This window comes from Mercenaria mercenaria, chromosome 4, assembly GCF_021730395.1.
Source record: "Mercenaria mercenaria strain notata chromosome 4, MADL_Memer_1, whole genome shotgun sequence".
Taxonomy (NCBI): domain Eukaryota; kingdom Metazoa; phylum Mollusca; class Bivalvia; order Venerida; family Veneridae; genus Mercenaria; species Mercenaria mercenaria.
This window is the reverse complement of record NC_069364.1, coordinates 90,414,067-90,692,422: the sequence shown is the minus strand read 5'-3', so window position 1 is coordinate 90,692,422 and position 278,356 is coordinate 90,414,067. Positions and strand designations below refer to the sequence as shown.

At 36.0% G+C, this 278,356-nt stretch overlaps 5 protein-coding genes and 1 long non-coding RNA gene across 10 annotated transcripts in view; 4 read left to right on the top strand and 2 right to left on the bottom strand.

Annotated features, from left to right (window-relative positions):
* Positions 1-8,845: 8,845 nt before the first annotated feature.
* Positions 8,846-57,877, bottom strand: LOC123552415 (2-oxoisovalerate dehydrogenase subunit beta, mitochondrial-like). The gene is made up of 8 exons (XM_053542326.1): positions 57,718-57,877; positions 47,355-47,432; positions 44,313-44,381; positions 43,596-43,885; positions 37,019-37,190; positions 35,065-35,850; positions 16,082-16,221; positions 8,846-13,068 (listed from the first exon to the last, which is right to left on the bottom strand). Exons 1-8 carry the CDS (start codon positions 57,854-57,856, stop codon positions 12,928-12,930), a joined length of 1,815 nt encoding a protein of 604 aa, XP_053398301.1. The 5' UTR covers positions 57,857-57,877; the 3' UTR covers positions 8,846-12,927.
* Positions 57,356-96,551, top strand: LOC123552416 (uncharacterized). 2 transcript variants are annotated; one of them, XM_053541928.1, is made up of 9 exons: positions 57,356-57,376; positions 72,697-72,944; positions 74,027-74,074; positions 76,189-76,265; positions 77,207-77,261; positions 84,295-84,472; positions 86,543-86,649; positions 87,335-87,436; positions 93,673-96,551. In XM_053541928.1, exons 2-9 carry the CDS (start codon positions 72,756-72,758, stop codon positions 93,931-93,933), a joined length of 1,017 nt encoding a protein of 338 aa, XP_053397903.1. In that variant the 5' UTR covers positions 57,356-57,376; positions 72,697-72,755; the 3' UTR covers positions 93,934-96,551. The 2 variants fall into 2 exon arrangements, with proteins under 2 accessions (XP_053397903.1, XP_045198009.2); XM_045342074.2 differs by lacking the exon at positions 57,356-57,376 and adding an exon at positions 58,076-58,243.
* A 16,292-nt stretch (positions 96,552-112,843) lies between these two features.
* Positions 112,844-113,488, top strand: LOC123553080 (neurotrophin-7-like). Its single transcript, XM_045342832.2, has one exon. It carries the CDS (start codon positions 112,844-112,846, stop codon positions 113,486-113,488), a length of 645 nt encoding a protein of 214 aa, XP_045198767.2.
* Positions 113,489-140,927: 27,439 nt separating this feature from the next.
* LOC123552414 (histone-binding protein RBBP4) lies at positions 140,928-194,948 on the bottom strand. Its single transcript, XM_053542325.1, has 14 exons — positions 194,790-194,948; positions 192,247-192,394; positions 179,715-179,765; positions 177,678-177,815; positions 177,254-177,348; positions 175,991-176,164; positions 162,671-162,786; positions 160,038-160,130; positions 155,784-155,851; positions 150,751-150,807; positions 150,277-150,358; positions 145,360-145,437; positions 143,462-143,572; positions 140,928-141,545 (listed from the first exon to the last, which is right to left on the bottom strand). Exons 1-14 carry the CDS (start codon positions 194,806-194,808, stop codon positions 141,477-141,479), a joined length of 1,299 nt encoding a protein of 432 aa, XP_053398300.1. The 5' UTR covers positions 194,809-194,948; the 3' UTR covers positions 140,928-141,476.
* A 4,006-nt stretch (positions 194,949-198,954) lies between these two features.
* Positions 198,955-269,717, top strand: LOC123552411 (glutamate [NMDA] receptor subunit 1-like). 4 transcript variants are annotated; one of them, XR_006686610.2, is made up of 17 exons: positions 198,955-199,083; positions 213,126-213,609; positions 213,874-214,050; positions 216,070-216,170; positions 220,087-220,202; positions 221,566-221,749; positions 222,236-222,479; positions 224,844-224,952; positions 227,330-227,454; positions 229,881-230,045; positions 232,833-233,067; positions 244,595-244,743; positions 246,634-246,791; positions 247,660-247,940; positions 249,247-249,392; positions 267,003-267,061; positions 267,280-267,416. XR_006686610.2 is itself a non-coding variant. In XM_045342065.2 (17 exons), exons 2-17 carry the CDS (start codon positions 213,235-213,237, stop codon positions 268,708-268,710), a joined length of 2,835 nt encoding a protein of 944 aa, XP_045198000.2. In that variant the 5' UTR covers positions 198,955-199,083; positions 213,126-213,234; the 3' UTR covers positions 268,711-269,717. The 4 variants fall into 4 exon arrangements, 3 of the variants coding, with proteins under 3 accessions (XP_045198000.2, XP_045198002.2, XP_045198001.2); XM_045342065.2 differs by lacking the exon at positions 267,003-267,061 and adding an exon at positions 268,580-269,717 and having other exon boundaries at positions 267,280-267,418; XM_045342066.2 differs by lacking the exon at positions 267,003-267,061 and adding an exon at positions 268,580-269,717 and having other exon boundaries at positions 198,956-199,083; positions 213,129-213,609; positions 267,280-267,418.
* Positions 269,718-277,022: 7,305 nt separating this feature from the next.
* Positions 277,023-278,356, top strand: part of LOC128556515 (uncharacterized) — a 5,946-nt gene continuing 4,612 nt past the window's right edge. Inside the window, exon 1 of the long non-coding RNA XR_008370730.1 lies at positions 277,023-277,338. This is a non-coding gene — a long non-coding RNA (uncharacterized LOC128556515). The remainder of the gene's footprint in view (positions 277,339-278,356) is intronic.

Here is a 278,356-nt window from a genome sequence, read left to right as displayed (position 1 = left end):
CAGTCCCCTACTTGCTAAAAACCAGTTTCGGGGACTGTAGGATTGCGCTTTTTAGTCCGTCCGTCCATCCGTCCGCAATTTCGTGTCCGGTCCATAACTCTGTCATTCATCAAGGGATTTTAAAATTTCTTGGCACAATTGTTTCCCACGATGAGACGATGTACCATGCACAAAACCCGGACCCCAAGCTTAAAGGTCAAGGTGACATCAGGAGGTAAAATGTCAACAAGACTTTTTCCTCTCCGGTCAGTAACTCAACAATCTATGATGGGATTTTGATATTTCTTGGCACAAAATGTACCCTATAATAAAGACAATGCGTCGTACACTTAAGGATCAAGTTGACATGTTGACATTCACATGTTAACATATCATGAACAAGTCCTGTTTCGTGTCTGTTATAAATCAAGGGATTAAAATTTCACTTGGCATAATATTTCCCAAAACCAGGCAACGTGTCAAACTTGCTGAACACCCTTATCCCTAATTCAAAGTCAGGGTCACAATCACTGATCGCATGTCAATAGTTTTTTCCTGCCTGGTCCGTAACTCGGTCATGCAGTCAGGAATTTTAATATTACTTGACACAAATGTTCCCCACGAGGCAATATGTCATTCGCAATACCAGGACGCCAAGCTTAAAGGCCAAGGTCAAAACTGAAGGTCAAAAATCAACATTTTTGTTTTCCTCTCAAGACTATACCCAATGCCAAAATTGTTATTTTCTTCAGAATACAACAATTCTCATATCCCCATCAATTTCAAAATGAAATGTTATCACAATTGAAATTTAATACTTTTTTATCTGTAAAGATGTTATTAGCACTCAACAACTGTAGATTTTCATATAAGGAAATTTTAATTCAAACATTGTGTTATAACAAATTGTAGATATGGTACACAATATTGCTTTTACAACATGGACAGATACCAGATCATTACATCATGACAATGCCTCATTCACTTGTTATTTATGTTTTTGTGTAGTTATAATAATAAACCAGTACCAAGAAAATACTGTTTTCAAGAGTGTGTGTGCTTGCAATGCCTCTTTCTCGTTATCATCGAACACCGCTATCTTCTTACCGAACTGAACTGTACAATATGTTTTTTATTTTGTTCCTTAAATACTTGTGACAGTTATGTCTCTATAAATGTGTAAACGAAAACGTTGTTACTGGTCTGAATGCTGCAAAGTCACCAAGGAGCTAAAATATGTAGAAACTAGTAATTTGAGGACTTTTTGCCTTTATCTCGTGTAACTGATATGATTAAAACAATTTATTTCCATTAACTTTTTGCAAGGAAAATAGTTTTTAAAAACTGTTTGTTTAGAAGTGAAAATGTGGGAGTTTTATAAAAGTCTAAGAATGTCAAGGACCAGAAACCCTGGATAACGTCGGATTGACGTTGCAATTTCTCTAATTCATACATGCTTGACTTAAACGTTTATTTGTTACTATGACAACCAAAAAATTATAGTAGGTGGACAGTTATGGTAATCTACGAATTTAAGAGATAAATAGGTGAATAGAAAAAAATAGGTGAAAACCACTCAATTTCAAAGTTGCGAAATCCTTAATTAAAACAAAATTTGAACAAATGGAATACCCCTCGTACATAAACATGTTATTTTGTTTCCAGAAGCAAATCGACCTTTTTGTACTACTGCATGTGCACAAAAGCTCTGTTCATATATGCTCAGCACTTTTCACCGTACAAGTAATGACTTATTGGTTTTTATTGTTAATTCAGGAGTTTATAGCGCACTACACATCTTATACTGTCTTGATAATAATTTTCAGAATATATTTTGCCCACTGAACACATATTCTAACGGCCTATGTAGTACCAAATGTATGTTCCGTTCATTTTTTCTACCATGCAAAGATTTAATGAAACTCTCATCATAACACAATAGAGCACAAACCATGGTATGATTCCCGTGTGTGATATTGATAGTCTAAAGAAAAACTTACATCCATGGGGATTTTTAGACAATGGCACCATGTACGGCATTTGAAAAGTTTCAGGTTAAAAAATGCAGCATGTAATATATATATATATATTGTTCATTGGTGCATTTAATATAATTTCGAGAAATGTTACTCGAAACCATGACTTAGTTTTTTTGAAAATGTCGTCGCATATAACTAAAACTTTCGACTTACAATACTGTACATTTAAACTAACTACCAAGCATGAACGTAGATGGGTACTGGGATCTGGTACCTTGGGAACCCTAACCCTAATTGTTCAACAAAGATCACCGGGCTGTGTTTTCGTTAATAAGTCTAGAATGCTTTCAACCCAGCAAGGAAATATCAACGTTCCATACACGAACGTGTAGTTATATAGGTTATAAATGCGGAGTAAATCTAGAGTTTGAGACGAGGTCATAGAAGGTAACCGGCTACTGTTCAAACTGGAATAGATATCGTAATTCAATCATATCTGTATAATTTGACCATATCCGACTTGATTCGGGCCCATATGACCGGGACTTGTGCCAATACTATGCACGAACATTTAGGTAAGTCCTCACCTGGAGTAGCTCTAGAGGCCTGGGTAGGTCTCATGGGTGTATTGGTCGGGTTATATACATTTATCTTGCCTCCTACAAGTTTCTTGCATTTTTATTGGTCAATAGACGTCACGTGGAGACAGGATATATTCCATATCCTGCTGGTACATTTCAGATATGAATTTTGATTAAAAACGATGGCTGCCGCTTTGTTAATTTACACTGAAATATTAGATTAAAGCATGTAAGTAAAGGGTAGTCGGCAAGATAAAATCGTTACACAGCTTGTCGGTGACAGGATACGGGATATACGCTGTCTCGAAAATCCATATTAGGCCCGAGCTTCGCTCTCGCCCGATATGGATTTCCTCGACAGCGTATATCAAGCAGTGTAACTAATAATATCAGTTTTATGTTATGTTGTGACCATCGTTCAAGTCCCTGCATAACAATGATAATAATAATAATAATAACTAGAAACTGCTTTTGTAAAAAAGCACATGTCTCCCCCAATGCAAAGTCCTATAGGCAAGAAGTCAATAGGGGTCAGGAACGAAAGTCAAAGAGACACTGATGGTTGGCTGCAATAGGGATCATCTACTTGGCATGTCCAGTCATCCCGCTAAATTTCAACACTATTGGCCTAGTGGTTCTCAAGTCACTGTTCAGGCTCCTGTGACCTTGACCTTTGATCAACTGACCTCAAAACAAATAGGGGTCATCTACTCTGCATGTCCAATCATCCTATTAAGTTTCAACATTCTAGGTCAAGTGGTTCTCAAGTTATTCTCCAGAAATGATTTTACATGACCAGGCCCCTGTGACCTTGACCTTTAATAGACTGACCCCAAAATCAATAGGGATCATCTACTCTGCATGTCCAATCATCCTATGAAGTTTCAACATTCTGGGTCAAGTGGTTCTCAAGTTATTGATCGGAAATTGTTTTCCATGTTCAGGCTCCTGTGACCTTGACCTTTGATCAAGTGACCTCAAAATAAATAGGGGTCATCTACTCTGCATGTCCAATCATCCTATTACGTTTCAACATTCTAGGTCAAGTGGTTCTCAAGTTATTCTCCAGAAATGATTTACATGACTAGGCCCCTGTGACCTTGACCTTTAAAAGACTGACCCCAAAATCAATAGGGATCATGTACTCTGCATGTTCAATCATCCTATGAAGTTTCAACATTCTGGGTCAAGTGGTTCTCAAGTTATTGATCGGAAATGGTTATCAATGTTCAGGCCCCTGTGACCTTGACCTTTACCGGAGTGACCCCAAAATCAATAGGGGTCATCTACTCTACATGATCAATCATCCTATAAAGTTTCAACATTCTGGGTCGAGTGGTTCTCAAGTTATTGATCGGAAATGGTTTTCAATGTTCAGGCCCCTGTGACCTTGACCTTTGACGGAGTGACCCCAAAAACAATAGGGGTCATCTACTCTTCATGACCAATCATCCTATGAAGTTTCAACAATCTGGGTCAAGTGGTTCTCTAGTTATTGATCGGAAATGGTTTTCAATGTTCAGGCCCCTGTGACCTTGACCTTTGACGGAGTGACCCCAAAAACAATAGGGGTCATCTACTCTTCATGACCAATCACCCTATGAAGTTTCAACAATCTGGATCAAGTGGTTCTCTAGTTATTGATCGGAAATGGTTTTCAATGTTCAGGCCCCTGTGACCTTGACCTTTGACGGAGTGACCCCAAAATCAATAGGGGTCATCTACTCTTCATGGCCAATCACCCTATGAAGTTTCAACATTCTGGGTCAAGTGGTTCTCTAGTTATTGATCGGAAATGGTTTTCAATGTTCAGGCCCCTGTGACCTTGACCTTTGACGGAGTGACCCCAAAAACAATAGGGGTCGTCTACTCCAGCAGCCCTACTACCCTATGAAGTTTGAAGGTTCTAGGTCAAATGGTTCTCCAGTTATTGCTCGGAAATGAAGTGTGACGTACGGACGGAAGGACAGACGGACAGAGAGGGCAAAAACAATATGTCTCCCCCAGAGGCAGGGAGTCATAATAATAAAATCTATATTTAATGAAGGTAACATACAAAGTGTACATAACATGAAAATGAAACCTAAATTTATTTTCAGTATGGCCTTCAGTTAACAACAACAACAATACACATGTATACAAACATTTACATGTGCATGCTATTGTAATATATTTTCATGTATGGACGATAAGCTGTATAAAATAAGTATTCTGTTCTGGTTTTGTATGGAAAAATGAATAACATATCACATATATTTTGCAGTAATTTTGATAAGGATCGATACCTGTATATAATCACAATGTATTATTTTTGTCTTTTTCTAAAATATATTATATCGTACATGTTTTCAAAGTGTTCGTGGGCATACATCAATTAGTATTCTAGTATAGCAGTAAATAAATCAGTCACATTATATAAAAAAATTGAGCGATTTACCACTAAATGTATTACACAATAAATCATTTTCCTTCTAAATGTTCTAACATTTTAGGGAATAACTTACTTATCAACCAGTATTCCGGCTTGTGAACTTTTATTGAAAAAAAATCAGCTTTGGCTGAAGTCTTTTTATAACAGATATAACTAGCTATAACACCTATTGTCTTGCTACTTTGTACGTAGAATATAACTACAGACTACAGATGTACATATAGGCCTTCCTGGCCGCAATGTTAAAGCTATTTTGCTTCAAATCACCTCTCCTTGCTTCGCTGCTTTAAATATTTATGTTTAATACAATGAAGTATCACTCTGTATTCAGAAGTGAAGATAATACATTTCTGCTTGTAACGAAATGTCACATTTATGCAAAGAGCTATAAAATGTATTGTATACTTCTTTGATTTATGAAAAGATATTGTAGAACAAGACATGAATCTACTTTGTGTTTAAGGTCACAGATGTTCATCAGAGGAGATCAATAGTCAGAGTGATAATTATCAACACTTTTTGTGCTTTCAGTAAAATGTACTATTCAGTTTTGTTGTTTACAAGATGTGTACTTTAAAAGATCCTTGACTAAATCCCGAAGAGCCTCATTAGCACCTTCACAGTTAAACTCGAGCCTGACATTCCAATTTGCATCTTCTACAAGTGAAAGAATTCTGAAGTATCACCAGAATTCTTTACATTCATAGTTTTCGAAGATCGATAAATCTGCTCCGATATGACAAATAACCACGGGCACTTTACAGTACTTGAAATATTCATTTCATATATCATTCGGTAAACTTTACAAGACAGTTTTTCAGTATTTTAATTAAAACATAAAAAGACACTGTCCGCCATATTCGATTACCTATTATGTAATACATGCTGTTATTACACATTCTTATCCATCATAGCTCCGTCAAAATTACAAGACGAACCATACAGGCGAGAATGTTATTACATCAATCATACTGGTGATACGAATATTGCATTTTTAAAAACATTAAGTTTTTTTTTTAACAGCAGTCTTAAAGTAAATAACTTGATTTATCTCTGGTAGACTACATTGGAATACTAGTATGGTAGACTACATTGGAATACTAGTCTTGCAGACTACATTGGAATACTTGTATTGCAGACTACATTGGAATACTTGTATTGCAGACTACATTGGAATACTAGTATCGCAGACTACATTGGAATACTTGTATTGCAGACTACATTGGAATACTAGTATTGCAGACTATATTGGAATACTAGTATTGTAGACTACTAGTATTGCAGACTATATTGGAATACTAGTATTGCAGACTACATTGGAATACTAGTATGGTAGACTATATTGGAATACTAGTATTGCAGACTACATTGGAATACTAGTATTGCAGACTACATTGGAATACTAGTATTGCAGACTACATTGGAATACTAGTATTGCAGACTACATTGGAATACTTGTACTGCAGACTACATTGGAATACTAGTATTGCAGACTACATTGGAATACTAGTATACATTGGAATACTAGTATTGCAGACTATATTGGAATACTAGTATTGTAGACTACTAGTATTGCAGACTATATTGGAATACTAGTATTGCAGACTACATTGGAATACTAGTCTGGTAGACTACATTGGAATACTAGTCTTGCAGACTACATTGGAATACTAGTCTGGTAGACTACATTGGAATACTAGTCTTGCAGACTACATTGGAATACTAGTCTTGCAGACTACATTGGAATACTAGTCTGGTAGACTACATTGGAATACTAGTATTGCAGACTACATTGGAATACTAGTATTGCAGACTACATTGGAATACTAGTATTGTTCAAGCATATTTCGCAAAATATATGCACATTATTAATTGCATTAAAATATCATGATAAATTAATTTTATGACTAAATAAGTATAATTATGTAAATAGGTTAATTTTATATAATCACTGCAAACGCCTAAAGTTTGCAATGAATTTTATTCATTTATTTATATCGAACTCACATCTCACCTTTGTGGTGTCTTAAGCATTGCAGAATCTCTATGTAGACTTCAAGTCTAAAGTTCAAAGGGCCGCATCTCGATTAAAAATCTTCCACTGTACAATCCCTTGCATGTGCCGAAAATATGTGCATCTATTATCAGCAGATAAGCTTCTTGAGAAGTTTTGTTGAATTCCAGCAAGTGGTTGCTGAAAAATAGCTTGGACAAAAATGTCTGGATGGATTTTATGTGGAATTTATGTCCAAAAATCAAAGGGCATAACTCGGTGAAACAAGTGACCGAGTATTGAAGTGGAAATACAGAAGTCCCCTAGTGGTGAAAAAACAATTTTACTTGACCTTCAATAGTGACCTTGAACTTTGACCGACAACCATGGATCATGTGCGGAACACATAGTCTGATCATGGGAACATTTCTGTGAAATACTAAAAAAATCCTTCTATGTAATTAAAAGTAATGGAGCAGAAACAAATTTTTACTTGACCTTGAACAGTGACCATGACCTTTAACCAACAAGCATAGATCATGTGTTGACACACTGTCTCATTATGGGGAACGTTTGTGTGTAGCACTAAGATAATCCATCAATGCATATAAACGTTATGGAGTAGAAACAATTTTTACTTGACCTACACTAGTGACCTTGACCTTTGACCTACAAGCTGAGTCAGGTATTTGCATATTCTACATATTGCCCTCTATATACATACCAAGTTTTATGAACCTAGCTTGAATACTTCCTGGGTGATTGCAGGATCCAGATTTGTGGACGGACAGATGGACAGACGGAGGGCATTATTCCATTGCAAAATCCGTGATATATGCACAACAAGGCTTTAACCAATCATTCCTATCATGTTAAATTCAAATTCCATCAGTAGTATAGGAGAACAAGACTAGAAAAATTACCAAAATTACAATGAAAGTCCCAACAATATGTGCATCTTTTCTAAGAAGTGGAGCACCCTGTGAAATTTTGATGAAATCCAGCCAGTAGTTTCTTAGAAATAGCCCAGAGAGCAGTATTGGTAGGACAGATGACTGATGTCGTGTCTGTAATTTTTTGGGGAGCACAATTCTACATCTCAAGGGGGGGGGGGGGTAGTGACAAATGATTCCAAGTCAGTAACCTTAAGCACTTGGTCTCTGAGACCCCATTTAAGAACAATGTTGTAACATTATGAGGAACTTGGATTAAAAGAGATAAACTCAAGAATTCCAAACTTTTACATTTACAGTGAAGGACTTATTTTATATATTTTAAAACTAGCGTTGCTTTTTAGAAAAGGGCATGTCTCCCACAACTGCCTAATCATCTGAATAGTAGTACATTTTTTGTATATGAGTCAACCATGCACCTAGACCTTAACTGCCTTATCAGACTTTCAGTGCTTTGATTATCAAAAACAAGTGTCAAGGGCCATAATTTCTAAGTGCCTGGGCCGATCTGGCTAGTTATCGAACTTGGCCAAGGACTTATTGGCAAACACATTTTGTTCAAGTTTGGTGAAGATCGGAAGAGAAATGTTCGACATGGGAGTGCAGACAAGATTTGTGACAGACAGACAGACACACACACACAGAGACAGGAGTAAACCAATATGTCTCCGACACCACTGTTTGGTGTGAGACATAATAAGCCTGGGTGCCAAACATTTCAGCTTTTACACCAATATCAGATTCTAATCAGTTTTTAGACCTATTTTTATAAAGTACTTCTGCCACATGAAACCATGTATACATACCAGTATGTGTAGAAATCATCTGACAGACACCTTTTAGCAGAAAATTATGAACATAAACATACACTGAAATCTCAACCATTCTATTTCCTGTCTACCTACATTCTAATTACACAAAACATGCAATTTTCTTCAATACATTTATTTTACAATTTTGCAAATATTCTTAATCTCTAAACTTACAAATTTATGTCAACACACTGCAGACAAACAGTCTGTCAAATAAAAGCAAACTTAACAATGTGATTTTATAAAATGTAAATTAAATATGAAAGCTTGCCATCAATGTTCATGTATATATCATTGCAAAAGGAGGCATTTTCATTGCTTACCGAGATATAAATATAGAACTAGAGCTGTTTAATCCCCCTAGATAATGGTCTGGAAGAGGTAACTGAATATGTACTTTTTCTGTTCAAAAATCCTTTTCTTTAACTGCTGCAGGTAACCTTCTCAAATTACTGATCAAAAACAGTTTTTAGCCTCAAGGACACTATTACCTTGACCTTTGACACAATGACCCCAAAACAATACAAGTCATCTACTGTTATAGGTCAGAAAATATTTTCTGTCTCCAGGTTATAATGTTTGAACTACTGGTCAAAGAAATAATACTGGTACTGCACAGGACACAGGCAATGATCCTACCATGTTTGACTTCTGTCACACAACAGAGTTCTTCAGCTGATCTCATTTCTCAGTCTCAAGAAACTTAACCTTGATGACAACAAAAACAATAGAGGTCATCCAGAGGTCACAGGCAATCATTCCATGAAATTGGATGGCCACAGACCAAAGGGTTATTCTGTTGTTGATCAGTAATCATTTCAGTCTTAATAAAGTTATGCTCAAATGAATAAGGTGACAACAAAAGCACTATGGTGGCTTTTTTTCATATAGGAGGTATTCTAGAATCAACCAGCATGACCGGAAACTAATTGCTGACAAGAGCAAAAGAATATCCTCTATTCTTCAAAGGAGGCCATTAACATGTTGCTTTAAGGAATATTTACCTTTATGGAGTTGATGTAGTAGTTAGCCAAAACATGATACACCCTTACTTGATCAGGAAATTGCTGTGTGATATATCCTAACACAAGAACATGAGGAACGTAAATAGCTAACCTGAGATTCACAACTCAAACAGATAAAAAACATATATAGAAACTAGACCACTAGCCTCTATGATTTAGACATCAAATATTTAAATGCAAATAATATTAGTAATAAGCTGCACAAAGAATCATTCAAGCTATATCATTTAAGAGAAGATGACTACACTCACTAGCAACTATGCTTTTGATATATCTGAATAACTGGAACAACCTTTGTAGATGGTATCCTAAGGATCATTTCCATGAAATTGTTTTGACCTGCTGTTTTGACATGTCATTCAAGGATTTTTCTACTTTTACCTCTGGTCTTTTTAGGAACAAGAATTCTTTGAGCAAACTTGGTAGAGTGTCTTCAGTGAAAATATTTAAAAATTGGGCTAGCAGTTTCTGATAGGAACATTGTGAAAACTTTTCACTATATACATATAGAGAAAACCTGAATGCAATGTTTTTTTAAGAATTTACATCATTTGAACCATCTTTCATGAGTCACCTAAGGAATATTGTACAATCATTTTTAAATCTTTACAAGTAAATGTTGTTTTAAGATTTTTATAGTTAGCATTGGTGACTGAGGAGAAATATTTTAACTAGTTGTACAACTTGGAACATTCGACCTTGACTTTACAGTGCAACAACAGTACATGTTATATGTTGCCAAAGAGGACCAAAAATTTTGGTTTAATATCTCATTTACTAGTACATTAAATTAAAAATACCAGGAACAGGAATAAAAATAACTATATTCCCTGCTGGAACCACTGTGATACAGCTTAACCAAGTGTTCCGACCCTATTAGTCACCTCTTATGATCATGCAAGGGTTAGGCAGTGGTTCTATACTTTTCAAACTCAAGTTGCCCAGAACCACAATTGAAAACAAGAGCACCGCCTTGCGGGTGCTGACGCTCATCTGATTATTTTTGTATAATAGAAATATTGTCCTACCCATGATTTTCTAAGTCTAAAAAGGGCCATCACTCTTGCAAAAAGCAGGATAGAGTTATGTTTCTTGATGTACAGTGTCCACTTATGATGGTGAAAAACTGTTGCAAGTTTTAAAGCAATAGCTTTGATAGTTTATGAGAAAAGTTGACTTAAACATAATATTCAACCAAGAAAATGATTTTTCTAAGTCCAAAAGGGGCAATAATTATTGCAAAAAGCAGGATGGAGTTATGTTGCTTGCTGTACAGGGTCAGCTTATGATGGTGAACAAGAGTTGCAAGTTTTAAAGCAATAGCTTTGATAGTTTAAGAGAAAAAGTTGACCTAAACATAAAACTTAACCAAGAAATCTGATATTTTCTAAGTCCAAAAGGGGCCATAAATCTTGCAAAAAGCAGGATGGAGTTATGTTTCTTGCTGTACAGGGTCAGCTTATGATGGTGAACAAGTGTTGCAAGTTTTAAAGCAATAGCTTTGATAGTTTAGGATAAAAGCTGACCTAAACATAAAACTTAACCAAGAAAACTGATGTTCTAAGTCCAAAAGGGGCAATAATTCTTGCAAAAAGCAAGCTGGAGTTATGTTTCTTGATGTACAGGGTCTGCTTATGATGGTGAACAAGTATTCCAAGTTTCAAAGCAAAAGCTTTGATAGTTTAGGAGAAAAGTTGACCTAAACATAAAACTTAACCAAGAAATCTGATATTTTCTAAGTACAAAAGGGGCCATAAATCTTGCAAAAAGCAAGATGGAGTTATGTTTCTTGCTATACAGGGTCAGCTTATGATGGTGAACAAGTATTCCAAGTTTCAAAGCAATAGCTTTGATAGTTTAGGAGAAAAGCTGACCTAAACACAAAACTTAACCAGGCAACGCCGACGCCGACGCCGACAACCGCTCAAGTGATGACAATAACTCATCATTTTTTTTCAAAAAATCAGATGAGCTAAAAAAGAGGACCACCTTTACCACATTTCATCAACTTCCTGCAAATGGTGTTAGGGGATATGTAGTTTGAAGGAAATCTTGAGAATAAAAACATACTCCTGTTGACTGCCTAATACTGTGTGATTACAATAGCTCACAAAACCATTTTTCTCACAGACTGGAAGATGAATACTTTATTTATTATTAGTTTATATAATGATGAGAGAAAATATTACACAAGCTCACTAGAACATGTAATTACCTTCTTATATGTCAGAACCTAACAACAGCATTAAATTTCTCTAAATGTCCTCAAATGTTTGTAAATATTGTATAACTAATCCACAACATGACACTGTACTTTTCACAGTATCTTTTACACAACTGGCTCTTAAAATGGGTTCATTTTTTCTGATGCCCTCAAATGTTTGTAAATATCGTATAATTTTTCACAACATGACACTGTGCTTTTTACAGTATCTTTTATATAACAGGTTCTCAAACTGCATTAATTTTCTCTGATGTCCTCAAATGTTTGTAAATATTTTATAATGTAATCACAACACGACACTGTACTTTTGTCAGTATCATTTATACAACAGGCTATTTAATTGTGGGAGGAGAAGTGAACTGTCGCCAAAGTGTGAGAACTATCCCATTTCGGAATTATGAGACTGCAAGTGACTGCTGCAACACTGGTAGTCTGTTGCTTCCAGACAGTTACAATTTCAAACTTTTTTCTATCAAAATTACACATTTTAGATACATGCTGCCAAAAACTCTGTACAGGTAACAGAAAATTTTACTTTTCATTTGCTTAAAGGGGTATTCCTCAAGGTTTGACACAATTATAAATAAATGTTAAATAAGTTAATATCTTATGAGTATTAGGTAAAAAGCTGCTACCTCGATTTCACATAAAAATTTCTTGCTCAAGTAATGCAATAAAAAAAATTCTACACATCAAAGACTAGACAAGTATTTTTATAAATAAATACTGCATAATTATGACCAACCATTTTTAACTCCCATTTTACAATTTCAAAAAAAAAAAATCGAAATATATTTCACACCAATCTGGGAACGTGCCTCTATTAGTATCTAAAATATATCCTCTTGACAACACATTCTAAAAACCTAAATATCTCCTAATCTGGCCACTTTTTTCACATCCCTTCATCAGATCTACACAGTTAACCATAACAGATTCTAAAACTTTTTTCAAAAATTGACCACTTTCTTCACAGCTTCAAATAATCTCCATTTGTCCGGCATATAGAATGGTTCATACACATGTGCAAAGGGAGTGTCATAACCACAAACTCTCTGAATTGGTGCTTCCAGGTTCAGAAAACATTCCTCCTGAAATAAAACATCAAATTAAATTAAACAAGAGGACCATGATGGTCCTGAATCGCTCACCTATCCCCACATGACCCAGTGTTGAACTGAGTATGACGTCGTTATTTCTATTATTTGACACAGTGACCTAGTTTTTGAGCACATGTGACCTAGATATCATCAAGATAAAAAATTCTGACCAATTTTCATGAAGATCCATTGAATAATATGACCTCTAGAGAGGTCACAAGGTTTTTCTATTATTTGACCTAATGACCTAGTTTTTGAAGGCACCCGACCCACTTTTGAACTTGACCTAGATATCATCAAGGTGAACATTCTCACCAATTTTCATGAAAGATCTCATGAAAAATATGGCCTCTAGAGAGGTCACAAGGTTTTTCTATTTTTCGACCTACTGACCTAGTTTTTGACCGCACATGACCGAGTTACAAACTTGACCTAGATATCATCAAGGTGAACATTCTGACCAATTTTCATGAAGATCCATTGAGAAATATGGCCTCTAGAGACGTCACAAGGTTTTTCTATTTTTAGACCTACTGATCTACTTTTTGATCACATGTGACCCAGTTTCGAACTTGACCTAGATATCATCAAGATGAACATTCTGATCAATTTTCATGAAGATCTTTTGAAAAATATGGCCTCTAGAGAGGTCACATGGTTTTTCTATTTTTAGATCTACTGACCTAGTTATTGATCGCATGTGACCCAGTTTCGAACTTGACCTAGATATCATCAAGGTGAACATTCTGACTAATTTTCATAAAGATCCCATGAAAAATATGGCCTGTATAGAGGTCACAAAGTTTTACTATTTTCAGACCTACTGACCCAGTTTTTGAACGCACGTGACCCAGTTTCAAATTCGACCTAGATATCATCAAGGTGAACATTCTGACCAATTTTCATGAAGATCCATTGAGAAATATGGCCTCTAGAGAGGTCACAAGGTTTTTCTATTTTTAGACCTACTGACCTAGTTTTTGAAGGCACGTGACCCAGTTTCGAACTCGACCTAGATATCATCAAGATGAACATTCTGACCAATTTTCATGAAGTTCCATTGAGAAATATGGCCTCTAGAGAGGTCACAAGGTTTTTCTATTTTTAGACCTACTGACCTAGTTTTTGACCCCACGTGACCCAGTTTCGAACTTGACCTAGATATCATCAAGATGAACATTCTGACCAATTTTCATGAAGATCCATAGAGAAATATGGCCTCTAGAGAGGTCACAAGGTTTTTCTATTTTTAGACCTACTGACCTAGTTTTGGACCCCACTTGACCCAGTTTCGAACCTGACCTAGATATCATCAAGGTGAACATTCTGACCAATTTTCATGAAGATCTCATGAAAAATATGGCCTCTAGAGAGGTCACAAAGTTTTTCTATTTTCAGACCTACTGACCTAGTTTTTGACCCCACGTGACCCAATTTCGAACTTTACCTAGATATCATCAAGGTGAACATTCTGACCAATTTTCATGAAGATCCATTGAGAAATATGGCCTCTAGAGAGGTCACAAGGTTTTTCTATTTTTAGACCTACTGACCTAGTTTTTGACCCCACGTGACCCAGTTTCGAACTTGACCTAGATATCATCAAGGTGAACATTCTGACCAATTTTCATGAAGATCCCGTGAAAAATATGGCCTCTAGAGAGGTCACAAGGTTTTTCTATTTTTAGACCTACTGACCTAGTTTTTAACCGCACATGACCCAGTTTCGAACTTGACCAAGATATCATCAAGATGAACATTCTGACCAACTTTCATAAAGATCCCATGAAAAATGTGACCTCTAGAGTGGTCACAAGCAAAAGTTTACGGACGCACGGACGGACGAAGGACGACGGACGCCACGCAATCACAAAAGCTCACCTTGTCACTTTGTGACAGGTGAGCTAAAAAACAACATAAAAACATTAAAAAAAATGTATTATCAAAATATTCAAATATAAGTAGTTCTGCACGTTTGGATCGAAATTTTTTTGACAATGTAGAAATTGATTAACCTCTGATTTTTCAAAACTTCAGCAAACAAAAAAATAGGGTCGTGTGCTTCATTTTTTGGTAGACTGATTTGAAAAATGTGGACCTCACGCAATATTTCATTATTAAATGTGAGTCTATGGGAAAATCAAAACTTCCATAACATTTTTGCAAACAGAAATTTTTCTACAACGTAGATTTAGATGAAACTTTTCAGTTGTAAATAAACACATTACCTATAATTTGATGAAATAAAATGTGTAGGTCCGTGTGCTTTTTTTTGAGATATATGACCATGATTAAAGTGAAGCAGACATTTCACGCTAATTTTAAGACATTATTTTGAATTTTTTAATGTGTAATATGTTTTAATATCATATTTTGACTTGAGAAATATAACAACAAATCCATTGTAATAAATTTACGTACAGGTTTCGATTAAATCATAAAATGATTTTCGTTTCTGTACGCTGAATCCAGGCTTTATTCTACATTTTCCGGATAAATGACATTACGCCATAACTTCCGGTTTATCAAACGTGCAGAACTACCTTAACTGTCGAAATATATTAAAAGAGCTTACCTATCAATTATTATTCTAACCTATTGTGTTATTTCATCAATAGCGAAACTTGACACCCATTGTTTGATTGTACTTGTTATAAATGTTTATTGTATTATCATGATATTATGCTTTTTCTCAGAATAAACATACCGGTATGTTTGTAAAGTAGGTATTTATGTAATAAGCAACAACTGCAATGTATTGCTACTGACTGAAATGCAGTCAACATTTTAGTGAAAAATGTCATCCACTTTTAGAGAAATTATTAAAATAATATACATGATATAAGAAATAGTTTTCAAGGTTATTTTTCTCATTTTAAATATTTTAGCCAAGCTAACCTGTACTGTACTATACTGTAGACAGGTCAATAGCATAAACTATGGACCTGCAATCTATGTAAGGAATCATGTAATAATTAGCATTATCAAATCTTCTAATACTTGCCTGTACTGCTGTAGCAATTTCAGCTGCATATCCCATTGTTTGTGGAGCCTCATGTGTTATAATCATTCGGCCAGTTTTTATCACAGACTGAAATAAAGGAGAAAATATAAGTTTATAAACTGGACTTGAGCTATGAGGTAATTATTTTGATGTAAGATTTCAAAAGGATGCATAGCAGCTAAAAGGCAATTAGTGGAAAATCACTTAAGCTATTCTTATAAGAAAATAGATACCTGTACTTACCTGACACTATAACTTCACACAAAGCAATCATTTCTAACAATTTTTTTGAAAACTCAAGCCACTTGCTTTATAGCAGAGAGGCTTATTTTGCTATTGGGTGAAAAAATAAGTTACAGGCTATTTTCCACAAACTGGACAAAACTGGTATAGGGTTGGGGAACAAACAGTTCTGTGTTATTATTTACAGTAGATTTCATAAAGAGAAACATTATGACCATGCTTTTTTATGTAAACTAGAACTGTCACAGGAGTGACGAATACCCCCACAATACAGTCTTGTCACAGAAGAATGGCAACCATAAGAACGACATGGCCATAAGAAGGTGCAATTTAAATTGAACCTGACCTGTATTTTTAATGATGTTACACGTGTACCAAAATTTACCTAAATCTGTCAAGCCTTTTGTGAGTTATTGTCCAGCAACCATGAGTCTGACAAATTTTAAGTTGGAAAGGGGCCATAACTACATATATAATTGGTGGTTTGTAACCAAAGTTGAACTTAACCTGTATTTTATGATGTTACACCTGTGTACCAAAAACATTTAAATCTGTCAAGAACTGTCACTGGAGTGTTTAATGATTCCAATGGTGGATGAATATTGCACAATAGCTTGAGTCTGTGTTAAAAAATATCAAATAATAAGAGAGGTACAGATAAAGTGTATCAAAACACTATATAAGTATAATTCTAAGCAAAAAGGGGGCATAATTCAAGAAATATTGGTGCAGGAGTTATGCACCTTGAGTCATATGATGTGGGTGATGATGTGGAACAACTACTTTAAGTTTGAAACAAATGCATTTCGTAATAATTGAGATATAGCGAAAATGCATCAAAATTAACCTTAAATTCTAAGTAAAAGGGGGCATAATTCATGAAAAATTTATGCCAGAATTATGCACCTTGTGTCACATGATGTGGGTGATAAGGTGGAACATCTATTTTAAGTTTGAATCAAATCCATTTTGTAATAACTGAGATATAGTGAAAATGCTTCAAAATTAACGTTAAATTCTAAGTAAAAGGGGGCATAATTCATGAAAAATTGGTGTCAGAGTTATGCATCTTGTGCCACATGATGTGGGTGATAAGGTGGAACATCTATTTTAAGTTTGAATCAAATCCATTTTGAAATAACTGACATATAGTGAAGTAAAAGGGGGCATAATTCATGAAAAATTGATGCCAGAGTTACACACCTTGTGTCACATGATGTGGGTGATAAGGTGGAACACCTATTTTAAGTTTGAATCAAATCCATTTAGTAATAACTGAGATATGGAGAAAATGCATCAAAATTAACCTTAAATTCTTAGTAAAAGGGGGCATAATTCATGAAAAATTGGTGTCAGAGTTATGCACCTTGTGTCATATGATGATGTGGGTGATAAGGTGGAACACCTATTTTAAGTTTGAATCAAAACTATCTTTTAATAACTGAGATATAGTGAAAATGCATCAAAATTAACCTTAAATTCTAAGTAAAAGGGGGCATAATTCATGAAAAATTGGTGTCAGAGTACCTTGTGTCACATGATGTGGGTGATAAGGTGGATCATCTATTTTAAGTTTGAATCAAATCCATTTACAAAACTGACTCCTATAAATTTTAAGCAGCCAAACAATCTGGCCAGGTATCATGAAGATCAAGTCGGAAATGTGGCCTCTAGAGCATTAACAATGTTTTTATATGATTTAGTTTAGTGAGGTAGGTTTCAGTCTCAGGCAACCACTTTTAAACTGGATATAGATTTTAAAGGGACAAACATTCTGAAGATCAAGTAGAAAATGTGGTCTCTGGAGTGTTCACAAAGTATTCCGATGATTTAACCTAGTGACCTAGTTTGAGACTGCAGGTAACCCAGTTTCAAACCTGATCTGTGTTTCCATAGAAAACAGTCTGACAAAGACTTATGATGATCAAGTTAAAAATGTGGCCTCTTTAGACTTAATGCTTTTAAGGTTTTTCTATGATTTGATCTTATGTAATCAAGTTTCAAAATGGTAATCTGATAATTTGGTATGAAGATCAAATTGAAAATGTAGCTTCAGGAGTGTTAACAAGGTTCTTCTATGATTTGTCTTACTGACCTAGTTTTTGACCTCTACAACAAAACAGTTTTAACCTTGATCTAGATTTGATAAAGACAAACATTCTGACAAAGTTTTATGATAATCAAGTAGAAAATATGGCCTCTTATGTGTTAACAAGGTTTTTCTAAGATTTGACCCGGTGACCTAGTTTTTGAACTTGTCCTTTATTGCATGAGAACAAACATCTATGATTATCAAGCAGAAAATGTGACTTCTTGAGCGTTAGCACAATTTGACCCAGTAACCTAACTGAAGAGCTAAGGTAAGCCAATTTCAAACTTGACCTAGATTTCATAGAGACAAACATTCTGAACAAGAGCTGTCACTATTGGTGACAAATGCCCCCGAAGCATGCCCAAGAATGCTACAGTTGCCTGCGCAAAAAAACACACATCATTTCGTGACCTTGACCTTGCCCCAAGAGACCCGGGTCATAAGTGTGACACACCTTCTCAATACGGTCATCATATTATTTTCAAATCCCTTGATAAATGGCAGAGTTATTGACAAGACAAGAAACACCTTTGACTTCTAAGTGTGACCTTGACCTCAGAGCTAGGGGTCTGGATCTTGCGCATGACATGTTGTCTCATTTTGGGGAACATTTATGCAAAGTAATTTCAAAATCCCTTCATCAATGGCAGAGTTATGGACCGGACATGAAACTGACCCTGTTAACCTTTGACTTCTTAGTGTGACCTTGGCCTTGGAGCTAGGGGTCTGGGTCTTGCGCTTACATGTCATCTCATTATGGTAAATATTTATGCCAAGTTATTTCAAAATCCCTTCATGGATGGCAGAGTTATGGACCGGGCACAAAACGGACCCTGTTAACCTTTGACCTTTAAAGTGTGACCTTGTCCTTTGGAGCTAGGGCTCTGGGTCTTGTGCATGACACGTCATCTCATTATGGTGAACATTTATGCCAAGTTATTTTAAAATCCCTTAATTGATGGCAGAGTTACAGCTTTGACAAGAATTAACATGAACTGATGGATGGACACATGGATGGACAGACAGTGCGATTTTAAGATGCCCACCATCAGGGTCATAAAAAAATTTATGAAGATTAGGGAGAAAATGTGGCCTCTAGGTTTTCCTCTTAAGATTATGGATGACAGACACCAAGTGATCAAAATCGCTCACCTTGAACATTCTGTGCTCAGGGGAGCTAAAAACTTATAATGTGCTTCCTGTTTTCTACGAATTTAAAACTGCAAAGACATATTTATTATTTCTGACAGGTTATCCAATTTCTTTCAGCAATTATCCTGTACAAACCTTATCATCACATTTTAACAAGAACATTTTCCAACTTGTTATTCCATTCCAAAGATAATTAATTTTATTCTATAAATCTGCGACTGACATTTAAGGGAACCAACACATTCATTATCCACTGTGATTATATGACCCAGTTTTAAACTGATACAGTATGAATTCTTGCCAGAATCTGATATTAGAACCAGAAATATTGTATTTCAGGTGAAGAGAATTTTAAGCAAAATTTCAGATCTTAAGGTTGTTTTTGCATACATGCTCAGATCATATTTTTCTTCTACAGTGTGGAATTTGATTAAAATTTAAACCTTGATTTTTGAAAACATGAATGTACACTAAGAACATTCAGGCAATAAAAAAGATAGCCTTAGGGTTCTTTGTTTGATTTATTGCTAGACTGATTTGAAAATTTTTACACCCAAATCAAATTTTCATGATCGCATTCTATGGGAGAATCAAGATTACCATGGCACCCTTGTGTACAGAAAAAATTCTACAACACAGATATTAACGAAACTTCTCACAGTAATCAGTAATTCAAATCCCCTCTTTTGTGAAAACCGGAACAATAAATAGATACAAAATCATGCATTAAAACTGAAATGTTGCCTTACCTCACACTGGATAAAATATCGGGTAAACCAACTATCAACAGTTATCACAACATATAATTATGGTTAATTTCTTTGAAAAGATTCACAGGATAAAAACAATATTTTGTAGTAACAAACTGACCTTTTATCTTAAAATTCCACACTTTTTACTTTTTCGGCACGTAATGGTTTTTCAGGTCCATCCGATTACAAAATTGTGAACATGTTCTTGACCAAATAGCGACAATGGTATAAATCATTAAAACTACAGTAAATGTGGTCATTTTTGTTATATGTTTTGTTTTTAAACAGTTAAGCACTATGAAACAGTTACAAAAAGTTGAGCAATAAGAAATAAGTGGTTACTGCAGTCAATTTAAATGAAGAGAAACAACACCAAACAATTTACATTTCCTATTTTTCATCACAAAACCCAAAATACCATGGTTCATTAGTACTTTCATCTTGTGCCTCATTTTTCAGCATTTAAACACTCGAAATGAAACCAGTGGGTGCACATGACACATACAACCTATTAAAGTTGATTAATGTGGAGAAATTTTTTTTAATACAAGTAAAAAGTCAAACATGACTAACCAGAGTCAAGCTCATTTGTTTATATTTTTGACAGTTGCTTTCAATTTAAATTTGGGAAGATAAAGAAAAATTATTGGATTCAATGCATTAGGATTAGCTTAAGATGTGTGAACTTAATTATTGCTTAAAACTGACAATTACTTATGAAATTCAGTGTAACAAAACAGGTCAAAATCTCCCCGATACTTTTTGGAGGTTGTTGGTCTGCACTGCTGAATTTGAAAACGAGGCTAAATGTTTGGCATCTTGCTATTTCGGACTAATGCCCTAACTGTTTTTCTATAAACATAGTAATTACTTTCAGTTTATAATTATACAGCGATTATAAGAACAAGAGGACCATGATGGTCCTGAATCGCTCACCTGTCCCCACATGAACTGAGTATGATGTCGTTTTTTTCTATTATTTGACATAGTGACCTAGTTTTTGAGCTCATGTGACCTAGTTCTGAACTTGACCTAGATATCATCGAGATGAAAATTCTGACCAATTTTTATGAAGATCCATTGAAAAATATGGCCTCTAGAGAGGTCACAAGGTTTTGCTATTATTTTACATAATGACCTAGTTTTTAAAGGCATGTGACCCGGTTTTGTACTTGACCTATATATCATCAAGGTGAACATTCTCACCAATTTTCATGAAGACCTCATAAAAATATGGCCTCCAGAGAGGTCACAAGGTTTTTCTATTTTTAGACCTACTGACCTAGTTTTTGACCGCACATGACCCTGTTTCGAACTTGACCTAGATATCATCAAGGTGAACATTCTGACCAATTTTCATGAAGATCCGTTGAAAAATATGGCCTCTAGAGAGGTCAAAAGGTTTTTCTATGTTTAGACCTAGTGACCTAGTTTTTGACCGCAGTTGACCCGGTTTCAAACTTGACCTAGATATCATCAAGATGAACATTCAGACCAACTTTCATACAGATCCCATGAAAAATATGGCCACTAGAGTGGTCACAAGGTTTTTTATTATTTGACCTACTGACCTAGTTTATGACCTCGTGACCCAGTTTCAAACTTGACCTAGATATTATCAAGATGAACATTTTGACCAATTTTCATGCAGATCCCATGAAAAATATGACCTCTAGAGAGGTCACAAGGTTTTTCTATTATTTGGCATACTGACCTAGTTTTTGACCGCAGTTGACCCAGTTTCGAACTTGACCTAGATATTATCAAGATGAACATTCAGACCAATTTTCATGCAGATCCCATGAAAAATGTGACCTCTAGAGAGGTCACAAGGTTTTTCTATTATATGACCTACTGACCTAGTTTTGGACCGGACGTGACCCAGTTTCGAACTTGACCTAGATATCATCAAGGTGAACATTCTCACCAATTTTCATGAAGATCCATTGAAAAATATGGCCTCTAGAGAGGTCACAAGGTTTTTCTATTTTTAGACCTACTGACCTAGTTTTTGACTGCACATGACCCAGTTTCTAACTTGACCTAGATATCATCAAGGTGAACATTCTGACCAACTTTCATAAAGATCCCATGAAAAAGTAACCTCTAGAGTGGTCACAAGCAAAAATTTACGCACGCACGAACGCACGCACACACGGACGGACGATGGACGCTGCGGGATCACAAAAGCTCACCTTGTCACTATGTGACAGGTGAGCTAAAAATGTAATATTTTGTCGATAATTGGTACCTGTCGATAATTGGTTACCTGAGGCTACTCGTTTTTTACCATTAGAAATGGATATAACCGTGGGCAATTTACCATTTATTGTTGTGGATTTTTTAAACGTAAATCAAACATACAACTAATATGTCTATATGACAGTTTCTTTTTTAATGTTGGAAGAAGATCATAGGTTCACTGCTAGATTGCTTATACTTATCATGGGCAAAGGAAATCTTATGAAACACAACACAATTCCATACCAACTTATTGAGTTGTTGTGAGGATTTGAAACGGCTTGTGGCATCTGACGGTAAGAAGTTTTCAAAGTCAGCAAAATTACCATATATCGGTCTAGAGAAGAGCCATTCAGGTCATGTAAATCGCTACTGTTATGCTGTATGACGCCCGTTTGTTCTATATTTGTCATGTGACTATTTTATGCTACATGTGAAAGAACTTGACTAGAATATAATGAATTCTGAATTTTTATCCCTTGAAAAATAAGCTAGCAGTTGTATTATTTACTTGCCTTTAAGCATGACCTTAACCTGACATTTCCTGTGTGCCCAAAATTTCTGAAGATACCAGACAAAAATATGGCCTCTAAAGTCACCGTTTTCTATTTTGACTCAGACCTAGTTAGCATGACGTTTCAGATCTAGACTTCGCAAGGAACATTTAATTTTCATTGTAGCCATTGATTGGCCTCCAGGGTAAAAGTTTCTTGTTTACCTATACCTCGACCATCAGTACCACGTTTCAACTCCTGCAAAGAAACAGGACAACATTTAAAATCCATGAAAAAATTTGCACTAGGGTACCCAAGGGTTTTTTTGTTTTTGAGCTACGACTAGATTCTATGAAAAACTCAGTGCCCTGGTTTAATTTGACTATTATATAAGATAATTTAAATTTACATTTAAAGTTGATCTGAGATAACAGTTTTCTATTTATTCGATACTGACCTTTTTGACACTTCATTTCGAATTGACCAATATCACTAGTATAAATTGAATTTTATGGTCCAGTTGCCTCTAAGAGGGCCAAGTTTATTATTTATACAGATTTTATGCACCCTTCGTTTCAACTTGATAATACATGTGAAATCGACATTTACATATGCAATCCAAAGCCACAAGAGCGCAAATTATCTCTATATGATACAGACTAGTGACGATCTGACCCAGGGACTTGATAGTATAGGAGAACATTCACAATTCATAAACATGAAAAAATCCTTTTAGATACAGGTTGTTGCTATTTTAGCCTATGCCCTCTTTGACGCACATAGACTCAGTTTCACTTGAATATGTGCTTGCATTTCAGAAGAACAGTAAAAGTCCTCTGAGTGGTAGAATATTACTCAGAGAAGTCAGTGCCACCGGGAGGAATGCAGCTGCTGGATTGACAAGCTCAGCGTTGTACACTCTGACACGGGACTAAAACATGTAAGATTTGTCGAGTAATTACATCATTGGACATGACATTTTATTTAAACGATTTAGGCATTTACCTTTTTTGTTTGTATTACACGCATATCAAGCAAACATATGGCCATATGACACTTTCCACCTGTTTATGATTGGGACAAGAAGTCCTCAGGTGCACTTTGCATTTCTCATATGGGCAGGACATCTGGGAAGAAACTTATAAGCCAAATGAATGATAAACATGTTCTTAAAACGGTACAGATATTCAAATCACTAAACTTGGAGAGGTACCATTATCCATTGTTTGTGACACGAAAAGTTGGTCTCGCGTTGTTTCTATGCAATATAAAAAACTTTAAAAATAAGCTGATTTATATAACGTAAGCTGCTGATGTGACTTAAACAAATAATATTGTAAGTGATCAAAGATAAGACAAGTTTGCCTAAATTAAATTGTTAGATCATAAAGTGAATTTCAGATCGTATCTTCATTAGTACAATTATATTCCTTTGTCATTGTTGAAATTAACAGGAGCAATTTGACCATACAATCAGTCCACATCTACCCTGAGTACAGAAACATAATGACAATAAAAATTTCAATAGTGTCCTTCAAGTACTATACTGGTTTAAAATCCATATTCTGATAAAACTATCAGCGGATGGCTAATAGTTATATAAATTTAATTAGGAATTTGATATATTCTATTTGATGGAACATCTACACTTATTTTTGCAAGGATATTGTTGGAAGTTTCTTGTATCAACTGACTGCCACTAAGTATTATACCAGATTTATATAGCACCCTTTTCATGATAAGCACGTTCAAAGGCACTTAACATATAGCAAACGCAGCCACACAGAGCGCGAAATTCATCCTCTACTAGTACAGACAAAGAGCGATCTGACCACAGGGACAGAGTGAGAGAAAGCACCTATAACAGGTAGAGAGAAATCCTTTTTAGATACAGGTCTGTCGGCTAACTTTAAGCCTAGCTCTTTGCGAATAGACAGTTTCATGGTTCTTGAATGTGCTGTCTTTCCCAGGAAGAAGCAGGTAAAGCCTCGAAGTTAGAATAGTATCTCAGAAATTTCCAGTGCCTGGACCGGGATTTGAATGCCAGACCTCTGGATTGACGGTCAAGCGTGTTACCACTCGACCACCGGACAATCCTTAAGATGCTTCTGAGAATACATCATGCACAGACATTTAATTTAAACATTAGATAACCCTTTTGTTGCTCTTGTAATACACAGGCCTGGGATCAAGTCAAACAAGAGGGCCATCATGCCCTATATTGCTCACCTGTTATCATTGCACTTGAGGACAAGAAGGTCCTCAGTAAAAATATTCAAGTCCAAAGGACAGGAACAACAAAGGGAAGAAATTTAACCAAAAAGAAAAAACAGCCTTGACAGGTGTACATCGATTTTGTATAAATATGCACCATGATTTAACTAAAGGACCATCCATGTTGCCAAAAAGCAGGTCTAGGTTTTTCCTATGGCCACTATATAAAAATGTTGCAGTTAAAATAAGCTATTATAGTAAGAAAAGTGACGTAAATATAAAAAAAAATATTTTCTGAACCAAAAGGGTGCAAATAATTTTGACAAAATGAATCGGGATCAGTTATCTTCTTGAGTACGGGTTCCTTTAATGTGAAAAAGGTGAAGTTTCAAAAGCATCATAGCTTTGTACCTGAGTTCAGTCAAAATGACCAAAATAAATTTACAAAAATTCTATGATATCTACTTTAAATCCTCATAATAGGGGTCCATAAATCTTGGGAACCAAAATATGCAGGACGAGTTATTGTTCTTGAAGATATTTGATTGTAAAAACAAGAGTATCCAAGTTTTAAGTTTAATAGCACCCTTTGTATGTAAGCGATTCAAAGCACTTAAACATAAAACGCAGACCAAGGAAAATGATCTTCTAGTCAAAAGGGGCACAACAGGTAAAATCTTGCAAAAGCAGTAGAGAGAAATCGTTTTTAGATACAGGGTCCTATGTCGGTAACTAAGCTGCTCTTTCAATAGACAAGTTTCATGTTCTTGGAATAGTTGCCCTAACTTAAAAAAGCAAAAAGCTCGATATTTTAAGTATACCAGTAAATTTGCAGTGCAGGACGGATTTGATGTCTAGCTCTGATTACGGGTCAGCTTATACATGTGAACACAGGAATCCTTTAAGCATGCTTTGAGAAAACATGACACTAAATTTAAAACATTAGAACCTTGGCAAACCGCCGACGTCCGAGGCCACGCCGATAACGCCCGTTCATGACTGGACAATAATCTCATAAATATTTCCAAAAAAACAAGAAGAATTAAAAACAATTCTTACAAGGTACAGATATGTCAAAATGCACCTAAAACTTGGAGGTACCATCCATGTTGTACCACAGAAAAGTGGTCTCGGTTTTTCCCTATGGCCAATAATAAAAAAGTTCCTAAAAATAAGCTATTTATAGTAACGTAAAAGGGAAGTAATTAAAAAAAAAATATTGTAAGTGAACAAAAGAAGGCTCTGCCAAATAAATCTGTTGACATAAATGAAATTTCAGATCAGTATCTTCATTAGTTACGGAGATATACCCATTTTAATTTGAAATAAAGGGAGGTAATTTGACATAAAATCAGTCCATAGTTATCTACCCTGATTGTCTCAGTCCAACTAATGACAATAATGAAATTTCAAATAAGTCCTATAAGTACTAACTGATATAAATCCATTCTGATTACAATCAGGGGAGGTAATCAGATATAAAATAACTCTGGAACCTATGATTGGATCTGATTTGTCATGGAATCTAAGATTTATTGTTGTTGAAGATATTTTGGAAGTTTGTATCAAACTAGAGCTATCACTAAAGGTGATGAATGATGGACTGTATGTATATAGACTGTATGTATACAGTATAGTAACAAAAAACAAAGTCCCATAACTATGCAGAATATTTACCTAAAAGAATGTAACATGACCATGCACAACTACTAAGGGTTGGTACTGATCACTTGTGTGAAGTTTCATTAAATTGTGTGCAAGGGTTTGGTAGATTAGGCACGCACAAGATTGCATATGCAGACTGTATGTACATAGTATGTTAACAAGAAACAAAGTCCCATAACTCTGCAATTTTTGTCGCTGAAAGAACCTAACATGCCCCATGCACAACTACTGTTGTTACTGATCACTTGTGTGAAGTTTCATTAAACTGTGTCAAGAGGATGAGGAGAGATGGTGCGCACAAGATTGTGTCTATGTATATAGTATAGTAACAAAAAAACAAAGTCCCATAACTCAGCAAATTTTTTTCTGAAAGAACCTAACATGCCCCACGCACAACTACTGTTGTTACTGATCACTTGTGTGAAGTTTCATTAAATTGTGTCAAGGGGATGAGGAGAGATGGTGCGCACAAAATTTTGTCTATGTATATAGAATAGTAACAAAAAAACAAAGTCCCATAACTCTGCAATTTTTTTTTCTAAAAGAACCTAACATGCCCCATGCACAACTACTGTTGGTACTGATCACTTGTGTGAAGTTTCATTAAATTGTGTCAAGGGGATGAGGAGAGATGGTGCGCACAAGATTGTGTCTATGTATATAGTATAGTAACAAAAAAACAAAGTCCCATAACTCTGCAAATTTTTTTTCTAAAAGAACCTAACATGCCCCATGCACAACTACTGTTGGTACTGACCACTTGTGTGAAGTTTCATTAAATTCTGTCAAGGGGATAAGGAGACATGGTGCGCACAAGATTGCATCTACGGACAGACGGCCAGACAGACAGACGGACAGACAACCTGAAACCAGTATACACCCCCTTACAACTTTGTTGTTGGGGGGTACAATAAAACCATAAATGAAGTCTCTATATGGCTGCAAAAGCCAAAATAGCCAATTTTGGACCTTTAAGGGGCCATAACTCTGGAACCCATGATGGAATTTGGCCAGTTCAAGAAAGGAACCAAGACCTTGTGGTGATACAAGTTGTGTGCAAGTTTGATTAAAATCAAATCATAAATGAAGCTGCTATTGTGCAGACAAGGTCAAAATAGCTAATTTTGGCCCTTTCAGGGGCCATAACTCTGGAACCCATTATGGGATCTAGCCGGTTCAAGAAAGGAATTGAGATCTTATGGTGACACAAGTTTTGTGCAAGTTTGATTAAATTCAAATCATAAATGAAGCTGCTATTGTGCAGACAAGGTCAAAATAGCTAATTTTGGCATTTTCAGGGGCCATAACTCTAGAACCCATAAAGGAATCTTGCCAGTTCAAGAATGGAACCAAGATCTTATGGTGATACTAGCTGTGTGCAAGTTTGGTTAAAATAAAATCATAAATGAAGCTGCTATTGTGCAGACAAGGTCAAAATAGCTAATTCTGGCCCTTTCAGGGGCCATAACTCTGGAACCATTAATGGAATCTCGCCAGTTCAAGAAAGGAACCAAGATCTTATGGTGCTACAAGTTGTGTGCCAGTTTGGTAAAAATCAAATCATAAATAAAGCTGCTATTGTGCAGACAAGGTCAAAATAGCTAATTTTGGCCCTTTCAGGGGCCATAACTCTGAAACCCATAATGGGATCTGGCCAGTTCAAGAAAAGAACCGAGATCTCATGGTGATACAAGTAGTATGCAAGTTTGGTTAAAATAATATCATAAATGAAACCATTATCGTGCAGACAAGAAATTGTTCACGCACGGACGCAGAGACGACGGACTACAGACGAAGGGTGATCACAAAAGCTCACCTTGTCACTACGTGACAGGTGAGCTAAAAACAAAAGCCTGAAAATCAAAGTTCTAAAACCAGTTACATCTGTTTTTTATTTGTATACAGTTATTTAGGGAAATTCTTGCAGTCAAAAGCCTGAAATCAGGATCAGTCTTGAAAAATCCCAGGTCTGAATACAAGAGGATTCACTGCAAAGTAAAAGCACTGTATAAGTAATAGAAGTCAAGTTTTATTGTTACATACACTTCTTCAAGGAAATGTTTTTCATCTGTATTTGCTGTTTAAGCTTCAGTTTAAGTTTTTTTAATGTATCAATATTAAAAAATTCTGCATCAATACATACTGATTATCATATGTAAAAAGGACAATCCTTACAAACTTGACAATTTTTTTTTTATTTAGTTCTCATAAATATATATAATCAATGAAAATTGGAATTTGTTGGGTTTAACTTCACATTGGCACGATAACGCAACGCAGACTGTTATAGGTCATAGAGGTGCGCGGTATTACCGGTATACCGGTAACCGTGGTATCATCTTCCCATGGTACGATACCGCGGTACCATCGGGGAATACCGGTATTTTATCAACATTATCCCTACTTATGTTTATTTTCAATTTACATTGTCTATGTAGCCTTCCGTAACAGCAGTTGACACCATGCATGATTTTCCGATTTATATCTCTGGAATTCCCATGCTACTATTATTAGTTTCCAAAAATAACCACCCAATGGTGCAATTGAACATGTATGACCGACCGGGTGATCCCCAATCAAAACCTTCGAAAACCTCCAGATTATTCCGTATAGAGAATTGACGTCATGGGCGCACTTGCTTTTACTTTAAGTCTGGTAAATTTGGCGAGTCCCGGCTTCTTGTTTAAATGATAATAGTTTAAAATATCCCAGTATGTATTTGCACGTATTAAAAAAGAAATAAATAGTATGGAAAATGTTAAGTCTAAATTTATTATTTTTTGCTTGAAAATGATCTGATGAAGCCTTCATAAACGTTACTGGTTTATCAAACGGGTGCACGAATCGAACTTCAAACAAGCGCGACCTATATACATGTGACCCAGTGCTTCCCTAGAGACAATATGGCGTCTTCCGACGAATACACGCTAGTAAAAAATACTAAGGGTCATTAATCTAACTAGTCATTAGTCAAGTTAATATTCCAGATTATTTTTTTCTTTAATTCTATTCAAGTAACTAGTCTTTGTTGTTGCTCATAATAAATAAAGTATTTCTGCGAGTTTTTCAATATTTTTATGACCACTACCATAGCTGTAAGTCTTACGATAAATATGGTGGTATACCGTGGTATATACCGCGGTAATTAGGAAATAACCGTGGTATACCGTGGTATTTTTTTCAAGGCGGTACCCAGCCCTAATAGGTCATATACAATTTTTCAGCATTTGATGGTGGAAGAAGACCCCAGGGGCCCCTCTATGTATTATTTCATCACAGACGGGCACCTGGGTAGAGCCACCAACCTTCTGTAAACCAGCTGGATGGCTTCCTCACATGAAGAATTCAACACCCTGAGTGGGGCTCAAACCCACATTGGTAAGGGACAAGAGATTTGAAGTCAACAACCTTAACCATTTGGCCACGGAGGCCCCCAGATGAAAAACTGAATGTTTTATACAAAGACTCTTATATGAGGACACCACTGGGAAAATATAATGATATCTTAAACAACTGACACAGAAACACATTACTTTTACTGTCTCCAATCATAGCTAGATAATTACAATATTCTGGAAACTTTTTCAGAACAATGTCTTGATAAAAAAAACTTGGCAGTAAATCATAACCTGTCTAGACAGCCACTAATGACATCTTCAAATTTCTGTTGTGAGCAATTTAATCTTTCTCATAATATAAGAATTCAAAATAATTGAAACTAGAGCTGTCATTGAAGGTGATTAATAGCCTCTGATAATGCTTTGATACAGCAAAAGTAAAATGTTGTGATAATCACCTTTAATCTTTAAATGTGGCCTTGAACTGGAACCTGATGCCCTGGGCTGTGCACTCTGCATGTTGTCTTGATGAGGATAACATCTGATGCTAGTTTTATGAAAATCCTTCCAGTGGTTAAGAAGATATGGAGTGGACACAAATTTGAGCTGCTTGATATATGACTATTAAGTGTGACCTTGACCTTGCACCTAGTCACCTGGGTTGTGCACTATGCATGTTGTCCGGATGAGGTTAACACATGATGCTAGTTTTCAGGGATCATCCTACAAGGCGATCTGAGCGATTAATATCCCACTGTGTTAATCAATAATATTGTAAGCCGCGGCCATTTTGAAAATTTTCAACTGGCATGCAAAAAGCCGATAAACTTAACGAGTGCATGATCTTATGCATCAATTGTATATTATTTCTTGATTTTATTAAAAATTATTTCAAATACGGCCAATTTCTGTAAATGAATTGCCCCGGCGCTGTGGATAAAAAAAGAAAAAATGATTCCGTGGACGTCTGAACTGCCCGTACAAAATATTGTAAAAAGATCGCCAATATCTACGAGTGTGGTATTATTTTCGAAAAGATTTATAAATAAATCAATTAAATGTATAAATCTGAACAAGTTGATGCAAGAATCGGACATTATGAAAGCACGAGAATCGAAACATGAATGAAAATTTTCACGGCATTTCGATCGTGCACCTGATAAATTTACGAGTTTCGGACGTGTAAATTTCGGATAAAAATTTAAAGGCGACTTTTTCATAGCTAAGTTTATACTTTATTTAGAAATTCATGAAAATAATAATGCAATAATCAATTACATTAAATAATTATAGCAAGACCCATAGAAAGTGGATACATATAGGCAGTAAACTGAATACTAAGCCGAATCTTCTCCTTAAATTCCTCGATTTCTCTAAATTCTGTTTAGGGAGAAGTCACTTCTCCCAAAAATTTTGACCTAGGATGATCCCTGGTTTTATGAAATACATTTCTGAATCAGTGGTTAAGTAGATATTGTGCAAACACAAATCTGAGCTGTCTGCCTCTGACTGTTAACTTGACCTTGGATCATACATGTGATCTCCCGCGCGGGAGGGTCAAAATCCATATTTTTTCACCTTGCCTCCCGTCTCCCGACTCAAACCATATTTCTCCCGCTTTTCAAAAAAAAAAAAAAAATCAGTATTATGACTGGGTTGATAATTACCGAGAAGCGCCAAACATGTTTACACGGTAAATGGAAGTGTCACCGACTGTTGTGTGATTATACATGTTTGACACACATGTAGCTGGAGGAAAGAGTTGTTTTTCACAGGTGAATTAAAATTGTTTGTTTTGATAAGGGATTAGACAAGCAGGGCCTTTTCCACCTGTCTCACGGGGCCGAATATCTGCCCATTCTCAATGCCAATTAAGCTCCATTTTTTACCAATTTGAAGCAAAAAACTCCCAGTCATAAGAAATAATTCCCAACTGAAATGAATTTTGATTATTCAAAGAAAAATTTTGCTCGGTAATAAAATCACATAAATTATTGTAGGAAAAAACCAACCCATTATTATTTTTAGAACAGGAGTGTTATTTCCCCTTATGGAGTTACGCCATTTTCTTCCAAATGTTTACCAAATTAATTTGCTACTAAATCAGACATATTTCATTGAAAATTGGATGAAAACACACACTCATTTATTTGATAACATCAATCTACATTATTTTGGTTAAGGTAAATACATGTTGATGCATTTCTGTTTTCTATTTTTCATGTCAAAATCAGTATTTTTATACGAAAGTGGGTGGGGTAAGGAATTTACATAATTTATGAGTTGTGTTCAGACCAATTTAGAGCTTTGGTTTTTTTTTAAGTCCTCGAGTAGAATAATGTTAATGCATGTTCACCTTCATTTCAGACCTAAATTGAGACTTTGTTTCTACAAATTTAATCTGTTAAGAAAGTTAAAGTTAGAACAAGAGGGAGCTTCTGTATGATAGTATGCTCGACTTTTCTCAGTGATTGACTCTGAATTAAAGCTTTGCCAGTAAAAGGGACAATTAAAGCTTTGCCAGTAAAAGGGGCATAATAGTCAATAGCTTTGAATGTAACAGAGATATTAGACATTATAAAAAACTTTAACAAAAATATGAAGTTAAAAAGTGGCATAACTCTGTAAAAATTCAAATCAAGAGTTATGAGGATTGTTTCTTCTGGTGTAGATTTATATATATTATTGTGTGGCAAAAATGTTGGATTTTGCCTCTTAAGTTATGTGTCTGCACGCTTAATTTATGTCGATAAAAACTCCAGTTTTGAGACCCCAACTCCAGCTGAAAAATGGCAAACCTTCAATTTTGGGATTCTGAACTTATCACATGTATGCCTTGGATATTGTGACCAGGATATTCGACTAAAAGTTTTAAACATTCCATTCCTTCAAAAAGTGTATGAGGAGCTGAACAAATTTCTTCACTGTGGCCTATTTTGTGAAATTAAGAAAGGCCCATAATTCTAGAAAAGAATAGCCACAGAAAAAAGTCCAATATATATGTTCATCTTTACATCAAGGTCCTTCATCTGTGAAACTTTCAAGCATATAGTTTCAATAGTGTTTGAGGAGTTGGACACACAAGATTTTTCTCTATATTCAATATAGCAAAACTATCAAAGGGCCATAACTGTGATAAAAATAGTCAAAGTAAAAATTCCTTCCTTCCTTAATGGTCATCTGCACATCTTGTTCATCTGTGAAAGTTTGAAGAAAATCAGAGAATCAGGCTAATTCTGTGGGAGGAGTTGGTCATACCAAGATTTCAGGAAGTACAGACAGACGGACTACGGACAGCAGCAACACTATATGCCCCCCATATAAATGTGGGAGCATAAAAAGTCACAAGTTGATTTTTTCTTCTCCTTCCCCCCAATGTCCTGCCTCCAAAGTTAGCTTTTCCTCCTTAGTTTTTTAATCAAGAAAGGAGAAAAAACTAGAGCTATCACTAATACCCCTGGGCATTGCAATTTCATATAGGGAAAGGATGTGATCATGACCTTCAAGTGTATACTTGACCTTAAACCTGGTGACCTGGGTGTACACTCTACAAGTTGCCTTATTGAGGTTAATATAGCTAATGTAAAGGGAGTTACCCAAAGCTGTGAGCCTTAGTCAACATGTGATATTTTGTAACCTTGCATGACATAATATGTATCTTTTTTTAGTCGTAAGTTCTATCATATCACTGTTGCTTAGACCAAGGCAAGGTGGTGACCAGGTGTGGGTACACAACTTCACATGTTTATAATAAATGTTCATGAAAAAAGAATGAAAGAAGTTTAATGAAATTCTAACAATTGGTTGGTTTGTTACATACAAATCTGTAGATTTTTAAACAATCAAAGGGCAATAACTCTAAGGAAAATTGACCAATTAATAAAAACAAATGACAGGCATCATCAAAGTACATTGGTTCATATTTATTTCAAGTTTCATGAAGTTCTACAGCTTGTACTAGAAATGGCTGCGACGTGGATTTTTCATTAAATCAAGGGCAATAACTCTAAGGAAATTGACCAATCAAAAAAAAAAAACTTGACGGGCATCATCGCAGTATATTGGTGCATCTTTATTTCAAGTTGTATGAAATTCTACCTAATAGTCACTGAGAAATGGCTGTGGACGGACATTTTTTTGTATTTTTCAATAAATCAAGGGCAATAACTTTAAGGAAAATTGACCAATCAAAAAAAAAACTTGACGGGCATCATCGCAGTATGTTGGTGCATGTTTGTTTCAAGTTTCATAAAATTCTACTTGATAGTTACTGAGAAATGGCTGCGGACGGACGCATGGATGCACGGACGTGACAGACGGACAACGCCATTTCAATACCCCCTCCCGATTTCATCAGCGGGGGATAAAAAGCCAGATGACGAAAGACTGGCTACAGAAACAGTCCCACCACAATAGCTCATGCTGAACCTTTGGTTCAGATGAGCTAAAAACCAAAGTTCCGTTAATTCTTTAATACAAGTTTCATTTAAATATAGGTGTTAAAGCAGTCAAAAGATATAGAAATTTGCTGCTGGTACCAATGAAAGGCCTCAAAAATGATCTCCCCAATTCCACTGAAAAAATGCTTAACCACAAAGGTGTTTACAACAGGAATATAACAGCAGTAAATTTTACATAGCTTCCTTTTACTTTTAATGATATGTCTAGAATTAAATGATAGCAATCTTTTTCTGTCATAAAGCTTTACTATCTAGATGATACCGCAATTAAAGTTGACATACAACCTCATTCCGCTTGTTTTCTCACTTGCATTTAGCGGGATTTCAATTACCATGGCAACAGATCATGTAGAAGTGATTCTCTCTACTTTTGATAAAATTTAGGTCCTTTGGCCACTTTCCAGTTTTCCAAGACTGTGGAAGACCGAAGGTGCTCCTCCGGGCAGGAAGACCGAAGGTGCTCCTCTGGGCAGGAAGACCGAAGGTGCTCCTCCGGGCAGGAAGACCAAAGGTGCTCCTCCTGGCAGGAAGACCGAAGGTGCTTCTGGCTCCTCCGGGCAGGAAGACCAAAGGTGCTCCTCCATGCAGGAAGACCAAAGGTGCCCCTCCATGCAGGAAGACCAAAGGTGCTCCTCCAGGCAGGAAGACCGAAGGTGCTCCTCCATGCAGGAAGACCAAAGGTGCCCCTCCATGCAGGAAGACCAAAGGTGCTCCTCCGGGCAGGAAGACCAAAGGTGCTCCTCCATGCAGGAAGACCAAAGGTGCTCCTCCGGGCAGGAAGACCAAAGGTGCTCCTCCATGCAGGAAGACCAAAGGTGCTCCTCCATGCAGGAAGACCAAAGGTGCTCCTCCATGCAGGAAGACCAAAGGTGCTCCTCCGGGCAGGAAGACCAAAGGTGCTCCTCCGGGCAGGAAGACCAAAGGTGCTACTCCGGGCACGAAGACCAAAGGTGTTCCTCCATGCAGGAAGACCAAAGGTGCTCCTACAGGCAGGAAGACCAAAGGTGCTCCTCCAGGCAGGAAGACCAAAGGTGCTACTCCAGGCATTATTTCAGGCACAGACGAGCATCTTAATAGAACAAACCACCTAATCCATAAGCAAGCTGAATGAACAGCGTCTTAATAGAAAATATTTCTACATATTTTGAGCTTTTTCAAACTCATGGCAGTGGGGAAAGTTATTCTGTCTTATTCGGACTTTTCAGAGGCTTGTCTGAGACATTAAACACTGCCATGGAGACCTCTTGTTGACTTATGTAGCGCTTGCTACTAATAACTCTGAAATCAGGAATTATAACTGTCCAATCAGTAACTGTCCAATCAGAGAGCTGCATTTTAAAATACCTGCTATTTCCCACTTCAAGGTAAACAGCACTTTTACGATTAACATAAAGTACAACTTGCAGATGGACTGATGGATGGAGTACAAAAACTTGCTTGCCATTTTAAATGTTGTCAGTCAGATTAAAGCAACATTTTATGATAGTTTTCAGTTTTCGTGACATATTTTTTTAAGGAACAAAAAGACCCATTACTGTAACATATAGTTTGATCAATACCAGAAATGTATATATTCAACTGTTTTAATAAGATTCTGTAATTATTCCCATTTAATGTGAAAAGTATTCATAAAGTCTGTTATTTCTTAAAATTTCAAGTTTACATTTCCTTTCTGTAGACATATTAAGTATATTTCAACAATCTTAACCAAAACTCAAGTTTTAAAGTACATGTATGTATGCATGTATGTTCAGAATTAATTTACTCACAACCAAGATAAATAAAGGGAAGTAACAATCTTTAAACTTGTATAATTCCGTACGTGTTTATCAAATTTATACATAATGCTAAATTAACTGTATCTTGGTTGGGCAACCAGGATAGGAAAATCAAATTTTAAGAATACTTAAAAATCTAATCTTAATTAAACACACAGCGAACATAAATAAGTGTAACTGAACTGATGTTAAAGTTTTGTTTTTTGTTGGGTTTAACTTGCACCAACTCAATCATAGGTCATATGGTGACTTTCAAGATTTGATGTTGGAGGAAGATCCAAGGTGCCCCTCCATGCATTATTTCATAACGGGCGGACACCTGGGTAGAACCAAGAACACATGAAGAATTCAATGCCCCGTGTGAAGCTTGACCTACACTGGTGAGGGGCAAGTGATTCCAAGTGAGCGACCTTAACCACTCGGCTAGATTACTTTATCAAAATCTGATTAACTACCTTTAAAGTCTGGCACCCGTTTTAATGAAATAATTTGCAAAAACAGAACCAACCTTCAATAACAATCTCGGCTTTACCAAGTGGAACTGTATAATCACCCGTTGGCACTTCTTCTATAGCTGCTCTGTACAAAATCTTTGGTTCAAAAAATATACATGGGTCTTCTTCCTTTATACAGCTCAGTAACAGTCCTTTTGCTTGTATAGGACCCCTTGGCATTACAACCTGTGAATACAATAAAATCATAGTAGCAAGTTTGACTAAAGTTGATTGCAAAATGTGGTCTCTGTCATGTTCACAAGCCAAAAATAGCAAATTTTGGCCCTTTAAGGGGCCATATCTCTGGAACCCATGATGGGATCTGGCCAGTTTTCGAAAGGAACCGAGATTTTATGCCAATACAAGTTGTGTGCAAGTTTGATTAAAGTTGATTGCAAAATGTGGTCTCTATCGTGTTCACAAGCCAAAAATAGCAAATTTTTGCCCTTTAAGGGGCCATAACTCTGGAACCCATGATGGGATCTGGCCAGTTTTCGAAAGGAACCGAGATATTATGCCAGTACAAGTTGTGTGCAAGTTTGATTAAAGTTGATTGCAAAATGTGGTCTCTATAGAGTTCACAAGCCAAAAATAGCAAATTTCGGCCCTTTAAGGAGGTAGGTTACCTTGTTACCAGGGTAAATTCAAATAAGTTGAACCGCAGCAATTTTTTGTATTTGTGTCATTTAATGTTTTAACTGCTACAATCTCAATTTCGTTTATCTATGTCCCTTCATGTTCAATTTTTATCCAGGTTTGAAGAACATGACCCTCCAAAGGTATTTTATATTGAAAGAAGAAGGAAAATGCGTATATTTAACACTTTTCAGTGTATTTTGGTTTCATTGTTATCCGTAGAAGTCTGCATAATTGATAATTTTACTAGTATGCCCGTTAGCTTTCTAATATAAGCTTAAAATGTATATGTCGCGGGGCTCGTGTTTCCATGGTAACGCATTTTCTCTCATTTTTAAACAACTATGTATGAAAATGGGTTTTTCGACGGCTTCAGTGCCATTCTGTTAATGACCAACATGGAATATTTGGGTAATATTATTAGCAAAATACCAAGCACTTTACATGGTACCCTATTTTTCTTAAAGTTTAAAGTAACCATGGCAACAGAGATGTTTAAAATAGCTTATATCTTGCTTTTTATCGTAATTTCTTATAAAAAATATTAAATAAAATTATCTTTCTTGTTAATGTAGCTTTAAAACATCTTATTTCTAACGTAAGTAATATTTTCGTGTTATTTGCATTTATTTAAACAAATTTCACAGCTTAAAATACTTACAGCAGTACCCCTCGTCTGACATTTTTTATGGAAAAATCGTTCTGCATGCTGCTATTATTCTCATGGATATTGTTGAAATGAAAATAAAAAGCTGAAGCTGTGTTTCTTACATAGACCAGTGTCAACGCTTTTGAATTTTACATTTAGATATATAGGTCACAGACTTCGTTTCCATGGTAACATCAATTTAATTCAAGATACCACAATTTTTTACTGAAATTTGAACAATTTTTGAGCTTAGTTTTAGTATATAAGTAACAAATTATCAACGGAAACTGAAAAATAGGTACTACAAATCAAACTGCCCAATTCTTATTTGAAAATGGCCGTAATAAGTAACATTTCACCCAACTATATTCCCAATAACATTGGTTACCATCATCTATTTTCTTACATTTGCATAACATTTCAATATAACTACATAAAAGAAGCAAAATATTGATTATTATTCAGAGCGAAAGACTCATAAAAAATATTTCAGCAAATAGTGACTGTTAAAAATGGTTCAAATAAAGAAAATGCACAGAATTACGTACTTTCAAAATAAAAGCCATTAATTTTGCGCGGTAACTGACACGTAACGTCATGACGTCAATGACGTCATTTTACGGCAACAATGTTTTGAAGCGTTTCTGCGGAATTTATTCATTATTTCTGCATTATTAAACCATTAAGCATCAGATCGGCGACAGGTTCATGATTTTCCCCCTGAAGAATGGATATACAAACACATTTAGTTTGTCATAAACGTCGTCGTAAATCGCCGCGTTAGCTTCCGGTTGGGCATGCGCTCATACAAATATTAAAGTAACCTACCTCCTTAAGGGGCCATAACTCTGGAACCCATGAAGGGATCTGGCTAGTTTTCGAAAGGAACCGAGATATAATGCCTATACAAGTTGTGTGCAAGTTTGATTAAAGTTGACTGCAAAATGTGGTCTCTATCATGTTCACAAACCAAAAATAGTACATTTTGGCCCTTTAAGGGGCCATAACTCTGAAACCCATGATGGGATCTGGCCAGTTTTCGAAAGGAACCGAAATATTATGCCAATACAAGTTGTGTGCAAGTTTGATTAAAACTGATTTCAAACTGTGGTCTCTATCGTGTTCACAAGAAATTGTGAACGGACGACAGACGACGGAAGGACGGACGACGGACAATCACAAAAGCTCACCTTGTCACTATGTGACAGGTGAGCTAAAAACACCCCGAATATTACCTAATCTACAATAGTATAACACTGAAAAACCCCTTGAACAGATCAAACGAAGAAAACTGGGCATACTTGTTCACCTTTTCAATATCCAATCTGTGAGAGGTCAAAAACATTAGATCGGTGTTATTAATATAAACACTGTTCACCAGGTAAAAAAATTTCTAACTCTTGTTTATGTGAAGTCATATTATCACAATATGTACTTAAAGGTCAATAAGTGTTTAATCTTGTTTACTGAATATTTTAAAATGTAAGATGTTACTATTAATCATTATCATCAGCTGAAAAATACAACAAACTCTTGCATGATGTCATTTGAAATATACAGTGGAACCTCCCTAATCCAAACCCCTCTAATCCAAATACCTTTCTAAACCAAACAAATTATTTTGCCCAAGTATTCTTATTCATTTTCTTTTGTAAAAAGACCCTTGTATACGTAAACCTCTCTACTCCGAAAACCAAACAAACCTTTTAGATTTTTATATCAAATTATTTTAAAATTTACCCTTCTTATCTAAACGTAAGGCATGATTACCAAAGATTCTGATGTTTATCTTGCTCATTTTTGACATTTTTGTTTACAATTTCAATTATTGCTCTTTAAAAAAGGTGTCAACAATAACAGGCCCCCAACATTGGCAATCTAATGTCATTTCAGATGTTTGTTTTGTAGATGCATGCAGTTAGCACAGGTGTGGAAGATGCAAGAAATTTGTCTGACCAGAAATTTGTAAGAATAAATATGTTTGCAACAAGTCTATACTGCCACTGTAACACATCCTTATTACCTTGTTAGTCCTGATCCTTCCTCAAATATTTTTGTGGAATATGTTCATTTAAAGCAGATAATTGATTCTCTGTTAGCGGTACTATGGACGGATCATTAGAATAACTAGACAAGTAAAATATTCTCTTTTAAAGCTACCTTCTGCTAATGTAGGAATGGTGAAATCAATGTTTATAACTGATATTGAAAAGTTAAATTAATATGAACCTTGACATCACACTAAACCAATCTACATGCTGCTTATGGTTTAATTAACAAATAATCAAGGCCTTCGAGTGGTTTATCGTCTGATTTACCACGGTTCAGAGTTCAGATGCATAGGAATTGAACCACGAGGGCGTTAGCCCGAGTGGTTAAATACTGAAGCATCTGAACGATGAACCGTGGTAAATTAGACGATAAATCACAAGAAGGCCTTGATTGTTTTCATTCTGACATGCTCATTGATATATTTTAATAAATGTCATGCTGGGCTTCATTTACGCGAGGAGTAATGTATCGGACGTCATGTGGCAATTTGACGTCATAATTGACGTCATAATGCTCTCGCGCGTCAACCGTTGTTTATCGCAGAATATACAGAGCTTGATTTTCTTCTTTGTTTAACTGGAAATCAATTCGAGCCATGTTAGAATTAAGTTTTGATAATCCATCCACAAGTAGACTGACATACACATCATGTATAACAAGAGATCACAGAGTGATCTTGGCGCCCACCAATGTGCCATTTTTGAGTGTTCCAAATTTCAAGACTTACTGACTAGCTCAATGTCAAATTTCATTTCCGTACACAACACAAATCTATGCAAGTGGTCCAAATTTGAAGGCTGTAGCTTGAGAAATGTAAAAGTAGGTCACTAGGTCAAAATCCAGGTCAAATTTTACTTCGGAATACAAAACTATGCATGTGGTCCAAATTTGAAGCCTGTACCTTCAAAAATGTGAAAGTAGGTCACTAGGTCAATGTAAAGGTCAAAGTTTGTTTCAGTACACAAAACTATGCATGTGGTCCAAATCTGAAGGCTGTAGCTTGAGAAATGTAAAAGTAGGTCACTAGGTCAAAATCAAGGTCAAATTTTATTTCGGAATACAAAACTATGCATGTGGTCCAAATTTGAAGCCTGTACCTTCAAAAATGTGAAAGTAGGTCACTAGGTCAATGTAAAGGTCAAAGGTCATTTCAGTACACAAAACTATGCAAGTGGTCCAAATTTGAAGGCTGTAGCTTGAGAAATGTAAAAGTAGGTCACTAGGTCAAAATCAAGGTCAAATTTTATTTCAGAATACAAAACTATGCATGTGGTCCAAATTTGAAGCCTGTATCTTCAAAAATGTGAAAGTAGGTCACTAGGTCAATGTCAAAGTTTTTTTCGGTACACAAAACTATGCATGTAGTCCAAATTTGAAGACTGTAGCTTGAGAAATGTGAAAGTAGGTCACTAGGTCAAAATCAATGTCAAATTTCATTTTGAAACACGAAACTATGCATATGGTCCAAATTTGATGCCTGTACCTTCAAAAATGTGAAAGTAGGTCACTAGGTAAAAATAAAGGTCAAAGTTTTTTCCAGTGCACAAAATTATGCATGTGGTCCAAATTTGAAGGCTGTAGCTACAGAAATGTGAAAGTAGGTCACTAGGTCAAAATCAAGGTCAACTCATGTCAAGGTTCATCTTGCCACTCAAAAATATACATGTGGTCCAAGTTTGAATGTTGTAGTTACTGACAAGATCATTTTCAAAGCTTTTCCCTATATAAGTCTATATGAACCATGTGACCCCCGGGGCGGGGCCATATTTAACCCTAGGAGGATAATTTGAACAAACTTGGTAGAGAACCACTAGATGATGCTACATTACAAGTATCAAAGCCCTAGGCTTTGTGGTTTGGACAAGAAGATTTTCAAAATTTTTTCCTATATAAGTCTATGTAAACCATATGACCCCCAGGGCGGGGCCATATTTGACCCTAGGGGTATAATTTGAACAATCGTAGTTGAAGACCACTAGATGATGTCACATACAAAATATCAAAGCCCTAGGCCCTGTGGTTTTGGACAAGAGGTTATTCAAAGTTTTTCCCTATATAAGTCTATATAAACCATGTGACCCCCAGGGCGGGGCCATATTTGACCCCAGAGAAATCATTTGAATCATCTTGGTAGAGGACCACTAGATGATGCTTCATACCAAATATCAAAGCCCTAGGCTCTGTGGTTTTGGACAAGAAGGTTTTCAAAGTTTTTCCCTATATAAATCTATATAAATTATAGAAATAAACAAAGGGCCATAACTCACTCATAAATTGTTGAACCAGTCTGATTTTCAGGGGGACACAACTAGGGTACCAATACATCATTCTGACAAAGTTTGGTCAAAATCCCCCCAGTAGTTTCTGAGGAGATGCGATAACGAGAAATTGTTAACGGACGGACGGACTGACGGACGGACAGAATGACGGACGGACGGACCACGGACGCAGAGTGATTTTAATAGCCCACCATCATCATGATGGTGGGCTAACAAACAGCATAATTTTTTGGTATAAAACAGAATTCTTTCTAATCTGAAAACCCCTTTATTCCGAACCTTTTTCTGGTCCAAGAATGTTTAAATAAGAGTGGTCCTACTATATATATGATAAGAGGACAAAAAGTGCATTTTTGATTTTTGAGATTTAGTGTTCAAACTTCATGAAAAGATGGCCATAGTAGCCCTAAGTTGTTCATCTGACCTAGACTGTTTGACCTTGAACATATTCATGGCACATTGAATCAAGAATTGTTACAACTGTGTTTGAAAAAAAATTGAGAAAAGGGCTTTACAATGATGAAGATACATCAAGCAGTTCATCTGATAAAGTCATTTAAATGTCTTTTTCTATTTTTAGCTCTAGAGACACCTAAAAAGGGCCAAGTGTTCCCATCTGAACAAAATTTGGGAAAGACTATATAATTTTTATTATTATACCAGATTTATTTAGTGCCCTTTTCATGATAAACACTTTCAAAGGCGCGTTACAAAGCGCAAAGGCAGCCACTAGTACAGACACATTTTATCAATAATTGAATCTGATCAAGGTCATATATATTCCATTAAAATATGGCCATTTACATTTCTTTTTTGTTTGATTAAGATTGCAAAGTAATGCTAACGCATAAGACTAAACCAATCAATTGTGGAAAACAAAAGACAGACAATCCAATCATCCTAAAATCTCACTATGAACACTTCATGCACAGGTGAACTAGGAAATATTTTGCAGCCACGAAAATGGCATGTTACCTTTATTCCTGCTATATGTGAAAAGAAAGCCTCTGGACTTTGAGAATGATATAACGCACCATGGCCCACTGCTCCACATGGTGTCCTAACAGTCAGTTTACCACAGTCAAACAGATTCCCTGTACGGTAACGGAATTTTGCAGCCTCATTTGTAATTTGGTCAAATGCTGGGAATATGTAATCTGCAAACTGGATTTCTGCAATTGCAGTTGCTCCCGCGACAGCAAGTCCAATTCCAAACGCAACAATGCCTTGCTCACTTAGAGGAGTGTTGAACACACGATCTGCGCCTAAAATGTATCATAAGACGATGTTTAAAACACACAACCTGCATCTAAATTGTATCATAAGAGGAGTTTTTAAACATATGATCTGTAGCTAAAATGCATCAAAAGGATGTCTTTAAAACACACAATCTGCACATAAAATGCATCTTAAGAGAGGTGCTTAAAACATAAAATCTGCACCTAAAATGGTATCATAAGACATGTGTAAAACACACAATCCATACCTAAACTGTATCATAAGAGGTATGTTGAAAACAAATTTCCATTTATTCTATTTAAAATTCTAAAAACAAAATATATCTCTCAGCATTCTATACTTTTTGACAGGTTTCATACCTTTAAGCTGTATTTTCAGTAAAAGACTTTACCTCAGTCTTGCACATTTTACAAAATTTTTTTAAACAAGGATGTAACATCATTCACTTCTTACCATATTTATCTTTCAATCCAATGCTGCATCTAAACACGCCCCCAAATGCAACATCTTCACCAAATACTACTGAAAACAGTGAAAAGACACCATGAATAAGAGATAGCTGTGAAATGATCGCAAAATGTTTTTTTGGTCTGACTTGGAGTTTGATATTGAAGATTTCACAGCAGATTTTACAAGAGCTGCAAGATTTAATTCCAGTTTAAGCTGACCACTGATACTGAACAGTCACTTTAACATAGTCACTGAATTAACAGTTTTAATCTTAAACATGCAAGTTAGATATAAACAACAAAAAAAGTTTTGTTATAATACTCAACTGAGACTGAAAGTTTCATGAACTTTAACAAAAGAGGCTGTGTGCTCCATTATTTAAATGCTTGATATTGAAATAAGGTATATCTGAAAAAAACTATGCTTTCACCGACATGACTAATATCAACGATGTGGATAATGATGATGTTTGACAACAGTTTGGGTCAAATCCATTGAGTATTTAATAACAGAGGTAGAGTGAAAGTTCATTGAGGCAGAGTTTCTTAGTATAAAAGGGACATAATTCATGGAATATTTCTGTCACAATAATGCATCATAATGTTGGTGATGATGTGGAACAACTTCTTTAAGTCTGAATCAAATCCATTTTGTAATATAGAGACAGAGTGAAAGTACTGCTGCATCAAACAATTTCAGTATGAAGTAAGCAGTAACTGCTACACACTTCTCACTATTACCCAATAGAAACAATGGTCTAGATTATCCATTCATCATGTTTGCCATTAAAATTCAAGAAGAAGTAACACACTGCCATAGCTTTATAAGATCAGGTGGTTCCAACATTGTTTATGTAGAAAGAGTATATAAATATAGGAGAAATGTCTTTGTAACTTTTATTTACAGGAATTTCTACAATTCACTTATCAAATAAAATTATAACAACTGGTGGAACTGCAGTGCAGATGCATCTGTTTTACAGCACTGTGTTCATTTATCCAAGTATATTTTGTACTTTGTCATCTGTCCAAATACTTTGTAACTTAGAGCCTGAAAATGAAAAAAGTCATGTACCTGTGACCTTGACCTCTGAGCCACCGGCCCCAAATCTTTTAGTTCTTACAGTGATACTAAGTCATTGTCTAAAATCTGAAAGCCCCAGCTGTTGTAGTTTATGAGTTATGGTCCAGAAACCATTTTCACTCTGGAGGTCACTGTGACCGTGACCTTTAACCAAAGAACGCCTCCCCGCCCCACCCCGCTTCCCCCTAGATTATAAGATTCTTTCACTGGCTGTAGGTGCAGATGGGAATTTCCGGTCTCGAGGGTAACTGTTTAGGCGGTTACGAGGCTCCAGCCGAGTAACCGCGTAAACAGTTACCAGAGAGCCGGATATTCCCATCTGCACCTACAGCCAGTAATAGAATCTGTTTCTTGCATACCATATTAAACAAAGAAGAGTAAAAAATGAATTCAAACAAATGATTTTCTCATAGCACTTTTTTTATAGTAGCGTATTAACAAAGCCCGGGAACTTTAAGTCCGTAAACAGGAAGTACGTCATGACGTTACAGAGACGAAAACAACGTAAGAGTTCCAGTTTTGTTTTATCATCTGCAATGAAATGTTATGTTATTTCCTTAAAAAAACGTTTTTTGAATCGAGAAATGTGTTATAAGTAACAAAGAGGAACTACCAAGGTATTGAATTTTTATCCCGTTTTACGAAAAACATTATAATTACTACACACATCTTCTGTACATATGTAGTTCGTTATACGTCATTTACAGCACGAGAGTCATCTTACACCCCGGGGTGTAAGATGGAGTTTTCCAGCACCGGTGAAATCACCAGAAATCCCCGTCTGGCATGCAAGAAAAGTGTCATCCTCAGTGCTCAGTCATTCTGTAAGTCTGAAAGTTGTAGCTGTAATACTTTCAGACTTAGTTTGAAAATGCAAAACTTACCAGAAATTAGTACAGTCCCTTTGACCTTGACCTTTGAGCCACTGCACCCCAAAACAATAGCCTAAAGGGATCTTTCCCTAGTGATACTTAGTCATTTAATTAAGTTTGAAAATATTTTATTGGCACTAAGTAATTAGGTTAAGTTTTGTAAGTTACAGCCACTATACTTTATGACTTAAAAAGTCTGGAACCAATCTCAGTCTCCAGGTCACTTTAACCATTTCTTTTGAACTACTAACCTCCCCCACCCCCATTTCTTAAGGCTCCAAACAAAAAAGCCAAAATTTTACTAAAGTCCCAATGACCTTGACCTTTGAGCCACTGAACCCAAAATCAAATGGATCTTTCTGTAGTTGTATTTAGTCACTGTGTTAAGTTTCTGACTTAACTTGAAAATGTTGACAGACAAACACCATTCCATTATAATTCCTTTTTTCTCTAAAAAAGATGGATAAATATCTACTATCTGAATTTTCTTACCTTCAACTTCCTACAATTCATCATGATCCATCCAACACAAGCATGACATTGTGGCAGTCTTAAAGTGGCATGTTCATAACTCATATCCCTACACTGTGTCCCATACAGTGAGTTTGTAAGTAGAACTTTAAAGAAATAATATATTTTCTTTTCCTTTTCCTTTTGCCTTACAGATAAATGCTGCTCAAAGATCAGAAACCTGAAATACCAACCTACTGAAACGTTTGATTCATGAAAAACCATCCTGATGACAGATCAGAAACCTGAAATACCAACCTACTGAAAGGTTTGATTCATGAAAAACCATCCAGATGACAGTGATCTAATCAGAAATCTGAAATACCAACCTACTGACAGATCAGAAATCTGAAATACCAACCAACAGATAGATCAGAAACCTGAAATACCAACCTACTAGCAGATCAGGAACCTGAAATATTCCAACCTATAGCAGATCAGGAACCTGAAAAACCAACCTACTAGCAGATCAGGTACCTGAAATTCTAACCTTAAGACAGGTCACACAAGTGAAATATCAACTTATTGACAGTTCTGAACCCAACCTGAAAACCAACCTGACAATAGATCAGATACCAACCTGCTGATGGATCTTCACCAAGAGCAACATCCATTGCACTATTGACAGACTGGAATAAGTTCATCCTGGAGGTGTCTCCTACAATACAACAATATATTATTGATAATACAGGCAGTCAGGTCTTTGGGGTTGTTACAGTTTCTTCTTCTTTTCTTGGAAGGCTTCATGCCATTTTCAGCGGTACTTCAGTAATGCCACAAAACCGGTTAACCTATGAGTAGTGGTGTTAGCTTTTTGAGCTGTAATTTTTTATTTCGACATCTCATTAAGTTATTCTTGTGTATGTGTAAATGCCTAAATTAATAATAAATTATAATTATATAATTAATTCTAATTGCTATATTTGCTAAATAATGAAGAACACAACTTACTGTTTATATTGGTTGTTTATAAAAAGTGATGCAAAATTCGTATTTAACAGTCCAGTTCAAAGTCTTTACAGTAAACTTAAAACATTTTTACATGATATGTAAATGATCAATGATTTGGGATGATCCTGGCAAGTTTCACGTCAGTCTGTACTTAAACACATCCAGATGCTCTGGTACTCCAAAAGGGCCCAGGTATGGACACAAATGATAAACTTTACTTCAGTGGGAATTTTTTCATGTAGTCCATCACATAGAGGAGTGAAAATTCTTTGTCCTTAAAATTCAAAAATATACCAAGTACCGTGATATGAAAAAGTTCAGACATTGGCAATTTGAATTCATCACAGCCTCAGTGCTTGAATTTATAGAATAAATTTAGGTTCCTAATTATTGTACAAGCAATTTTGTTGGGAATTTCTGACTAGGATTTGCTCGGTAGTCATGGTTCTTAGCTTGTAAGCAGCATGTTCACAGCAACCTGTTCGCTGGATGTTCGCAGCAAGTTGTTCACGGGATTTTCGTTACAAATTGTTTGCAGGAAGTTCACAGCTGCTTGTTTGCAGGAAATTTGCAGCAACTTGGTCACGGCAAATTTAATTTGCATGTGAAAAGTGAACTCCAAACAAACATCCCGAGATCATTCCATTTTATCAAAAGTGTTTGCATCATGTTTACCTGATATTCGCGGCATGATTGCAACAAGTGTTCACAGCAAACTATAATATTTCCCTAAGGGTTTGTTTCACTTCTGAGACATGGAAGGCCGTGGAATTATTTGTAGTATGCATTGTTTATAACCATGTTTAATAAAGTGCATGGGTGGATTGTTTTATAGATTTTTTATTTCAATGTTCACAAAGCATTTTTCTCAGTCTCAGCATGTACCGAACCCCTATGTGCTAGCCTTACTTATTTGGCTTATCTGGATGGCTAATCTTATGATCTGATATTTTATAGTTGCCATCCCTCTAAGCCTTACCAGTATCTGCATTTCACATGACATTCAAAAACCAAAAAAGTCATAAAATACTGGTCAGACTTACTTGCGCCAATAAATTAAACATCAATATCCATGTAGAAACTCAAATGAGTTTATATAACGCATAGTTTTAAATAAGAACAAGGCAATCGGTAACACCGATGGATGCTCCCCGAAGCAAATATCCAAAAAGGGGGGCAATTCAAAAACAGGGTCATATAGAGTTATGGTTCTTAGTTACTGCACTCCCCCTCAAGGTGTTCTATAAGAATTTAAAGTTTGAAGAAAATATCTCTTAAAGTTAAGGAGAGGTGCTCTAGACAAAGTTTTTAACACAAAGGGAGGTAATTAAAAATGAGTCCAGCTAGAGGTATGGTTCTTAGTTTTTGCATAATCTCTCACTGACCTTTATAAATCTGTGAAGTACTGAGTCAATCATTTATATACTTTTCAAGTAATACACCGGAGAAGTTTTCAAACATAAAGGGAGATTATTCAAAAACAGGGTAAGCTAGAGTAATTGTTCTTTGACAATGCACTCCCTCTCAATGATTTCTATCAATATGTAAAGGATTAAGTTAATCCCTAATATAGTTTTCAAGTTATGCTCTGGACAAGCTTTTTTTTCACATAAGGGGAGATAATTCAAAAATGGCGTCAGCTTGAGTTATGGTTCTTTGACAATGCATATCCTCTAATTGATCTCTATCCATATGTGTAGTATCAAGTCAGTCCCTTCCATTGTTTTGGACTTAGGCTCAGGACAAGCTTTTTACATAAAGGAAGATAATTAAAAAATGGGATCAGCTAGAGTTATAGGTCCTGGTTACTGCACTTCCTTTCAATAACCTCTATATTTGTGTGAAGTATCAAGTCATTCCTTCTTATAATTTTCAAATTACGCTCCGGACAATGTTTTCACATAAGAGGAGATAATTCAAAAATGGAGTCAGCTAGAGTTATGGTTCTTTGACACTGCACTTCCTCTCACTGACCTCTATCAATATGTAAAGTATCAAGTCAATCCCTTTCATAGTTTTGCACTTAGGCTCTGGACAAGCTTTTTACAAAAGGGAGATAATTCAGAAATGGGACCACCTACAGTTATGGTTCCTTATCACTGCACTTCCTCTCAATGAGCTCTATCATTGTGTGAAGTTACAACTTAGTATCTTTAATTATTTTCAGTTATGCTCTGGACAAGAAGTGTGACAGACGGGCAGATGGACAAGGTGGCGACTTTATGCTCCCCGCATCGGGGAGCATAATAAATATTCGGAAATGTCCAAGGGGATATCTACCATGACACCGGTTTCAACGGAAGGTCTTTTCACCCCAAGACACCCCATGACATCTAAAATAATACTTTAGATATATCTACTTAAATGTTGAATATATTACTTTGCTAAGATTGTATTTTGTTCTATCTATGATATTAAATAATTAAAATGTCATTCTTGTTTATACTTTGTTGTGGCTGAATGATAATTATATCATTCGACGTAAAGACCGGAATCAACAAGGAGGAGGTGTATGCATGTATATTTGTAGTGACATTGCCTTTAATGGTCGGGAAGATCTCAGTCATGATGAGCTGGAGGCGACATGGATAGAAGTTTTACTGCCAAAGTCAAAACCAATTATTTGTGGTGTTGTATACAGACCACCGAAACAGTTAAATTTCTATGAATTTCTAGAATCTGTGTACTCTTCTTCTAGTCATTTTAATGAGTTTGAACACATTTTACTTGGAGATTTGGTATGGGACCTGATTGACCTGAATATTTGGGAGAACATTTTAACCCAGTTTACTCCATGCATAGTCATAACACACGATTTAGAGTAACTGCTTGTCCCGAGTCTGATTCATCTGAGCTAAATTTTAGTGACAGTGGCTGTTTCTGTATTCCTACAGTTAAAGGGTTAAATATGTTATTATTTTGACATCTTAATACCAAACAACAGGATAACTAGAATGTGTCTGTAGGACACAGGGTGTGCCCCCCACTGGTACATTTGTCACAAATAAGAGGCAATAATTCAAATGTTTGCAGTCTTAATGGGGTATAGCCTCAACAAACATTTTATGAAAAGGATTCATTATTGTAGGCGCTATACTTTTTGAGCTATGAGCATCACAAACAAAAAATCCACTATTTTGGCTATTTCAAGGGCCATAACCCTGTAATAAGAGCTAAGATTCTCAAGAAGAATGCCAAGTGTGCAAGGTCACATCAAGATAAAGACTCCAGCAAGGTTTCCTGAATTTACATCAAATACTTTTTGAGCTAGGTATATAATTAGGTGAAAAAGTGCATTTTTTTACTATTTCAGGGGCCATAACTTTAAAAAGAAGGGGTGGATCCAGCCAAAAAATTAGAGGTGTGCAAGTTTATATCATGATAAAGACTTATGCGAGTTTTCAACCATTTATATTAAATACTTTTTGAGCTAGGTGTGTCACAAGGTGAAAATGTACATTTTTGACTATTTCAGGGGCCATAACTCTAAAAATAGGGGGCGGACCCAAATGAAAAATAGGAATTGCACAAGTTCATATCATGATTAAGACTCATGCAAGGTTTCATGAATCTATATCAAATACTTTTTGAGCTAGGCATGTCACAAGGTGAAAATGTGCATTTTTGACTACTTCAGGGGCCATAACTCTGAAAATTGGGGGCAGACACAAATGAAAAATAGGAGGTGCGCAAGTTCATATCATGATTAAGACTCATGCAAAGTTTCATGAATCTATATAAATACTTTTTGAGCTAGGCATGTCACAAGGTGAAAATGTGCATTTTTAACTATTTCAGGGGCCATAACTCTGAAAATACAGGGCGGAGCCAGATGAAAAATAGGAGGTGCGCAAGTTCATATCATGTTTAAGACTCATGCAAGGTTTCATGACTCTATATCAAATACTTTTTGAGATAGGTGTGTCACAAGGTGAAAATGTGTATTTTTGACTATTTCAGGGGCCATAACTCTGAAAATAGGGGGTGGAGCCAAATGAAAAATAAGAGGTGCGCAAGTTCATATCATGATTAAGACTCATGCAAGGTTTCATGAATCTATATCAAATACTTTTTGAGCTAGGCATGTCACAAGGTGAAAATGTGCATTTTTGACTATTTCAGGGGCCTTAACTCTGAAAATAGAGGGCGGAGTCAGATGAAAAATAGGAGGTGCGCAAATTCATATCATGATTAAGACTCATGCAAAGTTTCATGAATTTATATCAAATACTTTTTGAGCTAGGCATGTCACAAGGTGAAAATGTGCATTTTTGACTATTTCAGGGGCCATAACTCTGAAAATAGGGGGTGGAGCTAGAAGAAAAATAGGAGGTGCGCAAGTTCATATCATGATAAAGACTCATGCAAGGTTTCATCTATTTATATCAAATACTTTTCGAGCTAGGCGCGTCATAAACTTCGGACGGACGCACGAACAGACGGACGGACGCACAGATGCACGGACAAGATGGGGTTTTTTTTTTATTCTATAGCAGAGGCCGAATATAGGCCTGGTCCCCCAGCCGAGGATTTCCCCCACAGCCAAGGATTTCCCCTACCGCAGTCGAAATTCCCCTACGTCCGAAATTCCCCCACTCCAAAATCGTAAACAAGCAATGGAGATTACTCCCAGCGATTGTCCCGACCGAATATCGGACCCGTTCACAACTGCAGACAGTCTTTCACAATTTTCAATGGGTGTGAAAACCTTTAGAAATAGTAGAAAAATGTTAGAAGAGCATTCAGTGGACCCGAGGTTCCGGTTTTGACCAGCGAAAATCGATAAAAACTCGTATCTGACCCGCACATAATATGCTGTGGGCGTCTGCTTGTCTCGCGGTAATACTCTTTGATGCGTAACGAGTTCGAAAGCTCTGCCGCTTGTCAATCAAAATCCCAGTGAACTTCATACTGTTTGTCGACACCAGCGTAAGTATGACAGTAGGCGGAGCGTCGTATGTTAATTAGCCACTGACAGATGTCAATCGTCGAGTGACACGTGGTTATCATCAGTATGTAATATAGATGATTGATAAACAATGCAGCGTCAGATTATCGTGTTTGTACCTCTTGTTAATTAGCGGTAACAACTTATGCTGTAATGTGTATTCTAACACGATCCACAGCAAACATATAGCGAAATCGCCTATACATGAATCTACGATAAAATATAGCTCTTCCATTCCGCCCTACGGTAATATGACTGAGATTCTACTCGGCTTCCGTTATATACAGTATAATACCCATTACCGACTAAATACTCGACTTTTCAGTGCTATGTAGATCTAGTAGTAATAAAAACTACATCAAATTTTCTGAAACAAAAAATATCTAGCTGATGAATTTATTTGTTTATATTTTTACCATAAGAAAATGTTTCAGCCCGGTAAGTTTCAACTTCAACACCAGTGCAACTATGTCTGGTCGTGTGTAAAGTTTACAACTTCTGCGTTGTAGGGACCACAAATGTCAACTAGATTCTACTTTGACAGTAAATAAATTATAATTAATGTTCCAATCTTCCAGACTCAAGTGTTTACGTGTTTATATGCCGCCGCAATGTTCTGGCGTGTATGTTTCAGTGCCATCATGTAGGTGACGTGTACTATTTTTAGAAACTGCATATATAAACTTTGAATTAAGTATTTACCTCTGATTTCTATATCTGACCTTAGATGTTATTGAAAATAACATTTTCACGGCAATAACTACTTAATACTTTAATTAAAATTTACTAAATATCGGAAAATTCTGTTCCATTCGTGGGGAGGTTTTTATAATAGCATATGGCCAGCCGAATGACATATCGCGCTTAAATGTAGTGCTGTAAATTGCGAAGAATTTGCGTGGTTAGAATCAAAATAATAAATATGTTCCAATAATTTTATCAGTTAATAAAATATGGGCAGTCGTTCGGATGCGAATATTAAATCACTCGTGCTACGCACTCGTGATTTAATTATTACGCATCCGAACTCCTGCCCTATTTTATTAACTGATAAAATATAGGCACATAATTATTATTTCTTAAATATGTGTTGCTAATTTAAAGTAATTATTTTATGTGCTTGATTCGATTAAATAAGCCGGTCGGCCGTTACGCAAATTTATTATCTTTGCCGAGGTATTTTGCTTGAGCAAAATAAAATATAAATGTTTTAAGTAATCAGATATTATAAGTATGGAATAGTTCTGGTGAAAAGATGAAATTTTATCAAGAATTTTTAATGTTTGCTTTCGTTTTTTTTCATATTTGTCACACGTTTTCGCGATCGTGATTTTCGGACTTTCTTATCCTTTCTTACAAGATTTTCTAGTAAAATTGAAATAAAAAGCCAACAAAAGCATGCATTTAATAATAATATGATGACTCTTGCAAAAGCAACTCTTATTTTAAAGTTGAGTTATTGATCCTTTGCACTGCATGTCATATCATGACAGTGAACTAGTGTGTGAAGTTTCAATCCTTTCCCATTAGTGGATACTGAGATACCAGCTTACATACAAAAACTTAACCAAAAATTTCTATGTTGAAAAAGGGGCATAATTTTGTAAAAAAGCAAAATAAAGTTATGGGACCTGCTTTGTGCATGTCAGATCATGACAGTGAACAAGTGTGTGAAGTTTCAATCCATTCCCATTAGTGAGTACTGAGATACCAGCTTACATACAAAACCTTAACCAAAAAATTCTAAGTCGAAAAAGGGGCATAATTTTGTAAAAAATAGAGTTATGGAACCTGTGCAAAGTAAGTCAGTTTATCACAGTAAATAAGTGTGTGAAGTTTCAATCCATTCCCACAAGTGGTTACTGAGATACCAGCTTACATACAAAACCTTAACCAAAAATTTCTATGTCAAAAAAGGGGCATAATTTTGTAAAAGAGCAAAAAAGAGTTATTGAACCTGTGCAGTGTAAGACAGTTTATCACAGTGAATAAGTGTGTGAAGTTTCAATCCATTCCCACAAGTGGTTGCTGAGATACCAGCTTACATACAAAAACTTAACCAAATCGGGACGCGGACGCCGACGCGGATGCCGACGCATGGGCGAGTCCAAAAGCTCTACTATTCTATGAATAGTCGAGCTAAAAACATAGTTTAAAGTGTTTATTATGCATAATTGTAAATTCCCCCCTGAGTGAAAAAATCCCCCAAAATTGCTCGTCGCGGGCTATTTTCTTCCCCCAATGACAGGCTGGGGCCTCTTCCCCCAGTCGTAAAAAAAACCCCTGCAAGACCAAATCTATATGCCCCCACCACTCATGGGGGGCACAATTATTGTTCTTTATGTGTCTTGGGGTGAAAAGACCCTCGCCCGGTTTCAATAAACAGATGACCATTGTTGACACTAATTCTGAGAAACAAAACACAAAATATATCTTAAAATACGCGAGAAATATTACAATTATGAAAAATTTTGCTCCATTTACAAAATCTTTCGACTATGTAAGCTGTGGCTTCGTATGATAAATAAACATCGCGTAGTGTATGTGGGAACCAGCTGGTTCCAGTCACATACACTTGGGGTCAGAACCTGTCACCCCTCCCAATCTGCCCATGCCAACCTTCAGCCAATGTATTTTCGCCTTTTAAATCAAACTGAGCACATGTCTCGATCATACAACAACTTCTGTTACCATTTCAGTATGTTAAAAAAATCTCCCATATACTATCAATTCTCAGAAAAACTAAAGATAACTTACTTCCCAGGGAATAGGAGAATAGATCCCAGCTTGATGTTGCGCAGTCAAATTTACTATACAAAGCCGTGACACAGACGATATCATTAGCGGTTAAAATAAAAATACTTGCTACGAAAGTCAACTACCGCTGTGGTCGAGATAGTACAGGCACTGGTTCTGAAACGTTTTTTTGGGCAGGGCCGCGGGTTCGCTCCGCGCTCTGGGCATTCTTTATTTCTTCTTTTTTTAATATAATATTTTCAATTTCTTTTTAACAATATATTCTCACGTTAAAAAAAAAAAAATATTTAAAAAAAGAAAAAAAAAGATCGCTCATAGCACGGAGCGAACCCGCGGCCCTGCCCAAAAATAAGCTCACAGAACCAGCGTCTGTACTCTCTCGGCCATCGCGGCAGTTGACGTCGTGAGCGAGTGTTTTTATTTTTAACCACTAAGATATTGTCTGTGTCCCGGCTCTGTGTAGTAAATTTGACTGCGCAACATCAAGCTGTGATCTATTCTCCTATTACTTGGACAAGCTATTTTGTGTTGAAAACGCTCTGAGTAAGTTGTCTTGTATTCTTTTGAGCATTGATGGAGTATGGGAATTTTTCAAACATGTTGGAAATGGTAACAGAAGTTGTTGGATGATCGAGACGTGCTCAGTTTGTTTTAAAAAACGAAAATATATTGACTGAGGGTTGTCAGGGGCGGCTTGGGAGGGGGAGGGGTGCTTGACCCCCAAGTGTCTGTGGTTCCAGTATTCATTGCGCGAAAAATATTTACCATACGAAGTCGGCAGCCATAGCTGATGTAGTCGAAAGATTTTGTAAATGGAGCAAAATTTTTCATAACTGTAATATTTCTCGCATATTTTGTTGACAGCAGCGAAGATCAAGTAATATAATGAACATCATCGTGAAGAAAAATATGTACTGTATTAAAGAACACCAAATTTCTATGGGAAAGTTACATAAATAGTAAACATGAGATGATTTTTCAAGGTGGGTGTACGAGATATTTCTGGTGAACATTTATATCTTGTGTATTTTTAAGCTATTGTCGCACCACGTAATTTTACGCACACCTATTTCCACGCCATTTTTGTTTTGACCTCGTTCTCAATTAACTTGGGGTTCCGAGGACGTAGTTACTCGGTGTAATGACAGAAAACATCATGGTTAATTTTACCGATAAAAAGGTTGGAATGTTCAGGAATTTGAAGATATTTATCAACTTACATTTACCCTATACATGATTTTTAATGTTTCTACTAATGCAAATTTTCATCCATTTTAAAAAAGTCCCTGTGGAAGCTTAGATTAAAAAGGTTACTGGAAATTTTGTTGTACGTCTGCAGCCGACTTTGGTGCTATCAAGGTCACATCACTGCCATGTGACATATGTAATCTCACAATTTTATGCACTGTTTTGGAAAGTGTATGCATTATATATCAATGCGATCATTACTACACACTTCATTTTTTTTCTCTTGTCAAGTAGGCTGCGAACACTGGGTTCATCTAAAGTTTTGTATAAAACAAAATGTGCCAAATTCCTCTGTAAACACTGCAGTCCAGAAAAATGAAAGAAAAAACATCAGACAGTGTGTATTAAAAAAGCAAAGTGATTATTTATGTTCTTAGCCCTTTATGTTGATGAATGTTTAAATGTTTTCAGATTTATTTATATCATTTGGCCTTTAATATTGATTATCTACTTGCATCTGCTTTTATGTCAAGTTTTATTGCAGCATCCATGGCAGTTATGGTGTGGCGCATTACTTACAGTGATTGCACAAATATTTAAGCCAATCAAAAGCTTCGTAACAAGTATCATGTAAGATGCGTCGAAATAGGTGTGTTAGAAAAAGTATGGCCGATCACACTGGTTGTTGTTTACCATTTGATTTCTGGCAGTCAGTTGTTTAGAATAAGATGTTATTGGTATGATTCAATGCATAAAAGGTTAGTGTACATGCAATATCTAATAGAGTCACGTATGTTACTGAATGAAAAAGCGCAGCCATGTTGCTTGTTATGTGCGTCGAAACTGGTGAGTCTGGGATAGTGAGAGATTATAATAAATTTATATATTTCATAAAATTAGTTCAAATAAATCTAACATTGTTTGTGTGATTAGAGTCTGGTTCTGGATATACAATGATGATGATTAAAAATATACAGGTGCGTAGTAGTTTGGGCTGGAGGGGGTGGAGGTTCCAGACCCCAAGTGTCTGGTAAAAACGACGAAATCTTAAGACCTGTCTATGACCTTGCTCATATAACATTATGAAACAAAGATATACCATATTCTTCCAGCGGAGTGTCTGGAACATAAGTGAAATGTGCATTCCTGGCAAAAAGTAAACGATGACAAGCCGTCCCTTTGCCGAAATTATTTAAAACTTTCACGGAACGAACTAATTTTCCAGCTAGGGCAGCCATTTTCTATAAATAATGACGAATGTGAAGTTCATGAAATGTCGTCATCGGCTCGGTTAAGAAAACCCAAGGTGTGTAAAACCTATTATAATAACATTGTTCCCTACTTTAACGAAGTAATATTTTCAAGTTTTTCTTTGAATATAGATCCATCTTTCAAACGGATGAATGAATGGAAGGATAGAATACATTCCGGTTTAACTGTTTATTCGCCAATGGATTAGTCTTAGAGTTACAAATCATTTCTATTTTCAGTTTCACTTTAGTCATATTTTATTTGGTCAGCAAATTCAGATAAAATATTTTTAGACATTATAATTTACATTACCATACAGATTGTTACTATTTCACTAGATGATAAGATTCGTACTCAGCAGACATTACAGACAGGTAACTATTAATTTTACATTCTATCATTTTTAAGGCAGTGGCTACGATTACGGTACCGTAATCCTAGCCTCCGATTCTAGGATTACGGAAGTTCCGTATTCCTAGACACAGCTATGAGGATAGGCTAGGATTACGGAAATATTTAAGAGGCATCAAATGTATGTTAGGACATGCACAAATGTTATTGTAAACTAACTTATTTCACTAAAAATATCGTGTGTTTTTTTTTCATGCCTGTCCTATTATTTCGTGCTATCGATCACCCATTTCGGGTTAGTATAATCTTAAAGAAACAGGCGAAATCAACATCCGTATGTATAAATAAGTTTTTCTTTCCAAAACCACACTTAATAAATATATTTCTTGTTTGAAAATTGGCAGACAAATGAAGAATTATATATATTCTTAATAATAGCTCAAAAATATTTTTTTAAATATTTATTCCTTAAAAGTTTATGATTTGATTTTGCCAGTCACTTTAGATTTCCTCGCATATAGAATCGGGCGAAATCAACACCCGTATTCGTTTTCGTATTTCATTTCGCTATTTTAAGTGAAAAAAGTAAGTTTACAACATCATTTATGCATGTATTATATTTGATGCCTCTTAAATACTTCCGTAATCCTAGCCTATTCTCATAGGTATGTCTAGGAAAACGGAACTTCCGTAATCCTAGAATCGGAGGCTAGGATTACGGTACCGTAATCGTAGCCACTGCCCATTTTTAATAGGCAGTGGCTAGGGGTCCGGTAACCGGACCTCTAGACCCGGAGTCTAGAGGTCCGGTTAGACAACCCGTAGAGGGCAGGCTAGAGGTACGGTAATCAATATGAATACAGAGAATTGTATTGCAAAGAGCAGACTATATTTGATCTTTAAAAACAGGAGATGATTTCAAAGTGTGTTCTCATATTTTTCGTGTTGTTTTAAATACATGGTAAGTAACAGGAACAGAAGTATTGATCCCAGGAAAAGTACGATCGCAAATTCGACAAATAATTAATAGCAATTGTACATCGTAATCGGAAGCTTTTATTGTTTCTCTTGTTTTTCTCGGAACTGATGAATGAAAATAATAAACTTATGGTAATTTTCCAACTGTACAAATGTATTTGGTAAAATTATAAAACGTTTTATTAAAGGCAGTGGCTAGGTAGCCGGTTCCGGCTACCTAGACCTTTAGTCTACGTAGCCGGTTCCGGCTACCTAGACTAAAGGTCTAGGTAGCCTGCTCTATATATAGATATCGTATATGAACATGTAAGTCAAGGTATTTAATAAACTGTATTATAAAGAATCATAATATTAGTTCAATGAATTACATTTCTTGTAATTCATTATTTACTATTTGCGTTTAACCGGTATATTTCGTATTTACGCGCTCATATCATATCGGGCGACATGACATTTTCAATTTGTTATGTTAAAACGTACTCAATACATATATGAGATACTGTGATTCATTCTTGAAACAAAACAAAACAAACAGTAATAAAGGGCAAAACAAAGAGCATCAATGTATATTAAATGATGAGGCTCAACTGAACATAATAGCGTTTGATCCTTTCCTGCGCCCGTTTAAGTGATAATTGTAGGTGATCATCACTTTCGCACCTCTATGATTGTGCGTCTTTAATTAATTAACTACTACAAAATTTCTCCGCCAATTTGTTATTAGTCAATAATCTTGATTGGTTCTAATTGTTTGTTTGAACATATGAGCTCTTTATCTAAGGCAGCGTAATATTCTAGATACGAAAGATAATAACTAATGACCTAATGCTAAAGAATCGCCGTCAGTTGACATCATCTATCAAAAATGTTTTTCAATATATAACAAACTAAAAAAAATCATTAAAAGATATTTTAAGAATTTATAAACGCGCCATTATAACACGCCAGTGACAAAAACGACATGATAACATAACAAAGCATCGACAGATATGATATAAGTGCGTAAATACGGCGAAATAAACAAGTAAGTCACAAAATATAAATAATAAATCACAAGAAATGTAATTTATTTAACTAATAAAATGATCCTTTATAATACAGTTTATCAAAACCGGCTAACTTGACCTTACATGTACATATACGTTATGTATATATAGAACCGGCTACCTAGACCTTTAGTCTAAGGTAGCCGGAACCGGCTACGTAGACTAAAGGTCTAGGTAGCCGGAACCGGCTACCTAGCCACTGCCTTTATTAAAAGAGGTTACGACCCAACTGTTTTGAGACAAACCGCATGTTTAGTGTTCAATCCGTTTACAGTTGGATACTACGCTTCCCTCTTTGATTGTGTCTGACGGAAAAGGGGGAGGACTCTATGATAAGCAGTTTTTAAATCCCACCAGGACTGAACTGTTTTGATATCTGTCTTCTGGCCCTTTAATGGTGTTTCTCTTGTTGCTCTCAGTCTGTCTTCTACAAAGGCATTGAGTACATACGTTTTTGGTTCTTAAGGTTTGCTTTTTATATATTTATACAGGAGCATTTTTGTGTTTTACATGCCATGCCTTTTTGTTTCCATAACGTATGTTAGAGATTCACCTGGCGGGGATTACATTTATTTACACTGTCCCGTGTCTTTGGAACATGGTAGGGGTAAGAGTGAGGTTGGGTGCGCACCATAAACCGGTTTAAGCTCCCCAGTCACCGCGTTTTTGCCACTGACCATTCCAAGGCGGTGCCCCACTGTGTTCCTTTGATTGTTCGTTTTGTCTTCGTGTGTTTGCTTTGTGTGCGAGTGCGTATGTGTTTGTGGTGTGCAGGTCTGCGTGCTGTGGGTTTCGTTTTGGGGAGGCTATGTTTTTGGAACTTGGCATTCCCTGTTTGATATTTATCCTTGTTTTTTAATGTTTTCTTCAGTATTTAAGACATGGATTTTGCTCATGTATTGTTGAATTCGTTTTACTGCTTGAGTAAATAAAAAGGCAGTGGCTAGGTAGCCGGTTCCGGCTACCTAGACCTTTAGTAGCCGGTTCCGGCTACCTAGACTAAAGGTCTAGGTAGCCGGCTCTATATATATATATCGTATATGAACACGTAAGTTAAGGTAGCCGGCTTTAATAAACTGTATCTATAAAGGATTATAAGGATCATTATATTAGTTACATAAATTACATTTCTTGTGGTTTATTATTTGTGTTTAACCTGTTTATTTCGCCGTATTTACCCACTCATATCATATTGGCCGACATTTTGTTATGTTAAAACGTACTTGATACTTATTGATACTTATTTGAGATACCGTGATTCATTCTTAAAACAAGTCGCCATATGACCTATCATGTGTCGGTGCGACGTTAAATCCAACAAAACAAAACAAAACAAACAAATCATTCTTAAAACAAAACAAAACAATTAAAAAAAAGAAAAAAAAGGGCAAAACAAAGAGCATCATCGTACATTAAATGATGCGGCTCTACTGAACATTATATTAAACCTTGATAACGGCGTTTGATCATTTTGTGTGCCTTTTTTAAGTGAAAATTTTAAGTGATCATCACTTTTGCACCTCTATATGCATCTTTAATTAATTAATTAAATAATTTCTCCGCAGATTTGTCTATTAGTTAATGATCTCGATTGGTTCTAATTGTTTGTTTGAACATATAAGCTCTTTTTCCTAAGGCAGCGTGATAAATGTGAAAGATAATTACATGTACATATCAAAAGATCTAATTCTAAAGGATTGCCGACAATTGACTATTCTATCAAAAAAAAATTTATTTTTTTTTTCAGTATATAACAAACTACAAAAACTCATTAAAAACTTTACTTTTAATTTATAAACACGCCGATGACGATAACGACACTTTGATCATTTCTTGATAACATAAGAAAATATCGACTGATATGATATGAGTGCGTAAATACGGCAAAATAAACAGGTAAATCACAAATAGTAAATATAATTAATAAAAAAAAAATGTAATTTATTTAACTAATATTATGATCCTTAATAACAAAGTTTATTAAAGCCGGCTACCTTGACTTACGTGTTCATATATGATATGTATATATATATATACAGCCGGCCACCTAGACCTTTAGTCTAGGTAGCCGGAACTGGCTACGTAGACCTGAACAGGCTACCTAGCCACTGCCAAATAAAAAACGGTGACTACCGGAAATTGCTGTTGAAATTTCATATTCAATATGTATCGAAGCCGAGTACATAAAATATTTACAAAAATAAACGTAATAAAGGCAACTTTATGACAACTAATCATAACTTTTACCAGCAATACCATATACACTGCTATTCCAGTTCATAATAGTACATGTATATTGATTACCGGACCTGTAGACTCCAGCAGTAAAACGAATTCAACAATTCATGAGCACAATCCACCTCTTAAATACTAAAGAAAAACTTAAGTTTATTATTTTAATTCATCAGTCCAAGAAAAAACAAGAAACACAATAAAAATAAAAGCTTCCGATTACAGCGTACAAATTGCTATTAATTATTTGTCGAATTTGCGATCATGTTTTTCCCGGGATTTAAGAATTATAAATACTTATGTTTCCTGTAACGTGCCATGTATTTAAAACTATGAGAAAAAATACGAAAACAAATTTTTGAAATCAGCTCCCGTTTTTAAAGATAAACTGTAGTTCTCCCATCTCTTTGTAAATACCGTTCTCAGTATTCGTATTGATTACCGGACCTCTAGCCGGTCCTGTACGTGTTGTCTAGAGGTCCGGTTACTGGACCCGTAGCCACTTCCTTTTTAATAGGCAGTGGCTAGGATTACGTTACCATTTAGAACCGGAGGTCTTGCAATAGAGTATTAGTCACAGTTTGCTCTCCTAATAGTCGAAATCAGAATTTTCTGACAAAAACTTTCATTTGTCAAAACTTTATAGTATATAAATAAAGGAGGAGTAAATACCCAGGGTGTAAATGTCCCGGAGGTGTAATGTCTTGATACCATTTTAGAACATTACGTACTTGCGACTATGCAAGAAGTCAGCAAAATTACAAATAAACGTTTTGCTGTTTAGCAGAAAATACAACACCAAAACATTTATACAACAATACATGACTGTGATCAAAGAGGTCTGACACATGGGCTGTTTGTGTTTAAATGTGGGTGGATTAAGTAGTCCTAGTTGTATGGGTTTTTGATAATTTTGGGGCTCTAAGGACACAAAAATAAGTCATTACACTCTATCCATCCATATTTAAACTCAATTCACCCATCTGCCAGACCACCTTTAAAAATGTGATATTTATTCACAGTCCGAAAACTTGAGGTTTGCTGTTTTTCAGCAAGAGTCGTGGTCTCAAAACTATCTTCTTTTACAAAATTAAATTCGTGAAAACACATATTTAGAAACAAAAACCAAAATTTTAAGGTGTTTTTTTTTTTAATTTATGTAATATATTTACATTTTGAAAATACTGAAAACATACAATAGACTGGAATGTTTTGTAAATTAAGAAGTGAGGTACAGTAGAGTTAGGATGATATAAGAATGACCTTGTTCCTTTATTTTTATTTCTTAGATAAAAGCAGATATATTATTTTAATTATTTGATATTTTAGTTAGTGCTTTGGTATCACCAATATTCCAAAATTTTATATTTAGACAGTACTGTATATCCATTTTTAGCACACCTGTCACATAGTGACAAGGTGAGCTTTTGTGATCACGCAGCGTGCGTCCGTCGTCCGTCCGTCCGAGCTCACATACTTAGGTGGCTATAGGAACAATAGGTAACTGTACTTTTTCTTTGATGTCATTCATTCCGTCAGGCTTTTATGTGGCTATTTTTCTCTTACGTGGCTAAAAGAACAATAGAGAGAACAAAAGAGTAGCCACATAAGTATCCATATGTAGGAACGTCCGTCCGTGCGTCCGTAAACTTTTGCTTGTGACCACTCTAGAGGTCACATTTTTTGTGGGATCTTTATGAAAGTTGGTAAGAATGTTCATCTTGATGATATCTAGGTCAAGTTTGAAACTGGGTCACGTGCCATAAAACTAGGTCAGTAGGTCTAAAAATAGAAAAACCTTGTGACGTCTCTAGAGGCCATATATTTCACAAGATCTTCATGAAAATTGGTCAGGACATTCACCTTGATGATATCTAGGTCAAGTTTGAAACTGGGTCACGTGCCATCAAAAAGTAGGTCAGTAGGTCAAATAATAGAAAAACCTTGTGACCTGTCTAAAGGCCATATTTTTCATGGGATCTGTATGAAAATTGGTCTGAATGTTCATCTTGATGATATCTAGGTCAAGTTCGAAACTGGGTCACGTGCGATCAAAAACTAGGTCAGTAGGTCTAAAAATAGAAAAACCTTGTGACCTCTCTAGAGGCCATATATTTCATTAGATCTTCATGAAAATTGGTCAGAATGTTCACCTTGATTATATCTAGGTCAAGTTCGAAAGTGGGTCATGTGCGGTCAAAAACTAGGTCAGTAGGTCAAATAATAGAAAAACCTTGTGACCTCTCTAGAGGCCATATATTTCATGGGATCTGTATGAAAGTTGGTCTGAATGTTCATCTTTATGATACCTAGGTCAAGTTCGAAAGTGGGTCACGTGTCCTCAAAAACTAGGTCAGTAGGTCAAATAATAGAAAAACCCTGTGACCTCTCTAAAGGCCATATTTTTCATGAGATCTGTATGAAAGTTGGTCTGAATGTTCATCTTGATGATATCTAGGTCAAGTTCAAAACAGGGTCATGTGCGTTCAAAAACTAGGTCAGTAGGTCTAAAAATAGAAAAACCTTGTGACCTCTCTAGAGGCCATACTTGTGAATGGATCTCCATAAATATTGGTCAGAATGTTCATCTTGATGATATCTAGGTCAAGTTCGAAAGTGGGTCACGTGCCCTCAAAAAGTAGGTCAGTAGGTCAAATAATGAAGAAACGTTGTGACCTCTCTAGAGGCCGTATTTTTTATGGGAACTGTATGAAAGTTGGTCTGAATGTTTATCTTGATGATATATAGGTCAAGTTTGAAACTGGGTCAACTGCGATCAAAAACTAGGTCAGTAGGTCAAATAATAGAAAAACCTTGTGACCTCTCTAGAGGCCATACCCTTGAATGGATCTTCATGAAAAGTGGTCAGAATGTTCACCTTGATGATATCTAGGTCAGGTTTGAAACTGGGTCACGTGCCTTAAAAAACTAGGTCAGTAGGTAAAATAATAAAAAAAACCTTGTGACCTCTCTAGAGGCCATACTTTTCATGGGATCTGTATGAAAGTTGGTCTGAATGTTCATCTTGATGATATCTAGGTCAAGTTTGAAACTGGGTCAACTGCGATAAAAAACTAAGTCAGTAGGTCTAAAATTTGAAAAATCTTTTGACCTCTCTAGAGGCCATATTTTTCAATGGATCTTCATGAAAATTGATTTGAATGTTCACCTTGATGATATCTAGGTCAGTTGTGAAACTAGGTCACGTGCGGTCAAAAACTAGGCCAGTAGGTATAAAAATAGAAAAACCTTGTGACCTCTCTAGAGGCCATATTTTTCGTGAGATCTTCATGAAAATTAATGAGAATGTTCACCTTGATGATATCTAGGTAAAGTTCAAAACAGGGTCACGTACCTTCGAAAACTAGGTCAATAGGTCAAATAATAGAAAAACCTTGTGACCTCTCTAGAGACCATATTTTTCAATGGATCTTCATGAAAATTGGTCAGAATTTTTATCTTGATAATATCTAGGTCAGTTTCAAAACTGGGTCACATGAGCTCAAAAACTAGGTCAGTATGTCAAATAATAGAAAAAACGACATCATACTCAAAACTGGGTCATGTGAGAAGAGGTGAGCGATTCAGGACCATCATGGTCCTCTTGTTCTTGTAATCTCAGGGTTTCTCATTTTCTCGTTTTTTGCTTTAAAGTTGACAAAACATAAAATGTTTGTTATTTTCTAGACAGATATGGGACAAAACTGACACACTGGAAATTTCAAGTGATCTGAACGCATCCATTTTTCTTCATGCATTTACTACAGAATATATCTCTTTATTGCACCATGGTAATTTAAATGTTTTAAATTTAACAAGCTGTTTGTGTTGAAGAGTCAAATCTAAATCCACATACGGGAATACAAGAAACTCTTGGTCAATTTCTGAGGTTGGGGGTGGTATCAAATACTGTATCAAAACAATTAAAACCAGATAATTTCTGTAACTTCTCATGGCTCCATCTGAAAGACAAGTGAATTTTCTACAAAATTACACCAAAATACTGTTTATGAAATGGTTAATCTGTTACTAGGAATAGAACAACCTCTTTGGCCCCTGAGAATATGAGAAAACAGTATACATTGTATATATATCTTGTGCACATAATGCTTTCACATGCAGCAGATATAGAACTTACAAATTTGGCACAAATGGTAGCATTTTTTCATCAGTGTGTAAAAATATTAATATTTGGAAAAAAACACTTTCTATAACATAATTATTTTTGAATGAAATTATAAGATAACGAAAAGCATATTTTCTCACTTTATTGTTTACAAAATACAAGACTATACTCACTTAGATCAATAGGGAGAGTGTGGAACTAATGGTAAATAAGATGAATATCATGTTTAAGGTGAAAATGTATTGATTGAAAAAAGATTAATTATCAGCTTACCTGTCACATTAATATTAATGTTTCAGGCAATAGTACACTCTAATTGAGTGATCAAAAGGTTGTCAGATGTTTCATCCATGATCAGTTAATGTGAGAAGATGATAATAACAGCATGTGATGGTGTGAAAGGTTGAAAATGTTATTATATTTAGCAAGATCTGCATTTGATACTTTTTTGTCTTTTTACACCATATTTCCCAGTATTATATGTGGTTTTTCAGTATTTCCCCGGAATTCCCAGTATTTCCTGCCATCCTGAGAAATATGAGTATTTCCCCCTTTAATGCCAACCCTGAGTTAGTGGTTCTAACAAGATGCCATGTCTTAAACGATGCTTGGGGCACTATGGGTCTTGCTCTAATATTAAAAGAAGCCTACGTGGCCGAGTGGTTACAGTGGCTGACTTTAAATCACTTGCCCCTCACTGATGTGGGTTCAAGCCTCACACGGGGCGTTGAATTCTTTATGTGAGGAAGCCATCCAGCGGGCTTACGGAAAGTCGGTGGTTCTACCCACCTGGTGCCCGCTCGTGATGAAATAATGCACGGAGGGGCACCTTGGGTCTTCCTCCAACATCAAAGCTGGAATGTTTCCATATGATCAATAATTGTGTCGGTGCAACATTAAACCCAACAAAATAAATAATAAAATCTAACATTAAAACTGGACATTTGCCATAATGATCTTAACTTTGTCAATGTTACATAAAACACAACAAAAACGAAACAAAATTTCCTTCTGCTCAAAATTGATGCTGTAAGTTGTTTGGAGTTTTACTGCTGGGTTGAATATTTGATATTATTACATGACTCCTTATTAGCTCGACTATACGAAGTATGGAGAGCTGTCCTACTCGACCCGGCGTCGGCGTCACTTTGGTTAAAGTTTTGATGCACTTTCTCTTTATTTTTGTAATTACATGATGGATTTGTTTCAAACATAAAATAGTTATTCCTCATCATCACCCACATCATATAGCACAAGGGCCATAACTCTCACACCAATATTTCATGAATTATGCCCCCTTTTTAGCTCACCTGTCACAAAGTGACAAGGTGAGCTTTTGTGATCGCGCGGTGTCCGTCGTTCGTCGTCCGTCCGTGCGTCCGTAAACTTTTGCTTGTGACCACTCTAGAGGTCACATTTTTCATGGGATCTTTATGAAAGTTGGTCAGAATGTTCATCTTGATGATATCTAGGTCAAGTTCGAAACTGGGTCACGTGCCATCAAAAACTAGGTCAGTAGGTCTAAAAATAGAAAAACCTTGTGACCTCTCTAGAGGCCATACATTTCATAAGATCTTCATGAAAATTGGTCAGAATGTTCACCTTGATGATATCTAGGTCAAGTTCGAAACTGGGTCACGTGGGTTCAAAAACTAGGTCAGTAGGTCTAAAAATAGAAAAACCTTGTGACCTCTCTAGAGGCCATATTTTCCATGAGATCTTCATGAATATTGGTCAGAATGTTTACCTTGATGATATCTAGGTCAAGTTCGAAACTGGGTCACGTAGGGTCAAAAACTAGGTCATTAGGTCTAAAAATAGAAAAACCTTGTTACCTCTCTAGAGGCCATATTTCTCAAAGGATCTTCATGAAAATTGGTCAGAATGTTCACCTTGATGATATCTAGGTAAAGTTCGAAACTGGGTCACGTGGGGTTAAAAACTAGGTCAGTAGATCTAAAAATAGAAAAACCTTGTGACCTCTCTAGAGGCCATATTTTTCATGAGATCTTCATGAATATTGGTCAGAATGTTCACCTTGATGATATCTAGGTCAAGTTCGAAACTGGGTCATGTGGGGTCAAAAACTAGGTCAGTAGATCTAAAAATAGAAAAACCTTGTGACCTCTCTAGAGGCCATATTTCTCAATAGATCTTCATGAAAATTGGTCAGAATGTTCACCTTGATGATATCTAGGTCAAGTTCGAAACTGGGTCACGTGCGGTCAAAAACTAGGTCAGTAGGTCTAAAAATAGGAAAACCTTGTGACCTCTCTAGAGGTGATATTTCTCAATGGATCTTCATGAAAATTAGTCAGAATGTTAACCTTGAAGATATCTAGGTCAAGTTCGAAACTGGGTCACGTGGGGTTAAAAACTAGGTCAGTAGATCTAAAAATAGAAAAACCTTGTGACCTCTCTAGAGGCCATATTTTTCATGAGATCTTCATGATTATTGGTCAGAATGTTCACCTTGATGATAGCTAAGTCAAGTTCGAAACTGGGTCACGTGGGGTTAAAAACAAGGTCAGTAGGTCTAAAAATAGAAAAAACCTTGTGACCTCTCTAGAGGCCATATTTCTCAACGGATCTTCATGAAAATTGGTGAGATTGTTCAGCTTGATGATATCTAGGTCAGGTTTGTAACTGGGTCATGTGCAGTCAAAAACTAGGTCAGTAGGTTGAAAAATAGAAAAACCTTGTGACCTCTCTAGAGGCCATATTTTTCACGAGATCTTCATGAAAATTGGTGAGAATGTTCACCTTGATGATATCTAGGTCAAGTTTAAAAGTGGGTCACGTGCCTTCAAAAACTAGGCCATTAGGTCAAATAATAGAAAAACCTTGTGACCTCTCTAGAGGTCATATTTTTCAATGGATCTTCATGAAAATTGGTCAGAATTTTTTATCTTGATGATATCTAGGTCACATGTGCTCAAAAACTAGGTCACTATGTCAAATAATAGAAATAATGACGTCATACTCAGTTCAACACTGGGTCATGTGGGGATAGGTGAGCGATTCAGGACCATCATGGTCCTCTTGTTACTTGGAATTTCAGGTTAAAGTTTTGATGCACTTTCACTCTATCTCAGTTATTACTAAATGGATTTGATTGAAACTGAAAATACTTGTTCCACATCATCTCCCACATCATATGACACAAGGTCCATAACTCTAGTACCAATATTAATGAATTATCCCCCCCCCCCCACTTTTACTTAGAATTTAAGGTTAAAGTTTTGATGCACTTTCACTCTATTTCAGTTATTACTAAATGGATTTGATTTAAACTTAAAATAATTGTTCAACATCATCACTCACATCATATGACACAAGGTCCATAACTCTAGTGCCAATATTAATTAGAATTTAAGGTTCACTTTCACTCTATCTCAATTATTACTAAATGGATTTGATTCAAACTTAAAATAGTTGTTCCACCTTATCACCCACATCATATGACACAAGGTGCATAACTCAATGTTTCATGAATTATGCCCCCTTTTACTTAGAATTTAAGGTTAAGTTTGATGCATTTTCACTATATCTCAGTTATTACTAAATGGATTTGATTCAAACTTGAATTAATTGTTCCACATCATCACTCACATCATATGACACAAGATGCATAACTCTTGCACCAATGTGTTATGAATTATGCCCCCTTTTTGGTTAGAATTATACTTATTTAGTGTTTTGATACACTTTATCTTTATCGCTCTTATTATGTCTCCCCCAGGAGACATATTGTTTTTGTCCTGTCCGTCCGTCCTTCTGTCCGTCCGTCCGTACGTACGTCACACTTCATTTCCGAGCAATAACTGGAGAACCATTTGACCTAGAACGTTCAAACTTCATAGGGTTGTAGGGCTGCTGGAGTTGACGACCCCTATTGTTTTTGGAGTCACTCCGTCAAAGGTCAAGGTCACAGGGGCCTGAACATTGAAAACCATTTCCGATCAATAACTAGAGAACCACTTGACCCAGAATGTTGAAACTTCATAGGATGATTGATCATGAAGAGTAGATGACCCCTATTGATTTTGGGGTCACTCCATCAAAGGTCAAGGTCACAGGGGCCAGAACATTGAAAACCATTTCTGATCAATAACTAGAGAACCACTTGACCCAGAATGTTGAAACTTTATAGGATGATTGATCATAAAGAGTAGATGACCCCTAACGATTTTGGGGTCACTCTGTGAAAGGTCAAGGTCACAGGGGCCCGAACATTGAAAACCATTTCCGGTCAGTAACTTGAGAACCACTTGACCCAGAATGATGAAACTTCGTAGGATGATTGGTCATGCAGAGTAGATATACCCTAACGATTTTAGGGTCACTCTGTTAAAGGTCAAGGCCACAGGGGCCTGAACATGGAAAACATTTCCAATCAATAACTTGAGAACCTCTCGACCCAGAATGTTGAAACTTCATAGGATGATTGTTCATGCAGAGTAAATGACCCTTATTGTTTTTGGGGTCACTCCGTTAAAGGTCAAGGTCTCAGGGGCCTGAACATTGATAACCAGTTCCGATCAATAACTTGAGAACCACTTGACCCAGAATGTTAAAACTTCATAGGATGATTGAACATGCATAGTAGATGACCCCTATTGATTTTGGGGTCAGTCTATTAAAGGTCAAGGTCACAGTGGCCTGTTCATGTAAAATCATTTTTTGGAAATAACTTGAGTACCACTTGACCTACAATGTTGAAACTTAATAGGATGATTGGACATGCAGAGTAGATGACCCCTATTTTTTTGAGGTCACTTGATCAAAGGTCAAGGTCACAGGAGCCTGAACAGTGACTTGAGAACCACTAGGCCACGAGTGTTGAAATTTAGCGGGATGACTGGACATGCCAAGTAGATGATCCCTATTGCAGCCAACCATCAGTGTCTCTTTGACTTTCGCTCCTGACCCCTATTGACTTCTTGCCTATAGGACTATGCATTGGGGGAGACATGCGCTTTTTTACAAAAGCATTTTCTAGTTACTTAATATTTTTGACACAGACTCAAGCTATTGTCCATGGCAATATCTTAATCCATCATTGGAGTCATTAAACACTCCAGTGACAGCTCCAGCTTCCTCAGATGTGCCCAGTTTCACTATCCAGCATCGAAATAGTTGAGCATGCTGTCTCCTGTGACAGCTCTTGTATAAATTGCCAGTTAATAGTTTGTGTAATTGACCGGTCTGTAGTTCAGCACTAACTTTTGCTTAGCTAAAGTTGAGTATTAAAGAAAAAAAATATGAATGTTAATTTCTGATGTCAAGTAATAAAACACTTATTGAACAGCTTGCCAGTCGATAGTCAAAACTATAATTTCTGGTTCAAAGGACCTCAGGCCAATACGTTTGAAAATTGACCGGCAAGCCATTCGATAATTGTATAGTAGTGCATGTATATTTTTAGCACAAATAGTCAGAGCTATTGTACTCGCCCTGGTGTCGGCGTCACACCTTGGTTACAGTTTTGCTTGCAAGTACATTTAGCTATCATTTCAAGGTATATAGCTTTGAAACTTATTTTTTTTCTTTTTCTAGGTCAATTACCAATCACACTGGGTCAAGTCCCATATCTGTGACATGTATTTTGGCCAAATTATGCCCCCTTTTGGACTTAGAAAATCCTGGTTAAAGTTTTGCGAGCAAGTTACTATGTCCAAAACTAATGAAGATACTGGATTGAAACTCTAGATATTTTAACATTTAGGGTAATATTCCTGCTTCTGGGACAACAATTTGAATAGACGAGCATTGGCTGTCTTACGCACAGCTCTTGTTTCAGTGGTATTGCTGTTTAACTTATGAAACAAATGACACATTCTGAGAAGGTGAAAATGATATTTTTTAATCTTTCACTTTGGGGAAAGGGTGACTTTAAACAAAAGAAAGGGAAAGTAGATATGTATGTGTATTGTCTGTTTGGGTAGAATAGTGTCAAATTTCCATCCTAAAATTATAAAAGGAGGGCCCTGCTTATTTCAGGTTAATAATCCAGCAGGTTTACATCAATTTAGACATGTATATCTTCCATTCCATATCTTGCCAATCTTCATTTTCTTTTCATATACATCAGGGGAGGTAACTACAAAGATAGATTGAGACTTATTATTAAACCATAATAAACTAGACAGGATGGAATCACATGAACAGAACAAAGATGTAACAACTGACAGTCAGGCTGCTGGTGTCGAGAAAGTCACAGAAGGTCAAGGTCAGACAGAAGAGAAGGTCAAGGTCATTTACAAATTCTGTGATCTGCAACAAAAGTTGGTTAATGAGTGGAAAATCCACTTCAAGGACTACATTCCTGATAGAGTGCAGGTGATTTTATAGATTTTACTCTTTTTTGAAATTTATAGTTCTGTTTTATATTTAATTTAGTTTGAACTTTTACACATAAAATGATAACAGGAATAGCTTTGCATGAATATTTGCTATGTGCAGTTGCACAAAAGAAAACATATTGTCAAGTCTGGCCCGCTTGAAATGTAGTGTTGCCATAGGACAAAGGTCATATCTGAAAGGGCAATGCCACAGAAGGTGTCAAAGGTTATGTCAGATCTTGCTGATGCCATGATGGCTCGAATTTGCATGGAAAACTTTATTTATACTTGGCTAAAATGTTTGTTTCACTGAGGTCAAAATTAAACTAAACCTATATATTTGAGGGCATAGCTGGAGTGTTAGTATAGGCTTTAATAGGAATGCTACAGTCCCACTTCGTTTGCTCGAACTCAACAGGACCGGCAAACTTTGTTCGAGTTGTCGGTTGTTCAAGCCACCAAAACAATATACAACATAGGGATTTTACTGGGACTTGACAATAAGTTTGAGCTAGGGATGGTGTTTGAATTATCTGAGTTTGAGGGTACAAAGTTGGACTGTATTGGCCATATAATATAAAGGCATGTCATTGCCATTTAATAAGTTCTTTAATGATTTGTTTATTATATTATATACCTAAAAGCAATTATGAGAATTAGATTATATAAATCATTTAATCATATAAAATACTGACATTAACAAACTTTTTAATGCAATAACACATAGAAAAATGACATCAGAGATGATGTCACGTATCTATAAAGGTCCAATAACTGGGTATTAGCCTGGGTTGCTGGATTCTGTCACATGCATGAACATTTCTTGCATTGACCTTACTTCACTTGTTTATGTTGAAATTGGTTATAACAGTAATGCAGTGGGAACAAATTTTGTAATCAGGTAGAGTGTAAGAGTGTACTTACGTATACAGCCTGCTATAGACTCGGCCTCAGTTTGTTTTTATAGCATTGTGGAAGAGTCTCTGCCATAGATATGAGAGGTCCTGGACTGGAGACCCAGTGAGTGGTGCTGAAAGTTTTTTCAGTTTGTTACATTTTTATATGTTTCATTTTCTACAGGTTTATAAAGGAGACATTTTCAAAGAGGGGCCTGCTGCGGATGCTATTGTAAGTGAAATTCATACATAAAACAGCATAACTAAAACTATTGTCATATTTAAGGATGTACGAGTGAATTTTTTCTAACGTTAAGAATTTTCTCATTCCCTGTGAGCTTGAACAACATTAGTTTCTAAGACAAACAAGAGCAGAAAAAACATAGGTCACCGAACTCATTTTAATTTTATAGGGTATTTTCTTCACCCATTGTTTACGCATTTCTGAAATTTTGTAAAATTGAAAAAAAGTTGGTACTTTATAAAACATATAATATCCTACTTAATCTTATAGGGATTTCAGGTTTTACAGGTTAATATGAATATATAATGATGTCAGTATTATATAAGCATAAATGTCACTAACAAATATCTTTAATTTTTACATGTTGACATAATTACCCCACCCACTTTATTTATAAATGGAAAAACGTGTTTAGATCTACAAAAAAAATTCTGACATTAAGATTTTCAAAATATTTTGCAGCATTAATGACACACAAAATGCTTCAAAATGGAAAGAAAAAAAGTTGGGGTCACCGTGCATCTAAGAGATTTATTAAGAAAAGACTGTTAAAAAGTGGTGGATTTTGATATTTTTTGTTCTTTTTGTTTTAATTTATATTTTCTAAATAATATAAAGTGCTGTCTTGAAAACTTTTATTTTATTTATAGCTTAACATTATATGTATAAGTCAGAAAAATATCAAAACCAAACCTGATCTACTTCAGTAGATATTTGAAATTACCTACCCCTACCCCATTGTAAATCTTATGTCAATTTTAGACAAATGCCAGCCAAAATATAAGGGTGAACATTTTTTTTTTCACAAAAAGCATAATATATTTGGTTAAATGGTACATTATAAGCCATATTTTAATTATTTAGCATTAATTTTTGGCAAAACTTTTGTTAGAAAGCAATATTTGAAGAAACATTTTTCAAAATGGCGGATATCCTGAAAAAAAACGCTCGTACATCCTTAAGGTAGTTCTGCTTGTGTAATTGATTAACCGGAAGTGATGTCATATCGTCAATGATGTAGAAAACCTAGAATAATTCCTGGTAGCCATTATACGGGCAGCATAAAGGTTGCCAGGAATTTATTATATATCTCATCTATTAAGCATTAATTAGTCTAATGCAAATCTTTAACAAATACGATGCAATAGGTCTTACATCTACGGTATATCATTCTTGGCAAAGTTTGCTATCAGTTTTATACTTGTACTAAAATAAATCTTTGTTGCCTACCAGGATAGAAAAATCAAACTTGTATTATGGCGCTAAGTGAATACATTGAATTACAGTCAACATTGTTTTTAGAGACCACCCAAGGGACTGCTAAGAAATGGTCTCTTAATGGAATGGTCTCTTAATGAATTTCAGTCAGATGAAAAGAAAAGTTATTTTTAACTGTTAATGTAACTGTTTTTATTATGAACATACATGTTTGGTTTCAAAATTTGTCTTAACATCGTGAACACTTTGCCAAGTCCACAAACCGTAAAAATTATACCTAGATAATGTTTGTCAGTTTGACTGATACAAGGTTAATTGCATTCAGTCATGTGCAAAACGTACTCACTAATTACACAGATGAAGAAATACCCGGTAGAATTTTGGTACCCAGTCGCTTAATAGATACTTTTGTCGAATATTTTTACCTGTTGGGACTACATTAATGTGGTCGCTAGTCGTTTAATAAAAAAGTCGTTTAATGGAATGAATTTACGTACTGAAAACGTTTGGGAGGGATTTTGACCGGTCGTTTAATACAAAAATCGCTTAATAGAGGTGGTCGCAAGTATGATGTCGACTGTAGTGTAAATGATCATGTGTTAAAACTTAGAAGAAATCAGTTGCTCGATCTATTTGATCATATATATAATTATATATTATGAAATGTTGATATATAGTTTTATTTCTCATAAATACTAGTGATATAACAACTGATCATACCTCTGATGAATCATTATATATATAAAAATATTCATCATTGGCAAAATGTGATGGAGTTAAAAATAAGATGAATCAAGGATTTAATCTCTGCTACAGGCAAAGATTCTTTCTGGGTGAAGTATATAGTATTTTCAAGACACATTCTTTGTTTGTGTAACTACCAGGTATCCCCAGCTAACAGTTTTGGGTTTATGGATGGAGGAATAGATATGGTTTACAGCAGACATTTTGGATGGCAGATGTAAGTATGAACTTATATATATATAGCGTCAGACTGATGTCCATACATTGGTCCACATTTACATCAATATCTTAAAGAGCAATCTAAGGCCATGATGATCCCCTAGCTAAACTTATATATTGATTGAGGTGCCTTCATAGCATATTGATTAAAGTTGCTCACTTTTAATCAAGACTGTTTGTTTGAAGCCCTTCTCAAGTGTGAGTAAACTAACTAGCTGGTTTGTTTTGATTGTCAATTGTTCTACCCAGGGGTCCTTAATACTGCTTTGAGGGGTCCCTTTGGCTGTTTTCTTGCACTGAAGATGGAAAGTCAACAATATTATCGCATATCTTGTGTTAACTTGTGTTAATTTGTCTTAATAGACAAATAGATTTGAATAACATGAATATAGTAGCCATAGTGACCAGTGATAAACAACGGTTTCCAAACCCGAGACAAAAAGCACTTGAGGCAAATGCCAGTCCTGCTAGTTAAAACCATGTTTTAAGCTCTCACTAGAATGATCTTTATAAACATGTTTGACTGTACCACTATCATCATTATACCATTTTTTGTAAGCAGCATTTTTATCAGTATCATTCTTAATGAATGTACTTTAACGCCTTCTAGACAATGTGACTTTGGTTGTCCTGTATATTTACAGCTGAATGTATCAAAGTAGAAAAAAGAAATTTGCATAAAGGCGTGTCCATGCTTGCAAGTATGAGATAAATAAAAACTAAGAACAAAAATTTCAGGTTTCTGTTGTACTTTCAGAATGTTTATACAATGTATATGCCTTGTTTACATGATGTACATGTATATGAGGCTGTGCAGCAACACATTTAACAGAAATGCTTGCACACTACATTGTTTGTTTTTTCAAGTCGAAGTAAAATGTTTTGTCTATCACTAAGGAACTAGAGATACTGATTTGTAAACTGTATAATGTATTTTAGGCAAGAGAGATTGCAGAAACTGATCAGAGAGCAGTATGATGGAGAACTCTTGGTTGTAAGTATACTTTATACAATTTATTAATGTGGGACTATGCTGTTTTTAGCTCACCTGTCACATAGTGACAGGGTTAGCTTTTGTGATCGCCCGTCTTCCGTCCGTCCGTCCACATTTTCTTGTGAACACGATAGAGACCACATTTCGCAATCAATTTTCATCAAACTTGCACACAACTTGTATTGGCATAATATCTCAATTCCTTTCTAAAACTGGCCGGATCCCATTATAGGTTCCAGAGTTATGGCCCCTTAAAGGGCCAAAATTTGCTAATTTTGGCTTGTGAACAGGATAGAGACCACATTTTGCAATCAACTTTAATCAAACTTGCACACAACTTGTACTGGCATAATATCTTGGTTCTTTTCGAAAACTGGCCAGATCCCTTCATGGGTTCCAGAGTTATGGCCCCTTAAAGGGCCAAAATTTGCTATTTTTGGCTCGTGAACACAATAGAGACAACATTTTGCAATCGATTATAATCAAACTTGCACACAACTTGTATTGGCATAATATCTCAGTTCCTTTCGAAAACTGGCCAGATCCCATCATGGGTTCCAGAGTTATGGCCCCTCAAAGGGCCAGTATTTGCTATTTTGGATTTTGTAGCCATATAGAGACTTCATTTATGGTTTGATTTGATACAAACTTGCAAAATATCTTCAACAACAATAAATCTTGGATTCCATGCGGAATCTGTCAGATCCAATTATATGTTCCGGAGTTACGGCCCCTGATTGACCCCTGAAAGAGCCAAAATTTGGTAATTTTTACCTGGTGAACACGATAAAAGTGACATTTTATATTTGATTTTAACCACACTTAAACACAACTTAAGTCACAATAAGATCTCGGTTCCTTTTGAAAACTGGCTAGATTCCATCGTGGGTTCTAGAGTTACTGCCCCTGAAACCGGCAAAATTTTCTATTTTGGCCCTTTCAGCCTTATAGAGGTTTCATTTATGCTTTGATTTGATACAAACTTGCACGTAATGATTATTTTGATGATCTCTAGGCCTGGATTGAAACTGGGTCATGTTGGGTCAAAAACTAGGTCATCAGGTCAAATCAAAGGAAAAGCTTGTTAACAACCTAGACGCCACATTTATGATCCTATCTTCACGAAACTTGGTCAGAATGTTTATCTTGATGATTTCTAGGCCAATTTTGAAACTGGGTCATATGGGGTCAGAAACTAGGTCACCCAGTCAATCAAAGGAAAAGCTTGTTAACACTCTTCAGGCCACATTTATGACCCTATCTTCATGAAACTTGGTCAGAATGTTTATCTTGATGATTCCTAGGCCAAGTTTGAAACTGGGTCATATGGGTTCAAAAACTAGGTCACCCAGTCAAATCAAAGGGAAAGCTTGTTAACACTCTTGTTCATTTGATGTGGTTGAAACTTGGTCAGAATGTTTGTCTGCATGAAATATCGGATGAATTTTTCATCTGGGTCATGTGGGGTCAAAAACTAGGTCACCAGGTCAAATCAAAGAATAGGCTTGTTTATACCCTAGAGGCACATTTTTTCTTCTATCTTCATAAAATTTGGTCAGAATGTTTGTTATCATGAAGTCTTTGACGATTTCAAATCTGGGTCATGTGGGGTCAAAAACTAGGTCACTAGGTCAAATCGTAGGAAAAGCTTGTATACACTCAGGGGCCACCTTTTTTGCTCCAATCTTCCCGAAACTTTGTCAGAATGTTTGTTTTCATGAACCTTTGGACAAGTTCCAATCTGGGTCATGTGGGGTAAAAAACTAGGTAACTAGGTCAAATCAAAGAAAATGCTTGTTTACACTCAAGAGGCCATGTTTTTTGCTCCAATCTTAATGAAAATAGGTCAGTTGTCTCCATGAAATCACTAAGTAAAACATGTTTGCTCTGTTATGATGTGTTACACAGGTGAGCGACCTAGGGCCATCTTGGCCCTCTTGTTATATATTATTCATGGTTAACTTTCGCAGTATTCCATATCCAGCTCCGGAAAGTTTGTCCAAATAATCTGGAGTCCGGACTTCCATCATGGAAATTCACAGACATTCCATGGAAACCTCTGGAATGTTCTCAGCCAGGCATCCTCTGACCTTGCAAAGACCAGAATTTCAGAGATAATGTAGAGAAAAGTTAAGTCCAGGCACAGAAAATTCAAATTACATTGAGCAGAAGCAAACTGAAGTTACATTGAGCAAGCTGAAGTTACATTAAGCAAACTGAAGTTATTTTGAGCAAACTGAAGTTACATTGAACAAACTGAAGTTATTTTGAGCAAACTGAAGTAACATTAGGCAACCTGAAATTACATTGAGCAAACTGAAGTTACATTATGCAAACTGAAGTTATTTTGAGCAAACTGAAGTTACATTAACCTTTACCCTGCTAAATTTCGAAAATGGACTGGTCCATCTTTCGATTTAGCCAGTATCATTTATTATTCGAAGGTGTGTTCACTGAAAATTAACTAACTGAATAGCGAACAGTGCAGACCATGATCAGCCTTCACGGATGTGCAGGCTGATCTTGGTCTGCACTGGTCGCGAAGGCAGAACCACTTGCCGCCAGCAGGCTAAAGGTTAAGCAAACATTACAAGTTACATTGGGCAAACTATATATATATATAAAGTTACATTAAGCAAACTGAGGTGATTTTGAGCAAACTGAAGTTACATTAAGAAAATTGAAGTTACATTGAGCAAATTGAAGTTACGTTTAGCAAACTGAAGTTATTTTGAGCAGATTGAAGTAACATTGAGCAGAATGAAGTTACGGTAGAATTTTAATGATATAAATGATTTTCTAGATTAAGTCTTGATAAAATATTTGAGTGAAAGATGGGTTAAGTACACCTTTAATATCTAATGAAATAGTTAGATAACTTTTTTTCTTAAATTGAAACCATAACACTGCAGTGGAATATATTCATTTTAACTTACTGAACAGAATAAGATGTTTGATCGTCTTTTCTAAAGGACCTAAAAATGATTGGACTGGAACAATTTTTGTTAGTTGCTAGGAGCATTGCAAACAAGCAGTATTGTAAGGATGCCTCTGTACTCTATCTAGTATTTAAATAAACCCAGGAATTTTACTAAACATTCCAGAAATATTTCGCAAAAAAAATGAATAATTATATTTTGATGTCATGACATGAAAAATTTGCTAAAATCAGTCTAAAATACCACCCTCATGATAAAGATTCAAAACATTAGTATCAATGAAGTAAAGGCATTTTAGTGTCTCATATACATTAGTATCAATGAAGTAAAGGCAGTTTAGTGTCTCATATACATTAGTATCAATGAAGTAAAGGCATTTTAGTGTCTCATATACATTAGTATCAATGAAGTAAAGGCAGTTTAGTGTCTCATATACATTAGTATCAATGAAGTAAAGGCAGTTTAGTGTCTCATATACATTAGTATCAATGAAGTAAAGGCATTTTAGTGTCTCGTATACATTAGTATCAATGAAGTAAAGGCAGTTTAGTGTCTCATATCCCCCCTTTGACAGTATTAGCAGTACTGAACTTTGCCTTCTTGTCAGTATATGGAAATGGATCCAAAATTTTGATGGCTGCTTGTAGTTTTTAAACAAAATTTGATACACCTTGCAGTATAGAAAGTGCTAGCAGTATTATTAGAATAGCAGCACCCAGCAGTATTAGGAAGGCTCTGCTCCTAGCAGCACCTAACATTGCCTTCTGAATTCAGTGTGTCATACATATAATCAAGGCCAAATTGTCAGTTTCAGATGAGCCACTTAGGGCCATATTAGCACTCTTGTTTGTCTGTTTGAAACTTTACTTGCCACCTGTTGCCAGTATAGGAGACTTGAGAAGATAGTCATTTTATGTTTTGAGGATAGTGCTGTAATAGTGGTTACTTTAACATATTAACATTCAGAATAATATTATTGGACAATACCAAAGGTTCTCCAGTGCTTGGTGCTTCCTAATAATGGAGACGGGTTCCGTAGTGGATAGGTCACGTGGCGGGATTATAGCACACTGGACTGTTGTTTTGGTAAAGTTGTGAAAAAATCAAATGTCCAGTGGGGTGTTTAAATCAACCCAAAGCCCAGTGCATGTCTCCTGCAATGTTAATTTGTTAACACCTTGCATATTAAAGAACCACAGGGAGCATCAGGAATAGAGTAGACCTGAGTGGCAATTAATGTTGAACTGTCAGTCCATCTGTCACACTTTCATGTGTACTCAACTTCTTCGGTGGCTTCCATCTTATTCAAATTGCTATACTTCATCAACAAGAATGATGAAGCCAACATAGGCATATAAATGAAAGTTTCATATTACATTTTTAGCTCACCTGTCACAAAGTGACAAGGTGAGCTTTTGTGATCGCGCTGCGTCCGTCGTCCGTCCGTGCGTGCGTCAGTCCGTAAACTTTTGCTTGTGACCACTCTAGAGGTCACATTTTTAATGGGATCTTTATGAATGTTGGTCAGAATGTTCATCTTGATGATATCTAAGTCAAGTTTGAAACTGGGTCACGTGCCATCAGAAACTAGGTCAGTAGGTCTAAAAAGAGAAAAACCTTGTGACCTCTCTAGAGGCCATATTTTTCAAAAGATCTTCATGAAAGTTGGTCTGAATGTTTACCTTGATGATATCTAAGTCAAGTTCGAAACTGGGTCACGTGCCTTCAAAAACTAGGTCAGTAGGTCAAATAATAGAAAATCCTTGTGACCTCTCTGGAGGTCATATTTTTCAAGGGATCTGCATGAAAATTGGTCAGAATGTTCATCTTGATGATATTTAGGTCAAGTTTGAAACTGGGTCACGTCCGATCCAATACTAGGTCAGTAGGTCAAATAATAGAAAAACCTTGTGACCTCTGTTGAGGCCATTTTTTTCATGGGATCTGCATGAAAATTGGTCAGAATGTTCATCTTGATGATATCTAGGTCAAGTTTGAAATTGGGTCAACTGCGGTCCAAAACTAGGTCAGTAGGTCTAAAAATAGAAAATTCTTGTGACCTCCCTAGAGGCCATATTTTTCATGGGATCTTCATGAAAATTGGTCAGAATGTTTACCTTGATGATATCTAAGTCAAGTTTGAAACTGGGTCACGTGCGGTCGAAAACTAGGTCATTAGGTCAAATAATAGAAAAACCTTGTTACCTCTCTGGAGGTCATATTTTTCATGGGATCTGTATGAAAATTTGCCAGAATGTTCATCTTGATGATATGTAGATGAAGTTCGAAACTGGGTCACTTGCGGTCAAAAACTAGGTCAGTAAGTCAAATAATAGAAACACCTTGTGACCTCTGTAGAGGCCATATTTTTCATGGGATCTGCATGAAAATTGGACAGAATGTTCATCTTGAAAATATCTAGGTCAAGTTTGAAACTTGGTGACATTTGGTCAAAAACTAGGTCAGTAGGTCAAATAATAGAAAAACCTTGTGACCACTCTAGAGGCCATAGTTTTCATGGGATCTGTATGAAAGTTGGTCTGAATGTTCATCTTGATGATATCTAGGTCAAGTTTGAAACCGGGTCAACTGCGGTCAAAAACTAGATCACTAGGTCTCAACATAGAAAGACCTATTGACCTCTCTAGAGGCCATATTTTTCAATGGATCTTCATGAAAATTGGACAGAATTTTTATCTTGATGATATGTAGGTCAAGTTCAGAAGTTGGTCACATGAGCTCAAAAACTAGGTCACTATGTCAAATAATAGAAAAAAACGACGTCATACTCAGTTCATGTGGGGGCAGGTGAGCGATTCAGGACCATCATGGTCCTCTTGTTTTCTTGAGTGATGGCCCTTTCTGGACTTAAAAATATTACATGTACCTCTGTAAATTTTATACTGAACTCTTCTTACAGTTTCTGACCAGTTAAAAAAAAGGTGATATACATCATCAGCATGAAGTGGACATGCGTATTATATCAGGATTTTTATGTCTAATTTTCAGCTCGGACTATTCTACTCACCCTGGCATCAGTGTCACACCTTGATTAAAGTTTTGCATGCAAATATGTATAGCTATCACTTAAAGGCATATAGCTTTGAAACTTACTTTTTCTTTTTCTAGGTCAATTACCAACCTCACTGGGTCAAGTCCCATAACTCTGACATGTATTTTGGCCAAATTATGCCCTCTTTTAGACTCAGTAAGTCCTGGTTAAAGTTTTGCATGCAAGTTACTATCTCAAAAACTAATGTAAATATTGAACTGAAACTTCTCATGTATCTTTAGGGTTATTAAACCAGGTGATAGCAGTAAGTCCTATAACTCTGACTTGCATATTGGCTAAATTATGCCCCCTTTTGGACTTTGAAAGTCCTGGTTAAGGTTTTGGAAGTACATATAGGCATTATGTAAAGGCATATAGCTTTGAAACTTATTTATATTATTCTAGGTCAATAACCAACCTCTAAGAATTAAGTCTTATAACTCTGACATGTAGTTTGGGCAAATTATGCCACCTTTTGGACTTGGAAAATCCTGGTTAAAGTTTTGCATGCAAGTTACCATCTCCTAAACAATTGTAGATATTAAATTGAAACTCCTCATGTGTCTTTGGGGTTATAAAACTAGGTGATAGCATTAAGACCCATAACTCTGACTTGCATTTTGGCCAAATTATGTCCCCTTTTGAAAATTGAAGTATAATAGTTACATTTATACATTGAGTACTCAACTTCTCCTACAGATTCCACTACAGTTTAAATGAAACTTAATGTTCATTATCAACTTGAAGTGGACATGTGCATGTTATCGCGACTTTTAGTTATGGCCTTAATTTGGACATTGAAATATTACGCAACTACCTCACTCTACTCCATGCCTGGTGTATTCAGCTCCTAGTAGAGTTTCCATGAAAATGACGTTTGGTGTGCAGCATCAACATCAAATAGACATGCACATAATATCAAGAATTTCATGTCTGATGTTTCTTTTTGCTTTTTTCCCTTGTTCTGTATTTTCGGTATTATTACATCAAGCACTTTAAGCTCGCAGTGTCATACAATGTTAACATTACTTTTGTTTAACAGGGTAATGCAGCAATTATAACAACAGTGGAGCATCATAACAGGAATGTAGTTGATTGGTCAAAATTCAATGAAGGAAAACCAATCAAATACCTGATTTCAGCTCCAACCATGCGTGTCCCGATGGATGTGTCGGATACAAGCAATGCCTATTTGGCTTTTAGGGCAATTATCCTGGCAGGTAAGTTAAGATCCATGTAGAATCTCTGTCTAAACTCTGGTATTCCATGACAGCAAGTTGTTTCACTACCTGTTGGTTGGTAAAAATGCTTAGAGATCAAAATGCAGAGTTGATATTATGTCAGTTCACTGGTAAAAGTGGCAAAACTATAAGAATGTTTCACTGGTTGCTGGTAAATATGAGAATATCTTGCATGAGGGTAACTGTTTAGTTGGTAACGAGGCTTCTGCAGAGTTACCACCTAAACATTACCCGAATGCCGGATATTCCCATCTTTACCCGCAACCAGTGATTGATTCTTTTCCTTGTATGCCTTATTCTTCAATTTGTAGAAGATATAAAGAAAAATGAAGGTTTTTCTTAAAGGCGCTATTTTGTTATAGTAGCGTATGAATTTACGCATTCATTAATAAATAATAGCATGTGAGTCATCTTACACCTGGGTGTAAGATGAGTTTTTCTGGCACCCGAAAAGTGCGGGAAAATCCTGTCCGGCATGCAAGAAAATTGTTTCTCTAACATAACACCATTCCACGTACTACCAAAACAATGACTTATTTAGACTCTTCAAGATCTTTGTGGTGATCGGTATGATATATAAGCTCATTTTTTTAGGGATAAAGGAGAATACTAGATTTTATCAATAGAGAAATACTTTGTGTTAAGAACATTTGAAAGGCTTATTATTAAATAATTGAAAAATGTTTTGTGTTTCTTGGAGATAAACTATTTATAGTGTAAGGATATCATACTATAAACCAGTGCTACAGTAACTAATCTGCTTGTTAAAGGTAATGTCTGTTAATTTTGATAAACTGTGTGAACTAGTCAGGAACTTTGTGAGCTGCACTACTGTGAAATCATTAATATTCGTGGGAAACTAATTATCGTGGATTTCATGGTTGAGTCAATCCACGAAATTTAATCCCAACGCACAAGAAAAATTCTCATTCATTTTATGTTCAAAAGTTAAAATCCACGAATTCATATCCCCACGAAAGTGCCGTTTTGACCAAAATTTCATGCCCACGAAATTAAATGATTTTACAGTATGCGAAATTTCTTTAACTTTAGAACTGTGCCTTAACTGGGAACTATAAACAGTATAGTGAATATATATGTTGACTCCATTGAGAAAATCAGATTTTTGGAAATAAGCTTGTTATTCAAAATTATGAACTGATTTGGTGTCGGTCAACAACCGCCATGGGCAAATCTGTCTTAGTTGGCTTCTAACAAAACTTATTGTCTTATATCCTCCTTGACTCTCCAAATGCTGTCATTCTATAGTTAATTTATACATTTTCAGCAGGTGGAAATGCGCATATTTTGAAGAGTTTCGTGTCAGATGTTATGTATGGGAGTTAACCAATTTCTGAACATCTGTCAAGCATTTTTAGGCAGCCTGTTTCATACAGTATTGTCATCAGCCTTGTTTTTAGTCCTGTATCCTTTCATCTATCTTTTGTCTTTATTGCTTCTTATGACATTCCCTGTGAAAATTCAAAACATACAGGAATTATCCTCATATAATGTATGAATTTAAAATGAAGTGCATTCTTACAGATTTATGCTTGCTTTGGCAACAAAAAGAAAAAGTTTTTTACTTTGACATGAATTTGGTATTTTAGTTTATTTTACGTGACCCTTTACAACAATAGTTAGAGACTGGTTGATAGGTAAAGAAACATGCCATGTTGTGGATCTGGTAAATTTATTGGCACTAAAAGGAAAATGATGAAAATCTGCTGCTCAAAACTTCTTGTCAAAATCTGATACATATTCTATTCAACTTGATCAACGAGAAATCATGCCCCACCCCAATGTCCCCATCCCAATAAGGTAATTCATACAGGGACTGCAATCTGGGTAAATATTTTGATTTTTCACAGGGCTGCTAATTGATACCTTATCCACATAAAAGAATATATCTCAAGCAATGTTTTAAACACAAAGAGGCAAGGAACAAGTGAGCGGAGGTAGTGATTTTAACCAGTCAGCCATTAATGCCACTATTATTTAGAATCTATGAGAATCATAGTTACTATGTGTTTTTGTTTAATACTACAGTTCAGAAGTTCAATGCCACACATAAGGAGGAACCAATAACAAGTGTTCTTTGTCCAGGACTGGGAACAGCTGTTGGATTCATGCCACATGACAGATGTGCATATCAGGTAAGAAACTACGCTCTTTTACCAGCGTTGAGTATCCACTACAGTTACTTCTATGGAAATGTATTGTAATACTCGATAGATGCTAGGAGAGTAGTAAGAAACATACTTGTTTGCTTTAATAGACTTTCTGTGATAAGACCTTTCAGAGTTTCATTTCTATCCTACAACTTCTTATGCACCTTGCATTGATTTTACTTTTGGGTTTACACACCAACACAATTTAAGTGATATCTAATTTTTTCCCTGCTTTTGATGGTGAAGGCCCAAGGTGCCCCTCCAGACATTTATTCATGCATTGATGTGAACTTTGGTAGAACCACCAACAGCCTATACACCTGCCACCACCTCAAGCTTGTGGCATGAAGTATTTCCTCAGTTTCTACTGGATTTCAGCAAAGTGGGCACGTGATCACTGTAAGGCTTTTTTTTCATGGGTGGAGAAAAGTGGGTGTTAAATGTCACTTGGATAACCTCTCCCTGCCTTCAGTTGTTTCGGGGGAGAGATGTACTTTTTCTTCTGACAAAGCAGTATTTGAGGGTATTAATCACATTTAGTGATAGCTTTAGTTTTTGAAAAAATTTGAAATAATATTACTGTTACCGGCAAATATTCTTGCTCTTATATCATTTCAACTTGTTATAAGCTCTTGTTTGTTTTGATTTAAATCTTTGTTTTAATTTCCAGATGTTAAGGGCATTTGAAACTTTTGAATTAGGGACAGACACACAGATTTTGCACCCAGACAATCTTGCAGTTCCATTGGTTCATCATTATGATATGGCTGAGGTATGTTTGAGTTAATACTTTTGCTAGATTGTACATGTATATTTTCTATTCCTGATTGTTTTCAGCTTTATTATACGCCAGATTATACGCCCGAAGGGACGTGATTATACGCCCAAAGGGACATATTATGGTATGACACAGTGTCCATCCGTCTGTCCGAGTCCAAATTTGCATAGTTAGGTGGCTATAGGAACAGTAGGTAACTGTACTTTTTCTTCGATGTCATTCATTCCGTAAGCTTTTATGTGGCTATTTTCCTTTTACGTGGCTAAAAGAACAATAGGGAGAACAAAAGACTAGCCACATAAATACACATTTGTGGGAACGTCCGTCTGTCTGTCCATCTGTTAGCAATTTCATGTCCGCTCTGTAACTCTTGAACCCCTTGGCTTTGTTTCGTGTCCGCCCTGTAACTCTTGAACTGCTTCAAGGATTTTAAAGAAACTTGGCACAAATGTTCACCACATCGAGACGACATGCAGAGCTCATGTTTTGGATGGCTCACTTCAAGGTCAAGGTCATACTTAGGTGTCAAAGGACATACCTTTGGGCGTATATTGCTCCGCATTGCGGTGCTCTTGTTATATGTGTTGCATACCCAATTGTTGTAAGATTATATATTTTTGCACATATGTATGTTGTCAAGTTATGTGTTATGTCGTCAGATTATATATTTTGATATCTGATTTTTGTCAGAATATATATTTTAATTTCAAGTTGCAGTGATGCCTCACAGAAACAAGGTCTTTATAAGTCATTAGTTTTTATAACACGAGACAGATTTGAAATACCAGTATTTTGATACGGCATTTATTCTTAATTTCTTCCGTCTGCAAGTCTAGATCCACTCACAAAACATACATAAAACTTGTTCCTTAAATTTGAAAATGTCATATTTTCTTTCATTTTATCAATTAAAATGAGGTTTTCTTGGAATAGCTGCAGTGTATATTTTTCCCCAACTTGAACAATATTGTAAATTTTTAAAGGATGCCTCCATTTGTCATTAGTACTTGTAATATACGAGCGCAATTAGTTACGTTAATATGACGCAACTGACATGGTAAGACATAGGTGACCTATGTGATCAAGACCGTAACATTGGATTAGTCTTTGATTTTGAGGATGTGGGTCATTAAAGTTACTGAAGCGTATAAGATGTCTTTGATGTGACTAACTGGCTTTTGCCTTTATGTTACCCATGTCATAATTAGGACGAATTTGTACAAAAATATCACGTACCTGGACTGCATCTTAAATCCAAAATAAACATATAGGAAAATATAAGACCTTAATGCTCTTATTATAAAACAGTAGGTATTTGGTATTTTTAATCTAAATTTCAGCCAACATGAACACCAGCATATTTTCAAATTTCTGTTTCAGCCTAATTAAACTTTTGCTGAAATCCAGTTTTGAGGACTATAGAATTGTGTTTTTCCATCAACTGTCCACTTTTTAATAACTCTTCCATCCATCAAAGAATTTTAATATTACTTGGCAGACATGTTCTCCATAATGAGACAATGTATGAATTACAAAACCCAGGCCTCAAACTCAAAGGTTAAGGTCATACTTCGCAGTCAAACGAGAACAGATTCTTTTTCTGTCGAGTCTGTAACTTTGGTTTTAATATAACTTGGCACAAATTTTCATCATAATAAGACAATGTTTTATGCACAACTTCCAGACCCCTAAGATTAAGGTCAAGGTCACAGTTGGAGGTCAAAGGTCTACAACAGTTTTAGCTTAATCAATGACTATTAGAAAAATATGGAGAGCTATACTAATCACCTCGGCGTTGGTGTTGGCATTGGTTAAATTTTTTATGAAGTGGTGATATCTTGTATACCATCAAAGATATTTACTTCAAACTTTATACACTTGTTAATTATAACTTGAAAATTGGTTCAGTTTAGTACAAGTCCATGTTTTGTAAAAACAGTTGACTTGTGGCTTTGAAACTTTGAACGCTTGTTTATTATATTAGTCTCTACCTGTAGGCAAGAGTACATAACTCTGTCAAGTATTTTGGCTGAATTAGGGCCCTTTTTGAACTTGGAAATTGGTTCAGTTTTTGTACATGTTTTGACAAAATTATTTGACCTGTGGCTTTGAAACTTTAAACACTTGCTTATCATCATGATTTCCATCTTTAGGCAAGAGTACATAACTCTGTAAACTATTTTGGCTGAATAATGGCCCTTTTTAGACTAGGAAATCAGTTAAATTGTTCATACCAATCCATATTTTGCCAAACCTGTTTGTCATATTTCTTTGAAACTTTGACCACTTGTTTACCATCATAGTTTACATATGTAGGCAAGACTACATAACTAGGACAAGGACTGTAGCTCAGTTTTGGCCCTTTTTGACATAGAAATTAGTTAAGTTTCGCATACCATTCCATGTTTTGTCTAAACTGTTTAATTTATGGCTTTGAAACTTTGGACACTTGCTTACCATCATGGACACACATTGCAATATAGTGCAAGACTTATCCAAATCCACAAATACAGGTACATTGTTTGTTTTATTAGCCCACCATCATCAGATGGTGGGCTATTCAAATCACTCTGCGTCCGTGGTCCGTCGTCCTTCCGTCCATCCATCAGTCCGTCCGTCCTTCCGTCCGTTAACAATTTCTCGTTATCGCATCTCCTCAGAAACTACCAGGGGGATTTTGACCAAACTTTGTCAGAATGATGTATTTGTACCGTAGTTGTGTCCCCCTGAAAATCAGGCTGGTTCAACAATTTTTAGCTCACATGTCACAAAGTGACAATGTGAGCTTTTGTGATCACGCAGCGTCCGTCGTCCGTCGTCCGTGCGTGCGTGCGTCCGTGCGTGCGTCCGTGCGTGCGTAAACTTTTGCTTGTGACCACTCTAGAGGTCACATTTTTCATGGGATCTTTATGAAAGTTGGTCAGAATGTTTATCTTGATGATATCTAGGTCAAGTTCGAAACTGGGTCAACTGCGATCAAAAACTAGGTCAGTAGGTCAAATAATAAAAAAACCTTGTGACCTCTCTAGAGGCCATATTTTTCATGGGATCTGTATGAAAGTTGGTCAGAATGTTTATCTTGATGATATCTAGGTCAAGTTCGAAACTGGGTCAACTGCGATCAAAAACTAGGTCAGTAGGTCAAATAATAAAAAAACCTTGTGACCTCTCTAGAGGCCATATTTTTCATGGGATCTGTATGAAAGTTGGTCAGAATGTTCATCTTGATGATATCTAGGTCAAGTTCGAAACTGGGTCAACTGCGGACAAAAAGTAGGTCAGTAGGTCAAATAATAAAAAAACCTTGTGACCTCTCTAGAGGCCATATTTTTCATGGGATCTTCACGAAAGTTATTCAGAATGTTCATCTTGATGATATCTAGGTCAAGTTCTAAACTGGGTCACGTGCCGTCAAAAACTAGGTCAGTAGGTCAAATAATAAAAAAACATTGTGACCTCTCTAGAGGCCATATTTTTCATGGGATCTGTATGAAAGTTGGTCAGAATGTTCATCTTGATGATATCTAGGTCAAGTTCGAAACTGGGTCAACTGCGGTCAAAAACTAGGTCAGTAGGTCTAAAAATAGAAAAACCTTGTGACCTCTCTAGAGGCCATACTTGTGAATGGATCTTCATGAAAATTGGTCAGAATGTTCACCTTGATGATATCTAGGTCAGTTTCGAAACTGGGTCACGTGCCTTCAATAACTAGGTCAGTAGGTCAAATAACAAAAAAACCTTGTGACCTTTCTAGAGGCCATATTTTTCATGGGATCTGTATGAAAATTGGTCAGAATTTTTATCTTGATGATATCTAGGTCAAGTTCGAAACTTGTTCAACTGCGGTCAAAAACTAGGTCAGTAGGTCTAAAAATAGAAAAACCTTGTGACCTCTCTAGAGGCCATACTTTTCAACGGATCTTCATGAAAATAAGTCAGAATGTTCACCTTGATGATATCTAGGTCTTGTTCGAAACTTGGTCACGTGTTTTTAATAACTAGGTCAGTAGGTCAAATAACTAAAAAGCCTTGTGACCTCTCTAGAGGCCATATTTTTCATGGGAACTATATGAAAATTGGTCTGAATGTTCATCTTGATGATATCTAGGTCAGGTTTGAAACTGGGTCAACTGCGGTCAAAAACTAGGTCAGTAGGTCTAAAAATAGAAAAACCTTGTGACCTCTCTAGAGGCCATACTTTTGAATGGATCTTCATGAAAATTGGTCAGAATGTTCACCTTGATGATATCTAGGTCTTGTTCGAAACTGGGTCACGTGCCTTCAATAACTAAGTCAGTAGGTCAAATAATAAAAAATCTTGTGACCTCTCTAGAGGCCATATTTTTCAGTGGATCTTCATGAAAATTGGTTAGAATTTTTATCTTGATGATATCTAGATCAGATTCAACACTGGGTCACATGAGCTCAAAAACTAGGTCACAATATCAAATAATAGAAAAAAACGACATCATACTCGGTTTAAAACTGGGTCATGTGGGGACAGGTGAGCGATTCAGGACCATCATGGTCCTCTTGTTTAGTAAGTTATGGCCCTTTGTTTATTTCTATAATTTACATAGATTTATATAGGGAAAAACTTTGAAAATCTTCTTGTCCAAAACCACAGAGCCTAGGGCTTTGATATTTGGTATGAAGCAACATCTAGTGGTCCTCTACCAAGATGATTCAAAATATTTCCTTGGGGTCTAATATGGCCCCGCCCCGGGGGTCACATGGTTTATATAGACTTATATAGGGAAAAACTTTGAAAAACCTCTTGTTCAAAACCACAGGGCCTAGGGCTTTGATATTTTGTATATGACATCATCTAGTGGTCTTCTACTAAGATTGTTCAAATTATCCCCCTGGTTTACATACTTACATAGGAAAAACGTTGAAAATCTTCTTGTCCAAACCACAAAGCCTAGGGCTTTGGCTTTTGTAATGTAGCATCATCTAGTGGTTCTCTACCAAGTTTGTTCAAATTATCCCCCTAGGGTCAAATATGGCCCTGCCCTGGGGGGTCACATGGTTCATATAGACTTATATAGGGAAAAGATTTTAAAATCTTCTTGTCAATAACCTACAACATTCAAATTTGGACCACATGTATGGTTTTGAGTGGCAAGATGAACCTTGACATGAGTTGACCTTGATTTTGACCTAGTGACCTACTTTCACATTTCTGTAGCTACAGCCTTCAAATTTGGACCACTTGCATAGTTTTGTGCACTGAATAAAACTTTGACCTTGACTTTGACCTAGTGACCTACTTTCACATTTTTGAAGGTACAGGCTTCAAATTTGGACCACATGCATAGTTTTGTGTTCTGAATTGGAATTTGACCTTGATTTTGACCTACTGACCTACTTTCACATTTCTCAAGCTACAGCCTTCAAATTTGGACCACATGCATAGTTTTGTGTACCGAAACAAACTTTGACCTTTACATTGACCTAGTGACCTACTTTCACATTTTTGAAGGTACAGGCTTCAAATTTGGAAACACATACATAGTTCTGTGTTCCGAAATAAAATTTGACCTTGATTTTGACCTAGTGACCTACTTTCACATTTCTCGAGCTACAGCCTTCAAATTTGGACCACATGCATAGGATTGTGTACTGAAACAAACTTTGACCTTGACATTGACCTAGTGACCTACTTCCACATTTTTGAAGGTACAGGCTTTAAATTTGGACCACTTGCATAAATTTGTGTTCTGAAGTGTAATTTGACCTTGATTTTGACCTAGTGACCTACTTTCACATTTTGTCCTTGAAATTGATCTAGTGACCTACTTTCACATTTCTCAAGCTACAGCTTTCGAATTTGGACCACATGCAAAGTGTTGTGTACGGAAATGAAACTTGACCTTGAGCTAGTCAGTAAGTCTTGAAATTTGGAACACTCAAAAATGGCACATTGGTGGGCACCAAGATCACTCTGTGATCTCTTGTCTATTTTTTTTTTCTTTTGTCAGAAATTCTCTGGTAATATTTTGACCCAATATTTCCATCAATTCTTTGAATAGTCGAGCGTGCTGTCAACAGACAGTTCTTGCTTTCCTATCCTGTCAGTAACTCAACCACCTATCTAGGGATTTTAATAATATTTACCCAAAACTTTGGACAAAATGAATTTTTAAGTCATGTGCAATGCCAAGATTGTCATATTCAATAATTTTTAAAACTATGTACATTGTATTTATTTTATTCTTCAAATATAGTTTTGTGGCGAGGATGTAAAGCGTGGACCACCTAAAGACAAACCAGTTGTGAAAACAACAAGGAACCAAGGAAAGGTCAAACATGAGGTGAAGGAAAACAAAAAAGAAAGTTCTGAAAAAGTTGTTGAACAATCAAGAACCAGTCAGGACACAACGTTCAAAGATAGTCAGATGACAACTAGAGGTGCTGGTGATGGAGAAGACAAGGAACCAGTAACAGAAAATGTGGAGCCAGGACCAGTGAAACATGAATCTGTGTAAATTTATTATTTTATGTTGTAATGCGAAAACAAACACAATTTTGGACATTATAATAACAGAATGTACAAAATGTACAATTAATATAATGGGACCATATTCATGGTGTTTTAGCTATAAAACTGAGTTTTGATAAATATATTTACTGTTTAGCTCTAAACAACATTAGTTTGTCTGTATTCTGGGTCTGTAGTAATCAGGTTTTGGTGTAAAGTTCATACACGGCTAATCAAGCATATGATATAACATTAGGAAGCAGTCATCAGGTGAAAATATATTGCTTAAAACAGGCTGTGTGATATAAAGAAAATGACCTACCTCTGAGGATTGCTTTAGAAATAAGTGCTTTTCATGTTACTCCAGATATATGTTGTCCTTGATACAAGACCACCATGTTACATAAAAGAGAAAGAGAACATTGTTCTTGAGATGTATTCTATATGTTAGGTCTTTGTTAATCATATAATGTAATTAAAAAAAAAATTCAGCTTAGATATTGGAAAGCTATAAATAGTTTAGTATTTGATAAAAAATTTAGCTAACTATTGTTTCACTGACAGCGTCAAACAAAATGATGGATTTTATTTATTTTTCAGTATTTTTAAAACTGCTTTTTCATTATTTAGAAGATATATTATCCACTTTTCCAACTAGAACAAATGAAAGTTATTATACATAAGATCCATGGTTAGTAATTCTCTTAATTCAAACTGCCATTTCGTTTTCAATAATGGCCCAGTTGGAGAAATTATTCTAGCATTTTGAATGGCTGGACAATAGCTTTCTTACTTATGATTAGGCTTATTCCTTCCCCATTTTAGCTGACAAAGTATACTAGAGCTATCATACTCAACCCACATCCGTTCCTTATTCCTCGTCCACCCCTTGGTTTAAGATTTGATGCACTTTCTCTTTATCTTTGTAATTACTTGATGGATTTACTTCAGACTTAAAACATATATTCCTCATCATCACCCACAACATATGTCACAAGTTCTTTAACTCTGGCACCATTATTTTATAAATCATGCCCTTTTAACTTTAAAATTCAGGATAAAGTTTTTTTATGCATTTTCACTCTGTCTTTGTAATTGCTGAATGAATTTCATTCAGATTTTATTATCACCCTCATCATATGACACTAGGGCTATGACACTTGCACCAGTACTTCATGAACTATGCCCCCTTTTTAGTTAAAGTTTTGTAACTGTTGATGCACTGTCACTACATCATTGTTATTTCTGAATGACTTTGATTCAAACTTGAAATAGTTGTTTTACATCAACCCTGTATCATATGACACATACTGTATATATGGATTTGATTCTTATAATATGATATATGGAAATTACTCTTGCAGAAATATTCCATGAATTGTGTCCCTTTTATACTTACTTAAATGATTCGATATACTTTCACCCTAGCTCAGTTATTAACTTAATACATTTGACTTGGACTCAGACTTAATCTATTGTCAAGTATTGTCGTCCACATTAGAGTCATTAAACACCCCAGTGATAGCTCCAACGTTCTCGGTTGTGCCCTATTTCACTATCCAGCATGGAAAATTTTGTGCATGCTGTCTCCTGTGACAGTTCTTGATAAAACATTTTGTGATTTGAAACTGCTGAGACTCTTTACCTTTGTTTATTATCTAAAGTTAAATTGGTCAGTAGCTGTAACTATTATCTTGCATATTGCCTAATGTCAGGCCCCCTGTCATACGATTATTGGCACCCATATGCGGGGATCTTGTTAGTCTTCTTCCAGCTGAAAACTAGGTTAATCGGTCGTTTTGCTGTTTGTCTTACTGTCAGTCTGTTTGCAAAATCTGTATTCTGTTATAACTCGATAAGATATGTTAAGATATTCATGAATCTTGGTATGGTTATATAGGACCAAAGGATATTATGCATGCCTTTTCCGGTTGTTGCTACATTGAAAAAATCTGGTTGCTGTGACAACCATTATTTAAAAAAAATTGAAACATGACACATTGATAGAAGATATTATAGAGGATATGCACATTATTTTGTTGTTTTTTCTGCTTATTTGTGCATTTGTTTGTCCGCAGACTCTACTAAATCTTTTAAAGTGCAAGAGATTTTTTCATGAAAAGTCTTAAAAACATGTACATAAAAGGAAACGTTAAGATATGTACATGATTTATTTTGAGTATTTGCATTTGTGCTATATGTTAATCAGTCACAAATGATATGGCTGAGATAACTGTGAAACCTGGTAAATGTAAATACACAGAGGATATTTTTGCCTTCGTCAAACTGTGTGCATTTGTTTGTCTGTCATTCAGTCACAAGTAAAGCCTTAAGGCTGCAAGATTCGTGTCATTTGGGTTATACATGGTGGTCTATTTGGAGGACACTTTCTAGGTATTCAAGTCTTTCTTATTAGAAATACAGTTCACTATTATTATCACATTTGCAAGGTTTTAGTTGTTATGCATGTGTAATATTGTTTACAGTAATAGTTTATATGTTTAAGTTACCAGTATATTTATGCATATTTTATTTAATTTATTTTATATACTTTTTAGCCTGTATATTCTAAAATGTGAAATTTGTATGTTGATTTTTATCTGATTGAATAAATGTAGTAAAGTATTTCGGCATCAGCTTTGTATCGAAAATTTCTTTGAAATTAAACAAATAGTTGATTAAACAACGTCACCAAACAAATGTTCAGTACAATTTTACTGTTTGATCCACCTAATCCATAACTGTTAGTGTTTGTTCAAGATGTAGATATACACGATGGGATGGTTGTAGGATCTTTTTGAATTTTTAAAATATGCTTACAAATGTAGTAACGTCAATTTATGACAAAAAATGTTTTCCCATTGCAGAAAAAGTCACAATTTTAGAAAAGAAATTTTGAAAGTTTACAAGCGTTTTTGCCAAGAAATAGCTACAGCTTCAAACTGTACATGATGACTAAGCACCACGTGAATGGAATTACTATTGTTTTGGGGGTCAGTAGGTCAAAGGTCAAGGTCACAGTGTCCAAGAAACTAAAATTGCTTACAATACTCTAAAGTTATAAGTATAAAAATACGGTTTTCAAACATAATATGCAAGCCCGCCCGCTTTGCTCAATAGGGAGAGCGCAGATCTACAGATCTTGGGGTCGTGAGTTCGATCCCCGGGTGGGGCTTATGTTCTCCATGACGATTTGATGAAAGACAATGTGTCTGAAATCATTCGTCCTCCACTTCTGATTCATGTGGGGAAGTTGGCAGTTACTTGCGGAGAATAGGTCTGTACTGGTACAGAATCCAGGAACACTGGCGCCGTTACATACCTGAAATACAGTTGAAAAATGGCGTTAAACCCAAAACAAACAAACAAACATAATACGTTGACAGTATACCAGTGGCGGAATATATATTGATCAGAGACCTGACTTAATATCTGATATTTTGGTCTTTGCTTAAAACAGTATATTTTATACAGCTTTTCAAACTTCTTACACTTGAGGAGCTTTCCGATTGTTTTTGGGATCAATATTTTAAAGGTCAGTGCCATAGTAACCAGGAGACGAAATGATTTTCGGACTGTAAGTTATGACTTATAATAGTTTTAGCACTTGAGGATGATTCCTGTGGTTTGTTAGGTAACTTAGTAGGTTATATAAAGTTAAGGTCACAGTGTCCTGAAGACTGATTTTTTTTCTCGACTTTGTGTCATAAAATATACTGCTACAGCCTTCAAACTTAACACAGTGACTGAGTATTACTAGAGGAAGATCCCTATGATTTGACTCAAAAGTCAAGATCTCAGGGACCTGACATGATTTCTGGTATTGTTTTAGCTCACCTGAATCGAAGGTTCAGAATTAGCTGTTAGTATGGATGGATGGTATGGCATCCGTCATCAACAATTTACCTAAACATCTTCTCTTATGAAATTACTGGTCAGAATTACACCAAACTTGGTCTGTTGCAGCCTGGCAAGGGCCTCTAGAGCTGAAAATAGAAAATAAACCTTTAAACATTATCTTCTCACGAACACCGCTTGATAGGTCTTTATAAAATTTGGTCTGTAGTACTATTATAAGGTCCTTTTCCATATTTACTGAAATTCCCTTTTAAAGGCAACTAGAGATAAAAATAGAATTAGGCCCGGCCTCCATGGACAAGTGGTTAAAGCCGCTGACTTTCAGTTGATTTCCCCTTACTGATATTGGTTTAAGCCTTGCTTGGCATGTAGAATTCTTTCCGTGAGGAAGCAATCCAGCTGGTTATTAAAGGTCAGCTCCTTCTCATGAACTGCTTGATGGATCTTCATCAGTTTTTATACGCCCGTTTGAAAAACGGGACGTATTATGGGAACTCCCCTGGCGGGCGAATGGATGGGCGGGCGGCGTCCACAGACCTTGTCCAGAGCATATCTTCTACATGCATGGAGGGATTTTGATGAAACTTGGCACAGTTGTTCACCATCATGAGACGGAGTGTCATGCGCAAGAACCAGGTCCCTAGGTCTAAGGTCAAGGTCACACTTAGAGGTCAAAGGTCAAATTCAAGAATGACTTTGTCCGGAGCATATCTTCTTCATGCATGGAGGGATTTTGATGAAAGTTGGCACAATTGTTCATCATCATGAGACAGAATGTCGTGCGTAAAAACCAGGTCCCTAGGTCTAAGGTCAAGGTCACACTTAGAGGCCAAAGGTCAGATACAAGAATGACTTTGTCCGGAGCATTTCTACTTCATGCATGGAGGGATTTTGATGTACTTGGCACAGTTGTACACCATCATGAGACGGAGTGTCATGCACTGGTCCCTTCTTTTGAATTACTTCCCTTTGCTGTTACTATAAATAGCTTATATTGTAACTTTTTCATTACAAGTCGTAGGGAAAAATCGAGACCACTTTTCTGTAGTACAACAAGCATGTTACATCCAATTCTGAGGTGTATTTTGAGCTATCTCTACCTGGTTAGGTTTTTGTGTGGACTTGTAATTTTTTTTTTTTTTTTTTTTTAAGATTAACTTCCCTTAGTTGTTACTATAAATAACTTACATTGTAACTTTTTATACGCCCGTTTGAAAAAACGGGACATATTATGGGAACGCCCCTGGCGGGCGGGCGGGCGGCGTCCACAGACCTTGTCCGGAGCATATCTTCTACATGCATGAAGGGATTTTGATGAAACTTGGCACAGTTGTTCACCATCATGAGATGGAGTGTCATGCGCAAAAACCAGGTCCCTAGGTCTAAGGTCAAGGTCACACTTAGAGGTCAAAGGTCAGATTCAAGAATGACTTTGTCCGGAGCATATCTTCTTCATGCATGGAGGGATTTTGATGAAAGCTGGCACAATTGTTCATCATCATGAGACGGAGTGTCATGCGCAAGAACCAGGTCCCTAGGTCTAAGGTCAAGGTCACACTTAGAGGTCAAAGGATACAAGAAAGAAAACTTTGTCCGGAGCATTTCTTCTTCATGCATGGAGGGATTTTGATATAACTTGGCACAAATGTTCACCACCACAAGGTGGAGTGTCATGCGCAAGAACCAGGTCCCTAGGTCTAAGGTCAAGGTCACACTTAGAGGTCAACGGATACAAGAATGAAAACCTTGTCCGGAGCATTTCTTCTTCATGCATAGAGGGATTCTGATATAACTTTGCACAAATGTTCACCACCACGAGGCGGAGTGTCATGCGCAAGAACCAAGTCCCTAGGTAAAAGGTCAAGGTCACACTTAGAGGCCAAAGGTCAGATACAAGAATGACTTTGTCCGAAGCATTTCTTCTTCATGCATGGAGGGATTTTGATGTAACTTGGCACAATTATACACCATCATGAGATGAAGTGTCATGCGTAGTTCCCTTCTTTAGAATTACTTCCCTTTGTTGTTACTATAAATAGCTTATATTGTAACTTTTTCATTACTAGTTGTAGGGAAAAATCGAGACCACTTTTCTGTAGTACAACATGCATGTTACATCCAATTATGAGGTGTATTTTGACCAATCTCTACCTGGTAAAGATTTTTGTATGGACTTACAATTTTTTTTTGGATTTTTTTATTTATTTATTTTTTTTTTTTAAAGATTATCTTCCCTTAGTTGTTACTATAAATAACTTATATTGTAACTTTTTTATAATTGACCGTAGGGAAAAAACAAGACCACTTTTCTGTGGTACAACATAGATGTTACTTTCAAATTTTAGGTGTATTTAAATGTATCTCTACCTGGTAAGAAGTTTTATTGTGGACTTAGAAAAACAAATGACTTGCAATGATTACTAAACAACCACAAAATTAAAATTCTATTTGCAAATACAGGTGCTAGCTATATATATAGAGTAAAGAAATTTGCTGTGACGGGCGTATATTGTGACATTCTGGCACCCTTGTTGTCTTTAGCATCTTTGTAAGGTTCTCTCCCAATTTTGTAAGTCCTCTTTTCGTTGAAAACCAGTTTTGGGGACATAGGATTGCGATTTTGCATCCGTTATTCCTGCGGTCCATCTGCAGTTCGTGTCCGTTCTGTAACTTTGTCATCCATCAAAGGATTTTAATGTTACTTGGCACAAATGTTCCCCATAATAAGACAATCTGTCTTGCACAACTTTCAGATCTTAAAAGCCAAGGTCAGACTTGGAGGTCAATCTTTCAGATTGTATTAACATGGTTTGTTTCGTGCTTATCCGGAACTGCCATCCAATGATGCGTTAGAATATTATGTGACACAAATATTCCCCGAAATCAGACGATGTGTCATGCGAACACCCAGAACACTAGCTCAAAGGTCAGTGTCACACTTATAGGTCAAAGATCAATAGTGTCTTTTTTCTTGTCCCGTACGTAACTCAAAAATATTACTTGGCACAAATTTATCCCTTAATGGGGGAATGTGCCTTGCATAACACCCAGACCCCTAGCCTCAGTTTAAGGTTCTACTCAGAGGTCAAATAATAACAATAGAGCTTTTTAGCTCCCCTGAGCACAAAGTGCTCAAGGTGAGCTATTATGACCGGTCATCACACTGGCCATAGCTTTCCCAGAAACGATGGTTCCAACGCCGCGACGGTGGAGGATTCGTCGCAGAAGCGGTTGATAAATATGGCCAGCTGACAACATTACGGTAAGTCTTCTAATGAGTTTTCCCATATTTTTTACGTTTGAATGAAAACAACCAGTGAGACAGGAGCCCACATGTGTACTCTTGCAGCCACAAACACCTGTTCAGTGCAATTCTTTGTCATTAATGTAAACACTTCTGTACAGTTTGACGAGGGACTGTCGTTTTTGTAGAATTTCCATAAAAAATGGTAAAATATTGTACAAAACGATCCCTTAGCACGTTTGCATCAAATCGTATAAGTATGACACTGTCAAACAACAACTATTTCTTAGTAATCGGTGAAATTTCATTGCAGGCAGATAATCGACCAAAAATGATTCCAACGCTGTGGCGGTGGTTACATTTGCAACGCAGTACGGTGTATCTTGTTTCTTTAAAGTTCGTTATGGACTTTTAACTTAACTAAAGAGCACTTTTCCCGGGATTTTGATCGGGGTAGGTCCATGAAATCACTTTGACAATAGACAGCAATAGACACTGAATGTTTAGTAATAATATACTATTGATTTGCACTTCCGTTCTGTCGAATACATACACGAAAAGTTAGCTTAATGTTTTGAACCATAATTATGTTACTAAATCTAATGCCAAGAAATAACACCATGTTCCTTCGTACCAAATACACCTCAATTATGATTGTTTATATGAACGCATGAAAGATTTCTTTAACTTCATTTTCCCTAAATATATACAAAATATAAACTGACAATGTCGATTGTTTGATTAAATGCTGACAACATGCGGCTTTTACGTCATATAACATACCAATTTGACTAACGTACTTGTAATATAATGGCTAATACGTAGCATATCGTAATAAAATGCCATTGAGCAGCTGCGTTATATGAATAACGACTTTCTACAAGTAGGCATTTATCTCTACTTCTTCAGTATCCTTTCTTTTCTGACGTTTACCAAAATATTTCAAAATGTGAAGAAAAAAGTTTAAATTGTTTGTTTCAACATTGAAAAATAAACTGAGAAACAGAGTACAGACAACTAAGTAAAAAAAGGACAAATATTCCTTACAGAACATCGCTCTGCTTCTTTGGCTGGAGAAACGGTAAAGCGGTACAATTGTTCTACCTTACATGAGATGAAGTCTGAATCAGTTGTTTCTTTGTCGTCTTCTTGGCACTAGAACAAGGAGTTAAAGGTCTCTTATATTTGATTGGCGTTGTGTGAATGCAGTTCTTGTCTTTTATTTGTTGTATCATTGCTTTCTGTTTTGCCTTTTGTTAGTAGCTTTTACTGTGTTTTCAGTTTTGAAACAAAAAATCTAGACATTTTTCTTGACATTTTGAAATCCTGTGGTAAACCTCAGAAAAGAAAAGGATATTGTAGAAGTAAAGATAAATCAGCCTACTTGTAAAAAGTCTTAACTCGTATAACGCAGCTGCTCAATGCCATTTTGTTATAGTATGCTACATATTAGTAATTCTATTACATTAGTCAAGTTGGTATCATGTTGGATTCATTTTTGGACGATTATTTTATACGCCTGCAATTACAATTCACCGATTACTAAGTAATAGCTTGACAGTGTCATACTTACGATTTGATGCAAACGTGCTCAGGGGTCGCTTTGTACAATATTTTACCATTTGTTATGGAAATTCTACAAAAAAAAACAGTCCCTCGACAAACTGTACAGAAGTGTTTACATTAATGACAAGGAATTGCACTAAACAAGTTTGTTTGTGGCTGGAAGAGTACACATGTAGGCTCCTGTCTCACTGGTTGTTTTCATTCAAACGTGGAAAAAATATGAGAAAACTCATTAGTAGACTTACCGTAATGTAGTCAGCCGGCCATATTTATCCACCGCTTCTGCGACGAATCCTCCACCGCCGCGGCGTTGGAACCACCCTTCTGCGAAAGCTATGGCCAGTGTGGTCATTGTCTGGCGTCATTTGCCTTGTTAACACTCTAGAGGCCACAGTTGTGACCCAATCTTTATGAAACTGAGTCAGAATGTTTGTCTTGATAATCTCTAGGAAAAATTTGAAATTTGGTCATGTGGGTCAAAAACTAGGTCAGTAGGCCAGATCAAATGAAAATCTTGTTAACACTCTAGAGTCCACAGTTTAAGTTTGAAACTCATGGGAATTAGTCAGAATGTTCGTCTTTATGACCTCTAGGTCAAGTTTGAATATGGGTCATGTGGGGTCAAAAACTAGGTCACCCCGTCAAATCAAAGAAAAAGCTTGTTAACACTCTAGCGGCCACATTTATGACCCTATTTTCATGAAACTTGATCAGAATGTTTATCTTGATGATTGCTAGACCAGTTCGAAACATGGTCATGTGGGGGCAAAAAATAGGTCACCCGGTCAAATCAAAGGAATAGCTTGTTAACTCTGTAGAGGCTACATTTATGACCCTATCTTCATGAAACTTGGTCAGATTGTTTGTCCTGATGATCTTTAGGCCAAGCTTGAGTTATGTGGGGTCAAAAACTAGGAAGATTTTGTTAACACTTTAGAGACCACATTTTAAGTTTGAAACGCATGAGAAATGGTCAGAATGTTTACCTTGATGAAATCTATGATTGTTTGTCCTGTTGATCTTTAGGCCAAGTTTGAATCTGTGTTATGTGGGATCAAAAACAAGGAAAATCTTGTTAACACTCTAGAGACCACATTTTAAGTTTGAAACTCATGAGATTTGGTTAGAATGTTTACCTTGATGAAATCTATGTCAAGTTTGAATATGGGTCATCTGGGTTCAAAAAGTAGGTCACCCGGTCAAATCAAAAAGAAACTGTGTGTGTGCAATAGGGGCTGCATTTTTTGACTGAATATTCGTGAAATTTGATGAAGTCTAGGTCAAGATCAAATATGGGTCGTCTAGGGTCAAAAACCAGGTCACTTGGTCAAATCAAAGAAAAACATTGTGTATGCAATAAAGGCTGCAATTTTCATTTGATGTGCATGAAACTTGATCAGAATGTTTGTCTCCTTGAAATCTCAGAGGATTTTTTATCTGGGTCACGTGGGGTCAAAAACTAGGTCACCAGGTAAAATAAAAAAAAAAGCTTGTTTAAACTGTAGGAGCCACATTTTTTTTTCAATCTACATAAAACTTTGTCTGAATGTTTGTTTTTTTATGAAATCTTGGACGAGTTCAAATCTGAGTCATGCGGGGTCAAACACTAGGTCACTAGGTCAAATCAAAGAAAACGCTTGTTTACATTCAAGAGGCCACATTTTTGGTCCAATGAAAATTTGTCAGAATATTTGTCTCCATGAAATCTTGGACGGGTTAAGAATTGGGTCAGGTTGGGTCAAAACCTAGGTCACTAGGCAAAACTGAAGACAAATCTTGTTAACACTCTGGAGGCTACATGTTTGCTTCAGTCTTCATGAAACTTGGTCAGAATGTGTATCTCTTTGAAAACTCGAAAATGTTTGAACTGGGTCATGTAGAGTCAAAAACTAGATCACTAGGTCAAACATGTTTACACAGTTATGTTATGGTGTGTTACTCAGGTGAGCGAGATAGAGACATCTTGACCCTCTTTTTTCCTGTCTGGTCCATAACTCTGTGAAGGGATATTAAAATTACTTGTCACAAATATATTCCATAGTGAGGCTACACCAAGACACCTAGCTCAATGGTCATGATCACACTTGAAGGTAAAATGTCAAAAGTGTTTTTACTTGTCTGGTCTATAACTATGTCGTCCTTGGAGGGATTTTAATACTAATTGGCTTAAATGTACCCCATAATGAAAGACCTGCCATGCGCAAACTCCCAGCCAAAAGGTCAAGGTCACACTCAGAGGTCAATGGTCAGGATTTTTTTCATGTCCTGCCCAAAACTCTGTCACCCACCAAGAGTTTTTATTATTACTTGACTAACGTGTTTCCCAAAATGATATGATGTGATCATGTGCAAAACCCAGTCCCCAAACTCAAAGTTCAAGGTCAAACAAAGTTAAAAAGATTTTTCCTGTGTGGTCCTTAACTGTGTGGCCACCAATCAAGGGATTTTAATTTTTTGCCACAAATATTCCCCCTGATGCAACTTCTCATGCACTACACCAAGATCCCTCGCTCACAATCAGGGTCACACCCGGAGGTCAAAGGTCAATAGGTTTTTTCCCTGTCCAATCCATAAGTACGCCATCAATAACTGGGTATTTAAGGGGCTGCTATAAGCCACTTCATGGATCTTCATCAAACTTGGTCTGTAACATTTGTGTAAGGTTTTTTTCGAAATTTTATTTAAATATGGACGCCCGGCCAGAGTTAGGGGCCACACGATCTAAAAATAGAAATATATTTAACAACTTTTTCTCATGAACTACGTGATGGATGTTCATCAAACTTTGTCAGTAGTATTAGTAATATCATTGCAAACCTGTAAAAAAAGTGAAGTTGTAACCCCTACCCCGATGTTCCAGATTTCTTACTCGATTGTGTTCTCTTAAGGACAAACATCCTTAACTTTTTGCCGGATATATTTCTTTGCAGTTCCTCACCACAAACCCATTCGGTGGGGGATACCAATTTATCGCATTTGCTTGTTGCCACTAGAGTTTACTAACACAGTTGTTACCATTCATGAATCACTGTACACATATTCCAGTTCAAATATTTAAGATCAGGTGAGCGACTTTGGGCCACTCTAGCCGCCTCTGGTTTTGTTTCGGGGCTTTAAGTAACTAAGTATATTAACTACAGTGTTTAAATTTTAAAAGTACAATTGACATGACTTGAGATGGATACCTACTGTTCTGTCAAAGGTCAAGGTTATTGTTACCGTGAAACTGAAAATTGTTACAAGATTGTAAACCTAAACCTAAAAGTATGGTATGGCTGTCAAACTTTTCACAATGACTAAGTACCACTAGAGCAAGATCCATTTCGATTTTCGTGTCGTTTGCTCAAAGGTCGAGGTCATAATGGCCTGACTTTTTAAAGATATTTTTTCGTTTCTAAACTCTAAGAAAGTATATAAGCTTAGGCTTTGAAACGTTACACAATGACTAAGAAAAGAATTTAAGGAAGATCCCTATTATTTTTTAGGTCAGTGGTTCACAGGTCAAGGTCACAGGGATCCCCTCTCCCGCCACAATTTTATTTTCAGATCAGTTTCTTGATACAGTATCTTGCTATCCCTCATTCACATCCCGCACCAACCCTCCACAATATGCACTCAGCTCCTTTCCTTGTTCTCAATTCTCTGTCCCTGTATTTTATATTTTTAGCTCGACTATTCGAAGAATAGGTAGAGCTATTGAACTCGCCCGTGCGTCGGCATTGGTGTCCCGTTTCGGTTAAGTTTTTTTATGTAAGCTCAGTAACCACTTGTGGGAGTGGATTGAAACTTCAAACACTTGTTCACTGTGATAAACTGACTTGCATTGAACAGTTTCCATAATTCTACTTTGCATTTGTACAAAATTATACATGTACCTCTATTTCGACCTGGCAAGTTTGGTCAAGTTTTTTGTATGTAAGCTGGTATGTACCAACTGATATGGGAATGGATTGAAACTTCACGCACTGTCAACTATGATGAGCTGATGTACAGGTGCAATGCACAGTGCATTATAAAGGTTCTATAGCTCAGTTTATGCCACTTTTTCGACTGTTATAATTATTTCATAGACAATGCTGTCGAATAGTTCAACTCTTGTTTAGTTTTAAGTTTAGCTTCTTAGTATCCATCATCCAGATTATGTACACGTACGCAACCCTTCACTTCAACACCCACCCCCTCCGCCCTCACACACACACACACACACACAAACACCTGTGCTTCAGGGTTTCTTTATTTATGTAGCTCTACTTTATTTTGAATTTCTGTTCAATTGTTTGATATATATGTTAGTATTCCCCTACCCTCAACCCGCCACGAAACCTCCAAAGGCATTATAGTTTTTAATGCCCACTTTTACTGCCCTGTTCCGTTATGCTTACAGTCGGGCGTATTATGCCCAATTAGGTGGACCTCTTGTTTGCTTAGATATCCTGAAAGTTTTCTAGTAATCCATTTAGTCGATAAAGTCAAAAATATAATTTTAAAAACTAAATTTGGTGTCTGTGGGGAATGGTTCATTATGATCACAGTTTTAGACTCCTGATTTAAATTTTGTAAAACAAGTTTAAAATAAATAATTTCTTAAAATCACATTTATAAATGTTGGTATTTTCAGGGTTATTTTTGTTTAAATTTTTTTATTAAAGATATGTAAAAGCAATAGTATGTATGATGTTATGATAATATGACATATTTATTTAGGAAGTATCACTGCTAACAGTTTTGCAGAAATGATACAGATTCCTGTTAATCACGAAATTAGGATTTCAGATTCTCTCCTTTGTTGTTAGAGATCAAGATTTGACTTTTGACCTCTCACTGCGTCCGTTAGTAATTACCTAATCCTTTAGTCAGTATATTATACACTCAATACGTGCGTACATCCGATAGGTTGCGCATGTTCGTTTTAGTACTTACCTGATAAAACTTTTTTTGTTTCGTCAAACATTTGTAAATCAAATTAATGCAAAGAACTGAAATTGATAGATCTAGTTGCATTTTTTTTTTGATGACGTCATGAATATGTCAAATTTAGCCTGTTAAAGGTAAAACGTGGTGTGTATATTATCCCTTCAACATTATTCACACTATTAATAACCAAAAATGATAAACGCATAATCATTCTTCAATGCGAATGGAGTGGGGTGGTGGGGGGGGGGGGGGGGGGGTACGGTATGGATATTAAGTTCCAAAACGTTGTCCTGACGCAAAACCACCACAGCTTTGCTATTTACCAGTTTTCTCTAAATGTATCCGTAACGCAGTACTTATATTGTTTTTGCCCTGTCCGTACGTCACACTTCATTTCCGATCAATAACTAGAGGGCTACTGGTAGGGCTACTAGAGTAGAAAACCCCTAATGTTTTTGGGGTCACTCCATCAAAGGTCAATGTCACAGGGGCCTGAATATTGAAAACCATTTCCGATCAATAACTTGAGAACCACTTGACCCAGAACGTTGAAACTTCATAGGATGATTGGTCATGCAAAGTAGATGGCCCCTATTGATTTTGGGGTCACTCTATTTAAGGTCAATGTCACAGGGGCCTGAACATTGAAAACGGTTTCCGATCAGTAACTCGAGAATCACTTGACCCAGAATGTTGAAATTTCATAGGATGATTGGACATGCAGAGTAGATGAGGTCACTCTGCTAAAGATCAAGGTCGCAGGGGCCTGAACATGGAAAACCGTTTCTGGTCAGCAACTTAAGAACCACTCGACCCAGTATGTTGAAACTTCAAAGGATGATTGGTCATGAAGAGTAGATGACCCCTATCGATTTTAGGGTCAATCTTTAAAGGTCAAGGTCACAGGGGCCTGAAAATGAAAAACCATTTCCGATCAATAACTTGAGAACCACTTGACCCAGAATGTTGAAACTTCATAGGATGATTGAACATGCAGAGAAGATGACCTCTATTGATTTTTGGGTCACTCTATTAAAAGTCAAGGTCACAGAGGCCTGGTCATGTAAAATCATTTCCGGACAGTAACTTGAGAACCACTTGACCCAGAATGTTCATAGGATGATTGGACATACAGAGTAGATGACCTCTATTGATTTTGGGGTCATTCTATTAAAGGTCAAGGTTACAGCGGACAGAAAAAGGAAATCCATTTCTTGTCAATAACTTGAGAAGCTAGAACCTTCAAACTTCATAGGGTGATAGGACTTACAGAGTAGATGCATGACCCCTATTGTTTTTGGGGTCACTCCATCAAAGGTCAAGGTCACAGGGGGCTGAACATAGAAAACTCTTTCCAATCAATAACTTGAGAACCACTTGACCCAGAATGTTGAAACTTAATAGGATGATTGGACATGCAGAGTAGATGACCTCTATTGATTTTGGGGTCACTTGGCCAAAGGTCAAGGTCACAAGAGCCTGAACAATAACTTGAGAACCACTAGGCCTAGAATGTTGAAACTTAGTGGGATGTTTGGACATGCCAAGTAGATGATCCCTATTGCAGCCAACCATCAATGTCTCTTTGACTTTCGCTCCTGTCCCCTATTGACTTCTTGCCTGTACGACTTTGCTTTGGGGGAGACATGCGCTTTTTTACAAAAGCACCTTCTACTTCTGTCTAGCTTTCAAATGATATGTTCAAAAGAATGATGAGAACGCATGCGTCAGAACAATAGCAATATTTCTGTAAAAATAGCTTATACAACGGTGTATACTGTATACTGGTATACACTAATGTTTAGTGTTCAGTTTACCACTTTATATTGCAGAATATTGATGTTAAGCACAAAAATTTCGTCCATTCATTTCGTAATTTCGCACCAGTGGGATTTGACTTCGTATATATTCCTGTCAATATCATGTGATGCCTTAGCTTTTCGACTGTGGCGTTTGACCAGTCCAGGTACGCAGAGGACCTTGACTGAACCAGCTACGAAATATGTCATTACATGATAACAACAGCTTATCTGCCATGACCAAATATTTGCTTTGACCTGAAAGGTATATGATAACGTGTTTCCAATATTCTCACAACAGCTTTTTACACCTTCACCCGTCAAATACTGTAGATAGGACCATAGGTAAAACGAGATAGGTTTACTAATATTCTGGCAAGAAATAGTTTACTTCAGTCTGAACAAGGAACGAAACACTGATTATTTCCATTAAATATCAGTTATAGATAGTAAATCATTCTACATTGTATACTATTATACACTACACAAAGCAGACACAAAAAACAAATAGCATATTTTTATAAACTATCACAACAGCAGTCTTTAAGTATCGTGTGGCCGAGGGAAAATGTGTCCCTTTCCACGGTGTTGTTATGTTCCTGGTCCTTTGGGATCATGTACTGTGTCTACAGAAATATTTACCATAAAGGTGACATCAGCGGAAAAACATTCATATATTGAATTTACAACAAGGGAGGTGCCATTCAGATTAATTAACGAACTGTGGACAATTTTAGGTCAATGTGAAAATAGAGATAATTGTAAGATACCAACGTAGACTAGATTTTTTGTCTTGAAGGATCTTTCATAATACCCTTGATTAAGATACGAAGTACATTCGAAAATTAGTTTATATTTTATTGATTAACAATACAATGACCACTGAACACATGATCATAATCTTAACAAGGCAATTACGGAATTTATTTATGCACTAATAATTCTAAATCTTCTCACAATTAAAGGCATGAAAATGAATTCGCTGTTATACATGTTTAATTTCAACATTACATATTGTACACCAGTTCAATATTAGCAACTCAAAGGATCATGAAAAAAAACACTTTAATTTAATAAACTATCTCGATATGTTTTAAGGTATCGCCAAAAATTATTCTAAATGTAAACTGTATTTTTGACCATGTTTAAACTCAGAACATATTACCTGCTATTGATACAGTATGCATAATGTTGTACAACCCATACCTAGATCTTGTAAAGTGAGGTAGAAATCATAGGAAGAAAACGTTACTGATTTGGTGGAATACTTTCTTTATTTGAAGTGTATATATCTGATGATAGAACGAGAAATCTCAATTTTTTAGTTTATCCAAGTTACCAAACTGCAAATGATACACCGTGTATGACATTTCACATATTTCAACATGTCTGACTCAATGCATTAACAGTTATTATAAAACATCTTAAACATAAATGAAAGTCGGAGTTATTTCAACTCTGTAAAAGAATGACGTACATTAAATTATCGCCAGTTTTTGTAACAAAAAATTGTAGCTGAAAAAATAAAAGATTAAATAGGGAGCGTTTAAATCATTGTATTCTTGGTCTTTATTGACTTCGCACGTACAGTAGTCATTTTTATTGTGTACTATGATCAGACGTACTGATTCCGAAATTGTTTTGTTGTGTAAAATCTATCTAATACGGCGGAGCTTGGTGTCGGCCATGGAGGTAAGGCTGCTTGTAAAAGACAATCTGAAACATAACAACCTATTAATTTTATTAATAAATTACATCAGCATCCATAATAATTTTCTTCATTGCTATGAATGCAGCGCTTAATTATCTATCAAATTATCTTGCTTTTCAAGTAAATAAATACATAGATATATCAGATATTGTTTTATAGCCGATCCAAAAACGGCCCACGTCCACACAAGCAAAATGTTAAAATTTGACGCAACGCAACTGTCAATGAGGATGCAACTGGCTGCACGCAGGCCATGACATAAAAATATTTCTTTAAAAAAATCAGTGGTAACGATTTGACTGTGAAATGTATACGAGAAACTCGATTCCCGGGATAACAACCAAATTACCAAACACTTTTTATCATGTCCCTTATTTTTTTTAAAAAAAAAACAAACCCTCACTTTCTGTTTTGTTTGTTAGAGGTCACAACGATGGTTTCACTGCATTGTTAACATAATGCACGTCGTGGTAGTAAAAAAAAAACTTATATTTTTCTCCGAAGTTTCCTATAGAAAGCATACCTTTTGATGCGAAGTTTGAATGAGCTGTTAATTGAGGATTTATCGTTTCCGAAAGCTTTTACTTTAGAAATCAATTAGACCAAAGAGAAAGGAAAAGAAACCAAAATGTATATGTAAGGAATAAATATATGATTATATAGTTACAAACTTAATATGAAATACATTTGACTGTTTAAAGAAGGCATGAAAGCCTCCACATATTTCAGATAACTTAATTTATTTTATATCCATATGGCATTCACAGACATGATAATAAAACAACTCTGCATGAATACTATCCTACAGGCAATTTGTAGGATGGCTATACCGGGCGCTAAAATCTTTATTTGACTAACATTTATTTCCTCTATGACAGAAACTCGGGTCTCAAAAGAAAATAGCAAGAAAGTTATCATAGTATCAGGTTACGCTTTTAACAAATGAAACTGAATACCACAATGGGCAGTCATGATGTTCCCTATGTATTAAAATCTTGGAAACTATTCTGAACAAAACAGCTAATCTGCCTTTAAAGAAATAATATATCTCTAATATTGTTTAGTCGTTGAATAAAACCACTGTTTGGGAGTTCAGATTAGAAAGAGTAATGATACACATCTGAAAGACAAATAAAGATTTTATTCTTTTGAGATACATTATTATATTATCAACACAACACTCTGTTCTATAGGTATGCTTGATTTCGATAATGTATTTTGAGTACTTTTAAGATAAATCTGTTTGATTAGGAATATTTTCTCCTATATCATGTAAGCAAGCCGTGGGTCTAATTCATTAGTACCAATAACAGTTACATACTATAGAGTAAATATTTTATTGGATCATTCCGAGATTCGACTGCGCGTGCGTATCAGTACACTATTTAGCTATAAAAGTGAAAATTTCCGAGGAATTACCTTACTCACATTTGAGACAGAATAGAGGAATCAATATCAACATGATATCTATCACCAATTCAAATTATCAAACAGATAAGGTAAGATAAAAGAATATCTATATTTTGTTTCATTTTTTGTCAATGGGTTACTTGATTTAATTTCAAAATAAGTGTAAAGCTGTAACATTGTCTTTTTAAATATTTTACGAGTTTAGAAAGATTCATGCTATATTTTGTTTCAGAAAAGAACTTTTTGAAAGACAAATACAATTCACTACGATGCGTTTTAATGTTTATACATAATACATAATATTTTATAGAAACATTAGTTTTAATGTTTTTCATTTTTCTATTTTGATGTACAGATGAAAGAGGCAATAAAGAGGGGCTTTTCTATACTTGTCTTGATACATTTGAGTTTGAACATGGAAACTGTATTTGCAATGCCTTCAAGTATGGAACAACATACTACGACAGAGTTTCATGCCCAGACTGTATCTTCACCCGAACTGAACAATGGTCATGATACAATAAACATGTCTGCAAATTACAAATCGTTTTCAACGGAAATAGTTGTTCCAGAAACAACTGCAAGAGCAAAAACAAATATACGCTATGATAAGCAAAGAGTTCTAAAGGAAAAGAAGAAAGACCGAAATGTAACAAAACTATTGAAAGTCAAAAGATCTCGTAGAAAAGTCAAAAGACACCAAAGTTTAGGACTGAAACAAAAATCGTGTCCTACTCGTACAAGTTATGTCTCCAAAAAAACAGCAGAAGACATTTTCGGTAACATTGTTAATGTGTATCCAGTGATACACATAGGAAAACTTGCACTTGATCAATTGTTCTATGAGTCTTTCTGTGATGTGGAAAAGTGTTCATGCGCTGGTGTTGGCAGCAGAAAGTTCAAATCGTCCTGTCAAACAACTCACAGTTACACGTATGCAAGGACAGTAAAAAGCGGCGAGATAGGCTGGAGCTTCATAAAGGTCAAATCAGGATGCAGCTGTGTGATACAAGAAAAAAAGAAAAACAGATATCCATCTATTACAGATCTTTTGTCATAAAGTAATCATCTGCATTGAATGGTACAACTTTGTTTTATCATTCTAAATTACCGTATTATTGCAATACATTTATAATTTGTAAAACATCTGAAAAAGCTGAATAATTACTTTACATATACCAGTCTAGTGAATTTAGTTTTGTAGAATTTGTTATTTATATTTTGTAATTGTTTGAGGTATTTAATATCTTATGATATTCGTTGTGTTCAATTGTTTTCTTTTTACTTTTGTACAATTAGACTGTAAGATTGTTAATAATACAACATCATATAGAATGTTTTCACGTTCGGTATGTATTGTTCTCATGTACATGTATAATGATTGTGAGAAAGAGATTCTATATTGTAATAACGTTATTACTATTGTTTTGTACAAAACTCAAATAAAGTACATAAATATATAACCGACTTCAGTATTTCATGTGCAAGGTCTGGGCTACGTTACATATATGGTCTTCTATGGTTTCTATTGATAGCTGAACAGCAAATACTGGTTGCGAAAAGTATGTAGTAACTTGTATATGAAACAATAACGGTTAAAGTATATATTTCGACGCGGGTAGTCGGCTAAATTCCACATCTTGAATAGAAAAAAAACTTTATTTCTGCCCTAGCCCGCGACAATTGTCCTATTAACCTACCAAGCATCCGGTGTAGACCGATACTGTTAGAAGCATTACCCATATAAGTTAATCACCTAACACTGTATTGTAATCGGGAAATCAGCAGTGACTGGGAATCGAATGTTGTAGCACAAACTGCTAACCAATGCACCACTGACTCTCAATGGGTCCATTTCTTTTATGTTTAAATTAAGACAAGTGGCATTCCGGTCATAATTCATTTAGTAAAAATTTTAAGTGTTTCGACCAGTAACGGTAGGGCCTAATGTCAAAATAAGTTTGACGTTGAATTTGAAGAAAATGATGAAAATTGAAATCCAGCCACACTTGAATAATTTTATTTCACATTGAGCACTTACACTTATTGGTACAGTTTGAAATCTGGAGTAGTTGCAGGGGCTAGGGTATGTAAAACACCGATGTATGACATAATATGTTCAAGTTTCTACATGCTGTGTACAATGGATGTGTAGGCAAATGTATCTAATTCACATTTTATACTGTCCAAGGCCTATTAACAGTTTTGGCCTTTGACAGACAAATAGACGTCCAACTTTGCTGATAAAAGGCAAGATCCTTAGTCGCAATTTCGAGTTAAATAGTGTATACATATGAAGATTACACATATAAATACAATTTCAGACAATATTGAATATATCCAAGTAAACACATATACAATGTATATATATTAGCAAAATAACTGATCTTTGGCTACTAAATTCTGCGTATGTACATATACATAATTGCAACTTTTAGTTCAACACTAATCTTGTTAATCTTCAAAAATCATAAACATAGATCAATCAACAACTGTACATTGTAACAATTCTGAAAAAAAAGATGCAAAGTTTATACATATTCATACAAAAAAAAAGCCAACAAAAAATGCAAAAAAAAAAAAGCAACGACACCTAAATTTCATACAAATCAAACATTTTGCCTTCGCCATTCTAATATCCCTTAAACCGAAACGAAATGTAAGAGATTCAGGCAAGGGTATTCTAAAGAGACTTTTACAGCATATGTTTAATTGCATGACTAGTATAAATACTCAAACAAATACAACACATATTTACATCGCTTTTTTCTCCGTTTTAGTATCCCTTATATCGGAACGAAACGAAATGTAAGAGATACAAACGAACAACTTCACGGGTATTATATAAAACATAGCTTAATATGTAAAGCAAATATTTCATCTTTTATGTTACTAACGTTTATTGAAGCAGTCTTTTATAAATCCTAACCACATACATGTATATAAAAAAGGCTTAAGAATATTGTGCAACAGTTTTAATGTGTTTGCTCTGTTACTTTCATTGGGACAGTCCCCATTTAACCTTGTGAGTTGGAAAGTGTCTTGAAACACACTGACGAGCTGGGCATGCAACCCTTCATCTGCTTAATTAAAATTTACTATGATGATACCAATGAAAAATACAGTGTCTGTTTGTAAAAACACAAATATTCATATAGAGAATATAGATAACAGAAATATTAGATCCATGTCTTTTTTATTCAATTTAAAGAACTTATTACATTTTTCAAGAAGAACATATATCGAACTATTCCGTTTTGGGCGATTAATCACCTATAATAACTTCAGTCTATAATAAATCGCTATTCACCCAAAATTGTACAACAACAAATTGATAAAAAATAAAACGTGAATTTCACTTGTTTAGCTGAAATTTTGAGAGTTGATGTTGTCTTGTGAATATAAGTGCGTGTAAAATAATCAAGAAAGAAGCTAATAAAGCGTGGTTTTCGCAGCGAATTCGCTTGCTGCTGCGGCGCCATATGTGTTGTGTTCTTTAAGTTCACTGATTGGTGATGTTGGATGTTTCTTTTATTTGTTCCTTTTTATTCAATCATTCATTTACACATGGTTTCTGAAGATATTTAATTGCACTCGGTATAAGGTATGCCCCTTTTAACATTTAACAGTTTTACTTTACGCTAACCCGCCCGCTTAGCTCAGTAGGTAGAGCGTCGGTCTACGGATCGCGGGGTCGTGAGTTCGATCTTCGGGCGGGGCGTATGTTCTCCGTGACTATTTGATAAACGACATTGTGTCTGAAATCATTAGTCCTCCACCTCTGATTTATGTGGGGAAGTTGGCAGTTACTTGCGGAGAACAGGTTTGTACTGGTACAGAATCCAGGAACACTGGTTAGGTTAACTGCCCGCCGTTACATGACTGAAATACTGTTGAAAAACGGCGTTAAACCCAAAACAAACAAACAAATCTAAAAACGACTTGCCAGACCTCGGATAGGTGTAAAATGGGCTTGACGTTAGTATCTTCAGCATGTTAACAACCTTGAACAGTGAATAAGTGTCGTAAGGTTACGTACTGACTGTACTGGAAGAACTTTAAGCGTAATACAAGCTTGGTATATATATATATGGATGTAAACTATCTTGAAAGCTTCTTGTTATAAACCATATGTTTAATAAACACTGAACCGAATTTGTACGGAATATTGCTCTTTGTAAGCCAGGAAACCTCTAGGGCATGCATTATTTAATAGATAATTATAATTACATGCACCTCACTCTATGGCAGAGAGAAATCAGCATGATAATAAACATGATTAGAAAATTATCTGTAAATTGCTTATGATAAGGGAAACACATATTCCTTTTACACGAGTTTGCATTTGTTTCATATAGATAAGTAAATTTTTAAAGTAGATAAACATTTTTTTCCTTTTTAAAAACAATTTTATTTTCCATTTTTAAAGTGTGATAAAAATTGATAACAATGAGTATTAAATTGAAACAAAGTTTTATCTACAATAGAAGTGATTGATAAAGACATTTGTACTATAAAACACTTATTAAAATATTGGTTAATGCATAGATAAAGAAAACACTTATCCTAAAGAATGAAATGCATGGGTTTAATTTTGTATATATCGTGACACATTTTTAAGAAAAAGGATATTTTATTCTTTTAAAAAAGTGTTTTTCGACTTCGATTAAGAATTTCATTTAGACAATTGCTCAAAGTATTTAAGTTATACTGTGCATAGAATTTATTACAGTTTTATTTGGCAAATCAGCAAATCAATGCCTTTGGCCAGTTAACATAAATACAACTTGAACATACACACACATACATAATACATGCATATTTATATACATTTTCAACATATCATAAAGTAGAGACTATCATGATAGACATAATTCTTATTTGTCAATACATGTATACAGCAAATTTAAGAAGCAGCTATGCGCTCAAGGGTTTCATATCTACGCTTAAACGCATCCTTTAAAAAAAAATGCAGTGTTTTACATAGATTTTTTTGCATGTAGAAGAGAGTATATTTACATTTTTTTGTAACGTTGGGCAAGATATATTTCCAAAATACTTTCTACGTATATCAACATAACGTGGACAACAAAGAAGGAAATGGTATTCTGATTCAATACAATTAGAATCACACATTTTATATATTCTTTCATTTCTAACGGTACTTGAGAATCTACCTAATTCAGTTTCCAACTTGTAAAAGCTTAATCTGAAACAACTCAGTTCTTTTCTTAATCCATCATTTGTTACAACATCAATATATTTTTCAAAACAAAACTCTAGTTTCGAATTTACTATAATATTCTAACTTGGACATAAAATGGACGGAAGTACGCCAGTTTTGGATAAACTGGTCACAAATGCGTTGTTTAAACACTGGTAAATAATTTGCATATTCCAAATATCACTATAACCAAGACTGTTTAATAAACGCTTGATAGCTATCATTGTTGCTATTACACTGTTCAATAAAAGTTCTGTACATAGGGGAATTTGGATTTTGCATTATTTTTAACCAATATTTTAATGCTCTTTGTTTACAAATAACTGATAACAGGAACCTTCCCAGTTCCCCATAAACTGCTAAATTAGGTGCCTGTTGATGAACTCCAAGTATTGTTTTACAAAACTTTATGTGTAACTTGTCAATTTCTGTAAACTCATATATGCCCCACACCTCCGAACATTATGTAAGAACTGGTACAATCATGGTATCAAATAAAGAAAGCTCAGTGTACACGAGTAAATAATGATTATAAGCAACTATATGCCTTAAAGGCCTGTTCGGAGAGCACTTTAACAGCATTTTCCATTACACCAGTATACGGAAAATCAACTCCTAAATATTCAAAATGATTTAGAACTTCGATTCTTTCACTATTGTTAAACCAGTTAAAATATGGCGGCTTTTTCTTTTCTCAAATACACATATTTTGGTTTTTTGAACGTTCATCTTAAGACCCCATTTTTCTGAATACGTATAAATAATAGCTAGCTAAACTTAAAAGCTATTCGGATCAGTAGAAAACAATGCAATATCATCAGCAAATAACAACATATACATAGATAATGTCAAATTTTGTACATATTTCTTGAAAATAAAGACTATGAGAGAAAACAGTTGTAATTTCATGAAATATATTACATAAAATAACTTTAGAATAAAAGCAAAATCGATTACCTTACATTGTATTTTTAAAAAATGGTCGGAGGTGATTTCGTACCCATGGTAACATGCGTGGAAGTCAGACACCTTGCCACTATGCCACCGTGTCATCGGTCCACAAAATATGTTTAAGTGGCGGTTATTTTAGATATTTTCAGAAAATAAATATTACAAAAACGCATGAAAATATTGGCGAAGATTAATGAGTGCCCGGTGAGTACTTACAAACAATATCAAAATTTCAACATTTAAGGATTGTGGCAGCAAATTATGTCTAAACAATTATGTCTAAACATAAATATGGACTATATAAATGGGCACGTTATATTTATCTGCTCAAATGCCAGGTATTTTTTATTTTTACACATGCTCTATACTTTTGTCGGTAAGAGAGCTTACCAGCAGTTCCCAATAATAACACTTGTACCTACAGCAGTTAAAGGATGATTGCTGTAGTCAGCAGGTTCATGGTAAAGGTCAGAGTAACATCAAGACTTAAAAAAGTTTCCAGTCATTTTCTTAAAATGGTATGGACCTACATTTACCAAACTTCACAGGATGATTGCTTGTGGACCGTTGATGAACTCGTTTGATTTTAGGGCCGTTATTTTAAAGGTCAAGTTCACATTGACTCTGAAAGTAGTTTCTGAACAGTTGGACCTGTAGCTATCATATTCAACAAGACATATCCTATTGTTTTGGAGGTTATTACATCTAAGGTGAAAGTGACCTTGAGACTTTTAAGTATGCTGGAGTATTGACTTTGACCAAAGTTAAGTTTGAAGATAGAAGCCGCCTTTTCTTCAAGATCCGGTCAATAATTTAAGCCTACGATTATCAAACTTGTAGCATAATTCTGTAATAACTGTTTTCTTAGTAAATAGGTGAAAGTCACTGTGACCTGAAGACAATTAGTTGCTTGAAGCTTCAGAACACTTCTTAAGACCTACGGCCATCAAACATTATAGTATGATTGTCCAGTCATTTGATCAGGGTTTTGGGGTATACTTGAGAATGAAAATAACACACCATTTCTTCTGACGGGATCTCATGGGATTATATGTGTTTTACAAATAATAATTCTTTTGTTCAAAGCTGTAAACTTTCAAAGGCTGTGTTTTGACTAGGTAATTTTTCAGAAAGGGGAATCGGGGGTGGGGAGGGAGTATCTTGACCACGTGTAGTGTTAATTAAACTCATATTTAGCATTACTGGTTTGAAGAAGATGTCAGATCAGATTTATGAACAGGTGTTTCAGCATGTCACATGGTGAATTAGTGAGGGTGTTACTATTTTGATTTCTAGTACCATACCAACACTACAACCCAAGTTTAAGCTAATGCAGAGATCAAATAAATGTGAAATGCGTAGGTGAAGTCTGCACTTACCGAATGGCTCGTCAGTTAGTCAGAACTGTTAGTACACACTGTTCTCATGTATTCGGAATATTTTGAAGCCCCCCCCCCCCCCCCCCCCCCCCCCACCAAAAAAAAAACAACAACAAAACTCCAGAAAGTAATCAGACATAGAAGTCCTGACAATATGCATATATCCGTATTTAAACTTCATTAATGGGTGGCAGAGATATGGGCTGCACAGGAAAAATAAGTGACCAAGTATTGTAGTTGGCAATACAGAGGTCCCTTACCGGTGGAAATATTTGCTTTTGTGTTCGTCCCTTGGAGTTGTTGGTAACAGTGATAGTCAACCACACTGGAATCGTACGCAGGGAAACTGGAGCCTTTGTGGACGGACCTACCAAATCTGCACTGAAAGTGTACGGCTTTAAAAGTCCATCAATGAATCAATAGTCAACCACACTGGAATCGTACGCAGGGAAACTGGAGCCTTTGTGGACGGACCTACCAAATCTGCACTGAAAGGGTACGGCTTTAAAAGTCCATCAATGGATTTTGGCGCCATTTTAAAGAGTTTAACAGTGCTTTCATCCATACGTATCTTTGATCGCTATGCGCTACTGTTCAGAAAAAAACACAGCTTGGTGGCAACGAAAAAGGGAAGATAACACTTCATGAAAGTTGTCCATTAATTTACCTTAGCCCAACTTACAGTCGTGAATTTCAACTGTCTTCCGTCCCAACCCCACCCATCCCACCACCACCACACACAACACACACGAAAATTCATCAGATTTACATAATGAATGGCTGGGCAGTAGCTTTCATATGACATAAACTTCTACACTTATTTTCCCTTTATGAATAAGTTTTGCATTATGGATATTTTGTCCGAAAATACGTGTTTGTCATATTTTTGCTATATATTATGAAGTTGTATTTTTCAGGGTTAAAACATTCAGTCTTTCAAAATCCACTGGTAACATTTTTTATCATTATTATTTTGGCGACCATCTTGATTTCGAAATGGCCGCCTCATTTTTTTATTTTCAATTTTCTTATTAATTAGATTTCACTACATGCAATAATAACTACATTTTAAAGACATTTAAGTTAATTCAAAGACATTTAAGTTAAATTTAATCACTTGTAATTTTACAAATTAATTAAAAATTATTTGCTACTTCTTAGATAGGAAATACAGGGAAGTAATTTTAAGATACAAATATTTGTACATTTTGTAGTATTAAACTGTTGTTCAGTGGTGGCAATCTCAGAGTAATGAATGACCGAGTGCCTAAAGGATGTTGACTTTCGAATCACTTTTCTGTCACCTCTGCTTCTACTTCTACTTCTACTTCTACGGGAATACTCTCAAAAATCAATTTCTGATAAAGGTTGAGAGGTCAGGGACGATATTAAAAAGACTATATTACAACACATATGTTAGTAATAAAAACATGCTTTACTGTTGTGAATACATATATGAAATTAGGCTAGCAGTGAAGTCATGCAGACTATCACTGGCCTTGATGGCATATGGCAGGTCATTCCAAAGCCCGATTGTACGGGGAAAGAATGAGTTCATATGGTCTCGAGTTCCCGAATATGGGATGATATAATTGAAATTTCTTGATGGTATGAGATGTCTGTGGTCTACAATGACTATGTTGTTCGTGATTTTATACAGCATGATTAGGGATGATTGGTTTCTACGCTGTTCTAATATAGGCCATTTAAATTAATTTAACATTGATGTTACACTGCTGTAATGAGAATAGTCGTTAAGTACATATCTTGCTGCAGCTCGTTGCACTCTTTCTAGTTCATTTAATAATGTTTTCTGACAAGGGTGCCAGACTGTGTTACAATATTCAAGTTGTGGTCTTACATAAGTTTTATAGGCTTTTTCTTTGATGTTTACGTTGCTGCTTTGGTTATTTCTTTTAATAAATCTGGGTGTTTTTTTGCTTTGAGATGACTTAGTTTCTATGTGTTTTTTCGAGCTAAAGTCTTCACTAACTGTTACTCATAAATATTTTGCACTTCTGTAGATTTTTTCTTTTTTGAAATTCTGATAACTTCACATTTATCAGGATTAAATTCCATTGACCACTGAGATTCCCATTTTTCTAATTTAGTAAAGTCATTTTGGAGTCTTACAGTATCTACACAGGAGTCAATTGATAGAAATAGCATGGTGCCATTGGCAAAGAGCCGGACTCTGCTTTTAACTGAATTTGGAAGATCATTTATTTAACAGAGGAAAAGACAGGGACCCAGGACAGAACCTTTGGGTACCCCAGACATGACTGGCACTGAATCTGAATGAGAGCCTTCTACAACAACTGTCTGTGTGCGATTGCTCAGAAAAGATCTAATCCCTAAAACAACATTTTTATAAATTCCAAGATTCATTAATTTATATAAAAGAAGTTGTTGGTCAACTTTTCAAAGGCCTTACTAAAATCCATGACGATTAGATCAGTTTGTTTCAGCTTCTAAATTGTCAAAGATCTCTTGAGTAAAAGAAAGGAGTTGAGTTTCACAGTCATGTTTGAAGCGGAAACCATGTTGGAAAGGAGTACGAAAATTTTTATTGTCAAGATGACTCATGATGTTTGAAACAAGGATGTACTCCATTAGTTTAGAGGCAATGCATGTCAAGGAATCTGTGGGATTTAAACCCATCAAGTGACATGGAATTCCTTCATGTGAGGTAGAAATGTAGCTGGCTTATCAAAGATTATTGGTCCTACCAAAGACACCTGCCTATGCCTATAATTATGCTCAGATTGGCACCTGAGGCCTTCCTTTACCACTCAAAGCTGGAAATTGACATATTCCTAAATTATTGTGGTTTGACATTAAAAATCCATGACTCGGTTCTTCAAGACAGTCTTATGTTGTACATGTATGTTTAAAGTTTTACATAACATTGACATAGTTTAGTGCATATGACACCTTTCAAGATTTAATTGTCAAAGAAGACTCAATGTGTCCCTACGGGCATTATTTCAGGCATGGGTGGCCAGCTGATGGAACCTTAACAACTTGGTCATGGAGGTACCTTGTTAAGTGTACCAGGTGACCAGTTAGATTGTCAAAACTAAAACATCATTGCAAACATGGATTGAAAATAAAAGTTTTACATTTCTGAGATATGTTATGTAATATTCAATGAGTTTATTATTAAAAACTTAGTTCAAAAATAAGGTTCTATAAGAGTAGAAAGATATTTCCAGTGATATTCTTGCTTTGTTTCCAGTTCCTAATATGTAGTAAACTATTTACATACAACCGGGTATTCAATCGTTAGGACACATCCTTCTGAAATTTATACAATAGGGCCATAATGGCCCTATATCGCTCACCTGTTAGCATTGCACTTAAGGACAAGAAGGTCAAAAAATCATAATCAAGAGCAATCAAAAGAATTATGAGAAAATATAGTTGAAATTTTCTTAAAGTTACTTCAAATAAAATTACTTTCAAATCAGGCCAGTAGTTTCATGCCCGAAGGATTACATCAGAGGAGGATAGGAGCACAATTTTGACTGATGAAGCCCAAAGGACAGGAACAACAAAGGGAAGAAATTAAAAAAAATCTAAGTCCTCAGAAAAAATGTCTAAGACCAAAGGACAGGAACAAAAAAGTGAAGAAATTTAACCAAAAAGAAAAAAAAAATTCTTACAAGGTATAGATATGTCAAAATACACCTAAAATTGGAGGTACCATCCATGTTGTACCACAGAAAAGTGGTCTTGGTTTTTCCCTGCAATGCAACGCAAATGCAGAGCAATTATACACACAAAACAGTCATATGACCTTTGACCCCTAAGTGTGACCTTGACCTTGAAGTGAGCCATCCGAAACATGTACTCTGCATGTGGTGTCGATGAGGTGAATATTTGTGTCAGATTTCTTTGAAATCCTTCAAGGGGTTCAAGAGTTACAGAGTTGAAAGGAAATTGCTAACCAACTGACAGACAGACAGACAGACGGACGGACACCGAGGCGATAACATAATACGTTCCTTCGGGCGTATAAAAAGGAATCGAGATTTTACGGTGATACAAGTTGTGTGCAAGTTTGGTTAAAATCAAATCATAAATGAAGCTGCTATTGTGCAGACAAGGTCAAAATAGCTAATTTTGGCCCTTTCAGGGGCCGTAACTCTGGAACCCATTATGGGATCTGGCCGGTTCAAGAAAGGAATCAAGATTTAACGGTGACACAAGTTTTGTGCAAGTTTGATTAAATTCAAATCATAAATGAAGCTGCTATTGTGCAGACAAGGTAAAAATAGCTAATTCTGGCCCTATCAGGGGCCATAACTCTGGAACCCTTAATGGAATCTGGCCAGTTCAAGAAAGGAACCAAGATCTTGTGGTGATACAAGTTGTGTGCAAGTTTGGTTAAAACCAAATCATAAATGAAGCTGCTATTGTGCAGACATGGTCAAAATAGCAAATTCTGGCCCTTTCAGGGGCCATAACTCTGAAACCCATTATGGGATTTGGCCGGTTCAAGAAAGGAACCGAGATCTTATGGTGGCACAAGTTTTGTGCAAGTTTTATTAAATTCAAATCATAAATGAAGCTGCTATTGTACAGACAAGGTCAAAACAGCTAATTCTGGCCCTTTCAGGGGCCATCACTCTGGAACCCATAATGGAATCTGGCCAGTTCACGAAAGGAACCACGATCTTATAGTGACACAAGTTTTGTGCAAGTTTGATTAAATTCAAATCATAAATGAAGCTGCTATTGTTCAGAAAAGGTCAAAATAGCTAATGTTGGCCCTTTCAGGGGCCACAACTGTAGAACCCATAATGGGATCTGGCCAGTTCAAGAAGGAACCAAGATCTTATGTTGATACAAGTTGTGTGCAAGTTTGGTTAAAATAAAATCATAAATGAAACCACTATCGTGCAGACAAGAAATTGTTGACGCACAAAAATAGCAAATTCTGGCCCTTTAAGGGGCAATAACTCTAGAACCCATGATGGAATCTGGCCAGTTTTCAAAAGGAACCGAGATATCATGCCAATACAAGTTTAATCAAAATTGCTTGCAAAATGTGGTCTTTATCGTGTTCACAAATAATTGTGGATGGACGGACGAAGAGCGATCACAAAAGCTCACCCTGCCACTACGTGACAGGTGAGCTAAAAAGTAGTTACCTGTAGAAGGGTCATACAGTCTGCAGACACTAATGAGATAATGATTCAAGTTGTTCATTATTTTCCTATTACACCTCAGCAGTGGATGGACCAAGATGAATGAAACGGGATTATAAAAACGGACCATTGGTTGGAAATTTTTGGACAATAGAGTATAAAAGTAAGACTCGGTAATGTTCAGCTGGAGTCATTTTTTAACAGAAATGACAATAGTTGTACTTGTAAATCTATCATACTTGTGGACAGTTCAACGCCTTTAAAAACTCACGATTTTTAAAAAGCTTTTACATGTCTCCATTTTGATGCGTTTGCAACAATGTACAAGTGCTTAATCTTTACATAACTAGGTTAAACATCGTTTTCGACAATTGTTTACTTGTTTTTAAAGACGTTGTTCGTTTTCTAAAAATTTCTGTGGTTTTGTGATATACTGCTAAACCTGAATAAACATTTATTTAATTAAGTGGTTACAGCTCCTACTCTTTTTCTTCAAGAAAATGTTATAAAGCCCTGTACAAGACTCCGAGAGGTGATTGTGATACTGAAGCTGTTAATACTTAGCAGTTGTTTAAAGATATTTGATTAAATTTGACTGAAATCATCACGAAAGAACACCTATCAAATGCTTCTGAATATGAACAAGAGATCACAAAGTGATCTTGGCGCCAACAATTGAGCCATTTTTGAATGTTCCAAATTTCAAGACTAGCTCAAAATCCTAAAAGTAGGTAACTATGTCAGAATCCAGGTTATCACAGTCCTTGGATCCAGTGACCTCTATTACAAATTGGTAGTTTTGGCTCCATACAAGGTACTTACATACCAAATATCAAAGAGATTGGTCAATATATGACCAAGGTCAAAGTTCATTTCGGTACACAAAACTGTGCATGTGGTCCAAATTTTGAAGCTTAGCTTGAGAAAAGTGAAAGTAGGTCACTAGATCTTTTTTCAAGGTCAAAGTTCATTTCGGTACACAAAACTATGCATGTGCTTCAAATTTTAAGGCTGTAGCTTGAGAAATGTGAAATTAGTTACTAGGTAAAAATCAAGGTCAAATTTCAATTCGGAACACAAAACTATCCATGTGGTCCAAATTTGAAGTCTGTAGCTTGAGAAAAGCGAAAGTAAGTCACTAGGTCAATTTCAAGGTCAAAATTCATTTCGGTACACAAAACTATGCATGTGGTCCAAGCCTGTACCTTCAAAAATGTGAAAGTAGGTCACTAGGTCAATGTCAAAGTTTATTTCAGTACACAAACCTATGCATGTGGTCAAAATTTGAAGGCTGTAGCTACAGAAATGTGAAAATAGGTCACTAGGTCAAGATCAAGGTCAACTCATGTCAAGGTTCGTCTAGCCACTCAAAACTTTACATGTCGTCCAAATTAAAAACAAACTAGTCACAGGAGTGACGAATTATACCCCCACAATATAGCCTTGTCACTGAACTATGCCAATGTTAAAGCCGAACTTGCTTGACCTTTGACCTACTAACCTCAAAATCAATACAGGTAATCTTCTGGTCATGATCAACCTCCCTATTAAGTTTCATGATCCTCGGCCGAAGCGTTCTGAAGTTACTGTCCGGAAAAGGTTTAAATGTTCTGGGTCACTCTGACCTTTGACCTTTGGAACTCAAAATTAATAGGGGTCATCTGCTGGTCATGACCATTCTCACGATGAAGATTCGTGATCCTAGTCCAAACTATTCTGAAGTTATTGTCCGAAAACCATTTTAAAAGTTCCAGGTCACTGTGACCTTGACCTGTGACCTACTGCCCTCAAAATCCCGAGGGTCATCTGCTGGTCGTAATCAAACTCCCTATCAATTTTCATGATCCTAGGCCCAAGCATTCTCAAGTTATCATCCGGAAACTGTTGAACTGTTTCGTGTCATTGTGACATTGAACTATAACCTAGTAACTTCAAAGTCGAACTTGACTTGTATTTTATCATGTTACACCCGTGTACAAAAGAATTATGATCCTATACCCATGAGTTCTCAAGTTATCAACCAGATACTGTATAACTGTTCCGAGTCACTGTGACCTTGACCTTTGACCTACTAACCTCAAAGTCGAACCTGACCTTTATTTTATGATGTTACACCTGTGTACAAAAATTTATGATCCTAGGTCCAAACGTTCTCAAGTTACCACCCGGAAACCGTTTTACTGTTCAGGGTCACTGTGACCTTGACCTTTGACCTACTGACCCCAAAGTCGAACTTGACCTGTATTTTATCATGTTACACCTGTAAACAAAAAATCATGATCTTAGACCCAAGCTTTCTCAAGTTATCATCCGGAAACTGTTTAACTGTTCTGAGTCACCTACTGACCCCAAAGTCGAACTTGACATGTATTTTCTGATGTTACACCTGTGTACCAAAAATTATATAAATCGGTCGAGTCTTTCATGAGTTATCGTCCGGAAACCATGAAAACCAACGGACCGACAGACTCACTCCTATATACCCCACTAAACTTCGTTTTGTGGGGGTATAAAAAGTAGGTCATTAGATCAAAATAAGTGACCTTGATCCTAAACAAGAGAGATGACACCATTATTTTTTTCTTATTATAGAAACAAAGAATGCACATATAATTACTAATATTATAGATAATAATTAAACCTAGAAATTTGAGTATTAAACAAATTAATCATCTGTCTACTAGGGTAGTCCATCCACTGCTAAGGTGTAATAGGAAAATAATGAACAACTTGAATCATTATCTCATTAGTGTCTGCAGACTGTATGACCCTTCTACAGGTAACTACTTGGAGAGCAACTGGATATAAAATTATATTAGAAATCAAAATATACAAAGGGCCATAACTCACTCAAAATCTGTTGAACCAGTCTGATTTTCAGGGGGGAAACAACTAGGGTACCAATACATCATTCTGACAAAGTTTGGTCAAAATCCCCAAGTAGTTTCTGAGGATATACGATAACGAGAAATTGTTAACGGACGGAAGGACCACAGACGCAGTGATTTGAATAGCCCACCATCTGATGATGGTGGGCTAAAAATATAACATTTTAAAATTGAACTTCATGTACTTATTCAGTTCGAGTGATAACTTGCTAAACTCACAAAACTTCTGATTCATACAGATATCTGAGAGTTGCAGTTAGAATGAAAGTTATTGAAGACACATTGTGTGCTGGAGGAGAAGGGGTTGAGTAGAATTCACCATATTTAATACAGGTAGACTTTATTTATTTCAAAATTAAGATGTATGTTACTACTACTAGTTTGTATGGTGAAATCTGTAATTTGACATATGTTAAGGATTCTTTTGTGACTTAGGATTTTTTTGTGTGGATGATCGTTTCTATTAAATAACTTTATTGTGGGTCAAGACATTGATATGAAACTTCTTTTAATTGCTTGAAATGTTTGAGTCATTCATAGGGTGTGCCAACAATAATGAACTCATCAATATTGCTTCAACATTTCTAGTTCTTTAAATTTTGCTCCCGTCCTCCTGATATAATAACCCTTTTGGCGTATATTGCCCGCTTGGTGGAGCTCTTGTTAATAGCTGCACTCTACATGTTTAGAGTGTTCTAGTTTATGTGATGATATTTCAATGAAACGAAAATCAGATATCTCCAAAAAAAAACAAAGACAAATATCAAACAGGGAATGCCACGTACCAAAAACGCAGCCTCCTCAAAACGAAACCCCCAGCACGCTGACGCGTGCACCACATACACACACACAGCCAACACACAAGGACAAAACGAACAAAAAAAGGAACACAGTGGGGCACCGCCTTGGAACGGTCAGTGGCAAAAACACCACTGGGGAGCTTAAACCGGTTTATGGTGCGCACCCAACCTCACTCTTGCCCCCACCATGTTCCAAAGACACGGGACAGTGTAAATAAAAGTAATCCCCTCCAGGTGAATCTCTTACACACGTAATGGAAACAAAAAGGCATGGCATGTAGAACACAAAAATACTCGTGTATAAGTATATATAAAAAGCAAACCTTAAGAACCAAAAACATATGTACTCAATGCCTTTTCAGAAGACAGAGCAACAAGAGAAACACCCTTAAGGGCCCGACGAAACAGGCCAGAAGACAAATATCAAAACAGTTCAGTCCTGGTAGGATTTAAGAACTGCTTATCATAGAGTCCTCCCCCTCCCGTCAGACGCAATCAGAGGGAAGCGTAGTGTCCAACCGTAAACGGGTTGAACACTAAACATGCGGTTATGTCTCAAAACAGTTGGGTCGTAACCTCTTTTAATAACACGTTTGATAATCTTTCCAAATACATTTGGAAAATTACAATGACCCAAGATCTTACGAAGTTTGTAAACCACATCCCCATAAAAAAACGGGTTTAGAAATACCTTCTCGCAGAAGGGTCTTGAAATTACTATTGAATTTTAAAACCAAATCAGAATTACGATAATAAAATTTAGCAAAATATTTACGCAATTTGTAATAACGGTAGCCTTGCTGAAGAAGTTTACTTGTAATATATTGATTACGTTCATTGAAATGCTTGACATGACTACACGCTCTGGCAAACCGAACTGATTGAGAAATATATACCCCATAAGATATAGCCTGAGGTACATCCCCATCCAAATGGGGAAAATTTACAATACTAAAATTAAAATCATCCCTCTTGTCATAAATTTTGGTATGTATAATGTTGTCATAAATAAGAGATGTAAATCTAAAAATGAAGCATCAGTATCCGAATTGTTAGTTTTAATTAACTGAAGCTCCCTAGGATAAATAGTACCCACCAATTGACCAAAAAACGGATTATCCATATTAAGAATATCATCCAGATAGCGTGATGTATTGTTAAATGTAGTTATAATATCTGCCTGCGTATCTGGAGAAAGGCTCAACATAAAGTCTCTTTCATAACAATATAAAAACAAATCTGCAGTTCATCGCCATATTTGTGTTTTCTTTTATAGTAACAGATACTTCATTGCAGCAGGGACCTTTGATACACTATTTCACTCATAATTTGTAAATACATTGTCATTAAATAAGTCATACTATATTTTAGATGAATCTTATAGGCATGATTTTAAATAGATATACTATTTCTTTTACTGAATAAGAATTGGATGCATAAAGATGATTTTCTGCCTAAACTTGCATTTGGAAATTGTTTTTCATGTATAATAAATCAATACTAAAACTTCATATACTTAGTATATATTAAAATGCAAGCCGTTACCAGTTAAAATATAAATTTGTGTCTTAGTAGAAAAAAAAACAACATGTTTATCTGAGGGCTTGATCGAATATATATTGGCATACTTATTGAAATACCGCATCCATTTTGAAATTCTAGATAGCCACCATACTGAAGGCTAAAAAAAATTGTTACCTTGGATTTCTTAATAAGCCACAATCATGTAAGCTTTCATAAAAACATAAATTTTCAAAATACAGGAAAAAATTCTACAGGATAACAATTTGCCACAGACTATTTTCTATGGTGGAAAACACAAGGGATTTTGTTAATGGCTTGTTAATCCAACCTTCTTTCTATCCAGATGCAAGATTAAGCACAAACTTCTTCTGGTGTACATTTGTGCAAGTTCACCAGAAAAGTGCGAATGCTTTACTTGGTTATGCGTTAACTTCACTTCACAACTATCCTTGGTGATAAAGCTTCACAACTATCCTTGTTGATAGTGGTTACACTTATACAGATACCCCTGAGAATATAATGTCACACTTGAGTATTTTCCTACTTTGTCACTAATATTATTAAAGCTACACTGATTAACATGTTGTGGGATGAAGTAGTATTTTTTTAGCTCAGACAGTAGAATTTAATATCACACTTGCATGTTAATTTGTTTCATTTACGTCACTGTCATTACTCAGCTACACTGATTAACCTGTTGTAAGATGAAATAGTACTTTGTTTTCAGCTGGACTGTTTGGAAATTTTCAAACAATTGAGCTTTTGTAGTCACCCTTTTGTTGGCATCAGTGAAATTCAGGTTAAATTTTATTTTGACAAAACATGAGATCACAGAGTGATCTTGGCGCCCACCATTGAGCCATTTTTAAATGTTCCAAATTTCAAGACGAATATGAAAATCTCTAAAATTAGAGATACACTAAAAATTAATACAAAAAAGTGTCTTACCGACACATGTTACCACAGAAAAAATGTATTTACTTTTTACATAGGACTAATAATAAACAAGAGGACCATGATGGTCCTGAATCACCTCTTCCCACATGACCCAGTTTTGAGTATGACGTCGTTTTTTTCTATTATTTGACATAGTGACCTAGTTTTTGAGCTCATGTGACCCAGTTTTGAACTTGACCTAGATATTATCAAGATAAAAATTCTGACCAATTTTCATGAAGATCCATTGAAAAATATGGTCTATGAGTCACATTCTAATTGACTATGACAGTTTTCAAAGTAGGACTTTTGAACTTTCCTAGTATCATAAGGTGAACATCCATAATTAGAGCCTCATGATAAATATGCTCTAGAGAGGTCACAAGGTTTTTCTATTTTGACCTATGCCTAGTTTTGACGACGTGACCCGTTTGAATCCTAGATATCATCAAGGTGAACATTCTCATAATTTTCATGAAGATCTCATGAAAAATATGGCCTCTAGAGAGGTCACAAGGTTTTTCTATTTTTATACCTACTGGCCTAGTTTTTGACCGCACGTGACCCAGTTTCGAGACTGACCTAGATATCATCAAGGTGAACATTCAGATCAATTTTCATGAAAATCCATTGAAAAACATGGCCTCTAGAGAGGTCAAAAGATTTTTCTAATTTTAGACCTACTGACCTAGTTTTTGACCGCAGTTGACCCGGTTTCAAACCTACATATCATCAAGATAAACATTCAGACCAACTTTCATACAGATCCCATGAAAAATATGGCCTCTAGAGAGGTCACAACGTTTTTCATTATTTGACCTACTGACCTACTTTTTCAAGGCACGTGACCCACTTTCGAACTTAACCTAGATATCATAAAGATGAACACTCTGACCAATTTTTATGGAGATCCATTCACAAATATGGCCTCTAGAGAGGTCACAAGGTTTTTCTATTTTACGACCTAATGACCTAGTTTTTGACCGCACATAACCCTGTTTCGAACTTGACGTAGATATCAAGAAGATGAACATTCAGACTAACTTTCATACAGATCCCATGAAAAATATGGCCTATGTAGAGGTCACAATGTTTTTCTATTATTTGACCTACTGACCTAGTTTTTGATGGCACGTGACCCAGTTTCGAACTTGACCTAGATATCACCAAAATGAACATTCAGACCAACTTTCATACAGATCCCATGAAAAATATGGCCTCTAGAGAGGTCACAAGCTTTTTCTATTATTTGACCTACTGACCTAGTTTTTGATGGCATGTGACCCACTTTCAAACTTGACCTAGAAATAATCAAGATGAACATTCTGACCAATTTTCATGAAGATCTAATGAAATATATGGCCTCTGGAGAGGTCAAAAGGTTTTTCTATTATTTGACCTACTGACCTAGTTTTTCAAGGCACGTGACCCAGTTTCGAACTTGTCCTAGATATCATCAAGGTGAACGTTCTGACCAATTTTCATGAAGATCTTATGAAATATATGGCCTCTAGAGAGGTCACAAGGTTTTTCTATTTTTAGACCTACTGACCTAGTTTTTGTCGGCACGTGACCCAGTTTCAAACTTGACCTAGATATCATCAAGGTGACCATTCTGACAAATTTTCATGAAGATCTTGTGAAATATATGGCCTCTAGAGAGGTCACAAGGTTTTTCTATTTTTAGACCTACTGACCTAGTTTTTGATGGCACGTGACCCAGTTTCGAACTTGACCTAGATAACATCAAGATGAACATTCTTACCAACTTTCATAAAGATCCCACGAAAAATGTGACCTCTAGAGTGGTCACAAGCAAAAGTTTACGGACTGACGCACGCACGCACGCACGGACGACGGACGCTGCGCGATCACAAAAGCTCACCTTGTCACTTTGTGACAGGTGAGCTAAAAAGTTAGAAAAATACCTAAAATATTAAAAATCTAAAAGTAGAATTTCTAAAAATAGACTAATTCTTAGAATTTAAGGGGAAGTAACTCAGTATAAAAGATAACAAGAGTGATGACACCATTAATGAGTTATATGCATTTTTTTTTCATATTACTGAAACAGAGAATACACATATAATTACTTTTTTTATAAGTAATAATTAAACCCATACCCTAAACAAGAGAGATGACATCATTAATGAGTCATGTGTAATTATTATTTATTTATTTTTTTTTTTTTTTTTTGGATTTAACGTCGCACCGACACATGATAGGTCATATGGCGACTTTCCAGCTTTAATGGTGGAGGAAGACCCCAGGTGCCCCTCCGTGCATTATTTCATCACAAGCGGGCAACTGGGTAGAACCACCGACCTTACGTAAGCCAGCTGGATGGCTTCCTCACATGAAGAATTCAACGCCCTGAGTGAGGCTCAAACCCACATCGATGAGGGGCAAGTGATTTGAAGTCAGCGACCTTAACCACTCGGCCACGGAGGCCCCTTATAATTACTTATAACTAATAATTAAACTCAGAAATTTCAGTCATAAATAAATTAATCATCAATCTACTAGGGTAGTCCATTCACTGCTGAGTTGTAATAGGAAAATAATGGACAACTTGAATCATTATCTCATTAGTGTCTGCAGACTTTATGACCCTTCTACAGGTAAGGCTATAAAAAACCAATTAACTACTTGGAAGGCCACTGGATATAAAATTATATAAGAAGTCAAATAAACAAAGGGCCATAGCTCATTAAAAAATTGTTGAACTGTTCAGATTTTCAGGGAGACATAACTAGGGTACAAATACATCATTCTGACAAAGTTTGGTCAAAATCCGCCCAGTAGTTTCTGAGGAGATGCGATAACAGAGATTGTTAACGGACGGACGGATGCAGAGTGATTTGAATAGCCCACCATCTGATGATGGTGGGCTAATAAAGCTAGTTATTGTTATTGGAGGTCATCTCATGGTTCCGAACATTTGTGAAGTTTGGAAGCATTTGGCCAGGTTCTGAGAAATCTTACATGGCAAAACTAACATGAAATTCTCAAGTTAACAAGAGCTTTCTGATGACAGTGCGCTCAAGTATTCAAAGACTTGTCAATAAAATGGATTTTTCGGCGAACGCCATCTAAGAACGAATTCGTTACCTATGCCACTTGACTCCAGTTTGCAAATCAAACTACTTGATAACGCATTATAGATAATTTATCAAAATGGAAGATTTATGCAACACTCTGCCTGATTGGACGAGAGTGTCAATTTCTTTCACTTTGTTGATTGTGCTACGCTGAGTGAAATGTAGACAAAGTGTTTATCCTAAACGACGCTGTTCACAGTTTTAAAGCTAACTTTGGCTCAGTATATTTAGCAAGAATATTGATATATCTCAAAATGATAAGTAAGTTTAATAAATATGATAAAAATCTGTTCAAATACCAACATATATCAAATTAAAACAAGAGGACCATGATGGTCCTGAATCGCTCACCTATTCCCACATGACCCAGTGTTGAACTGAGTATGACGTCGTTATTTCTATTATTTGACAGTGACCTAGTTTTTGAGCACATGTGTCCTAGATATCATCAAGATAAAAAATTCTGACCAATTTTCATGAAGATCCATTGAAAAATATGACCTCTAGAGAGGTCACAAGGTTTTTCTATTTTTCGACCTACTGACCTAGTTTTTGACCGCACATGACCCAGTTAGGAACTTGACCTAGATATCATCAAGCTGAACATTCTCACCAGTTTTCATGAAGATCCATTGAGAAATATGGCCTCTAGAGACATCACAAGGTTTTTCTATTTTTAGACCTACTGACCTAGTTTTTGATCGCACGAGACCCAGTTTCAAACCTGACCTAGATATCATCAAGATGAACATTCTGACCAATTTTCATAAAGATCCCGTAAAAAATATGGCCTCTAGAGAGGTCACAAGGTTTTTCTATTTTCAGACCTACTGACCTAGTTTTTGACTGCACGTGACCCAGTTTCAAACCTGACCCAGATATCATCAAGGTGAACATTCTGACCAATTTTCATGAAGATCCATTGAGAAATTTGGCCTCTAGAGGTCACAAGGTTTTTCTATTTTTAGATCTACTGACCTAGTTTTTGACCCCACGTGACCCAGTTTCGAACTTGACCTAGATATCATCAAGGTGAACATTCTGACCAATTTTCATGAAGATCTCATGAAAAATATGGCCTCTAGTGAGGTCACAAGGTTTTTCTATTTTTAGATCTACTGACCTAGTTTTTGACCCCATGTGACCCAGTTTCGAACTTGACCTAGATATCATCAAGGTGAACATTCTGACCAATTTTCATGAAGATCCATTGAGAAATATGGCCTCTATAGAGGTCACAAGGTTTTTCTATTTTTAGACCTACTGACCTAGTTTTTGACCCCACATGACCCAGTTTCGAACTCGACTTAGATATCATGAAGGTGAACATTCTGACCAATTTTCATGAAGATCTCTTGAAAAATATGGCCTCTAGAGAGGCCACAAGGTTTTTCTATTTTTAGATCCACTGACCTAGTTTTTGACCCCACGTGACCCAGTTTCGAACTTGACCTAGATATAATCAAGGTGAACATTCTGACCAATTTTCATGAAGATCCATTGAGAAATATGGCCTCTAGAGAGGTCACAAGGTTTTTCTATTTTTAGACCTACTTATCTAGTTTTTGATCCCACGTGACCCAGTTTCGAACTCGACCTAGACATCATCAAGGTGAACATTCTGACCAATTTTCATGAAGATCTCATGAAAAATATGGCCTCTAGTGAGGTCACAAGGTTTTTCTATTTTTAGATCTACTGACCTAGTTTTTGACCCCACGTGACCCAGTTTCGAACTTGACCTAGATATCATCAAGGTGAACATTCTGACCAATTTTCATGAAGATCCATTGAGAAATTTGGCCTCTAGAGGTCACAAGGTTTTTCTATTTTTAGATCTACTGACCTAGTTTTTGACCCCACGTGACCCAGTTTCGAACTTGACCTAGATATCATCAAGGTGAACATTCTGACCAATTTTCATGAAGATCTCATGAAAAATATGGCCTCTAGAGAGGTCACAAGGTTTTTCTATTTTTAGATCTACTGACCTAGTTTTTGACCGCACGTGACCCAGTTTCGAACTTGACCTAGATATCACCAAGATGAACATTCAGACCAACTTTCATAAAGATCCCATGAAAAATGTGACCTCTAGAGTGGTCACAAGCAAAAGTTTTCGCACGCACGCAGGCACGGACGACTGACACCACGCGATCACAAAAGCTCACCTTGTCACTTTGTGACAGGTGAGCTAAAAAGAGCTGAATACGGTCTGCGTATCACATGAATAAGGGTGTGATAAGAGTCTTTTATGTAGAGAAGTGCTTTTTAAAAGATTTTCCTTTATACAATTGTCGTCTGTATATGAAAAGGTTTCTTGCTTTGTGACTTATTCAGATTGCATATTAAAATGAGTACTTGTTTGCTTTGATACATTTGTTTTAAAAAAATTTTAACTGATTTATTATATATGAATATTTTTCTTTAGTATGGTATGCAAATATTGAACTCAGTTGAAATCAGTTTTATTATGTATATGCTATATAATGAATGAATCTCACTACACTGAAATGAAGGTACGATGCATACAGTTTATCTATGTGATATGACTACGGTCAAACTTTGCTTATGAAACAGAAATATTGAAATAATAACAATTGTATGTTTTGCTTGACCTTCACTTTTTTATAGGTATGACGTCATTGTCCAAAGAATCATGAATAGCGAATATGCATTTGTTAAAGCGGGATCAGTTGGCCTATTTTAGAAATTAATAAAAATGATAAATAAAAAAAATGCTTTAATTGATTTTTTCTCATGTATTCTAATCAAACTTGATTTGTAGCATTTTTATTAGGCCCGCAGCCACCTTTAGTTCAGCTGGGAATTTGACCCTTTTAGGGGCTGTAAGCTAAAACTAATAGAAATGCTTTATACAGGTTCATGAACAGCTTGGTGGATCTTTGTCATACTTGGTCTGGAGCATCATTACAAGGTCCTCTTCCAAATTTATTTATATAGGAACTTGGGCCCTATTAGGGACACATATAGCTAAAAAGTAGATATGCCTTCTTCAGCATTAACCACTAAAATGTAATGGATTATTTATCAAATCGATGTGTAACAATATCGAAGGTCTCCTGTATTTTGTTACAATGGGGATAGGGACCAATTTAGCTAAAAATATAAACACGTTTAAATGAACCTCTTCTCATGAACACGCTTCATGAATCTTCATCAAACTACTGCTGTAAATTATTCGTCAAAGGATAAACGAAACAAATTGCAACCCTACGAAACCTTTGCGAAAAATTAAAAGAAACCATTTAAATTGTTAAAGTGCGGTGTTTAGTTTTGCAATTTGAAAAATGTTAGATGAAAGATAAATGTTAGAATGAAAAGTTCATAAACTTCTTTCCTTATTACAATTCGCCGACCATCATTTTTAAAGATATTTCTTGTTTAACAGTACTGTTACAACTGTGTCACAATAAGGGTCGAAATTGTAAAACCTTCTGTAATTAACACATTAAGTATAAAAGTTCTGTTAAAATACAAGTCCAAGGTATGAGACCTTATACACTGACCCTTAACATAGCTTTGTAGTCTCAATCCAATAGTCCTAGTACTTAGAAAGATTTTAAGTTGCATGAACAACCTCAATATGAACTAAGTGAAGAAGGGGGTGTAATATCTGCTGATAACAATTGTCCTAGTTTATTGAACTATGGCCCAGTGACCCTCAATGCAATGATCCAAAAACGTGTGAAGTTTTCAATACAAAGCCTCCCCCCTCCCACCAAGTACTTGCAAAGGCAGAAAATTGTACACTGTACAAACATACGAATTTTGCGAGTATCAAGACATATAATTTTGTTAAAATACAAATTAAAGACTTCTAGGACCTGGACCTGTGACTATATTTACTGACCCTACAGACATGTGTGAAGTTTGAATCCAATTTATCAATTCTTTATTATGCATTTGAGAAAAGAAACTTTTACAAACTTTATTAGAGCAAGATATTTAGATGTTAGATTAATGGAGGTAAATACTTATGAAACAAATACTCATATTGCAACACTGTTATATATGTTTATATCTATACACGCACACTATACTGATTTTGAAAGCTTTGTAAATGTATATTGTATATACCCTGCATGGGCCGAAGGCCTTGAACAAATAAAGCATTGTCATTGTCATTGTCAATGCACTGCAGAGGTAGTGAACATTATGAATATTTTTACTCAAATTTCTAAGTTAACAAGAGCTGTCTGATGACAGCATGCTAGACTTTTCTCAGTTCTTGACTCTAAATTCGAGCTTTGCCACTAAAAACTTTAACCAAAAGACATGAAGTTTGAAAGCATATGGCCTAGCAGTTTCAGAGAAACCTGATAACATGTAAAACTTCTGTGAAGAGGACATCGACAAAGGGTGAATACAAAAGCTTGATCTGAAAAATTTCAAATAATCGAGCTAAAAAGGGTAATAATTTGAATTACTTTCAACCAATGGCTACCCGACTTGGTAGTTTCAGTAGGTTAAATGACCAGGAAGCCTCGAGTGAAGTTTCAATTCAGTACATGCAGTAGTCACTGAGAAGTGAACTTGCATGCAAATTTTAACAAAGATGTGATGAAGGCTTCACTGCCTGGGTGAATACAACAGCTCTCACCACTTTTCAAATACCCAAGCCGGTAAGTGGCAGCATTTCATCAGAATGAAACAATAATTATACATCATTATTCACAACTACCATGGGGAAGACATGTATCAGGTTTCATTCAGTTGCAGTGATAATAAGCACAACAAGAGGACCATGATGGTCCTGAATCGCTCACCTCTTTCCACATGACCCAGTTTTGAGTATGATGTCGTTTTTTCTATTATTTGACATAGTGACCTAGTTTTTGAGCTCATGTGACCAAGTTTTGATCTTGACCTAGATATTATCAAGATAAAAATTCTGACCAATTTTCATGAAGATCCATTGAAAAATATGGTCTCTAGAGAGGTCCCAAGGTTTTTTCTATTATTTGACCTATTGACCTAGTTTTCGAAGGTATGTGACCCTGTTTTGAAATTTATCTAGATGTCATCAAGGTGAAAATTCAAATCAATTTTCATGAAGATCCATTGAAAAATATGGCCTCTAGAGAGGTCAAAAGATTTTAATAATTTTAGACCTACTGACCTAGTTTTTGACCGCAGTTGACCCAGTTTCAAACTTGACCTAGATATCATCAAGATGAACATTCAGACCAACTTTCATACAGATCCCATGAAAAGTATGGCCTCTAGAGAGGTCACAAGTTTTTTTTTATTATTTGACCTACTGACCTACTTTTGTAAGGCACGTGACCCAGTTTCAAACTTGACCTAGATATCATAAAGGTGAACATTCTGACCAATTTATATGGAGATCCATTCACAAGTATGGCCTCTAGAGAGGTCACAAGGTTTTTCTATTTTTAGACCTAATGACCTAGTTTTTGGCGGCACGTGACCCACTTTCAAACTTGATCTAGAGATCATCAAGATGAACATTCAGACCAACTTTAATACAGATCCCATGAAAATTATGGCCTCTAGAGGTCACAAGGTTTTTCTATTATTTGACCTACTGACCTAGTTTTTGATGGCACATGACCCACTTTCGAACTTGACCTAGATATCATCAAGGTGAACATTCTGACCAATTTTCATGAAGATCTCATGAAATATATGGCCTCTAGAGAGGTCACAACGTTTTTCTATTTTTAGACCTACTGACCTAGTTTTTGACCGCACGTGACCCAGTTTCGAACTTGACCTAGATATCATCAAGATGAACATTCAGACCAAATTTCATACAGATCCCATGAAAAATATGGCCTTTAGAGAGGTCACAAAGTTTTTCTATTATTCGACCTACTGACCTAGTTTTAGACGGCACGTGACCCAGTTTCAAACTTGACCTAGATATCATCAAGGTGAACGTTCTGACCAATTTTCATGAAGATCTCATGAAATATATGGCCTCTAGAGAGGTCACAAGGTTTTTCTATTTTTAGACCTACTGACCTAGTTTTTGATGGCACGTGACCCAGTTTCGAACCTGACCTAGATATCATCAAGATGAACATTCTTACCAATTTTCATGAAGATCTTATGAAATATATGGCCTCTAGAGAGGTCACAAGGTTTTTCTATTTTTAGACCTACTGACCTAGTTTTTGAAGGCACGTGACCCAGTTTCGAATTTGACCTAGATATCATCAAGATGAACATTCTGACCAACTTTCATAAAGATCCCATGAAAAATGTGACCTCTAGAGTGGTCACAAGCAAGTTTACGGACGGGCAACGGACACCGCGCGATCACAAAAGCTCACCTTGTCACTTTGTGACAGGTGAGCTAAAAATGGATATAAGCGTTAAAAAGGTGTTTACAGGCCAAAGCAATGTACTGCAACAGATCTTGTGATTTTTGTCAATGAAAGCTAAACAAGTAAGAAGCCTCAAAATCCACTTGCAGAAACTTCAAATATCAGTTCTGAAGTTTTATGAAGAGATTTTGACCTGTTCTGACTGGATAAAGTAAACTAGGGAAAATTTGTTCAATTTCAGTGTATTTATTTACAGTTGCAGAAGCCATAGTAAAGTAACTCAAGTACAACATAAATTCCTTACAGAATCTAAATGTTTTTTTTATCATGATCCACTTATTTGCAAGTTTGGTCAACATAGCACATTCATGGCTTGATGAAAGATCGAGGACATAACTTTTTAGTCTGGCATACTGACAAAGTCTAACAGCCCACGCTTATCATTACACAGGTAGTATATACCAATATCCCAATCTTCTGACTTTTTTCAGCCGTAAATGGTTAAAATATACACTTTCCATTAATTTGATATATCACTTTAAAACGGGTTTACATTTCACCTTTAATGAATTTATATATGAACAAGTTTCAAACAGCGTTTGTAAGTTATGTCCATCTGTTAAAATGAGCATGCCATATATATGTCTATCTCCTTCTATCACTTAAGTCCACTTGAACATTTTCTTCTGGAAAACTGATCGAACAATTGTTTTACAAACAGACACGATCAATTTAAAAGTTCACATTAAATTAACAAGTACACAATTCTGGTGCATTACAAGGCTGTTTGTTCAAGGTCACCAGCTGGGGCATCAGGCTCTTCGTCATTGTAAATGTTCTCGGCCTGAAAAACAAAACAATATCAAAATGTTCAAGTCAGCTTTGACCACATCAACACTATGTACAATACAAGAGCTTGTCGAACACGAAATGTCCCCCTTGATGCATTCAGTAATTGCACAAGGAGCAGAAATTATTTGCTCACTGTAAACAAAAGTTCTACTGTTCTGGTTCAATGTGACATTGACCTTTGACCTATTGAACTCAAAATCAACTGGGGTCATCTGCTGGTCATGATCAACCTCCCTATTAAGTTTAGTGATCCTAGGCCCAAGCATTTTCAAGGTATCATCTGGAAAGGGTTGAACTGTTCCGAGTCAATGTGACCTTGATCTTTAGCCTACAGACCTCAAAATCTATAGGGGTCATATGCAGGTCATGATTAACCTCCCTATCAAGTTTCAAGATCCTAGGCCCAAGCGTTCTCAAGTTATTGTCTGGAAACGGTTAAAATGTTCCGGATCACTGTAACCTTGCCCTTTGACCTACTGACCATAAAATCAATAGGGGTCATCTGCTGGTCATGATGAACCTCTCTATCATCTTTCATGAACCTTGGCCCAAGCGTTCTCAAGTTATTGTCCAGAAACTGTTTAACTGTTCCTGGCCAATCTGACCTTGAACTTGACCAAATGACCTCGAAATCAATAGGGGTCATCTGCTGGTCATGATCAATCTCCCTATCAATTTTCCTGATCCTAGGTCCAAGCATTCTTGAGTTATCGCCCGTTTTACTGTTCCTGGTCACTGTGACCTTGAACTTTGACCTACTGACCTCAAAATCAATAGGGTCATTTGCTGGTCATGACCAACCTCCCTATCAACTTTCACGATCCTAGGCCCAAGCAATCTTGAGTTATCATCCAGAAACCACTTAACTGTTCCAGGTCACTGTGACCTTGAACTTGACATACTGACCTCTAAATCAATAGGGGTCATCTGCTGGTCATGACCAAGTGGCATCCTTGTCGATACAAAGCAATCTAAGTCCAAAACGAGGTCAAGGTCAAGGTCAAACTGAGGTCAGGTGATGTTTGAAGATGAGGAATGGTCACAGGTTACATCTGTTTTAGTATCAATTCATTCTTGTAAGAGGTATTGATGCTAGATGAAACGGTCCCATTTGGTTAACCAAGAAATGGCCCATATAAAGCAAACTAAGTCCAAAATGAGGTCAAGGTCAAACTGAGGTCAGGTGATGTCTGAACTTGAGGAATGGTCACAGGTTACATCTGCATTAGTATCAAGTCATTCTAGTAAGGGGTACTGATGCTAGACGAAACGGTCCCATTTGGTTAACCTCCTATGGACGGACAGGACAATCACTATATGCCTCCCGCATCAGTAGATGCAGGGGGCATAAAAATGTTTCTTAAGCAAAACCTCACATTTTTAACACTCAAATAAAGTTAGTTTTTCAATGACCTAAGAAATTTGTTAAGAGGGGCACCCAAGGAACACTCATACAAAATTACTAAATGTAAGTAGGCCAGCTGTTTCCAAGGATAATTTTTCTAAGTTTTTCCTTTTGGTTGCAATGTTAACCTGAAATCAGCATGGATACTACAAATTTTAAGAGGACGACCAAATAATCATTCTTACGAAGTTGTGGAAGTGTTCTTAAAAGAAAGCGTGGATGATGGTCAGATGATGGACGTCCAATCCTAAATTACCAGCCAAGTAAAAAACTTAGCCCAACTTCTTGAAATGATATATTTTTAAAAATTTTCACCAAGTATTTACTGGATAGAAACATCATATATAACTACAATTATTTTCCTTTCTTTAAATTTAACCTGCATCTTTTTGTTGTTTTTGCGTGTGTGGTGGTGGGGTAGTGACAGAGGGAGGAACTGACTCTGCCTGCCTCCACCCTCTTACTGCCCACATTTTATATGCTACTCCCACAGCTATACTTACCATTTGCCACACTTGCATGATGTTGTCCTCCGATACTGAACAGATTACCCAAGGTTCATTAGGATTCCAGGAGAAATCAGAAATCTTTGCTGTGTGCCCTCCATGGATAAACTAAAAATGGTACACTTTATTAGCAAATAAAATCATTTTGCCACAAATTCAATGTGACTGTCTTATGTGAGTTCGTTATCATCTTTGATCTAGCTATAATTTAATCCCACTGTCAGGATATAGTCGATCTAAAATCAAATTATATGTGATTATAATTAGCATATCAATACTTTAAAAAGTGAAGGCTAACAAAAGCATGAAAAGAAATTTTTAAAATACTAATCCTTTTCCCAAGGGGAAATTAGCATTCCTTCCTAGTAAAAATTCTGTTTTTGTGACTTTTGATTTTTTTTCCTTATTTAAAATAGTAACCTACGTCAGAAATTGGAGCGCTCCTACATAGATTTCATCAGCACAATCAAAATGTCAATCAGAGTAGAATGGAATTGCATTATGGAACAAACAGTCACATACCAAGTGAATGTTCACAGCAATCATAATTTTTTACTTTGAATTGTTAAGACTGACCATTTCACATGATAAAGCGATAGCCACTGAATCATAGTCTACAAAATGTAGTTGTTCAAATAGACCCATGTCTCAATACAAATACCCTTAGGCTGATATGTTTCCTGATCCATGCCACAATTTTGATTAATAGGACCAATGAAACTTAAAATATTATTGTACCCTAACAAGTTCAGGGTTTTGATAACAACCAATGCAATACTAATTTTCACCTTGGAGTTATAATAAGTTTGTTTTACAATAGTTCGGTGGCCATATCGCATCTCAGCGAGATGTCCAAACCATCTTAATACAGATCCTTACATGTAGCGTTTCTGTCTGTACACTTGAGGCTATAAATTGTTCATTGTGCGGTTGTACCACTGTTCCTGAATTAAATTTTATACATTATTTTACGGAACAATAAATCCGACACAAAAGTGCCTTACTATTGTATCATCTTCTGTAATTTGAGACTAAATTGCTAATTAAACAGACATACATCAAACACATCACATATGTACCTTCAATGATATTTGAAGTGATTAGAGAAATACCAGAAACTATGCATCTCCTTACAAGTAATTTATACTTCTTAGATAATCATTCAGGAGCTGCAACAGCCACTTGTTTATAGAAAACATTGCCTTCAATTTTGTTTGGAAGACACAACCAATCTGAGCGAAATTAATTTTTGTACCAAATCTAGTTAAGCAATGGTTCCTGTATCAAAATAAATTTGCTAAATTTCTATAATGAACTTGTCCATCTTTCAATTTGGACAGTAACCATTAACTATTAAAAGAGCACTACCAACAGCTAAACAGTCAGTACCTTGATAGACTGCATGGATGTGCGGCGATTCGTCAATTGGTAGCTAAGGACGATGTCAATCGTGTCCACATAAAGGTAAATAGACGTTGCATGTAGAAAGTTCATACAATCTACTACAACTACAGATCACTTGATAAGATAAACTGTTCCACAAAATGGCTCAAAAAATTCTATCATCAGAAAGCACTGATAAAAGGTCCACCCAAGGGTGCTACAGACCATGTTTAGTGAGACCAATTCAAATGGTCATTGAAGTATGTGTTTAAGTATTTCCACTTTTAGCTCGCACCCAAAACATAATGGAGACCTTTTGTACTAAACCGAGTGATGTCCATGCCAGGATGCTATAAACTAACTTTACTGAAATTCTGACCAGTAGCTTCAAGGATATTTCAGCATAAATGTTGACACAACATGCAGGACAAAGGACTATCCACCTTTACAAATAGCTCACCCTAAACAAAGTTCAGGAGAACTTAAAGAATATAAAGCTGAACTGCAATTACCTGGAATATTTCATCCTTGTGAGATTCAAATGAATGAAGTTTCAGTTTTAAATTTCTCAAGTCCCATAATGCAACAGTCTGGAGAAGAAAACAAAACCATCATATAATACAGATTACTGTACATTTTCTTTCCTGATAAACAATAATATTTTAATTTGAAATGATCTAAAGGTTTTTTAGTGTTTGCTTATCTTTCAGCATTTTGTTTCGTTTATTTGTCACTGATGTTAAGAAACGCTAACGTGCCTTATACTTCAGATGTTCAACACAATTTCAAGCAGTTGAAAGCAATAGCTTCAGACAATCAACACAATTTCTGAAGTTTCACACTTGAGTACTTTACCAGTTTCAGCATCAGACGTGGCTTCAAAGCTCAATTAATACTCAGGCAGCTCAACCCGATTTTTTAGTTAAGACAAAAGCTTCAGACAGCTAAACACAATATCAGCAGTTCTAACTAGTTGAACTGTGACAAAGAGAACATTAAGTGGTCTGAATTTCAAGTCTAAATTCATAAATTTCACTATATTAGTACCATAGTACAATCATGAAAATATCATATTCAGATACTGCATATTATGCTTAAACTATAAAAGTTACGCAATACTCAATCCTAACATGAACAGATTTGCTTTCCTGTTAGATCTAGAAGACTGAAAATTGTGTTATTAAGAAACAATTTACCTGTTGTGCTTCACATTTTTATCAGACGTCTTAGCTCAATGAACATAATACCACACAAAAGCAATATTTATTGGGTATGTCAAGGATATAGCATAATAATCCTTGATACATGTTAGAATCGTAATATTATAATCTCAGTGATTTGCTCTTGAATAAAATCATTGTTTGTATGCAGAATGTGCCACTGTGATAATTCCTTTGCATCGAGCCCCGCGACATATAATTTTAAAGTTTAAATTAGAAAGCAAGTGCCTAGTAAAATTATAGATTATGTGATTTACGGTATAAATGAAACTAAAATACATGAAAAAGTGAAAAATACCCGTATTTTCCTTTTCTTCTTTCAATTGAAAACCCCCTTTTGGGGGTCATGTTTTTCAAACCTGGTTTAAAAAAATTAAAAGGAGGGAAGAGACAAACAAAACTGGATTTTTGCGTTAAAACTTCATATTACACGAAATAAAAAAAAGATCCCGGTTAATAATTTAAATTTTACCCTTGTAACAAGGTAACCTACCTCCAAAAATATAAAGTTACCAAATAAACCCAAAACATGAACGATTTGTTTTTCGTTAAAGGAAGAAGACTGAAAATTGGTTTTTAAAAGAAAACAATTTATGTTTGTGCTTCACAATTATTATACAGAGTCATAGCTCATATGGAAATAAACCCACACAAAAAAGGCAAATATTTATTGGGTATTGTCAAGGATATACATAATAATCCTTGATAACATGTTAGAATCGAAATAATATATCTCAGTGATTTGCTCTTGAATAAAATCATTGTTTGTCATGCAGATGTGCCACTGTGATATAATTCCTTTGCATCTGACCCCCAAACTATGATTTTATTCAACAACAAATCACTGTTTGGAATACATTATTTCTTAATTAACATTTCTAATCAATTTACAAGTCTGTTGGATTGGACTGTCTAAAGTCTGTCCAAGGGATAACATTAATATATTAAAGTACTGACTTCACAACTGAATGTAAATAAGCAAAACTGCAGATGAAACTTGTAAATATTGTTCATGTAGTTCATGTAGAGTAGAAGCCCGGAACATCATTAGATAATAAGCATTGTCGCTTCTTAGGCCCATCTGAATTTGTTTTCCCAAATTGGTACTAAATTATCTTTATTTTGGTTATCATGAATTATCTTTCATTTATTCTATTCCATTTGTCATAATATTGGTATGTACATTCTGACATATATTATATTACTACTATTTACAGTTAAAATTCCTTATGATGGTTTGTACTTAAACAGATAAAAAATCACAGTTTTTTTAGCACAGTCTATGCAATATATACTTGCGTATGTACTATCAACTGCGTGTTTGGGCACAGTATCCATTGCTTGAATTAGACTAGTGTTACATTTACATAGTAAAAACAAGCAAATTCGATGAATTGGTATCCCCCGCCAAAAAGGTTTGTGGTGAGGAATGGCAAAAAGATATATCCGGCAAAAAGTTAAGGATGTTAATAAGAAGCAAATAATTTCATTAGTCAAAATCAATTTAACAGAAATGAATTAATATAAGTTTTCGCTGAAAACTTGTTTTCAGACCCTTTACATCATTTTGATTGTAAATGTTACTGTATATATTTATGTACATGATATATCTAATAAATACTGTTTAAACTAATTTAACAGAAAACAAATGTTTAATTAAAGAGTACATAATAAATGTATGATACTTTGATCCTGACTAAAGAATTTATTTTGAATGGGATATGCTTACTGTAATAAGCTTAGCTTTTAAAATTAAATGCAGTTAATTGAAATGTGAGCTTGAAGTTTAACTGGAACGAAATATTGTCTTTGAGTGGTTTGGCACCAGGTGTTGCTGTTTAACATGTACATTTAAACTTAAAAGAACAGATGTCCTTAAGAGAACACAGGTAAGATATCTTGAACATGGCTGAGGGCAAGGTTTGTGCAGTCACAACTTAACATGTTGAAGGTTTGAACATTAAAAAAAAACAAAAAAAAAAAAAAGAGGACACCGCCTTGCGGGTGCTGAACGCTCATCTATTTTTTTTGTATAATAGAAAATTGCCTACCCATGATTTTCTAAGTCTAAAAGGCCATCACTCTTGCAAAAAGCGGATAGAGTTATGTTCTTGATGTATTGCCCTTATGATGTGAAACTGTGCAGTTTTTAAGCATAGCTTGATAGTTTATGAGAAAAGTTGACTTAACATAATATTCAACCAAGAAAATTTTTCTAAGTCCAAATGGGGCAATAATTATTGCAAAGCAGGTGGAGTATGTTGCTTGCTGTCAGGTAGTTATGATGGGATCTAGAGTTGCAAGTTTTAACAATAGCTTTTGATAGTTTAAGAGAAAAAAGTTGACCCTTTAAACATAAAACTTCAACCAAGAATCTGATATTTTCTAGTCCAAAGGGGTCATAAATCTTGCAAAATAGCTAGGATGGGTCTATGTTTTTGCTGTACAGGGTCAGCTTATGTGGTGACAAGGATGCAAGTTTTAAAGCAATAGCTATAGTTAGGATAAAGCTGACCTAAACATAAAAACTTAACCAAGAAATGATTTTCTGAAGATCCATAAAGGCATAGTTCTTGCAAAAAGCAAGATGGAGTTATGTTTCTTGTGTACAGGGTTTTTATGATGGTGATCAGTATCCTAGTTTGCCCAACGGCAAAAGCTTTGATTGTTAGGAGAAAGTTGACCAAACATAAACATTAACTAAGAATCTATATTTCTATACAAAAGGGGCCATAATCTTGCAAAAAGCAAGAGGAGAGTTATGTTTCTTGCTATACGGTCAGTTAGATGGTGAACAAGTTTCAAGTTTCAAAGCAATAGCTTTGATAGTTTAGGGGAAGCTGACTAAACATAAATTAACAGGCAACGCCGACGCAGACAACCGTCAGTATGACAATAACTCATACATTTTCTTCAAGTAAATCAGTGAGCTAAAAAGGATGGAAATATATTATCTATAAGATCCATTGATACATTTAAAATTTTTAGGGGTTAGGGGTGCAGGGACGGGAGAGGAATAAAATTTCACATGTGATTATAGACTATGATTGAAATTAAAAATGAAAAAAAAATAAAAAAAAAAAAAAAATAAAAAGAAAAGAAAGGGTAAAGGTGAAGTTGGGGTGGGGGTGGGGCGATGGGGGGGGAGGGGCAGAGGTCATTTCAGTGGTGGCATGACTGGTGAGAGAAGTGAGGTGGGAAATGTACAACTGAAGGTTTGAAAAAATCTAAACTAAATGAAAAATAAAAAAAATTTTTTATTTGTGGTGGGTGGGAGGGTGGGGGGGTGTTTGAAGGGTGTGACCAAGGCAGTGGGTCATCAGGTGTGGTCGGCAACTTCACATGTTTATATAAATGTAGACAATTAAAGGCAATAACTCTGATGTTACAAAGAATCTTATAAAATTGTCGTGCAAACCACATTATAGTGCTCTAATCTAAAGTTTAGTTCTAGGTCAAATATATCAAAAGTTATGATGCGAATTGCATATTTATAGTACCCTATATGTTAACACTAGAACTTTAAGGCCACAACTGGTGTTACTTGGGCAGTCTACTCGAAACTTGACGGGCCGCTAGAACTATAGTGTGACAAGTATGAAGTTTTAATAATACTCCCAATTATTTCTAGATATGGATCCGGACAGACGAAATCGACGAAGGACAGACGGACAATGCCAACTATTCCTCCGATTTCGGGGGGATAACAGTTTATTGGTGGGTTTTTTTGTTTATTTTTTAAAGACATAATTATCTTCAGTATATAATCTGATATTACAAGTTTGACATAGCACCTATGCTTGGTTCAGATGGCCTGACATTTACAAATATCATCATAAATTTCTAAAAGGAACCTTTGTTCCCTAGCACGTCTTATCACCCTTGTTGTAATTACAGAATTTTACTGAAAGGGGACTGACACTTAGTTATGAATTTGACCGCCCTGACCCAGTGCGTAATTCAGCCTTGATTTGAAATGTGAAATTTGAGCTTCAATTTATGAGGAGTGCATTCCATGTGTCAATTATCTCTGTGACTGAAAGTATTTTTTCTTGTGTTAGATTGGCTCTAGCTTGAATATCTGTGTGTTCCCTTGTGTAGTTTGGTTCTACGTAGCCAAGTTTGGGAAGTTTACTTAGTTATTTCTAAGTTTGTACACTTCAATGACATCTGTTTTAAATATCCCTATACTCCTTAGAGTGGCATCACAAAAGTTGGGACGACACTGCGCGTACTCAATCCTTGTAATTCATGAAGCTCCTTGTGCTTGTGCACAAATCTGATGTAGCTTCTAACAGATTCATAATCACATACAATAACAGAAAGATGCTGAATTGATTAAGAGTGAATAGTAGGAAACGTTTTGAGTGAGTCTTTGCAGCATGTTGCTCATAGCGACCATAAAAGACAACACTTCCTGTTCCATTACCTATTCTCTGTATGCAACTCTGGCATTCTCTTGTTCATAGAGAGTCATGTGCTCGTTTGAGCTGTATTTACTGGCAAAGATTTCCAAAAATAGCATACAAGAATATGAAATCGTATGAATATTGTCGTTTGTCACTACGGATCTAGCTGCTTTAGGAGAAACAGTTTTTACTTATAAACAAATCAGTATATTCATTTACTGCTGAGCTGTTGCCAAGATGAATTTCATGTCATGGTGAAAAAGGGCAATATTACTTGCAGCAGGTATGTGATCCACCGTATGCTTGTTTACTGTATAGACGTGTATCCCAGCTAATAGAACACAATCAATGATTAAGCAGTTTTCATAGAATTTTAGAAATTCTGTGACTTCAACAGAGATGGCAAAAAATTTCATGGCTTTTTTGCCAAAACTTTATCAGAACCATTGTCATAGTTATACTTTTTCAAATTAATGTGAATTTCATTTCTTTCTTGGGATTAAATTTCGCAAATTGATATAACCACCAAGTTTATCACAATTTAACCTCGTACAGGGTAATTATGATGGTGAACAGGTGCAAGTATTTAAAGATGTTTGATCAGTTAGGAAAAAAGTGACTGGAAAATAAAACTTACCAAGAAATATTTAGCAAAGAATTCTAATGAACAGAAGATGGAGCATTTTCCCTTGAGTGTTGCTATACAGTGGAGGTACTGTATTCAGATATTTGTATCAATAATTGTTCGCATGTCTTATACATTTACAGGATATTAGATGAACTAATAGTGATACTGTTACATCAGGTACAGATATAATAGTGTGCACCTACTTTTAGACAATACAGAGCGAGTTATTTAAAAAATCAAGCGAGTTATTTTTAAACAAAAGGGGCTTATTAATTCTGAAAAATGCAGACTGAAGCATTAATTTTCTGTATACAGGGTCAGCTCTACATGCTGAAGAGCTTCAACGATGACGATTTATTGGTCAAACGTAGATTCACCTTATGTCGATAGTTCATGGAGAGAATGTCTGTCGAGAAAAGAAACCTTGGACGGTCACTCCCATCGGTTTCTTTTTCACGAAGAATTCACTCATAAACGTCTTTATAACAAAGAGTGCAGTCATTATTTTAAATTCTAAACAAAAACTAAAACTGAACACACAAATAGAAATACAATTGAAAACATAAATAATGGAATTTTTAACTGACCTCAAAATATTAGTTTACAGTAAACAAAATTGCACAGTTCTTGGAAAAATCATATCATTTCAAGTTTTATAAAGTACTTGAGAAAACTTTACAAGAGCTTCGTAGACAGAAGCTCGAATTCGAAATATTGTCCCAGGGCAGGAAAAAAATTACCTAAAAAAGGTTAAATATCAAAAGAGTTTTAAGTTCAAAAGGGGGAATTAATTGTGCAAAATGCTGCAGTTATGGGACTGTGCTTCAATAGTTTTATAACCCCTAAGGCACATGTGAAGTTCAATATATCTGGCCTTGTTTTGGAGATAGAAACTCGCATGTGAAACTGTAACCAAATTTCAGTCCAAAAGGGGCTAATTTGCCCAAAATACATGCAAGTTATGGAACTGATCCAGGAGTTAGTAAATTGCTTGAAAAAAAAAATAAGTTTCAAATCTATATTGCCTTTTATTACTGTTGTACTTGCACGCAAACTTTACCGAGAATTTGCTAAGTCCAAGGGGGCATATTTGGCCAAATGAGGTCAGAGTTTGGGACTTGCTGCTTCAAGTTTTTACCTATAGGCACATGTGAAGTTTCAATTTATATCTGCATAGTTTTGGAGATAATAACTTGCATTTAAAATTTAACCAAATTTTCGAAGTCTAAGGGGCATAATTTGATCAAAAACATGTCTAAATTATGGAAACTGTGACCAGGAGGTTGGTATTGATAGCAAAGCAAAAAATAGTTGTCAAATCTAATTGCCTTTGAAATAGCTTGTATGTTCTTAGGCAAAATACAAATAAGTTATGATGCAGAATTGCCAATTATAAGTCCCTTATTAGTTAACACTAGAAACTTCTAAGGGCCATAAATCTGAAGTGTTACTTGGCAATCTGACTGAAAATTGACGGGCGCAAGAACCCTATGGTGAATGTATATGAAGTTTTTAATAAATTCCCATCATTTCTAGTTGGCCCCGGGCAGACGGAAAGACGGACAGAAGGACAGAGGACAATGCCAAAACTATTTCCTCCCACTTTGCGGGGGGTAACAGTTTATTTGGGGGGTTTTTTTTTTTTTTTTTTTAAAAAAACATAATTTTTTCCAGTCTTAATCTGTTTAAAGTTGAGACTGACCCATGTTTGGGGTTTAGACTGGCCGCATTTAAAAAATATCAATCAATAAAATTCTAAAAAGGAAAATTTGTTCCAGACAGCTTTTCCCCCTTTATGTCAATATACAGAACTTTTACTGAAAGGGGCTGTAGCACTTTTGCTATGAATTTTGACCGCCCCGCCGTGCTTATTCGCCTTTATTTGAAACTGGAAGTTGGAGCTTAATTTTATGGAGGGGAGTGCATTCCATGTGTCAATTATCTGTGACTGAAAATATTTTTTTTGGTTAAATTTGGGTCTAGGTTTAATTTAAATTTTTGTGTGTTCCCCTTGTGTAGTTTAGTTTAACAGTTAGCAAGTTTGTGGGTTTTACTAGTTCTTTTTTAAGTTTGTACACATCAATGACATTGCTCTAGTTCTCTTACTCTATGGTTGGATTTCCCCGTTGGTTTCCCGTCGCTTTTTCTAATCCTTGTAATTTATGAAGAAACCTTGTGCTTGTGCACAAAAGAGTGCTTTAACAGATTCTAATCACAAACAATAAAGAAAGTGCGAATGATTAAGGGAATAGTAGGAAGTTTTTAGTGGTCTTTGCAGCTGTTTCTATAGCGACCATAAAAAACCTTCCTGTTCCTTTTCCATTTCTGTATGCAACTTGGCCCTTCTTTGTTCATAGAGGTCAGTCTGTTTGGCTGTATTTACTGGGAAAGATTTCCAAAAATAGCATCAAAAATATGAAATCGTTTTTGAATATTGTGTTTGTCACACGGATCGTGCTTTGGAGAAACGTTTTTTTTATAAACAAATACACCGAAACATCTTTACTGCTGACCCGTTTGCCAAGAGAATTCATGATGGGGAACGAGGGCAATTTACTTTAGCTGTATGGCATCACCGTATAATTTGGTTTATGGTATTATTTTATCGTGTTTCCCCCTAAAAAACACACATTCCCCTTGATTTAAACCCTATTTTTTAGAATTTTAAAAAAATTCGTGATTAACAGAGATGGCAAAAAATTTCATGGCTTTTTCCCCAAAAATTTATAGAAAAAATTGTCATAGTTATCTTTTTCAAATTAATGTAATTTTTTTTTTTTGGATTAAATTTCGAAATTTATATAACCCCAAGTTTTCCAATTAACCCCACAGAAAATGCACGGGGAAAATTTGTGATTCGTGGAAACCCGGAAAAAGTAATTTAGCAAGAATTTAAAGAAAGGAAAGGAGCATCTTCCTCTGAGGGTTGTATCAGTGGAGGAACGTATTTAAGTAAATTTTATTAAAATTTTTGCATTTGTCTTATAATTTTACAGGAAAATTAGATGAAAAAAAAAAGTGTATACTGTTAAACGGTAGTATAAAAGTGTGCAACTACTTTTTTTTACCCAAACAGAGCGAGTTATTTTTTTAAAAAAATGTGGGGTTTTTATTCCTGAAGACCAAAGCGATGAAGCAAAAATTTTTGAAAAAAAGAAAAAGCTCTAATGGAAAGAGCATCAACACGATTGACTCTTATTTGGGCAAAAGAGATTTCACACTATTCAATAGGTCCCTGAAAAAGAATTTTTTCGGAAAAAAAAACCTTGGTCGGTCACTCCCTATCGGTTTCTTTTTTACGAAGAATTCATTCAAAATCTATCTATACAAAAGAGTGCAAGTATTAATTTTAAATTCAAACAAAAACTAAAAAAAACACCAAATAGAAAACAATTGAAAACTAAATAAGGAATTTTAACTGACCCCAAAAATTTTGTTTACAGTAAACAAAATTGCCCCGTTTTTGGCATAAAATTATATTTTCAAAATTTTAAAATAACAGAAAACTTAAAAAACTGTCCGTATGACGCCAAACTGACTTTGAAATATTTCCCCGAGGGAGGAAAAATTTCCAAAAAGGTTAAATATAAAAGAGTTTTAAGTTCAAAAGGGGGAAATTTTACCAAAAGTAGCAGTTATGGGGCTTGTGCTACAATAGTTTTATAACCCCAGGCCCCTGTGAAATTTAATTTTAATTTGCATTTGTTTTGGAGATAGAAACTGCATGTAAAACTTTAACCAGAAATTTCAAAGTCAAAAGGGGCATAAATTTCCCAAAATACATCCCGAGTTTTGAACTTTATCCCGTGAGGTTAGTAATGATCTTGAAAAAAAAAAATAAGTTTCAAAAACATAGCCTTTGTAATAGCTGTTGTACTTGCACGCAAAACTTTAACCGAAATTTTCTAAGTCCAAAAGGGGGCTAATTTGGCCAAAAATGAAGGGCAGAGTTATGGGACTTGTGCATCAACTGTTTTTAACCCCTAAGGCACTGTAAGTTTCAATTTAAAAACTGCATTTTTTTTGGAGATAATAACTTGATTTTTTAAAAATTTAAACCAAAATTTTCGAAGTCTAAAAGGGGGATTTAATTGATCAAAAAACATGCGAGTTATGGAATTGACCCAGTGAGGTTGGTAATTGATCTAGAAAAAGAAAAAATAAGTTTCAAATCTATATGCCTTTTAGAAATAGCTGTATGTACTTGCACGCAAAACTTTAACCAGAATTTTCTAAGTCCGAAAGGGGGCATAATTTGGCCAAAATGAAAGTCAGAGTTATGGGACTTGCTGTTATCAACTAGTTTTTTAACCCCGAAGACACATGTGAAGTTTCAAATCAATATCTGCATTAGTTATGGAGATAGTAACTTGCATGTAAAACTTTAACCAAAATTTTCTAAGCCCAAAAGGTGGCATAATTTGCTCAAAATACATGTCAGAGTTATGGGACTTGACCCAGAGAGGTTGGTAATTGATCTAGAAAAAGAAAAAATAAGTTTCAAAGCTATATGCCTTTAATTGATGGCTGTATGTACTTGCATGCAAAAACTTAACCAAGGTGTGACGCCGACGCCAGGGTGAGTAGAATAGCTAGACTATTCTTCGAATAGTCGAGCTAAAAATGCTTAAATGAGCAAAGTAAATGTTAAAATCACTGATTTTGACTTCACTACTTACATCATTAGTTTCTGGTCATCAGCTACTGATCCGAATAAACTCTCATGTAATAAATGCCATGCAACATCCTGAAGAGAAAACAAGAGGGTCATTGACCCTAAAGCGCTCACCAGTATAAAAGGCTTCAAGTGTGTTTGTGTAAAATAATGGTACAAGTACAGAGTTAGAATTGTATAAATATCAAGGCTCTAGCTATTACTGATTCAGAGAAGAACATATTCAAAGTATCTTTTACCTCAGCCTATATTATATACATGTCACACACATGGGCACGGCCATTTTTGAACCTAGGGCAATAATTTGAACAATTACTGTAGACAGTCAAGCCCTGATATCACACGTAAAATATCCAAGAAACATTTGTGTAAAATTATTTTGAAATTGGGCGTGCTGTTTCTGGTAAGAACATTTTTAAAGTTTTCAATATATCAATATAGGGAAAAAGTGACAACTCCCCCTGGTGGCCATGTTTTATGACAAATCAAAATAATTTGAACAATCTTGGCAGAAGATTACTCAAGGACCATTTGTGTGAAGTTATTCTAAAATCAGGACAGCAGTTTCAAACAAGAAGATTTAGGAGAGGACCTTGTATGACACTACAGACCAAGTTTGATGAGATCAATCCAGTCATTCATGATGAGAAGTTGTTAAAGGTTGTTTTTTTTATTTTTATCTATTTTTAGTTTTAAAAGGGACCAAGTGCCCCCATCTGAACAAACTTGAGATAGCACCTTGCCAGGATGCTACAGACCAAATTCAGTGTAGTTTCAGAGAAGCTGTTTCGGTAAAACTGTTGGTACGATCCATCTGTACCAAAAGGTCACCTCGATTCAGGTGATAACAAAGTAGGTTAGATAAAAACTTTTCCCATTATTGTTAGTCATCTCAGGCAAGCACATGTTACTCCAGAAAAATTAACATGTGCATATGAATCTATATAGATTTAAAGTGGAAATTATCACATGTCTGTTAATCAAATGAATCATGGTTTTTACCCTTTTTAGGACCTTTGTAGATTTGTGACTCAGTACTAAGTTTAATGGCATTTTTCACATTAATTAGGTCAGATAAAAAAATCTGGGTTAGATAAATGCTGATGACTCAAAATAAAATCTGAAAGTAAACTCTGCTAGCAGGATTACCTTTTTTCCCCTAATTTCCAATCTAAATTTCTCAAGGCCTATAAATGCTAACAGGGTTGTGTTTATTTTGTATTATTTTCAAATTATAAATATAACTTACATCCATAAAGGGGAATATTTATATGGGTGTCAAAAAATGAAAATTCTGAAAATTCTTTTAGCTGGGGTCAAAGTGGATGGGCAGGACTCCAGTTGGGTCTGGGGCCCAAGCCCTGACAGGACAACCAGTAGGAAAAAAGCTCCTGGAAGCAACTGGACTTGTGCTATTTCTACCTATGTAATTTGTATTTCCAACTAAGTAATCAAAGAATTATTTGACTTGTAATTGATCATGGGGTATGAAAACAAGCACGGAATCATGTTTTTTCCCCAGCTATTCTACATATATGAATTACAATATAGATCTTTCAACCACTCCCATTGCCTTTTATTCTTCATAAAGCTTTATATTTTGGTATCTGTATCAATCATTTCATACCTCATGTTTTCAAAATTTACATTTAAGCAAGACCAAGGTAAATTCAACAAAATAGCCGTCTTCTGTTTTTATTGTTGTAACAAAGGTAGGAATAAACTAGAGCTATCACTGAAGGTAATGAATGTACACACCCCACCAACCCCTCCGCATGCACTGTCATTGTACATTGCAATTTGACGCACACAAGATTGCATAACTATGTGGACTGTATGTATATAGTATTTAACAAAAATCAAAGTCCCATAACTCTGCAGAATATTTTTCTGAAAGAACCTAACATGCACCATGCACAATTCTAACACGTTCCGATTCATTTTCCTATTAAACAAAGAAGGCAGAAAACAGTGAATTATAATACAACAAATCACTGTTCTGACGTCACAATTATTATGACATGGAGTCAAACGGCATAGCGGTGCGCTGGAAAAGAAACCGATTGAAAACGGGCACATATTTAATGAATGTCATCAAGGATGTACTTAAAAATCCTTGGTAACGTGTTAGAATCGAAATAATATATCTCATTTAGTGATTTGCTCTTGAATAAATCATTGTTTGTCGTTCAGATGCGTGTTATTATATCATGAGGGCTGTGCCCTCGTGATATAATTCCTTCGTATCTGAACTCCAAACAATGATTTATTCAACGACAAATCACTGGATGAGATATATTATTTTTAAGTAAAGTTGGTACTGATCACTTGCGTTAAGTTTCATTTAATTGTCTGCAACTATTTGGGAGATTAGGCGCGCACAAAATTGCATATGCAGACTCTATGTATATAGTATAGTAACAAAAACCAAAGTCCCATAACTCTGCAGAATATGTATCTAAAAACGTAACATGCACCATGCACAACTAGGGTTGGTACTGATCACTTGTGTGAAGTTTTATTAAATTGTGTGCAAGGGTTCAGGACAGGCTTGGGGTAATCGAATACAGTAACTTTAATCACCTGTAATTGATTACTCAAATACAAATATTCAAATGTATTTGATTACTCACCTCAATCTGATTACATGTAATTTAATAAATTACAGTGAATTTTCTGCCTTTAATTATGATTACTTTTGATTACTGTCTGATTACTGAAGGAATAGTATGACAGCAGGGTATAAATATTTAAATTCATAACACAAGTGATTGTCTAATATATGCTTGCTTCACTTCATCTGGAGAATATTCCTAATAAATTCAATGTATTCAAAAACATTTCAGTTCATTAATATCCCTAAATAATTGAGAGGTATGATAAATGCATTTTGCCATCTTATTAATCTTAACTTATTAAGGATCAATAACCCACTGTATCACCTACATTATGTACAGTAGGTTCAGGTATTATGTACAGGTGAGAAAACAAGACATTTAGCAGTTAATATACCAACAATTACACGATGCCCCTGGGTAATGCAAACATGACACGCCTGAATTGAAATCAAAATGTAATTATTAGATTAAGGCTAATTTATCCTTTAAAATGCACTGAGATTTTTGTGAGCAGTCCCTTCAGGAGATTAGGGGTGCACAAGATTGCATATGCAGACTGTATGTATGTAGTATATTAACAAAAAACAAAGTTCCATTACTGCGCAGAATTTTTTTCTGAAAGAACCCAACATGAGGGTTACTACTGATCACTTGTGTGAAGTTTCATTAAATTGTGTGCCTGGGTTCAGGAGATTTAGCCCGCACAAGACTGCATATGCAGACTCATGTATATAGAATAGTAACAAAAAACAAAGTCCTGTAACTCTGCAATCTTTTTTCTGAAAGAACCTAACAGGCATCATGCACAACTACTGTTGTTACTGATCACCTGTGTGAAGTTTCATTAAATTGTGTCAAGGGCATGAGGAGAGATGGTGCACACAAGATTGTGACTACAGACAGACAGACAGACAGACAACCTGAAACCAGTATACCCCCCTCTTACAACTTTGTTGTTCGGGGGGTACAATAACTGGATTCCGGAATTAATACTGTACTCCAACCAAAAAGTATGGTAATGTTGAAACATATCTATGACACAGGAACTAAAGGTCATCTATACTTTTCCATGGCACACTGTTAAATATCACGTCAGAGGCTATTTTCAGCAAACTGAGTTTGTAAATGCTACACTTATCATCATTTACCAAGTTCCCCTTCCCCATCGCAACAAATATACACAATTTGGAAAAATGACCTCTGAGGGGCTTTCAAAATATAGAAATCTGTCACAAAATGGTATACTTTGACCAATGTATTTATTTGTGATCAGAGGGATGCTATGTAAATATACTAATAGAAGAATTTTAACCTCATACTCTGGAATATTATTATATTTCATAATACTTTGCAAAATTACACATTTAGCGGATCTACTCATCGGCACCAAGAAATAGAGCTACACTATTTGAGCTACCATTTTACATATTTGACACACAATAAATCAAAACAATGCAAACGGGAACTTGCTCTTAAAATCACTCAGAATTGGGTAATATGCTGTAAGAATAACTCAATCAGGCTATGCCCTTATGTAATTAATCTGGAGATTAAAACACAGTTTGACTGTATTTTATTTTTCCATCAAACAGCCCTAATACTATACAAGTGACAAAGAACAGAATGTTGTGACTTTTTACCTCTACTACAGATGTATGTCCTGTGAAGATGGTGAATGCGTCTATAACTCTTCCTTCCTTGGGATTTGTGTTAATGTCCCATAAACATATTGTCTAAAAAAGGAAAACAATCAAGTAACATATTGTGAAAAACAAATGTTTAGAATTTGGCCCAAGGAATCCAAACATGACACTGGGTCGTGAGTTTATGCTACATGTAAAAGGTGTTTGCACTTTGGGAGTAAATAAAGGTTTTCCTGTAACTCTATGCAAAGGTTTGATACAAGCTGCTACCAACAATTTGGCCCTACTGTGAATGACTGAATAACTTTGCAGATAAGTTGTGAAAACACATTAATTCAGGAACTGCCTAAATTGTCCACCTGCCATCTTGTAGAATAACCGTATTATACCAATATTATCAGAATCAGGGCTTCGGATATTTGCCGGTTTGTCGGTTTTGGACCGATTTTTGACTTTTCAGACCGATTCGTGAAGTGAAAAAACGAAAAAAATCGGTCCCGTAAAAATGGAGAAAAGTATAAATTTCGGTCTGATATCTCAATACACGATCACCTGCCAAGTAGGAAATTGTTGGTCGCACCTTCAGATAATCAATAAACGTGTCAATTGGTCCGACTGTCACTCTGATAATTGGTCCGTAATTAGGGCGTGACGCAATCAGTGCTCGCGCGGCACATCCTTTAATGTTTGCAGACAGCCGACTGCGGTGTATTAAACATTTTTGACTGGTTCCTAAGTTATGGACGTCCAATCATTCGACGGGGACACCTTTAATGTTGCAAACCGACGGGTGTTTAAACATTAGCTGTTTAGTTCGACTGGACAAAAATTCGCGTGGATCACTTCTTATTATTTAGATATCACGATGTTATTTCAAAAGCTGTTTGATCAGTAACAAACAAATGGTGCTGCATTTAATCAATGGCATAATAAAATTGTACATTATAGGTCTTTGATTAAGAGACATCACACGAAACCGATAAAAAAATTTTTATAATTACTTGATTTGAAAAAATTACATGATTCATTTGTTGGGCTCAGTTGAAACAATGCAGAAAATCGTCTTTGCAACCCGACTGTACAAAAAGAAAAAAATGGACGGGCAACCACGAATGATAAAGAAAACCGGAGTGGCACTGTTTATCAAATCGGTCTTTTGAAAAACGTTTCAAAATGAAATTTTGTTTACATCAGAAGAGAACATATAACTTTATAAAATGTAGTTGCTTATTGAAGTACAACGTAAGTGAAATGAAATATCCGTGGCCAACCCGCGTGACGTTTTGGTACTATACATGCAGGAAATTCGATCTCAGCATTCAAATAACGTACACATTCGGTCCGCGGCAGAATATTTTTTAAATACTGAGGCTGTTTAGCAGAGAATATGTGTCGTGTAACTCACTTTGACGCATTGTATTTTATAGAACTCCGTCAAAGAATGAGGAAACATCACAAAGTATCTGCCGTGTATACGGTATCGAAGTCACGTGCGTTGGCTTTTAGACTAGTTACGCACACGGTGTCAATGCCTCGTATTATCTCGGAAAAACATCGAATTTTAAACAAAGTAACGATCACACATAACACTGATTAACTGTCTTCATTGTATGGTAACGCGCGGTGACTGGAAACTCAGTTTTAATGCATGACATGCTTATTTCTTTACCCTATCACGTTTTACAAAATATGTAATATTGGGAATGCGGTGGGTGGGGTAGCGCCGATGTCAGGATTTTCGTTTCGGACCGATTGAGTTATCAAAATATCCGGAGCCCTGATCAGAATGATTTGCACGAAGTTCATGTTGGAGGAAAAAGTAGGTCACTAGGTTGTGGTGGGTCTTTAACTGGAATCTGTCATTACAATTATTTGATACATTTGAATTATGTTTATTGAAAACAATTTTTCATCTGGAAATGCAAATGTACGAACATAATTTCAAAATTGTCTGCTGTATAAATGGTTGTGACAGAACGATAAATTTGTAAAACAAAAAAAATTAACAGCTTAATTAAATACTGAAAGGTACACGTAATATATTTATTTTTATACCTCTTTAATTAAGTTTAGGACCTAATATATGAAAAGAACAGTCATCTGCATGTGGATACTCGATACATGTCACCTGCTACGCGATGTGTGAAGCGTGAAATACTCAGTAAGGTGTTATCAGTTTATATCAGATTAAGAAAACAGGCAATAAAAAGGGCACATGGCCCATACGGCTCTTGAGGAAGGCTGTGTGGCGTGGAAGAAAAGGGGCATGGTGCTGTAACACGCTGAAAAGGCCTGGATAAAACACTAAATTTCGTGGACAAAACAAAATTTGTGCAGGTATTTTGTGAGGATATTTATAAGTTTGTTAACATCAACTGGACAGTCAATGCAATATTTGTTTGGTTTGTTGGGATTTCATTAAGTTGACTGAGGAAACTGTGAAATACACACCACTTTATTTTCCACAAATATTCATGATTTTACAGTTGACAGCGTTATCTAAGCAGTGTATGCTGCAGAATGCAGGTAGGCTTACAGGTGAAGGACTGGACTCGTTAAAATTCCTACATTGTCAAAGATCTGCTTTAAATTTGTTTCAAATATAGATTAAAGCACAGAATGTTACATACATGATCATCAGATGCACTTAGAAGGTGTCCGTTCATGTTAGGATTCCACGACAACCCATAGCCTTCTTTCTGGTGGCCTTTTAATCGTAGTTCTGGAGTACACTCACCATTTGGATCTGAAACAGAAACCAGAGTTCCATTTACAATCACAACAAGCCCTCTATTTGAGTACGCAAGAAAGTGTGACGGATGGCCAGACAGATGGACAGGCATTTTATATACCTCCCTTGTCTTCAATGCCAGAGACAAAAATAAAATACCACTTCATCCCCTCAACAGGTTAATCAGTGTAGCCGAGTAATGACAGGTACGCACATGAAACAAATTAACATGCAAGTGTGATATTAAATTCTCTTGAGAGGTATCTGTAAAATTATCATCTACTGTATTAACAAGGAGAGTCACTCATGAAGTGAAATTATCACCTAACCAAATTAAGCATTAGAGAACTTTGTGAACTTTCACTAAAAACATCAGAAGAAAAACACAAAAAATTGTGCTTAATAGTACATCTGGATAGAAAGAAAGCTGGATTAACAAGCCATTTATAGCAAAATACATAATGACTCTTAATGCACTTTATTAAAAAATCTGTAGAAAGCCATTGTCCAGCTATTCATATACTGAAGTTTTTTTTTAAATTGAACAAAAAGGTATGGCACTTAGAAATTCAAGAAATCAGATAATCCTGGAGGCAGCCATTTTATATAAATTTATGATGTCTGAATAATTCATTTTGCAAAACAAGTTGAGATGTTAATAACTTTCTTATTTTATGATAGGTCTACATGTCTGATCAACCGAAAGTAATTAACATCACTTATCTGGATAATGTAGAATAACGCTTTGACTTCGGGTATGGAAACAAAACATTTTAAACAAATTAATATAAACCAGAGTGTATTTTTATTACACCAGCAACATTACTATCTTTCTAAAGATATTAAAAAGTTTGAAATGTTGAATAATTCCAAATAATGTCTTAAAACTGGCTTGAAACATGCAGATCTCTTTAATCATGATCAAATATGTCAAAAATAAGCATAGGAGCCTATACATTTTATTTCACCATATAATAGCAGGGCACTCGTTTGACCGTTTTTGGGGCCGAATATGGGCCCCATTCCCCTCATAAAATAGTATGTTTTATCCCCCTTTCTCCGAAGAAAATTCAAGTAGGTAGATCGTTTGTCTACAGATCTCGGGGTGTGAGTTCGATCCTCGGGCGGGGCGTATGTTCTCCGTGACTATTTGATGAACGACATTGTGTCTGATATCATTAGTCCTCCACCTCTGATTCATGTGGGGAAGTTGGCAGTTACTTGCGAAGAACAGGTTGGTACTGGTACAGAATCCAGGAACACTGGTTAGGTTAACTGCCCGCCGTTACATGACTGAAATACTGTTGAAAAACGGCATTAAACCCAAAACAACCAACAACCGAAGAAAATTCCCCTGATAATAGGTTGTTTGACACAACTAGATATGAACTCTCCTTTCAAGTGATATTATAGTGCCTCTAAGGAAGGTTACTGCTGCAATAGAGTTACATTAGTTAGAAATGACTGAAAAAAGTATTAATAAGTGTGAAAAGTAGTAACATCTATATGGCTAAAAACTTCCCCCTTTTAGTCTTAAAACGACAAAAAATTCCCCTTCCTGAGGGTATGGGTACCTGTCCCCAAAAGTTGTCTAGTGCCCTGAACAGACGAAAATATTATTTAAGACTGTGAGAAGATTCAATAAAATCTACATTATAGGAAAAATTCTATTGTGAAATTGTAATTGATTTTGTGATTTACCCATAGACTCTCATTAAATATGAAAACTTATGCGAGGCCAAAATTTCTCAAATCAGTCTAGCAAATAATCAAGCACAGGACCCCATCTTTTTATCTGCTGAACTTTCCAAGAATAATCTATAATATAAGTTCTGAAAAATCAGGGTTTAATCAAATTCTACATTGTAGAAAATTTTTTAATCCAAACATGTTTAACTACCTTAAGCCAATTCTGAACATTCTTTCACTATCTTAAAAGATTTAAGATCTTAGTTAATACACACACGTAATTATATCGTATTGTAAGGAAACCCAAAACTGTATTTTTGTACATGTACATTTTTCAGCTCCCTGCTTGTTTATTTCTACTGATAACGCATGTAAACTCTCAGAAATTATTCACTTACTTACAGTATTAGTATATCTGCCTAGATTGTCAAGTCACTTCACTGGATATACAGTTTAACTTCTTATATTTACGATTTTCTACAGTGCAAAAAGCTCTTTCATGGAGGCTGCCATTTTTGTTGTTGTTGTTGCAGACCGGTAGAGAAATATCTACGATTATGTGACATTTACTTGGTAAAGGTGTAAGGTACCTATGTAAACAGCAACAGTATACATTCTATTATTCCAGCCACACTTGGATTTGATTAGATTTAGGCCATATTTGTTGCATTTTATGATTTTCTGATGTGACAATGTAAAATCTCTTACCGGTCTATCTGAGCGTCTGCTAACAGCCCCGCTTCAAAGTGTTTTTCCATGATTGTGATTAAACTACTTCATATTTCTTAGAGTGTTATATATCAAAATACTTGTTATGAAACAAGGAATTGTTTGAGGTTTACTTTCACTTAAGACCTTGTTTATTTAATACATTATTTGCGAGAAACCCTGGCTGAAGCTCCGTAGAGAGACTGGTGACCTGGAATCCCGGCTGGTCACCGTTCTGTGATTTCATTGGAGAACGGTGCCCGGTCTGTATTTGATTGGTTTATTGGGACAGTTACATCACGTGGTCACATCCCAGGAGGCTATATATTGGCTGGCGGACAATGGCGTCAGCACTTTGTTCGTATACGTAGTTCTTGCGTAAGAGCGCCAAATTCAAACTGCAAGTTAGGCAGTAAGTCTTTTGAAATCATCCGTCCGTCTTTCCGATATACTGTATATCCTGAGCTGTGTCCACATTATATTAATTAAGTTATACGTATTTCAATGTGAAATTGAACAGTTTATTTGTTTATTGTGCTTACTTGAAAGGAATAGACATAGAGTCTGTAGTTAACTTAAGCGCGTATTTCGTGCCTCATTAAATTTTGGAACTTTACTTTAAACTTTGTTATTAACTGTGTGTTTTCCCTGACATCCGCCGGCCGTTACAATTTGGTGTCAGAAGTGCAGATGTTTTATTGCCGAATACATCTCGAACTGCGAAAAAATTAAGGCTAGATTAACGTTACTGAACAGATTCTACAGTAGAATTAAATATGAACTGTAGTACATGATTTTACAATAACTCGGCGCACATACACTGAAAACGGTATAGTGTATTACGTTAGGTACATGCGTGAGAACTTAAATTTTGTTGCTGACACTAACATTTAGTTAAATAGCTAGACTATGTACAGTGCTCAGACAGTTATGTATTAATTGTAATTTATTGTGTTTACAACAAACATAGCTGCATTAAAGGGACATGCTCTATATAACTTATTAACTAGCTGTAAACACAATTCAATAAATAATGGCAGATAACTCAGACTCTGAAGTTTACTTCAATGTAAATAATCAAAATGACAATGGACAAATAAATACTGATGATGTTGCACACAGCAATAGTGACAATGATTATACAGACAATAACAGTTGTATAAACAATGAAAGACATAATGAACATGAGCTTATGCATGAAAGTGAGGCTGGTATATGCCAAAAACCTGCATCTAACCTGGGCACACCAGTCAATAGTAGACAACCAGTAGTACATAACAGCAAGTCAAATACTAGATGCCACCAGTCTAGTAGGTCCTCTAGTAACCATAGAAGGGCCAGCAGATCACCTGGGTCTGACCATTCAGTTATATCCAATGGATGTAATCACATATCTAATCATGCTAGACGCCACCAGTCTAGATCTAGGAGGTCGTCTAGATACCATAGACGGACCGAAAGACATCATTCTGATTCCTCTGATAGGAGTCAAAGTCCCACATATTTCCATAGACCCCATACTAGTAGACGTTACCAGTCTAGTCGTTCGCCTTGTTACCAGAGGCGAGCAGTGCAACATCACAGGAGTTCAAATAGATATGGTGATAGACGTCATCGACTTGAAGCATCAAGAGAAAGATATGAGCATAGGAGAAATGTCAATCACAGTAACATTAATAGGGATAGGTATATGATCCTTAGTGACAATGACTATGACAATAATTCCATTGTTAGACCTCCCACACAACCACATCCGGTCTATTCCCGACCTCACAACCCAAAATATCATACATCTGTACCTAGTCTGAAACCGGAGCCTTATTCTGGACAAGAATCATGGAAGAATACTGTTCACATTTTGAAAACTGTGCAGAGCTTGGTAACTGGATGATAGAAATAAAGTTCTGTTCTTAGCGGCATCTCTTAGGGGTCAGGCTCGCACCTTCTACATGAGTCTTGATCCACATCAGCGACAAGACTACAATGCCCTGGCATACCAAATGCAGCATAGATTTGGCAGCAGTATCCATGCTGGCAAATGGTTAAATATGCTGGAAACAAGGCAGCGCAGACAAGGGGAAAGTATTACTGCACTTTGCGATGACATTCGCCAACTTACTAAGAAAGCGTACTACCAGCTGGACAGCAGAGCTCAAGATGCAATTGCACTCAATCACCTGTACAAATTAATACCAGTCGAAATGAAATGCAGATGCATTGATAATAACTGTACTACATTGCAAGATGCTGCTGCTGTAATAGACAGATATGAAGCTATTATTGGAGAATCAAACAGCAGAAACACTAGGGGTAATGTGCGTGCTATAGACACATCTGGTATTGACTCAAACATTTCAAATCTTCTCCAGAAATTAGATTCTAGACTTGAACGACTTGAAAACGCTCCTGTTCCGCACACCACTACAAAAAGACAAGACTCAAGGTCAAAACCTATGCGTCACTGTTACACATGCAATGCAACTGACCATTATATAGGGAATGCCCATCTAGACACAGACACCAGAGCTACCATCCTTCTTCAAACACTGTAAATCACAATACACCTGCTAAAACCTCATCTGAAAACTTGTCGGGAAACGCGACCATGTCGACTCAGTAGGCCGTGAGTCGACAACTGAAACAACAAGGCCTGATGAAGTAACTATTCAATCAGACACTGTAAGAACAGGCCACATATTAGACAAGAAATGGGACAATGGGTTTTACACAAATGGAACAATATCTGGCCAACAAATAGAATTTCTAATAGATAATGGCTCCACAGTTACAATCATTTCATTAGACAAATTCAATAAAATTGATAAAGAGCAGCAGCCAACTGTTGAACCATTCCCTACTCCTGTTCATGATGCTAGTGGTGGTACAATAAAAACACTAGGTAAAACTGTTATTAACATTGAATTAAATGGTCATTTGTTTGAACAATCAGTCCTCATTTGTGATATTGGACAAGATGGTATCATTGGTCAAGATTTTCTTTTGCAGTATGTAGAGACTATAAACTATAAAAGTGGCAAAATTGTAACAAAACATAATCAAATAAATTGTTGTGTTGGCAGTGAAAAGTTAGTCGCGTGTAGAGTTCTAGTACGAAGAACAACTGTAATTCCTGCAAATTCAGCAATATGGCTTCCAGTTGAAATTAATGAACCACAGAAGTTAACAGAGTATGGTTTAACTGAACCTGTAAAATTATCTTCTGATGACATTGGTATGGTCCCTGGTGTAATCGAAACATCAAAATCAGACATTTGTATAAATTTTGTAAACTGCTCAAACAAAACCGTGACATTATATGAAAATCAAACGGTAGGGTCTTGTGAACCATACCTTGATAATAAGGTTGAACAGGAAACAGTAAGAACCTTGAAACCTGAAAACACAAATAAAGAAAAAGAACTACCTGAACATTTAAATGACCTATTCAAAAGAAGTTCTATTCATTTATCAGAAGATGAAAGCAAGCAATTAAAAGAAATGCTAATACAATATGAATGTGTCTTCGCGAAGTCGTCTAATGATCTTGGTAAATGTGATCGCGTACAACACAGAATACATACAGGAAATGCTATACCTGTACGACAGCCAGCTAGACGTCAGCCAATGGGAAAACGACAAGCTGAAAGAGAAGAAATTTACAAAATGCTTGAAAAAGGTGTAATTGAGCCATCGAACAGTCCTTGGAGTTCACCTGTAGTACTTGTTACCAAGAAAGATAGCAGTATTCGTTTCTGTGTGGACTATAGAGCCGTCAATATTTTGACGACAAAAGATGCATACCCACTCCCCCGTGTTGATGAGTGCTTGGATGCACTTGCGAACTCCAAATTTTACAGTTCAATGGACTTATGCTCTGGATTTTGGCAAGTCGGAATGGCTCCAGAAGATCGTCAGAAAACAGCGTTTGCTACTAATCTTGGTTTATTTCAATGGACAGTTATGCCTTTTGGTTTAGCCAACAGTCCATCAACTTTTCAACGACTGATGGAAGATGTTTTACGAGGTCTGCAATGGATAGAACTACTTCTTTATATGGACGATATCATTTCTCCAAGCAACAGCATCTCAGAAGGACTCCAGAGGTTGCGAAACATCTTTGATAGGCTTCTTGATGCCAATTTAAAACTTAAACCTTCCAAATGTGCCTTCTTCCAGAAGCAGACCAAATTTCTTGGGCATGCTGTCTCAGAACAGGGTGTATCAACTGATCCCGACAAAATCACAGCTGTGAAAAACTGGCCTCAACCAAGGACAACTAAGGAAACCCGAAGCTTTTTAGGCCTATGTTCGTATTATAGAAAATTTATCCAAGGATTTGCAAGTATAGCCCGACCACTGCATAAATTATGTGAAAAGGGTGTCAGATTCCAATGGACAGAAAGTGCTCAGAATGCTTTTGAACAGTTAAAGAAAGCTTTAACAAGTGCACCAATTTTGGCATACCCACTTCCAGAGACCCCTTTCATACTTGACACTGATGGAAGCGACAAATGTGTTGGTGCAGTACTTTCACAAAAGCAAGATGGTCATGAAAAGGTTATTGCTTATATGAGCAAGTCACTTAACAAACATGAAGTGTCATACTGTACGACAAGAAAAGAACTTCTCGCTGTAGTTGTCGCTTTAAGAACCTTTCACTTTTATCTCTATGGACAGCCTACATTACTACGTACAGATAATGCTGCAGTTAGCTGGTTAAAACAGTTGAAAAGGCCTTCAGGTCAAATAGCGCGTTGGGTTCAAGAATTAGAAACCTATGATTTGACTATTGTCCATCGCCCAGGTCTTAAGCATTCAAATGCAGATGCTTTATCACGCAGACCTTGTCGTGTCTGTGAACGACAAGAAAAATTGAACGATAACGCCAATGACGATGACTGTGAAGTTTCTTATACCGAGTCACTTTTTCTGCGACAGAATGACAAACAGGACGAAACAACTGATTCTTCTGAAAGGGTAATGAAAATGACACCTAGTACTTCAACCACCAGATCTTATCTTGATGGTTGGAGCCCGGCTGAAATACGCGAAGCTCAACTTAATGACACTGACATTGCTCTTCTTATCAATGCAAAAGAGAATAATGCAGAACGACCACACTGGGACCGCGTGTCATCAGGTACTTCAATACTGAAAACATTATGGCGGCAATGGGATCGCTTAACTTTAACTGATGAGTTACTTCATTGTAAATTTGAAGATACAGACTTAAACCGTGAAAAGCACCTGCTTGTAGTACCAAACAGTAAAAGACATGACATTATGCATTATTTTCATGACATTCCATCAGCCGGACATTTAGGAATTGAGAAAACACTTCACAGGGTTAAACAGTCATTCTACTGGCCTGGAATGAAAGATGACATTACTGAATACTGTAATACATGTGACCAGTGTGTTGCTCGTAAATCCACAGCAGCATCAAAGGCTCCACTACAGCAATACTTAGTAGGTGAACCTATGGAAAAAATAGCCATGGACATTCTTGGCCCACTTCCTTTAACAAACAATGGTAATAAATATATATTGGTCATTGTAGACTGTTTCACCAAATGGACAGAAGCATATGCCTTACCAAATCAGGAATCTAAAACAATCGCAGAAGTAATTGTCAATGAATTTATCTGTCGCTTTGGTACTCCACTTCAAATTTTGACTGATCAGGGTACTAATTTTACATCCGGTCTTTTTAAAGAGATATGTGACTTCTTACATATCGATAAGGTTCAGACCAGCAGTGTACGGCCGCAAGCAAATGGAACCGTAGAGCGCTTTAATAGAACACTACAATCTATGTTGACGATGTTCTGCCATGATGATCAGCGTAACTGGGATGTTTACCTTCCTCAATTACTCATGGCTTATCGCGCATCAGTACATACAAGTACGGGTTTAACTCCAAATGAAATGGTTTTTGGACGCAACATTGTTATGCCATTAGAAGCCGTTATTGGTATACCACAACATAATGATCAAGTTCCCGTAGATGGTTCAGTTTATGTTACTAACCTACGTCAAAATATCAGTAATGTTCACGAACATGCCAGAACATCTCTTAAAGTGAATGCAAACTATCAAAAACGTCATTATGATCTTAAAGCAAAGAAGAGATCTTTCCGTGAAGGTCAACTGGTATGGCTCTATAACCCTGCTAGACGCATTGGCGTTTGTTCTAAACTAACATCAAAATGGAAGGGTCCATATGTTATTGTTAGACAGCTAGATGACGTAACATATTTAGTAAAAAGCTCACCGCGAATGAAACCAAAAGTTTATCATGTTGACAGACTTTTACCATACCGCGGTAAAAATCCTCCGAAATGGTGTTCATCTGCATAAATACAAACTAAAGAAAGACAGAAATGTTAGACAGTTACTTATGTTAGTAGTTTAATGTTATCAATGAAAATGTTTGAACTGAAATTATAATTGGTATGTTTAAATTTGTATTATTTGAAGTTAACGCCTAGGTAATAACTGTGAGGGGTATAATATATCCAAGAATATGCAGTTTAAGTGAAGTCATAAAATGGAAACTGTAGTCTGAGACTGAAGTATTTTCTTGAAAGGGTGGCGGTTCTCTGGACGCACCAACTCACGAATGAAATAGGGGGTACTTTGTTGATGGCAATGATGACGCGCATCAAGGATATGTTTTTTGACCTGTGTTTATTTGTGATTAACCGTGAACTGATAAGTCTTGACTATAAAATACAGCCCTGCAGTAGAATTACAACGCGTGTGTAAGAATAGTGACATAATCAGACATTTTTATAAAATGAAGCAGTGACATACATAATATTATGTGTGTAAACATAAGTGGACACAGCCCAGTCATGTTATCTATTTAAAAGTACTTTTGTAATATTAATATCAGTACATTATTGAACAATGCATCATTTTGAAAATGATAATTAACATGATAATTTATGATTATCATCAGACAGTAATTTCGCAAGCTGGAAACAATTTATTTAATTTTATCAATAAACAGTATTGAATGTGAAAGAGACATAACGTTATCAGCCTGACACTTATGACATTTATGATATTCTTTCAGAATGGAATCCTGTTGGATTTGTAAAGCTGTGTTCCAAACCAGGAAACAACTAAAGCAGCATGCTGGGAAGGAACATTCTATACTGTCAGTAATTTGTCCAATGTGCTACCATAAGGAGGTGCACTTCAAAAGAGTTTCAGATTTGAAAGTTCATTTCTTGAAATCACATCCTTCTGAATCCAAAGAACTGGATGATGATGCTTTTAATGAAAGCAATGGATTCTACCTATCTGTATTTCCAAAAGAATACTCCAAGTTAGTTCAAAAAGCTGATCGCTTGAGCCCAAGTGTTGTACGTTTTAGGACATTGATGATTATGTGGGCAAAACGTTTAGAGGGTAAATGTAGCAAAACTAGGGAAGAATTGCTGGAAGGATGGGAAGTAGGTGATGATTCCTATGTAATGCCTCTTGAACTGATTGATCCGCAGTTACCCAACACATCTGATGACTTAGTAATTAATCAAATTTCCTTGAACACTAGTAACCCTCATATTGACTTACATCAAGGATATAACAAGTTACGTGTTGCTTTAACCAATGACCTATTTGAAGATAAACTAGCCATGAGAGCCATTGCACGCAGGCTGGCTGTACTAAAAGATGCTGCCGGACATGAACATTTTGATACTAGCCTTGCTGAAACATGCCCAGAACTGAAATCAAGCATTGCGCTTAAATTAGGCATACACAGGAGTTTAATTAAGGATGTACACATTATTAAAATTGAAATGGGCTCAAAGAAGATCAAATTAGCCTCAGATGTCACAGATTCACCTGCACTACCTATAGAAACAGCTACAATTACCTCAAGTCCATCACTGCCTGCTCAAATTTCGAACACTTCAAATGCTAGCAATTCTTTGAATAGTAACCAACATCCCCGGTCAGTTATTGTGCCAAAACGCAAGGAACCAGTCATTAGTACCATGAACTCAAATTTTCTGGCACCACAACAACCTAAAGTTAACAACCAAGGTTATCGGGCTACAAAATTACTCCGAATGGGTGCAATGCCACTGTGTCCCCCTGCCAGAAGGGAGTGGGTGGAGGATGAGTCCATTACATTAACCGAAGGAAACCTTACCTGCAAATGGCCACCAAAAAATTGGAAGAATCTCTCACCTGACCAGAGGCTGCTACAGCTGGAAATACTAACTTTCAAAATATTACAGGAACGTGGGGTAAATACTAGCAACTTAGAACGTTCTGACATTCTAGACCAGTTTAATTTTCTCGTCTTGCCTGGAACCAAAGCATACTGTTTACCTGATGCTGGGAAAGATCCGACTGCACACTCAAGGTATCATACCTATGCAACTCTTAGGATGATAGCCAACAGTAAAAACATCAAGTCTGAAAAATGGCTCGCAATGCTGGAGTGTAGTAGTATGCTCAGGGACACTACCAATGATAAACTTTTAAGACAGTGTGACAAAATTCCATTAAGAATTTAGATTGTAGACACATGTACTAGTCTTGTTTTTGTGTTTTAGAGTGCTAGGTATCTAACATAAGAAAACTTTACCTATTTTGTGGTACTCAGTCGAAGTCATACTATTGGTCCATTTCAAGAAAGTGTTTTTGATTTTTAAACAATTACTGATACATGTTCTATTCAAGTTTAACTCTATTACCATCAATTCTAACAGATTAAATACAGGTTGTGTCGTAAGTTGTACATACCATAATTTTTGTCTAGCAGATGTTTTAACCATACAAAGGTACTGGTATTTAGATACAGGTGTACTGTAAATTATACTCACATTGATACTTGTCAATTGACTAGGAGGTACAGTGTGTGCTGTTAATTATTCTTACTCATATACTTTTCACTTTGAATTACAGTGTACTGTAAAATTATACTTACACTGATGCTTGTCACTAGGAGATACAGGTGTGCTGTAAGTTTTTCTTACCACAAATAATTTGTTAGACTAAAGTACAGGCTGTGCTAAAAGTTCTGTTCTTTTATGTATATACATAAAATGTTACTATGAGTTAACTATACTTACCATGTTGTTACACTTTCTATATCAGATGAGATACAGTTTGTGCCTAAAGGTATTTTATGCATGAGCATCCAGTTCTTGAATTGTTCTTTAAGTAATTTCGAAATATGTCATTAAGAACCATGATAAGACTGATAACTTTATGGCAGATTCAAATTCAGGAGAATTTTGTTATTGGAAGTTGGGGAGAGTGTAAGGAAACCCAAAACTGTATTTTTGTACATGTACATTTTTCAGCTCCCTGCTTGTTTATTTCTACTGATAACGCATGTAAACTCTCAGAAATTATTCACTTACTTACAGTATTAGTATATCTGCCTAGATTGTCAAGTCACTTCACTGGATATACAGTTTAACTTCTTATATTTACGATTTTCTACAGTGCAAAAAGCTCTTTCATGGAGGCTGCCATTTTTGTTGTTGTTGTTGCAGACCGGTAGAGAAATATCTACGATTATGTGACATTTACTTGGTAAAGGTGTAAGGTACCTATGTAAACAGCAACAGTATACATTCTATTATTCCAGCCACACTTGGATTTGATTAGATTTAGGCCATATTTGTTGCATTTTATGATTTTCTGATGTGACAATGTAAAATCTCTTACCGGTCTATCTGAGCGTCTGCTAACAGCCCCGCTTCAAAGTGTTTTTCCATGATTGTGATTAAACTACTTCATATTTCTTAGAGTGTTATATATCAAAATACTTGTTATGAAACAAGGAATTGTTTGAGGTTTACTTTCACTTAAGACCTTGTTTATTTAATACATTATTTGCGAGAAACCCTGGCTGAAGCTCCGTAGAGAGACTGGTGACCTGGAATCCGGCTGGTCACCGTTCTGTGATTTCATTGGAGAACGGTGCCCGGTCTGTATTTGATTGGTTTACCCGGACACACCTTCCTCACCGGGCCTTCAGCCATTGGTCAGTTACATCACGTGGTCACATCCCAGGAGGCTATATATTGGCTGGCGGACAATGGCGTCAGCACTTTGTTCGTATACGTAGTTCTTGCGTAAGAGCGCCAAATTCAAACTGCAAGTTAGGCAGTAAGTCTTTTGAAATCATCCGTCCGTCTTTCCGATATACTGTATATCCTGAGCTGTGTCCACATTATATTAATTAAGTTATACGTATTTCAATGTGAAATTGAACAGTTTATTTGTTTATTGTGCTTACTTGAAAGGAATAGACATAGAGTCTGTAGTTAACTTAAGCGCGTATTTCGTGCCTCATTAAATTTTGGAACTTTACTTTAAACTTTGTTATTAACTGTGTGTTTTCCCTGACATCCGCCGGCCGTTACAGTATCTATACTAATTGGGTCCAACACCACAATAAAACAGTTATAAGCCAAAAGACAACTTTCAAGCTTTCGATGGTGAAGAACCTAGATACCCCTGTGTTTGTTTTGGGTTTAACGCTGTTTTTCAACAGTATTTCAGTTGTGTAACGGCGGGCAGTTAACCTGACCAGTGTTCCTGTAGGTGTCTTTTATCAAATCGTCACGGAAAACAAATGCCCCACCTGGGAATAACTCGCGACCCCGCGATCCGTAGACCAACGCTCTCCCTACTGAGCTAAGCGGGTGGGGTCAGATACCCCTTTGGGCATTATTACATCATGGACAGGTGCTTATTATTACCTCATGGACAGGCCCTTGGGTAAACCATCAACCAATCACAAACCAGATGAATGGCTCAAACCTATATTAAGATAAGCAACTACCTGGTTTTGATGGATGTTTTGTATAATCAAACACTAGCACATCACTAGAGGGTGTTTTTGTTGCTATGATACAGGGATTCTGTGGCATGTATCTTGCTCGGTTCACTTCTCCTTCATGGTTGATCTTTATTTCTATCTCTATCTTCCCACTCACAGAACCAAACCCTCCAAATTCTGAAACAAAAAAAAAAAGACTTTTGTGAAGTTACTTTTATTGTTCATGTCGGGGGAGCTTATTTTCATGGACTTTGGTTATTGAATGTCCTAACACAGAAAACAAAACCCAATAGAAAAATTGAAATTTCAAGTAAATTTTTGCTTACAGGGTTTTCAAGGTTGGAAATGTAAATTTTTGTACCCAATCTAGTAAAGTAAGCACTGGTTTGCACATCAGTACAAGCTAGTAAGGTAGACTGCAACCACAGTTAAATTGTCGGATACACCTCATGGTCTCTATATACTGTTAAACAGTCTACACTACATTGAAAAGCAGACAGCATAAAAAGTTTAACAAATCTGCTACAACTAAAATTCATGAAGAATGAGCTGTAGCCTTAATAGAAATAAGACTGGATTTCATAACTGAAAACAACTGTAAAAGACCTGGCCATATAAGCGTATTAACACATTGCAAAATGACCCTCCAAAGGCTCATTTATTTACTTCTCCACTTTTAAATTTTAAGAGAGGAATATTGCTTAATGGCCAATATATATATAATGTACATAATCTGTAAGTAATTCCTAATGAAAGCAACAACTGTAGCAGTGACAAGAAAAGTGCTACACATTTAATTGGAGATATAAATCAAATTTTACTTGTTACCTGCTAGGGACATATAAATAAAAGTGAGAACATTGGAAAGGACAAACAGCATAATGGTTATACAACAAAAACAAAACTTCTTAAGAACTTACCTGTCTAAAAATCACAATATGATGGTGAAATCGTGTGTACTGTCTTAACTTACCATAAAGAAACACTACATGTATTTCTTGCTGTAAGAATGATCTCTCACACCTTTTTTTATGAAAGCAATATTATGATTAGAAGTGACATTTTATACATACTTACTAACTTACCTCCCTTCTCCTAGCCATCAGAGAGTGACATTTCATATAAAATTTCCAACTTACCTCCCTTTGCCAAGCCATAAATGGTGACATTTCATGTGAAGATACCATTGCAGTTCAAAACTTACCTCCCTTATCTAAGCAATAAGTGACATTTCATGACAAGTTACCTTTGCAGTTCAAAGCTTACCTCCCTTTTCCCCATCATAATGAGAAGCATCAAACTGTGTGTAATCATTTGGCAGTTGTACACTGGCAATCAGTAAATGGTTCTGCTCCTCCGACCTGGATATGTGACACAGATAACAATGTTTTGACATTGTTAATCGCTAGAAAACATTCATACATTAACAAAAGAGGTGCTAGGACATGCGGCTAGTGGCAGAAAATACAGAAATATGGGGAAAAAATTGAACTTGGGTTCCCCCACCGCTACCCACACCCAATAAACCCTAAAAGAAGATGACATGAAAACTTTATTTCCAATTAACCAAATATGCTTTTCATTTGGCATGCATGAATAGCTTCAACAAATACATATTTTCTGCCACCTTTGTGTTAGTTAACTATTCACCACTACCTAAGATATTAATACACACAAAATATAAAACTACAATCTAGTACCTCCTTTATCACCATCATAATGGGAATCATCGGTTTGTGTGTTTTGATTAGGCAGCTGAATGTTCACAACAAGGAGGTGATTTTGCTCATCAGTTTGGGCCAAAGAGCCAGCACTGGGAATCGTCACACTGAAAGTATAGCAAGAGTGATCTCCCCTCAGTACAGCATGCACTACATATTATTTCTATTTTTTTTCTATAAATTTGAAGCATTATTGTAAGTACTAGCTGTGAGAATATGTTCTTTGTATTTTCTCAGTCCAATGACGCAGCGTCCAACTTGAGGGGAGCAAAACCTGGCTTGCTACACCTTCAGGTCTTAACTACAAATCAGCTTCAAAATGCAGCATAGTCATTGTTAAATTTCAAATCTCGGCTTTTAAATCAACCAATCACAGGGGATTCATTAATTACTGCAGCAGAAGCTTCGAAGAAGAGAGGGTCTTAGGTGCATTAAACTAGTTTGTATTCCTTAGTACTTGATTTCCTTATATCCTACTTGAAAAGCAGCTACGGCGTCAGACCACCAAACAGCAGGGTTAAATACACATACCCCTGCCTTCAATGAAACCCCTGCATTCAAATGTTGGGACTTCCGAGACGGGTCTTAAAGGTCTCCAAACGTTGTATAACATTGGAATCGGTCTGTTCCTACGAAAGTACCCTATTTTCAACCAGACAGCTTACTTATTTTCAACAAGATTTCTGCGAAATATGAACACTATTCACAGTAATTTACTGAGCAGACTGCAGACACAAGTTGACAAATAACTAAACTGTACTTTGCTGCAACTTACAGTTCTTTTGGACTATAGTACAGTCTAATGACGTAGCACAGTGCACAAAACAAGCCAGCTATCCAATCAAATAGACTTGCAAGTGCCCTTCCGTTGATATCAGGTATCATATGCAAGTGTGTGGTTCAACACTGTAGTTCAAACTAGTGAAGTTCATCTGAATTCATTTAGCCAGACTATATTCTGGTTCCAGACTTAAGTGCCCTTGTGTACATGTATATGTTTCATTCATGAAACATTTTGTGACAGACCTACTTGAATTTTGTATATTGTAATAAACATTTATGTTACACTATTCATGGAATAACAATTAAGCTAGGCAGTTTAACATATACAAGAATCTTGCTTTTATGCTAGACTACTAGTGCTTTGCACATTTCTTTTTTTATAAGCTGAATTTTGACAAAGCAGAGTACCTGTTACTCAATGCAGATGATGGTACATTGTATATATTTGCATCTATAGATATTCAGCTTGGGGTCTGTGAGTTGCATATGACACACTGTCTTAAATGCTGACATAAACAAATTTCAGCGGTGTTTAAAATTCTGTATATTCTATCAATATATATAATATTACTGAACATGTCATATTACAAAAATTACAAATAACGAGACAGAACAACAGGCTACTAGAAGTACATTCAACCTGAATACATGCCAGCTTCACAGTCTGAGGTAAATACTTAATAATATTATGCCCATAATGTTATTATATTTACACCAGGTATGCAATTTGAAATCCAAAATGCAATAAATTCACAATTTTCAAAATGGCTTTCTGTACATGTAATCAGAACATTGTGCTAGCGTTTTTACAACTGAATGCATGTGTGCTGGTATTTTTACACCTTTACACTTGATGCACAAATCGAACCAATCATACCCCAAAAATATTGAGTTTAAATACAAGTAAGAATTAAGTGTGCATGATTACTAGTACGAATAAACAAGTGTATTTCGCACTGATTCCTAGGCCCAAGCATTCTTTAGTTATTATCCAGAAACTGTTTAACTGTTCCGGGTCACTGTGCCCTTGACCTACTGACCTCAAAATCAATAGGGGTCATCTGCTAATCATGACCAACCTCCCTATAAACTTTCATGATCCTAGGCCCAAGCGTTCTTGAGTTATCATCTGGCAACTGATTGGTCTAACTACCGACCGACCGACACCTGCAAAACAATATTTTAAAAGCATAATTAAAACTAGGCTACCAGTGAATACTTACGTGTGTGTTCCTAGGATAAGTCTGTGTAATGAATAGTCTTTGCCGTCCGGCCTGCAAGTAGAAGGAGAATTCATTTCTATATACTTTCAGCATATTTCATCTTCACGACAGTTTGTTTATTTTGGGTTTAACGCCATTTTTCAACAGTATTTCAGTCATGTTACGGCTGGAAAGGCCAAATTTTTGCCACTACTCAAACTAAAATTCATAATGTGGATTGTTGCCATCTTCAAACCATCTCATCAACAACCACCTATAGTTCAAGTTTAAGTCAATACCACGAACAATTTTGAAGTTGAAGTCCAGTCACAAAATGCGAAGGATAGATTTGAGCACATTTTTGTGATCTTGACCTTTGACATACAGACCTGGTTCACGTTCTCTGCATAATATATCACTTCATACTGCACTGTATGAGCCAAGATTGAAGCTGATATCTTGATTGGTTGTTAAGTTATGCTCCAGACACAAAGTATGAAAGACAAATTTGACCATTTCAGACTTTGACCTTTGACCTACCAACATGATTTATGCGCTCTGCACATTGTCTGATCACCTCCTATGTACATGTATATGCTATAGCTGTGTACTGAATGGAAAAAAAATTGATACGATATGTATTGCAATAAAGAAGGATTAATACACAATATGTATTGGCGATACAATTATACAACATCTAGCAGGACCTGTAACTTCAAAGCTGCAACACAATGGGTCCAAAAACTGTCTGTTTGGGTAACATGACCGTGAGAAACTGGAAATGTTTAGTTGTGTGGGCTCCTGTAAAATCTGAACACAGTTAAAATTGTTAAAGAAATGTTAAAGCATGATCTCTGTATCTTATAGATGTATCAGTCTATATTTCAGAGCTATGTTGGGTAAGTACAAATATTTCTACTTAAAGTCGTAAATTCTGACCATGAACATAATAAGCACGGCCTTTATTAGTATATATCAGATCCTTTTGAATTTGATTCTTTAATTATTACAAGAGGGTCATGATGACCCTGGATCGCTCACCTGAGTAATATGAGCTACATGTTTCAAATGTCAAACTGATGATCAAATATTAAGAAAGTCAGTAGGTCACATACATGGTCAATGAAATTCAGTTTTACGATTTGTGTGCAAAACTGTGTACGTCATCAAAATTTCAAGGCTGTACCTTGAAAAACAAGAAAGTAGGTCAGTAGGTCACAGTCAAGTGACATCATATTACTTGGGGTCATCAGCAATGTTGGCAAAAAGCCGGTCAATATGAGTATTGACCGGGCCAGCGGTCAATACTGGTTAAAACCGGTCAATTCAATACTTTGGTCACTCTTGGGTGGTCAATACTGGTTTATTCAAAACTTTTACATAATGCACATTCACAGATTAGAACAAGCTGTATCAGTAAATGTAAAAATTATAAAGCAGTCTGAATAACATAAAATTTTGTTTGTTAAAAAGTATAGTGGATTAGTTGTCAATACTGGTCGATTCAGTTTTGGTCCTTGGCAATATGTCCTGGTCAGGCTCAGTTCTGGACATTATACTTGGACTGGTCAGTGGTCAATACTAGTTTATTAAATGCTTTTTTCACCTTGAAGTATAGCCTTTATTTTGAATTAATTAAAAAAAATATTACTGATGACTCATCAGGTAATTATAATTAAACAGTCTTGGAAACAGGATCAGATCATTTTTAAAGAATTTTTCCTATATAACTCACATAATAACTAAGTGACCCCAGGGCGGGGCCTCTTTTAACCCCAGGGGCATAATTTGAACAATTTTGGTAGAGGACTACTAGACAATGCATCATACCAAATATCAAAAGCCTAGGTCTTATGGTTTCAGACAAGAACAGGGGTGTAAAATTCTTTTTCACACCACTCGCCCTGCAGGACTAGTAGCTACTAAAATCTACTCGCCCTTAGTGGACAGTCACTCGCCCTAATAATTGACATTTTTAATACTGTCACATTTTATGGAAGGAGTATTTATACAACAAGCAAATTTCAAACATAACACATAGCTCGTACACTTTGTTTCCTTTTTGATTTATTCATTTTTGTTACTCTTAAATTTCCTTTTCACACCAGACATTTTTCTTTCATTAATTTTGTCATCTCCACCATCAAGTTGCTCTGCATAATAACTGCATCGATAGTAAAAGTAATCACAGCCTAACCCCTACCGTAGTTTCCCAAAGTGTCAGGAAAGTATTAAAAATCAGTTATTTTCATTTTCTCAAGACTTATTTCCCGTAAAATAATTATTTTGAAAAGTGTCCTAAAAATATGGACACAATAATCATCATCCACCTACCCGTCTTGAAAGCGAAAAAAAAAAAGTTGACGATCATTGGTAATTATTCTGTTGATAAACTAAGTAATTGGCCTGTTTTCATCATCAATTAACATCCTCTCAAAGAGCTAAAGAAGTGTGTCGGTATCATGACATCTGAAGCGGTGATCAAAGCGGTATTGTTGCACGAGATTGTCATGGCATTACGCCATATTACAGTTTTCGCGCCATGTGACCTATTTGCCCTCAATGAATTTACATTATCGTTTGAGAAGAATATTTTATAACAAGAGGGCCATGATGGCCCTATATCGCTCACCTGTTATCATTGCACTTAAGGACAAGTCTTCAAGGTCAAAAGATCATAATAGAAATCAATCAAAAGAATTATGAGAAAATATAGTTGAAATTTTCTTTAAGTAACTTTAAAAACAAGATTTGAAAACTTTTTGTAGAGGTCCACTAGGCAATGCTACATGTCAAATATCTAAGCTCTTCTGGTTTATTTTTAGAAAATTTTGAAGATTTTTCTATGTACAATCAAGTAACCCCATGGGGCAGGGTCAATTTGACCCCAGGGGTCATGATTTGAATAAACTTTGTAAAAGTCTAATAGGCAATGCTACATGTCAAATATCTAAGATCTAGGCCTTCTGGTTTATTTTTAGAATTTTTTTTTAAGATTTTCCTATGTAAAATCAAGTGACCCCTAGGGCGGAGTCAATTTTGACCCCGGGGGACAAGGTTTGAACAAATTTTGTAGAGGTCCACTAGGCAATGCTACATGTCAAATATCTAGTCTCTACGCCTTCTAGTTCATTTTTAGAAAATTTTTGAAGATTTTCCTATGTAAAATCAAGTGACCTCTGGGCGGGGTCAATTTTGACCCAGGGGTCATGATATGAACAAATTTGTAGAGGTCCACTAGGTAATGCTACATGTGAAATATCTAAGCTCTAGGCCTTCTGGTTTGTTTTTAGAAAACTTTTGAAGATTTTCCGTTGTAAAGTCAAGTGACCCCTAGGGCGGGGTCAATTTTGACCCCCGGGTCATAATTTGAACAACTTTAGTAGAGGTCAACTAGGCAATGCTACATGTCAAATATCTAAGCTCTAGGGCTTCTGGTTTTTGAGAAGAAGATTTTTTAAATATTTTCTTATGTAAAATCAAGTGACCCCTGGGGCGGGGTCAATTTTGACCCCGGGGGCCATGATTTGAACAAATTTTGTAGAGGTCCACTAGGCAATGCTACATGTGAAATATCTAAGCTTTAGGCCTTCTGGTTTATTTTTAGAAATTTTTTGAAGATTTTCCTATGTAAAATCAAGTGCCCCCTGGGGCAGAGTCAATTTTGACCCCGGGGTCATGATTTGAACAATTTTAGTAGAGGTCCACTAGGCAATGCTACATGTCAAATATCTAAGCTCTAAGGCTTCTGGTTTTTGAGAAGAAGATTTTTTAAGATTTTCTTATGTAAAATCAAGTGACCCCTGGGGCGGGGTCAATTTGACCCCGGGGTCATGATTTGAACAAACTTGGTAGAGGTCCACTAGGCAATGCTTCACACCAAATATCTAAGCTCTAGGTCTTCTGGTTTTTGAGAAGAAGATTTTTAAAGTTTTTCCTTTCGGTTGCCATGGCAACCAGTGTTCTGCATAGAATTCAATTCTTTGAACAATTTTGAAAGGGGGCCATCCAAGGAACATCCCTGTGAAGTTTCATCAAAATTGGCCTGTTGGTTTAGGAGGAGATGTTGTTTAAAGGAAAGTGTGGACGGACGACGGACGGACGGACGGACGGACGGACGCCGGACGGTGAGCGATCACAATACCTCACCCTGAGCACTTTGTGCTCAGGTGAGCTAAAAAAAAAAATACATGTAAAAAGATTCATTTAAAACTTATTAAAAACCGCAACATTATCATTTTGTTTTATTTTATAACCACATTTCTATTTACGTCCACGAGGTCACGTACCCTATTCCGCCGCACTAACAGAAACCTTTTTACCAAAAAAATCGTTTTACTCAACGTATTTAAATTACTGTCGCTTTTTCATTATTTAAGATTTTTTAATTCTGTTTTTTGTTCTTTCTGCTCAAAAGTCCGAATTTTATGCCCATAGTATGTATCACTTATTTTATCTTAGAAAGAAATCAGTAATTAAGATCGCGCTGTTTGAAATTTAACAAATGATTATATGAAAATTCGACCGTTTTCATACAAATTTGCTTACATTTCCGTCGATATTTTATTGAAATCTTAGTAGAATTCAAATTGTATTACTTCTCAAGCGATGTTGAAAAACTGAAGCGATAATGTTAAAAAATGAATGCACTACGCGCGTTTATTGTGTACGTGTCGATAAACAAAAGTAACGGAGATGTAAATTTGATATCACGATAGGTCGCACGTGCTCTCTGAATGGAAAATTACCAGCATGACGTTTTGATATCTTTACGATTCGCGGGTTAATTCCAGTCAATCAAAGTAGCAACTGAAATATCTCAAAGTTTGTTGTGTTTTTCAAGCTGTAATTTCTGAATTTCATTAAGGCTACGACGTAAAAACCACTCGCCCGATCGTTCGAGTATACAGCGAGATCCACTCGTCCTATCCAGACTTTAACTCGCCAATGCGAGCGGGTGAGTGGAATTTTACACCCCTGAAGAAGATTTTTAAAGCTTTTTCCTATTAAGTTTTTATAAAACTTTGGACGCCCAGGGCAGGGCCTCTTTTCACCCAAGGGGTACAATTTGAATAATTTTGGTTAAGGACCATAAGACGATGCTACAAACCAAATATCAAAGGTCTAAGTGTTGTGGTTTCAGACAAGAAGATTTTTAAACTTTTTTTCCTATATAAGTCTATGTAAAACTTGGGACCCCCGGGCCGGGGCCAAATTTGACCCTAGGGGGATAATTTGAACAACCTTGGTAGAGGACCATTAGATGATGCTACATACCAAATATCAAAGCCCTAGGCCATGTGGTTTTGTACAAGAAGATTTTTAAAGTTTTCCCTATATAAGTCTATATAAACCATGTGACCCCCGGGGCGGGGCCGTATTTGACCCTAGGGAGATAATTTGAACAATCTTGGTAGAGGACCACTAGATGATGCTACATACCAAATATCAAAGCCCTAGGCCATGTGGTTTTGTACAAGAAGTTTTTCAAAGTTTTCCCTATAGATATACCGTATTTTGGTGTGTATAGGTCGCACTTTTTCTACCCATTTTGCTGCCTGAAAAAGTTCCTGCAACCTATACGACAGAACATTGCCAGCAGTTTTTTTTTCGGGCCAATTTTCTGACCGTAGCTCTCGCAAAATTACGTGCATCTGTTACGAACGAACAAAATGGATAAAAAATATCAATATCGGCGGCTTTTCAACCAATAGCCGTTACTTTCAATAAAATATATCGTAAATAACCCATACAAACTATTAAAATTACGAATGACTTTAATTCAAAGATGTTTTTGCAGTCTGAATTACGTTTGTTTCTACTTTCGTTTTACTGGACGCCACTGACATGTACTCCGGGTTGGATAAAATCCGGACAGATCCGTCCTCCATTCCAAACATTGTTTATACTAATTCTTAGCGTATTAAAAAACTTGAAAGATAATTTTTTACTTTTGATTTTTAAATAAAAGAAATAAATCCAAACAGAGATATTTTGTTAATCTTTTAACTCAGAATCAAAAGAACGCGGTTAATTACATGACAAGTGCAAACAATTCACACTTAAACTTGCATGATAACAGAATGTAAACGCAAACCGTCTGCTGCCAATTAGTGTCAAAAAGCCGCTTTTCTTTGATGTAGTATGTTACCGATACTACTGTTGGTACGAAACGGTTGGGAACGAAAATAACACTGTCCGATTTCCACCAATCAGGTTCTGATAATAATTCAGTCCGCGGCATCAATATGGCCGCCGCCATAACTTTTTTGCCGGTAAATAATTAATATTGCTGGGGAAAAAATCTGAAATTTAACTGCGACTAATACGCTAGAAGTTAAATTTTCCAACCATTTCCAGAGCAAAAATTAGATGCGGACTATACATTACCGCGACCTATACACACCAAAATACGGTAAGTCTATATAAACCATGTGACCCCCGGGGCGGGGCCATATTTGACCCTAGGGGGATAATTTGAATGATTTTGGTAGAGGACCACTAGATGACGCTACACACCAGATATCAAAGCCCTAGGCCCTGTGTTTTTGGACAAGAAGATTTTTAAAGTTTTTCCTTTTGGTTGCCATGGCAACCAGAGTTCTGCTTGGAATTCAATTCTTTGAACAATTTTGAAAGGGGGCCATCCAAGGATCATTCCTGTGAAGTTTGGTGTAATTCTGCCCAGTGGTTTTCAAGTAGAAGATTTTTTTAGAAATTGTTGACGCACGACTGACGAGGACATCAAGCGGTCACAATTGCTCACCTTGTCACTTTGCGACAGGTGAGCTAAAAACTGCTAAAATTAAAAGCAATATATGTGTTAACAACATCCGTGTAAATGGAATCCCCCGCAACTGAAATTTAAATATGTAGCAAGTGAACGTGATACGGAAAATTACCAGCGTGACATATGAATGTGGGTAATTTCCATTCAGTGCACGAATAAAAATAAAAAGCCAATGAAAAACGTAATTTCCTTAAATCATGTGCTTGATTTACTTGTCGGTGAGTGTTTTTGAACTTAGTTGTCAAAACAAACAGTGAAAGTACGCAGTGACTGTTTTTGAGATATAATGGCAGTGAAAATATACCCTTTTTGTAATTTCTCTGAATCTTAAGTGGAAACCAATAAAGAAATAACAAGAGCTGTCTCCATAGGATGACACATGCCCCCGATGGCACTTTAAATGAATAATATGGCCAATGTTAGAGTTTAGGACCTTTGACCTACGGAGCTGGGTCTTGCGCGCGACACGTCGTCTTACTGTGTCACACATTCATGTGTAGTTATTTTAAAATCCATGCATGAATGACAAAGATATGGACCGGACACACCCATCAATGCACTATGCCTTAATGTCTAAGTGTGACCTTGACCTTTGAGATACGGACCTGGGTCTTGCGCGCGACATGTCGTCTTAATGTGGTACACATTCTTGCCAAGTTATTTGAAAATCCATCCGTCGATGACAAAGATATGGACCGGACACGCCCATCATTGCACTATCCCTTAATGTCTAAGTGTGACCTTGACCTTTGAGATAAGGACCTGGGTCTTGCGCGCGACATATCGTCTTACTGTGGTACACATTCATGCCAAGTTATTTGAAAATCCATCTATCGATAACAAAGGTATGGACCGGACACGCCCATCAATGCACTATCCTTTAATGTCTAAGTGTGACCTTGACCTTTGAGCTACAGACCTGGGTCTTGCGCGCGACACTTCGTCTTACTGTGGTACACATTCATGCCAAGTTATTTGAAAATCCATCCATGGATGACAAAGATATGGACTGGACACGAAAATTGTGGACAGACCGACAGACGGTTCAAAAACTATATGCCTCCCTTCGGAGGCATTTATAAGTTTAATTTTATTTTGTTTCAAGGGGCATAACTGAATATATCGATACACAGAGTAAGTCGATAGGAGTATTGGTGTAAACATGAATATTCAATTCATATCGATATACCGGTATATTGATCCAGATCTAGTATATGCCTAATTTAAAGTCAATACCTTTAATATTTATCAAGTCATGCTCCGGACATGAAGTATGACAGTCTTTTTCTTGGACCGTTTTGGGGAACGAAATTTAGCCCAAGTCCCCTCTCTAAAAAGTATGTTTCGAGGGTTGAATGCAATACTGTCGTAACTCCTATTAAACAAAGAAGGACGTACGACAGTATTGTGTTCAACCCTCGATATGGTATGACCGCGACTGCATTGAATCAAGCTCGCCAATTTTCACCAGAAATGAAAACATGCTGAGCAATACAAGTAAATATTATACAAAGAAAGTCAAAACGCTGTACATAATTGACCGTTATCTGAAGGGTCCCTCACTGAAGTGATACTAGAAAACTTAGAGGACAAACAAGAGCTGTCACTAATGGTGACAAATGCCCCCGCAGCGCCTTGACCTTTGACATGGTGACCCCAAAGTCAATAGGGGCCGTGTACACAATAAGTACTATCAGTTTGAAGGTCCTGGGTGAAGTGGTTCGCAAGTAAAGTGCCTTCATGCAAAAAGTTAACATTGGCCCCTGTGACCTTGACCTTTGACCCAATGTCAGTAGGGGTCGTGTACTCAATAAGTACTATCAGCATGTGATGTTTGAAGGTCCTGGGTGCAGTGGTTCGCGAGTAAAGTGCCTTCATGCAAAAAGTTACATTGTGACGAACGAACAAACTGATGCAAAAAGTTAACATTGGCCCCTGTGACCTTGACCTTTGACCTGGTGACCCCAAAGTTAGTAGGGTTCGTGTATTCAATAAGTTCTATCAGCATGTGAAGTTTGAAGGTCCTGGGTGCAGTGGTTCGCCAGTAAAGTGCCTTCATGCAAAAAGTTAACGTTGTGACAAACGAACGGATGGACAGTTGAAAACTAATATGCCTCCCTTCGGGGGCATAAAAAAGAAAAAATGACTTGTAATGTGACATACACTGGGACCCCGCTATAAGGCTGTCGTCGGGGTCCAAAGTTCGAGACCCGCGGATCTAGCGGGGTTAAATTTATAACGCGGGTTGATCATATCAGCGGTATACGCAATACCCCACCCACCGGTAACGCATTTTGGACGCTGTTTTATGTTAATAAAAAATAAGAATCGTATAAACGGGACATTTATTTACCTTAAATGCTACTGAAAAATACATTAAAAGAATTATAACGCTGTGTCATCTTCTCATTTTGTCGTGATTATAAAAGAAAATTGGATTTGTGTATCCCGGAAGTAAACATATATAACGCTGTGTGAGGAGTGCGCGGTTATGAGAATTACAATATGCAATGCAATTGCACTGGGGTTTATGTAACTAAAAGAGAAAAAACGCAGACAGTCTTAAAAAAATTAATTTCGAAGGAAATCGATAAATAAGATAGAAATTTTTTAAATCACCGTCGTTGATATACGATATTAAAAAGGGAGCACATCCTCAGTAAGGCTTTCAGTGCGTCGAATCTTCGTTATTTCCGATGAATTGAGTGTGATGATTACGAAAAACGGCTGCAGTTTATTACAAAATTCGATTTTTTATTCACTCAAGTGATCATGTCATCTGCTAAATTGGTGCAAACTTAAACGGTTTGATAGTTGACTGACCAATGTTTCACGCTTGTTATGCAAACAATCTAATTTTGACACGGTACTGATTGCCTAATTGTCACATGTCTACATGTATTGAAACTTTAACAAAGGCGATACGCAAACAAGTAGCTAGCAGACGATTATTGATTTTTGTGACAGTTGTCATGGAAAGGTGTTAAAGTACCCAGGTACTTGTAGTTTTAACGCTAGTTATGATCAAATTAAGTAACATCCGTGGATTTTTTTTTTTTTTTTTTACCCTGTAAAATTTGGGCGCCAAGGCCATACAGCGTTATACCGAGGACCGCGGTATATCGAGTAGCGTTATAACCGGTTTCGAGTGTACAACAATAACAATGCTGAAATAAAGGTTTATGATGGTATAATTTTTTTTTTGAAATTTCCCAATTTTCAGGTTTAAACCGTTTTACACGTCATTAATTTTTTCCCAAATGTATGGGCCCCGGGACCTAGGTTTGAAACAGTAAAAAATCCCTGTGCGTATGAACAGTCAAATCTCGATACATCTCGACTTACTCGGGACTAAGGAAAAAGTCTACATATCAAACAAGAGATCACAGAGTGATCTTGGCGCCCACCAATGTGCCATTTTTGAGTGTTCCAAATTTCAAGACTTATTGGCTAGCTCAAGGTCAAATTTCATTTCTGTACACAACACTGTGCATGTGGTCCAAATTCGAAAGCTGTAGCTTGAGAAATGTGAAAGTAGGTCACTAGATCAATTTCAAGGACAAACTTCTTTGTACACAAAACTATGCATGTGCATCAAGTTTGAAGGCTGTAGTTTGAGAAATTTGAAAGTAGGTCACTACGTCAATCTTAAGGTCAAAGTTTATTTCATTACACAAAACTATGCAAGTGTCCAAATTTGAAGGCTGTAGCTTGAGAAATGTGAAAGTAGGTCACTAAGTCAAAATCAAGGTTAAATTACACTTCAGAACACAAATCTATGCATGTGGTCTAAATTTAAAGCCTGTACCTTCAAAAATGTGAAAGTAGGTCACTAGGTCAATGTCAAGGTCAAAGTTTGTTTCGGTACACAATCCTATGCATGTGGTCTAAATTTGAAGCCTGTAGCTACAGAAATGTAAAGTAGGTCACTAGGTCAATCTTAAGGTCAAAGTTCATTTCGGTACACAAAACTATGCAAGTGGTCCAAATTTGAAGGCTGTAGCTCGAGAAATGTGAAAGTAGGTCACTAGGTCAATGTCAAGGTCAAATTTTACTTAGGAACACAGAGCTATGCATGTGGTCCAAATTTGAAGCCTGTACCTTCAAAAATGTTAAAAGTAGGTCACTAGGTCAATGTAAAGGTCAAAGTTTGTTTCAGTACACAAAACTATGCATGTGGTCCAAATCTGAAGGCTGTAGCTTGAGAAATGTGAAAGTAGGTCACCAGGTCAAAATCAAGGTCAAATTTCATTTCCGAACACAAAAATATGCATGTGGTCCAAATTTGAAGCCTGTACCTTCAAAAATGTGGAAGTAGGTCACTAGGTCAATGTCAAGGTCTAAGTTTTTTTCAGTGCACAAAACTATGCATGTGGTCCAAATTTGAAGGCTGTAGCTTGAGAAATGTGAAAGTAGGTCACTAGGTCAAAATCAAGGTCAACTCATGTCAAGGTTCATCTTGCCACTCAAAACCATACATGTGGTCCAAATTTGAATGTTGTAGGTTATTGACAAGAAGATTTTAAAAGCTTTTCCCTATATAAGTCTATATGAACCATGTGACCCCCAGGGTGGGGCCATATTTGATCCTAGGGGGATAATTTGAACAAACTTGGTAGAGAACCACTAGATGATGCTACATTACAAATGCCAAAGCCCTAGGTTTTGTGGTTTGGACAAGAAGATTTTAAAAGTTTTTCCCTATATAAGTCTATGTAAACCATGTGACTCCCGGGGCGGAGCCATATTTGACCCTAGGGGGATAATTTGAACAATCTTTGTAAAAGACCACTAGATGATGTCACACACAAAATATCAAAGCCCTAGGCCATGTGGTTTTGAATAAGAGGTTTTTCAAAGTTTTTCCCTATATAAGTCTATATAAACCATGTGACCCCCGGGGCGGGGCCATATTAGACCCCAGGGAAAGAATTTGAATGATCTTGGTAGAGGACCACTAGATGATGCTTCATACCAAATATCAAAGCCCTAGGCTCTGTTGTTTTGGACAAAAAGATTTTCAAAGTTTTTCCCTATATAAATATATGTAAATTATAGAAATAAACAAAGGGCCATAACTCACTAAACAATTGTTGAACCAGTCTGATTTTCAGGGGGACACAACTAGGGTACCAATACATCATTCTGACAAAGTTTGGTCAAAATCCCCCCTGTAGTTTCTGAGCAGATGCGATAACGAGAAATTGTTAACGGACGGACGGATGGACGGACCACGGACGCAGAGTGATTTGAATAGCCCACCATCATTATGATGGTGGGCTAAAAATCCAGATAACCGAAGTAAGGTCAACTTTGTTCGGTACGGGGGTAATGAAGTTTGTTCATAAAAACACAGTTATTTTGGAAAAAAAATGTTTATATTTGTACAAACACATCTTTTACGTGTTGATTGGTCATTACTTTCTGAAATAAATCATTAATAAAGTCTTTCGCTGTTTGTTTCATACCTTTGTTCAACCTACTTCCTGGTTCCTAATTACTTCTTTTCGCCATCTTATGATTTGTGCCAATGCACATGATGTGAAACTCACTCATAGGTTTAAACTAAGTACATTTTCATTACAGTGTGTGTCGTTTTTCGCACCTTGTTAAACAAATCGAGATATCCGTAGTTGATTTATATAAAATAGGAAGGAAAAAACCACTTGAGATATCGAAATAACCGAACTCGAGATATCGAGATTTGACTGTATATTTACATATGGCAGCATACTCTGAGGTGTTCCCTGATCCAAATCTTACCTTGAAACATCAGGAAGCCATTGTGCAGTTAGACTTGGCCACTCCAAGGCATGTGTCATAACCAGGTCATACAGAAATGGTGTGTTTTTCTTCCAGATTTTGTACTCTTCATTTATTACACGCTCCTCAACCGCATCATCAAAATTCTCTACAAAAAAAATAAGAAAAATTCAACACTGAACAATAACACTGACAGCAACAAGAATTGCAGAAACAAGAGCTGTCTGTAAAACATATATGCCTCCCATCAGGGTTCCCATTCACATAAATATGTACGTTTTTCACATATAAATTTCGATCTGAAACGTACAGAAAATTGCTCTGATACGTATTTTCACGCAACCAAATTGCCAACCAGGAAGATGCTAAATAGTTCTAAATCAAAATAACAGCGAACTTACAACGCAATCAATCGGGAAAATAGCTGAAAAATAAATAGTTTGTGGCATTCCAGTGTCTATATTTAGTTGTGTCATGTGTTACTCGACTGGTTCCGTGTATAATATTTAACGCGCAATTTATCAATAGAAAATTATAGACAGTCTAGCACGTGGTAATTTTTGAGTGACGTAATCGATTGCTGTCTGCATATGCGAGAGAAATAACTAAAACTAACTAACTGATTTATTTAATAAACAGCGAGGGTAGGAGATGTCAACAGCCGAGCCAAAAGGTGTTGCGTCTGAATGCTTAATATCAAACACTGATACGTCGGCAACAAATAATGGTAATTGCATAGCATGTAAACAAAATAAAAGTAGCTCTAATAAAATATTTCAGATATTAGATCTAGTTTTATTGTATTTTAATAATACAAGTCGACACTAATGCTAGAGCTTTGTGCAAAACTGTTATGCAGAGCTCCAGATAAGCTGCGTATTTGCATATTTACGCAATTAAAATTGCAGAAAACCCAATTGAATTCATACAGTGTGCGTACTGAAACGCAATTAAAATTCCTAATACCCAATTCGTAAAAAATAGCTTGCGTATCGCATTTTCCTTATAACTAGAACGGATACGAGACTTTAACGCTAGATTTGACTGACTGGTTATACGTTACTGCAGAACAGGTTGCAATTATCGGAAAAATAACAGGACCATTCAGTCGGCTGATCGGTGTTATTTGGACGCTTTGTAAACAATTTTATGCCGATAAAATGTAAAGCGGTTGCAGGAAAAAACATTGTTGCAGCAGAAACAAACAAATTAGTGGGATATTTTGCTGTTCAACAATGACAGTTATCTGTTTGTGACGATGTAGTGTCACCAATACTGGATGACATCTTTTGGGAGAATGCATATTGCGGTGACCAAATCGTTTGGGATATTGTGGATGAACTGATCTCAGACTGCATTAAAAGTGAAAAAGAAAACAACAGTATGAAACATTCATTACAATTTTAAATACATTTTTGTATTAAACATTGAAGGGCGCCATTAAAATACTTAGTCAGTCCTGTTTAATGATATATACCATGTATACTGTAAGCAAAAAAATACTCAATTGTTATAGCGAGATTGGTAAAATACCCAATTGGTTTTAGCAAATACCCAATTACTTCTGAAAAGGCCGGGTAATGATATTATTTTTACCCAATTCAAATTTCCAATACCCAATTCAGACAAAAAGTGATGGGTAAATACCCAATTGCACCAAAAGCTTATCTGGAGCTCTGTGTTATGGATAAAGTATGAAATAAACTAGTTTTGCACCAAGCCCTTAAATTTTATAATATAGTCTATAGTAGAAATAAAGTTCGAAATATCAAAACCCCCAACTTTTGAAGTTCCACCCCCCAGTTTGATGACCTAGGGGATATAAAAAAACCCACGCCAAAAGTCTGGTGGGAACCCTGAAAGCCCTATCTGGCAGGAACAAGTGGTGGGTCTGGCGTGATGTTGACTAAGTTGTGTAGGATTTTGAAAAACATTTATTTAATTTGTTGGGTTTAACTTTGCACCGACACAATTTTAGGTCATATGGCGTCTTTCCAGCTTTGATGGTGGAGGAAGACCCAAGGTGCCCCTCCATGCATTATTTCATCACGAGCGGGCACCTTGGTAGAACCACCGACCTGGATAGCTTCCTCACATGAAAAATTCAACACCCCGAGTGATCGAGGATCGAACCAACATCGATGAGGGGCAAGTGATTTGAAGTCAGCAGCCTTAAACCACTGAGCATAGGAAGTTGATAAAAATCTGGACAGTTTCAATATATATCTGAAAGAACGTCTTGCCGTTACTGGCCAAATTATTGGGGCAGCGACTGCCGCCCCAGTCCAGACCCCTCTGAAAGGGTAGCACTTTCACTTTGACAAAAGGAGCACGACGCCACGCCATGTTAAAAAGGCCTGCACGAAACACCATGTATCAGGTTTGCCTATGGCACTGGTTATATATGCTCTAGATTTACAATCAACAATAATACTTCGGTTGTGTTAAGAAAAAAACCTTGTTAAAAATTGCTTTTTTTTAGAAAGCAATAAGATATCTCGCTTCTATACTCATGGTGACCTGCCTTTTTAAATGATACATACCTCCATCTTTGTCCGTCATGACTGAACGTTCGTTAAAAGTATTTCAATATGACTATATGTTTATAATTATTTTTTTCCGGGAACAAAGGCACACGCTCTCCCGCCAACCAACTACAGTCCGCGAAGTATTTTACTTCATTTATTATTACAGTAAATGAAATAGTTCTTTATTTTAATCGAATGAAGTACGTTAGGATTAACTTTAGGTATACAGACACTAAATAGGAAAATGGCGCGAAAAAAATGGTTGTGGCAACATGGTGAATTCATTTTGCTCTGTATAGCTATTTTCCTATTTTCTTTGCAATGGTTTTCTGAAGTCACAGGAAAAATCTATGCTTAGTTTAAACATATTCATTTCCAAAATAGAGTACATATATTTATACATATGACATACTGTAGTGAAGACAAAACAGGAAAGGATAAGAATGAAAGACAAGTCTTATAGAATTCTTCTCCTTTGCGGACAAAATATAACCGTACGGGCATATCGAGCTTAAATCTGTAATGGGGTTAGGAATATAGTCTTAAGATATAAAAAAAAAATATGAAAAAAATAATAAATTGCTGTGAATGTAAAAAATGGAAAGGGGACAATGTATATGGTAGAAGGAAAGTATTCACATAAATGTAGAGATTATAACAAGTCAAAGGTAGAATAGAAGAGAGAAAGTGGGAAGAAATGGGAATGTCTCAGGGTTGCTAAGCGAATCTCTTACTTTCGGAAATATATGCCTGTACATAGGGAATAACAGGCTACTGTCTTTTGATATCAATGTTATCAGGTCGAGGTTGATATAGGCTGGAAGAGGTGAGGGAAACTCACACAAACTGCTTAGAACAACATAAGTCTTCATCTCTTATTTAGTAAAAAATGTCTACTGAACCAAAAAATTAAATTTATATTTTACGGATTTGAAAATTCATCCACCCCTGAAACATCTGAACGAAACAATACGGCAGCCATATTGGATTCAACTCTGACAAAGTTTATTGACTTTCTGATATTCTTTAAAAAAAAAATAACAATGAAATAAACTCTTACCTGCATAAAAAAAATCAAAAATCATCCTCTTGAATAAACCAGAACATGCTCTATTTCCATATTATGAAACATTTGACTCAGACAACTACATGTGCAAAGCGCTGAAAATTTCACTTCCATTTCCAGACTCAGGTCAGAGTCTCTGAGATACTTTAAAGTTTTTAAAAACACTAAATCTACACTGATCCAAGAATTATAATTAACTGATACAAGAATAATAATTAACACAAATACTTTTGCTAATACTTAATAAAATGTGCATGCCTTAAATAAGGCATAAATCAAGAATAAGTATATCATACATTGTTAAGTGTATTGTAAACCCTTCCAAGAATCGATCCATGTAAACATTGTGATGTCATGATGAACGTTTCACAATGACGTCATTCAGTGCTATTGTCTGTGTGATAAAATTAGAGACAACCATATTCGAGGAAATTTGTTGAGATTACAGAATCTATTTAGAAAAAAAGTTGTGCAACATCGAAACTGGACTCTGTAATAAAATTCAATCTGGAATGATGTAAAAACTAGTCCGTTAATATGGGAGGGGCTTAATTTTGATATCAGGTCAATGACCTGATAACAAAATAAAATATCAGGCAAGTGATATCAGGCACTTTGCATAGTAGTTGCATGATAAATGAGTAAATATAGTCATGTTATCCTGATCAGATAGGTCTGGGTTTCCAAACAAAATAGTATCCAAGTCAATTTCGAAATTCCGCAGATTATTAAGACGATCGTTGCGACAAAGATCAAAATTTCTGCATTCAAAAAAGAAATGGAAATTAGTTTCCATCTGTCCACACTGGCATAATGGTGTAGGAGAAATATTTTTTAGGTAAAGATGTTGATTCAATGCACTGCACTTAGTTCGTAGTCGTGTATGGAGCACTTGGAGTTTTCTGATTCCGGTGTAATAATAGGCTGGAGTACGCTGCTTGTTTTTATTTAGATTACTTTTAAATTATGAAAGTGTTTCAGAATTACAGATATCTGGTCTCAATAAATTCCAATCACGTACAACGGAAGGCAAAAAAGAATTGAAATATAAAGATGTTCTTGCAGGTACAGCCTACACCATGGATATTTTCAGAGTTTCTTAGGTTGTAGCGAGTATCACCTGAGTCAGGAACTAAAGAGGATAGATATGCTGGAGTCAGATTAGATTTCATTTTAAAGAACATAAGAAGTCAATTTATGTAACGTCTATCGGAAAGTGGCTCCCAGGGTACTTCTCTCTTTAGGTTTTCCAAGGAAACAAGTTTAGTAGCTCCGGAGACTATTTGAGCAGATTCATTTTGAATTTTGTCGAGTTGATCCATTTCATACTTTGTATAGTTACTCCACACCACGTCTGCATATTCGAGTATTGGCCTTATGAAAGAAATATATATAGTTTCAAGGGAGCGACGGTCAAGTGAGAATTTCAATTTACGCATTATATATTAACCCTCTTCCAAGCCTTTGCTACAATGTAGTTGATATGAGAATGCCAGCAACAATCATTTGACAGGAATACTCCAAGATGTTTATGTTCGAGTACCTCTGGAATAATCTGGTTAAATATTTGAAGAGGAGGGTGTAGCTGAGAATTTCGTTTTCTTGAAATTAAAAGCGCTTCTGATTTGGAGGGATTAAATTTAACAAGCCATTTTTCTGCCCGAGATGAAATTGTTTGGATATCAGACTGGAGAAGATTTGCCGCAATGTCCGGTTGCTGAACTATAATGTAAAGACTTGTATCATCAGCAAACAGGTTGATGCATGATCTGCTTTTATCAACGATGTCATTGATAAAGATAAGGAAAAGAAGAATTGAACCCTGTGGAACTCCAGCTTTGAGAAAAGCCCAGTTCGATTTGACACCTGGCCGTACAACACGTTGACAAATGAGAAAAGTTCAACATAAAATTTCAAGATATTATCTGTTTTAACATGTGTGGATCGCACTTGTGTGCCCTCGATCAATCTGTAGGGTATGTAATATTAAAGTTTAACCGAAAATCAAATGTTATTGATTGTTCACTATTGTACATAGTAATGTTTTCTAAAAGACAGTGACAAAAATAGCGTAATAAACTTTCGATTTCCAGCAATATCGGGTAAGCCGAAGGGATTGGGGTTCCAACAGTTTTCTCTTTGATTTTGATATATTCTTCAACAAATACCCGTTACGAAAAGCATAACTGTTCTGACTAAAAGTCTGAGAATCTAATGTACAGACAAAATTCTACTAATAACATAAATCAACACGAAAGATACTTGTGCAAGGTATATTTGATATGCATGTACTTCTTAAAGGTGGAATCGAGTTGATGCGTGTGTGACTAGCTCGGCTGAAACGAGTACAAATTGGGCAAAATCGCTGTACCAGGCGAAAACAGGGTACACAATCGAGCCCATCTAATAGCACTACATGCAAATGTCAAATAAATTCATTGCTTCACATATACTTTAACGCTTCTTAGCACTTTTATAATTCCCAGATTTTCGAATTTCAAATAGAAAAATATGTTATTTTGACGATCAGATTACCTTACTGAATGTATATATTTTCTTCTTATTCTTACATATGTCATAGCATAGAGGTTCCTCCTTAGATACGCATAAAAATAAATTGTTTGCTTTAAATAAATCAAAGTTCTAAGAACTTTTATGGTTTCCGTGTTTTCCAAAATGTGTACTATATATTTCACATAGAAATTACCTTTTTTTAAATGTTATTTTGATGTTAAAATTACGTTATTTAATTTCTTTTTTTCCTATTTATATTTTACATATATGGGAGAATAGAGGCTTTAGTTTAGATACTTACCAAAATTGGACAAACCCTTTTTAAATGAATATTTCATTCTTAAATGATTTCCGGAAATATTCCGGTTTTTCCGGGCAATGCAGTCATGTATCCCAATCAATGACCGGTTATATATTACCATTGTATGGAATATAGAGTTTTATAAATTGCACTTTATATGTATCAGTTTTAAGAATATCAACGTGTACATGATATTTGTATGAATTATTTCTTTAAGATCTCTGTGTTAATTTCTCCGGTCGGCTTGCTGGAACGAATGGCACTGGTTTTATCGTCATCAATATGCTAATTAGTCGAGTAGAAAACAATGGTAACACCGGTTGCAGAGGCTGCTTTGCATTAATTATTGATAAATTAATTTCATCCTGGTGGCCATTTCTTTGGTATTGAATGCATTATTATGGTTGCAAAAGTGTATAAAAATGAAGGTAAAACTCAGAGTTCTGCCCCAAATTATGCGTATTCTTTCCTTCAGGCTCCACTGTTCAGTTCAGTTAAATTTTTTTTCGGGTTGGGGGGGGGGGGGGGGGGGGGTTCAGTTTAGTGTTATGGTTGGGATCGAGTACATTCATTCATATTGCAATAATGCTTGGGTGCGTTCTATGCTTCCAGGATCTTCTCTTATTAAATGTAAACTAAATTTTAACCCCGCTTTTTACACATCTCTGAAATATTTTGAAATAAGACGGACTTTATCTCTTTATGCTCAGTACATTTTTCTTCAATAAGTACTAAAATTAAATTCAGATATATCATTGCCACACATGTTTATAACATACTGTCGAGGGTTTGCACAGACCTGAAAATGCATAGAAACTTGAAGGGTTGAACACTTTCCCCCCAGCCCCAACTGTTAAGCACCTGTGTAACTTTTTTTTTCATCATCATTGCATATCCTGAGGCACACACTTTTAATACAACAGAGGTAAAACTTAACTGAGCTAGATTTAAAATGGTATGGATCCATACGGGCATGAAACAATCAATCAACGTGGATATTTAGCATTTAGTTTAAAATTAAATGGCACTGACTCTGGATTAAAGATGCATGTGGATAATGATCTTTCATAGTACTCCTGGTGAACGAATGTGGCCTCCCACCATCAGTCTGTTCATTCATATTTTCTTAAAATGATATTTCTGCATCCTCTAAATTTGGCAGGACTGTTCCACTTACGGATTGCTCCCATGCATATAGAGGCACAAGGGCATGTATACATGTGATCTCCCAATTTTTTCACCTTGCCTTCCGTCTCCTGACCAACACCATAATTCTCCCGCTTTTCAAAAAAATTCAATTTTTAGACTTTTTCCTCACGTCTGCACTTCATCTCATTACCACCTGGGTTGTTAATTACCGAGGACTGCCAAACATGGCTACATGGTAAATCAAACTCAAAGCGTCACCGACTGTTGTGTATTATAGAGTTGTTTTTTGATAACATGATAAATTGTTTCTTTTGATAAGGGATTAGACAAGCAAGGCTTTTTCCACCTGTCTCACATGGCCGATTATCGGCCATTCTCAATGCCAATTAGGCTCCATTTTTACCAATTTGAAGCAAAAAATTCCCAGACATATAATTAATTCCCAGCTGAAACGAATTTTTGATTATTCAAAGAAAAGCTTTGTTAGATAATGAAATAGATCTAATATAAAAAATGTTGGAAAAACCAACCTGTTATTTTTAGAAATATGGTCGTCTGCACCTCGGTAAAAATAAAATGTATGATTCTGCCAGAAAATCGTATCTTTTATATGTACAAACCTCCCAAAACACATCAACCAGCCAAAACGAGTTAAGTTGTACAATTACTGAAAATGCCTGTCCGAAGGCCTTGTAGCTTTAGCAACTTCAAATATAACATTGATTTTTACTTATTTTGATTGAGTGATATGATATCTAGCTAAAAAGTATAACTTCTATAGTGGTATTATCAATGAAACACTCACGATATGCTTTTCAATGCTCGAAAATGGCCAAAAAAAGCTGTCCGAACCTACAGGTAGTGTAGTTTTAGACCCTATTGTGAGAAAACGAAGCAACATTTCACTCGATTATGACTTGATTAGTAATGCCAATGAATATATTCAGAGTTGATTAAAATTTACCGGCATAATTTTGATTATAAAAATTATTTTTTGGAGAAATATGGGTGTCCGAAAAATCTATGTGAATTACGTTACCATTTTATACACAATCAAAAGGGCAGAAAACATAACTTTACAAACTATTGCTATGGTGTTTTAGACACCCATATGTATGCCGTATAAAACTTATGACTTCCTACTTCAGCATCTATTCTCTTAAATTATTCCCAATCTTGAAAAGAAAAGATATATAAAAATAGCACCAACTGTGAATTACGTTACCACTATTTCTTAACCAGCAATAAAAGGAACAGACATGTTATACTGCTACCGATTAAAACTTGATGATGGATCACAAATATGCACACATATATTTAAAATTACATTCAAAACCGAAAGTTATATTTCAATGTTAGTAAAAAATGTGAATTACGTTATCGTGAATTACGTTACCGTGATTTTGTGTTTAAAGGCGATAAATCATCCTAGGGTAAATAGCAAGGAGTTATATATATACTAACACCGATAGCACTTCACGGTGTTTACAAGGCGGGAAATATTTGTTTTGGTTCAAGTTTCGGCGTATTGAGCAACAAATCAAGGTATGTAATCTACTAATAGTAATTATGCGGTATTAATTATAGTGTTGAGCCATTGTATAACGATTTATTTTAGTATCTGGACACTCAAAGCAAACCATGTTATATATTTTATTATGTCTATATGTTTACATAGGTACGCACATGGTTCAAACAGTAACGTAATTCACCGTACGGTAACGTAATTCACATATGCTATTTTTTCTTTCAGAGCGATGGGAAAGTCACGGGCAGATATTCAAAAAGCCTATAGAGAGAGGAAAAAGGCCCGTGAAGGATCTGAATACCTCAGAAAAGAGACAGCCCGCGTGAAAACGTACTACAAGGCTACCACAGAGTTACGGCCCCACAAACTCGCTATTCGTCGAGAACGGGTCCGTATATGTATGCAAAAACGTCGACAAATGCTAAAACAGGCTGAACAACAATTAGCTGAGGAGGAGAATCCTAACAACATGACGGTTGAGCAAGATGACCAATCAGAGGGACCGTGCGACTCAACTAGTTCGATCCCGTGCGACTCAACTAGTTCAATCCCGTGTGACTCAACTAGCCCGAGTACACCTAGACCAAGTACGAGTTCGTTAGTAGTCGATATGAAATTTAAGTCAAGAAGGGGCCATTGGAAAAAAAGCCTTACCTTAAAGAAAGCTGAAAGTCAGGTGAAAAAGCTTGAATTGAAAGTCGCTGACTTGAGAAAGAAAAATGATTCTTTACGAAAGAAGCTGGAGAGAAGCAATCCAAATACCGCCAATTATACCGATTCAGGCAAGAAAAAATGCAACTCTAGCCACACTGGTGAAAAGGGAAGTACCATAAATAGTAAACATACAGCACAATTAACGCCTAGGAGCAAATCATTTCATGAGCTACGTAATATGGGCGTTTCGCCAACAAAGAATAAAACACTAGTAAAAAAATTAATTTTTCATAATAGTCTTGTAAGCGAAATTGAAATGAAAGTTCGGTCAAACCGTGGCAGGGCGAGTCAGAGGTCAGCGGTAGAAATAGTTTCTGGTAAACTGATGAAGAAATATTGGCTTAGGTCAAGGTCAAGTCGGGAACTAGCTGTCCACCGGGGTCAGCTTATAAAAGCTTACAAAAACAAGAGTATTAAGAAAAGGAGACAATGTCTTGAAAGAACGCAAATGGCCGCGCGTGTATGTCAATTTCTCGAACGTGATGACAATAGTTCATGCTTACCAGGTAAGCGGGATGGTACGAAAGTGAAATCAGAAATAAAACAAACTCGAATACTGAATGACTACCTATACAATCTGCATCTTAAATTTAATGCTGAAAATCCAGATGTTAAAACCAGCTTAACAACATTTTCAAGTTATAGACAACGCCACATCAAACTTGTCCAGTACAGCGCAAGGAAAACGTGCCTTTGCCACAGACATCAGAATATAGCTTTGAAAGCCAAAGGTCTTAAATCTGTTGGCGCCATGTCTACAGATAACCCTGATCACATGATACGCCAATATTCCGACGAAGAAATAATTGACAAAATCCGCCAATCAAATACGGATGTAATTAGGTTTTCTAATTGGAAAAGAAAAGAGGTCGAACATAAAGGTAGGCTGACGAAACGTATGCTGGTAATTCAAGAAGAAGTTGCCAAAGATGAATTCATTGAACAATTTAAACACGACCTGATTGACTTTATAGAGTAAGATGCCAATTTGAACAAATGCAGATCCTTAAAGAAAGGTTACCGAAAACTCACGTAATCTGCCAAATGGACTTTGCTGAGAATTATTCATGCAGCCACGCGGATGAAATTCAAACTGCTTATTTTGACAAATGCTCAGTCACACTACACCCTGTGGTAATATATACAAGAGATGGAGATAACAAGTTAACCCATGAATCGTTCATATATGTATCCGATACTCAATCCCATACTACCGGCACAGTGTACGCATTTATTAAGAACATTACCTCGCAGTTATTGAGAGACAAACCTAATATTGACTGTGTTCATTATGTTACGGACTCGCCTACTTCTCAATACCGGAACAAGAGTACTTTATACCTCATTGCTCATCACCTAGAGCTATTTGGTTTGTCAGCATCATGGCAATTTTGGGAGGCGGGCCATGGTAAGGGCCCCTGTGATGGGGTTGGGGGCTCTTCTAAGCGGCTAGCTGATTTAGCCGTTAAACGTCAAACTGCCATCATACAATCAGCGGAAGACTACTACAATTGGGGTAAATCACTTACTAACAGTCAAACGAAGTATATATTTGTACCCAAAGAATACTGCGACAAATCACATGAAGAATTATCTGCTTTGAATATCAAACCTATTAAGGGCACACTTGAAGTACACAGCATAGTCCCTATGGGAAATGGTGAAGTGTGTGTGAGAAACGTATCCTGCTTCTGTCAACAATGTTTTTCCAGTGGACGTTTTCATGCTAGTTGCGACGGATGGATTAAACATACTATTACGTACAAACCAGTCAATAACAACGACAATGCGATGCAGATACAGATTCTTGATGAAACACCTGTTATTGAAAATTCGCCATTAGATGAAAAGTCTTCGCTAATCTTAAATGAAAATGCGTATGTTGCAGCTGTGTACAACAATGAATGGTATGTCGGCAAAATTTTAGCATATGACCAGACTGACGATGAGTTACCTGTGAACGTTTCCTTTATGGAAACACGTGGTAAAGGAAAGGTTTGTTCAACGTTCAAATGGCCTAACAAAGAGGATTCTATTTGGATGGCAAAAGATGATATCCTTTGTACTATTGACGAACCGATACCACATGGTTCTAGAAAAATGTATAAACTTAATGAGTCTGACCTGAAAACTATTACTAGGGCTTTTGAAACATTTAGGAAAGCCTAGTTAATGTGTCTGGAAGGAACAGTATATTATAGACCTGTTTACAGAATGTTGCTAACTCAGCACACATACGACATAAAGTTTGTGAATTACGTTACTTCACAGTATTGGTTGTTTTTGGCTTCGTTCCAAGTTATGATTTGAATTGTTTGTTGTAGATATATTATGTCTGTTCTGGAAAGGTATTCCTCCTTTGAATAATACATTTAAACATATGTTCCCGCTTTTTTTCACTTTGTGTGTACAGTTATTTCTTCGTGTGACTGATTTTCCCGCGATTTCGGTTTGTATGCGCGTATAATACATGCATTTTAATGATTATACGCCATGTATCTGTTATCATGTATCATGTAAATTAATGGACTCGGATGCCTTTCAGTATGATTTGTCGTGACTTATATAACTTGAATTAATTACAAACAAGCATAAAGCTGCTTTAATCATAAGGTGTATGTTATTGTGAATTACGTTACGGTTTTCGAATATTTTATTCCAACTTCGGATTAACACGTTTTCACCTAACATAAAACTGATACGAACGTGGCGTCATTATCATGTTATTAGCCATCAAAAATAACATAAAACAAATATATTGAAGGAGATGTTACTTTACAATTAGCGTGTTTTACTAATATGTTTATTATTTTGCTTAAATATTACCTATCAATTAGTCATAATAATACAAAATAGTACATTTTTTTAATTCTTTTAAATGTACATGCATGCCTATATTCAAAACACTTTTATCTATGCATCTGGAGTATCATAATATTTCATTTTTTGTACAAAATGTATATTCATGCAGACTCAGGATATATGTGAATTACGTTACATTCTACTCACTATGTACATTCCATCATTAAAACAGTAATTTTACGTATATCGCTTTATAGGTGGCATAATAAAGAAGGTAATGGTACCATTTTTCAAATATAAACTGTGTTAAAGATGTAATCACACTGATGATTTCATAATAGAATTTGACAAATAACGACAATGAATTGTTTAAAATTGGTAAACTTTTTTAATATGTGCTATTTTCTGATAAGATGTCAGCTGTTACTTTGTTTCAGTTTTGGTATATGTTTATACTTTGCTTAAAGTTTATTGTTTAATAAACTGATTTTATTGGATGCATTTGTCTTGTTCATATTGCTTTGTCCGACATGATAAAGTGAATTTCAATACCCTCAGTAGTAACGTAATTCACTAGACAATTTAGTGGCTACTTTCAATCAAAAATAATTACATAAAACTGAAAATTTGTTTTGATGAAAATACTACTTCAAGGTCCTAAGATGGTTCATCAATACGAAAAACCCGTTCACACAGCCAATCTAGACAACAAATACCCTCGGACAAAAAAATCCAAAAATTGTACAACTTAACTCGTTTTGGCTGAATTTATACATCAACATTTATTGATTAAAGTACCAAAACCTTATTGACAGTTCTTATAACATTAAAATCAAATGTCACATATTTTCGCGACCCGATTTTCTCACCCGAACACACACTCTACTTTTTGGACAATATAGTTGTAATTGTGGTGAAAACGTTCTAGGTAAGTGTAAACAAAAGTTTAGAAATGACGAATTAAAGCAAACTTAGACTATTAAGAATCGACCACCTAGAAAAAAAATCTGAAAAATAAATTTAATTCTCTAAATTTTACTTAGGGGATGCCTTACATTTGTAATTCATTTAAATGTCTAGCTGTAAAATTAATGTGCTACATGTTAAAAGTATTTAAAATACAATATTGCATCCTTTTAGGTTTCTGAAGTATATATAATTAAAAGTAGAATAGAAAATAACATAAAATTTTGGATTTTGTCTCTAAGTTTTGTGTTTGTGCGCTTAATTTATGTTGATAAAAATCCTCCAGTTTTGAGACCCCAACTCCAGCTGAAAAATGGGCTGTTTTAAAAAAAATGGCTGGAAACATGTAAAAATGATCAAAAATTAAAACAGGTCTAAGTAGCATTCTTATTACTTCATTTTAATAAGCCGTCATTGCAGTCCATAAAAATGGTTGCGTGCAAACAATACAACACATATTAAGTTTTTTATTGATCTTTAATTCAACTGACCCAACAAAAAAGAGAAAACAACATACCATCTTCAAAGTCACTGCAGAAACAAAAAGTATAATTCTTTGTGTCTTTTTATGTGTCACAAATTGACATACGGGCCTTATTTTATATGTATTGTAAATGCAGGTATTGCATCATCTTTTTGTAAATTTTTGAGTTATTGAGGTAAATGTTCAGATTTCACGCATGAAATACCTTCATGTTTTTTTCTGTATTTCATACAAAAAATTTCCATGTAAATTTCATTAAATGGTTCAGTAAATAAAAGTTGTATTTTATAATACTTAGTAATTGTGCTTTTATCCCAAAACCATATAAGTGGGCCATAAATTGTCAATTTAATATTTCGCGCCAAAGTAGTTAGATTCCCCGCTATATCGTGAATCCCGTGAAAAAAGAAATAGTAAGCCACGGCTTATGCGTGAATCCATTAAATTTAGTATTGGCGGAACTTATCCTTTTAAATTAGACTGGACTAGATATTGCTTGCGCACACACACCTTACGACTTTTATAGACGAATCTATGCTGAATTATTTTCTTAGCTTAGAATTTATGCTCGATACGAGGTAAGAAATTTATTTGTTATGACTTTGTTGATGATTTTTGCATTACAGAGATTTTTATTTGGATAATTTGTTTCATTCTACAGATTCCTGTAACATTTAACTTTTACGGCACATGATTTTGGGCTAGTTTCGGTATATTCAGGATAATTTATTAAATTATTTTTCAGACTTCTGTAATATTATTTTAGAAAGAGGAGTCTAAATGTTTCTTTATTATAAGATGTAAATTTTACTGAAATTTGTATCGTGTATATGTTAAAGCACTGTTTCAAAACTTATGTCAATCATTTGGTTATTTTGGAACGCCATTACTGCATTGTATTGGCCATGTTTGTAATATATATTTAATTTGTAATTGTGTGCCATTTTGCTCAACTTTTTCTTGAATTTAGTGTAAAGAAAATAAGAAATAAAAATGTCAAGTAGTATATGCCTCCAAAAAATTAAATTAATTGATTTTTTCATTATTTAGCCCAATTTTATGCTATTATAAGTCGAGAAGTTGTGTTTATTCAAATTAACTGTGTAACTTAATACAAAAGGCAACTTTGCCGTATATTTTAAAGAATATCAAAAAATACCACAAGGTATTACATAAACATGACTTAGTATTTCATATTACAGAACTGATTAACAGTTTGACCAATAAATGTTTCACTCCTGACATAATACACATTATTACCATAACTTAGATTTTAACTTAATATTGTGATCTAAACAGAATGCAAGTGTAATAACACCTTAATTCATTATTGCAATGCAGGAAAGAAGCGACTTTTTAACAGTTTTGATTCTGAAACTTTGATATTTTTACATTTTTAGAACAACAACGATGAATTTGATTCAAGAAACAACAGATTTTCAACTTTGAGTTAACTTACGAACAGTTTTATAAGAACAGCTCCTCACAGTGCTGATTTGTTACATATCAAAGTAACAATGAGCTATTAATAGAATATAACCATGATAACTTCTGAAAACATAAAAATGTCAAAATGTTTCACTCCTGACACGTTTGTCAACTTTAAGAATGAATAGTTCATCCTGAACATTCAAGCTCTGGTATATTGAACTCCATTTTGATTCCACTGCAAGGCAACAGTTAGGCTGAGTTAGAGTTTGTTAAGTATCATTTAGTGACTGCCAGGACACACCAGTGCTTAACTATGTTTGAACTCACGGAAAGCCTCAGTGTCTTCTGGAGGAACCTCAACTGTATTTCCGGTTCATCAACCTTTTCAACCTGCAAAATTACGTGAAATGCAAGGTTATATTTAGAAATTAGAGCTAAATATTACATAAGTCATATTTTATTATCTTAACATATAAACTTGATTATTTTATATTATTAGAAGTGTCAGTTTCTACTATCGTAATTAAACCCCCTGAACATCAAAGTTGTAAGGTGGGTTAACTGGTTTCAGTTTGTCTAACTATCAGTCTGTTCATCTGCCTGTCTGTCCATCTGTCTGTAGACACAACCTTATGCTCATCAGTTGTTACCCCCCAAAAAAACTCAAGTTGTAAGGGGGTATACTAGTTTCCTTTTGTCTGTCTATAGACACAATCTTGTGCAAATCAACTCTTCTCATCCCCTTGACACAATTTGATGAAACAAACTTCACAAAAGTGAAATTTAACAACTGTAGTTGTACATGGTGCAGGTTATGTTCTCTTTCAGAAAAAAAAATATGCAGAGTTATGGGACTTTGTTTTTTGTTACTATACTATATACATAGTCTGCATATGCATTCGTGTGCGTGCCTAATCTCCAGAACCCACGCACACAATTTGATGAAACTTAAGACAAGTGATCTGTAGTAACCCTAGTTGTGCATGGTGCTTGTAAGGTTCTTTCAGAAAAAAATACTGCACAGTTATGGGACTTTGTATTTTGTTAATAAACTATATACATACAATCTGCAGATGCAATCTTGTGCACTCTTAATAACCCCTGCATACAAATTTAATGGAACCTCACTCAAGTGATCAGTAAAAACTCTAGTTCAGTGAATGGTGCATGTTAGGTTCTGTTTGATAGATATTCTGCAGAGTTATGGCACTTTGTATTTTGTTACTAAACATACACACTCCACATAATTATGCAATCTTGTGTGCATCAAATTGCAATGTACTGTGTCATTGTGTGCAGAGGAGTAGGGTACATTCATTCATCAGCTCCAGTGATAGCCTTAGTGTTTTTAGTATTACCTTCAACAATGATTCTGCTTGTTTTCTACTTTTCTTTTATCCATTCTCTCTGTTTAGATTTCATTCTTTCATCTACAACTTTGTTTGATTTTCTTCCTTTTCTGACCAGCTCTTTTGACTTGTTTCTGTTTTTGTTTCAGTTTCGCCTTTTCAAGTAGTTTTCCATCCTTTTTCAGCTTTTGTAAAAGTTTTCAAACTCTTTCTGTGAATGTTATTCTATTGGTTTCAGTCTTTATGTTCTTCATGATTTTTCTGATGGCTGGAAGGCTAACAATACGTTTTCTTATCTTGGCTGCTTCATATTTACTCTATAAAATGAATGTATGCAATTTTACCATTTTAATGTCAGGAGTAAAACATTTTTACTCATGCAAGAAAGCATGCTAAAAAGAAAAGATATATGCTGTAATTTGTTATTTTCAGCAATAGGTAAATACATTTGATAAAACATAAACAGGAAAATCTTAAAAGTAATACATAAAAATGTTTTACTTTGTGGACATAGAAATTTATAAGATATATTTTCTACTGCTAAAATATTAATGTATCAATTTCAGTTTATAGAGCAGTAAAACACTTACCTTAAATGAACAAGTTTGTAGTGATATCCTCCATTCATCATCCAGAATTTTAAAAAATGCCCAGCTGAACAGTGTTGCTTTTTAATATGCTAGTTTTAAGAATAGCACCAAAATTGAAAATAATGTTTCACTCCTGACATATACATACGAGGCACGTACTCCAAACAAAAACACAAACTTCACTCATGACTGTCTTTTATGATTGCCACACTATGCACACTACTTGGAAAACTGCATTTGGGTACATGTATGTTTTATTTTCAAACACGGTGCCTCATTAAGCACAAATGTTTCACTCCTGACCAAATTTGGGTCCACTGCGATATACTGTGTTAAAAATAGTTTTGGGAGATATTATGATTAAATTATTACTTTTTTAAGTCAGTTATATGTGTTACTCTATAATAGTAAGTGTAGGTTATGAAATACTATTAGTACCAAAAATTTGTAGTCATTTACACAGATTTTTACTGATTTTTTTAGCTTACCTGTCACAAAGTGACAAGGTGAGCTTTTGTGATCGTGCGGTGTCCGTCGTCCGTCCGTCCGTGCGTGCGTCCGTGCGTCCGTCCGTAAACTTTTGCTTGTGACCACTCTAGAGGTCACATTTTTCATGGGATCTTTATGAAAGTTGGTCAGAATGTTCATCTTGATGATATCTAGGTCAAGTTCGAAACTGGGTCACGTGCCATCAAAAACTAGGTCAGTAGGTCTAAAAATAGAAAAACCTTGTGACCTCTCTAGAGGCCATATATTTCACAAGATCTTCATGAAAATTGGTCAGAATGTTCACCTTGATGATATCTAGGTCAAGTTCGAAACTGGGTCACGTGCCATCAAAAACTAGGTCAGTAGGTCTAAAAATAGAAAAACCTTGTGACCTCTCTAGAGGCCATATATTTCACAAGATCTTCATGGAAATTAATCAGAATGTTCACCTTGATGATATCTAGGTCAAGTTTGAAAGTGGGTCACGTGCCTTCAAAAACTAGGTCAGTAGGTCTAAAAATAGAAAAACCTTGTGACCTCTCTAGAGGCCATATATTTCACAAGATCTTCATGAAAATTGGTCAGAATGTTCACCTTGATGATATCTAGGTCAAGTTCGAAACTGGGTCACGTGCCATCAAAAACTAGGTCAGTAGGTCAAATAATAGAAAAACCTTGTGACCTCTCTGAAGGCCATATTTTTCATGGGATCTGTATGAAAGTTGGTCTGAATGTTCATCTTGATGATATCTAAGTTAGGTTCGAAACTGGGTCACGTGCGGTCAAAAACTAGGTCAGTAGGTCTAAAAATAGAAAAAAATTGTGACCTCTCTAGAGGCCATATATTTCATGAGATCTTCATGAAAATTGGTCAGAATGTTTATCTTGATGATATCTAGGTCAAGTTTGAAAGTGGGTCACGTGCCATCAAAAACTAGGTCAGTAGGTCAAATAATAGAAAAACCTTGTGACCTTTCTAGAGGCCATATTTTTCATGGGATCTGTATGAAAGTTGGTCTGAATGTTCATCTTGGATCTAGGTGAAGTTCGAAACTGGGTCATGTGCCATCAAAACTAGGTCAGTAGGTCAAATAATAGAAAAACATTGTGACCTCTCTAAAGGCCATATTTTTCATGGGATCTGTATGAAAATTGGTCTGAATGTTCATCTTGATGATATCTAGGTCAAGTTTGAAACAGGGTCATGTGCGGTCAAAAACTAGGTCAGTAGGTCTAAAAATAGAAAAACCTTGTGACCTCTCTAGAGGCCATACTTGTGAATGGATCTCCATAAAAATTGGTCAGAATGTTCACCTTGATGATATCTAGGTCAAGTTTGAAACTGGGTCACGTGCCTTAAAAAACTAGGTCAGTAGGTCAAATAATAAAAATACCTTTGACCTCTCTAGAGGCCATACTTTTCATGGGATCTGTATGAAAGTTGGTCTGGATGTTCATCATGATGATATCTAGTTCAAGTTTGAACTGGTCAACTGCGGTCAAAACTAGGTCGAGTCTAAATTATTAAATCTTTTGACCTTTCTAGAGGCCATATTTTTCAATGGATCTTCATGAAAATTGATCTGAATGTTCACCTCGATGATATCTAGGTCATTTTCGAAACTGGGTCACATGCAATCAAAAACTAGGCCAGTAGGTATAAAAATAGAAAACCCTTGTGACCTCTCTAGAGGCCATATTTTTCATGAGATCTTCATGAAAATTAGTGAGAATGTTCACCTTGATGATATCTAGGCAAAGTTCAAAACAGGGTCACGTACCTTCGAAAACTAGGTCAATAGGTCAAATAATAGAAAAACCTTGTGATCTCTCTAGAGACCATATTTTTCAATGGATCTTCATGAAAATTGGTCAGAATTTTTATTTTGATAATATTTAGGTCAAGTTTAAAACTGGGTCACATGAGCTCAAAAACTAGGTCACTATGTCAAATAATAGAAAAAACGATGTCATACTCAAAACTGGGTCATGTGGGAAGAGGTGAGCGATTCAGGACCATCATGGTCCTCTTGTATGGAAATTAACATAACCGCCCTCATTCCTTTTTAGCCGTGTATTTTGTTTAAAACATTCTTATATTATCCATAGATTTATGTTATCTTTTAGTCAAGATATTCAACTTGAATAAAAAATACATGTTTTACTCTCTCATATACATTTTGACATTGAAATAATATTTTGAATTTTAAGCTTTTCTTAAAGTGTCACACTTTTTTGTTGCACTCCTGACATTTTTGGCATGTTTTTCAGACATAACGTTTTTTTCTGTGAAGCAATCTTGACCAAACTTTACATACAGCTCTATGACACCAGTTTGCATTTTTAGACAAACAAATCAGCATCTAATAATGCATGATGTGACAGTAGTTTAAGAAAAACTAAAACTAGCCATTTTTTTTAAAACAGCCCAAATAGCAAATCTCCAGTTTTGGGATTCTGATTTTATCACATGTATGCACAAGGGCTAAAGGTTAGAAAGTATTGAATGTCTCCGCTACTGCTTTCTATGTTAAAATAACAACATATAGACAAGTCTGTTAGGAGTATATAATATTTCAATTTTTTAACCCTTAGCCTGCTGGTGGCAAGTGATTCTGCCTTTGCGACCAGTGCAGACCAAAATCAGCCTGCACATCTGTGCATTCTGATCATGGTCTGCACTGTTCGCTATTCAGCAGTAAAAACCCCTTCAAACGATAAATGGTATTGCCCGAAATGAAAGATGGACCAGTCTGTTTTAGAAATTTAGCAGGGTAAAGGTTAAAGACAGTGACATTGCTGTTCTGATAAGTTTACTTTTGGCAATGTTTGGGTTGCCATTAATTCCTAAAATGATTTTCATTTCCGTACACCAAGTCCAAGCTTTATGTTATGTTGTTCAGATGTGTGATAATTTGTATGCTGGCATGTTATTTGAATATATACGGAAATAATTTTGTATTTTCAGTAGTATTGATCAATGCAGAAACAGTGTAGTTTCACCAGACAGTGTTTGTCAAAGAAGCATCTATACACTATACAACTGTAACTCTGGCAGTAAACATTCAAGTGTCAATATGTTTATAGGCCAATGTGTGTTCATATTATTTGCGTTGTCAGGATGTTTGGGTGAGAATATTCACATCGGAGCAGTATTAAGTAGCCCAGAAAATCAGCTTCTCCTGAAGGACTACGCAGACAAGGCCACAGCTAGAAAAACAAGCAAAGATTTTGGCCTAACATTCAATGCCACGTCCCTTCTTATGGACAGTAATCCTGTAAGATCTGCATTATCAATTTGTGATAATTTGATAACGAAAAAGGTGCAGGTTATAATCGCTAGTCATCCAGCAGCGAGTGCTCAGTCTCCAATATCAGTGTCATATACATGCGGTTACTATGGGATACCATTGATAGGCATCTATGCAAGGGATAGCGCCTTTTCGGACAAGGTATATCAGACTTAATTGCCCTATTAAAGGGTTGTATCTTTAAATGTTGACTTTAATATTATGTTAATTTCATGATTGTGTAACCTAGATTGTAAGAAACTAAAAATAATTTTGTCATTTTGGATTAGAAATAATAAATCTTTACTTGGTAAAGAAAAAATTAACAACAAAAATTCAGTTCTCAATTGGCTTTCACACAGTAATGAAATAATCTGGTAAACATTTGTTTGTGATAAAATTCTACAAAAATGTTGTCTTTTGTAGAATGTACACTCAACATTTATGAGGACAGTCCCCCCATACTTCCATCAAGCGTATGTATGGATTGATCTACTTGTCCACTATGATTGGAAGCAAGTTATATTTATACACAGTATGGATGAGGAAGGACGGTCTATTCTCAGCAAGTTTCAGGCCCTGGCTGAAGAACAAGAGATCAAGGTAAGGAAAATTGCACATGTTTTGTTGCTAGTGATGCCAAATTCTTCCTTTGCCAGTACAGACACAGAAGTCTGACCAGAGGGACAGAGTGAAAGAAATCTTCCTTAGATACATGTACATGTCTGGCCAACTTAGCTATTTGCATATAGACAGATTGGTTCTTTAACCTACCCTGTGTACAGCATTGAGACACTTGTAACAGTCTTCCCTGCAGACTGCTTACCGTAGTTGTTAGGGAGACACTTGATAGCATCTCAGAAATGTCCAGTCCCTGGGCAGGAATTTGAAGCCCAGACCTCAGACCTGGATTTACAGGCCATTATGACATCAAGTTACTTGTTTCTGTTCCCAGAAAAACAGCTCACAGTGCAATTTATATATGACAAATCAAATTTCTTGTAACAAATTTGGAATTATATACTGAGCTAATATCAGACTCTTTTAAAAGAGAGACAAGTATTTGTATGTTATGCAATGAAATTTAGATATACAGTTACTGTAATACACTGCTCACTCTAGCATCCACGGCCCAGGAACATGAGCAGATATACAGTTATACGCTGCCCACTGGTGCATCGACGACCCAAGAATAGATCAGATATACAGTTATACACTGCCCACAGGCGCATCGATGGCCCAAGAACATGAGCAGATATACAGTTATACGCTGCCCACTAGCGCATCGACGGCCCAAGAACACGAGCAGATATACAGTTATACGCTGCCCACTGGCGCATCGACGGCCCAAGAACAGGAGCAGATATACAGTTATACGCTGCCCACTGGCGCATCGACGGCCCAAGAACACGAGCAGATATACAGTTATACGCTGCCCACTGGCGCATCGACGGCCCAAGAACACGAGCAGATATAGTTACACGCTGCCCACTGGCGCATCGACGGCCCAAGAACACGAGCAGATATACAGTTATACGCTGCCCACTGGCGCATCGACGGCCCAAGAACAGAGCAGATATACAGTTATACACTGCCCACTGGCGCATCGACAGCCCAAGAACACGAGCAGATATACAGTTATACACTGCCCACTGGCGCATCGACGGCCCAAGAATAGAGCAGATATACAGTTATACGCTGCCCACTGGCGAATCGACGGCCCAAGAACATGAGCAGATACACAGTTATACACTGCCCACTGGCGCATCGACGGCCCAAGAATAGAGCAGATATACAGTTATACGCTGCCCACTGGCGCATCGACGGCCCAAGAACATGAGCAGATATACAGTTATACGCTGCCCACTGGCGCATCGACGGCCCAAGAAGAATAGAGCAGATACACAGTTATACACTGCCCACTGGCGCATTGACGGCCCAAGAACATGAGCAGATATACAGTTATACGCTGCCCACTGGCGCATCGACGGCCCAAGAATAAAGCAGATATACAGTTATACGCTGCCCACTGGCGCATCGACGGCCGACACTCAGTAGAAGTAGAGAGCAGATATACAGTTACACGCTGCCCACTGGCGCATCGACGGCCCAAGAATAGAGCAGATATACAGTTACACGCTGCCCACTGGCGCATCGACGGCCCAAGAATAGAGCAGATATACAGTTACACACTGCCCACTGGCGCATCGACGGCCAAAGAATAGAGCAGATATACAGTGATACACTGCCCACTGGCGCATCGACGGCCCAAGAACATGAGCAGATATACAGTTATACACTGCCCACTGGCGCATCGACGGCCCAAGAACACGGGCAGATATACAGTTATACACTGCCCACTCGAGAATCGATGGCCCAAGATATACAGTAACTGTTATACACTGCCCACTCGAATATTGGCGGCCCAAGAACACGAGAAGATATACAGTTATACACTGCCCGCTCGAGCATTGACAGTCTAAGAACACGAATCTGCATGAGCAGTTTTCCACATATTTTTAATGTTTTGATCGCTCAGAACCATGAATAACTGGAGCATTTTCTCATCTCCTGTCGACCTTAGGCAATCCGTGTTTTACTGTATTTGGTTTCAAACTTCAGATTGAGAAGAGTGTGAAATTTTCCGTAGGACTCGTCAACTTTACGGACTTATTATTAGACCTGCCACAAGCTCAGTCTCGGGTGATACTTCTCTCTGCTGGGTAAGTCATGCACTTTTCTGTCTATCAATGTGATCCTAACTGTAAAATCTTTATATTATATTCCAAGGTACAATGTGTAGAGGGCTATATTTCATTTGGGCACATTGGTAGAGAGAAATTTCTGAGGAACCATTTAATTGATTTTCAAATGACTACTTGTAAGTGTTCCACATCATTACACATGTAAGTAAATGCTGAATCTAAACTACTGGAAGGATTTTCATAAAACTAGCATGGTTTTTAAATTTCATACAGGTTACCAGGTCAAAGGTCGAGGTCACAATTAAAGTTCTTTATTTTGTGGCTTCAGAATGGCTAGAATGATTTTTAGCTCATCTGATTTTTTGAAAAAAAATGATGAGTTATTGTCATCACTTGAGCGGTTGTCCGCGTCGGCGTCGGCGTCTGCGTCGGCGTTGCCTGGTTAAGTTTTATGTTTAGGTCAGCTTTTCTCCTAAACTATCAAAGCTATTGCTTTGAAACTTGGAATACTTGTTCACCATCATAAGCTGACCCTGTATAGCAAGAAACATAACTCCATCTTGCTTTTTGCAAGATTTATGGCCCCTTTTGTACTTAGAAAATATCAGATTTCTTGGTTAAGTTTTATGTTTAGGTCAACTTTTCTCCTAAACTATCAAAGCTTTTGCTTTGAAACTTGGAATACTTGTTCACCATCATAAGCAGACCCTGTACATCAAGAAACATAACTCCATCTTGCTTTTTGCAAAAATTATTACCCCTTTTGGACTTAGAAAATCAGTTTTCTTGGTTAAGTTTTATGTTTAGGTCAGCTTTTATCCTAAACTATCAAAGCTATTCCTTTAAAACTTGCAACACTTGTTCACCATCATAAGCTGACCCTGTACAGCAAGAAACATAACTCCATCCTGCTTTTTGCAAGATTTATGGCCCCTTTTGGACTTAGAAAATATCAGATTTCTTGGTTAAGTTTTATGTTTAGGTCAACTTTTTCTCTTAAACTATCAAAGCTATTGCTTTAAAACTTGCAACTCTTGTTCACCATCATAAGCTGACCCTGTACAGCAACCAACATAACTCCATCCTGCTTTTTGCAATAATTATTGCCCCTTTTGGACTTAGAAAAATCATTTTCTTGGTTGAATATTATGTTTAAGTCAACTTTTCTCATAAACTATCAAAGCTATTGCTTTAAAACTTGCAACAGTTTTTCACCATCATAAGTGGACACTGTACATCAAGAAACATAACTCTATCCTGTTTTTTGCAAGAGTGATGGCCCTTTTTAGACTTAGAAAATCATGGGTAGGACAATATTTCTATTATACAAAAAAAATCAGATGAGCGTCAGCACCCGCAAGGCGGTGCTCTTGTTTTACTAGTTTTCATAAAACAGTTATGTCATGGTGACATGAATTCCAAATTTTTTTAATTTTTAAGACAAAATATAAACATAACTGGGTAATTATTTTTGTCCATTTTGATTTTATTTATTATCAGTCAGCACTAGCAAGAAATAAAAAAGTTGTTAGTCCACAACAAATAATTATTAATAATATTATTTCACAGTAAATTTATTTCTTGACTGTAAATACAAAAACCATTTTTGCCCAAAATTTTGAGAACACCTTCACCTACATTCCTCAAACTTGGTAGGCTTATTGCTCACAGGCAGTGGATGATTCTTATGGACTTTTAGGTCGGTCAAAGGTCAAGATATGATTTAATACATTTTTTTCACATGATCCTAAACAAACCTGGCCATTGGGCAGTGAATAAGCCCAGTTGATTTTGGCGTCAATGGGTCATAGGTCAAAAAAGCACAAGGATCATGGACCCATCAGATTTTGGTTTCTTTGTCAAAGTTCATGGTCACTGGTATGCTAAGTGGTCAGATAGACAGATTATTTAATCCATGTCTGCTGAATCCCTTAAGGACTATATTCAGCACTGTCAGCTTCAAAGCTTCTTTTGGTGTAATTGCACCACACAACTGTGCTGTTGTTTGGTGCATGAACAACCAGAGGGCAGGTATATAACTGTTTTGTACTGGCTGTCTGTCTGTCCCACAGTGTGCCATCTTTCACAAAGCCATAACATTTCTATAAGTACTGTACTTGTAATTAATCAACAATCAGGCTATTTCATACTGATTTATCAACTTGGAAATTTTGATTGAACTGAACAAATAATAATCACAGATGAAAAGGATGCAGTATAACCACTGGTGAGGCCATCTCCAGAGAGCAGAGACCTCCAGCAGATACAAATGATCCTACTTTTGTGGTGCGGCAACCTGTAGTAAGCAGCCTTTTGCTGTAAAGCTGCAAGTCAGCTGACTTGTCAGATTTGCTTTTTAGTCCCCTACCAGTGGAAAATGAAGGGGACTATAGGAATGCCCTCCGTCCGGCTGTCCGTCTGTGCGTCCCGGCTGTCCGTCTGTGCGTCCGCAAATCTGGATCCTGCGATAACTCAAAAGTATTCAAGCTAGCTAAATAGAACTTGATATGTGAATAGAGTGCAATATGTAGATTATGCACGTGCATGACTTATGCTTGTAGGTCAAAGGTCAAGATCACTATTGAAGGTCAAGTAAAAATTGTTTCTGCTGTATAATTTTTATATGCATTGATGGATTATCTTAATGGTACATACAAACGTTCCCCATGATGAGACAATGTGTCAGTGCATGATCTATACTTGTCGGTTAAAGTCACTGTTCAAGGTCATGTAAAAATCTGTTTCTGCTCCATTACTTTTACTTGCATTGAAGGAAATGTCCCCCATGATTAGACTATGTGTCATGCACATGACCCATGGTTGTTGGTCAAAGGTCAAGGTCAAGTAAAATTTTTTTTTTCATAAGTAGGGGACTTCTGTATTGCCACTGCAATACTCTGTCACTTGTTACTCTAATTTTAACCTGTCTTAAGCAGCCAGATTGTGTTGCTCCCTTGACTAGCTGCTTAATACAGGTCTGACTGCATTTTCTTTTCCATTAAAATATCTTAGTAAATTGAGAGCAACAACCTCTGTACCACAAACATATTGTAATTTTACATGAGATGTTTGTTGAAGAGAGTGAGCACTGTACTTGATTATGTACGTACGTCCGAAATCTTGTGTGTCCAACTCCTCCCACACTACTAGCCTGATCTGCTTTAAACAGACTTTCACAGATAAACAAGCTTGATGTGCAGATGACCATAGCAGAAGGAACTTTTGCTGTGACTATTTTTACTGCAGTTATGGCCCTTTGATAGTTTTGCTGAAAAAGCTTGTGTGTCCAACTCCTCAAACTCAAACACTATTGAAAGGATATACTTTAAAGTTTTATAGGTGAAGGACATTGATGTGAAGATGACCATAAATAATGGACTTTTTTCTGTGGCTGTGTTTTCTAGAATTATGACCCTTTCTTAATTTAAAAAAACAGGCCATAGTGAAGAAATTTGGTGTGTTAAGTTCCTCATGCACTTTTTGAAGAAATGGATTCAAAGATGCTCAGATGCATTACCTTTTCTGAGTATGACCTTAAAGGATGGCGCTGTATGTGGGGGCATTCGTGTCCTATGGACACTATTCTAGTTTTGAATAAGACTTGCCTGCCTAGTTCAATAGGGAGAGGGCAGATCTAGGGATCACAGGATCATGAGTAGTGATTTGATAAAAGACTTGTATCTGAAATCAGTCTTGTTCCACTTTTGTTTGATGTGGTGAAGTTGGCAGATACTTGCGGAGAACAGGTAAATACTGGTTCAGAAGCCAGGAACACTGGTTAGGTTAACTGTCTTCTATTACATAACTGAAATACTGTTGAAAAATGGCACTAGACCCAAACAAAACAAACAAACTGAATATTTTGAATTAGATGAAGTTGTTTGCACATACATGTGAAGAAATTTTGAAATGTTAACCAATGTTTGGTTTACAGAAAAGAAGATGCTGAGCATTTATATCATGATGCCAGTGAACTTGAGTTGACAACTGATTCTGATTTTGTTTGGCTGGTATCTGAAGAAGCCATGTCGGCATACAATGTACCTGTGGGTAAGTGAATGTTTTTGTTGTTAGCTCTTCTCAACAAAACATGCTCAAAATGTCCTATAGGGATCATGCACCATCCAACATTATCATGAAATCAAGCAACCAACAGTTTATTTGTGAAAGGAATTACAAAGGCCAGTAGATTTTAATCCTTATAATTTGACATCTTGACTTGCCTATCACATCACATTATTATGACACCACATTGTTATGGTGTCACTTCTGAATGGTACCATAGCAAGATTGATCATGAAGATTTTTATACTGGTCAGTATTTAATTTTGGCTCCACCCTCTTGTAAATAGTGTACCCTTTTTATCAGTACTCATATAATTTTCTAGAGACCAACTGAAAGGATTATAAAGAATAGATTTACAAATAATCTGTATTGATAATTTCTGTATGCTCTATATAAATTTTAACTTATCATTTTGACAGTTTTACCTCATGGCTGCTGAGGAATCTTTTAAAGCGCAGCAGAAATGCGTAACTTTCAGTGAGCGCCTTATTTACTGATTCAACTGTGGTCATGTAAAATGTTTTGAATCACTGTTTATTTGAACAGCAGTTGTTTTACACTTTTGTTTCCTTTAGAACTAATATGTTTCAAGTCAGCCTATGGAAACATTTTTAAAGTTGTTGGCCCAGTCTCAAAATATATGCCTCTGTCACAATTGAGAAAATTTTGGTTAAGTTGTTTATGTTAGCTAGTATCTCATTGAATGTTATTTGGAATGGATTGGATCTTCATACTCTTGTTCACTGTGAAGGTCTGACATGCATTGTGTGGATTTCATAACTCTGTTTTGCTTTGTCTCAAAGTTGTACCCCTTTCTCAACTTTTATTAATCATTAAATGTTTTTAGTGACGAGGCTTTTTGAAATGGCAAGCATTGCTGTTCTATGACATCTCTTGTCCTTTGGGGATATTTCGAATGATGCCATTTTGTCCATATTTTTTTTCGTAAATGACATCAGATTGTGAGTGCAATCTCTCGGAAAGTGCCATCCTTGATATTGTTATGTCAATGTTGTTTATACGAAATTAAATGCTTTTTTCTTTCCATACAAAATACATAGTGAATGTAAATATTGTTGTATGAAATAATTATATAATTGAGCCGCACCATGAGAAAACCAACATAATGCATTTGCAACCAGCATGGATCTAGACCAGCCTGCACATCTGCACAGTCTGGTCAGGATCCATGCTGTTCACTTTCAAAGCCTATTGCAATTAGGGAAACCGTTAGCGAACAGCATGGATCCTGACCAGACTGCATGGCTGTGCAACTGGTCTGGATCCATGCTGGTCACAAATGCACTATGTTGGTTTTCTCATGGTGCGGCTCATATTATTTGACAGGTGTAATAGGCCTACAGTTGATAAACGGCACCAATGAAGCAGCTCATCTAGAGGATAGTGTCAGTTTGATAGCCAACACAGTGACAGATCTTTTCTTGGGAGGTAACTTAAGCCTGTCAGAAACACCAGAAAACTGTTCCAGGCGAATGGACAGTAAATGGGAACAGGGGATTAATCTTTTAGAGTAAGCAATATGTATCTAGCAGCATATGCACTCAAGAACTTTAAAGAAGCCTCATCCATATATGGCAGTTAATGTATTTCATACTTGCAACATGTATTCAAGTATTTATATATTCGCTTACGATTACCCATTAAATCTGATCTGATATGGTGATTTCTTGACTGTGTGATACTTGAACTGTGATCATTAAAGCCTGTGCACATGTGAAGCTCGTGCTATAATTGATATTACACAAAATTCACTTATTTGTAAAGTTAAATGTTGTTAAACATTGAAGTTGATTACAAACTCTTGAACAACATTTTTATCAAAATTTCCTGACTTATACTAAATTAAGGATCTATTCATTAAAATCAATACCGTATTTACTTTTATTCTCCTCTAAAGTAGGACAGGTTGGTTCAAATGTTGTAATGTGTGGTCTTGTGAGCACACCAAGTGTGATGTTCATGTCCAGGTTAGTCTTTAATCATTTTCGTGTTCTAGGCACATCAAGAAACAGGATGTAGATGGGCAGACTGGTCGTCTCAGCTTTAATGAAGAAGGGGACAGGCTGAATCCCATTTACTGGATCAAAAATGTTCAACCTGAAGGCACTTTTGTTGTGGGTTACCATGGAAACAAACAAGGCACAGAGGATAAAAAGCTGTCTTTTGGCAACACAGCCATTCTGTGGCCATCCCAAGATACAAAGAAACCTAAAGGAATAAAGATTTCTACACATTTAAAGGTATGATATAAGGATGTCAGTGATTAGATCATTCAGTGGTTATTTCTTGAGACATCTGGTTATTTCAGAAACAATGTATCCCAAACAGTTATTGTTAAATAAAATCATTGCTCGGAGTTCATATACGAAGGAATTATATCATGAAGGCACAGCAACTGATAGAATAATATGCATCTGAATGAAAAACTATGATTTTATTCAAGATCAGATCACTGTTTGATATATATTGTTTAAATTCTAACACATTATCAAGAATTATTATCTACATCTTTGAGGTCATTCTTAAAATATTTGCCTGTTTCGTGTGTTTTTCTTTTCCATTGTGCCGCCATGACTTTTGACACTGTGGTGTCATAATTGTGATATACAAACAGTACATGTTTTGCATAATAACACACAGATTCAGTCCTCTTTGTTTAATGGAGAAATAAATTGGGTTGTGTAAGAATAGTTTGTAAAACTGGTATCTTTTTAGCTCACCTGAGCAAAGCTCAGGTGAGTTTTTCTGATCACTCGATGTCCGGCGTCTGTCTGTCTGTCGTCTGTCGTCTGTCAACATTTAGCTTGTGTATGCGATAGAGGCTGTATTTTTCAATTAATCTTCATGAATATTGGTCAGAATGATAACCTTGATGAAATCTAGGCCGAGTTCGAAAATGGGTCATCTCGGGTCAAAAACTAGGTCACTAGGTCAAATCAAAGAAAAACCTTGTGTATGCGATAGAGGCTGTATTTTTCATTTGATCTTCATGAATATTGGTCAGAATGATAACCTTGATGAAATCTAGGCCGAGTTCGAAAATGGGTCATCTCGGGTCAAAAACTAGGTCACTAGGTCAAATCAAAGAAAAACCTTGTGTATGCGATAGAGCCTGTATTTTTCAATTGATCTTCATGAATATTGGTCAGAATGATTGCCTTGATGAAATCTAGGCCGGGTTCGAAAATGGGTCATCTGCAGTCAAAAACTAGGTCACTAGGTCAAATCAAAGAAAAACCTTGTGTATGCGATAGAGGCTGTATTTTTCAACTGATCTTCATGAAATTTAGCCAGAATGATTACCTTGATAAAATCTAGTTCGAGTTCGAAAATGTGTCATCTGGGGTCAAAAACTAGGTCACTAGGTCAAATCGAAGAAAAACATTGTGTATGCAATAGAGGATGTAGTTTTCAGTTGATCTTCATGAAATTTGGTCAGAGTGATTGCCTTGATGAAATCTAGGTCGAGTTTGAATATGGGTTATCTGAGGTCAAAAACTAGGTCACTAGGTCAAATTAAAGAAAAATCTTGTGTATGCGATAGAGACTGTTTTTTTCAATTGATTTTTATGAAATTTTGTCAGGATGATTGCCTTAATGAAATCTAGGTCGAATTTGAATATGGGTCATCTGAGGTCAAAAACTAGGTCATTTGGTCAAATCAAAGAAAAAACTTTTGTATTTGATAGAGGCTGTATTTTTCAATTGATCTTCATGAATTTTGGTCAGAATGATTGCCTTGATAAAATCTAGGTTGAATTTGAACGTGGGTCATCTAGGGTCAAAAACTAGGTCATATCTAAGAAAATGCTTGTTTTATCGCAAGAGACCAATCTTTTGGTCCAATCTTAATGAAAATTGGTCAGAATATTTGTTTCCATGAAATCACTAGGTCAAACATGTTTTACACTGTTATGGTGTGTTTCTTAGGTGAGCGACCTAGGGTCATCTTGGCCCTCTTGTCTGAATTGTTGGATGATGTCTTTCTTACAAAGTCAGGCTTTTCCTCCACTTTAAAAAAGTGCTAGTAGAGAAAAAATTTTACAACTCAAATTGACTAACAACATGAAATTTCAAGTATTTTTGGCAAAATCTTCAAATATTGTAGACAGAAAATCCCATGTTTCTTTCTTTATTTTTGACAGAAGGTTGCTGACAACCTCCTATTATTTAGATGTTGGAATAAATAATGTTTTTCGTGTCGTATGATTTCTGTCTTGTTCTAATAGATTCCATTTGATATGAGGAAAGCCAATTTCTTATAGAAATTATTATGTATAATAAAATCTTTAAAAAGATCCTTTGAAAGCATAGAATGCAACCAAGCAAAATAATACTAGACTGTTTGATTGAGTCTGCTCATGAGAGGTAGTGGTACAAACCATTACTACCATAATATTGTACTTTCATTGTAGGACAGAAATTACATGAAAGTTAGAAACTGTCAAAGAGCAGAGATGTAATCATCATATAAGCTGTAAATTTTGCCCATAACAGTTTTCATTAGAGAGAATTTTTGTGAATTGAATAAAAATGCTAATTTATGAAAAATGAATCCTTTGCAGTTATTTCTGATTTCATTGTATAAAAATTATTTGTTTCAGGTTGTGACTATAGAGTCAAAGCCATTTGTTTATAAGGCCCTTTGGTTGAATGAGGAGGAGTGTTATAAAAAGGAAGGGATACAGTGTTCTCATACTAACTCTAGCACAGGTCAGTGCTGGAACCAGTCTTAAAGTTATAAAGTTGAATTTAGAAACCAGTCTATCAACTCCAGTAGCTGATTGGCTGATTCTGGGTTCGTGTTAGAAATTGGCTTATTATCCCCCACCCGAGCGGGGGGTATTGAAATGGCGTTGTCCGTCAGTCAGTCTGTGCGTCCGTCCGTCCGTCTGCAGCCATTTCTCAGTGACTACCTGGTAGAATTTCATGAAACTTGAAATAAACATGAACCAACATACTGCGAATATGCCCGTCAAGTTTTTTTTTTGATTAGTCAATTTCCCTTAGAGTTATTGCCCTTGATTTAATGAAAAATACACGTCTGCAGCGATTTCTCTGTAACAAGTTTGTAGAATTTCATGAAACTTGAAATAAATATGAACCAACATACTTTGATGATGCCCGTCATTTTCTTTTTTTATTGGTCAATTTTGCATAGAGTTACTGCCCTTCAATTGTTTAAAATCCACAGATTTGTACATTACAAACCAAACAATTGGAAGAATTTCATTAAACTTCTTTCATTCTTTTTATGAATATTTATTATAAACATGTGAAGTTGTGTACCCACACCTGGTCGCCACCGTGCCTTGGTCACCCCCCCTCCTCCTCCCAACACCTCACTCTCCCCCCCCCACCCCCCAATTTTTTTTTATTCCTTTTTTATGCCCCCGAAGGGAGGCATATTAGTTTTCACCTGTCCGTCCGTTCGTTCGTTCGTTCGTTTGTTCGTTCGTCACAATGTTAATTTTTTGCATGAAGGCACTTTACTCGCGAACCACTGCGCCCAGGACCTTCAAACTTCACATGCTGATAGTACTTTATGAGTACACCACCCCTACTGACGTTGGGGTCACCAGGTCAAAGGTCAAGGTCACAGGGGCCAACGTTAACTTTTTGCATGAAGGCACTTTACTCACGAACCACTGCACACAGGACCTTCAAACTTCACATGCTGATAGTACTTCTTGAGTACACGACCCCTACTGACTTTGGGGTCACCAGGTCAAAGGTCAAGGTCACAGGGGCCAACGTTAGCTTTTTGCATGAAGACACTTTACTCGCGAACCACATCACCCAGGACCTTCAAACTTCACTTGCTGATAGTACTTATTGAATACATGACCCCTACTGACTTTGGGGTCACCAGGTCAAAGGTCAAGGTCACAGGGGCCAACGTTAACTTTTTGCATGAAGGCACTTTAGTCGCGAACCACTGCACCCAGGACCTTCAAACTTCACATGCTGATAGTACTTACTGAGAACACCACCCCTACTGACTTTGGGGTCACCAGGTCAAAGGTCATGGTCACAGGGGCCAACGTTAACTTTTCGCATGAAGGCACTTTAGTCAAGAACCACTGCACCCAGGACCTTCAAACTTCGCTTGCTGATAGTACTTATTGAGTACACCAGCCCTACTGACTTTGGGGTCACCAGGTCAAAGGTCAAGGTGCTGTGGGGGGCATTTGTCACCATTAGTGACAGCTCTTGTTTATTTCTTTTTTTTTTCAAACCTTACATGAATATTTATCAACATGCAAAGTTGTACCATTCTCTCACCTCACTCTTCCACCCAGTCATGCTCACCCCACCCCACCTCATTTTTTTTTCTTTTTTTTTTTTTTCTTTTCCATCAATAATCACTAATGAAATTATTTGCTTCTTTGTAACATTCTTAACTTTTTGCCAGATATATTTTTTTGCCGTTCCTCACCACAGACCCTTTCGGCGGGGGATACCAATTCATCGAATTTGCTTGTCAAATTCCGCTTTAATTAGGATTTGAACCTGCCACCTCCAAACCAGAAGTATGATGCTGTTCCCTGGCACCACTGTTGCTGAGATATTAAACGGGGGTGTACTGGTTTCAGGTTGTCCGTCCGTTCGTAGACACAATCTTGTGTGCACCAACTCTTCATCCCCTTGACATAATTTAATGAAACTTCACACAAGTGATCAGTAACAACAGTAGTTGTGCATGCATGTTAGGTTCTTTCAGAAAAGAAAACAGGGTTACGGAACTTTGTTTTTTGTTACTATACTATGTACATAGAGTCTGCATATGCAATCTTGTGCACAACTTATCTCCTGAACCCATGCACAATTTAATGAAACTTAACACAAATGATCAGTAGTAACCCAAGTTGTGCATGGTGCATGTTAGGCTCTTTTAGAAAAATATTCTGCAGAGTTATGGGACTTTGTTTTTTATTACTATACTGTATACATGGAGTCTATATACATACAGTCCACATAATTATGCAATCTTGTGTGCATCAAATTGCGATGTGCTGTGTCAATGCCTGCGGGGGGTACATTCATCACCTTCAGTGATAGCTCTAGTTATATCTGTTTCTATTTTTAGGAGAGACAACTACGCATTGTTGCTATGGTTACTGTATGGAGATGCTGCACATGTTGGCAGCAAGAGTTAACTTCACATTTGATCTTCACCTTAGTACAGATGATTCGTTTGGATCTTTTAAAAGGGTATGCATGTAAAGTACAGAGACTACTGTCCAATTCAACTTAACCATAGCAAGGTGTTTTTATACCCCCACAAAACGAAGTTTGGGGGGGGTATATAGGAGTGAGCTTGTCGGTCGGTTGGTCGATCCGTTGGTTTTGCATGGTTTCTGGATGATAACTCAAGAAAGGCTTGACCAATTTAAATAATTTTTGGTACACAGATGTAACATCAGAAAATACAGGTCAAGTTCGAATTTGGGGTCAGTAGGTCAAAGGTCAAGGTCACAGTGATCCTGAACAGTTAAACGGTTTCCGGATGATTACTTGAGAACGCTTGGGCCTAGGATCATAAATTTTGGTACACAGGTGTAACATCATGAAATGCAGGTCAATTTCGACTTTGAGGTCTGTAGATCAAAGGTCAAGGTCACAGGGACTCGGAACAGTTAAATGGTTTCCGGATGATAACTTGAGAACGCTTGGGCCTAGGATCATAAATTTTGGTACACAGGTGTAACATCATGAAATGCAGGTCAAATTCGACCTTGAGGTCTGTAGGTCAAAGGTCAAGGTCACAGTGACTCGGAACAGTTAAACGGTTTCCGGATGATAACTTGAGAACGCTTGGGCCTAGGATCATGAAAATTGATAGGGAGGTTGGTTATGACTAGCAGATGACCCCTAATGATTTTGAGGTCAGTAGGTCACAGGTCAAGGTCACAGTGACCCAGAACATTTAAACAGTTTTCGGACAATAACTTGAGAATGCTTGGGACTAGGAACAGGAAACTTAATCTGGAGGTTGGTCATGTCAAGCAGATGACCCGTATTGATTTTGAGTTCCAAAGGTCAAAGGTCATTTAAACCTTTTATGGACAATAACTTGAGAACGCTTGGGCAGAGGATCATGACTAGCAGATGACCTCTATTGATTTTGTGGTCAGTAGGTCAAAGGTCAAGCAAGTTCGGCTTTGACATTGGCTTAGTTCTGTGACAAGGCCATATTGTGGGGGTATAATTCGTCACTCCTGTGACAACTCTAGTTTGACTTAACATATGATTATCATTGCATAGATTTTATTTGTGACATTAACATGGATGTAAAACATTTTTGTAAAGAACTTTAAGGTTGGTAACAGGAACTTTAAGAAAATGTTAGCTTATCTTGATTACTTTTGAACTTATTGTAAATAAATAAATTTTATACGCTATTTTCTTTTTTAAAATTCTGATAAAAATTAAAATTTGATTTGTTTTGAACTTATTGTTCTGCTACTTTGAGCTATGAAATTTTGAAAAGTTGCAGTTTGATTCTTATATATTTCTTAAATTTATGAAATGAAATAATCATTTTCCATGAGCCTTAGATTTGCACTGATTTTCCTATTAGAATTACATTTTTAATGATTTCAAGATATCTTCAAAATTAGAAAAATCCCATGTTCCGTCCCTGGAGACCTGTAGAATGGTGTATAGGTTTCTGTATGATTGTATCTGAGCCTTGCAGATAAAGAAGAAATTTATGTGTAAACATCCTATTATAGTTTTTGTGGATCAATCTTCAATTTTGCAAAGCAGTCAAAGGCCTGTTGCAATAGCCTATACATGTTTTCGCTTAGAAAACTTGAAATTTCTTGATTAAAATTTCTGTGAAGGTCCACTTTAACTGAAAACTATAAAAGTAATAGATTAGAAATTTAACAGACTTGTTTATTATCATTAGAAGAGTATGTTGACAAAGAACCATAACTCTTGCTTGTGTTTTGTAAGAATTATAGTGTTGCATTTAAAAATTTGAGTTTTTTGATTAAAATTTTGTTTAGGTCCATGTTACTTGACTACTGTAGAAGTTATAGCTTCCAAACTTTGCACTGTTTTGTTTCATCATTTGGCGAGTTTATAATCCAAGAACCATAACTCTGATTTATGTTTTGTTAGAATTATGGCCCTTTCTGTACTTAGAAAATTGGAATTTCTTGTCTAAAATTGTCCATTTCCCTTGAATATTGTTAGAGATTTTGCTTGCAAACCATGTACACTTGTTTATTGTTGTTGAATTAGTAAGTCTGTCAAGAACCATAATTTTATGTTGCTTTTTTTCATAAAATGGCCTGGTTAGTTTTTGAAAATTGGTATTTCTTAGTTATTTTTTATGTCCTCCTTCCTTGTTTACTGTAGCTTTGAATATTCAAAGAATCTGATCTCTTTTCTTGCTTATTGTCTTATGTGAAGCACTGACAATAAACATTGGCACCTGCAAATGGTGCTCATAAAGTGTGCATACAATGCACTGTATCAAATTGCTAAAAAATGATGTACATGCCAAATTTTGAAGCATTTGACAGAAATCTTAAGTTTTTTTCTGTGTCATAATCTTTCAGTCTGTATGCATATTTCACACATCCGTTTTAAAACTTCAGGTTTGTTATTTACAATTTTTCCATTAGGTTAATAATGGGACAAAGAAAGAATGGACTGGAATGGTTGGTGAACTGGTTAATGAACAGTCTGATCTTGTTGTGGCCCCATTAACTATTAACCCAGAGAGAGCCCAGGCTATAGATTTCTCAAAACCATTTAAATACCAAGGTCTAACAATCCTTGTGAAAAAGGTAGGTCATGTATTGTTTAATACAAGGCTTTTAAATCATTTTCTTTTTTGCAAGAAACTTCAAGAGATAAAACTGCAATATTACAAACTGTTTGCTTCATTCCATGTTAGTATTTACTTTGAAATCAGGAATATTCATTGGGGACTGACATGGATTTTGTGATTGAGTCAACCCATAAATTAAATACTAACATACAAGTAAAATTCCATTTTATGTTAGAAAAAAAAAAACATGAATTTATATCCCATAGAATAACTACTTCCTAAAACCATGAAGTTTCTTTCCCACAAAATTAAATGATTTCAAATTTGTTAATGTTCAGCAGCACTGAGCTTTTGGAAATTGTTTCTAGTTTCTTCTCTTAAAGTACACCAGGTTACAGTAGCTTAGGACATAGAATCCAGAAAATGAATCAGAAGATCACAAACTTAATCCATTTTGCTTGTTGAATGTTCTCTTTGATGCTAGAACAGAAAACTATACTGTCAAACCTGTATTAAGCAGCAAGGCAAGGGATCAGCACAGTTTGGCTTCTTAAGGCAGGTGACTGCTGAAGACAAGAAGAAATTAGACCAAAAATTTGGTTTGACAAGTTAGCTGCCTGGCTGTTTAACGCAAATGGCTGCTTAATACAGGTAGCCATTAAGGCAGGTTTAATTGTGTTTCTCAGTGGTGTGTCCTCCACCTCGGATTTATGTGAGGAAGTTGTCACAGGTCAATACTGATATGAAATACAAACGCACTGGTCTAATAATCTGACTTTGCATAAATAAAATTATAATGCTGAAAATAGATAGTAAATCAGTATATACCAAAAAAAACAATTAACCAGTTTTTAGCTCACCTGTCACATAATGACAAGGTGAGCTTTTGTGATCACGCAGCGTCCGTCGTCCGTCGTCTGTGCGTGCGTCCGTCCGTCCGTCCGTAAACTTTTGCTTGTGACCACTCTAGAGGTCACATTTTTTGTGGGATATTTATGAAAGTTGGTCAGAATGTTCATCTTGATGATATCTAGGTCAAGTTTGAAACTGGGTCACGTGCCATCAAAAACTAGGTCAGTAGGTCTAAAAATAGAAAAACCTTGTGACCTCTCTAGAGGCCATATATTTCACAAGATCTTCATGAAAATTGGTCAGAATGTTCATCTTGATGATATCTAGGTCAAGTTCGAAACTGGGTCACATGCCATCAAAAACTAGGTCAGTAGGTCTAAAAATAGAAAAACCTTGTGACCTCTCTAGAGGCCATATATTTCACAAAATCTTCATGAAAATTGGTCAGAACCTTCACCTTGATGATATCTAGGTCAAGTTCGAAACTGGGTCACGTGCCATCAAAGACTAGGTCAGTAGGACAAATAATAGAAAAACCTTGTGACCTCTCTTAAGGCCATATTTTTCATGGGAACTGTATGAAAGTTGGTCTGAATGTTCATCTTGATGATGTATAGGTCAAGTTCGAAACTGGGTCACGTGCAGTCAAAAACTAGGTCAGTAGGTCTAAAAATAGCAAAACCTTGTGACCTCTCTAGAGGCAATATATTTCATGAGATCTTCATGAAAATTGGTCAGAATGTTCACCTTGATGATATCTAGGTCAAGTTCGAAAGTGGGTCACGTGCCATCAAAAACTAGGTCAGTAGGTCAAATAATAGAAAAACCTTGTGACCTCTCTAGAGGCCATATTTTTCATGGGATCTGTATGAAAGTTGGTCTGAATGTTCATCTTGATGATATCTAGGTCAAGTTCGAAACAGGGTCATGTGCCTTCAAAAACTAGGTCAGTAGGTCAAATAATAGAAAAACCTTGTGACCTCTCTAAAGGCCATATTTTTCATGGGATCTCCATAAAAATTGGTCAAAATGTTCATCTTGATGATATCTAGGTCAAGTTCGAAAGTGGGTCACGTGCCATCAAAAACTAGGTCAGTAGGTCAAATAATGAAAAAACGTTGTGACCTCTCTAGAGGCCATATTTTTCATGGGATCTGTATGAAAGTTGGTCTGAATGTTTATCTTGATGATATATAGGTCAAGTTTGAAACTGGGTCAACTGCGATCAAAAACTAGGTCAGTAGGTCTTGAAATAGAAAAAACCTTGTGACCTCTCTAGAGGCCATACCCTTGAATGGATCTTCATGAAAATTGGTCAGAATGTTCACCTTGATGATATCTAGGTCAGGTTCGAAACTGGGTCACATGCCATAAAAAACTAGGTCAGTAGGTCAAATTATAAAAAAACCTTGTGACCTCTCTAGAGGCCATACTTTTCATGGGATCTGTATGAAAGTTGGTCTGAATGTTAATCTTGATGATATCTAGATCAAGTTTGAAATTGGGTCAACTGCGGTCAAAAACTAGGTCAGTAGGTCTAAAATTAGAAAAATCTTTTGACCTCTCTAGAGGCCATATTTTTCAATGGATCTTCATGAAAATTGATCTGAATGTTCACCTTGATGATATCTAGGTCAGTTTCGAAACTGGGTCACGTGTGGTCAGAAACTAGGCCAGTAGATATAAAAACAGAAAAACCTTGTGACCCCTCTAGAGGCCATATTTTTCATGAGATCTTCATGAAAATTAGTGAGCATGTTCACCTTGATGATATCTAGGTAAAATTCAAAACAGGGTCACATGAGCTCAAAAACTAGGTCACTATGTCAAATATGAGAAAAAACGACGTCATACTCAAAACTGGGTCATGTGGGAAGAGGTGAGCGATTCAGGACCATCATGGTCCTCTTGTTATTGAATTTTAGCAGTTTTGATATATATTGTGTTACAGGAACAAAAAGATTCTAGCCTAGCATCCTTCTTGCAACCATTCCAAGATACGCTGTGGATTCTTGTTGGTTTGTCCGTGCATGTAGTGGCTCTTGTGCTATACCTGCTTGACCGGTTCAGTCCTTTCGGTCGATTCAAGCTTGCCAAGAACGATGACACAGAGGAAGATGCCTTGAATCTATCCAGTGCAATGTGGTTTGCCTGGGGAGTGCTTCTCAATAGTGGTATAGGAGAAGGTTTGTTGAGTTTTAAGATTTTTCATATAGCTTTGTTTTACTTCACAAATTTTTGAAAAATCCTTATAAGGAAATAACCATTTTCTAATGTTACATTTCTTCGCAGTGTGTTGTAACTGTTGCAAGTGTGTATGTTGTTGTTATTTATTTTTTTAATCCCCCGCCACAAGTGGTGGGATCCCCTGCCAGGAGTGGTGGGGTGTTATAGGAATGGTCTCCGTCTGTCCATCCTTCCATCCATCCGTAACAATTGTGTCTGCTCCATATAACTTAAACCCCTCGAAGGATTTTCTTGAAACTTGTGTTAGATGATCACCTAACCAAGACGATGTGCAGAACTCATGAGTCAGCCAGTTGGCTCAAGGTCAAGGTCACAACTCAAGGTCAAAGGTTTGAGCCTTCCATTTTGTGTCTGCTCTGTATCTCCTAAACCCCTTGAAGGATTTTCATGAAACTTTGGTCAAATGATCACCTCATCAAGACGATGTGCAGAACTCATGAGTCAGCCATGTTGGCTCAAGGTCAAGGTCACAACTTGAGGTCAAAGTTTTGAGACTTCCATTTTGTGTCCGCTCTGTATCTCCTAAACCCCTTGAAGGATTTTCATACGACTTGGCTGTAATATTCCCCTTATCAAGATGATGTGCATTCTATTACTATAGAAAGTACTGTAAAATCATTGATTTTGATTTGGGGCTTATTTTCATAGATTACTTATGTTGTTTGGTCAGTCCATGAAATTTAATCCCAACAAGAAATATATTTTCTATTCATGTAATGTTCAAATGTTTAAATCCACAAATTCTCATCCCAGAAAAAGTCATTTTGGTGAAATCCTTGAAATTTGATGCCCATGACGATGAATTTAGATGATATTACAGTAGCTTCATTTATTACTCCTAAAGTATGTCCCTCAAAGTATGCTTTTGCCTTCCTTTGATGGGATAGTCTTCACAAAAATGCAATATTATTGCCAGAGATAATATAGTCACAAAATGTATAACATAAAGGGAGTACTAGGTAAGTTAAAAAATGTGGGTAGGGGTCATTTAAAGAGAGGTAATTGTAAGGGTCCATTTATTAATCAGTAAGTGGTGCCCCTTTGTACGTGACATCATTTCAGGCACATGTGGGTACCTGGATTGAGCTACAGACCTGTCACAGTTAACTGGTACCTTCCTTACTATAGGTTGGGTAGCTTTACGTAGCAACTTCATGATTAACAACCTCATTAACATTGTTAAAGCCCCAAATGCCATGTGTAAAGGTAATTTTAGAACATCAGGTACTAGTTTTATTAAAAACAGAAGTCATTTTAGACCAAAAAACATTGTCGATCAAGAATTTACGTTCAAACCATATTACCAGAAGAATTTTACTGAAGCAACAAAGTTTTCACTTTTTGTTTTTGCTGATCAGTAAATTTAACAGTGTTTATTTATATTTTTATGACGTTTCGGCAAAGGTTGTACACATATTTATTGGACATTGATTATATTCAACAATAGGTAGACCGCATGTTATTACAGCGTTAGTGGTTATATTGATACACATAAAAAAACATCACACACCCCTCTGTTTCTAAATAGAAATTACTTACTAACAGGTAAATTACTCTGTGGGAAGGTCATTTTTGATGTAAACAACATTTGACATTATATAATATCCGCAGTTAAAATGATTTAATTCATTACACTTACGCGCCGTGATCATTTCTATTATTTAGATATGTATTTGACGATATTGGCATGTTTTGGGGGAAATATTAATCTTATTCAGGGCCTTTAAAGTGGCTTTAAGAATGTGTAAAACAGTAAGTGTTAGAACATACTAACTGGTTCATTCCTTACTGTATATGGGGTAGCTTTTAGAATGTGATGCAGATTTATATTCACAATTTCTTTTAATTCACAAGTGGCATTATTTGTAAATATAAGCAAAAAATAAAAGCATTGCAAAAATTATCTAATCAGCAGTATAGAGTTCTATATTCCAAGTGGGGATCAAAATTCTAAGAAGTTATTGGCAGGCCATTTGAGGTGAACTAACTAAACCACTTATTCACTATGGCCCCTAAAGCATACAAACAAATTATACAACTAGCAAATATCTGTAGTTAAAAATTGGTAGTAATTAGTAGAAATAATGATAACATATATTAGGAAGATGCTTCCCAGAGATCATGTCTGATTGATTATTCTGTACACAAGACAGACACATAAATATTGAGTAACTTAAAGGTCATTGTGCCATAACTCATCAATTTTACTTCGCATCGTGGCCCACTTTTTTTTTGTCTGAGTTGGTAAACTTTGTGCAAAATGAAATAATTTAGGACCAGCATGGTGGGTAAATAAACACGGTGAAATTCTTATTTATTTGGATCAGATTTTCGCAGGCTGTCTTTGTAGTATTGCTCCACAAATTTAAATCGCAATGATCAGTTACCAGTCATTTGACTTTTGCATAATTATGTTAAGCATTTATGCATTCGATATTTAAAAGAACTAACTTACTTCTCACTAGTCTAAACAACCAATCAGCAGCAAAAATTTAAACATTTTGAACTTATTAATCTGTATATTACACCAGGTCGGACATTGTCTGGTAGGTGAATTCAGCAAATGGATAATTCATTTTGCCAGTATGGAGGTTATTAGTGGTTACCTAAAGTTCAGTTTTAAAAAAATTGTAAAAGTTAATGTGTACCTATAGAAATTGTTGTCAGTTAAAATTCTAGGATAGACCTTTAGCTTATATTTGCCATTATAGCTTGCTTAGATAAAAATGTTGAAATGCTTGAGGAACTGAAGCAGTTTTCATAGTCTGTTGTTTAATTTGCCATTATTGTAGTGTTTTTTTTTTTTTTTTTAAATATTTTATTTTGTTATTTTTTGAGAAACAAATATCAATTATATAATATTGTAAAGTCTTCAGGGACTGTAGTAGGAATGTTTTACTTTAAAAATGTCTTTTTTGGCCAAATAGGTAATGTTCCCTATGTAAAATTCAGGTCCATGAAAATGTTTGAATTTCCCACTATGAAATTTTAGAAAATTACTCTTGCAAATGTTGACTTTATGCTATCTTATATATCCTGAAAGTTTCACCAAAAATACAGATAAAATAACAATTTTAAAACATAAATGTCAGTATAAAATGCCCCATCAAAATGGATATTTGCTGATAAAACTCAAATTTAGAGAACTGACAAGTTCCTATTGCTGCCATATGATATATTTTGAATGACGCATACCTGTGTTTTTATCAAGCATTATGAAAGTAACTTTGGGAAAATCCGTTTTTGAATAAATAGATTTAACATTAGGCATTCAATTTGATATAGGAGAACTTCTATTTTGCTGTCATTCGTTGAATAAACCAGATTGGTTGATTACTGAGATTTTTGATTGCTGCATCAATACTGCTGTCTGACCTTTACTTAAAGTACCATTAATCTTAATTTGATAGATAATCCAGACAGTTGAATTGTCGTTTATTAGGCTGGCAGACTTGCACCAAATTATTACTACCACAAATCTAAACCCGATATGATGAAAGTGCTCCGAACTGAAAACACAAAATCTAGTGCATAGACAGTTAAAATATTTTCACCTCTAACATATGCTAGTGATCAGTAAGCTATGCACTGGTTCAAAGCTTGTTTAGCTTTCCTGTTTCAATATCATAATCACGTTTTTAGCTCATCTGATTTTTTGAAAAAAAATGATGAGTTATTGTCATCACTTGAGCGGTTGTCGGCGTCGGCGTCTGCGTCCGCGTTGCCTGGTTAAGTTTTATGTTTAGGTCAGCTTTTCTCCTAAACTATCAAAGCTATTGCTTTGAAACTTGGAATACTTGTTCACCATCATAAGCTGACTCTGTATAGCAAGAAACATAACTCCATCTTGCTTTTTGCAAGATTTATGGCCCCTTTTGTACTTAGAAAATATCAGATTTCTTGGTTAAGTTTTATGTTTAGGTCAACTTTTCTCCTAAACAATCAAAGCTATTGCTTTGAAACTTGAAATACTTGTTCACCATCATAAGCAGACCCTGTACATCAAGAAACATAACTCCATCTTGCCTTTTGCAAGATTTATTGCCCCTTTTGGACTTAGAAAATCAGTTTTTGGTTAAGTTTTATGTTTAGGTCAGCTTTTATCCTAAACTATCAAAGCGATTGCTTTAAAACTTGCAACACTTGTTCACCATCATACGTTGACCCTGTACAGCAAGAAACATAACTCCACCCTGCTTTTTGCAAGATTTATGGCCCCTTTTGGACTTAGAAAATATCAGATTTCTTGGTTAAGTTTTATGTTTAGGTCAACTTTTTCTCTTAAACTATCAAAGCTATTGCTTTGAAACTTGCAACACTTGTTCACCATCATAAGCTGACCCTGAACAGCAAGCAACGTAACTCCATCCTGCTTTTTGCAATAATTATTGCCCCTTTTGGACTTAGAAAATCATTTTCTTGGTTGAATATTATGTTTAAGTCAACTTTTCTCATAAACTATCAAAGCTATTGCTTTAAAACTTGCAACAGTTTTTCACCATCATAAGTGGACACTGAACATCAAGAAACATAACTCTGTCCTGCTTTTTGCAAGAATGATAGCCCTTTTTAGACTTAGAAAATCATGGGTAGGACAATAGTTCTATTACACAAAAAAAATCAGATGAGCGTCAGCACCCGCAAGGCGGTGCTCTTGTTTACATTTAGCCTCCTGGCAGCAAGTGATTTTGCATTTGCAACCAGTGCAGACCAAGGTCATAGTCTACACTGTTTGCAGTTCGGTCAGTAATTTTTCAAGAATACCACTTTGGATTATAAATGGTACTGCCCAAATTGAATTTTTCAAGTACATATAACTGTCATTTAAAGGCATATAGCTTTGAAACTTAATTTTTCTTTTTATAGGTCAATTAACAACCTTACTGGGTCAAGTCCCATAACTCTGACTTGTATTTTTACCAAATTATGCCCCTTTTGGACTTAGAAAATCCTGGTTAAAGTTTTTCATGCAAGTCTCTAAAACTAATCCAGATATTGAATTGAAACTTCACTTGTGTCTTCAGGGTTATAAAAATAGGTGATAACATCAAGTCCCATAACTCTGGCATGCATTTTGGCCAAATTATTCCCCCTTTTGGACTAAGAATATACTTGTTATAGTTTTGAATGCAAGTTACTATCTCCAGAACTAATGCAGATACTGGATTGAAACTCTATAGATATTTAAATATTTAGAGTAATTTATTATTCCTTCTTCTGGGACAACAATTGGAAAAGTCGAGCATTGGCTGTCTTATGGACAGCTCTTGTTTAATTGATTGTTCATAGTATGCAAACATTATCCATTTTTAGCTCGACTATACGAAGTATAAGGAGAGCTAACCTACTCGCCCCAGCGTCGGCGTCTTTCCGCATCCCCACTTGGTTAAAGTTTTGGTGCACTTTCTCTTTTTTCAACTTATCTCTGTAATTACTTGATGGATTTGATTCAAACTTGAAATACTTATTCCTCATCATCATCCACATCATCTGACATAAGGGCCATAACTCTGGCACCAATATTTCATGAATTATCCCCCCTTATCACATAGATTTTCAGGTTAAAGTTTTGATGCACTTTCACTCTATCTCTGTTATTACTGAATGGATTTGATTCAAACTTAAAATAGTTCAACATCATCACCCACATCATATGACACAAGGTGCATAACTCTGGCACCATATTTTCATGAATTATTCCCCCTTTTTACTTAGAATTTCAGGTTAAAGTTTTGGTGCACTTTCACTCTACCTCTGTATTACTGAATGGATTTGATTCAAACTTAAAATAGTTGTTCAGCATCATCACCCACATCATATGACACAAGATGCATAACTCTGGCACAATTTTTCATGAATTATTCCCCTTTTTACTTAGAGTTTCAGGTTAAAGTTTTATGCACTTTCACTCGATCTCTGCTATTACTGAATGGATCTGATTCAAACATAAACAATTGTTCAACATCATTACCCTTATCATATGACACAAGATGCATAACTCTGGGACCAATTTTTCATGAATTATTTCCCCTTTTTACTTAGAATTTTAGGTTAAAGTTTTGATGCACTTTCATTCTACCTCTGTTATTACTGAATGGATTTGATTCAAACTTAAAATAGTTGTTCAACATCATCACCCACACCATATGACACAAGGTGCATAACTCTGGCACCAATATTTAATGAATTATGCCCCTTTTTGCTTAGGATATACTTATATAGTGTTTTGATACATTTTATTTTTACCTCTCATTACTTTGATATTTTTGACATAGACTCAGGCTATTGTGCAATATCTTCATCCACAATTGGAGTCATTAAACACTCCAGTGACAGCTCTAGTTTCCTCAGATGTGCCCAGTTTCACTATCCAGCATCGAAATAGTCGAGCGGGCTGTCTCCTGTGACAGCTCTTGTTAGCTCCACTATTCGGAGAATAGGGGGGCTATTCTACTTGCCCCAGTATCGGCGTGACCTTTCTTGGTTAAAATTTTTCGGTAACCTTTGTTTTTCTGTCATATCTTTGTTACTATTGCATTTATCTAACTGTAACTTCACATAAACATTGTCCAACATACAAACAAAGTATATGCAGGAGCTGGGCCCATTATACATAAGGTCAAGGTTGTCAAGAAGTTATACTTAGGTTATTTGTAAGGTTAAAGTTTTTCGGCAACCTTTGTTTTTATGCCCCCGAAGGGAGGCATACAGTTTTTGAACTGTCTGTTGGTCTGTCGGTCTGTCAGTCTGTCTGTTGGTCTGTCAGTCTGTCGGTCTGTCAGTTTGTCAGTCTGTCCGCAATTTTCGTGTCCGGTCCATATCTTTGTCATCGATGGATGGATTTTCAAAAAACTTGGCCTGAATGTGTACCACAGTAAGACGACATGTCGCGCGCAAGACCCAGGTCCGTAGCTCAAAGGTCAAGGTCACACTTAGACATTAAAGGATAGTGCATTGATGGGCGTGTCCGGTCCATATCTTTGTCATCGATGGATGGATTTTCAAATAACTTGGCATGAATGTGTACCACAGTTAGACGACATGTCGCGTGCAAGACCCAGGTCCGTAGCTCAAAGGTCAAGGTCACACTTAGACATTAAAGGATAGTGCATTGATGGGCGTGTCCGGTCCATATCTTTGTCATCGATGGATGGATTTTCAAATAACTTGGCATGAATGTGTACCACAGTAAGACGACGTGTCACGCGCAAGACCCAGGTCCGTAGCTCAAAGGTCAAGGTCACACTTAGACATTAAAGGATAGTGCATTGATGGGCGTGTCCGGTCCATATCTTTGTCATCGATGGATGGATTTTCAAATAACTTGGCATGAATGTGTACCACAGTAAGAGGACAAGTCGCGCGCAAGACCCAGGTCCGTAGCTCAAAGGTCAAGGTCACACTTAGACGTTAAAGGTCATTTTTTATGATAGTGCATTGATGGGCCTGTCTGGTCCATATCTTTGTCATTCATGCATGGATTTTAAAATAACTACACATGAATGTGTGACACAATAAGACGTGTCGCGCGCAAGACCCAGCTCCGTAGGTCAAAGGTCCTAAACTCTAACATCGGCCATAACTACTCATTCAAAGTGCCATCGGGGGCGTATTTCATCCTATGGACACAGCTCTTGTTCTGTCATAACTTTGTTACTATTGCTTATATCTTACTGTAACTCCACATAAACATTGTCCAGCATACAAACTAAGTATGTGCAGGGGCTGTGCCCATTATACCCAAGGTCAAGGTCACAAAGTTGTTATTATACTTGGAATTCAAAGACGTAAAATATGGTACTAGCAGCTTCCTCGCTTGGCGCTCAGAATTAAGAGGGTTGTGCTAGGACTGGTCAGCCCGGTGCCAGTATAATGTGACTTGGTGGGGTATCATGTCACGTGTCTACAGCGTGATATTCCAGTGAGGTAGCACTATAAAGTCGGGCATTGTGCTCACTGCTACAAGTAGACACCGTCGTTTATATGACTGAAAAATTGTTGAAAAAGACGTTAAACCCGAACACACACACACATATACTTGGAATTATTTTCATGTTAAGTTTTTTTATAAGCTTTGTTTATAGACATATCTTTGGTACTTTAAAAGATAATGACTTGAAATTAAAAATAGATCTTCACAATCATCATCTGCATGTGTGGTTACAATCCCCATAACTCTTATTGTATTTTTGACAGAATTATGCCCCTTTCATACTTAATGTTTTTTGGCAACCTTCGCTTTCTGGATATAACTTTAGTACAATATTAGATAAAGACTTGAAACTTAAAATGTATCTTTATCATCATCACCTGCATGTGTGGTAACAATCCCCATAACTCTGATTTGTATTTTCGACCAAATTATGCCCCTTTCGTTATTGTAACCCCCTGACAACAAAGTTGTTAGGGGGGATATACTGGTTTCTGTCTCTGTCTGTCCGTCCGTTTGAGCTCACATTTGCATACTTATAGGAACAATAGGCAACTGTACTTTTTCTTTGATGTCATTCATTCCGTAAGGCTTTTATGTGGCTATTTTTCTCTTACTTGGCTAAAAGAACAATAGAGAGAACAAAAGAGTAGCCACATAAGTATCCATATGTAGGAACGTCCGTCCGTCCATCCGTAGACACCATCTTGTGCGCACCATCTCTCCTCATCCCCTTAACACAATTTAATGAAACTTCACACAAGTGATCAGTAACACCAGTAGTTGTGCATGGGGCATGTTAGGTTCTTTCAGAAAAAAATAGTTGCAGAGTTACGGGACTTTGTTTTTTGCTACTATACTATATACATAGACACAATCTTGTGCGCACCATCTCTCCTCATCCCCTTGACACAATTTAATGAAACTTCACACAAGTGATCAGTAACAACAGTAGTTGTGCATCAGCATGGGGCATGTTAGGTTCTTTCAACAACAAAAATTGCAGAGTTATGGGACTTTGTTTCTTGTTAACATACTATGTACATACAGTCTGCATATGCAGTCTTGTGCACGCCTAGTCTTCCAAACCCTTGCACACAATTTAATGGAACTTCACACAAGTGATCAGTACCAACAAAAGTTGTGCAGGGTGCATGTTACATTCTTTTAGATAAATATTCTGCATAGTTATGGGACTTTGTTTTTTGTTACTATACTATATACATACAGTCTATATACATACAGTCCACATAATTATGCAATCTTGTGTGCATTAAATTGCAATGTACTGTGTCAGTGCATGGGGGCGGGGGTACATTCATCACTTTTAGTGGTAGCTCTAGTTACTTAAATTTTTTGACAAACTTTGTTTTCTGGACATAACTTTGGTACTGTATAAGATAATGACTTGAAACTCAAAATATATCTTTACCATCATCACCTGCATGTGTGGAAACAATCCAAGTAACTCTAATTTGTGTCCTTGACAGAATTTTACCCCTTGGTGTATCTTCCTTTTAAAAGTAGAGGTCTCCTGTTGAGACATATATTCATTTTACTGTCAAATTGCCGAATAGTGTAGCGGGCTGTCTTATGGACTTATATGGCAGTACTTATCTATAATTATGTAAGTTTATTTTAAGTCATTGACACAGCTCTGGTTTAAAGTATTGATTTTGGAAACATGGTTGGGGTGTGCACTGTAAACTGGTGTAAACTCAACAGTGGTGTGTCAGCCACTTGAGATTGGAAGGCAGTCTCTGACTATGTTACTTTTTTTGTTACTTTTTTAGCTCACCTGTCACAAAGTGACAAGGTGAGCTTTTGTGATTGCGCGGTGCCTGTCGTCCGTCGTCCGTCCGTAAACTTTTGCTTGTGACATCTCTAGAGGTCACATTTTTCATGGGATCTTTATGAAAGTTGGTCAGAATGTTCACCTTGATGATATCTAGGTAAAGTTCGAAACTGGGTCACTTGCCTTCAAAAACTAGGTCAGTAGGTCTAAAAATAGAAAAACATTGTGACCTCTCTAGAGGCCATAATTTTCAATGGATCTTCATGAACATTGGTCAGAATGTTCGACTTGATGATATCTAGGTCAAGTTCGAAACTGGGTCACGTGCGGTCAAAAACTAGGTCAGTAGGTCTAAAAATAGAAAAACCTTGTGACCTCTCTAGAGGCCATATATTTCACAAGATCTTCATGAATGTTGGTCAGAACGTTCACCTTGATGATATCTAGGTCAAGTTCGAAACTGGGTCACGTGCCTTCAAAAACTAGGTCAGTAGGTCAAATAATAGAAAAACCTTGTGACCTCTCTAAAGGCCATATTTTTCATGGGATCTGTATGAAAATTGGTCTGAATGTTCATCTTGATGATATCTAGGTCAAGTTCGAAACTGGGTCACGTGCAGTCAAAAACTAGGTCAGTAGGTCTAAAAATAGAAAAACCTTGTGACCTCTCTAGAGGCCATATATTTCATGAAATCTTCATGAAAATTTGTCAGAATGTTCACCTTGATGATATCTAGGTCAGGTTTGACTCTGGGTCATGTGCCTTAAAAAAACTAAGTCAGTAGGTCAAATAATAGAAAAACCTTGTGACCTCACTAGAGACCATATTTTTCAATGGATCTTCATGAAGATTGGTCAGAATTTTTATCTTTATAATATCTAGGTCAAGTTCAAAACTGGGTCACATGAGTTCAAAAACTAGGTCACTATGTCAAATAATAGAAAAAACGACATCATACTCAAAACTGGATCATGTGGGAAGAGGTGAGCGATTCAGGACCATCATGGTCCTCTTGTTTGTTCATTGCCCCATGTGGTTCTAGGACGATCTGTGTATGAAAAAAATTGGAACCACTGCCTTACCCTTGCATGATCGTAAGAGGCGACTAATAGGGTCTTAACACTTGGTCTTGCTGTAACTCTGTGATTCCAGCAGGTATGCAAATTTTGATTCCATACCTCATGTTTTTATTTCGATGTAAATGAGATGTGAAGCCAAAATTTGTAGTCCTGTTTGGCGCCATATAACCTATACTGTGTTGGTGCACCGTAAAACCCAAATAAATAAGTAAATAAATTTTTTGTTCATTACATCCTTATAGTTATTCTTTGTCATATATTTTTTGAGTATATTTCAATTGTGTACACATTTTCACATACACTGCTATGGGGTTGTGGTTGAAGGGGGCTATGATCTTGGAACATGGCTTTTCAGATTGGATAATGATCTGTCATTTTTGACATTCCTATATGAGAATTACTTGCTGTTTATCTTACTAATTGTGTTAACCAAATAGTAGTAAACACAATGAATATGTTCTCTATAAAAGATCTGAGGCATGTTTACACTTCTTCTCTAAAGTGCAGTAAGATGTATCAGCTGTACCCTATGTTTGCCTTAATTTGATATGGAAAAACCATTCTATGTCAGATGTTTCAAACTAACATTTTTGCACAGTTTTCATTTCAGTGTTTCGTGCTTGCCGGCCTTTCTGTACTTTCAGTACTTTATTTTTTCCAGGAACCCCCAGGAGTTTCAGTGCACGTGTTCTTGGAATGGTTTGGGCTGGATTTGCTATGATTATTGTGGCTTCTTACACTGCCAACTTGGCTGCCTTCCTCGTGCTTGACCGACCAGATGCTTCCATTTCTGGTATTGATGACTCCAGGGTTAGTACAATTTTAGGATCCTGATTGAGATATTCCCATCAGTTGTGCTAGGCTGTATTACTGAGTTGTTCAGTATTGTAATCATACCTGCTTGGCTTGTTTATGAATATTTCATCATTGATACATTTTTACAACAAAACTGTTTTGATAACCAAGAGTCTCAAGATTTATTTTTAGCTCACCTGAGCACGAAGTGCCCATGGTGAGCTATTGTGATCACACTGTGTCCGTCATGCATCTATCATCAACAATGATTTCTCCAAAACAAACTTAATGGATTTGGATGAAATTTGGCCTTGATGTTTGTTTGGTTCAAAGTTTTTCATAAGGTTGCTTTTGGTTACACATAGGGGCAGAAAGAGCTATAAATAAAAAAAGTTCAAACAACATCTCGTCCTAAAACACTGGTTTGATTTTGAAATAATTTCACACAAATGGTCCTTATGTAACCTTCTACCAAGATTGTTCAAATTATTCTGATTCAACAAAAAACATGGCTGCCACTTTTCCCTATATGTATATAGTGGAAACTTTTAAAGTCTTCTGGTATGACACTCGCTCGATTTTAAAATAATTTTACACAAATGGTCCTTATGTGACCCTCTACCAAATTATTGCGATTCATTTAAAAACATGGTCGCTAGAAGAGGGTATGGTCACTTTCCCTATATGTATGTGGTGGAAACTTCAAAAAATTTCTTGTGTGGAACTGCTGGCACTGTTTTAAAGTAATTTCACACAAACGGTCCTTTTGTGACCTTCTACCCAGATTGTTCAAATTATTTTGATTTGTCAAAAAACAACTGCCGGAGGGCGTGGTCACTTTTTCCTACCTGTATGTAGTAGAAACTCAAAAAAAATCTTGTTTGAAACAGCAGACCCAATTTTAAAACAATTTTACACAAATGTTTCTTGGATGACATTTTACTAAGATTGTACAAAATATTCTATTTGTCAAAAACAGCTGCTGGGGTGTGTGGTCACCTTTCCTTATATGTCTGTACTGGAAAAATCTTCTTGTTAGCTCACCTGAGCTATTGTGATCACGCTGTGTCCATCATGCGTGAGTCAGTCATCAACAATTTCTTTAAGCAACATCTGAATGGATTTTGATGAAAGCTCTAGGTGGCCCTCTTTCAAAGCTGTTCAAATGGTTGCAGTTTATTGAACATGTGGGTCAGTATGGTTAAAATAGGTTTTCAGCTGTCAGACTCTAAAAATCTTCTTCTCTGAAGTGATAACAGCCAGAGCCTTGATATTTGGCTTGTGATATCATAGTTTGACTCTCTACCATAGTTCTTCAAATTTTTGCCCTAAGGTCAAAAGTGGCCATGCCTCTGTTTGTGAGATGTACTTACTATAGTCTTATATATAAGAAACTTTGAAAATCTGGTGTATGATATTTTCAAATTATTGCCCTAGGGTCAAAAATGGCCACACCCATATGTGTGACATGTATATAATATAGACTAATATAAAAGCAACTTTTATAACTCTTATATTAGGTGAACCATTGTTCCATTACATTATATATACAAACAAACTTGAAGCTTTTTACACAGGTGAGTGCTTTAGGATCAATGACCTTCTTGTTTCATGATTTGATTTAAAGTTATTTTAAGCATGTGAGATGTAAAACAAACTCATTGAACATTTAGAAAGCAAAAATCTCAATAAAAGAATTTTTTTAACCATTCTTTGTCTTGTATTTCTTTTGCTGTGATCTTGTATGAATGCAAGCAAATATTCAATAAAATACATGTACTTTGTAACTTTGAAGAAATTCAACAATTATCTTGGTTTAAGACTTTTGATCATACATATAATTATTTTTTTTTCTATTAAGTATCAAGTTGATTTAATGAAAATTGCTTTTATTATTTTTGACAGCTTCGTAACCCGAATGAGAATTTCCGATATGCTACAGTGAAGGACAGTGCTGTTGAAATGTACTTTAAGCGACAGGTTGAACTGTCTACAATGTATCGTAAAATGGAGGAATACAATTATAACAATGCCGATGATGCAATAAATGATGTCAAAGAAGGGTAAAGTATATTGTCCTTAGTTACATTGCCTGAAGGAGAATGAGGAGCTCTTGTACTTGCCCTGGTGTTGCTGTCAGCATTACCGTTTCCATTTCTTTCAGGTTGAAGTTTCCGTGGATTTTTATTCACTGTATCTGCACCTATTATCAAACAATCAAACCCTCAGATGTTTTGTTTTTGACTTTCTGCAAGCTGGCAGGACCCAGTCTTCCTTAAATTCAGCAAAAATCTTTGCTGAATGAGGCCTCAGTAATTAAAGTAGAGCTAGCAGTGGCATGGGCTGTTTTGCATTTTAGGGGCTTCAGGACACTTAATGTATTGAGGTCAGCTAAACACTTGTCAGAAGTTTTCTGAAATGTCCATTCTGTAGCATCATAACATAAAATCTGTTATGACTATTATTTTGAAAGTAAACAGGTAAAAGTATTTCTAGGGCCTCCTATATTTTGAATAATTTTCTTTATTTTTGTATTTTAAAGGTTGTCAAAAGTGACAAATCGTTGGAAGTAGATTTTGCTTGCTTACATCACAGGTCAAAATGAATAAAATGAATAAAAGTTTACCCAGATACTGTCTCATGCTGTTTTTATAACATCAATAAATCATTCTCTGTCAGTAAAACTGTTGCTACTGAGTTGAGCTTTTCACCTTATTTGGACAGTGGTCAGCATGAAAAATTCTAAATATTTTGTAAGATTTTTTTTTTTTTTAAATCTTATTGTTTGACTTAGTTTTTGTGGAAGATGCATTGGCGGTTTGCAAGTATTTACTGATTTTTTTTCAGAGTCTTGCCATGCTTTTTAGCTTCTTGTGAAACTTAATTTATGATTTTTATACATGGAAGCTTACATTTGTATTTCAACTTTAGAGTCAAATTACAAGCTTTTATCTGGGATTCGTCTCGTCTGGAGTATGAAGATGCTAATGACTGTGACCTTGTGGTGGCTGGGGAATTGTTTGGGAGGTCTGGACTTGGGGTTGGACTGAGGAAGGGAAGCCCATGGACACACCCAATTTCATTGTCAATCTTGGAACTGCATGAGGGAGGGCAAATGGAGAAATTAGACAATAAATGGATATTGATTGAAAGTACAGAATGTCCTGAAAGAGATCATACCCCAGCTACATTAGGACTGACGAACATGGCTGGTAAGTCAAACAGTTATATAGAACCTGCATTGGGACCGACAAACATAGCTGGTAGGTTGAACTGTTATATAGAACCTGCATTGGGATTGACAAACATGGCTGGTAAGTTGAACTGTTATATAGAACCTGCATTGGGACTGACAAACGTGGCTGGCAAGTTGAACTGTTATATAGAACCTGCATTGGTACTGACAGACGTGGCTGGTAAGTTGAACTGTTATGTAGAACCTGCATTGGGACTGACAAACGTGGCTGGTAAGTTGAACTGTGATATAGAACCTGCATTGGGACTGACAAACGTAGCTGGAAGTTGAACTGTTATATAGAACCTGCATTGGGACTGACAAATGTGGCTGGTAAGTTGAACTGTTATATAGAACCTGCATTGGGACTGACAAACTTGGCTGGTAAGTTGAACTGTTATTTAGAACCTGCATTGGGACTGACAAACGTGGCTGGTAAGTTGAACTGTTATATAGAACCTGCATTGGGACTGACAAACGTGGCTGGCAAGTTGAACTGTTATATAGAACCTGCATTGGGACTGACAAAGTGGCTGGCAAGTTGAACTGTTATATAGAACCTGCATTGGGACTGGCAAATGTGGCTGGTAAGTTGAACTGTTATATAGAACTTGCATTGGGACTGACAAACTTGGCTGGTAAGTTGATTTTCTCAAACTACAATAAGACTATACTGCAGCCAAATTAAGGTTTATGAGCGGCTGGTAAATCAAGAAATCCAATTTAAATTACATTATGGCTGACAAACATAACAGGTAAGTTGAGAAATTTTATTGGAATTACATTAGGGCTGACAGACATAGCTGGCGAGATGAGAATTTTTATTCATATTACATTAGGCTGACAAACATGACTGGTGAGTTGAGAATTTCTATTCATATTACATTAGGCTGACAAACATGACTGGGAAGTTGAGAATTAATTAACAGATAAAAATTACATAGATATTTATATTTCAAAAGTGTTCAGGTCACTGATTCTGTCAAATGTCTATACAAGTACATGTATTTCATGTCATGTCGAGGGCACATGAGGGTTGTTGACTGTTTCGTTACCTCTCATGAATGGTCAGAATCAAACTCTAGTTTGATTTGATTTCCTGTTCTAATTTTCCTATTTTGAAAAAAAAATCTAAGTAAGTGTATATTGCACTCTGATTACTCTTGTTAAACTTATCAAGTGAATGATACTTCCAGGATACATTTGTGCATGACTGTTCAGTCCTTTATGCATATGACAGCATGGCATTTATGTGTCTTACACGATTAACTTGTCAATTTCAGGTGTCTTTATGATGGTTGCTGGAGGCATTGTTGCAGGGGTGTTTCTCATTTTTGTTGAGATCCTCTACAAAAGACACAGAGGTTTGAAAGAAAAGGAACTGGAACTAGCCAGAAATGCTGCTGACAGATGGAGAGGAAATATTGCTGTAAGTTCATGTTGTTCTTGACATCTTTTTTTGTAAAGATTTAAAAGAGCTTACCTCCAAGTTTATGTCAAACTTTTCAAAATTTAGTATTTTCTTTCATTAGTTAATGCTTTTAAACAGAGAAAAAAACAAAGTGATCCTGTGAATAAAAATGTTGTGTTCTGTAAAATTTGTAGAAGAACTCTCTCTAGGGTTATTATAGCTTATGTGAATTTAACTACATCTTATGCCATATCAGTTCAAAATAATACTAATTTACGATTTTAATCTGCACCAATGGTGTGCTTTCAATATAGGTTGATAGTGCTGTGTCCATTGTCCTAAATGTTTACATAATCATCAACTCCTCTGAAACTAATGGTTAAATTTATACCAAATGGTCTGTGGGAATCAGACATAGACCTGTCTCAAGCATGTCCAAATAGTTCTACTTGACACCTTTTAATGGGTAAACAGAGCTAAAAATAAACAACGCTTTTAACAACTTCTTCTCAGGAAAGACATGATATATCTCCACCAACTTGGTCAGTAGCATCCTTGTATGAATTTCTGTCAATTTTGTTCAAATGAGGGCCACAAGAGGTATAAATATAAAATTGAAAACAGTTTCTTTTCATGAACTGATTCATGGATTACGAAACCTGGTCTACACCATTGTTGTATGGACCTCACTCAAGTTAATTCATAAAGTTCTTCCTGATCCATTTAAATGCTGCCAGGGAGCCACAAGATCTAAAGTAGAAAATTGAAAATGGCTTCTTCTTGTTAATCGCTTTTTGCAAATATACCGAATTCCTAGAACTGACCTAGACATTTTTTTTTGCATGTCTCCTTTTATTGACAGCAAGAGGTTTAAATGAAAAAATAGTCTTTAAAAAGCCTCTTCTCATAAACCATTTGATAGATCTTCACCAAGCTTGGTGTGTTGTCTCCAGTTAGGGGCTGCCAGAGGGAAATAGAAAAAACCTTTCAAACAAAACATCTATATGTTCACCAACTTGTTTAAAAGTAAGGTCAAAATGCATAGGTCTGTAAAGCAGCTAAGGGCCCTAATGCTGTCTTGTTTAAATCTATCATCCTAATTCCATTCATTTGGAGGTATGCTCATTTAATACAGCTTTTAAATTTCAAAATTAAAAGTAAATATTTTTCCATTTTTGTGTAATTTCAGAATTAAAATAGACACAATTCTAATTCCAATTATATATATCACAAGTCTAAATACTTTATTTTTTAAACATTGTAATATTTTGCATGATTGTTGTGTGCTTGTTTTCAGTCATTGCATGTTTGTATGCCTCATTTGATGTATGGATATATCTTATCAAGTACCACTTAATTTCAGCTTTTGCTAACTTCTACTAACAGGCATACTAAATGTCTCAGGAAGGGCCTTACCTAGTTGTCAATGAGTGGTTTAGGTCGTTGATTTTGAATCACTTGCTTCTTACATCCAGCTAACTTATAGAGGGTCCATAGTTCTACCTAGTTGCCTGAAACAGTGTCTGGAGGGGCACTGGGGGCCATATGGTCTAAATTGTCGAGACAAAATGTCTCGGCAAGCTTCCTTTGATTTTATTCTTAAGAATTCAATTTATATGACATAACTGATGATAATTTCCATTGCTATACCCCAGACAATTTTGTCAGGGTTCTATCTTAACGCAGTCCCGCGATCCCGAGGACACCTATTTTAGCGGAGGGCATCCTGAACTTGGAAGCTGGCTGTCCTGTCGGGACAGTAAGTTTTCAGTTCAATATAGCTAAAAAACTTATCAAAAATACCAAAATGACAGAAAAACCTTGCTTTGAATCGATTTTCGAAGTCGACATCTGTTCTAACCACAGTCCGGATGTTTACTCTGGAATACATACATCTACGTAGACTGGTTCCGCATCCTGTAAAATATATAGTGTGAAATCACAGAAGAGACAGCGGGTACCAGTCTAACATGTACGGTACGGTCCGGGTACGGGGTTTTACCATGTAGCCTCGCTTTCGGTTGGCCTATATTTTTGCGATTATTTGTTTACCTGTCAAAAAGTCATGTGGAAATTTATCGATGGCATTACGGAATCAGCCATTTAAAAACCAAAAACAAAAGATCAGCATTTGGAAACACAACGTGATTATGAAAAAAAACCAACGTAAGCGTGATTTTCAAAGTTCATGGCTGAAGGACTACAAATGGCTCTCACACTACGCAGATAAACAGGAAATGTATTGTGAAGTTTGTAAATAAAAGAAAGATGTATTTGCTTTGGTTATATATGTTTATTGAATCTTTTTAAATAGTGTTAACAATCGATAAAATAACTGAAAATGGGAGGGATTCCTGAAATCAGGGAGGGACAGCTGAATTTGTAAGGAGGAATCCCGCCAGGATTGTTAGAAAAAAGTAAGCATCTAACCCTGACAAAAGCTTATTTCTTCTTTTTCAGACAAAATCTGCCTTTTCATGTGTTACAACTTCTTTTCATTCAATTTAGAAATAAGGCATTTTATATAATGTTTTTTTTTATACGCCCGTTTGAAAAACGGGACGTATTATGGGAACGCCCCGGGCGGGCGGGCGGCGTCCACAGACCTTGTCCGGAGCATATCTTCTACATGCATGAAGGGATTTTGATGAAACTTGGCACAGTTGTTCACCATCATGAGACGGAGTGTCATGCGCAAGAACCAGGTCCCTAGGTCTAAGGTCAAGGTCACACTTAGAGGTCAAAGGTCAAATTCAAGAATGACTTTGTCCGGAGCATATCTTCTTCATGCATAGAGGGATTTTGATGAAAGTTGGCACAATTGTTCATCATCATGAGAAGGAGTGTCATGCGCAAGAACCAGGTCCCTAGGTCTAAGGTCAAGGTCACACTTAGAGGTCAAAGGATACAAGAATGAAAACTTTGTCCGGAGCATTTCTTCTTCATGCATAGAGGGATTTTGATATAACTTGGCACAAATGTTCACCACCATGAGGCGGAGTGTCATGCGCAAGAACCAGGTCTCTAGGTCTAAGGTCAAGGTCACACTTAGAGGTCAAAGGATACAAGAATGAAAACCTTGTCCGGAGCATGTCTTCTTCACGCATAGAGGGATTTTGATATAACTTTGCACAAATGTTCACCACCACGAGACGTAGTGTCATGCGCAAGAACCAGTCCCTAGGTCTAAGGTCAAGGTCACACTTAGAGGCCAAAGGTCAGATTCAAGAATGACTTTGTCCGAAGCATTTCTTCTTCATGCATTGAGGGATTTTGATGTAACTTGACACAATTATACACCATCATGAGACGAAGTGTCATGCGCAGTTCCCTTCTTTCGAATTACTTCCCTTTGTTGTTACTATAAATAGCTTATATTGTAACTTTTTCATTACTAGTCATAGGGAAAAATCGAGACCACTTTTCTGTAGTACAATATGCATGCTACATGCAATTTTGAGGTGTATTTTGACCAGTCTCTACCTGGTAAAGATTTTTGTGAGGACTTACAATTTTTTTTTTTTTTTTTTTTTTTTTTTTTTTTTTTTTTTTAAGATTTACTTCCCTTAGTTGTTACTATAAATAACTTATATTGTAACTTTTTTATAATTGACCGTAGGGAAAAACCAAGACCACTTTTCTGTGGTACAACATAGATGTTACTTTCCAATTTTAGGTGTATTTTAAGGTATCTCTACCTGGTAAGGAGTTTTTTTGTGGACTTAGAAAAACAAAACACTTAGTTATTACTAAACAACCACAAAGTTAAAATTCCATTTGCAAATACAGGTGCTAGAGTAAAGAAATTTGCTGTGACGGGCGTATATTGTGACATTCTTGCACTCTTGTTGGAATGAATATACAATGGAGTTTCATTAGCACAATGTCTAGGGGGTCATGGAAATTAATTTGCAAGATGAAAAGGGAGTTTTCATTAAATAGCGCCAGATTTACACTTCCTTTTTGTTAGAACCAGGGTATTGTTTATCCCAGTTTAAGTATTCCAAAGAATCTCTATAAGGTGTTATATAGAGGATATGGTAGAGATCAGTCAGTTTGAGGAAATGAGATAATTCAGTGATCTGTGTGCAAGAGAAAAAAGTTGAACTGTACCAGGATTCTGATACAGTATAATTTTGGAAATTGGTTAATCTTTTATCTGCCACCCTGCATGATCGCTTAATGCAGACTAAAATGTGGTGAAATGATTGTCATTCGCTATACCCAACCATTCTAACATTAAGATGCTTAAACTACTAATTGCAGTTGCCAAACTGTAGTTGTCTGATAATAAAGCCTCCAAGAATTTGATATTACTTATACAATGTGGAAAAAATACATTGATGATTTTTGATACAGGATTTTTAGCTCACCTGTCACAAAGTGACAAGTTGAGCTTTTGTGATCGTGCAGCGTCCGTCGTCCGTGCGTAAACTTTTGCTTGTGACCACTCTAGAGGTCACATTTTTCATGGGATCTTTATGAAAGTTGGTCAGAATGTTCACCTTGGAGATATCTAGGTCAGGTTCGAAACTGGGTTACGTGCGGTCCAAAACTAGGTCAGTAGGTCTAAAAATAGAAAAACCTTGTGACCTCTCTAGAGGCCATACTTTTCTATGGATCTTCATGAAATTTTTATTTCAGAATGTTCAACTTGATGATATGTAGGTCAAGTTCGAAACTGGGTCACGTGCCTTCAAAAACTAGGTCAGTAGGTCAAATAATAAAAAAACCTTGTGACCTCTCTAGAGGCCATATTTTTCATGGAATCTGTATGAAAGTTGGTCTGAATGTTCACCTTGATGATATCTAGGTCAAGTTCGAATCTGGGTTACGTCCGGTCCAAAACTAGGTCAGTAGGTCTAAAAATAGAAAAACCTTGTGACTTCTCTAGAGGCCATACTTTTCAATGGATCTTCATGAAAGTTAGTCAGAATGTTCACCTTGATGATATCTAGGTCAAGTTCGAAACTGGGTCACGTGCCATCAAAAACTAGGTCAGTAGGTCAAATAATAAAAAAACCTTGTGACCTCTCTAGAGGCCATATTTTTCATGGGATCTGTATGAAAGTTGGTCTGAATGTTCATCTTGATGATATCTAGGTCAAGTTCGAAACTGGGTCACGTGCGTTCCAAAACTAGGTCAGTAGGTCTAAAAATAGAAAAACCTTGTGACCTCTCTAGAGGCCATACTTTTCAATGGATCTTCATGAAAGTTAGTCAGAATGTTCACCTTGATGATATCTAGGTCAAGTTCGAAACTGGGTCACGTGCCATCAAAAACTAGGTCAGTAGGTCAAATAATAAAAAAAACTTGTGACCTCTCTAGAGGCCATACTTTTCAATGGATCTTCATGAAAGTTAATCAGAATGTTTACCTTGATGATATCTAGATCAAATTTGAAACTGGGTCACGTATCATCAAAAACTAGGTCATTAGGTCAAATAATAGAAAAACCTTGTGACCTCTCTAGAAGCCATATTTTTCATGGGATCTGTATGAAAGTTGGTCTGAATGTTCGTCTTGATGATATCTAGGTCATGTTTGAAACTGGGTCACATGAGCTCAAAATCTAGGTCACTATGTCAGATAATAGAAAAAACGACGTCATACTCAGTTCAAAACTGGGTCACATGGGGACAGGTTAGCGATTCAGGACCATCATGGTCCTCTTGTTAGCTCACCTGTCACAAAGTGACAAGGTGAGCTTTTGTGATCGTGCGGTGTCCGTCGTCCGTCGTCCGTCCGTCCGTGCGTGCGTGCGTCCGTAAACTTTTGCTTGTGACCACTCTAGAGGTCACATTTTTCGTGGGATCTTTATGAAAGTTGGTCAGAATGTTCATCTTGATGATATCTAGGTCAAGTTCGAAACTGGGTCACGTGCCATCAAAAACTAGGTCAGTAGGTCTAAAAATAGAAAAACCTTGTGACCTCTCTAGAGGCCATATATTTCACAAGATCTTCATGAAAATTGGTCAGAATGTTCACCTTGATGATATCTAGATCAAGTTCGAAACTGGGTCACGTGCCGTCAAAAACTAGGTCAGTAGGTCTAAAAATAGAAAAATCTTGTGACCTCTCTAGAGGCCATATATTTCACAAGATCTTCATGAAAATTGGTCAGAATGTTCACCTTGATGATATCTAGGTCAAGTTCGAAACTGGGTCACGTGCCGTCAAAAACTAGGTCAGTAGGTCTAAAAATAGAAAAAACCTTGTGACCTCTCTAGAGGCCATATATTTCACAAGATCTTCATGAAAATTGGTGAGAACATTCACCTTGATGATATCTAGGTCAAATTCGAAACTGGGTCAAGTGCCATCAAAAACTAGGTCAGTAGGTCAAATAATAGAAAAACCTTGTGACCTCTCTAAAGGCCATATTTTTCATGGGATCTGTATGAAAATTGGTCTGAATGTTCATCTTGATGATATCTAGGTGAAGTTCGAAACTGGGTCACGTGCGGTCAAAAACTAGGTCAGTAGGTCTAAAAATAGAAAAACTTTGTGACCTCTCTAGAGGCCATATATTTCATGACATCTTCATGAAAATTGGTCAGAATGTTCACCTTGATGATATCTAGGTCAAGTTCGAAAGTGGGTCACGTGCCTTCAAAAACTAGGTCAGTAGGTCAAATAATAGAAAAACCTTGTGACCTCTCTAGAGGCCATTTTTTTCATGGGATCTGTATGAAAGTTGGTCTGAATGTTCATCTTGATGATATCTAGGTCAAGTTCGAAAGTGGGTCATGTGCCTTCAAAAACTAGGTCAGTAGGTCAAATAATGGAAAAACCTTGTGACCTCTCTAAAGGCCATATTTTTCTTGGGATCTGTATGAAAATTGGTCTGAATGTTCATCTTGATGATATCTAGGTCAAGTTCGAAACAGGGTCATGTGCGGTCTAAAACTAGGTCAGTAGATCTAAAAATAGAAAAACCTTGTGACCTCTCTAGAGGCCATACTTGTGAATGGATCTCCATAAAAATTGGTCAGAATGTTCACCTTGATGATATCTAGGTCAAGTTTGAAACTGGGTCACGTGCCATAAAAAACTAGGTCAGTAGGTCAAATAATAAAAAAACCTTGTGACCTCTCTAGAGGCCATACTTTTCATGGGATCTGTATGAAAGTTGGTCTGAATGTTCATCTTGATGATACCTAGGTCAAGTTTGAAACTGGGTCAACTGCGATCAAAAACTAGGTCAGTAGGTCTAAAATTATTAAAATCTTTTGACCTCTCTAGAGGCCATATTTTTCAATGGATCTTCATGAAAATTGATCTGAATGTTCACCTTGATGATATCTAGATCAGTTTCGAAACTGGGTCACATGCGGTCAAAAACTAGGCCAGTAGGTATAAAAATAGAAAAACCTTGTGACCTCTCTAGAGGCCATATTTTTCATGAGATCTTCATGAAAATTAGTGAGAATGTTCACCTTGATGATATCTAGGTAAAGGTCAAAACAGGGTCACATACCTTCGAAAACTAGGTCAGTAGGTCAAATAATAGAAAAACCTTGTGACCTCTCTAGAGACCATATTTTTCAATGGATCTTCATGAAAATTGGTCAGAATTTTTATCTTGATAATATCTAGGTCAATTTCAAAACTGGGTCACATGAGCTGAAAAACTAGGTCACTATGTCAAATAATAGAAAAAACGACGTCATACTCAAAACTGGGTCATGTGGGAAGAGGTGAGCGATTCAGGACCATCATGGTCCTCTTGTTTTTGAATAGGAACCTTTAACCTTGATCTTTTTGTTGTGTTTTCCTTGTTTAGAGTTTGTCGTTGAAACAAACATAATATATGACTAAGTTTTACTATTCAATCATTCTAATATTAAATGATTCTGTGGCAGCAAATAAAAGACCACTGTATTTTGTCTTTAAAATTTGAAATGCAGATATGAAATAAAGTACAAAATGGATTGAAAACTAGGAAAGATTAAATTATTTTACAAAACATAAATTTATATGAAAAAGGCTTTTAGATCGATATCAAATGATGGTAATAATTCTATAGGTAATCTAAAAAGTTTCAAATGGGCTGAAAAACCTAAAACCAGTCATCCACACTAACCTATAAATGTCATCCCAAGGGCTAGCCTGACTTAGTTATGTTACTGCAATTTCCCCTCTGCTAACAAAACTCATCTGCTAACAAAACTAGAGCAAGGTTGTTTTTGCTAACAAATTCACAATTAAGCTAATGACATTCAGTAATGTCTCTACAGAAGTACCTAATTATTTCAGAAAAAGAAACATTTAAGAGAGTCTTGGGCATTCCTGAGAGCTTTGAAAGATGAACAGCAGAAAAAGAAACCACAGACAGTTTAATTAAATTCTTGCAGAAGAATGTTTATGTCATACTGCAGAGTTACTTTGAAATCTCGTGTGTATGTTTTGATTTTTTTAATGCTTGCAGATGTTTGTAAGGGCTCAAGTAATTGTAATGGTTGCCATATTGTTGACATTATTATTTCTTCTGACCCCTGCTGGTGTTTCACCAAAGGGGAATCACGGTTTACCCCCTGTCTGTATTTAAGTCCATCATTCACACAAAGTGGGATCATGTGTTTACTTTAAAAGTGCAAGATATTTTTTCATTACACTTGTTACATGATTAGATGACAATATGGAGTATATGCACACCCTTTTATTTTCGTGTTGTGTTACTGTATGAGAAAAAAAGTGGAAGTGTGGGATCATGTGCTTATCTTAAAGAGTGCAAGATACCTTTTCATAAAACTTGATACATGAATAGAGGTCAAAATAGAGAGTATGGGTGTCCTTTTATTTTTTTGCTATTGAACAAATCTTGCATTGCCAACAAATAGTCCCAGAACACAAGAAAAATGTTGATTTTTCAGAAACTTACAAAGTACAAGAGATTTTGTCATGGATTATTAGTAAACACATTTTAGATGGAAAGAAAAACATGCCCTTTGTTTTAATGTTCCATCCATTCATCCATTTGTCTATCATTCACAAATGATGGACTCTCATCTCTGTCAAAGCTTTGAAACTAAATGAGATTTCCAAGAACAAGAATTGTTTTCATGAATACTTACTTACAGATTAAAGGTAGCTTGGAGATGATGCAGGTTTTTCAGTTATGAAACTTGTGGTCCTTATAGCAGCAAATATGAAAAATACTATTTCCAGTTGAGGACTTTCATTGCTAGGCAATAGTCTTGTTTTATACCTCAGTTATGCAGTACATATTTTGTAACTATGTCTTGTTTGATTTCTAACATTTTTTATTTGTTTTACAATATCTATGCATATGGAGTTGTTTTGATATTTGAGCCGTGCCATGAGAAAACCAACATAGTGGGTATGCGACCAGCATGGATCCAGACCAGCCTGCGCATCCGCGCAGTCTGGTCAGGATCCATGCTATTCGCTAACAGTTTCTCCAATTCCAATAGGCTTTAAAAGCGAACAGCATGGAGCCTGACCAGACTGCGCGGATGCGCAGGCTGGTCTGGATCCATGCTGGTCGCAAAGCCACTATGTTGGTTTTCCCATGGCACGGCTCATTTAATGGTAAAAGACTAAAGGTTGCATGCTTCAGTGCAGTTACCGAGAGAATGAACCTGCTGCACTATGTACAATTGCCTGATCCAAGGTTATAAAACTGACATTGATGACCAGTTTAAGAAGTCTGATTGGTTGATTCTATGCCCAAGCTTACAATTGACCAATGAAATGGCGTTTTATACTGGTCTCCCCAATCATTTATATACCTTTGGAGCCAGATTTCTCTTCTAGTGCCTTGTAGACTCGGAAATAGTGGTTTGAATACTACCTTGTTAGAAGTGAAGAGATAGGTAAGGTTAAGTTATTCACTCACTGAACGGCTTGCTGGTCAATAATCAGAACTGTTGTACATAAACAGTGTCGATGCGACTCTAAACCTAACAAAGAAAAGAAAACTTCTGTCTGTGGTCTGAAGAATCGAGGGCAAGTAGGTTTGAAAGTTGACGGGCAAGCCGTACAGTAAAATATAATGTTTATTGACATCAGAAATACATTTTCATAAGTGTTTTCTTCAAATTTTGACTTAAGTACAGCAAACTTGAGTGTTGAACCATAGATAGGTTCGTAGCACAAGCTGTGGTACAGAGTCCTGTGATAAAACTGAACCTTGAATCATTGCAATAATAGACGTTTCTCTTACTTCACTCTGAACCTGAAATATCTGAAAATTATTGATTGGTCAAAAATAAGTCTGAGCTTTCTTTTGATTAACGATGGATGAATTTTATAGTTTGGCACATGGATGCAGTATACTTTATTGTTGAAAAAGATTAATTTGTCTGAAAGACCTTTAACTACTGTTTCAATATATCGGAGTCATCCAGAGGCTGGTCATTGAGTCGGTAGACTCTTGAAAAACAATATAAGGGGTTTCAATGAAACTTCATTACACATTATTACAATGAGGTGTTCATGTGCATAGCATTTTGCTTCAGATTTGTTCCTATTATTGCATTGTTAAGGTTAGTTTTCGCTTCTGACATAGCAGTATTGCAGGAGTATTATTAACGTTCAATAACAGCACATGTTTGTTATTCAGAACAAAAAAAATATGAGTATTTACTCTGGATTGTAGACCAAATATGTACATCGACAACAGTTTGAATTAGTTTGTTTCATAACGTTTTTCTTCAGTAAAATGCTACAACTCGGATATTTGATAATTTTGATCGAGCCGCGCCATGAGAAAAACAACAGTGTGTGTTTGCGATCAGCATGGATCCAGACCAGTCTGCACATCCACGCAGTCTGGTCAGGATCCATGCTGTTCGATTTCAAAGCCTATTGCAATTAGAGAAACCGTTAGCGAACAGCATGAATCCTGTCCAGACGGATCCATGCTGGTCGTAAATGCTCTGTGTTGATTTTCTTATGGTGCGGCTCTTGTATTGTTTGCTGTATGGTGTACATTGATACACGATTTTCCTGTTTTCATGCAAACAATACATGCATGCTATACACAGAGAAAGATAACCCACACATATCATACAGAATTTATCGATACCAATTTCTGTTATACACAAATGACAGAAAATGGTATTGATGAATTTTGTTCACTTAATAAATGGTATTATCGTTTTACCGAAGAGAGCTCATGGTATCAGTGAGTGGTGATTTATTCTAGTTAACTGAGTTTATTTTACTGGTAGATTTGTCTTCCAATTTAGTTATATATTCAGTCTTAAATTTAAATATGATTTACTTTGAAGTGCCAAGTATCATGAATGTATAGTCTTTGGGAATTAGATACATATTTGATAGACACTTACATTTAAACCTGATAAGTATTCTTTTCCATGTCCCGACCTTTCTTAATACGGAAAATACAAATATTTAAAATCATATCCCATGTACCTCTTCTTTTCAAGTCATTTGCTACAGACTCATGGGTTTCGGATTAGCTATAGCTGTGTCAAGCCGCTTGCTTCCTAGAAAAAACTATTCCTTTATCCATTAACACTCATTAAAACGCTGACAGTGTTAAAAAAATTCTACTGTCACCACCAGAGTGTAAAATTACTGTAGAGTACCAAACGCTCTTGATGTGACAAGTATTAACTGTCAATATCTGAGTGACACATAAAAAATCATTTAAATTATGCTCCAACTATCAGTTAAATGTTTCCTAGATTCTGCTTGACTGGCCAGTACTGCACCAAGTATATAATGGTCTGTATTAATGAGTCCAAATGTTGATGTAACAGCAAAGTAATTCTTGTTGTACATCAACTCTGATTGAAATGATGGCATCATTAAAACACTGTCAGATATTTAATGATTTCTAAGATGTGCTTGTGGTATTGTATGCTAAAGGAAGTGTAAGAGGTTTTTTAAAAATGCCAAATCATTCATCGAGTTTAACCGAATCTCCGAGTGTCTGCTTAATGTGATTATAGACAGGAGAATTTTGCCATTCAGATGTGAAATGCTTTAAGAAATTCTGTGAAAGTATTTTCACTCTTGTCAAATTGATAAAAAAACCAGGTTTAAAATTTGTCTTTAAAAGAAAACAGACCTGACCTGAATATGCGTTTACCTTTCCAAAAACTTTTATAACATACTTTCTCTGCTAGTGCTTTTCTGTAAAGTGTTAGTGAGAAAGTATGATTATTGTTTCCCTTTTTTGAAATTCCTCAGGGAAAAGTGTTATATATATATATCATGACATTTGAATATTAAGGTTGGGCATATTGGAAGTTGTCATATTATGCACAACAGTTTAAACATGCTTAATTTATCTGGTGTAATTTTATTATTTGGTTGTTAATTTTATTTCATATTTTATGAATTGTTTCATGCATTCAGTTATTTCTACCTTTTACAGAACGGCCTTAATTTTCCTCATTTTTCAATATAACCATACCAAAATAAATGACCTTTTTTTAATTTTAATGCTTTGGATCACACTGGCTGGCCTAGGCTAAGATTTTAATGGAAAGATCATTATTTTTCGTGTTGGTCTCAATTGTTACAACGGAAATCAAATTGACAGGTCCATTTCTAAAATCGACCAGACTCATAACATTGTCTGATTTTCAGTGCACAGACAGTCCTTGGTTATCAGTAATCTATTCCAAATCAAATCCCTTGATATGGAATTAGCATAACGAGGTCAGATTGGACTTAGTTGCAGATCTCGATTATTAGAGGGCATCAAATATATATAACTAGCAAATATGTAAATATATAGAAATATGCAAGTACAAAAATGTGTCATGATATTAATGTAATGATGATTCATTATCCTTTAGGCAAGTGCAATGATAGACTCATGTTGGATTTGCAGTGAGAAAATGCGTCAGGAAATGGTTAACAAGTACTTGATACATTTACTTGTCCATTATTGTTCAGATTATGTAACTAGGGATTTTGATTCTCCTTGATTTAGCTTCCTCCACTTTGAAAAATGACCTGTAATTGTTTTGTTGAACCCAACAAAAATATTTTAACAGGAGTGTTGAAACATGATAGAGTTGTGCCACGCGACTGCTAAGCATCGCAGTCCCACATCGATATGAGGTTAAAATCTCGTATTTGTTAAGTGCCTGATTGTAACATTGTTGCCTTTTTAGCTCACCTGAGCCAAAGGCTCATGGTGAGCTTTTGTGATCGCTCAATGTCCGTCGCCCGTCGTGGGTCGTGCGTCCGTCAACAATTTCTAAAAAAATCTTCTTCTTGAATACCACTGAGCAGAATTACACCAAACTTTACATAAATGATCTTTTGGTAGCTCCCTTTCAAAATTATTCAAAGAATTGAATTCCATGCAGAACTCCGGTTGCCATGGCAAAAGAAAGGAAAAACTTTAAAAATCTTCTTGTCCAAAACCGCAAGGCTTAGAGCCTTGATATTTGGCATGTGACATCATCTTGTGGTCCTCTATGAAGATTTTTCAAATTATGCCCCTGGGTTGAAAAGAGGCTCCTCCCCAGGGGTCACAAGTTTTACAAAGACTTATGTAGGAAAAAAACTTCTTGTCTAAAACCACAATACCTAGGCCTTTGATATTTGGTATGTAGCATTACCTTGTGGTCTTCTACCAAAATTATTCAAATTATGCCCCTGGGGTGAAAAGAGGCCCAGCCCTGTGGGTCTCAAGTTTTACGTAGACTTAAATAGGAAAAGACTTCAAAAATCTTCTTGCCTTAAACTGCAAGGCCTAGGGTTTGATATTTAGTATGTTGCATTGCCTTGTGGTCTTCTACCAAAATTGTTCAAATTATGCCTCTGGGGTGAAAAGAGGCCCTGCCCTGGGGGTCCCAAATTTAACATAGACTTATATGGGGGAAAAATCTTCTTGTCCGAAAGTTCAAGGCCTAGGCCTTTGATATTTGGTATGTAGCATTGCCTTGTGGATCTCTAACAAGATTGTTCAAGGCCCCTCCTGGGGGTCACTTGTTATATGAGTTATATAGGAATAAATACTTAAAAAATTATCAGATCATATTTCCTAGACTGTTTATATTATTATTATATTATTATTATTATACCAGATTTATATAGCGCCCTTTTCATGATCGATTTCACGTTCAAAGACGCTTAACATAGTTCAAATGCAGCCACACAAGATGCATAATTCATCCTCTACTAGTACAGTCACAGAGCGATCTGACCAGAGGGACAGAGTGAGACAAAGCCCCCACGACAGAGAGATCAGAAATCAGATACAGGCTTGTCCAGCTAACTTAGCCTATCTCGTAGCGAATAGACAGCCTGGTTCTTTAACGTGCCCAGTGTATAGCACTGATACACGCAAGGATTGCCTGGGTTCCTGACCAGTACACCTCTAGTTAGGTGGGAAACACTGAAAAGCGTTTCTGAAAATTCCCGAGTAGCTGCCGGGGATCGAACCCCCGACCTCAGGATTGGAAGGCCAGTGTGCAAACCACTGTCGTGACTGAGCTGTCCGTCCACCTTTAATAATAATTACCTGATGACCCCAGTGATTAGGGGTCACTTGACCGTGACCTTGACCTACTGACCTACTTTCTTGTTTTTTAAGATACAGTCTTGAAATTTGGATGACATGTACAGTTTTGCACACTGATCTTAAAACTGACTTTCAGTGACCATGAATGTGACCTACTAACCTACTTTCTAATATTTTAGCATCAGTTTGGCATTTTAAACATGTGGCTCATATTACTCAGGTGAGCGATTCAGGGTCATCATGACCCTCTTGTTATATTTTAGCATCTTCCATAAAAGCGTTGGCCCGATGCCCAGCGCTAATACATATGAACATAGTTTTATTTATTGTGAACATTTTTACATAGATGTGAATAGTGTTATTTATTGTGAACATTTTTACGTTGTTGCGAATAGTGTTATTTATTGTGAACATTTTTACGTTGTTGTGATTGATGTTATGTTGTGATATTGTATAATTTGTTACATTTTGTTATGTCTGTAAAGGTTATAGTTTTACCTCCTCTGTTGTGTTGTAAAGTTGTAAACAGTATGAACCAGCCATTATTATCTGCATAATTTTATGTTGAGTATATTTATATATATATTAAAAATACATTGTGCAATATATTGTTTGGGTATGTCACTGACTAAGAGATATATGAACATACCTTTATAGTGGTCAAATTTGCAAGTTTTAGATGAAAAAAAAAGCATAATTTCAGCGTATGTTTTATAAAAAAAGAGTTTTCTAAAACATAATTTTTTTAAGAATTCAAGATTAATGTGGTCAAACTTGTTCTTGTAGATTTTTGATGCTTCGACTGAGTATGCCTGCTCGAAATGAAGTGGTTAAGATGTAAATGAATACTTCAAATGAGCATTGTATGGTGTCTAAATTTCCAGAAAAGGGCTTTTTTTAAAAATATTTGTTTAACAAAAGTTTGCAGTTTAAAACCATGTGCATTTGTGAATCATAATGTTGCTGCTCAAATCAGTACGCGAGTAACTCATTTGTCAGATGCTCATTGCTAATGTACGTATCTAGGGATTTCATAAAAATATTATATAAAAACCTGTTGAAAACTCATTGCATTTAGTGATAATGGCAACAAAAACCAATACTAGTACTCCAAAGATTTCATTTCTTTTAGAATAACTTTTAATATTTGAAGTAATATACCTTAAACATTGGTGCCTTAGTAAAAATTTTATGTTTGTGTTTCTGTACTTTAACTTTTTTCCCCATTATCCATGTAAGTTTACCAAGTATTAGCATTTTTGCAATATCTTGTTTTTCAGCTGTTTTAATTGACTTTGTTTTAAATATTGTATGTTTTATAATAAATTTTATTTCAGCGTCTGTGTTATGTTACTGTTTGATGCAAAATGGAAAATTCGTGTTCAAATGCTTACACACAAAACTTGTGTACGGTGTATTCCATCATATCTGTGTTTATGGGTTTATTTTCGTAGTTAAATTAACTCTGACTAAAATGAACTGTTCAGTATTTTTACATATTGTGAAAGTAATCAGTCGACAATTTAATTGTGGCAACAAAATGTTACACTGTTCTGAGAAAGGGTTTAAACAAACCATTTGACTGAAAAAATACGGCTTTGATGTAAGAACAAAAGATTTGTTTTCTGTGCCCAGTTAAAAAATGGTGACCAGTCGTAATATCTGTTGTTTTTCGGAGCACTATAAAGATATATTCTTAAACAGCTGTCTAGTCCTAGTGATTTATACTGATGTGTGAATAGAACTGTAATCCCTGTCTTACCCTGTCTGGACACTTGGTTTTGCTGTATCTTTTATGATTCCGGGAGGTACATGTTCAAAATTGTTGATTCCATACCTCATATTTTATTACGATGTAAAATAATGTGAAACCAAAGTTTTAGTCCTGTACTGTGTTGATGCGCCGTAAACCCAAACTAACCGACTCCAAAGAGAGAGGAAATATATTCCCATTTAATCTCTTTGTTTGATTATAGAAATTAACTGACTGACAAAACACACCTATATTTGACGTTTTGATTAAAGCAATTAAAATGATTATTGCATTTTCTACTCAAATATTTAGATGGTATGAACAAGTTACAACGGGAAGGAGTAATCTAATTTTTAACTGCTGTTTATTTCTAATTAAAATTTACACCAAATTTCATGATAAATTATTCAGTTTGTAACAATTTTTTTTTTTATTATTGAAATGAATAAATTTCAGAAGAATTTAATTACATTTTAGGTGGAAGTTTCTTTGTATATGCGCACTATTTGTTTGCTTGTTGTGTTTATATGATCGCAAAAACCTCTTTCAGATTGTAACGAAGGTGGTATACAAACTAGTTGAATGGAAATTGATATCCAAATTAATGTATTCTCCTTACATGAAATAGGACATACATTTGAATCTCGAAAGTGTACTTGGTGGCCATACCTTTAGAATAATATTATCACTTGGTAATGAAGAGCAGAGGAAAAATACATTTAAAATGGAATTTGATGGCCTTTTTCAAAAATCCAACACTTAGTGGTTGAGTAACCATTTAAATGTCGAATAACAACACAGTTTAACTCTAGTGCCTTATGCATTTGAAGATTTTTCATCCTTTGTAAATACAATTTCTTGTAATTAAAGGAGAATATGCATTAGTTTGAAACATATTTGGACAAACATTTTGGAAAAATTAACAACGGCAAAAAGTGAAATAGGATTACAAAAAATGTCATTAAAATTGTTTTATTATAACAAAACGAGTCATTAAGGCACATTAAACTCACCGTCCTTTCCTAACATATGGTCGTAGCCAGATATGGTATTGGTGAAAGCGTATGTTAAATACAATTGAATGTAATGTAAGATATATAATTTTACCTTTGATTAATGTTGTCGTTATCTGCTATCCAACTATATGCTGTTACTTTAGTTGTTATTCATAAATTTACTATATATGGTAATGTCTATATAAGGAAAGGACCATGATATCACTGTATGAAAAGTGTCCCTCATGCTTAGAATTATGAATTGAAATGACTGCTCTTCAACATTTTATTGTGCGAATGTCATATTTGAGTCACTTAAAGCTGCGTCTTGAAATGTTGAGCAAACCATTTTCATTACAACTTTTATACATTGTTTTCTATTATATATTGCAATATTCAGTGATGAAGTATATGTCTTTGAAGTGTCATATTGGTACATGGTAGCATTCAGATGTCTGGGTAAGTTCTGTTTCTTGTAAGCTTGCAAATTATGAACTTTTTTCAGTGTTAATATGTAGAAAATTATTTTCTGTATATTGAGTAGCTCTATCGTATTATGTTTTCTAAATGTTGTTTTTTTATTCAGTGAAATTGTATAATAATTATGGTTTGATTTCATAGTACTTTGTAACTGATTTTGCTCAATATTACAGTATGAATATTCCACTTTTTTCTAGAAACGCAAAACATTACGACAGACGATGCAAAATCAACGCGAGACCCTGAACCGAGTGAATTCAGTGGCAAAGACAGGAGCAATAGACAATAACAGCACACTGAATGCTGGGATACATAGATCTAGTCTGAGACAGCCTGGTATATTTATTATTCTTCTTTAAATATTCGAATATGTCTTTTCTGATGGATTTTTGTCATGTTTTGCTATTTAGTTATTGGTAGAGGTTGATAGTCTGGCATTCGTCCTGCGTCATCTTTCTGCATCATTTGGCCATCGTCCTACCTCAACTTTTTTAAACTTCATGTTCAGAATTACACGAAATTGAGTCTGTAGCATTTTTATATATACCCTTATATTTGTTCCTCTGGCTCCGCTAAAAATAGAAAAACCTTTACATGACTTCTCACGAACCACTGGATTATCTTCACCAAACTTGGTCTTTAGCGTCCTTGATTGGACAGCTGACAGATTTCTTCAGTAGTTTTGCTTGGCCCCTTGTATTGTCTGCCAGAGCTGAAAACAGAAAAAAACTTTTAAACTACTTCATCTCACCTCATGAAGCACTATTAAAATTGTCAGTAACATTCTTGTATCGTAATTTCGCAGATTTATTCAAATGGTTTTGCTAGGTCACTTTCAGGGGTCACCAGAACTGATGATACAAGCACCTTAGAATGACCTCATGAACCATAGATGGATTTTCACCAAGTTTGGATTATAACATCCTTGTATGGTCCTCTCTTAATTTTGTTTAAAAGTTTTGTTTGGCTCCTTCTGGTGAACCACTGGGTAGATCTTCATCATACTTTGACTTTAACAACATTGTATTGGCCACTCTTAAACTTGTTTAAATGGTTACGCTTGACTTGACAAGTTACTTTTTATAAATTCAATAACGGATGTTCATCTAACTAAGTCCTTCTTGGGAGAGCGACCTCGGTCCATTTTGACCACTTGTATTTCTTTTGTTTAATATAAAAATAAATACGTTTATTCTCTAAACAGTATCTCCATGTTGCACTGTCTTAAGACAATTTATCCTCATTTAATCCAGACTTTAGGCTCATCTTCAGTGTGAAGGTAATGTAATACAGTATAGTTGTCTTTGTGAAGATCGTTGGCCAGTCCGTTGATTCTGTCAAACGTAAAGAAGTTACAAAGATGAATTTTAATATTTAAAACATAGTGACGCTAGCATAATGTTTATTTCATTTACTCTTTATTTAATATTAATGCCGTGAATGTTACACATGTTATTTGCGTTTGTATATTAAGTTTTGCGATAAACTATGTTACAGGTTCTAGTAACTCGCCACCTATCATCAAGCCGAAGGTGACCATACAGAGTGGACGTGGTGTGGCGCCGTCTCCCAGTATAATGCTAACAAACCCGGCATTCTCCTCATCCAACAGGTCGGATTTTGTATAATCCGAAATCATGTGCGAAATATAAACTAGTAATACAGACGATCGTTAGTGAATGTATAAACTTAGAGTGCTCTCATATGATCAAGTCATGGAACTGATTGCTAATAAAACTTTTTAAGTTAAATGTAATTTTAACATGTTACCGGGATAATCGGATTAGTATTTTACTGCACATACGTCCTGAAGAAAAGAGCAATAAAACTAGTGGCCAAAATAAATTTTACATAGTCTTTCAGCTACAGGATAGATATTCATTTAAGAGTCTACCAGGTTGTATATACTTCTTGTAGTCCGGCTTAAATTTGTTGTTTTCTATGTATTTTATTGATAAAGACATATATTTACGTTGTGTTGACTTTACATGTGAGATAGCATCATTGATACCAAAGTTTTTGTAAATATTAAGCATATATTCCATTTTTACAACTTTTTATCATTATCAGTTATTTGTTTTAAATGCTGCTGAACGAGATTATAAGCATTGTGTTTTTATTTCTATTTTCTAGTTTTGCACATTTATCATCATTTCGTATTTTAATTAGACTCGTATTGAACGTTTAAAGTGGCTCATTAAATGTTTTTTCTGAATAAATAAATTTCTTTTATTTTTAAGATAAAATTAGTTTATTACTGCAAGTATTTAATATTTGCTTTTTTGGATACCAAATTATTTATGTCATTTTTATGTGAACACACATTGGCCATTGCGTTTTGCTCAGTAGGCACCGGTTATAACGATAAACCTTTGAAGATGGTTAGATGCTGGTTTAATTTTTTGTTCGCTTTGATGCTCAATAGGTAATACATTTACATTTACAAGTTAGTTTGCTTTTATTCAGTACTGGTTGTGTCCCTCATTTCGTCAGTTTAAAATTTCAAGTCTTCACATCTTTTTCTTTGTTTTTTTCTGTACACTATTGTGAGTATTAAAGTCATAGAATTATACTTACGTATATTACAATTAGTTGTACTTTTAAATAATACCTAATAAAATTTCAGACAACTGAACAGTTGTTGGCTGTTTTATCAGCTTACCTCACCTAAGCCAATGGCCGGTTAGCGTTATAGGTACAAGACAACTACAAAGGTTGTAGGCGAGATTTGTGTTTACTGAAGACAACACGTCTAAATGTCTGTGATTTATTTTGGGAAGTCGTGAAGTTACTTCAGAGAACACAGACTTAAAAATTTTGATAAGGTTAACTAATCACAACGTATAAATATTGCTGAAAATGGCGTAAAACCCAACAACTCCTAAATAACATCTGGAAAGTAGATCCCTCGAAAGCACCGAGAACAAGGCAAATAATGAAAAGCAGACTCTGTTTGATTGAGTCTGTTCATGAGCAGTAATGGAAATTGCAACACTGCCTACGACCCCTAGCTGTGCATGGTGCATGTTAGGTTGTTTCAGGAAAAAATCTGCACAGTTACGGGATTTTGCTTTTTGTTAATATTCTATATACATTCAGTCTGTATATGCAGTACTGTGCGCGCCTAAGCTCCCGAACCCTTGCACACAATTTAATGAAACTTCACACAATATAATGAAACTTAACACAAGTGATCAGTAGCAACCCTAGTTGTGCATGGTTCACTTTACGTTATTTTAGATAAATATTCTGCCGAGTTATTGCACTTTGTTTATTGTTACTATGGTCTGCGTATGCAATCTTATGCGCACCTAATCTACCGAACCATTGCACACAATTTAATGAACGTTCACACAAGTGATCAGTATCGAGTATAACTCGTGTAACCCGGGCGATGGTAGTTGTGTCATCCGAATTCTACCCACCTCCTGAAGCTGGGAAAGGCGATCGAATCCGAATGCATTAACACTTTTAACAGGCGTCGTTGGTTGCCTGGTAAAATGTTGGGTGCAATTACTATCAAGGCTTTATCTCAGTAACCACAGATGATATTAAATTGAAACTTCAAACAAGTATTTCCACTCATCAGACCTACCAAAATAATCAAATTAGATAACTCTTGATCGAATCTAATGTAAATTATGGGTCTCATTTATAGACATATTGCTTTGAAACCTATTTTTACTTTTTAAGGTCATTAACTAACCGCAGAAGATAAGTCCCATTACTCTAATATGTATTTTGACAAAATTATGCCCCTTTTGGGCTTAGAAATGCAGTTTTAAGTTTTACATGCAAGTTAGTATATCCAAACTTTTAAATGCAGATGTTTTGTTAAAACTTCACACATTTCTTCGGGTCTGTAAAATAAGGTCATACCAACCTAACACAATCCTCATGAATCTTAAGTCAGACCCATTTTTGGGGTTAAAGTTTTGCATGCAAGTTTTATTTTTAAAACTAATTCAGATACTTGGTTGAAACTTCACACATATCTTCCATGTTGTAAAGGACATGGCATCAACTTTCATAACTCTTTCTTGAACTTTGGCAAAGTTATGCCCCACTGTTTAAACTTAGAAAAAGCTATTTAAAGTTTTGCATACAAGTTACTATCTCGGAAACTAATGCATATATTGAATTGAAACTTCTATACATGTATCCAGTGATGTAAAGGAAGGTCAAAGCATCAATTCCCATAACCTTAATTTTGGACAAGTTATGCCCTCTTTCTTGTGCATATATATTGTTGTGTTTGCATGCAAGTTGCTATCTCCAAAACTAATGGGGACATTGGGTTGACATTTCCCACATGTCTTCAGGGTTGTAAAGCAAGGTAAAAGCATCAAGTTCCATAACACTTACTTTAATTTTGGCAAAGTTATGTCCTTTTTTTGTAGTAAGAAAATTACGGTTAAAATTTTACCATCAAGTTGCTCTTGTCAAAACTAAGTGCGGTACTGGGTTGAAAACTACTTATATCTATTCAGCGTTGAAAGCGAGATCATAGAATCAAGTAAAATAATCCTTGAATCATTATTTCAGTTCTAGAACCAAACTCATTCATATTGTCAATTGCCTTCGAATAGTGGAGCGTGCTGTCATTGTTCTTTTAAAACCTTTTATTTTCTTCTAAATGCAGAGTAACTTTGAAATGTTCTTTTGGCATTCATGCCCCTATCTGTAGATACTGCTGAATAGGACAGAGATTGAGAAATCTGCTTCTTACAGAAACATCCATGTCGAGCATATTTCGAGGGTTCTCGATCTGATTCTTAAAGCTTGTAAGTTTTCTTTCTAGGTTCACAAGGGACAACTTTGAGAAAAACATCTAGGCTTAAGAACACATAATGAGTGATAAGGACATATATTATACTAGTAATCCACAAAAGAAGCCAGACATTGATGTTGAAGTTATAAGTGAAAAAATCAACCTCCCTACATGCCGACAAACCTTCTTTCCACAGATACATATGGTACTGTTGTCTTGTTAGCCCAGTAGTTGATGCACCGTACTGCCAGTCGGAAGGTCACGGACTTGATCCGGTTAGAGAAGAAATTCCTTCCATGGCCATTTGCAATCTACCTCAATTCATACGAATGTAGAATTGTCAGTTCCCTATGAAAGTGTACTGGTAAGCCACTTAGCTAGGTTGCTAAGCTTGCCAGGGAGAATGAACATTTGTTACCATTAGTGACTGTCGGTCATATATGGCAATAAGATTGTTGGAAATGGTGTTGAACCCAATTGAGCAACATAAAGAACTGGTACTTGCTGTTTTTAAAGTCAAACTAGCATTTAGCACATTTCATGACTGTACTACGTACAAAGTTTGAAAAAACACATACTGTTTGTTATGTGCTATTTGTGAGCATGGTGAATTCAGTTATGTCGTTTTAAACAAAGACATTTTCATACAAAAAAAAAAAGAAATTCATTAGCATGGGGGAATAGAGACCGTAGAGTTGAGCTTATTCATTTTCGTAACATTTCTTCAATGGACATGGCTAAGTGCTATCAACGTCCCTGGCTAAAGGTTGTGGATTCGATTACCTGTCAAGATATACAAAAGTAGTTGAAAATGGTAAATGTATCAGCAACTGTCCCTGGCATTCAGCTCAAATGTGGAAAATGGATTCTCTCACACCTACGTGGCAAGGGTTATTGTCCAGAGTGATTATTATGCCCAGTGTCCTATAAAGGGTCTTGGCAAACAGTGCAGACTGAACACCGCAAAACAGATCACGTGATCAGGGTCTCCACTGTTTCCTTAAATGAATTTCAGTCACAACAACGAAAAAAAAAAAATCAAACCAAACACCCTTTTAATTTGAAATGGTTCGGGGTAGTAGAGTCATGTGCAGACATAAGAGGATTAATATAAGTTGTAGCTCTTGCTTCAGAAATGATTTAAAGTATAAATTAACATAAAATAGAAATTTCTAGTCTATTAAACATTATGGACTGAACATTTTTTCTAAGTGTTGCTTGATAGTCGATTGATAATAATCCAGTCTGATTTTTCACTCTGACAGAAGTCGTACCAGTTTATCGCTAACAACGATACCAGACTGCCCTCATTAAGGTAATCTAGGTTCTTTACAAAAATCATTTATTTCATTTTCATTGAAAATGCAAACATTATGTAAGATACACGCAGCAGCAATGCAATCAACTAACAGCACTATACTGCATACATAAAACATATACATGAAGTCCACTAATTCAACACAATTTCTGATACGAGAGATACTGTCTCGTCTGATCAGCTGTTTATTTTGGTAAATGAAGTCATTATGTGTCAAAAGTAGCAACCATTCTTTATCATTGTTACAGCTCAGAAGCTTTTGAACTGTTAGCGTATAGGTAACGTTCTCTTTCGTTTTCAGTTACTCGGTAAAGCGTTCGGACTACAATTGTTACTCGTGTCACTCAGGTGAACTCGGGTGATCTAGTCAGAGTTACACGGGTTTGTATGCCGAATGCGCCCTATGTGTGTGTGTGTGTGTGTGTGTTCGGGTTTAACGTCTTTTTCAACAATTTTTTTCAGTCATATAAACGACGGTGTCTACTTGTAGCAGTGAGCACAATCCCAACTTTATAGTGCTGCCTCACTGGAATATTACGCCATAGACACGTGACATGATACCCCACCCAGTCACATTATACTGACACCGGGCTGACCAGTCCTAGCACTACCCTCTTAATGCTGAGCGCCAAGCAAGGAAGCTACTAGTACCATTTTTACGTCTTTGGTATGACGCGGCCGGGGATCGAACCCACGGCCTCCCGCACTCGAAGCGGACGCTTTACCACTAGGCTACTTTACTATAGAGATAGAGTCTATGTACATACAGTCCACATGATTATGCAATCATGTATGCGTCAAATGCAATGTGCTGTGTCAGTGCATGCGGGGTGTACAGTCATCGCCTTGAGTGATAGGTCTAGTTTTGAAACGTTCGTTTGATACTCTCAAATCATTAAAAGGAGCGATGATTTCGAAGGATTCGTTAGATCTTTGTTGCCCACCTTTTCTGATATTTTATTCTATTTAAATTGTTGCACCTTTTAAATTCTGAGGTGGCCGTATACGGGGTGAATGTTGCGTCCGTCTGAAAGTGTGATACACAATGTAAATATGTAACTTGTGTATAGTGTATGTATATGAATGAGGATCTACGCACTGGTTTGCTTCAGTTCTGTTCAGAAGTTTTAAAAATATTTTAGACCTTCCACTTTTTTTTATGTTTTACGTGGTATTTTTCCACCAGGGCATAAACTGTAGTTTACCTGCAATACCATGCAAGTGACTAAAACGAATTTGACGGTGCCCATGTACTTTGTTGCAACCAAGTTCTGTAGAATAGGTTATGTATTTAGCAACAGTGAAAAAGTTCATAAAGTATGGAATAAAATGGAAAGGCTGTCTTCAGTTTGCTTGTTCTTCGCAACAATGTCGATTGTTGCTGCGTAACCATATACATAGCGGCTATAGACACTTTGAGAATATACTTTAGTACTGATATTTTCTGTTACACTTTTTCTTTGCAGATCTACCTTATTTGTCTTATATAAAACAATTAGCCTCGAGCATAACGATATTACAGCGCATTCGTTGAGAATTTTAAATAACTACTTCTGGTTAAGCTGTGAACGAATTCGCAAAAAGAGCGGACGTATACGTTAGACTGTCGCAAATGCATTCGTTGATATAAACTTAAGAAAAGCTGGTAACCCACCCCTGTTTCGCTTACACAAGAGCTAGTTCGATTATCGGGATGTCGATGAAAAGCCAACGCACCATTGCTCACGTAGGTGATCGGTATTTAACAGCTGTTCAACTGTGACAAAAATGTCGTAACCTCGTTAAATCAAAACTTTGAATATGTATCCGTAAACTGTACGACATACAGCAACATCTTACATGACATACTGCAGCACTTTATATGGTTTAATGCAGGTGCTTTGCGTAGTAAGGGGTAACGCATTACGCCAGTTGCACTCAATTAAGTGAAGAATCGAATAATCAGATTTTAAAGTGTTTTGTTAGAGCATGAAATAAGAAACACTCGTATTGATTACTCTAAGGGAAAAACAATAAACGCCCACACCCCGCCACCCCTCCCAATTACAACACATACACAGTGTAAATCTTTCTTTTAACTCTGGTAACATTTTATGACTTAAAGTTTCACCAAAACATAGCATTCTCTTATATCTTTGATTTTCGAAACTTACCTAATAAATGAATCAGTTTTATAACGCACTGTCATGCCACTTACGTTTGTTAGTGATTTTCCTTATACGGCATATCTAAATGATTGACGCCGGGACTGCCGAGCGTGTTCTGTCTTTGTTATAATATATTATATCAGCACACTTTCTAAATTATTCTTATTATTAAGGCCTAATATAAAATGGTTTGTTTATGACGTATTTCACCTAAACAGATACAAGCCATTATGTTTTGTTAGCTCACCTGAACCTGTAAAACATTGATGAAAACATTCTCATATAACTTTGATAGATGTCTACAGGTATTTTATGCCATTATATTTTCCGTGACAGCATGTTTTATCCCTTAAAATAATCTTCTTTAAAAATAATAAATTCTCTGACACTGTCAAACATAAAGTAGTTTATAAAATGCAATAAACATTTTAGTATATGGTGTTGCCACTAGTTAGCATTGCGAAGAGATATTGGCAAGAGAATCATAAAAAGTTATAAAGCCTTATACGCAACATTAAAAGCATTTCAAAGTGACTGTCGAGAAAGTACGCTTTTAATCATTTCGAGATTCAATTACATAAACCATACAAAACTAAGTAAGGCCGTCAGTTGTATAATATTTGATGCTCGTCTTCTATATCCCAAGACTCAAAGCCCAAGACTCAAATCTCATTAAAATGATATCCAATCTACGCCACAATACCTTCTGCTGTGCTCAGAGTATTGAAGCTTGAGGTGATCTGATTTTAATGAGAATGAAGAATCTCATAAATCTTTTCTGGAATAATTAGATAATCAGCTAGAGACTATATTGAATCTCATCAGCTTAACTGGTAATTACTTAGAACTCCATAAGGTTTTAAATTGTATGTTTAAACAGATAAAACAGCTGTCCAAATAGATGTCAAGTATAATTACATGGTTAGAAGAGTAATACTTTCAATACTGCTCATGAACTCGTACAGTTAGATCCATAAACGAGGGCGGGGGAACAAAAACAATGGCTTGAATGAAACTGTCAAATACGTTAATCAATTTTAAAGCTTTTTGGAAATATTTGAGAAAACATTTACAGAACACAGTGTTTTAACTAGAAGTTAATAGGGAATCGATCCTACCGATTTTCGTCGCGAAGCGACGAAAATCGGGATCGATTCCCACTACGGTAACATACGAGGGTATCCAAACAACACATACTATCCAAATAAAAAAATATGGAGTTCCGGTTTAGACCATGGGCGTGCGACGACCCCGATGAAATTCGGGATATCACGGTCTTCGTTAATGTTAATAAGCGTCCGTCAGATCAGTAGGCGAAACGCAATATCCGCACAATAAGATGTCTGCGACCCGAAAGAATATTCAAAGTAAGCTGTTAATTTTGTTGCGTCAGAAGCTAATCAGCCGGTAACGTGACTACACTGATATAATTTGCGATACAAACATGCTTTATTCAATACTGAGTAGCATTTTTAAACGGCGACATTTTGAATATTTTTATATTTAGAGTGAGAGTGGATACAGTTGTTACACTGGCGCCGACATTTTGAACATTTGAGAAAACAAAAACATTCTCCAACGAGTTCTTCAGCTCGGGGAATGAGAGAATAGATTCACCTTTGTGTCGCTTTTCAGATCGTATTTTAATTCCTTTCCGGTACTTTAGTTTCTTTGAACTTCTCTGTTACTCACTAAGCTAGTCCTGACAAACTCATATCACTTTATAAGTTCATTTTAATTGATATTTTACATTTTTTATTTTCCATGTCGAAAAAGGCTTTGATAGTAAAAATGTAAAATGTCAGAATATTGACTGTTGAATGTCAAATGACAACTTTTTCACGTCTAATTATTTGGACTACTCACTAAGCATTACAGTATTGAAATTTTAAAATTAAGAAATCCGTGATTTTACTTGCAGGCATGACTGATAAATGGAATTATTTTACTTTTATATAGAATATGGACGGCACTCCAGTACAGCATATGCATGGTTGGACCTGTTGACATTTTTAGAAACGTGAGTAACTAACATTCCATTGTATAATAATAATGTAAACAAACACCCCACCCATAAAAAGCATAGAAATTTTTATTGCTCAGCCTTAGAAATATAGTTAAACCGGTCGGCTTATAGAAAAAAATATAGATTTTAAACAGGCTGGTAACATTGCCCGATCAGGCTTTCTAACATTTTTTGAAAAACTAGTAAAGATATTTCTTTCAAACTTGGTTCATATGTCCAAAGAGCTATAAAAATAAATAGATTGGCAACTTGAAAGGCATATAGAGCAAATCTCGCCAACCTCCCGTGACAAAAAAACGAGATCTCGTTTACCGGAAGTGGCGCTTTCTCCACGCGCCATTTTGTATGCGAAAGCAATTATTCATCGGTAAAATAATTATCACCATATGACCACGTTTCTTTCGATGGCAAAAAAAAAAACCCCGTGTACTTCGTGTCTTAAGGTAGTTCTGCAGGTTTGAGAAACCGGAAGTGATGACATAACGTCATTTATCCGGAAAACGTAGAATAAAGCCTGGATTCGGCGTACGGAAATGAGAATCAATTTATGAATTAATGGAAACCTGTGAGTAAATTTATCACAGTGGCACTGTTGCTGTATTTCTAAAGTCAAAATATGATATTAAAACATACGACACGTTAAAAAATTCAAACTAATGTCGTAAATTAGCGTGAAATGTCCGGTTCACTTTAATCATGGTCGAATATCTCAAAAACAAGCACACGGACCTATAAATTTTATTTCACCAAATTATAGGCCATGTGTTTATTTACAACTGTGAGAAGTTTCATCATAATCTCAGTGTTCGAAATTCACGGTAGTCCGACAGCCCGTGGCTACCAAATTTCAGCTCGGGCTACCGATTTTCCACAGGTACAAGCCTGACTGGGCTACCGAATTTTCCTCATTTGTTTAAAAAAAAACATGCTAATTAAACGAGTACTGCATCGTGATTATCCAGACTGAGAAACGCTTAAGGAATTATTGGTTTTTGCACTCTTACGTGTTGAT

Bases quoted from the DNA above. Each gene is read 5' to 3' on its own strand.
- LOC123552415 (XM_053542326.1), bottom strand. From the start codon at position 57,856: ATGGCTGCCCTAGCTGGAAAATTAGTTCGTTCCGTGAAAGTTTTAAAT. The intron at 35,851-37,018 runs GTTGGTTCTGTT...TTTTCTATTAAG, and splicing joins AGCCGAGATTGTTATTGAAG to ACGCTGTTCATTCAGCTTGC. The intron at 13,069-16,081 runs GCAAGTATTAGA...GTTTTATTTCAG, and splicing joins AAATTGCTACAGCAGTACAG to GAGGAATGTTTTCTGAACCT.
- LOC123552416 (XM_053541928.1), top strand. From the start codon at position 72,756: ATGGAATCACATGAACAGAACAAAGATGTAACAACTGACAGTCAGGCT. The intron at 72,945-74,026 runs GTGATTTTATAG...CATTTTCTACAG, and splicing joins ACATTCCTGATAGAGTGCAG to GTTTATAAAGGAGACATTTT. The intron at 87,437-93,672 runs GTATGTTTGAGT...CTTCAAATATAG, and splicing joins ATCATTATGATATGGCTGAG to TTTTGTGGCGAGGATGTAAA.
- LOC123553080 (XM_045342832.2), top strand. From the start codon at position 112,844: ATGGAAACTGTATTTGCAATGCCTTCAAGTATGGAACAACATACTACG.
- LOC123552414 (XM_053542325.1), bottom strand. The intron at 177,349-177,677 runs GTAGTTTTATAT...TCACATATCCAG, and splicing joins GATAAAGGAGGTACTAGATT to GTCGGAGGAGCAGAACCATT. The intron at 162,787-175,990 runs GTAGTTGCTTAT...TTTCTGTTTCAG, and splicing joins AAAACATCCATCAAAACCAG to ATCCAAATGGTGAGTGTACT.
- LOC123552411 (XM_045342065.2), top strand. From the start codon at position 213,235: ATGTTTATAGGCCAATGTGTGTTCATATTATTTGCGTTGTCAGGATGT. The intron at 213,610-213,873 runs GTATATCAGACT...TGTCTTTTGTAG, and splicing joins ATAGCGCCTTTTCGGACAAG to AATGTACACTCAACATTTAT. The intron at 249,393-267,279 runs GTAAGTTCATGT...ACTTTTTTCTAG, and splicing joins GATGGAGAGGAAATATTGCT to AAACGCAAAACATTACGACA.